Source organism: Athene noctua, chromosome 14 (genome assembly GCF_965140245.1).
Source record: "Athene noctua chromosome 14, bAthNoc1.hap1.1, whole genome shotgun sequence".
In the NCBI taxonomy this organism is placed as follows: Eukaryota; Metazoa; Chordata; class Aves; order Strigiformes; family Strigidae; genus Athene; species Athene noctua.
The window spans coordinates 15,271,674-15,480,788 of record NC_134050.1 but is presented as its reverse complement, the minus strand read 5'-3'; the positions used below and the strand labels follow the sequence as shown (position 1 = coordinate 15,480,788).

The window sequence follows — 209,115 nt, the reverse complement described above, 5'->3', positions numbered from 1 at the left end:
TTTTCTGTTTTACCTTACTTCCATTATTTCTCTTCTCTCTTCCTATCGCTGTTACCTGTTTTCAGTTCTTTTCCCTTTCCCATCTGCTGTTGCCTCTCTCTCCCCATCATTCTTCAGGTTTGCATATCTTATAACAGAAGCTTTAGAAGCTGCCCGTACCAGGTGAGAAACTGTCTCAGATGAAAAGGGGCCTTTTCTGACTGCTTTGGGAAGTCTGTTAACAGTAAGTCATTAAAAAGATCTCTTTTCTGCCTTTGTAATTTGTCCTTGTGGATTGTGTTTCTTGCTGCACCAAGTGTTTCATTTCTAATGAAATGATGGAAAACTAGTGATGTTTTCACTGAGAATTCCGTTCTCTCCTGTAAATGTTCGAGGGTGAATGTGTGTGAAAGAAAAGAAGGTGAGACAGAAAAGATATTCTTTAACTTCAGCACAGTCTTTTCCCAATAACCCCAGATTTTTAGAATTATGTGCTAGCCTCAGCCTGTAGCAGAGCCCATCTACTCTGAATGCACCATGCACTTGGCTTTGGTGCACTTTCTGTGATCCAGATTACATTAATGGAAGTAGAGAAAGTAGATCAAAAGCAACAGGAATCAGTTTACACAACACACATTTTAAAGTTTTTCTTTACCTACTGAATGGGCTGCCCACTTTATTCCTTTTCCCTTAATGCCACTGGTAGCAAATAACTGAAACTAATTTAAAGCTAATTTAGATTTAGTTTGATTCCTTGCTATGAAATATTCCATTATCCAAAATTAATAAACAGTCATAACTGTACCATCTTTTAATATGACATATTTGAAGTAATGGAAACTTCAGAACTATCTCATCAATTTACTGATTAACAAACTTCCAGTTTGGAGCATGGGATAGCTTTGTGGGTTTGTTTGCTTTGTCTTTATGCACAGTAGAGCACAGAAATTCATGTACCAAACCAGACTAACAGCCCACCAAGTTCACTATTCTTTCGGTGGTGTGTCCATTACCTGATGATTCAGAGCAGTTTTCACATTAACAAATGAAGTTAATTCCACAATATTTTACTACACGACACAGTTTCTGACTCCTGGAAAATTTATCTATATGATAAAAAAGGTTACTTTCTTTCAAGTGTCCATAACTTTCAGCTTGTAAAAGATCTATTTCTGTAAAGTCTTCTAGACATGATTGATAGATATCAAAGGTTGCTATAGTCTATATGTAAAATTAAAGGAAACATACATGGTATTTTATGTGTCCTTTAAAATTTATGTATCTCCTCTTTTCAAATCTAAGACAATTTTGTTTTGAATATGCAGGGAAGAAATTCCATAGCTGTGTGTCTAATGCTCGGATGGAGTAACTTTTCAGTATTGTGTAGTACTGGAGCTTAGGTAGAAGACAAATGATTTGTGTACTAGTAGTTGCACTTCTAAGAGAAAATTCTTTTCTGAAAACAGATTTTGTATTTATTTGTATACAGGCTAAAAATGCATTCCTCTCTTATTCCTGACACCTGATATGAGAATTGGGTAGTGTACATACCACTGAAATGTTCTGATACAGCAAAGCTATCTTCTGGAAGGGGTAAGAGCGATTTCTAAAGGATCTGGTGTAGCTTATGAAGGTTAGCACACAACAGTAATAAGACAGATTCCAGTTTGTATTTGGGGGTATGGATTTATTTTTTTTATTGTCTCATTATACGTATTCATACAAGTTTCCGCTCTGTTGGTAGGAGAAGCACCAACATGTGAGCTACCTTTGCTTACATAAACTCCCTGCTCTCCGGAGTTATGTGGGTAAAGCTGGGGAGAGCTAAGGGACGTGGGTTAATGGGTCTCCTGCTCTTGCTCCCAGCCTTGATTGCAGAAATCTGTACTAGGGAAAGTGGGAGAAAAACTAGCCCAAGACAAACTAACCTAAGAGAGATTAGCCTGAACTAGGCTCCTTTACAGGTGCTCTGAGCTTGGTTCTTACATGGTTACTCAGAGTAGACATGTCAGAGAGTACATCTGTAAGCAACAATATTCTGCTAGTGGGAAAGGCTGCTGGAAATCAGACTTAGACAGTGATACCAGATTCACCCTGCTTACTTAAAAATAAAATATTGAGATTATTTGCAGTAGAGCAATTTATTGAAGCAAAATTGGTTCTGTTTTGTTTTGTTTTTCTCCCTCCAGGTGTTAATATGCTTTAGACTGCACATCTCTGTGCTTAACTAGTAGGGCTAGTGACATACATACCTGCAAATCCAACAGAGAAGTTTGAATGTGAGCTTTGTGCCGTGGGAGAAGCACCAGTTGTAAAAATCAGCGTAGGGAAAAGGCCAGGTAACACACTGTGTGCGGGGCGGGGGGGGGGCGGCTTTTCTTTTACTTACTCTTTCGCTTTGGCTTCAGACAAGCCGGGCCTGGGGTCGCGCGAGCTTATCGCTGCAGCCGCGGAGGACGGGGCCGGGGGTGCCGCAGGCGGCGGCGGGTGCGCCTCCCACCGCCCCGGGGCGCGGCCTCGCCGGCGCAGCCGCCCCGCGCAGCCTCCGCACCCGCGCAGCGTCCGCACCATGGAGCGCCGGGTGGCCCGCGAGTTCCGGCACAAGGTAAGAGAGCGGGGCCGCGGCGCCCACCGACACCCGCGGTCGCGTCGCGGGGCGCGCAGAGGCCGCGGGCGGGGCAGTGCCCCGGCGGAACGCCCCGGCGGGCCCCGCTGAGCCCCGGCGAAGGGAGAAGCTCGGGGAACTCGTCTCTGCCGGGCCAACGGCGCGGGAAAGCGGGCGGCAGCCTCCTGTCAGAGGGTGGTTGTAAAACTTGAAAAGCCTTAGAAAGGGAGGGACAGAAGAGGAGGAACATTCCCCAAGGCGTGAGCTTTTTTCAGGGCTTGATACGATAGATTTTATTTTAATATCACGTAAAAAATGTCGCACGCAGTCCAGCTCAGGGAAGGCTGACGTCCGGGCCCAGGCGGCTCCCGGTGCCAGCCCTGCGCGCTGCTCGGCAGCCTCGGCTCCACCTTAACGTTCCCGAGTGCAATTGTGCATGGGCAGTCATGTGCAAATGCACTTGATACACGGAGCGACTCGGGCTGCCGGGCACAGCGCTTTGTCATTTACCCAGTTAAGTATGTGCTCAGCAGAGTTCACAACGGTCTGAGCAAAGCTCAAAAAGCTCTCTTCAAGGAAGGGCGGGGAAAAATGGTTTTCACGTTTAAGAGATGTGTTTGCATAACCATTTAGGACTTTCTCAGATTAAAAATTTCAGTACCGTTTTGTATTTTTTTTTTTTCTGCGGAGGAGGTTGTGGTTGGTTTGGTTTTTTGTCAGCTAGGAAATGGAATTTCTTCGACGTAGTGTAATGTTGTGTTTTATAGAAGTATCACCTGATAACAAGCCCATTAACTAAAGAATTGTTAGAATGAAATAAAGGGGATTCAAAAAAGCACCTATATGTCAAACTGGATTTCAAAAACGTTAAAGACCTGGATACTCTGTAGTGATGACCAGCAAGTTATGTCTGCCTTGCTACCTATTACTGTACAACTCAACAGTGGGTTGTGCAACATATTTATATGGTTCCTAGGCAGATGGTTACCATTTGAACTTCAAACCTTTTCCTTTTCAGTGCTGCTATAATTCATAAATCATTCTAGTCCCGCCCCTGGTAACACAAGACTTATTGTCAGTGTCGGTGCCAATAAGTAGGATGCATACCTGAGTGAAAACTTTATCTGAGTTAAAGGATACTAGAATAGGTCTTTCCTTTAAATGGCTTTGTATCAGCCTGCTTCTTGTGGCCCCTGTGGCAATTTTTGTATCTTGGATGCTTTTTTTTTTCTGTATCAAACCAGTGAAAATGCTCAGCTACAGTATCTGAGTTTCCTCAATTATTTGCTATTTTTTTCTCAGTAATTTTAATCAGTTCTCTCTGTCAACCAAGAAGCAATGAAAAATATGTAACATATGCAAATGTATTGGCCAGTTCTTCCATTTCCCTCAATAGTTTTTCAAAGGCTGTGATAGGACTTCATTTTATTCTTTGAAGGTTGACAGTTTAGGTAGTGCTGCAGTAGTGCATTACTGTAATCTGAACTTCTTCCCCACAACTTCTGTCCTACTGAATAAATTTATGTAGACTTGTTACCAGATTTCCGTTTTCTTCTGTATGTAGGTACAGTTTCTGTGATGACTCCTTATTAATTTCTATGAAAACCAGTGCAATTTATATGGTGAGAAATAGAGCATAAACAACTCTTTATTTGTGTTCTAGGATTGCAAATTATACAACTTCTGTGAAGATACCCTTAAATAATCATAGAAAGGTGGAGGTTCGAAGTGACATCTGGAGGTCATCTGCTCCAACAAGGCCACGTAGAGCAGATTGCCCAGGGCTGTGTCCAGATATTCTGTTAATATTCTTGGTTTAAAAGCTGTGAAATTATCCATTCCAAAGCTCTACAGTTTTTTTCTTGAGAAAAAGAGATACTAAAATACTTCTCTGATCTAAGTTACACCATGTCACCACAGACTTTTTTTAAAATATTTTTTTCTCTTAACGTGTAGGGGCATGATCTAGGATTTATGAAATTAGAGTCAGCTCTTGGAAGCTGACTATAAGCCTAGGTAAAGTGTATGTCTACAGTAAGACTTGCAAGAAGTTAATGAATTAGGAAAATGGTAAGAGATGCAGGTTGCTACAATGAAGTGATAACTGGTGGAATAGAAGGCAGCAGCAGAAGAATGACCTGATTCGAGAGATGGCCCAGGAAGATTAACCTAGCTGTAGCATTCTGAATATATAAATCGTCACTTGGGTGTTTGTTTTTGTCAGAGGAAGTTGCTGTTGTAGGGTGAGAAGTGCAGGGATCAAACAGGGAGATTAAAGATTTTGTGAGAAGAAATGGTGGAGTTTAGATATGGCCCTCTAGTTCCTGAGCAGGTGTGTGACCATCAGCTGGCATATCAGGAGAAAAACGTGATGTTGTTAGTAGTTGCTTTCCCAACCAGGAGAAAGCATTTAATGTTTTTCATGAGACACTGTTCTTACAGTACCTTAGCTAGCACTGGAGGTGGAGCTCTGGATACCAGAACTGAAGCTGATTTATATGTTGTATTCATGATGGGGAAGGGGAAAATGGGTGTTGGACTTGGTGTTACATGTATCACCTTGCCTTGAGCCTGTGTACAGTATTGGTGAACCAGTCAGTTTTGATTACAACTATTTTATTTGCTTTTTAAGGCAGACGTTTACTTCTGTGTTTTGAAATTCACCATGAATAAATTGGATTACTTACTAGTATTACTGTCAAGCAATCCTGTCCTGCATGTAGCTTTTTGGCCTTTAGGTGTTTTTAAAGTGTTTTTTTCCAAAGGAGACAAGTAATAGAAAACCACCTGGATGTGCAGTCTTGCTGGCTTTAGAGAGCCAAAAGGGACAGAGAGAATATGAAGCATGTATTTAGTTTAGAATATAATGCAAACCTAGAAAGAAAGAGCCTTTCTTTAAGTATGCAAATTGGTCCTCAGACTTTACGTCACAGTAATATTAGACTTTAGGTCAGATGTAAATTGTTTTCCTAAACATTAAGCTTGTCCAAATGTAAAGCTAAAGTGATGTGACTTCTCACTGCAAATAAGATCAATGGGGTCTCACTGTCTCTGAATATAAATTGAACTCCTCATGTGAGAATTCTCAGGGGTTTTTTTTTGCTTTATTTTACTGTAATTATCCAAGAGCAGGCATAGTAATATGACACTGGTTTAAGTAAACGTACTATTAGTGGGGGAGGAAAGAATAACTAGCAAGTTCTATCAGTTAAGAGCTGGAGCAAAGAGGAACAGAAGTGTAGCAGTTTGCATAATGTTATAAGTGAGATCCTGAAATCAGTGGTTTGGACGACAGAACATAGATTATAATCATCTCACTGTGGTGGTTTTATCTGTGACAGCATGTGCTATATTAATGAATGGCCAAAAAGGTTTCTGAAAACATTTATTCAACAGTACAGTGATTATCAGGTAAGGCAAATACGATATTATTGTAGTAATACTACTGCTGAGGGGAAACCTTGCATACAGGATATATCACTATTTACCACCTTGTCAAATTGTTGTAATACTAATTTTAGAACGTCTTGTTCTATGTTTCACATTGTGAGGTAATGCTCTGTTGCAAAAATGTATTTATCTGTAAACACACAAAAGAAATGTCTTTCCTTGTTGAAATCTTTGTTCCATGGCTTACGAACTTGTGAAAGTCTTGTATGTTCAACCTTTGTGGCTATTTAGTCACATATTTACAATCATGTCCTTGGGTTTTCAGGTTAATCTACTAATTGACAATGAAGCAGAGAAGGATTACCTTTACGATGTGCTGCGGATGTACCACCAGTAAGGTCTAACTTTATATATGTTTGTGTAGAATTTTACTGGTTTTAAATGTAAAGCATGAATATTCAAGATTTTAAGTCTTTCTACATATTGCTAGATCTTTCTGTATGCTACTAGAAAAGTAGCTGAAGTAATAGGTTTTTATCCTGTCTAATGAAGTCTTATACTTTTACAGCGTAGACTGCAGATAAGGAAGGAGCATGTCTGTGATCACCTGTAAAGTTGCTTTGGTTTTATGACTTGGCAGTTTTGTAAAAGAATTTGGTGGATTTTTATTGGGGGAAGGGAAGCATCTAGATGATAAAACCATTCTTAGGAAACAGGAAGAGAGCATTAATCAAATTCATTAGTATTTCCCAATAATGCTTATTTATTTGCAACAGAGGTTTTCATTGGGTTTGTTTTTCAAAGATTTTTGCCAGCTATATAGATAATAATTTATTTGTAACAGTTTTAACTGAAAGATGCAATAAATTAGTTTGGAAACTGTTTGGCATGTTTAAGAACTCTGGCATAATGGGAAAAAAATGGTAAGGTGATAGGCCAATCCTTTTGTTGAACTGATTTAAACCGGTTGGTTAGGACCTATATCATTGCAAATGAGATCAGCCTCTGATCCATTGTTTTTCAAAGAAGATGAGAATGTATTTTCCACTCATCATGGACAAGTGGCTCTCATAGACATTGTTTCTGTTCATATCTTAATTAATAGCATCTCAGCTGAGTGAAATGTAGACGTTTCCCTCTGATGTTTGCACTGAGCTATAGTTATGGGTGTATTCAGCTGCATATCTGGTTCAGTTTCACTCAGGTCTGTCTAATTGTTTCTCCATTCATAAAGGCTGTTGTTTGGAAAGCCAGTTGATTCAGTAGCTCTTAATTATTTAAAATCTTCTTGCAGTTACAAAATTAACAATGCATATAGTAACATTTCTTCTGTTTCTAAAATTGCAACGACTTGAGCAAAATTTTCAATATCTCTGTGAACATATGTTGATGATGTATCACTTTTTTGGAATATGTTATAAAGTATTCCGGGGCAAAAATATGTGCAATTGCTGTTGGAGTTAACATTTAATGTCTGCTTCACTGTCAATAGAATTTCCAAAAGTATTTGACTTCTAATCCCATGTAATATGCATTCCTGATCTGTATTTTCAATGCATATGCCTCGGAAGTGCTGTATGCCAGGAAATGTAAATTACAAGAGAGGGAACAGCAAATAATATAGACTAAGTTTAACTGGATGTTGTGTAGGAATAGCTCCACTGAACCTTAGGGAACTGCTCTTGCAGCTCGGTAACAAAGTATGTTTTCTAGATCTCTAACTATCTCAGGGCTGATAATACCAAGGAGACTACTTTGCATAGCTCTCATAAAACAGATGTTCACAGCAGTTTAACTTCTGTAGATTTTGTTTATTGGTTGATGGCCCTTCAATTTTGATTTGAAAAAAAATTTTAAAAAGCAAGTCTTTGTTCTAGCTACTGAACGTTGTGATTTTTTTTTTCCCCTGCATCAAAAGAATTTGTCAGTCCCCTAAGTTCAAGAAAGGAAGGAGCTTGTAGCCTAGATTCACTTAGAAGGATTCCTAACTAGTAAGGAAACAAAAATCTAATAGGCAGGTATATTTGATCTTAAAAGTTATTTCTGAATGGTTCCTTAAATCTTTTGGGGACTCTGAGAATGAAATTAAAGATGTCATCTATAGAAGTGATGTTCATGACCTTAGAAGGTAAAGGCAATATATAGGAGATTTCAATTATTTTGAAGCAGGTAGTTGTCATTCCTCTTTGCTTTATCAGAGGCTATTTTGCTTTGTTTAAACCAGCATTGGCATAAATAACTACTTTTGTAGGTTGAAGGGACATGCAAAGACTGAGGCCGCATGTACAGCAAGTTATTAAATGATGTTTTGTGTTGGTGTGTTGATTACCTGTGCTTGTTTTTTCACTATGTGTTTGCAGGTCTATGAATCTCCCAGTGTTTGTAGGGGACCTAAAACTTGTGATTAACGAACCAAGCAGGTTGCCTCTATTTGATGCTATCCGCCCACTTATCCCGTTAAAACACCAGGTCGAGTATGATCAGCTTACACCCAAAAGATCACGGTAAGAGAATGCAGAACAATGCAGCTAACTTAAATACAAGCAAGAAATGCTGACTTAACTTTCAGATTAATTCAGAGTAAAATATCAGTCACCTATGTAAAGCTGGGCATAATTATTTTACTTTTGCTATATTTGCTAGAAATACAGTTTTGATCTACTTGAAATTGTTTGCCAAGTAGTTTAAGCGAGTAAAAGCGGGGTGAGGAAGTCAAAACCAATGCTTTCCAGTTGAAACAATATTTTCTTATTTTTTCTGCATTTAATAATAAAAAAATTCTTATAGGTCTTAACCCTCTAGAAGCAGACAGCTTTGGTGGTTGCAAATGTCTTTTCTTATGAAAAATCTTGATGGCTTTAGCTAACACATATCGATCCAAACTTAAGTCAACTTGCTTTTTTCCATGCCTAAATGTTATAAGAGAAAAATAATGTGTACCTTCCAGATTGAAACATATTGCCACAAGTGATATGCAGCTGAACAGTCAAGTCTCTTCCATTTATGCAGAAAGCTGAAAGAGGTGAGATTGGATCGTATGCATCCTGAAGGACTTGGAATAAGCGTGAGAGGTGGACTGGAATTTAGCTGCGGCCTCTTTATCTCCCAGTTAGTTAAAGGAGGACAGGCAGACAATGTTGGACTTCAGGTAGGAAAACTATATTCATGGCTGCTGTGCTGCAAAAAGCCTTTTACGACAATGGTAGGGAAGTGGGCAGTAAGAATTGTTCTTTAATATTTAGAAATAGCTATTGCTAAGGTGCTGTTTCTCTCTTGTAATAAAATTCATAAAATATGGAAGTCAATGCCATGATAAATACTGTTATACCAATAGTGAATCAAGTTATTTAAACTGTTCTGTTCACCACATATCACATAATGATATGTAAACCTTTTTTTCATATTTGGAATATAATAATTTCTGAAGATAAAAGGGCTTTCTGGAGTGTTTATCCAAAATGTATTAGACTGGCATGATTCATTACGGTGTTTAATGAAAGTGTTTTGTAGATATGATTCAGTATAACCCCTGGATGCTTTTAGAAACTCCTTCTTAGAACAAAGCCACAAATTTTGTATTTAGCTAGAATTGAGAGGGTGGCATAGGGCACTACAAACACTGTGCTGGATGTGTCCATAGCTTACTTTTAAGCATGGGATTTGCCAGTTGGTAACTCTGGAAAAGGGTGTTGATGCACCTTCCCAGAGTTTCACTACATTACACAGTGAGAATAGGAAGTGTAGGCAAGAGAGTTGCTCCTGGGTTGTGATCAGCTCAGTAGAGAGATTCCAGCTGCATCCTTGCTCCACTGCTAGAAAACTGAGAAAAAGACAAAGACGAGTCACATATATGGCTTTTGAAAACATCTCCTGGAAAGTACTGGAAGTTGTTAATGATGCTGAGCAATAACAGACTTAATAGCCACTGTCTTAAACTGTCGTGCCTGTGCATTCATCATAACACTCTGTTGCAGCTCTGCTTCTCTGCTTGGACTAATGTTTTGACACAATTGATGGATAAGGTGTTCTGCGCAGTTGTTGTGCTGCTGTAAGGATGTCAATTTTCTTTTTTTTTTTTCTCAGTACACAAAAAGGTTATACAGGCTTTCTGTGACTGAGGCCATCGTACTACATGTTGGTGACAGTCAATGGGATTGTGAAGGATCTTTGGGCTGGGTTGTATGAATTGTGCTGCAACTCAGAACGTGGTTAGAGTTTGGCAGGCAAAGTAGGGACAGTTAAGTGGAAGATATGCTTGAGACTGACTATGCATTTGTTCAGCTTAGATTATATGTATTAATATGAGCAGATGGTGCTTTGCATCTCATGTAACTCTGACTTCGTTTTTCGGTATGTGGTGTTAAAAGCTCAGCCTAAAGTGCCTTCATAATAGGTGGCACTAGGCACTTTCTGAACCCCACAGGATAACAAGAGCTGACAGGCAGTCCATTGTTATAAATCGCTGTCTCACAGTAAAGCCAACTGCTTCTGAAATTTCACCCACCTGCTTTATTTAACTAAATCTCTACACATTTTCTATCCCAAAAATGCAGTCTGAGAAAGGTATAATGATCTTCTATTATACCATCAGTTTTACATCCTGCTGCTTTTTAAAAATTCCAATTCATTTTGCATGATTTCTTCTTGAAGTAGTTTCCAAGTTATATTAAAATGCCTGAATTATCATGAAGGCTCACTAAAGCATTTGTAGTTTTGACCCTTTTCTGACTACAGTTTCTCTAAAAGGCAAATGTTTTGTGCTTTCATGAAGAAATGTGCTTTTTTTTTTTTTCTCCCTCTGCTTTCTGATACTTATGTCTGTGGGGATTCTGCTGAATACAATGAGATAGAGATTGGTATGAATGATGAAAGTGGAAGAAGTATACAAAATGAGAAATTTGAAACAGTGATGATGTTATGTAAAAACCCTTTCATTTCCTGGAAGCACTAAATATTGTATTTCTCATGTTAAAAGTTACAAATAATAGGCATTTTACTTGGGAAAAGTTAGGTTTGCAGCTTTTCTTTTGAAAGTCTATCATCTTCCTGTTTGATAGAGAATGGAGAAACAGTGATATATAATAATATAATATTACTGTTCTAATGTGCTCAATCCTGCAGACTTTTATCTCTACTACTTCAGATTCAGAAGGTTGTTATACAGTGATACCAGTACAAAAGTATCAAAATATATGAAAACAATTATTAATTACTTCAGTATATAGACACATTTTTCAGGAAAAGCTATTCAAGTGTCCTTCAGAGAAGCAGTTTGTTAACACGCCTATGTCTCCTTTAGTTCAGCCTAGACTGAGGTATTTCTAAAGCACCATCAGTAATACATTGTCAGTCAGTCACACAAATGTCATTAGGATGAGTGAAGAGTACTAGACTGTCTTTTTATTTTGTTTCTGAAGCTCAGCAAAGAGGAGTATTAAAAATATCTATATGGGAAAAGCTCATTCCCATATAGGAGGAAAAAATAAAATAAGCTCTTGGCTACATTTGTAATTTTGTGTGTGCCTTCTAGGGAGATGATGTGATACTAACAGGTATGAGTTGCTTAGTGGATGAGGACATCCTCAGAGCAACTTGTTTTGCTGATACAGAAGCCATATGGAGACTCACAAATGGCACTGCCATTTGCAGTCCTAAAACTGAGATGCTTTTGTGTGTTAAGGCATCGCAGTTAATAACAGTAGGTTAGGTTACCCTTTTAAAAAGCTGGGTTTGTGCAAACTCATGGTCTGTTACATATAGCCATTGTCTGTTATAGCCCACAGAAGATGTGAGTAAAGGAGGGATCTTGAACTAAACTAAAACCAAACAAAGCCCTGCCAACAAGTACGTAAGGTCAACAGAAAAGTCTAGGTAGATCAAGTGAGGTCAGTGTTGCATACCCGAGGTTAAATAGTTATACACAAACTTACGGTATTTTCGCAAGTCAGTAATCCAGAGAACAGCCAGAGACTGGAGCGGAGGAAGCTTTTTGAGCATTTCATTACTGAGGTAGTTAACCTTCTTTCCAAAAGCAGAGATCTTTCACTTTCCTACCATTTCCTAGAACAACCAGCAGAATCCTAAATAGGCTGAGAGTCTTTATGGTTTGTAGAGGATATTAAGTCTTTGTGGACAGTGCCACAAGTCTGACTTCTCTCTGAATCATTTTGCTTCTTGGCAGTACAGTTGCATTGCCAGTGTTAATCCCAGTCCTAAAAGTGCATTATTTACAATGGCTTTCCTGAAGTGTTGAGGGCAATGGAACAGCTCTAAACTAAATTCTGGGGTTTGGGGTGGGGAACTAGCTTAGAATTTAGTGGTGTATTTGCAGGGGAAAGAGGGCTGCAGTGGCACAGATGCCAGGCCTGTGGCCTGGATGAATGGGTGGGTGCATCGATGTGGTTTTGAACATTTGGAACAAGTGGGTGAAGTGACTTCTTTCCTAGTGAGACCTATCAGGGGTGAGATGCTAAACTGCAGGGCTAAGTGCTTTTTATTCTCTGATTCTGCATTTTTACCAGAAGTTGTATGTTCAAAAGTCTTCAGTACTGACCTATTTCTGCACTTACTAAAGATCATATTAAAAATCTGACTGGCTTAAATGAAAACACTCAAGCACTTACGAGTGCTGCAGATTGCAGACAGCGGCTGCCCTGGGTGAGATGTTTGGATGTCCAGCAGGCGGAGCAGCCGTCCTGCTGGTTAGGGGCTGGGGACCAGAGGAGTGTCCTGCAGGACAGTCACATACTACTGCATTTTCTTTGCTTTCGTAGTCTTCTGATGGTGCGTTGCGTCAGATAAAAGTCTTTATGTTCAGTGGAGAGGAAACTGCACTAGATGAGCTAAGATGGTACAGTGGATGTGTTGTTAATGTTTTGCAGAGCATATGGCACTTCCAGAAGAAGCAGAAAAGTTTGTGAAAGAAGGGAAGAAGATAAGTGGGTGGTTTCTTGTTTTGCTTTTTGGTTGGTTGTTGTTTTGTTTGGTTTTGGTTTTTTTTTAACCAACTGAACAGATTACAGTAGGAATATTTGATAATATTTATTACATATGAAAAAAGGCAGAAGGTGATGCAAATTACTGTTCCTTTCAGTCAAGTTATCTTCATTGAAATTTTCCTCAAGGATATGACTAGTTTTGTCTCTCCTATTCAGAGTGTATGTTCTTGGTCTGCTCTGTAGCTGACTATGCTCCCTGTCCCCCATGGAGCCCAAATATATATATTGTGTACACACAGAAACCTGAGTAAGCTCGGGAATAAGTGATCGACTTGCCTTCTGTCTGGTGGGAGCGTCCTTCTATGTTTCAGTCTCAAGTTTTCACTTCTTTTCATGTCACACAACAGGGGGAATGCCACGGCCTAGAGGCCACGGTAGGGTGGTGGTGCCATCTTCTCAACTATAGTATATGATGAGTTGCTGCTGTGAAACACTTGCAAATCTGTTACACAGGAGTAGCATGCAATTTTGTATCTAATGTAGTGATCCAAGAAGACTTAAGATACTGCACCTCAGAATAAGCATTCCTTATGCTATTATGTGACTATAGTTAATCTGAAGTTACACCTGAAATGGAGGTATATAATACATTGTTCAATAATGCTGAATCCGGAATCAAGCAAGTTAGTAAGACCAAGTTTAGTTTCCTATTGGTCACAATAGTTAAGAATGTATCTCAGAGAACATATGGTAAAATCAAACTTATATGAAGGAAGAAAATCACTCCAAAATTATTTAAGTGGAAAGAGGGGAACTTAAATACAAGGTAAGCTGTGGGGTATAAGTCTAATATGTAGACACTGGATATTATTTATAAAATTGTTTGGTCATTAATCTCCCCTTTTGGCATTAAATATTAAGTTCATACAAATACAGATAAATCTGATCTAGATATTACCTGAAATTCAAAATCTATTCAGGACTGAACATTTTCAAACCTTTGCATCAAATGATTGCCAGATTGCATAATTGATTTAAAAACCTTTAAATGTTAATTCACAATTTATTGCTTCTTCTCCCTTTCATTTTGAGGTTGGAGATGAGATAGTGCGTATAAATGGATATTCCATTTCATCGTGCACACATGAAGAAGTCATAAACCTAATTCGCACAAAGAAAATAGTGTCCATAAAAGTAAGACGTAAGTAACGTAAAAACTCACCTGTATTGCTAAAGATTGGTGTTAATAGATTGCTGGTGATCTGTAGAAAGTGTTACCTAATGGAGTATTTTTCTTTTTCAGATATTGGCATGATACCTGTCAAAAGGTAATGGTATTTAATTTGAAAACAACGGAGATTATTTATTTTTACATAGCCTCTTCAATACACAAGGAACCTCTGTGTTTATCTGTATATTTGAAAATGTGTGAATAGGCATCTTTGTAGCTGGTTAAAATGTCACATTCTTTGTGATAAACAGGTAAATGCCGTGTTTGATGAATCTGGCTTTTTATGCCAGTTGCCTACTTAAATGAGCCAATTTCTATTTCCTCATTATTTGTGGATATTACCTGGAAATTTCATTATCAGTGCATCCAGCTTAACAGAGAGCTCCACTGCTTCTCTATGTACATAACATTTGAGGATTGCTTCGGAGCTTAGAAAAAAATTCCAAGTATTGTCCTCTTCCAATTTTTGTTGAAAAGTTGAAACTTTAAGTGGATGTTTGAGAAATGTTAATGATGGGAGTTGTCTCGCTGCATAGATATTTATATAAGCTCTTCAAGTTGTTATGGTTATTCTCACAGTCTTAGAGTTTCCCAAAATTGTTTCACTTGAGGAGGTTTTCTCAATTTTATGTTTTACCAGCTTTACTAGCCTAAATAATTGTGTGCTTGATTGATGTTCTATTTAAATTGCTGGAAAACAAACCAGTTGCTGTGAATGGTATCCAAAGGAACATGTGGATGCAAAATACGAAGCTGCATTCCAAAGTAGCATCTTGAATACATTTACATTTATTTTGTCCTTACTATTTTAAATTACTTTTTCCTTCCAGTTCAGCAGATGAACCCCTTAAATGGCAATACGTGGACCAGTTTGTGTCAGACTCTGGGGTAAGAGATCAATATTTTATTAAGCTGTCTTCTGGGAAATCTGTAATGGTTTTGAAACACTTTCTCCTCTGACCTTATCACAGAAGCTATTGTATGTATTTCTGTGATGCAATATTTTGTTCAAGGGTTCTGGAAGAAACATCTTTTGTGATATGAAATGATTATAGAATCATTAGGTAAGGAAAGGTCAGGATACAAATGAAATACCTTTTACTCATTAATCGGTGCTTTATTTTACTTGAGTTTATTAACTTACTAGGCTATAGTTCTACAGTATAAATCTTGAACTAATTATTTGGCCTATCTTAGCCGTATTAGTGGAGGAATGACAGGTATGAATGCAAGTGAAAAGAGAGACCACAATTACTGCTCTTTTGCTTTCAAGAAGAAAGACTTAGTTAAATAGCGAGCACTATTGTGTATTTTTCCAGTTCTTTTGTTAGAGAACTTCTAGATTATTATTTTGCCATATCGCTTTCCTCTAATTTTCCTTCATCCTTTTCTGAAGACAGGTTTGAATATTTAAACAATTTTCTTCAAATAGAAAAATAAGTTCAGTCTTTCACCTTAGCCATGGAGCTCCACTGAAACAACTGTACTTCACATTCATCTCCAGTAGGACATCTTATCTTGATGTTAGCAGGACTTGATCCTGGCTTCATGAATTTTTATAGTTGTCTCCATATGAGTTCAACACAGTAATATCTGCAGCGTTTTTTAATCCCCCTACAGGAAGGAAAGGGCAGTGTTGCTGGTCTTGCTTCTTCTGGAGGGAGAGACAATAAAGAGAAGAAAGTCTTCATTAGCTTGATTGGTACAAAGGGCATGGGATGCAGGTGGGTATATGTTTCTTATTTAATGTCACTGGTTTGTTAAGACATCCAAGGCAGTTATTTCTGTCCTTCATTGGTATGATATCAGGAAAATGAAAATCCGTGCGGGATCAGGAAGGCAAACTGGAACAGGAGGGTATCTGTGACACATTATGTATCATTAGACAAAGCATAAATACCTGTGTTACAAGTTCTGACTTAAAACGAAAAAAATCTTTTAAATTTAAAAATAAGAGCAGGCTGAAAGTGACATAATACAAGTTATCGTGGAATTGTATCTTTTAAATGCTTTTACGTTTTAAAATACTTTTAAATGCTGCTCTGTGATGTTGCAAGTTCCAGCACTGTCCAGGGTCAGGTTCACTCCCTGAACTTAGACTGCTTTGTAGCCCTTTTCAGAACCGAGAAGCCATCACATAGACAGATCTATTTCCTGAAAGTAAAGTTGAATTTGCAAGATTTTTAGAAATATGAACAGGTGCTTTTCAGGCTTCTGTCCTTGCAGCTAATTATGGAGGTTTTGAGGTAGAAGGAATATTGTAATATTTCTTATATATTTAGGAATATATAGTTGAAGTTATTAGGATTGAACTGCCCAGATTCTTTTCTGAAGCATAAATGGTTTTTTCGTATTCTTTGGAAGATCTAAAGGTTTAAAGAAATTATTTACAAACCTGGAGAGGTGGTTCAACATCACCTTCTGGATATATTATCTACACAAATCATTTCTGTGTTTAAGCCCAGGTTAGACTGCAGTTTAAAGTTTCCAGGCTATATGTTGGCCCTTGACTGAAACATCCTTCTTGCTTCTAATAAAGAATCCTAAAAAATAACATTGTATTGTACATACAGTATACTGCTGTTTAGTGAGCTGATGTGTAATTAGTAATTCTTCATTGTGTTACATGCTTACCTTTGAATGTCATTAGTGTCCCAGTCCCTTAGACAGTATAGGTCAGTATACTATATATGTTAGTTTCGACATCTAAGGAAAAATGCAGAAGCTTGAATATTTTTCTTTAATTTTTTTCTTATATCACAGTATTATTCTATAAATATTGTCCTTTTTTTTTTTTTTTTTTTTTTTTTTTTATATTGCACCAGTATTTCCAGTGGTCCAACACAAAAACCAGGCATTTTTATCAGCAATGTTAAGCCAGGTTCTCTTTCAGCAGAGGTGGGATTGGAGGTAAGTATGCCACCTTCCAAGGTAGGTACCACAAGGAAATCTTGTTCAGTATTTACTACCTCAAGGATTCTGGGTCACTGTAAAGTCACTAGCTGTGGGGCTTTTTCCATGAGAAAGAAATACCTTGTGGTTACATTTCAAATTAAGCGAGTTTCTTAAATTTTAAGAACATGACAATGCCCTCCTGGGTCAGACCAACAGTCCGTTGAGCTCAGCATTTGGTCACAGTCGATTTTTGGTCTGTTCCCCTTTTAATCTGCCAGTGCGTATATTACAGAATCACAGAATTGTCTAGGGTGGAAAAGACCATGAAGATCATCTAGTCCAACCATCAACCCAACATTAACAGTTCCCAACTACACCAGATCCCTCAGTGCTATGTCACCCCTACTTTTAAACACCTCTAGGGATGAGGATATTATTGTATTAAGAATGTTAGAGATTATATATCTTTCTGTTTTCGTTTAATGTATGTACTGATTTAGCATCTGTACTAAAATTTAGATTAACTCCTTTAGGTCGGTGATCAGATTGTTGAAGTAAATGGAGTGGACTTCTCTAATGTGGATCATAAAGAGGTAAGATCAAGCCTTCCTAACTCCTTGAATTCATAGTTATCAGCTTATTAAGCATCTCTCTGATTTTCCTGGCTGCAAAAGTATGTTTTTATACTGGGCTACTTAACCAAAGAGGTTGTTTATTGAACATGGGAATTTGGACATCCAAATACCTACCACCCTGTTTAGTTCAGGTAGGCCTGGAAATCCCAGCCTTGACAAGCAGCATCTTTTATCATATTTATACAGATCTTTGTCACTTAATTCAGACTAATTTTTGTTTTGTTTTAATTTTCAGGCTGTCAGAGTGCTCAAAAGTAGTCGTACTTTGACTATCTCTGTGGTAGCAGGCGCTGTAAGTAGTATATAAAGGCATAACATTTGTGAAAGTTACTGTGTGGGCAAAGAAATGGTAAAAATAAATAGATAAGAAGTAAACCTGTGTTTCCTTACAATGTCTATACCACTAAATTCTGTCAAACTAGGGCAATGTTAAGTCGCTTTTGATTATTTTCTTGATAGTTATCTACAGTATTCTCAAATGAAACAGTTTCATGACTGTGGGACAGTGTAAAGCTATTCCCTTGACAAGGAATGCAAATTAACTTCATTGTAATGGTTTCTCACATTTGAGAGCTTTCTATTCTCATAGATAGCTGCTTCTGCTGAAACATGAAAGGTAAATTGGATTGAAATCAATTAATTTTTCATCCTGAATAGCTGATGTCTTAGTCTTATTCCAAATTAATTCCTTGTGTAACTGTTTTTCAGATCCCTTTAGTGTATCAACACACTGAAAATTGTTCAATTTTCCATTTCCACTGTTTTGTATGACAGAACTATACACCTTTGGGGCGTAATCTAAAGGCAGCTGAAATTAATTAAATCTTCCCACTGACTTCAGTGTGACTTTCCATAAATATTTAATGTTTTTACTGCTTTAATCCTTCTTATGGTAAAATGTATAGTTATATACAAGAGGATACTCAAGTTCCATAGAGTAATCAAAGATGGTATTTTATAATTACCTTGCAACTGAATTAAGTGGGGAAAACAAGATTTAATAATCATTTAAGTAACTTTCTAAGGGCTCATGCATACCGTGTAGCTATATTAAAGAATTTGTGGTTTAATTAACTCTGACAGTAACAAAAGATCCAGTTGTCCAAAGGCATTGTGGACACTGTTTAAACAAATGTGTCAGACTAGCTGATTAAGGTCCAGGAACACAACATTCTAAGGACTTAGTTTCAACTCCCAGATATGTTACCACCTGTTAGAAAAGATGGGATCTACTCCAGCATGTACTACTGTGGTTATATCCTTAAAATGGTGAATTGTTGCTATGGCATTCTCCTGATGTGAAATAAAGAGATGATGTTTGTTTTCCTCACATGACTTTTGTGATGGCAGATGTGCTAGTACGTAATTGGTTTTGAATTATTTCCTAGAACAACTACATTCATGAGACTTTTTCACAGTTGATCTGGGTGGCGTTCTGGTTGCAGGGAAAGGAGCTGTTTATGACTGAAGAAGAAAGGCAGAGAGAAGCGCATCTCCGTGAGCAAGAACGCCAGGAGTTAATGCATCAGAAGCGACTTGCACTGGAGACTAACAAAATCATCAAAGAGCAGCAAGAGAAAGAGAGATTGTAAGGACTCTGTATAGCACAGTCTGAAAAATTTAGCTTGGCTTTGGAAAGGGCATAGAGGACAGGAGCAAGTGGGAGAAGATTCCCAAATTAGATGAACTTAATTTTGCTGTTGCAAAATCTCTGTTCCTAAATCCTTATCCTATGCTGCTCTTGAGGTTCTGGGTTTTCAAAGCTGCTACCATTCAAATACATTTTGAGTAAAAGAGTTGTTTTGTTCCCCAACTGTACCCCTATGATTCAGTGTGATATTAGATTCCTGATGCCATTCCCTCATCCTTTATTTTCAGTAGGACAGTTACAAATTTTATACTCTTGCAATAATACACCATGGGACAGTCTCAGAAGGACATAGTGACTTACAGAGTTAAATAGATGATATGCTCTTATTATCCAGATGGTCAGAAATGTCCTCAGGGTTCCTACAAAAGTATATTGAACCCCTGATATCTTAGAGATGACTCTTAAAAAGAAGCATTTTTCCCCAATGCATATGTCTTTACTGTCTATATCCTTTACTAGCTGTATGCTGACACACTTTGTGCAAGTTCTTACTCAGAAAATACTATTTTTGTCATGGTGTCCTAATTCCTCTTATTATAGAAGAAAACTGGAGATTTCCCAGAAGGCTGCAGAGGAGGAAGAGCGATATCGCAGAGAAATAGAGCAGTAAGTAAAAACCTCACATAGGCAATATGCTGCCTGAAGAAGGGTTCTTAGATCTGACTGTAAACATTCTGCATATTCTTTTCTAACAAAATTGTGTACTATTTCCATTTAGCTAAATGTAGGGTCCAATGCATATGAGTAAGTACACCACCGTTACAGAATAGGAAACCCATGTGGAAATCAACACCTGGAAGACATAAGGATTATGGTGATAATAAATTCAATTTGAAATTGAAATTGAGTGATTATTTTTAAAATGTAATAAATGTATAGAGAAACTTAAGATTAAAGAAGTTCTGTGTCTCAGAATTTGTTTGTTCTCACTGAACCACTACATTTAACTCTAACAGAAGAAAAAATAAATTAATACTGCAAGGAAATGGATCAGGGAAGAAACAGAGAATAATCATGAAAGAGTTGGAAAATGTGCCTATGCTCAGGGATTTAGCTTATATTTAAAAACAAAACAAAACAAAACAAAACACAGGTAGTTTGTTCATGATCTGTAAGAGTGTACACAGTGTGGAATTTCATAGCCTTTTCAGTCTATCAGAAAGTTCCAAAAGCAAAAGCTGTATAGATTTAGACTAAAATAAGAACTATGGGATGCTAATTGTTTTGAGTAGAAATTTTTGTCATCATAATTTTTAAGTAGGCTTTCTCTTATCTAAGGAGAGAATTAATTAAATTCAAACTGTTACACCAAGAGGAGGAAATTCTATAACCTATTTTATTCAGGAAATCTGATTTTTATTAAAACAATCTATTCTGTTTTTTAAAAATCTGTGATTCTAGGCACTAGACACGTTTACAGATTCTATCATAATGAAGTCACTACTATAAATGTAATTTAAGAATTGTTTTACATTTGGAACTTTGACCAGTAAAACATGTTGTTGTTATCACAGTAATTAATTTGCCTTCTAAATGACAGTGGGAAATTACATGAAAGATAGTGTGAAATTGCACAGTATCTGCTTTGATGCAGCCTTTTGGAGCTAAGATTGACCCTGAAGTATTCAGCTTTGCACCTTTTACATCTTAAACAGTTTTTAATTCATATTCACTTGAGTCCCTTTTCACGTACCTGTATTAGCTAGAATTCTCTGATAGAAAAAGTGCAGGGTTTTCTGAATCTGTGAGGTGCGAAAAGGAATATATTCCCCAGCTGTCACAAGAGAAGACTCTTCTGACAGTCCTGCTGTCGGCTCTACTGCAGCATGTGGATGAATTCTTACATGTTTTCCTTTTCTAATTCCTGGGGAATAGATAACATCTTGGTTTTTATTGTGGTCTGCTATAGAAATTCCTGTAATAGCCATGGAAAGCTGCTCTAAAAGCAGACCATCACAGGTGAAGAATGATTCCATTCTCCAAATCCAGATTGCCTTTCTGTTATAATGAATGCTCGATATCTGCAGTATCCCTCTGAACTAAGTGCATCTTTACTCACTCAGGGAGGACTATCATGATGAGGCTGCCCTGAGGAATGCTCATTGTAAGGTCTAGCATGTCTTTATACTTCCCTGTATAATTTCCAAGTGCTGCTCAGGCACTTCTTAAGCTTTTCCATGTTACAATCCAAACTGTTAAATCAGTGTTAATCTCCTTGGTGTAGAGGAGGGAGGATGGTAGTATAGGAACATAGATTTAATCTAAAGGTTAGATTTAATAAGCATTTGCAGGCAGGCAATTTCACTAAAACACAATGCTTGCTTTCCTGTATTAACAGTTTGTGAGGATGATACTTTGCTCCATTTTTAAAATCCATTCTGCAGGAATTCCTTGTATGAAGTCACTGTGCCCTTTATTAGTATCCTGCAAAAAATTTCAAATGTACCTAAATGGCAGAGGTCCTTAACTCTGTGTACTTCAAGTTACGTTGTAACCCCATATTTTTTTAAATTGAAATGTAAACAGCAAATCTAAACATTCTGTCCAATGTTCCCTCCTAACTATGCCTCCAAATTTAAATCCTGACCTCAGCTGCAGATTTAATAGTGCTTTGAACATGTGGGTATTTTTTAAATTTACCTTAGCTACTTTAGAGATGCAAAAGGTAATACAAATAGAAACAGCATAATATATATCTAAGACCTGGTAAACTTTGGCACCATATATTAGTTTACCAGTTCAAGACAGGCTACAGCCAAGAATAGATCAGGGATCACTTAAAGGCACCTTATATGAAGTTACAGACTGTTAGGTTATATGGCAGTTCTCTTGTGACCTGCTTGAGATTTGCTGAATTTTCTTCAAAATGTCCTTTTCTTAATCTTGGTGCCTTTCTAGGTGCCTTTTAGATAATTTACTTGTTTTATGTTCTCCTTTATTCCAAAGTGACTTTTTTTTTTTTCCCCTAGGATGCTGAATTTAATGTAGTTTGTGTCTTAACAGCATTTAGTTCTTTCTGTGAAGAGTCACTGTTTAGTGTAGCTTAGAAGTATGTGTTTAGGAAGCAGTTATCAAAATGGAGATATGATATAGAAAGATGACACGGGTTTTAGGTATAATTTACCATTGTAACATCTGATTTAGGCAGGTGGTAGATATTCTGTCACTTAGTATTTTAGTTAAAACTGACTGTTTTTCTAATAGATTCTTCCCCATTCTAAAAATGAAAAATTATTAGGTGAGAGATGGTTTTTGGATTCAGTTAAGGTGACAGTATTATAGTGCATCACTTGGGGCTTAATATCTGTGCAGGTGTTTGTATAACTGGCCTTAGAAGTCTCAAGTAAGAACATTTCAGTCAGTCACATTGTATTTTGCACATTATCTTAGTAGCTTAGTAAATTAAACTTAGCTTGTTGAAAGGAATTTGGTTTGGGGGAAGGGGAGTTTATTTTGCATTATATTAAAGAGAAAAAAACAAAGATGAATTTACTTTGATGCTGTTGTTTTTATACTCAGAATTCCTAGCTGCACTTTTTCCCTATAGGATAACAGCAGAAGAAGAGAAATTTAAAAAGGAGTGGGAAGAAGACTGGGGTCCTAAAGAACCTCCTAAATCACTAAAAACTGTAACTGCAGAAGTGCATTCTGCCCCTCGTTCCAAACACAAAAGTAAGTAATTGATGCTAACCTGCTTCCTAGGGAAAGTATTTCTTTGACATCACTGAGCTGTATGGCATATGTCCCTAGTTTGTGGCCAAGCCAAGCTAGTTATGACTTTGTTATTTTCAGAAGGCTGGAAGCATATGATAGATTAATTTAATATCTCTTATTTAACAGGTATCTAGCTCACAAAATCTACAGCCACTCAAACAGCCATGGTTTTTACAAGCGGCACCAGCAGGGATGACAATTAAAATAAAGCTCACTAAAACCTCTTTAGCTTGTGGTTTTGGTGCATTGCTTTCCATGTTGTTTGTGTTCAGTGTTTTGCCTGTCAACCTCTTCACGGAGCAGTTCTTGCATCAGTATATTAGTGCTAATTTCCAGTGTGTGCACAAATGGAAGTAGTGCTGCATTTTTTATATGATACATGATTATGTTTCATGTCCATGTGGACTGATACTCAAATACTAAGCTATATACATATGAGTGCTTTCATCTCAGTGAAGAAAATATTATTTATAGTAATAAGTAATAGTTTAGGGGTTTGGGGCATTTTTTTACTGTTACTTTTCAAAATGAAGGTATGAAGAAGGGGAGACAAGTGTTTGGTTTTGTTCTTTCATTTGGAATTAGCTTTGAGCTAGCTGCATTAATCATATCAGCAAATAACATTTTTATATTTGATAAGAGATCTTGGGAGGTGGAGTGTTTGAATGTAGAAAACTAGTACTAGATTTGGAGTCTCATTTGGAGTTAATGAATGTACTTTGTACTATTCCTATCTGTTATCTTTTTTCTTTTCTAAATCAGTGTATTATGAAGGGTGGAAATTATGGTTTTGAGTATTTTTATCTGCTTGATTCTAACTAAAAAAAGATAAATATGTAATCACTGCTTTTGGCTTGGAGGAAATGAATTCAATGCTTAGTTTTCAGAAAAATCTAAAGATCTTTTCCCTCATCTCTTCAGCAGGACCTAGTCTTTGGGGTCTGTAGGAATGTCTTGAAGCTCCCTTGCTTCTCTTCCGTGAGGAGGAGTAAACAACTTAATATATTGAATGTCCACAAAAAATGCAACAGAAATAATTGTTGCAAAACAACAGTGAGACACTAAACAAAAAAGAGAAAAATCAAAGATTCTTAAGAATCAGTGACTTTTTTTTAAGTGTTTTTCCTGGATCTTTTGACAGATCTGTTTCTTGCCAGCATGCCTTTCACATCTGCTTTATTCCTTCTCAGGCTAAAGTATTTACCACTTCATTTTTCTGTATATCACTTTCTTCAGCTCATGCTCTTTTGACAACTGTCTTAAAAATGAAATGGTGATAGTATAATGATGTTTACAACTGGTGCAAAAATAATCTTGCATGCTGAACACTTGGGGAGCAAAGCATGTAAGCATGTACTGATTAAACGCATACAGTCAGAACTACTGTAGCAGTTCCTAGTGACCTAATCATGAGAAAGCTAGGCACGTTTCTAAGGATTTGCAAAATTCAGGCATCTGTCCATGAGTTGCTATGCAGATCTGCTAATATGTTAAATAGACCATTTGTCAGAGTGGAAATTAAATCCTGCTTTTTCAAATGTAGATTACCTGTAGATTTCAAAACACCTGTTCCTTAGTTTTGTTTTTTCTGTTCCCCTCTTGCTGCTTTAATTTTCCTTACTCAATCTGTGTCTTTTTCCTCCTGTCTTCCTTTTTCCTGTCTTCTTCCTCTTTTCATCCATTGCAGCAAATCTTTCACAAACAGGCTGTAGTCTGCACAGACTGAAAATTGATTTGATATCACTGGGCAGGCTGCTTCAGAATTAGTCAAGAGAGGAGGAGGTACTGTTTGTACACTGCAACTTTTCCATGAAGAATTGCCCTGAAGTGTAAGTCTGATTTAGTTGTCCAAAGGAATTTAAGGCACTTGGAGCTTAATTGGCAGTTAAGAAGCTAAATTGGAAGCTACAGATAGTATGTGGAGAGTGTACTAAAATGGTATTAGGCAAAGGCAGAAGTGGAAAGTGCTTGTTGCATAACTTAAGGGAGACCTGGGTTGGTTCTTAACCTGATTATGTTATTTTTCTGGTGACTTTGGGGAAGTCACTTAACTTTTCATGGCTGAGAAACTGAGATGGAGAAATGTTTCTTTTGCAACCATCTTTTATCCGTTTATTTTTCTGATTCTTCAGGACAGTGTTTTCTCTGTATAGCATTTACCCCAGTGACAGCACAGCAGAAGGCTGGTGTTTCTTTTTGAAGCCAGATATCCCAGAACTGCTGATGGTTTAATTACAGGAAAAGCCACCTACCTCTGCAGGCTTCCCTTCATAGCAGAACAGACTAATTGGCCATGTGCAGTTCTGAACTGCTCTTCAGAGTTGGAGGACATTGGAAATTGATTTAAGCAGGACCTCATTCTTTTTCAATTATGTAAAAAAATATCCCATTGCTAACTTCTTTTTGTTTCATGGAAACTTCTAGTCACACATTGCTGATCTCTTTTTCATTTCATGGGAACCTCCAGTTAGACTGTCATTTCTATCTCCTCACTCCTTTCCTCCTTTGTTTCTCTAGTAGATTTAGAGGGAGTTGCACATGACCAACTTGAAACAGATGACATGGATGAAGTGATCATGAAACAGGACAAACAGGTTTGCTGCTCAGCATTAACTTCCTATCCTGATTCAGATTCTTCCTGTGTTTCACTTCCTCCTGACAGTCAGTCTTAATACTGAGCTGGTCCTTTAGTAAATTGTGAAAGATTAGGACACTGTTGCTGTTATTGCTTTCTAAAGATACCTTGATACAAATACAAAATCTATCAATCCTACTGAAAGATGGATCATATTGAGAGCTCTGTGTGTTACCAGTGTTTCTTATATAAAATTATGGTAATGGATTCTTTTGTATGTTTTTGCTTAACAATGTTATTTTAAATATTTATGCACTTGGCCTAGGAAGTGGTGCTTTTCTTGTCTCCTCAAATGCCACGGTGTTCTGCCACAAGCCTGGATGAGTTTGAAAGCCTGTTTCATTTTAAGAAGGCTTGTTAAAACTAGTGTAAAGTAGGACCGTGACCATAGCAATCTTAGCAATGCGTATGGGTGTATGTTTCTGTATGAAGGTTACCTGTTGCATTTACTTTGTTTAACATAAAATGTGTACTGGTAAAGTAAGGATAACATGACTAAATGTACTAGCACAATTTATCAAGAAATCATCTAAGAACTTGTCATGTAATAATGAACCTTTCATGTGGCATCTTCAAATAAATTTTAATCGGTTACATGTATCAGCATGGATTAATCTGAATCTGAAGCAGTCCTTGACTTTTCTTCAAAAACCAGCTTTTCCTTTACCTTTTGTAGCTTTTGGATGGTTTTATCGGTATGAAGGAAAATTTCCCACAATCCGCAAGGTACAAAGTTTGCTATGTAAATCTGTTTGCTGTGCATTTGAATTATAATTCCTCTTTTTTTATTCTTCTTCTCTGTTATTACTAGAGATTCTTTTTAGTCAAATGCTTCTTTTAACGTGTGCACAAATTCAGATGTGTTTGGGATGCATCTACCTAGGAGTTTTTTCTTTTGAATACTTTGGACTTTTCAAGTTCTGCCAGCTGCAGTGGGAATTGTATGTTAATACTTTGCAGAAGGTGTTATGTACAGGTGGGCAGTGTATGTCTTTATGTTCTCCAAAAGTCCTCAGAATAATGTATTAAAGTACAGACTCAAAAATCCAGTGGGAACCAAGTATGCAGTTCCCAGTTACACTTTTGCATATCTCCCAGTAAGAAGAGTGCTGAAGGCAAAAAGTTTTAGGCATGTACATTATACAGAATGAACAACAGAAAAATGAAAACCTTTAAGTTTGATACAATACTTTCACATCTGTAGAACTGCTGCTAAAGTATTGCAATTTCAAATTCTTAGAGTTTCTAATAATACTCTATTCCTGCTGCTGCTTTATTCTGTTTATTTCTTTCAGTGTATATTAGCCATATTATGAGGGGTTTGTGGTTGTGTTTTGTGGTGTTTGGGTTTTTTTGTGGTGGCTGAACTGGGGTAGAAGTGTCAAGAAGGGTTCATATGTCTATCTTCTGAGAACTTGGCGTTTCTGAGGAGGTCAGGATTGTGTCTGGCAGAAGTATTTGTGTCACTGTTTAGGACTGTTTAACCTTCTGTGTGGACAGAAAATGTTCTCCTTGTTAGAGACTAGGAAGTGATGGTGCACTCTGATACCATTCTGTACTGCTAGCAGCTGAAAATCATCATGGATCTGTAACATGTGAAAGCCAGTACAGTTAGGAATTCCATCTGAAAAATATAAATACATGTTATGAAAACTAAGTTCCCTCACATGTAGGTGATCTTCTGTATTCCTGCTGACAAAGATTGCAGAGCATCCAAATATTTTTCATATAGTAATGAAGATCCTACCCAGTTCCTGTTGAACTTTACTACACAGTCTGAACTAGAGGCTTGAAAAGATGTATTTTTAATCTTTTGCTTTTAGAAATATTTCAAAATCTGGAAGTGATGAATTTTCATTCTCCAAATTGCTAATTGATATGTTTTGTTTTCTTTTAAAACCAAACTTTCACGTTGTACTAAAAATGTCTATAAATGCAAATAAACTGAACCTATAATGTGTGGAAAGGACGACTCGTACTGCCGTACCTGAATGCAGTGAACACAGCTAACATTGTCTGATATATGTTCAGGTTCTGGAACACTTTGGCCTGTGTACTGCTTGGTGTACTGCCTTTAAATTCAGTAATTTTTCAAGTGTTGATACCTAGCAGGTTGACCTGCCAGATGTTTACCTTTAGTAGATGGTACTAAATGTATCTTGTAATTATTAGAGAATAATAAAATTATAATAATATAATATAATAAAATTAGCAATTGTTGTTAAGGTACAACTAATTAACCCTGAATGCCAACAGAATTATATTTATGCTAAAACATTAGTATGGAAAGCTAGATTTTACTTTAAACTTTTAAAAAATTTTGTCTCCAACAATTATTAATTTCTTTACATTTTTTTTTTTCCAACAACATCACTTAACCATGAAGCAATGGACAACATCACACTGAGCTTAGCAGTACAAAGTTCCAATAACTACTTGAGTGTGGGAATTGACTTTTTTAGCTGCCAGGGAAAATGTCTGTTTTCCAAGGCTTTATTATCATTACATGTAAAAGGTGGAAGGAAGACAAATCATGCTATTTAAGGTGAAGCATGTTCATGATTTGAATCCCCAAAACCACCATGAAAAGTTGGTAGTTGATGACAATTAGCAGAGCGAAATCAAACCCAAGCATAGCCTCTCTGGTCACTGGCAGTAGTTGACAATAAGTGGCCAGCTGCTCCTCCTTTTTACTTTTTCATAAATAAAAGGAGAACACGGGCTTTCCAGATGTCATGGTTTAACCCCATCTGGCAGCTGAGCACCATACAGCTTCTTGCTTGCTCCTCCCCACCTGGCCCCGGTGGGATGGGGAGGAGAATTGGAAAAAAAATAAAACTCGTGAGTTGAGATAAGAACAGTTTAATAATAGAAATAAATATAGTTATAATAACAACAATAAGAATAATTGTAAAGAAAAGGAAGATAAAAAAAGAAATAAGAGCCAAGAAAAGACAATTGATGCCCAATGCAGTTGCTCACCGCCCACTGACCAACACCCGAGCAGCAGTCTGCCCCCCAGCCAACTCCCCCCCAGTTTCTATAGTGAGCATGACATCCTGTGGTATGGAATAGCCCTCTGGCTGGTTGGGGTCAGCTGTCCTGGCCATGGTGTCTCCCAGTTTCTTGTGCACCTGATCACTGGCAGAGCATGGGAAACCTAAAAATCCTTGGCTTAGGATAAGCATGACTTGGCAACAACTAAAGCACCAGTGTGTTATCAACACTGAATCCAAAACACAGCACTGTACCAGGTACTAGGAAGAAAATTAACTCTGTCCCAGCCAAAACCAGGACACCAATATGAACTAGGCCCTAGCAGTACAAACAGGAGAGGATAGGAGAAATATGCCATCATTAAAGCAGAAATAAGGAGCAAGGTATATTTGAAGACAACAGGAAGAAAGGATCCAAAAACACTATGTAGTTGTTCCCTTTGGTTGCACCCTACGTGTAAAATTTTAGTTGCTTTGTGCTGTATTAGTTCACTCACATGAGTAGATTTTATCCAGTGCCTGTAAGAGCTGTGTGGTCTTTGTGATGCAGTGGTCTTTCCTAGGAGCAATTCATTTTGTGCACCAATCTAACCCTTTCATTTACAATTGCTTACTTCTGTTGTATTAAGGCATGCAGTGCTCATTTTAGGACACATGCATGAAGATGATTTATTCATAGAATATTCAGATCTACCTATACATGAGCATCTGTCACCTAAAAGCAGTCTATATATATCCACATATATACATATTCTGGTATATATATAAAAATGCCAGAATAGAGAGATGGCAAATCAAGACCTAACAAAAACTGTTTGAATATTAAAGTTTTGTAGTGGGCCTGTGTGCCCTAATGTTGTAACTTTACATAGAAACAAAACAGTTGAACTGTCTGATCTTGTCCAATTTACGTTAATGTTCACAGACCCTCCAGATAAGGTTGAATTTCCTGCAAATTGCTGGGGAAATGGACTTTAGATTTTTCTTTTGAAAAACCATTCCCATACTTGCACAGACTGTAATTAAATTTTCAAGGCAGGCACTCATGTACGGAACTTGAAGTTTGCAGTGTTTTTAGCTGATGTAAAAATCTGTTTAACTAAAAACAAAAAATTGAAAAACAAACCCACCAAAACTTCCCAGAAAGGAAAAGAAAGAAAGAAGTCAAAAAGTGATAGTTTTTGTGAACAGAAGAAGAATAAAAAGGAAATGGAGTTTGAGCAAAAACTTGCCAAAGAGAAAGAAGGAATGTTGGAGAAAGAAAAGCAGCTGAAAATAAATCGTCTCGTGCAAGAGGTATGTTGTGTTCTATCAAGTGCCAAATGATACTGAAATAAAATGAGCTGAATCTTTAGTGACATTATCTCAGCAGGACACTTGTTTAATAATGTCAAGGATAATGAAGTTTTAAAAAAATGCTGTTTCACTGCAAAACTCTGTTTGCTTGTTTCTACAGTCAGTTTTTATCCTAAATAAGGATAATGAGTGTCCATGTGTAGCAATGAATTTAATGAAAACAGCAAAATAGGAAATAATTTGCAAAAGCATTATTAGTTTTTAAACTAATTTAAAAGGTATTTCATACTTTGAAACCTATTGGTATTGTAACTATACCTATAACGTTTTTTCATGCGCTGATGTTATGGTTAAGGTATCTGAGACAGAACGAGAAGACCTGGAAGAATCAGAAAAGGTGCAGCACTGGGTGGAAAGACTTTGTCAGACACGGTTAGAACAGATTTCCTCTGTGGAGAATGAATCGCCTGAGGTAAAATTCTGGCTTCTCCATATATTTCATGATCCCTAAATAACTCACTAGTGTCCTAAAAGCAGCAGGCTTTTACCAGAGAAAATTCTGTCTTGATCTTCTCCCCTCAGTCTTCTTTCTAAGAGAGGAAAAGCATGTCCGGAATTAATGAATTACAGTCTAAAGCATATTCTGTTCCTATATTTTATGGAGATTTTTAAGAATTATTTTAATGAACTGTCTTTATTTTATCCTTTTAACATATACTATCACCACAAAATTAACTGTTTTATTGGCTTGTGAGCTTTTTGGGCTAGGTGGGACATACTAGCAATAATAAAACTGAGACTAGAATACCCAGCCATATTTTTTAGAATCTGATGAAAATAAGAACATCACTGATGATGAGCTCTTGCATACTTCCTTGTATTGCATGGAAAAAAAAAGATTAAGAAGATTACAAGAAGATAAGAATCTCCCAAAGAATAGCTTTTGAGTTTGTGTTTTAAATAGTCCCTTTAAATGAAGGGAGTTGCAGATAGTGATTGTGCCTTGGAGCCTGATGGTTCTAGATGTGAAGTGAGGTTTTCCCACCATCCTGCTGCCCTGGCTGCCTTCCAAGCACAGCTGCTTTCAAGAGGAACACTGCAATCTGCTTAACTCCCCCAGGATCCCCAAGAAATTGCAACCGCAAAGGGGACCCTTGGGGAACACTCTTGCATGAATTTCCTTCAGGTCAATGTGGAGCAGCTCTGAAAAAAGCAGCTGGTCTTCTGTTCTTCCTGGCCGCAGGCTCAGATCCATGTGGCTCTTCAATGCAGGTCTCTAGGACAGTTTGTCTCACTACCTAAATTTGGCTTCCTGTGTTCTGCTAGATCTTTGTTCCCCTTCCTTTGTAAAGTAAGAGGGCACATTACAGATTAAAACTACTGTTGTATTTCCAGAGCTTTACCCTGATTTAAGACAAGAACTCTGTGTTTTATTTGCTGCATGAATTACATTATATATAAATATTCCATTACAATTCTTCTACAGAAGTACCTAAGCAGTTAAACTCATGTAAAACGCAGACGCAGAATGCTTTTGAGAGTTAAATGTAGCTGAACAATACTCAGGTATTACAGGCTTGAACTGCTACTTGGGTACAAGAGCAGTAAGTTTTCTTTACTTCTGCCAGAGAAATACCTGTTTTTTAGTACCAAGGGGTGAGTATGACAGATAAGGAGATCCCAAAGGATGTCAGCAGAGATACCAACCTGAGGGAAGTATTGTCATATTAGGCTCATGTGTATGTAGAACAGCTCATCTCTAATATTTCCTTAGCTGAGTCTACAAAATAGCAAAATGAAAGAGTATCAACTGTTTTTTCTTACATACTTCAGTTCGATCACTGATAAAAGAAGTGTCATCAACTCTAACAACATATGTAGAATCCTCATTCACACACAACCTTATTTTTTGGGTGAGCTGCTCATTACGTTCAAACTCTGGAGTCAATTAACAGAAATTAGAAGGTCCAGAACCTCCTGAGGATTCATAGCATCCTAAACTTTCTGTTTTGAATAGATGCTTAAGCTGGCTTCCCTCTCTTGTATTAATGTCTGGTTATGTTTACACCAGACTTTAGACCCTTTCCCTTTTTTAATAGCATGGAATTTCAGGGCCTATCTTCATTTACTTCCCTTTTATATAATCATCTTTTCAAGGAGCAATTCTTGCTTTCTCTTCATAAGAGCTAGAGAGGCAAGAGTTGTGTTGTCTGATTTGTCCTATGATTTTTACCTTCTGAAGACATCATGCAGTTGGGTTTTTTAGGGTGTTTTTTTGTCACTCCTCCACTCCAACAGCCAAGGCTACTGTCACAGCACTCCAGTTTTCTTCATTTTAAAAAGGAATCCCAAGAAGTGCTTTTAAAAAGGCTTTCAGAGGAAAACTTTTATGTATATTCTGTGTGGGGAGATTCCTGTGCAGGAGCAGTTAGGCTGAGTGATGTTCTAGGATTTGCCATTAATTTTTTCAGATCTGTGGCAGGCAGAGGAACTGTTAAGGCAGATTTCTGTTCTGTTGCATGTAGTTGGCAAGTGGACGTCCTTCTGCTTCTCCTTCTGCCACATCGATGCGGCGTTTTGCCGGTGGCCTGCAGCTTCACACCACAGATCTTGATGATATAAACTTAGATGAAGTTGACAAGCCTAAACAACGTGTGGCACCACCTCCGCCACCACCACCCACTGTTACTCCAGCATCATCAACTCATCTACTTCCTACACCAAATGTTCCACTTCCAAGAGGTCCAGCCCTGGCAGTAACACCAGCTTCCCAGGTGACCTCATGATCTGTTTGGTTGCATGTGCCTTTACCATTCCCCTGCTTGGCCTCCCACCCCTGCTCTATCACCCACTTTATTCACTGGATCTACCCATCTGCCACATGCAATGTTAAAAGAAGCAGTGAGATCATTTCATTGTTTTATAGTAGTGAATGCAGTCCGGAGGTAGTTATATTTTTTAGATTTTTTAAATCAAGAGGGTTTTACTCTCTCCTCCCTACATATGTTGCAACCCTGCCACATGCAGGTATCATGTATCAGTTAAAAAGACAATTTGGACTTGAGTGTTTACAGATTAAAAAAAAAAAGCAATGACAGGCATCAGATTTAACTCATCATTAAATTTGAGCAAAATATCTGTGGTGAAAATTACTTCTGAAAGTGTCTTAAATATGTCATCAAATTGCTTTGTTAGGTGAGAAGAGCGAACAAAGAAAGTTAGCTTAAAATCAGAAGTTCAAGCTTTTAAAACATCAACAATGTATAAATTACCAGTAAAATACTTTTAAATGAACAAGAGCTGGTAATCAGGTTTGACTTTTTTACACACACAGGAGTTAGATTTCTTTGAGAAAACATTCTGATGTCCTTCTTATTACAATCTCAGTCCAAACGAGGATCAAATATAAGAAATCTTGTGCCAGATCTCACTTTAGAAGAGAAATGGCAACTATTTCATCATGATTCCCTTTTCTAAGCACTGTAGTGAGATTCATGTACTCGTTCTTGTTTTAAACAGCAGAAGAGGATCCCATACAGTCACTTTTTTTCCCCGCCCACAGTTTTCTGCATGGATTGGCTGAATGCATTGTTGGTTTTCATGGGGTTTGTGCATGTTTACTTGGAAATACTAGGTTTTGCATTTGCATGATTCTAGTTGGGGTGGGGAAGGATATGCAAATTAATCAATTCTCAGGGGAAACTGGCAGATTATTTCTATATGAATAATTGCCCAAATGTGAACTATTAATCTCTTCTCGTAAACTTAAGTAGACCTCTGATAGTGCTCGATCTATGTGGTTTATATGTTTGAAGTGCCAAGAATATGCTAAATCCAGTGAAATGGAGATACCAGATATTCTTATGGATGACACATTTCCCAAGCTATTTGCAAAATAAAAATTATGTGAAATGACGCAGATGTAAAAAATACTAGCATTCAGAGGAGAAATACATTCTCCCAATGATAATAAAAAATATTCAGATAAAATAATTAATATAGGAACTGCTATACAGGATCTAATACCAAACCCATATATTCCAATATATGTTTCTGGCAGTTTTTCACTGCCAGAGAAAAGAGGTTAATGATTAAGGAAAAAAATATATTGGTTAACAACAGAAAAATAACCTACCCTTCAAAAACGCTGGCGGTTTTCACTGAATAAAAGCAGTGTATACGAGGAGAGAGCTCAGCTTTTTGGAAAGTATTAATACTGAGCTAAAGCTGCTTTGTTTATAAGTAGATAACTCAGTATTCCTGATGTGGTTTCAGAAATGGAAGAAAAATAAGAAGCTGGACAACTTATCTTGGTTTTTTTTTTAAAAAAAGTTGAGTTTTAACACCACAAATAAGCAGAAGCAGTGCATTAGTTGACTTCAGCAAATAAACATCTTGTCTTTATGCCTGCTAAAGCTAAAAATAGAAACTTGTTGTCCCATAAGTTTACTTTTCTAATATTATTTAAACTGGTAAATCTTTATGTTGGTGATTTTTTTTTTTTTTTTTTTTTTTGGCCCAAGATTGCTTAATTTCAAGTTCGGCTCGAACAAATACTTGCAAAAGGAATGAAATCCTGTCAAGTACATTCTTGACAACTTATTAAAGTATCTGGTATAAATTGATCTGTTTCTCGGAAGTATTATTAGTTATATGCTTTGCATGAACCTAGAGCTATACTAAGTCTGTTACTGTTTAGGTTGTAAGAAACACCTCCCATGTCGGCAAAGTATCTTCTGTGTCAAGCAATCCGCTGGTATGTCATGTACTGTTAATAATGACTGTAGTTTTATGAGCTTCCTATGTAATACTAATATTAAGGGTTTGACTCTGCATGGCTAATTTATTTAAAACTCAGCACTTGCATCCATGTGGATCCATTGCTGTGTTACAAGATACCCAACACCAAGTAGTGGAAGTGACTCCTAATGGTCTGAGGACTTAATATTTTCAACACTTCAGTAACATACAGTCCACATTTGCCTGTTCTGTGTGTCTTAGAGAATATACTTTGTGAAGACAGACAAAAGGAGCTAGGACCAAACTATATTTTCAGCATAATGGGTATTAAGCAAGCTTTCTTCTCAGAAGAATCAACATTTGTTTGACAACTCCTTACACTGATTTGTTTCAGGATGGCTGGTTGTCAGGTTTCTCCATTCAGAGGCACTCTAGAATCTTAATTGTGCAAATCCAGGAGAAATCATCCAGATCCAGTCCAACTTTAACAAGTTAGTATCTGTGAACCTGCTGATTCTTCTAAGATCAGAAAGCCTGATGATATATTTTGTAGTGTGGAACAACATTAGTTGAGGGATATCCACAGGGACTTTCAAAGATCTGGTTCCAAAATTCTTATCTTAAATTATTTTTAAAAGGGAAAAAAAAAACAAAAACAAAACAACCATACAAACAAAAAACCACCCCAAAAATTCCCTTATTACAAAAACCAAAAAAACTGGCTTAACCAATTTGCTGGAAGAGATTCAAATTGTTTTGGAGGATACAGCTTGTACTATATGAATGATGTCTGGAATACATCACATTTCCTATGAGAAACATTGACAAGAGTGTGCTGAGAGTTGCTGAGGTTAAGTCAGAAACTAAACCCACAGGGCTCAGTTTTGAACTCTTTCTTGAATAAAACTATTCTTGACGTCAGTGGGAGTTTTGACTGAGTAAAAAGTGTACAATCGGGTTAGCACGTGCTGGATGGTTAGGTCTCAGATGCCTCTGGGTATCTGTACTTTGTAGAGTCAAGGGTGAGTAATTAGCGTAACCCTTGCTCTTAAGATAAGTTAGCTTGAAATTCTTTATGGAAAGCTGATTGCTGCAGTCCTGGTGAATTTCATCTTAAAAGATCTATTTAGCTGTAGATAAGTTAAAATCTCATTTCAGGTTCACTATGTTCTTACACTCGACTCTAGCTTTTTTTTTTTTTTCCCCCCGTAGTTTCTCATTCAGTTCATTGCCTTTATGGGATAAATGCCAAAAGCAGGGATGAGATTTTTCCATAATCTTGCTGGTGAAGTCAGAGTTTAGGGGAAAAAGCTACTATTTGGATGCAAGAGAAATTATGTTTTGGTTTGTTGACTTTTTAAGTCTTAGTTAAAATACGTTTGTAGCCTTTTGTTGTATTAGTGTTATTAAATTCATTACCGTAAACTATTTGCATTGAGGCATCTTGGTGAAATGATGGATTTGCACAAATTATGTTGTGAATTGTAATTTTCTTAAATTAACCCTATAGCAACTTGCTCCAAGTCCACCTACCCAACGACATCCAGGGGTACCAATAGTCTCTAAACCAGTCATGCTGCATCCTGACCCAAACTTTATGGTCAGGCCAACAATCAAATCAGAGGCCCTGGTAAGCCTTTTAATGTTCCTTTTCTGAGTGCTACAGTACTGTGGGATTTGTTGTTGACTTGTCCTCAGAGAATCAATGCTTGTCTTATTTTCTGCTAACTAAAATTAATGTAGATTTTCAAGTGATCTGTAATGGTAAGTACAAAAGGGTACTTTTCCCCCTTTTTTTTTTTTTTTTTTTCCCCCACAATCTAAAAGTAACTTTTAGTGACAATTTTTGTACTGGAGTGCATAGTTCCAATGCAGTGTAGAGCCTTAGACTCTGTAGATATTTTTCATTTATTCACATGCTGGGTTTTTTTTTATAAATTCTGAATTCATCAGAAATTAAATAGTAAAAAGTGATTACACTGTATTTTGTCTTTGTAAATAGTCATGAACATACTTGAAATGATGAGGTATAGATCTACATTTCATTTCTAGAGAAAATAATGTGTGTTTTTCTATCTTAGACTCCAATATACTGGTCATGCAGTGTTACTGCAAAGTTGACTCATAATCACATTATTTTTCTTATTTCTTTTCCATTTCTGTTTCAAATGTAAATGAAGACTAAATATTCTAAATGAAGGGTAAATATTTTAGGACCAGCTACGTAGCATCTTTGGGAATTGTGGTATATGACAGAAAGTGAGCCAAGGCTTACTGAAAAAAAATATAAATACTGTTCTGACCGGTGAAAACTCCTAAGTGACAGCCCTGAAAATTCATCTATCAATTGGTAATATTTATTCTTAAGGGTCATCGTGACTTATGCGGTTAGAATTAGAGTTGTGTGTCTTATATGTGTATGTGTGGACAGGTGTGCATACATACATTTATACAAGCAAGGCAATGTATTGCAACATGAGCTATGTAAGTGATGAAAAAAATAACAAATTTGCATTTCATTTAATTACAAGTTTATGCTATATCTGACAATAAACAATGTGCACAATATTCCTACCTTTCATCAAAGTGCAATGGATTTTTTTGTCTTTTTGTAATTAATAATTTAGATGCTCTTGTTCCTTTATTTTTCCCAGTTCCAGTTTGAACAAGTTTGAGTGATACTTAGTAACTAGTTTCCCCACAGACAGTAATCTTGAAACTTCTATATTATAAATGGATTGAAATGATAAATGAAAGCACTTTTTATTATAAGTTGCTCAAGAAAAGGCAGGTACACAAGCTAAAAATAAATTCAAAACCCTCCAGCATAGATATTTCTTTCAGTTGTATGCATTGGAGTTTTCATTTTGTGTTCAGTAATTCAGCATCTCTAAGCAATATAAAATTCCTTAGGGGAGGAATGAGCAGAGTAAAATCATAATCTGCAGTTAATATAATCTAGCTCTTGAAAATAAATAACTGTTGTGCAAGTATAAACTAGTTAATAAAATTGATAATTGTCTTATGTGTGACCAGACAGTCTTGGTACAAATTGAACATGTTGCTTGTTTGGTTTGGGGGTTTTTTGTACTGCTTACAATTAGTTTGACAAATTGGCAATAATAACCACCTCCATGAGAAAATTTCTTACAATTTGTTATGCATGCATGCATGCACATTCTCCAAATCACAGGTCTGCTGAAATATTTCAGATGTCAATCATCTTCATTCCCAAGCTGCCTTATATTTGTTGGAAGATCAGAATTCAGTGGGAGCAATATTCTGATAGGACTTTGAGAGAAACATCAGTCTATAGATTGGTTTTGCAGTCCTTTTACCCCTTACCTCCATTTATGACTTAATGCAGCAAAGAGTATTCATCCTCACTGCAGTGAAGTCACAGTAGTGTGTGGAGTAAGTCTTGCATGGATACTGAACTAAAGAGTGAGGCTGCTTCTGTTAAAAAATAAAAAGGGCACCATATGACAAAACAGACAAGGAGGTACCTGCCTGTCTCTAGAAATGTCTAAAAATTATAATTCCATTTAATGTGGAAGGAATGTTTGAGAGGGAGGTGTGTCCTTATGTAAGTCCATGGTTCAGGTACAGGACTGGTTCTGCTTCTCTTAGCAAAGGGAAATATCACCAAAGGCGAATTACCTTTTGCTACTCTATTTCTTGTCTTGCTAGATTTCACACACCTTATAGAGCTCCAGTCTATATGTCTTAATATGACATAGTGCACTTAATTTCTTCTACCTTGTTTTTAACTGAATTTGGCTGTCCTGAGTACCAAACTCTAGAAACTGATCTTCATGGATTTACTTCTTTAGAGCATCTAATCAAGTGAGCCTACACTTGAGCAATTCACTAGTAAAGAAGATTAAAAGCATGAATGTAAGAATAAAATAAACATGCAAGAATGGGTAAAATATTCCTGTTACCTGGATGGTAGTTGGAACAGATAGGAACAGTGAAGTGTCTGTTTTGATTTAAATCTTCAGATTAACTGAATTCAGATTAGATTGCCAGGTCTTTTAAGAGTTCAAAGAGTTCAAGAGTTTTGAAAACAAAATTGTTCTTACTTATAAATAGGGAAATGATGGGTGAGGATTAAACCTTAAGTGTGGCCTTGAATGCTGAGGGCTGCTCTAGGTCAAAACTAGTGTGAACTGTTTGTCTCTGCTGTACTAGAGTGAATTGGAATACATTCATGGCAAAGCTAATTAAATTTTGGCTCAGAGAAAAGGAGAGGTTTGTTATGATTTAGCAGTGGGGTTTTCAGAGAAGCAAAACTCTGCTCTCCCAACTATCACAAACATCCTGTTGTGTGAGTTAGAAGTCTTTGATGCCTCCCTCACTCCTTTGTCATTGGTTGAAGCATTTCTGAGAGGAAGGAGGAGGATTTAAGCTTGATCTATTTGCAAGATTTGAAGCCTGATTCTGCAGAACAGCAGTCAAGGGACCCAAGACAGGTGCTTAGATACTGTGTGGTAAGACATGCAGTGATTGGAAATTTCAATTATCGTTGGCCATAGCTATACCAAAATCATCTGTATTGCAAAGGAAATAAATTTTTTTCTAAGTGAATAGTTTCTTCTAAGTTGAAGAATTTTGTGGAAAATCTTGCCAGACTTGCCCAAAAGTCCTTCAAGACAAAAACTTCGTTTTTTGTATTAATTAAACTCAGACCACAGATCTTTCGTTAACTCAGGAATAGATATATTTTTTTCAAGTAGTCTGACTATAGGACACTGGTAGAATCAGTAGTGAAACATATAGTCATTTGTTTTAAAGCAAATTGAGTTTGGAAATGTAAATACCATAGTTTGTAGAAAGTTGTTCTTGTTTCAAAAGACTCAAATACCTTGTCTGATTTGATGCAGGGTTTTGAGTGGAGGCTGAAGAAGTGTGAGGAATGTTTTGTATAATTTTTTTTTTTAGCCCATTTCGGTTTTGAAAATTTTTATAACATAATAAGAGATGCTGTATTTTAAGTGATTCCAAACTACCATGTACCATTCTGTTAATGCACAGGAAATGAAAGAAAACCAGAATCAATATGGGATTAAAATCACTGAAGTCCAACACAATAAATTAAAATCCAGTAGTTATTTATCAGTATTGTGAAATTACTTGTAGATATCCAAATTGAATCAAGACCACTCAGAATAAGTCAGTTAAAATCAGGAATAATTTTTCCTTAATTAGAATAAACCTGTAATTGGAATTTAGGTATTATCTTCTTTTGGGATGAGCCCAAATACACATATCTCTTCTTTCAGCTTATCAGCTTCATGAGGAATTTAATAATGGACTTCACCCTTCAGTATAGGAAATCCCTGGTAGGAGAGCAAATCTGAAATGTATAACATATTTATAATGACTTTTCAATATTTTGGAAATTGCTTGTCTAGCAGTTTGTTCATGTGGGGTTTTTTTTTTTCAATTACTTTTTCAAAAATCATGCAGAAGAGACCCCGCACTGTTCTGTAGAAAATTAGGTATAAAAGGAGTCATGGAATTTTTATCTAAGAAATCTTGTGGTATGGAAATGTGCATTGTTTCTGTAGTTTCTCTAGAATTCTTTCCTCTTTGTATTCAGTACTCTTGCCCTGTGTGTATTCTCTCATTTTGAACAATAGGGAACAAGCACTAACAAATGCAAGTGTGATTCAGTCCCTTGAAGAGCTCAGAATCAGTGAGATTATTTGTAAGTAGGTGATACTTATTTACAGCTAAAAGTTAATATCTGGTTTGGCAATTTTCTTTCTTTTGCAGCCACAAGAGATGTTTAAAAGGATGGTGGTTTACAATTCATCATTTAGATCTAACAAAAAACAAGTAAAATAACTTTTTCCGTGTTTTGTGTGGTTCTTCTTGTTTTGACTGATCATAGATTTAAAACTTTCCTTTCTAATCCTCTTGCTCAGTTGCTAAAATAGAGGATGCAAGATAGCCCTAGTGCATGAAAACTGCTAGTATTTGTAAACTTTCAGTGTGTGCGTGTGGCTCCTGCTAGTCTAGACAGATGAAGAATGAGAGGACAGTAAATCCTTCAGGTTGAAGCATCTGTATCTACTTATATGGTTAGTGCAGTCTTTAAGATAGTTGAACACTGATAACTGATCTGACACTGGCAATGTTTTTTTTATATATTCCTAAGTTTTCCTTGTTTCTTTTGAGTCTCCAATTGCAAGGCTATTATCATAACATAGTTATTGATACAAAATCAGAGGAATTGGAGGTGGAAAGCACTTATTCAGATAGCCTTTCTGTGTTTTGTAGGATTTTTTTTCTGTATTACTACTTTTATTGCTTTCCTCTGTCATAGTGATGAAGTTTTCGTCTCTTCCTCTTTGACTGGTGGTCCAATAGATGTTCCCTTGAAGAAGTGTACTTTGTGCCTAACTTCTCTGCTGCTGTTAAATGTGCCAGTTCCTGTGCAAAACACCTTTGTTAGTGCAAACTAAGTTAGATACATTGCCACCTCATATGAAAATGTTGGCATGTAGTTGTGAGCTTTTAAGTGGTAAACAATTAAAATGAATGATGGGTTTTTTTAATTATTATTTTGATCAGTTTCAATCTAGATCTAGAAGGGAAAACTGGATTTGACCAAGATAAATCAAGCTTTGAAGTTATTCAGTTGCCATTGAATGTTAATATGTTCTGTATATATAACAGTTGTGTTCTCAGCCGATGTGTCTTTTGGAAAATTTTATTTTATCTGGTCACAGGTTTCTCTTTCAATTCTTCTTTGTTTGTTTATTTGAGTCAGATCTCAGTTGCTATTGTCTATTGGTGCTAGAAACTTCAGGGAGCAGTACCATTGGCTTAGGTACTTCTGTTTTGGTGTTGTTTGGGCTTTTTATTTTCTTTTTTTAAGTAGTAACTTTATCTTTCATCTAGAAATCCAGACAGATAATTTTTTCAGTGCAATCAAACCTTTTGATGTTCCAGATTCTACATATGTTCAGTCCAATGAGTGTTAATGTAAGTCAACAAAGGATTAGAATGGTCTTAACTTTTTTGGCTAAGATGTCCCAAGTAGTGGGAGGGTAGGCTTAGCACTGTGGTTTCCACTTTGTGTTGCTTAGTTCAGTAGTCCCTTCTTGGATATGGAGTGTGCTCTCTGCTCTCTGAATTTGTGATGCCCATTTCTGAGAAAATTTATTACAGTTCAGCAAGTGTCTCATTGTATCATAGCTGCACTTGTACATTATTGGATCCAGATCACATCACTTCTTTGCTTGCAGGTTTTTTGTTGTAGGGTTTGGGGTTGGCTTTTTTCCTGTTTAAAAATTATTTTCCCAGGAAAACTTTCTTCAAGGGCACCATCTGTTTTTCATGAGGGTGACCTGGGGCAAAGAGAGTTCAATGACTTCCTTTAGATTACATAATGAATTAGTGACTTGGCTGAGATTGGAGTTCTTTCCTCTAAATTGCTTGCTCCAAGACTATAGATGTCTGTTTCAGCCATGATTCCAAAGGTGAGTACAAATTCAGCTATTAAAACAATTAGTTGTTTAGGTAGCTATCATTGAAAAATGTTTCTCTTGCAGTTTTAGTAAAACTATTCATGATATTAATACACTCTGTAAATGAATGAATGATTAGGAGTTTTCCCTTGGGATGAAATTCTACACTCATTGAAGTCTGTGATCAAATTCCCATTTATTTAGTTCCTCAAAGTTAGCAGTTAACAAATGTAATGCAACCCATACAAATTTAAATGCTAAATAAGATCTCTCATGTCCTGTTCCCAAAATGTTCTTTTAATGCATATTTCCCTACAACAAAAACCCCACTTGTGGCAGTAAGCAAAAATTCTGCAGTTGTGCCCTGAAGATTTAGTTCTCTGGAGCCTGGGGAGACAAAGTCATGTTTTAATCCTTGCAAACATTTCTTCTGTCTCCGAAGAAACACAGAACAGGGACATGATTTGCTTAAGTTGGTCTTCTGATCTCAGAGAAATGGTGAAGAGAGAGGCAGCCTGCAGGAAAGCCAGGGTTCGTGCTGTACGGTTCAGTCTGCCTGTGTGTAATGACACCCAGTCCACACAAGAGTCATCCGCACCACTGATGCACGGTCTGTGCAAGTGTGGTTGGACAGATGGGCAGTGCTGTTGTACAGCTGAGGGTCTAATGCAGAGCTGTGTACTAGTGCTCAGTGACTTTGTCAGAGGCAGTGGTGGTAAGGATGAGATCTGACCTCAGAGGATCACTCATAGGCAGGTCAAAATGAGGCAACTGAGAGAGTTGATAAAGATGATAACAGGAGGAGGCATTAGTATTTTGTACTGCAACTTTAACAGCCAGCCCTTAGAGATACCAGAGGAACCTTAAGCTGTGCATTTGATTTACAAGTGGAAAAAGGCTTAGCTGTGTCTGAGAGTGGAATAGACTTTGTGATCAGATGGATCCAGTAGAAAAGAGGGCAATAATGAATATATCAGCTTGATCACACGCTGAACTGCTGGTCTGCTTCAGATACTGGCTTGCTTGCTGTGTCAGCAAAGGGTTGTTCCTGTATCCCCAGGTTATTGCAGCTTGAAGCCACAAGAGTCGTACAGCATTTATGTGACTCAGTAAAGATTTCTGTGAAGTCCTGAAGTCCTTACTTTAAAATGCATTATAAGTGAAGTGTTTTTATAAATCTCCAGCATTGCCCATACAGTCTCACCCAGTAACTAGAAATCTTCCTCAAGAAACAACCACCAAACACCATTGATTTCTGATTGTTGACTCAGGAACTCTCATCTTTGTGGAAAAGTTAACTTCTGCTTTTTCCCCAGAGTGTTGGTCTGACAAGGGTAATGCACTAGGTTTTGAAAGTTTAGGAAGATATGGGTCCTCTCAAACCTTAAATCTTGCTCTACCTAACTGCAGTATTATCTTCCCCATTTCAGACACTCCCTGCCAAAACTTTTAAGTCCTCCACAGGATCATATGAGAACAAAATCGGTTGTTGTCTTGCATTTGCTTGGGGTGTGGAGCCAACTCCCTGAAACTCCATGGGAAGGAGGAGAGAAGGGGGCTAGAATAAGGTCCTACAACCCAGACACCATGGAGTGGTGTTGCTGACAGGCGAATTGGAGCCTGTCACTTCAGCTTGTGTTAGATAGTGCTCAACATGGTGACAGTCCCAAGAAATATTGCTCAGAAGAGTGTGGCAGAACATACCTACCGTTGATGCTTTCCAGGTTTGTTTCTGTTCTGTCAGGTATAGAGAGGAACTGCAGAGCTGATGGAGTGGTAAGCTATTCCTTAAAACTGCTCCATAGTATGACCAGCTCAAACCACTGATCTGTCATAAGGTTTTGAAATGTTTTCTGACTGTCAGGATGGACTATTTGCTGCCTTTCTGTGCTTTTCTCTATTTACTCTCTTCTTTCATAGCTTACAGAATTAACATGTTCTCTCACTGATAAATAAAATGGAGCTTGTGTGTAAGTGTGTCCCATGAGGCTGATGTTTTTACAATTAAGTACTCTTTTATTCTCAGGGCTTCCAGAAATACGTGGAAGATTTTGATCCATATTCAATGGTAAGGAGAGAATTCAAATATTTCTCACTGTTTAATATGAAATATATTAAAAAAACCCCACATCCTTGATTTTGAGGGCTGGGAAGTGTGTAAGATTCTAGCTTGTTGGTTTGCTGGGGCTTTAACTTTTCTAGTCATGTTGAAAAGGAGCTTTCCTACAGGAAAAATTCATCTGGTGTTCTGATCTCCTTCTAATACTATTTTGGAGGAGGGAAAGGTCCCGTTTCTCCAATAAACTACATAGATCAGCTGAATTGTTTTGTGTTTCCAAGGTGGAAATGACTAATCATTATATTTTTTTCATAGTTTACCCCAGAGCAGATTATGGGAAAAGATGTACGGCTATTACGAATTAAAAAGGTAAATACTATGTGATTTGATGGATTCATATTTAAAGGGTTAATGTAAGCATTTCATGCACAGTCCCATTTACTGGGAAGAAAGAAAAATTAAGTTCTTGTTGATGGCAAAAATTAACAGCCTTTTCTGAACTACAACTCTTTCTTAATAGGAAGGATCATTAGATCTTGCAGTCGAGGGAGGAATTGATTCTCCAATTGGAAAGATAGTCGTGTCTGCCATCTATGAGGGTGGTGCTGCAGACAAACATGGTGAGTAACAATGGGGAACCTGAATTCTGCTGCAAAGTGGCTCCTTACACTGGCTGAGAATTGTTGTCTGACTTCATAGCTCTGCTGAGTACCGAGAGGCACACGTAGATTGTCCAAGGCAGCCAAGTTCTGTCTCAGCTCTAAGGACAGCTCAGAGAGAGGCTTATGGTTTAAAGGATCTTGCTTAAATTAATGTTTATCTGTATATATTATAAATAATACTTAGGAGAAATGGTTGCTGCTGCTGTATTTTTATCATTACAGAATTTTCAATAACGTGGCCTGAAAATGTAGACCTGTTCTCTTAATAAGGACTCCTCTTTTTCCAGTATGATATTAAAAAAACCAAAACAAAACAAAACCAAAAAACAAACCAAACCAAAATGAACACCTGGTCTCTGATGTAATCTGTTAGTTATGGAAATCAGAATATGGTCTCCATGATTTTATAATTTCCAATAATGATATTGGTTAGTACTTCCATATGCAAAGCAATTACCTGAGTATGGCTATACTATACTGCTTAGTTTTGTTCTTAATGCTTCTCCCAATAGTAATTCGTTTTGGAAAACACCTGGCTTTACTTCCCAAATCCCACTACAGTCCAGTGCCTTCTGGCTAAGAGCTTAGATCTCTGGAAGGCACAAGGACATGCATGCCAACACATGCAGGGTTTGCTCCTGGTGGCCAGTATCTTGCATCCTTTGAGAATTCTGGCAATGACCAGGTAGATGCTCAGGACAGTATCTCCTTATGTTGTCTTTGCTGACCTTGTCCCAACCTAAGTACAAGTGACTCTTGCTGTGAAAACATCTCAGCCACTTGATCTCTCAAGTACTCTGTTTCTCTTTGACTCTTCACTGTTGTGAGGGTCTTTTATAGCTAAGGCTCTGTCCTCTTACATCTGTGTTTTCCCCTCTTCAATCCTAGTTAGCTGATTGTGCTTCATTCCAGATTAGCAAGTCAAAATCAGTTCTAAGGACTAAACATTACACATGCTCTTGCAAAGGAATGACAGTCCTGCAAACCCTTGACACATGCCACTTACACCTCCAGGTCTTTAAGCAATGCTTCCATTTTCATAGCAGTAACAGCCTACAGTCAACCTCAGTTTGTAAGCTGTGTAGATTGATTACCCAGACAGGCTAACTGCTACTACAGAAAATCTTACTGAGCTACCTGCTTACTGGTTGTGATCAAGAAGAGATTAGTGTAGCTTTTCAGTGCTTAAAAATTCCTTTTGCTTTTGCTTGTAGCAAATTTTCTTGCTGTGTCAGTTTTTAGTATAAGACTCTACATCTAGTGAAGGCACTTTTATTATATTCAGTACTTCATAAATATGGGACAGAAAAGACTCAGAGAATTTTTTTTGCTTACGTGTATCTTTTTGCTTACGGGTATATGCCATGTTGGTCTTTTCACCAGGAGGCATAGTGAAAGGGGATGAAATATTAGCTGTAAATGGCAAGATATTAATTGACAGCATGCTGTCAGAAGCACAGGCAACTCTAGCAAAAGCTTGGAACATGGGTGGGGTAAGTAACCTGGAATACTTCTTCATTCTACTACCTATGATGCTCATAAATTATACTTTTCTTTCATGACATGATCACGTCAACACAAATAAGGTTGCAAACATCAAAAGTAACAGGTATGCCATGTACTACCAAAGTGAGCTGCAATCTGGGGAAGATACTGACACATAACGTCTCTGAAAATCATGCATGTAATTTACTGTGAAAGTTGATGGCATTTATCCACATGTCAAGATTGGCATTTAAACACATTACATTCTGAGTGTTTGCAGTACATTTATCTGTAGAATCTCTCTTTGATACTGTGAATGACTTGCAAGCTGATTAGAATTTTATGATAATAGCTTATCTTATCTTTGATTTCTTAATGTACAATTAACACTGCACTTCAGCTACAGTGAGTGTTTTCTCAGCAAAAACTGTATTAAATGCTAAAATGACCAAATAAGGATGTTTCTTAGAATAATTGTTATTAAAAGCTTGTTGCAAGACCAGTAGATTTTTTAAAATTTCAGAATACAGATCAAACAGCTCAATCTTGAAATGGTCTTCCTATAGAAATCTGTGATAGAAATCTTTCTGATGCTCCCTGTGGTTTTCTAGAAACAGATTGCCTTCCTGATTTTCTGTCTGATACTCCATGGTGGTCCACTAACCAACTCTAAAAGCAGTATTTAGCAGCACACGTTTGCCTGTGCATTTCTTTTTCAGGACTGGATTGACTTAGTCATTGCGGCATCACCTCCAAAGGAATACGATGATGAAATGTAAGTGCATAAGCTTTCCTCCTCTGGGGATTAAAAGGCTAGTAACTGTAGTCTATACAGTTTTGTGTTGGTTTTTTTTTTTTATCAGACATATTTCAAGTATTTCCTTCTTGTGGACTACATAACCTTCTGCATCACATTGTTGCTAATTTGATAATTATAAGTAGCTATCACGCATTACAGCAGTGGTTCCCAGACTTTTCACAATGGTGATTCTCAGAGTTGGTTGTACATGATTGCACACTCATACTTTTGGTTTAAAGTTTGAGGATTTGGGTTTGGGTTTTGTTTTTAAGAAATTATATCAGTCTGGATCATTTACTGTGGCCCCATGGAACATAATTTGGGGAAACAAATGCCCATAAGCATTCTTCATCACATCCAGACATTTAATTCTGTTTTGCAGGGTTTTTAATTAGATTGCAGTTACTATCCTCATCTAAGCCAACCTGAGTGTAAAATTTTTAAAAGAGCTAAGTGATTTTGGGTGTCTTAGCAATTCGTGACATTTACAGAATTCCTTTTTTTAAAGATAATCAGCATAGGTGTGAAACAGAAGAATTCATGTTTTAAAGTGTGATAGAGGTATCATGTCGAGACAACTTGCTTTACTTCGGACAAACAGTTTCAAAAGCAAGACCATTCTCTAGCTTGACTGAAGGAAGAGATACCCTTACTACCAAGTAAAATGACAAAGGAAAGTTTCATAGTCACTGTTAACTCAGACTCTTGCTCTATATGGAATACTAGAGTATTAGTTGCTGTAAATCAGTATAGTTTTACTGGCTAACACCAACTGAAGATTGCTGTAAAATTGTGTTTAATACCTGTGCATAAACTAATAAGCAAGGAAATAACTGTCATTGTTATTTTTGTTTTCATATCCTGTATATTTAGCCCTACTATTCCCTCATCAACAGTCAGTCCCAACACACAGAGAAAGGTTTTTGAAGGCAGTGCACCCGTGTACAGACAAGGGTATCTCCTGCAGCTGTAGCAACTGCAGTGTTCCCTCATGGTGAATAGCCAGACCTGGGTTAACATGACTGTCCATTGTGAGGCTGCGTTTTTTCAGCATGTGCCTGCCTGTGCATTGCATGCCATGCTTGCTTTTGTTCCTGGCGTGCTGGAGTGTTCTTTGGGCTTTTGCCATGCCTGTCCTACTAAAATAAAAGTATTTAGTTTCGACTTCATAATGTCCCTTAGAGGTTCTCTGCAGAATTGGTTTATCATCTGCCAGACTATAAAATAAATAGGCCCTGCCTGAACAAGTAGGATTAATCTAGTTGTTTTTCCTTATCTGTGGACCACTGCTGTGGCATTGTGAATTCATGAGTGTATAAGTAACTACAAATTATTTTCTTGTTAAGGCTTGTCCAAAGAACAAATTTCCATTTGTATTATATGACAGTGTGCCTGTAAACAAGTATTCATGACTGTTTGGTTTTCACTGAAGTTTGCCTGTGTTAATTTGTCACTATAAAATGGGTTTGTCCCAAATTTATCCTCATGTCACAAACTCAGTTTACTGTGTATGGTTTCTCTATGCTGTAATTACTGTAAGTACAGTCATAGATCTCTAGAAGAACCAAGGTAACATTTCTTGGTGCATGTGGGTATTTGTGGTCTTCTCAATTATTACTTACAACACAAATCAAAATGACTCAACTGAGATCCAGTTATATAAAATTGTGCTTATCAGAAAGACTAAAAATTGCACTACAGCTAACAGCATCTGTTTCACTATCTTTTTTCTGCAGGACGTTTTTTTAAAGAAGGCTACACTGGAGAAATTAATTCTTTCCCCTGCAGAAACCTGCTGCTCTGTAAATTAATATGAAATCAATAACCACATGAAATACATCTTTATTTGAAAGAAATGTGAATAATCAGACCTGTAAATTGAACTAGAGACCAGATTCTTCAGGTAATTTGAGTAATTTCAAATTATTCTACAGGCATACAGCAAGAGATTTTTGCAAGATCATTGAAAAGGACTGCCAGTGAGCATAGTTTGGTCTGTGAGAACTCAATCTGTATTTTGCTATTTTGGGGGGCCAAATTTTGAAAATTATCTTCCCATTTTCTTGGAAATAGACACTAAAATGACAAATGAAGATAGAACACAGATGTCTGTTCCCACATGCAACACTTGTGATTACACGTTCACAGGCCAGTTTGGGTGTGAAAAGGATTATATTTTTACTCCGTACATAGTGATTTTCCCTGGGAAAGCGGGAATGTATATAGGTAACTTCTGTTCTCGCTCGTATTCTTGTAGCTCTCTTAATGTCCATTTCTATTGCTCAGTTGTGAGTTGTTTTGAGTATAAAAACCCTGCCAGCAGAAGAACCAGTAACACCAGGAGTGCTAGCATTATAAGGAATAATTTTGGTGATGCTTATACAGTATAGGGAGTCTTCTCTGATAGCAAGTAGTCCAGATAAGATCATTATGTGTAGACAGAGTTATGGTACCAAGTATTTGTATTGATGGCAAAAGTTACTCCCTCATATAGTCATGCATGGAAAATTTGGGTGTGATTCAGTCTGCAGTTATGTACTTTGTTCTCAGTGAGTCTATATGTGTGACTAAACTGTGCAGGAAATCACTAAGTCTAAGGTTTCACTCTTGATGACTATATGTCTTCTGATAAGCATATTCCTCAAGACCATAAAATCCATACTAACCTGGCTTTAAATAAGTATGATTACAGTTGTAGACTTGTTATTATTTTTTGTACTATTAAGATACCTCCTTAGAAATGTCATTGTCTTCCTTTCTTCCTTGTATCTGCCAGTTTGTATTCTGATTTTTATATTGTGTTTAGATGTTTCTTATCTGGACGAATGAGAACCAGTTTATAGTTCTTTGGCATATCAAATTCCCACTGAAGTCTTGTCTTTTCAAGGTTTGGAAACTCTCCGTAATACAGAAAAATAACAATTATGTTCCTGAGAACTCTGTACTTATATGGAGATGATTAATTACATTGACTTTCTTCATTTGTCGTATTGTTCCAGTATGCCAATTAATGTGTCTGGCAGGGTACACATGTTAGAATGTTTTAAATTTTAACTCTTGCAGCTAATCCAGAAATAAAATTGCATTTGCCAAATGGAAGAAGTCTTGTTTCTTCTTTGTCTTCGGGTTTGTACACTATAATAATAGTTAATCTGCTAAAGTACACAGATTTCTGAGTTGATCTTTAATAACAGACCCATTTGCAACAGAATGCCACCCTTGTGAAATTCAAAAGAAAATTCACTCTGCACAGTAGGGAATTGTCACTTGGCTGAGCTGCAGGAATCTTTTACTGAGGTTTTATGGGCAAATCTGGTCATTTGTAAGTTGGCAAGCTCCTGAGTGCAGCTGCTTCGGTTTATTTCGTTTGCTAGGTCTTTGGGTGCATCTACCCAGAGCTGTAGGCTTCCTAACCAACCATCTAATCTTAAATGCATCAAGATTAGCACCAGAGGGAAAACTGCAGCAGGATGTACTCCTCCTGCTGCTCTGGTTCTCAGTTGCCTACATACTGCAACCATCTGGACTGTATGACAATGCAGATAGATGAGTGATGCTATCAAATGTTCTCTTAAGGGATGCTCTGATGCTACGTACCAGCATATAGAGCACCACAGTAATGCACCAGTAATGAACTTCAGCCTGCAACCAGTGCTTGATTGTGCTAATCCTTGCCTCGGCACACTAAGAAATATAACATGGAAAACTTAAGGGTTAGATATTAGAAACATTTTTTTACTGGTGGTGTTTCTTCAGAGACAAAAGGAGCACAGAAGACTGAGCTGGGAAATCTGTGGGAGTACCAACAGTTTAGTTGTAGCCTTGCTTTTTAGTCACAAAGCTATCTTTCCTCTCCCCATCTAACCTGTTAACTTGATTTGCTTGGATATAGCTTAAAATGCATGAGATGCTGTTGAGGAAATAGTTACTGCTCATTACTTTATGTATATAAGGAAGTGTTACTTTGTGTGTTTAACCTGTGTTAGGATGGCAAAGTAAGGAGGTGGTGTTAGAGAAAAGGAGGCTGACACTTCTGAAATCTTAAAATGATCTTAAGCCATTAGTCGGGTAGTTTTTTACTTTATTTCTGGCTTTCAGTGCCCTGGAACTAGATCACATCTTTCATTTGCCAGATAGCTCAAGGACTTGGAGAAAGCTACAAGAAAATACAGTTTTCAAGCAACTTCCCTTTCAGTTACTTTGGTATGTGTGAGCAGAGTGTCCAAGATGTAAATCATTTAAACAGGAGTGCCCATTTGTGTTGCTACTGCATTGTTTTCTGGAGGCTGTAATAGTCACTACATGTGCCCATGCCTCACCCCTTTTCAATCAAGCCAGCTGCGAAAAGATGACAGTAAGGGTAAATGGGACTTTCTCTTTTTTTCAGCCAATGCTGAGTTTCCTTTGGGAGTATGGAAACTCTGACCTGATGCACAAAGCAGGAAGAAGTCCAAGTACTTCGCTGACAGTATCACGAACGCTTCAAACCCTTTTAAACACAAGATAGTTTTTGTTTTTCATTTGCTGTAATCTCAGAGGGAATACATCTAGTTTCTCAGAGCTGTTTGTTTGGTTAAGACCGCTAAAACCCACTATCTATCTCTATGGGATAATAACCCAGAGGAAGAGTTTCTCAGAACTGTTAACAATCATTCTTATTCTCTCAGGAATTTCTTGGCCATGTTAGTCACAGTGTTGTCTTCAGCATGCACTCAGTTGCTGAACTGAGGCTTGAATTCCATTACAGACCTGTGACTTTTGCATCTCTCTGTGAGCCTGTGCGTGCCTGTGTGCAGGCAGAAAATGTGAAACCTTATGGATCAGAACCATGACATGCATTACAGGAGAGGAAATACCCTTGTTTATTACTCATATGGATATTAGAGTAGGGAAGTCTTTGATCTATTTATTACTGCCATTCTACTACTTTAAGAATCATAGTTTGGCCATTATTTAATCATAAGACTATGGCATCTTTTAAAATTCATAAGTATATTTTTAAAAAGTTACAATTTTTTAAAAAATGCTTAATTCATAAACAAATTTATATACACAAAGAATATATGTGTATAAGTGTATGCACACCAGTAAGATTTTTTTTTTAATCACTTTGAGTAGCACATGTACAGATAATCTCAGCAATTCACAAACATGTGATACAACCTCTGAATATAAATGTTATAAACCCTCTTACCTTAAAAACAGGACTGAAGGACATGGTTTCTTGTCAAAGGATGTATATCTGGTTGTAAGGAGCTTGGTACTCAATAGCTGGTAACATGTTTTCTGTATGCTTTAACTGTATGTTGACTTTAATGAAGCAGGGTCGGACTCAGGGTAGATGCTGTGGAATTCTTAGCCACCCTTCACCAAAGAAATGTCCCCCTGGGATCTGTGCTGACATGAACAAACTGTCACCTTTACACCATCTAAAGACCGGGTCTAGTGTATAACACAAAAGCCAGACTCTTACCTCTAAGGAGCTGACCCTTAGGATTATAAATCAGATGAGTCTAAAATCCCTTATCATCAATTCACAATAAACTAATAAGTGTTTGATCCTGATACTGAGTTTGTCCTCCAGTTTTTTTCTGCCCATTTTATCTTTTGCCATTGTTCTTGTTCTCAGGGGTTTTCTGGATTTTTTTCCTGACCTTCAGAAATTTCTGGAGGAGATTCCAAAATTCCCTTCCTGCAGACTTGAAATCTGAGGAGGCTCCAGGTGGGCTGCTCACAAGTCTCTTTTCAGAGATTGACTAGGATGCTTGCTTTCCTTCCTAAGGAAGGCAGCAAAAAGTTTGCCTCTGCTGGAATACTGGGGGCCTCTGCTGGAATACTTGTTCCTCTATTGCTAGATCTGCATTTGCTGTGTTATTGCAGGAAACAGATTATAGTACATCACTTTGGAGGGGCTCAGGATCTATCTATATTTACAACAAGGTAACTTGGGCTAACTTTGATCTTCACTGAAAGCATCTAAGATGAAAGAAGAAGTGGAGACAGACATAGGAAAAGAGATCAGTAAGATGTCTGTTCTCTAGAAAGGAACTTTTTTGAAATGTGAAGCATATTCAGCTTTAAGAGGATCATGGATTACAGGTAAGAAAAAAGTGTTCTCCGGACTGTGATGCTGAATGTGTATGGTAATGTCCAATGAAGGTGCTAAACTATTAGCGTAACAACCACTGGTGGGAAGTTTCAAGGAATTAATTTTGAACAAGTGTGTTGCGGAGTGGCAGCTCTTGGATGCTTAGGTCTGAATGGCTGGTGTTCAACTCAGACTGTTTCTCTGCATGGAAAAAATGTGGTGTCTGATGTACTGCAGGTAGCTGCTTCATCCAGTATCACAAAACCCGCTGCATGACTAGCAGTGGATATCCCTTACACAGCTGAGAGGTAATTGTGCTTGATAGATACTTCCCACTTTTAAGGTAACCATAGACTAGAACAAGCAAGGCTCTGATCCAGCAAAGCACTTAAGTACATGCTTAATTTAAGCATATAAGCCAATCCCATTGACATAGGTTGAGTTCAATAATACTACTCAGGCTTAAGTACTTTGCTGGATTGGGGCCTGAAGTCAAAATCTGAAGGCAAGGGATGCGTTAGCCCTGGAGATGCTTATTGTGGAAAGTTGTTACTGTTAATGCTGAGGTTCTAGTATTCATATTGAATTTCAGTTCCCCTTAATTTTCATAAATAGTCTTTAAATGTTATTCTTCCCAACAGCCCCCACTGCCCATTTTCTTGGATTATCTTCCTCTTATCTTTTCTCACCATTTCTCTTCCAGACATCCGTAGAACTCATTAGCCTTCAGTAGCTATAACAGAGTTTGTTTATATGGTGCTTAAAAGAAAGTTTGGGAGAGAGACTGAGACCCTCCCAACATAAACTGAGTAAGATAGAAATCAGACAGCTTTTTTGAGGACAGGGACTTTTCTAAGCCATAAGGAAGTGAGAGGGAAAGTTGCTAATGGTTATTCTTTATGTAACGCTACCCCACCACCACATCACCCCCAAAAACCCCCTTCAAATTACTTTTCTCTGACTTTTTTCTTTTCCATTTGCCTTTCCCCTAAGCAGTTCTGATGCTTTAGCAAGCGGGGGACTGAGACCCCGTGTTCATGCTGGCAACAGCTTGAGGCTTTTGAGTGTTAATGCCACTTAATAGAGAGAGTGTAACACCAGATAGAAAACATTTAATTAGAAACACTGAGCACAAAATTAAGCTTTGATTAAAATCTTGTGGTAAGTATTTCCTTGACAGGGTGAAATAGCTTTTCTGGGTTATCCTTTGAAACTGAGTAGATCATAATTTTTCAAGTAATAACTGGTTTTTGTTACCCTTTCTCCCTCTCCCAGCATAAAACCTGAAATTTTCAGAGAAACATCCAGGAACACTTTTTGATCAGCAGCAATTCCAACAGCAAGGAAGGACAGAGAGAAAGAAAGAGGAGGAGAAATGTATGTTTCCATTTTGATTATTCACAAAGAATCGTGATGAAACAGATCTTTGGATGTGAAGTATCAACCTGGTAGGACTGAAGAAATTGCATACAGTTCCTTAGTGAAATTCAGGCAGCTTCATCTTAGTGCAGAGGAGAGACATGCATAGCAGGAATCAAAAACTGAAGAGTTCTTCAAGCTGGGTGAGAGAATTCTGGTTCAGAGCAATCACTCATAACAGACATCAGGCTGTTTATACTGAGATTGTAGCTATTTAAGAGAATAGAAGGAACTGAGATTGAGGTGTGTCCATTGTGCTCCTGATTCCAGGTTGCTTTTTCTTCATGAAGGGGAAGGCATCCCCATTGCATATCCCACACATCTGGGTATGGGCACATTTTTCAAATAAATCAGCATTGGTATAAAGAAGTTAGTGCACATGGCATGCTGTGGTCTACAAATTATGCAAATGATCAAGGCACAAGGTCCAGATTGAGAGATGGAGAACAGAAGCAAGTCTGTTCTCCAACCAACATAGACATTTCTCACCAGTGATTTCAATGTTAACAGGTGGGTACAACTTAGTTTATAATGTTGCTTTTCTTCTTGGAGTACAGAATTTGATTGCAACATATTTGTGCTAATGCTCATAGGACAGATTAAAAAAAGAGTCGGTGGGCATATTATGTGGTTGGATTGTTCACAGGGAAAAGTTATTTGAGTGTATTAAGTTACGTGGCTTATTTGTAATGGTTTGTTCTAGATTGTACTGCTGCAGGAAAGCTCTGTGTGTTGGGGTTTTTTTTTTAAACTATTCACACTTACCTCTAGCCAGACAAACAGATGCAGACACTTTTTTGTCTGTAGTGTTACAAAGTACTTCATGAATTACATACCTTCTCAATGATAAAATTACCTGGCATTGCCTTTGCTAATGTGATATTTAAAATCATGTGTACATGAACAGATATGTTTAAAATAGCATGGTAAATAAATGGAGAAAAGTGGCTAGATTTATAAATGACACAAAGGGAGAAAATGCTTATCTCTCTTTACAGCAGGACAGTGCAAGTGACTTTTATACACGACACATCACCATTTTCCTAGAGAGCAGATTACACCTGAGAATTAAATCTCACCTATTCTTTCTTTATTGTTGATGTCCTCTCTCAATCATGGGGCAGCCGTGTTTCTCAGAGTGGAAGAGAGCGGAGTCTTTATCTAGTTCTAGCATGATCCATTCCTTATCTTCACAGGATCTTGAGCTTTCATGGCCCAAAATACAAGTAAATGAGGAAAAGGCCGGTGTCGTGAAAACAATTGGCAGTTCAGCATTTGTTAAAGAAGCCCTGGCCAGTTTCAGGATTGGGAATATGTAGAAAGCAAATGTACATTTTCTGCCCACTTACTTTGAGCGTGTGCTGAAGATGTATCACTGGCACACATGAGAAAATCATCACTTGTCAGTGCTCTCCAGCTGGATGTGGTTGTTCTTGTCTCCGCTGCATTGCTGTTACACTGTACATGAAAAACAGACAGCAGATGATTGGATGTGGAAAAACTTCCACGCCTCAGTGCTTGACATCTCCCTTCACATTTGAACTGCTAAAATGCAGACATGCAGAAAGTTCCCACTAGCTCGTATTGCCTTCTTATCACAGAAGACAAATATAGCCTGGGGAAAGCATTCTGAGGCAGGCTACCTACAACCATGAGAAAAAGAAAATAATCAGGAATAATGCCATATGGGAGGGAAGATGAGAGTCTGGTAATTGTACCCTGCATAGGTGGTTCTGACTTGTCCACCTGCAGTATCAAGTGGGCACAGAGCCTTTGTGCCTGCACGTGGCTGCCCGGTGCTTGCTGAGGAGCCATGGGCTTAGGCTGAGGAGCACCTGGGACTGTATTAGGATATCCCTCTCCTACCAAGGAGACTGCAAACTATTTCCTACAGACTCTCTACAAAATAATTCCTGTGAATTAAGGCATTTCTCTTTACTGTGTTTTATAAACTGGTCTCATAAACTATTTATTCTGAAAATGATAAAACCAAACACGGTGTTTGTTCATGTTACTTGTCAGTTCTCATTATATCTTCAGTGTGATTTTAGCTCTATCAGTCACACGTGTGTGCAACTTTGCAGTTCTTTTACAGTTTTAGCAAACTGCAAATTGACCGTTTTGCTCATGAGTCAGGGTTTTCTTCACTAATGCTGTAGAGTGAAACAATAGAACATATGCTGCTATCGAAAAGAAAACATCCAACTTTGAGAAACAGATTTTTTTTTTCAGAAAGTCTTCTATAACAACAAAAAAAATGCTTCTCTTAAAAAGAAATGTACAATACAAAGCATTATTTTTAGTCTTCTGTTACCACTAGCAAAAATGTAGTGCACGTGCTAAAGAGAATTACTTCTGAAGGAAAAGGGTTTATTCTCTTTATAATCATTGCCAGAAAAAAAGCAACATTTCCAACTTTTTTTGTTTTAAACCAGAACAGTTTATTTAGATTTTTTTAAAAATCAGAATGTGAGTTTTATTATTTAAGCACATAATACTCCTACCAATAGCTCATACTTTCCCAAGAGCAGTTCTTAGAGAGATCTACAGCTGCTTTACATCCTGCACTGAAGTGGATACCTAGAGTTGTTTGCTGCCATTTGTATGATAATAGTGCATATAAGTGCCATTCAGCATCAGACTCCCAATACATCTTAGACATGGTTCCACCTCTAAATCTTTTTTTCAAGAAATTTCACAGCAAAAATAATCCTAGTATAGGAAAAAGATTAGCTGTAGTGTTTTACTTTAAATGCTCCATTATTTTCAACCTATTCTCTACCATACTAACTTGAAGGATGCTGTAGCTATACAAGGCTCTTGTTTCTATTATTCACTCTTAAAAACAACTTGTAAATGTACTGTGTAACATTAAAACTAACCTGAATATTCACTACTCCCACCCACCCCTTATTTCAGCCATTTAAGGAATTTCTAATTGTAAGAGTGGGGTAAGAGTTCAAAATATTAGGGCAGGATCATTCCTCGAGGGAAGTTCTCTGTGTTATTCACAAACTGCCATGGTGTTACGTGCTGGGCAGTTGCTTTTGCTCCTATTTAGAATTTTTCCTCTTTTCTTTGCTCAAAAACTCTAATTTTATGTAACCCAAACTTGCCAATAGTTTTAGCTCCCTTGATGCTGCATTATTTTTGCACAGTTCAAGGGTCTTTTTACAGTGCACACTGATTTGAGGGTTTGGTATTTGGTTTGTCTTATTCTTGTTACAAATTTGTGGGCAGGATCTCTGGATATTTAATATTTTAAAAATATTTTTCTCCTGAGGGCAAAGAATAGTGCCAAGTTCCATTACTGGAGAGAGTTGTGAAGGTATCTTCCCCTCTCCCGCCCTTTTACAAAAGCTACTTGATTCTTCCTAAAGAACCCCTATCAAGAGGAAATGAACCACCCAGAGATCCAAGGCTGAGGCTGTGAACCATCTGCCATAAGTGAGCATTCAGGATTTACTGCTGTTGGGTAACAGTGTCACAGTTATTTCTGTGCAAAGCTTCCACACCTACAAATGCAGGTACAGCACTTTGCTGTACACAAACAACACTGTACTGCTTCATGAGATAATGAGCTTCAGGCTGAAATCATCAGGGGAAAAATGAAGAACAGTAGGGGAAAAGAAAGTTCCCACTGGCTAGGAGTTGAGTTACTAAGTAAAAAGTTAGTAAATTAATTTTCTTTATATTTTGTATGAGTATTGATTGTTTTAATTCCCTTGAGCCTCTGAAAATCCAAAATGTAATCTGTGTGTAGATTGAACTCAAGAGGAAAGTTATATGATAAATTACAACAGGGAATAAATGGTCTTGGATTTTTGTGCATACACATGAGCTTTGGTTTTTTTAAACCAATTCACAGTGTGATGATTTTTTTTGTCATTGTTTTATTTTAAGAGCTAGAATAAATGCCACATTGCAATCTATTAATAATAAATAGAAGAAAAATTTGTAGTGCAAAACCTCATTAAACTGCAACACCCTTTTTGTTAATATTTTTTAAAATTTTGTCAAAGAACGGCATAAGAAAAATACATTACAAATCTGAGTCTGAATGGATAGCTTTAAGAGTCTCTCTAATTTTTTTGTTGATTTTACCCACTAGATAAATTGAGGATACCCTGTAACAATTCCCAGGTGGTGAGTAAACAAATCAACTAGCGTGCCTGAGCAGAAAACCATTTTCTATTCTGAAAAGGAAAGATGGTAGCTTCATTTTGTTTCTAATGATTTTTAAGAAACAATTCAAATCTTAGTTTTTAGTCTAATTTCTGTTTTTTTGGAAGAGTTCCTAGAAAGGCCAGTGGCTTTTAGCCCTGTTATCTTTCAGAAATGAATGCTGGTTATGTGTTTATTTGTTAGTGCCTGTGATTCTTGTAGCATAAACAGGCAAAATATTCTTTTATATACAAGAGTCCCTATACAAGGCAAGCAGCATAAAGGCATTTGACTGCATCCATAACTAAGATAACATTAGCTGAAGAATACCACACTGGAGCCAGTGTGTGAGTCCTTTCTTGGCATGAATTAGTCCACAGCACTCAACTTATCCTCCTGAGGAAAACACAACACTTGAGGTACAAGTACTACACAGGGAGTACTCAAAATAATAACCCTTTAAATGCTGGAAAAATAAACTAAGGTACAATGTGATCAGTGAGATCATGCAGAGATTGTAAGAGTACATCTATGCACAAGGATAGTCAGGAGTAAATAGACAATCAGTTTAGGCCTGGTTTTTCAAAAATTACTGCTGCTTGGGTTGTCTCTGCATTTCTCACCTCCACTTAAAATATTTTCAAGTGTTGAGCGCCATCCAAGCTGGGGTAATAAATTACCTTTCAAAATACTTACAGGATGAATTAGACCTGCGGTGGAGTAAATAAGTGGGCAGGTAAAAGGAAAAGCAAACCTTTTAATGACAAGCTGTCTCTTCTTTTGGAATGCCCAGAGGAGAGAGAACTGATGAGTGTGACAGTAGACCCTCTGCCTAGTGAGAGCAAGATGCAGAGCACCGTCACTCGAGGAAAGCATTGTACCTGGAGAACAGTGTCCTCGTCATGGAGAATCCTGGTGATACAGGGGAGCAGCGGAGGATCAGGTGTATCCTTAGGTCAGGCTCTTAAGGGAAACAGCCTGCAGTCATGAGTTGATTGACCATGTGTTTTGCCAGGTATCACCAAATGCATGAGTGCTTGTTTAACATTTCAAAGGAGAGTGAGCAAAGAGAAGAGCAAGCTTTTTTCCCAGGTTTCAAGTGCCACGTGGTGTTGCCAAGTCAGCACTGCTCTGGCTGTATGGAACTAAGAAGCCAGAGTTCAGCAGAGGAGATGGTTCAAAGCAAGTGTAACTGCCTGAATGTTGGAAACATGCTGTATGTTGGAAAATGTGCTTCATAAAATGACTTAACGATAGAGGTCATGTATCCAGCTGAAGCCACAAGATGCCTGAAGAGTATTCAAGGACTGCAATAACATAGTATGGCTTCCTCATAGTAAAGGAGAATGGCATTCTGTGAAGATTGAGTGGAGAAAAGAAGTGCTGGTAACCATTCTTACTGTGTGAAATATGGGAAACAAACTGATTATTTGAATCGGTAATATGTATGCTGCTTTTTTTGGTGATGTAACGAGTGGATGCAAAAGACTTCCCATTCATTAGTTGCAATGGAGCTTTGTGGCACACACTTAAAAATAAGCTGTTCTAATCTAAAACACTTATCTGAGTATTTGCCTAAAGATGATTGTATTTTGTTTTCACTCTAAGATAGATATGCTTACTCATAAGTTCTTGCTTCATTTTTAATGAGGGACAGCAATTAAAAATTAATAAGGTTTATTTAGAGAAAAAAGCCATTTCTGTGAGCCTCTGTGCTATTATGCTTATTGCACTATTTTTACTAGTAGGACCTTAGACAATTTTTACAAAGAAATTTCATTTGCTTTGTCAAATGATATCTTCTGTTAAATTACACTAGAGTTCTTTGTTCCACAAGAATAAAATAACAGTTTTCTCTGGAGGTGATTTTCTCCAATTTTTTCCTCTCAACCTTTCCCAATGTGCTTTTGAAAGGGATTGGTACTTTCCCCGAATTATGTAAATTGCTTTTTCTCTCTACCTCAAAAGCATAATTTAATAGGAAGCAGAGGTCATAGATCAGTACATCTTGTTTGGCAAATTCTAAATCACAATAAGGATTTCATTTATTAGGCTTTTTTCTGAGTAAGATTTCCTTTTGATACTTGATCCTGTTAATGACTTTAAAATACACAGGAAAGTAAAATTTTCCTGCTCGATGCCTTAACTTATATGCTTAACTAACTGAAGTTGAATATGAGCTGTGGCTGTTCAGAACTTTCAAAAGTTTATTTTTCTTTTGTATCTGTGTTTCTAGATGCAAAGACAAGCAAAAACCTGCAGAGTGATCCACAGTAGCAAAATATGATTTTTAGGAATAGACCACATCCTGTACATAGCACTGTTGAGAAAGAGAGGTCAGTGCAAAGCAGCTGAGTAAGAGGAATAAGAAACAAATGACAATGTTAGAAAATAAAAATAAAAGCTTCCACATAAATGAATATTCTTATCTGTTAAAAACAACTATTAGGTTTTAAATTCCAAAGTGTCCGTACTTGACTGCGAATACCAAAACTTGTCTGCATCCTGTAGACAAACTCAAATTCTAAGGCAAGCATAAAAAGTTATTCTTTTCCTTGAGTGAAAAATATTGCCCTTGTCTGTCTGGAATTCAATTTCAAATAATCAAGGTGCTTCCAGAGTGTTTCCAGTCACCTATTAAATGTGCTGGTGGCTGCCAGGATCTAACTTGATTTCTCATTTCTAATAAATATGCTGAAATGACAAAGTAGAAAACTGATGACTTGTGATATGGAAGTAGTCAGAAAAGAATGAGGGAAACAAGATCTAAGGGGACTTTTATGAAAGATTAAGTTGCATTTGCAACATGCCAATAAACGTAGTTGTCTACCTGTTGGTTTCCTGTTGTTACTTGCCTTTTCTGTACTTCGAGAAGTAATTTTGTTCTCACAAAACTTCACAAAAATGCAGCTTTGAGGAAAAAACTATTCCTCTGTGACCTGCTCCAAAGTCCACTGGACACAGGACTAGCAAAGATAGTCTGGGTTTCAGAGATTCGGTCCTTCGACACCACAGGCAATTCATGTCTAAGCTTTTCAGAAATAATATAGCTCTCTGACCATTTGTAAGTGAAAAAGAAATTGTCATTTGCTGCTTTAGTGAGCAAAACCAGTATTAGTTCAAACTCAGCACTCTTGACTTCATTGTTACAGCAGGGACAAAATTGTGACATTGTTATTGAAAGTGAGTTCTTCAAAGAGTTTGTGTGTGTGCATATCTGTGTTTCTTGCTAAGAATGCTCAATTTACCAATTTCAGTTTGCCAAATGTTTCTATTTCTGTCAGGGTGGGTTTTTTCAGTATTTCATTAAGTAGTTATTTGTAACTCAAGACTCTTCTCTGTTTAATCCATCACCTCTCTGTTCAGGTTGCTGACACACTTCTCACTCAACTTTAGCTCTGTGGTGGGTGCACAGAGTGTAGCAGAGGGTGTAACCTCACACAGTGGGTACAACAGTCCTACACATCTGTTGTAGGACCTGGATTGAGACCACTAATTTTAAACCACCATGTTAACTCACTGCATTTGAAAACCATTGAAAAAATATTCCAAACTATGGAGTCTCCTGATGTTTTGTTGTTTGAGAAATATATTTTCAAAAATATCAGGATTGACACCTGCTAGTAAAGGAAGATGGTCACAAGGTTCAGAGACCTTACAGAGCCTGGGGATGTGAGCTCAGTTCCCAGATTCCTTTAGAGACTTTGGGAAACTTCAGTTTCTGTGTTTAGTTCTCCAATCACAGTGAAGGTGATGATGATTCCTCCTTCAAATCTTGCCCCATGATTTCAGTCTCTAGAGGGTAAACTCTCAAGAGGTCTTTGCTGCTATTTGTTCATCTGTAACACAGAGCCCTTGTGTTATTTGGGGCCTCCGGAAATACTAACATATAAATGATTTTTAAATTATCTGCATGTAAACTGCACACACTGTTTATTAAATAACTATTAGGATAACAGAGATGAGCTTAACCAGAAGCTCAGATGAATGCTGAGTTCTGTCCAAAACTTAATATAATTATAGTCTTTCCAGTGTGGGTGTAACTTTAATATTTGAAAATACATATAGAGAGGATTTGGCTTGGGGGTTATTCTTTTAATTTTTATTTTTAACCACACTGCTGTAGCCCCAAAAGACCATATATAGGAAATAATATGTTGCATGCAGAGAATTGCCTTGTCTTTCTTCCTGTCCCACAGCAAGATCAATAAAAGCAGCACGACAGAATTAATTTTCAAGTCTATTAGTAGAGCTCTCTGTCCTAGAAATCGAATGCTCTGTTATGTTGAGCATCCATAGCTTGATAATTAAAAGAAAAACAAGGAAATTTTTCGTTTATGGGGTCATTTCCCTTAGAGGCATGTAGCCAACTTGTAGCTTTTGCATTTTTAAGAGTTAAGCCTGGATATGTGGGCATTCTTTGTTTGCATTTCTCTTTGTAGGATGTGGAAACTGTATTAAATACTCAGCTAAGCAATGGATAAGTGTGACTGGGAACAAAAGGAACTCCAAGGTAAAGGATTTGGTTACAAATCTTAGTGCTGAGTATTTCATGGCTACATCCCTGGAGATATTTGAATCTCAGAATTTGACTCAACTTCTGCTTGGAAATGTAAGCCAAGTCCAGACTTGTGATGCACATCACGTTTTACTTTCCAGTATTATCCCCCACCATGGAGGTATTTGTTAGCTGAGCCTAACTTCTACTCAAGACAAAAAGGTTTGAAAAGCTTGATTTCTAGATTATTTTGCTATACATAAAATTGCTCAGGGAGTGATGTGGAACCCATTCAAATTAATGGTGTGCTTTCCACAGGCTGCAACAGTCTGGGTGGGGGAAAAAAAAAAAAGTTAGACTTGAACTCATGTAAGGGGTAAAAAAACATAGAGCACGAACATAATAGCTGTTTGGGATACAGAATCATCTAGGTTGGAAAAGACCTTGAAGATCATCTAGTCCAACCCTTAATACGATGGTGAAGTTTCCTCTGAGGGCAGGGTACAGCTGTTTACACGATTTAACCTAGTAATATCTTCATCACAGTGGAGGAAAAACGTGGAAAGCTGGCAGGTTTAATTTTTTTTTTTTTTTCTTCTAGGCTATAGTTCCTCTCTCTGTCATCACTAATTTAGTGCCTTTTATTAAAAAAAAGTGTTGTGCCTTATTGATGATGCCTGAAAGGTTACCTGCTGAGAAAGGGGGCGGCGGCTTGCTGCGGGTCGGGTGCCCGCGGGCTGCCCTGCAGTCCCGCCGGCCGGGGCACACGGGCTCCCCCCGCGGGCCCCCCCGCCCGCTCCCGCCGGCCCCTCCGCGCCCCGCGCAGGGCTGGGCGCCGGGGGCGGGGCCGCGGGGGGCGGGGCCGCGGGGCGGGGGCGGGGCCGGTCGGCGGCCGTGGCCGCCGGTCTCCGCAGGTGCGGGCAGAGCCGCTGCCGCGGAGCCCGCGCCGGCCCCGCCTGGATGTGCGCGGAGGCGGAGGCGGCGCCCGGCTGCGCGCAGGGTCCCGCCATGGCCCTGGCTTTCTGCGGCGACGAGGGCAACTCCACCGCCTACAACGTGGACCACGGCGTGCTCAACAACGGCTGCTTCGTGGACGCGCTCAACGTGGTGCCGCACGTCTTCCTGCTCTTCATCACCTTCCCCATCCTCTTCATCGGTGAGCGCCTGCGGGGGGTCCTTGCCCTCTATGCCTGTGCCCTGCTTTCTGCGTCCCCCCCTTTTCCTTTGCACCCCCACCCCGCTCCTCTCTCGTTGTGTCGTCTTCCCCCCCCGGCCTTGCTTTGTGCGTTTCCCCCCCGCGCTTTGCCGCGCCGTGTGTGCCGTGTCCGCCCGCTCCCGCTTGCCCGGCCGGACCGGGCCTTGCCCCTTCGCCTCAGCGCGGGGAGGCTGGGGGGTGCGGGGGGTGCGGGCTCCGGCACCGCCTCTCCCCGGCCCGCCGCTGTCCGCGGGTCCGCCCGCTCCCCGGGCAGCCCTGCCCGGTTCCCTCTGTCGGGGCTTTCCCAGGTGGGGCTCCCTGGAGGTGAACCCCCCCCCCCGCCCCGGGACGGATGCTGGAGGAGACTGCAGGATTTCCCTGCAGGTTTTGACTAGCATCGTGAGAAGCGAAAATCAACCTGCTATTAAAAACCAGAAAACCCGGCAAGTCAGTCTTATGTTACGGAATAACGCTCCCTGCGGTTCCGCTGCCCGCCTGCTGCAGCCCTCCTCGGTACGGGTGGTGAGGGGGGGGGTGCCTGGCTCTGTAACTCTCGCCGTATCTGCAGCGGTGTTATTTGGTAAGATAAAAGCGGGGTTACCAGTAGGTGGCCCGGTGGTTTAATACGTGCGACTGTCACCGCTCGGTACCGTTCTTCTCAGCCGGACCTGGCCTCTGGATAGCCCTGGCCAGTGCTGTGCGACTTAACACTCACCTCTTGGTCAGAAAAGGGCTGGAACTGAAATCACAGCACAACTGTTAAAATGGGGTCAGCTGGAGGACCGCTTAGACTAATCTCTGTTTATCTGGCTTTTCTCAGTATTGCTAACTTTTATCTAGATCAAGAGAATGAGTTACTTTAGAAAAAAGAATTGTAAGATAAGGTGTAAATTCTTTAGTCAAATGCACTGAAGCAAAGAAAAAATAGTGTACATATTGTAGCATTTGTGCGTGTTTGTCAAAATGTTCACTTGTTCATTTAAGTTGTTGATACATTTGAAAAACGTTTAATGCATATAATTGCTTGACAGTAACTTTCGAAAAGTATAGTAATTTAAGGGTACGTCCTGTCTGCATTGTTGATTTTTATTCTGTATGAAGTGAAGCAATGAGAACACAGTTCTGAAAATATTCAAATACACACACGTTTAACAGCACAGTTGTGTCAACTTTAGTACATTAGTTTGCTAGGTGTATGCTTTTCTGTATTCAAGAGCTTTGCATGTCACTCTTGTTGGTAAGAAAGCTCTTTATAATTTTCTTTTCCTGTTTAGGATGGGGAAGTCAGAGTTCCAAAGTACATATACATCATAGCACATGGCTTCATTTTCCTGGTCACAATTTACGCTGGATATTGACTTTTATCCTCTTGTTTGTGCTGGTGTGTGAAATCGCAGAGGGCATAGTGTCTGATGGGTAAGTGCGTGTTCACCCCTGATAGCGCTGAGTGTTTTAAAGGGTTTGGGGTAGGTATTTTCTCCCTGTCTAAATTCTCATCTAGAAGCATATTCCTTGTGGTTATAAACATGTAATCTGTATTCTTGGTGATTAACCTACCCACCTTCTATCAGAAATTCCACAAACCTTGCCAAATTATCTACACACGCACAACTGACCTTAATCATTTTTGGTTCAGCTCAATGACACTATCTTTCCCAAGGGTAATCGTAGATAAATCCTAACAATTCAAGCAGATGGTGACATTTTCGTGATGTGTTTTCTGTCCAAGGACCCAGTCCCACAGTCCTTACTGGGCAGAACTCCCATGTGCACAGTAGGTCATACCATTCCCCCGCAAACTGAGTTCTGCTCATCTTGATAACAGGAGTGGATCTGCTGGGCCTTATCTCACACCCCATAGAGTTTCTTCTGATATTTGTGCTACCTTGAGCAGAGCAGCTCACATTATATGAGCAGGATCCATCATCTGTTTTTCAATTTAGGATGTCTTTAAACAGGAATCTGTGGGGGAAAATTTTATTCCAAGTGCAACAAGTGATAGAGTGATTTATTATGAAAAAAGCTAATGTTGTATAACAATGACTATGATCATCTTCCTCTGAAGAAAGGTCTGATTTTCATAACTGTTACGAATTTGCAACCCAAAGATTATAATAAAGTTGAAGTTCCTTGTTAAACAGAACAACACCTCTGTTTAGCCATCTATGTAACAACTATCCACCAACCAGTAGGAAAGGCACTGCAGTATTCTGCTCTAGAAGCTGATATCATCATTATTATTATAACTTCTCTAAACATATATAAATAGGATGTTTCTCAGTGCCAGGTTTTTTTTAAAGGGAATTTTTCTCATGCTTATTCAGAGTTATCAGAGTGTGGGATGCTTACAGCAAAATCTCTTGCTTTGATTTTTTTTTGTCTTATTTTGCTCTTTAGCAATCCCTCTCATTATGTTTATTTGCTATTCAACTTGACTCAGAACGCTGCTGCTGTTAAGTAATAAGTGTCACCTGATGAGAATCAAAGCTTCTAGCTGTACTGGGGGAGTGCCAACCCACAGTCGTGCCTCCTGAGCTCTCAGCAGCCTAATGAGCGCTCTAGTGAATAAAAGCAGATTTTGAGACTCATCAGCTTTCTAAGACCAAAATGGATCATGTTGGTAAGTCCTTTTGACAGCAATTGGATGCCAAAGGCTTTGGCACTTCAGCAATAGATGCAGTCTATTGGAGGTATGGTTATATAGGGGAATTCCAGCAACTTCTGTCAGTGCAATAAATAAATGCAAAAAAACCTCCCACTCCTGCAGTGTTACCTGCTGAAGCTTAGGCTGCCTGAAGAAATATATTCATTTTGTTTGTTTTTCCTTGCTGAGAATTCAGCCCTAATGTATAAAAACCCCTGGCATTAACAGGAGTTCAGAGACTGGAGAACCTCTTCTCATTTTGCTGTATACACATACAGCGTTAAGTGTTTTTTGACACAGGTTGTCAGTGTGGCTCCAGCCAGCTCTGCAGAGTTCACCACAATGTCCCTGTGAGGGAGGGCTTTCCTTTCCCAGTGCAGATGTGGGAAGTGGTCCTCCTGAGTTCCAGCAGATCCGTTAGACATCTGGAATGTTCTGCTCTCATACGCGTGATGTCCTGTGATGATCTCTAGCTCCCTGACGGCACAGCCCCTTTGTGTCTCCAAACTACACAAAGGTAGCTTTTGCCACAGCAAGAACAAATCCAGAGGTGCTAATTTATTTTCCGTGAGGTTCAGAGGACAAGGTGTGAATTTCCCTGAGCACTTGTGTCCTGAGGACTTCCCCTTCGTGCCTTTTCTGCTGGAGCTGGTTGGGGGACAGAGGAAATTGTACCTCTTGACAGCACAGGACACTCCATTACTTTTGTGAAAGAAAGAAAAGGGGAGAAGAAGATGGCAAGTAGAAGGAAAGTGGGGCGGTGGAAAACATGATTCTACCTACATCTGCACAAACCAACAACGTTACCCAACAATTCCCGTATTCCCAAAGGGCTGCAGAGGGCAGGACATCCCGCGCTGCTACCTGAAGCAAAGTGTCAGGAGAGCTTTGCTTTGTAGGACAAAACTTCAGGGTATATGATTCTGTTGTAGGTTTTATTTGTTGGCTTGCAGTCACTGAAACCAGAACTCACTGTAAGTAATTCCCATGCTGTCTGTGGTGCTGTTCCTTTTCCCAAACTGGAAAAAGAAAATGTAACATTTCCTCAAAATGTTTCTATAGAAAATCTTAAAACTGTGCTGTCAGTTGGTCTTATCTACATAATTTGATGGACAGCTCCCAATCTAGTTTCGCTTAAATTAACTTTTCTCATTTTGGAGCTGAGCTGCTTATCCTAATTTTAATTTCAGTAGGAAATAGGAGTACACACATTTCATTTTCAGCACAGGGGAGGAACTTGAAATCCAACTATGTGATTTAGGAGCATAAATCCAATTGAAAATTGGAAAGCTTTACACCCATAACTCATTCTAGAAAATCCTACCGTTGGGGCTGGGTACAGGATACAATTCATAAATTAAAAGGGAAACATTTCAATAGCTAAGAGGGGTTGATTTTAATAGATGTTCCCTTTTTTCTTTTTAAGGGTTTCAGATTCACGCCATTTGCACCTGTACATGCCGGCTGGGATGGCATTCTTGGCGGCCATCACATCGGTTGTCTATTACCATAATATCGAAACATCCAATTTCCCGAAGCTGTTAATTGGTATGTCTCACAACTTACAAGACTGGGAGGTGTGACTGTAGTGCTGTGTGTCTGTCTGTTCTGTGACGGGTCCCTGCAGTCTCGGTGCTACCTTGTATGAATAAAGCTACACCTGTGTTCTGGTCTACTGGTTGCCATTACCAGACTCAGTTCTGAGTTTTACTGAAACTTCATTGGTTTCAATGCTTTTAACTTCTGATAGCATTCTGTATGGTGTTCTCTGGGGTCCAGCGGGCTAACAGCTTCTCTAGGCAAAGCTGGATTTGTGGAAAAATAGCACATCAAATTCTTAACTCTAAAAGCAATCCAAATCCCCTGCTTGTCAGCATGTTGCATTTAAGCGTGATGTAAGATCGAAGCCATCTCCGTGTGTGTGGTCTATTGAAATACACAGGGAGTCAAGGAAAATGAATGACATCACTGACTTTCAGTATGTATCACTTTGCTGCTTCTTGCTTCCTGTTCCTAAAACTCCCTTTATAAACTGGTTTAAGACCTTTTGAACGGAAAATGCTATGTAGAAGAACTATACATAGTATGGTTTATTTTCTGCAAGATTGCAAATAAACTGTAGCTAGCTATAGGAAATCCGTTACTGCTGACAATCACGCAGTTGGTGACATGTTCTCTACTGTTTAAGTAGATTGCAGGCTGTGGATGTCTACATGTGTAGTCATCCTGTTAACTGTTATTTCTTTGGTGGTCCTGGCTCATCAAATTTTGTTTGAGCTGGTTTTCTGTATTAATGGATGCTGCTTGTGCCATTGAGGCTCTTTGTATCAAAGAATATGTTCAAGTTTTTGTCAGGTGGTAGAAAGTAAGTTACAACTGGATTTGAGAAAGCTTTTTTTTTTTTTTTTAAAAAAAAAAAAAAAAGTCATTCCCCATTAAAAACTTCAGATTTCTATCTAGGCTTGGCAACCTTTGTGTCTTCTCAATTGGGACAGCTTTTCTTCTTGTACTCTTAACTAGGACCTTTTTTGTCTTTTATAACCATGTGGGATCATTTAGTTTTTATTAAGTCAACACAGTCTATTTAATGCCTTCTCGCAGGACTAGACGTTATGTCTCAGGAAAGCATTGCTAGCCTGTTACAATCACCTGTGGAAAGCAAGAAGTGGTTTTCTTGGCTTTTGTTTCTTTTGTTATTTCAGATGTATAAAGCAGTGTTTAATAATTCAGTTATTGTTTAATAATTCAGTTATTAACATTCCTGCTGTTAAGTCATTGAGAAGGGGAGCACAAATTTACAGCTGGTAATAGATTACCCATTTTTGCATAATCCTTTCTCTGTAGAGAATTCTCTTTTATGATAATTTTGTTCAGTAGTTAGGGTGCTGATGCTGGATAAACTCTGGACAATACTTGAATAGTAAACAGTTATACGTGTGAATACCAACATTTAAGTAATTGTTATTGATCATAAAGTTAATAATTATAAATTTTCATTTTGCAAGAATTTCCAAGGAATAGACTCCTTAGAAAATCTAATCTTAATAACTGACTCTTAAACAAAAAGGAAAATCAGACTACCATGGTCTTTTCCACTTAGTTGGTCTGATTTGAATTTTTATCCAAAGTCTTCATAAGCTGATGGTCTTTGATTTTTATTTTATTTTTGGCTTTGGTTTTGTTTTGTTTTGTTTTCATTTGTTTGCATTTGTGAGAGAACCCAAGGCAGATATTTCTGGAAGTCTCCATCCTTTATTCTTGACTGTAATTTCTGGAAGTCTCCATCCTTTATTCTTGACTGTACAAATTTATTGTTAACTAATTGCAAGGATTGTCATCTTTCAGTGTTAATTGCAACTACTTTGTATTGACATCCGGAACTACTTGATGATGACTTTATGCCAATTGGCCCAGTATCAGATAGTTAAATTATACCTATACTCAGCTGTCAACCCACTAGAGTGCAGTGTGGCCATGAAGCAGCTTGCTTCTAGAGCCAAATACAAGTGAAGAAAATGGGAACCATAAGGAAAAGCTTAAGTTGGTGATAAAATTTTTATTGAGTGTATGAGAAAGGAAACCCAAAGAGGGTTCTTCACTAGTAAAATCTAGAGAAGATCTAATATTACACACACGCACACACGGAGAGTAAAGTAGATTGCCAGATGTGGCGTCTTCTGCTACTTCTGAGCATCGGTGAAGTTCCACCTAACTGCAGGACATCATCTGCCTCAGCTGTGAGATCAATGCCTACACTTGCAAAGAGTTGGTAGCTGTACAAAGCAAAGTCTAACGGAGCCTTATCCAAAGTTTACTAAATCCAGTGGGAAAACTCTCACTGATGCAGTACAGAAGACCCTTAAAGGTCTGTTCATTAATTCTGAACAGGATAAAATTTTCCAATCCTGTGAAACTTTGAGATGCTTGCTTTTTTAAAAACCTTTTTCACTCTGTACCTTAAAGAAACAAAATTTGTTTGTAGTTCTTCATAAACAAGCAAGAGGCAGATACCATAACAGACCTGGGGATTAACACATTCCCTTGGCGTATGCAAGACAAGGACGCAAAGCTCCCGTACTGAACCTGACTGTCAGCTTTTATGTCCAGGCTCTTGGCTTATTTGAAGTAGTCATTCTTACTATCTCTTATCAAAAAAAAGTTGACAAGGGTTAAAATATTTATTCTCTGAAGCTAATGATTGAGTCCAGCATAGTGCTGTTTACCAGGGGACTCTCGTAATAGTGCTAATTTTGGTGCTCTTTGCACAGTGTTGCAGAATTGGATGCATAGCAGTTGTACAGTTTAGCAGGACACATTTTAGAATAGTTTTCATACTGAATTGGAATATCTGCTTTCCAGTGTACAAAATATGTAATTGAATGGTAGCATCTGATTGCATTATTTTTTTAAGTTTATAGATAAATTAACCTCAGAAATTAAACAGTAAGAGAAAATTATGAAATAACAACAGGACTGTGAGTTTTTAATCTGAAAGGGATAATAGTATGGCAACATGTGGTTTATTATTTTTTTTATTTAAGAAAATTGTCGTCTTTTTAACCAATCGTAATTACAGGACTTCCTTATAATTCCTGACAGTAATCTAGTTTTCTAATTTCAACTTCTTGTACCTTGACAGTGTAGTTAATTCCCTTGGAATTAGTTTATTGTTTAAAATGAAACTTCCTGTTATTTTATAAATATAATGCTTATTGCTTAGTAGACAAAATTTCTCTCCAAATAGATACAGGTTAATCAATAAATCCCATCCAGTTAAGTGTGTGGTTTTTCAAATCTTGGGCTTAATCCAATAAAGGTGTAGAACAGTTTGAGTTCCATATTGCTTAATTCTCAGCAGTGAGAATCTACACTCTGGTGTTGTGGGTTGAGGTAGCTTACACAGCCCAAGAAAAATAGAGGTTCTTTAGGCTGCAGCCATCTAGAATAGATCTAAAGCAATCAAGTAAGTGAAAGCATGCCTCTGTGGTCTGATCACTGGGCACTCATGGTAGTGGAAGGTCTTGGTGATAATTTCTAGAAACTCTCAGCCAATATGCACTCACCAGCCAGATGATAAAAGCACAGTTTAAAAGAAAAAGCCATAACTATATCTTCCAAGGAGCCTTATCTTGAGAGACCTGTGAACAGCTGCCAGATTAGATTGTATACACTTGTATACAAGAGTGAGAGGCTAAGTAAATCCAAATGTTTCTAGGAGGTATGACAGTGGGAGGTGAGTTATCACCTGAGAATGTTGCATTTGTCACTTTCTAATACTTGGATAAAAGGTAAATGAATGTTCTAATAAAATAATTTTTAAAGGTCATATAGATCCTTATTTACGTCCTATATAGGAGAATGTCTCTGCCAGTTCTTATTTCTAATTCTAAGAGCTTTACATAGATTCCAGTTGGATTGGCTGGTTTTTTAGGTGTTCTCTGCTGGTGTAGATTTTCAGTGTGCTATGTTTGTGTAAGCCCTCTTTACTCGAAGAAGGGTGTTTTCTTGGCCTGTTGTAAACAGAATGAGACAAAACACAAGGATTAGCAGATAAAAGTAGTTAGGAGTAGAACCGTGTGGAATGTACTCTTGGATGAAGTGAGATTTTAATCAGACATATTGCAAATAGGGAGGAATAGTGCCTCAAAGGTAGGAAACAGCCTGAAACAGGATGAGGAGGTTATATTTGATGCAGTATAAACTGGGGAGATGGTAGGAAGCCCCACACAAGGCTATAGTTTTATAAGAGGGATTCTGTAAGTATCTCTTAAATTCTCTCTGCAGCTGCATCAGCCACTAAAATACAGTACTGAAATACCTGACCTCAGTGCTTTCTTCTTACAAACTGGCCTATTAATTTTAGAGGAAGATAGACTCTCTTGGCAATGTCTTAATGCCCAGTACTCCTGTACTGTTCCGTTTACTGTCCTCATTTAAATGAGAGTTTTGAAATTGGTTTCTACAGAAGCAGGATCGGCACCCCCAAATCCCATACAGACTTTCCGGGTTGAATTGAGTTTTGCTTGGAAAGTACATCCCCACAGGGCTTTCTAGAGTGCTTCAGGCTAGCTGAAACACCACAAATTCTTTGCAATTTTTGCAAGTTCCTGATGAATATCCGTATTTGTAAGTTAGTCTTACAGTTGGTAGTGCCTTGGCTGAAGACTTTCTCTGGTTTTGCAGCAAGACACCCGGAAAGTATAAATACATCTTTCTTGGCAGCTAGAGCATATTCCAGCTGTTGCACTATGACAGATACAACAGCAATGAAAGATTCATGTAAAAGAACATAACCCTAGAAGGTATTTCCTTAAGCATGGGGAACAGGAGCTGGCTGATGGAGTGGTGAATGGCATGGAGTGTGTTTCCAAATCACCAGAGCTTACTGCAGGGGTTGTTTATCTATAACTGACAGTAGCATCAGCACTTTTGGACAAGAAGGTCAGCAGAACTCCAGAAAGCTAACGTTGTATTCTACAAATGTCGGAACATCCTTCCTTGATGTACCTGTGTATGCATATAAATTGCATGTATGGAATTTGTGTTGAATAGAATAGGGCAGCAGCAGTTTGGAGAAGATATTTTAATATCTGTTCCTGCACACATCCCAGAGATCTGCCATAGGAATGAGATCAATTTTCCTTCAAGCCAAATTCATAGCAATCTTGTAGCTTTAACCAAATTTGAAGAGCATCATTCACAGCCACCTTGACTTGTGGGGCAACTCCCTCCCTTGAACTCATCATGCGGTTGTATGTTTACAACAGATGGAAATTTCCTTCAGCAGATTTCACTTTGTGAAACTTTCCAAATATCACTTAATTTAATTGGAAAGGAATTTGGAACTAACATTATCGCAATATTTTCATGTTTCTGGAATTGAATTAGGCTTCTGTTTTGACATGAGAAAGGCCACTCTTTGGTTTTATATATTCTTGTTGCATTCTTTCTGAATGAGTATTTAATACTGCTATTGTATATTTTTGCAACTGTGAAGCTCGTTAACTTTTTTTTTCCTCCTATAGCATTGCTGTTCTACTGGACTTTAGCTTTCATAACTAAAACCATCAAATTTGTAAAGTTCTGTGATAATGGAGTTGGATTTTCGCAGCTTCGGTTTTGCCTCACAGGACTCCTGGTTGTTCTATATGGAATGCTACTAGCTGTAGAAATTAATGTCATCAGGGTGAGGGTAAGTTTGTATCGTAAAAATCTCCTTCTGGTTTTTTTGATGTTTTGCCTTTTTTTTTTTCAATTTCCCTTTCTGGATACTTAGTGTGAAATGCATTTCTAAATGACAGAAAAAAATCCAGTTAGAAATAGAAATATTTTTGAAAATCAAAGGTTAATCCAATTTTATTAGGCCAGATGAATCCATAATTTCAAAAAATGCCAGACTCCATTGTAGTTAAATTAAGATTAATTTCATCTGTTTAACTTTGTTTTAAAAATGTCTATTATGATTCACAGTTGCAGTCATCAGAAACAAGTATTTCTGATGCAAGGAAGACTGGGTGAAAGGAATTGTCAGCTCTATCGGAGAATATCTTAGACACACAAATAACATCTCTCATTTTCCAGGAGACAATCACAATAAGGGATTTATTTGGGCGACTGGGGTTGCTATCTAACCTCCCAGCTATGTATAGATCTTTTTCATCTGTGGTGTCTACAGTCATCATCCAAACTGAGTGATGACTTTGGAGACTACTGGGTAGATAAATGCCAAAGTTCTTCCCTTCACCTGTCCCTGTGTGAACAAATTAAACTTAGTCTTTGGAGGGGAAGAAATTTTTCCCTGCAAAGTTTCTTGCTGCTTCCCTCACATGTGGGGAAGCAGGAATATGTGAACTCTTTCCAGTAATGCATTCAGCAAGTGAGTTGTGCCTATCATGTGTTTGATTTTTTTGTGATATTCTTGGGGATTTTGTGTGTCTATGTGTTTATCTGATAGCTTAGGACAAAAATATGTCTAAAAGCAGCCTTTTCAGTAAAGTTTTTGAAAGAAAGAGGAATGAAAACCTCAATGCTGGATATTCAGTATATATATATATCATAAATGAAAAAAAGTGCATTGGTTTATGGAAAAAGTGAAATTCAAATGTGACATCAGAGGGACTTGCTCATAAACTTCATAATAGAATAGCATAATTGAATTATATTTATTCACTGTGGAATTATAGGTCACAAAGAAGAATAAAAAATGGTCACTGCCTATTGTCATTTTTTTAATGTTGTATCTGTTTGAATTATTAAAGGATGTCATTGATGCATAGAATGAACTACCCAGCAGTATGGATTTTTTTACTGCCTATTGAGTCTATGGCAGAGTTTGGAGAACCAGGCTTGTTGCTGCAGCTGCTGAAGGAAAGGTTTGGGATGCATGGAGAGTTGGCCTCTGTTGAGGGGAGGTGGGGAGAAAAATAAAAATAAGGGGTGAGGTCTCTGTGGTACCAGAAACAGGAGACATTGGCCTCACCTTTTTTCCCCTGCCGTCCCCCATCTTCTTCCAGAATACAGAAGATTGACTTGTTTATATTTCAATCCCAATTGTACCTTCTCCCTTCCTTCTGCTGTTCCCACTGTTACTCTAGATGGCCTTTCCCAACCCTAACACTCCTTTTTTCCAGGATCTGTGAATTATTTCTCCAGATATGACTGGATAAAAGAGAGCATTGAAACATATCCAGAAATCCTACTAAGATTAATAGGATTTAGGTACAGTCGTGAGTAGAGATTGAATGAAATACATGATTGAGTACTTTTCCGAAGGGAAAGGTGTATTTTTAAGAAGCTTGGCTTTTCATTCCCAAAAATGAGTGATGTCTGAGAAAGTTTTATCTTGACAACAGGAAATCATGAGCAGTCGGCCCTCTCTCTTTCCGCGTTTAAGCCAACAAAAGCATTTGTTAATGCCATCTGCACTCTCTAGTTCAGTGGTTTCCCAGAGCCATACAGGATAGCACAGGCAGCTCCATATTCTGAGCTGACTTAGACGTGAGGCAGTGTGGTGTTGAGGATGGAATCGCTGTGATAGCCTCAGGGCTGTCCCTAAGTTAAACATGTCCCATGTTGTGCTGGCTGGAACTCGGAGTGAGAGACCGGGGCTGTACTATTTTAAGTTTAAGGTTGGTTTTTTTTCCTACATCTACAAGTATGCAAATTTGCACCCCATAAACAAAGTAATTGTGAATGTTTAGGATTGTTTATTTCTAGACTGGATGCCTCTGGTTTTCCTCAGCACCTGAGGAAGCTGGATTGCTGTCTTGGATGGATTTGAATGCTTAAGTTCCTTGAGTACTTCTGAGAAACCAAGACTGATTCATTGATTATCTGCAATGTCCTTTATATCTTATCTATTCTTTGTGGACTTTTATTTTTTATGTATTTAATGTGATTGTTTTGGTATTTTTCTGAATTTCAGAGGTATGTTTTCTTCAAAACTCCTAAAGAAGTTAAACCTCCTGAGGATCTCCAGGACCTTGGTGTTCGATTCTTACAGCCATTTGTGAATCTGTTATCCAAAGGAACATACTGGTGGATGAACACATTCATCAAGACTGCCCATAAAAAACCAATAGACCTGAAAACCATAGGCAAGCTTCCCATTGCTATGAGAGCTGTGACCAATTACATTCGCCTTAATGAGGCCTTTGAAGCACAGAAGGTATGCAAAGCATGGAATTATGTCTATCTGCTTACTCAGTGCTTGCATTTTTAATTACTTTTTATGCTATAAGGATGATATAAAATTTTATAAACAGACATGATGCAAATGAAGTATCCATTAACATAGCTTTCCATATACGAAGAGGTCACATACTCAGCTGTACCTCCTACAAATAATGAAATTTCTCTACCTAAACATGTCAAACACATTACTAGTTAAACGCATGTAAAATTCATATTACCTCTCTTTTGATCTGGAAAGTAATTATGGACTTTATTCACCGAACACCATTATCGTTCTTCCTAATAAGACCCTGGAATCATTCAATTACAGAATCAATTAATGAGGCCTCACAGGACTATTTTTTCCATGTTATTTCACTTACAGTTTGTCCATAGGAGAATTCAGGGCTGAAACTACCACAGCTCAAATTCCGTTTGACTCTCTGGTGGGTCCTAAGTGTATTCAGGATCTTAAGAGAAGTATTTTGCATCCTGTCTGAAAAGAGTGTAGGTTTCCAGTCTCTATGTTCACAGGAAAACAAAACCTGTCAGTTCTCCCCTTTTGTTCTTTCTCCCCCAGCAACCCACAAACAACACACTTATTTGATCCCTATTTAAGGAAGGAAAGAAATCATGGTTCTTTTTGTGAAGTGGAGGAGAGTAGAAATGAATGTTTTGTTCTGACTCTATAAAAACAAATGAGACAATAATTATAGTTCCTGTGTTTTTCTAGCTGAAAGGTCGCAACTTGTTGTCAATGAATTAAAGCAGGGATAAAAATACCGATAATTTATCAGATCTGAGGTTAATATATAACATATTCCTTACAGATTTTTTTTTTATTCTGAGCAGAACAAAAGGTCATCATCGCCACAAGGATCCAGATCAATTTGGCGAGCTCTCTGCTGTGCTTTTGGAAGACCCTTACTTCTCAGTAGCACATTCCGTATTCTGGCTGACTTGCTTGGATTTGCTGGTCCACTCTGCATCTCTGGGATTGTTCACAATGTTGGAAAAGGAAATAACACCATTCGCCCACAGGTACTGTCAAAATGTCATAAAAATAGAGGAGTCAAAAAAGGTAATGCTATGACTGTATTATCTGACCTCAGTAAAGAAAGTGACTGCAATGTATTTGTGAATGCTAGAACTGACAGTATGTATGTACTGTTTATTATTCATTTTTATATCTTGATGGGGAGAAAAATACATCACCCACGCATCTAGTCAGGCTTGCATTCTGGAAAATAACCTCATTCAAGATAACGGTCAAGCATATCCAGAATCTCATTAGTATCATAAGGATTTTAGGTACAGTCTTGAGTAGATATTGAATCAAGTATATAACAGAGTGATTTTCAGAAAGGAAAAAGTGTTTTTAATAGGCTTGGCTTTTCATTTCCAAAAGTGAGTGATGTCTAAGAGGATTAAAGCAGGCTTTTGTTATCACAATAAAATGCCAAGTAATTTAACTGTGACAAGGAATTTCCACTAGTGTCTTTGGGGAGGTTGGTTTTGAAAGATCACCTGAAACATTTCTAAAGGATGGTATTTAAATCAATATTTGCCAAGAAGAAATGGACATACTTCTTGACTAACTAAAAAACCAACCACCTAACTCAGGAAGCATCTTCTCATTATAAGGTGGGGTCACTCAGGCTGGATTTCTATGAGAAAATCAATTTATTTCTGCAGCTCGCTTATTGTTTGATATAAGACTTTATTTCCAGAGTTTGTTGACACCAATGGAAATATACGCATTCATGCAAGTACACTTTGGATTAGGTCCACTGTAAATATGGAAATATATCAGATGCATTGCAGAAAATTTAACAAAGGCCTCAGGCTAAAATGAATTGGTTATCTGTTTTGCAATTCTTATCCTAATATTTGGAAACTTTAATATAGCAAGAGGATTCAATGGAAACCAGTTAAAGCAGGAAATGAAAAATTTAGGACTTTAGGGCTATGTTACAGCAAAGTACTGTGGGAGCTTTTGAGCTCTGCTTGATAATTTGTTTGGAATACTGTTTCAGCTGAAATTATATCGAATCAAGATTTATGGATTATCCTGTTTAATTTTCCTATTAAAGTGACAGCTTGTGCTTCTCTGTGAGAAAAGCTCAGGTCTGGCCCAGATAGGCCCTAAAGAGAGCCTCATACAGCCTTGACATCCTCCCTGTGTCTAGTTAAGCGGTAGCCTCATCATTGTTATTTATACCATTTGTGCGTCACCCAACAGCAATATTCACTGGTGGTGATAGTCCATGAGTGACGCTTAAGGGTATATTTTTACCTTTGCTAAAAAGTCTCTAAGGCTTTTCCTTCTGTTTTGACCTGGTTTATACACTTTGTTTTCTGTTAAGAGGCTTAATTACCTTTACATTTGAAAATTGCTTTTGAATGATGAGGTGAAATATCTTTCTAAAAATGTATGAAGGCTTTCTGTTCAAAGCATGTGAAACAGACTGAGGTGTTCAGGAAAACTCCCACATGTATGCATATACCTAGCCAACTGGGTCTACTTTGGGAAAAAATACACCAGCTCTATACTAGGAATATTATACCCTTACTTGTAATAAGTCAAAAAAAGGAGACCCCTGTCTTAGTGTTTTCTCCTGAAAGATACGTATGTGTGAGAAACAGGCCTTCTAAAACACTGCCTTATGAAGGCAAAGATATGGTGGGGGCAATCATTGTTTGTGGATGATGTGCTTCTGAGTTTGAGGCTGTTGAAGAGAATTGCCATGCAGTGGGACAGAATCGGACAAGCAACGTAAGCTGTGAGTACAGTGGAGAGTGTCTTTTACCCATCCCTTAAAGTGACAGTTCTCCATTTTAAATAGTTTAGATTGAGGAGATGTTGTAATGAGTCAACTCCATCTTGCAAACAGAAATTCTCTTTATGAAACTGAAGGCAAAGAGATAATTCTGAAGATAGAATATTTGCTCATTCTTCAGACCCTTTGTGACAGATATAAACTACCATGGAGCTGGAACTTTGAGATCACGTGTGTGTCATGGGCAGTATTAACTGCTTTAGTTAGTGCCGCAGTTAGTCAGAGCACAACAGCATCTTACATTCTGTCACGCTCTTCATGTTTATTTATAACTCCATTATCAATATTTATGGCCACACAGGAACATTCCTATGACATGATTTTCTCTGAGTGTTAATCATCTCACACTGAAGAGGAGGCTAACAGAATTTTGTATTTTGCTGGTAGCATCTTCCACATTCCGATGTTAGGATTAGCAGTTCCAGTATTAGGAGTGTCTGCTGACATAACACATTCTAATGATACACCAAACTTACATACTTACTATTTTAAAAGCTCTAGAAGTCATAGGTCCCAGTGTAGCAAAAGGTCCAGTATTGATATTTAAGACTGGGTGCGTCTAGGGTCTTTAAGTATTTAGATAGTAGCCTCTTGCTCAGCCTGTTACTGGTTAGAGCCTACTGGCACTTAAAAAAAGTGGTATTATGCTGAAGTCGTCAGGAAGGTGGGACACTGAATGTTTCCAGAGCCATTTCTGAAAATAAAACATCTCGTTAGTTCCATCAAGCTTCTCGAACAAGGTTATTTGCCTTATATGCAAAAGGTTTAGTAGATGTTCAGTTATTTCCTTGTGTTTCCTGCAAGCTGACAAGTGTACGTAGGCAGCTATTGTAGGTTAAACACATAGATGCTGTGGGATTTTGTAAACCATAATGGCCTGATAATGCACCTGAGACTTGGCAAATATCTTGGTGCTTTCACCAAGTGTGTGATGTTTATATTTGTGGTTCGTGATTGTAATAATGCCGTACAGAGTGTTTCTCTTTGTTGTCAAGTTGGTATTTTGACAATCAGGATCTCCCAGTGTCGCAGACTTACATGTTCTAGCTTTGCCTTCATAAGAAGCTTTTTTTATATTTTAATGGGTTACAGAGATGCAACTTTTTCCTGGATGATCCTATATTGAAATTAAAAGAAATTCCAGTGAAGAACTGCTAAAATAATAGCTGACTTCAGAAAGGCTAACTCAGAGGGAAGATGATCACTGTTGCAAGTTAACAAAATATGTCTGAGGTGAAAACATCACAATTTTAAATGATCCTGGTTTTCCCCAATGTGCCTTTCCTTTTTTTTTTTTTTTTTTTTCCAAAATCACCAAGTTTTGCAGTTAAACACTGTTTCACATTCTATCTTGTATTTGAGTATGTGAGTACATATACACTGCACAGGAAACAATAGTGTTTCTAAACTTGTACAATTAAGCACCAGGGGCAGTTCTTCCACCTTACATGTGCCTAATGCTTTATGCTTATGAGCATAAATATTAAAGAGTCTGAATTGGATGCCTCTAATTGGCCATGGACTTGGCCAGTTCGTGAATTTCTCTTCTTTTTTGCTGTCAGGGCTTTATGGGTAGCATGGAAAAGACTTAGTTGTATTTGTAACTTTTCAGACCTGTGGTACGTTTTCTAAAGTTTCCAGGCTAAATGTAGAGCCTTGAGTCTTCCTTCTTTATGCTTCAGATTTACAGCAAGAACAAATTTACAACCACAGTTACCTCTTGCTCAGAAGTGTCAAAAGCAAGTTAACTTGATTTAAAAAACCGAGCTTATAAAACTGTAAATAATCTGGAAGAAAGACTCACTTTTACTGTACCGTAGACTTTTAGCAGTATATAACACTGCTGTAGCCTATTTGAATAACTATGGAATAGGTAATAATTTAGGGTTTAAAATCCGTTTAAGGTACAAATAACTAAAACTGTAGTTAAATGTCTCTTTATCTGAACATAATTGTTCTTTTAGCTGGCTCAGCCTCATCTTATAAAAGCACAGCTTTAAAAACTAAGTTAAGCCTCTCTATTAACTTGTCATGTGAGGTTTCTATAAACAGTTAACTGTAAGGTGCTGATCAATCTAATAAAATGTACAGACAGTGAGAATTTGCGAAATATAGTTTATTAAATGTTATAGCAATCTTGAAAACGTCAACAGCAAAGAAACTGTAGGCAAGAAGAAATGTGATGAGCAAGGAATACAGCAGGAGTGTAAATTACAGGAAGCCTTCTGAGAGGAAATAAAGTGACCTCTTCCTAATTTTGCCTTTAATGGCAGCATAAGTCAGCAATCAAAGTCATAAAGAAGCAAAGGGGCGAAAGAGGAAGGCAGACATTTTAGTCTCAGAAGGCTTCCCAAGGCAAGACAGTCTCTCAAATAGTTGTAGCACCAAGGGTGTCTGCTTGTTAAATATAATCTAGAATAAATACACTGTTTTCCCAGTAAGCTATAGACATGCTTCAGAATGCACTTCTGTGATCCCATGAACTTGCTGGGAGGTAATGACTAGAAATAAAAATGCTGAACTAGATGCTGCAAACCAAAATAATGTGCATAGTTCCAGGAGTTAAAAGGATACGTTTTCAACAAGTTGTGAAGGTCATTTGAATGCTCTGTAACCTGAGGTGCTAAAATAAGAGGACTAATTTCTCCAGAGGGATGTTTACTTGTCCTTTCTGACAATGGGCAGTGCACATCTTTTAGCAAATGACCATATGGAGTTACTCAAACCATCCTACGGTTTTGGAATTATACCAGAAATCATATAAACATCATTCTGCCTTTTAAAAAAGTTTACTGAGTTGGTATATGACTGTTTCCTTGAATTGATAAACTGACGTTTCAGGTTGGGAGCATTTTCAACGAAATAAACTATGGTTATCTCTGCTTATTAATTGTGCAAAACTGGTAATTAAATTACTATTACATCTGATTTCTAACTTTATTTTTTTTTATAGATTAAAATTCTTGGTGTTTTTTTTATTTCATCTCAAGAGTTCCTGTCCAATGCTTATGTTTTGGCTGTACTCCTATTTTTTGCCCTTCTGTTGCAAAGGACATTTCTCCAAGCATCCTATTATGTTGCTATTGAAACGGGAATCAACTTAAGAGGCGCGATACAGGTAGCCAATATATTATTAAATATGCTATTTTTATGCAATCGTACATGTATTTGTAAATAAAAATTATAATCATAGTTGTAAAATTCTGAAATGCTTCTCTCCTAAAATGTACTGAATGCAACCGTTGCCATTAAAGATTGTGTTAACTTAGACCTACCTGCATTCTTTCTTCTGCATCTTATTTGATGATTTTATATAAACATTTATTTGTAATATTGAATGCTGTATTTCTGCTTACCTTTGAGCATAAATTTGCTGACAGTGAAACCAAATGTAACTTTTGAAAGAATTAAGGTTGTGAACTACACCTCTCCCATCTCAAAGGCACATTTTTGTAACATCCCATGCAAATAATACAGCTTTAAAATGTCTCATAAATATACTTTGGACAAAAGGATAGGTTGTATTCCCAATGCATGGAGTAGTGTCTTATTCCATGGGTCATGCCACAAAATCTACCAAGCATTACGGAGTCTGCAATTACTGAACATAAGTAAGACTGGTAAAATGGAGTCCATAATCATTGTATAACTGTGAACAGCAGATCAAAGTTTTATGTAGTATACAAAGATCTGTGCCTGGAAATGAGAGAATTAGGTGTAAGATTACAGTGTGGTATTGCCAAGTGCACTGGCTGAAACCTACCCTCTGACAGCTTGAAAGCCAGCTTTATAAGTTACACTATTTAGCCACTGAAACTACATCGATCCTGTGAGAGTCTGTGTGATAGATGGATGCTTTCAATAACAGCCTAATTGTTTAATCCTCTTTTGATCTTACACTTGGAAGCACTTGTCAGCTGCCAGACTTCTGGATTCCATCCATTTGGTTTTCCCTTATTAGAGTGAAGTATAAAATTCCTAAAGAAATAAAAATTTGACCCAAAACATACATTAAAAAAATTGCATGTCTTGCATCAAGCAGAAGAGCTGCAGCTAACTGAAAAATATGTGGACTACAGCAAATGCAAAAGGGGGATTGTTGGAAAATAGTGCTACAGGAGTTTTGCTTAAGAAAAGCTTTGTATTCTCTGCACTGGATATTACACAGAGGCACAGATTACATCAACAGCTGGACCATTCAAATTGGAAAGTTTCTATCCATCACTCTAAGCAGCTGAATTAGTGTTAATGGCAGTATCTGTGCCAGTATTTTTATACATTTTTTTCCCTCTAATTTGTCAATTTTCTTTAAACCTTTTATCTCTTTCCCCTGTGTAAACTTGCACCTGTTCAATGTGCCCTGTATGAATTTATGCTTCATGATGGACAGTTGGCACTTGATCCAAAGGCACTTACTGGATCAAGGTGCCTCCTCTCAGCTAAGTCTCGTGACTGCAAAGCATTACCAAACCAGCTGGTAAAAGTACACTTTCATTATTATGTATTGATCTATTTTTATACATGCTGCCTGATTCTGCACTGAGGCAACTACTTAATTCAGTACAGAATTGGACCTGTCACATTAGTTGCCTGTGAATTAAACTTTGTAATGGGACTGAGCTCCCTACCCAAAATGTAGCAACGTTCTCAGCCAAGAACATGGTTCTGAGGTTGGATGGGACCTGAATCAATTGCCAGAGAAAAAATAACAAGGATTCTAATATACTGACAATTATATATTGAATGTAATAATATAGTATTTTATTAGCAGTAGTTCCAGCAAGGGCACTCCGTGGAGAAGCTGGAGGTGAAAAGAACAGTTAATATGGTTCTTGGGCCTTATGGGAAGTAAAGGTTTAATTCTCTTACTGACCCACAGGGATGCAAAAAGGGAGTACTCGGACAACCATTATGTACCTAATTATGCTGTGCTTTTTGTAGGTGAACAATAAGACAGTAGCTTAAAATGTTTCATTATAATACAAAACGCTAAGCTTTAAGCTCCTTGTTCAAGTCACTGGGAATCTTGGTTTCCCTCTGCATGCTGGGTGACACCTGTGTTTTAGATGGTGCTAGAAATCTTTTTTTATTTCTCTATGCTAATACCTTTTGATCTCATGTTCCAGACAAAAATATACAATAAAATTATGCAGCTTTCAACCTCTAACATGTCTATGGGGGAGATGACTGCAGGCCAGATCTGTAACCTGGTTGCCATAGACACAAATCAGCTGATGTGGTTTTTTTTCCTCTGCCCTAACCTTTGGGCTATGCCAGTACAGGTAAGAAGACTGAACAAGCTTTTGTTATTCATGTCATCAGTCAGTAGTGACTGATTGCTTCTGAATTTTATGAAAGGAGAGATATTGAAGAAGTTATTCTTTAACCTGAGATAAGATTCAAGCTATTAATATCTAGAAACGTTGTATATAATATATTTCGTATCTGTGACAGGGCTCTAGGTATTTAGGGTTGTATTAGGATCTTGACTGCTGCCAAACATACTTTGCATTTGTAACAAGAATTTATAGTGTGCAGCAGGATGTGTTATTCCAATATGTTAATTTATTACATCGGGGAGTTAACTGGAATGTATTGCAAGCATTTGTCTTCTGAATCCCCACAGAAGCAAGAGAAGCAGCAGTTTATTAAAAAATATGATCACTTAGACGTGATCCTTTGGACATCCCGTAAAACTACTGCTGCCTCATGGATGACATTCTAGCATACAAAATTCCACAGATTCATTTGTTATATGAAATGTTTTTGCTACTTTATTCTCTCTTGTGTTTTTTTGTTCTCCTGTATTTAAACACCACTCTCATCCCTTCAATCTCCTTTCCCACATACATGACATGGGGCAGATCACTGTTCTGAGTCATGCTCAATTGCTCAGTTGCCTGGTGACTCTTGGTTCCATGTCCTGTAGCCTCGTGGAATGTGTAATGGCCATCAGGAGCTCTGGATTAACTTCTGACAGTACAGATACATAATAGAATTGAGTGGGTTTTATAGTTGTTCCTGTCAAAGCCAAGAGGTTTTGGGCAAGTTGCTACAGATCAAATGAGCAAGTCTTCCTTTGTGATAGTCTTAAAATCATCTAATTGCATAGTAAAGCAGATTAACTTACTAACCTGGAAAAAAAACCCCTAGTTTAACTATTTTCCCTGGAATTGTTTTTTTCCTCACTGAGGAAAATACTGGGGAGGAGCAACGCAGGTCCTTCTTCATTGTCAGTGATAATGAATTCTTGAATGCATCATGTGTACCCTCAGTCATTGGGGAGTATTTGTTTTCTGGAAAACTAATTAGTGTCCTCTTGAAATACTCTGGGAGTCTTCACACTTTTGCTGTATGTGTTTGAAACCTAATATGTTACCGTATGTCTTCTAGTATCTCTGTTGTAGTAAGGGGTATATTGCTTCTGAGACTGCAATAGGGCCTGGAGGAAGAAGAAATATGTCAGAATCTTTGGTAAAACTCTCGCTGACTCCAGCAAGAGTTGTGTAAAGCCTCAAATCAGGGTTATGAGCACAGTTGGGTGTAAACAGTCAGCAACTTATTAACTGATGATTTATTTTAACCATGTTTTTTTGCCTGGGGTTTGCATTTACTCTAATGCAAGTGTGTGAGCTGTATATAACTATACCTGTTAAAATACTAAGATGCAAAGTGCCTGTAGTCATATTTATACAGGCCATAGTATGGCTGCCTTCATACAGTATAAATGCATTTTGTCTTTCTTGTGCAGGAATAACTGCATCAGGGTATAGATTAGTTTTCCTGATCCTGGAGAGGCTTATGTGCCAGTTAAACACATTTTACTTTCTAGAATTAAAAAAAGGGTGATGGATATAGCAATTATCAGCAGGATTTTCTCAGAAAGAAACAACTTATTTTTTAACATCAGGATGGTTTCCCAAAAATTATGGGGTAGGAAAAATGGGAACTAGATTAAAGTGGGAAAAGAACCCAAAGGATCAAGGAACATGTGCTAATATTGATTTTTAATTACAAAAGAGAAGACAACTAAAATGAAAAGAAACTGATATGAAATATCCTAATAAGTATGGTTACAGGTTGGGAATTTGTTGGCGGTAACTTGGGTATCAGAGTATTTTTTGCTCACTGACTAGAAGGACCCTGCGGGACGAAGTCAGTGAAATGCTGCTAAAATGATATTGCTGAAAGCTATGAGCCATTAAGAAGAGTCCACCCCTTTAATGATAATGTTTAGGGTCCAATTATCCCCTAGGCTTAGTCTCCACTGTAAATCTGCTAGGAAAACAGGCTATGTGAGAGGTGCCAGTTTAATGTATGGTTTTTATAAGACCACTCGGGCAGCTCAGGGTAGAGAGAGCTTTAGCACAACTGAGAATTAAGCTAATTTCATTGCATAGTCTGTAACAACATTTTGCTCTGATGTGCCAGAAGTCCAAGGACTCGTAAAGATTTCCTGACAGTCTTCTGAAAATATGATTATATTTGCATTAAAACTCACCCTGCGATGCTCCTTAGCAGATCAGGACAATAAATGTCAAAGCATGCTCCTGTGCTGTGGGTGGTGCACGCATTGCAAGGCACAGATCAGTGTGTCATGGTGGTCACAAAGGTTTCTCCAAAACATGTTTCCGCAACATTCATTCAATACCTTGTTTTATGAGGCAGTGAAAGCGATTACTGGATGCTCAAGAGATGGCTAATCAAAAGTTGAACAAGCTTTGTTGTTATTTAAAACGGTTTTTTTATTGTTTTGTAGCTCTTAACCTAACAATCAGCATTTCAGCATCTGCTGTGGATTTTGTAATTATCCTCGACTTAGAAGACCTAGCCATTCATAACAAGTTAGGTTTTCTATACAGTCCAGATAATTTGAGCCCCATTTTTGCTCTGACTGGAGTCAATAGGAGCTTTATCATTGCCTTAAGTTACTGTTTGAAGGCCATTGAAAACCATGAAAAGAAGCCTGGGGATGTCCATCCATTGAAAGATGCCCTCAGTAGGCTTGGCTCAAACCCTGGGAGCAAAATGAGGCCCTGTAAAGCCTTTCGCCACCACTGTCATTTTATAAACACCCTTGTTTGATTTCATTGTGATTATTAAAAAATCCTGTATTCTCATATCTCTGGTTCATTGGCAGGGATAGCTTACGGTTGTCATGAAAGGACGTTTGTCTCTTTCAAAACTGGCCACAAAGCAGTTTCTGGCTGAAAGTAGTTGCTATCCTCAATAAATAATCAAGACAAAATAACCAGTTATTGGTGAGTTTCTTGCTCATGATATATATCTCTGGCAGGTAAGAGCTTTGGGATTTTGATGAAAGGGAAGTGTTTCATTACACAGTTTTCAAAAAATGTGATCATTACCTTCTCAGAAATATTAGTGAGAGCCTTCCCATTTGCCAGATACTGTCCTCCAGCAATTCAGATATTATCTACGTACTATTTATTCTTGACTGTGTAGTGTTTGGTATGATACATTTAGAATTACTTGCAATAATGCTTAAAGATTTCAGCACTTTTTAGATACAAGTATTCACATACTTATTAAGAATTTTTTTTTGTCCCATACATGATGAATGTATTTTAAAAGTTTGCCCTTATTATCGCAATATAAAAACAACAAAAATGGGATGATTTTTAATCTATTGAAAACAGACTTTTTATTGCAAAGACTGACCCTTTCACTAGCCAGGATGGGGGAAAAGCAGCTGAAAGCTATCAAATCCCTCAGGATCCAATAGGTAGAATATCTTTCCCCTTGTCTGTGTGAGAAGCTGAGGCTCTCTTTCTAGAACTAGCAAGTTCCATAATGTCCTTGACAATCAACCAGTAGTGGGGGAAAGCAGGTCAGTGTTCCGCATTGACTCTGTAGGTTTGAACATCTCTGAACTGCACAGTTTGTTGCTTTCCTGTATTTTGAGTGCCTGGATTGTCTGCTCATGAAGAAGCAGTTGGGAATTAATATCTTGATCTGTAAAGACCAAGACCATTCATGTTTTGGAGGGGAGCTCTGCCAGGGCGATCTGACAGAGGACTTGCATGTTTTCTTTGGCTTCATATAGTCATGGATTTCCTGACTTCAGATGGAAACGGAGTTCTCACTCCTCACGAAAACATTTTTAGTTTACAATGTAACCTTTGCTCTTACTAGATTTATGCTGTATATACAGTAGGACTTCACTTTCATGTTACTGTGTGTTTCCTAAGTAAATACTGTGACTCACTTTGAGTCATGTTTTAGTTTGGTTCATCTACAGAGAGGCATCAAAGGATTGTTAAGAAAAAAAAAACCTGTATTTTCTCTCTGTGTGCCTTAAATTAATGAAAATGTCAAGATGGAAATGTGGAAACTAAGGATTTAATTTTTCTTCATGGAAACACCCAATTCCCATAAATATGTGTGGGAGTGGGTAAGTTTATGACTTCAAAATGATGGAAGATAGTGTTTCCATAAGGGTTATGAGAGTATGCAAATATAGCAAGAGTAGTAGGTAACACTTTAAAGAAATTTCAGAATTTTATTTTGTTTTTAATTAAGGGAAATGATGTATGAAATTAACTTTCTATCACTATGTCTTCCAATTAACTTATCAACTTATACTGATAAATTATAGAGAGAGTGTCAGTGTTCCAAATTGTTCAGGAGTTAATCATTAGAGTAGTGGTAATTAACAGTGGTAGCTTTTCCATCTTGTTTGTATTTATTGAGGTGCTCACAGTATCCCTTTCCATCCAGACTGTGGCTCTATAGATTCTTACTTATCCAAAGACAAATGTTTTTTTTCTCAAGCTGTTTCTCTAACCTTTTCGTAACAGTCAATGCCAGTCTGGTACCATGAATCCTTAAAACAATTCCTTGCAAGTTTATGTTAGAGTTTATTTGAAGTGGAGGTTCTTAGCGATATGATTTATGATGTGCCTTTTTGATGTACTGGTCAGCAATAATGTCATGTTAACATTTACAAGATCAGTTGTATTTTTAATATTTCATATTAGCTTTTCTAGTAGGCAAAGAAGCATTCCTTCTTTGTGGAAGTCCTTTGTGTCGGAGACTAGTGAGTTCTGATCAAACTGGAAGGTGTAATTTCTTTCCTGGTGTAAAAATGCTTAAACGTCAAAGAAGAAAAAAACCCACAATCATAAGTCAAAGAAAATGCATGCCATGTCATCTGGCCAATGGGGAAGAATATTTAATAGTGACTGTAAAGGGAATATCTCAATGTGTTACTTGGAAGTATTATTTTAAAATAACTTTTAAATTTTATTTAAAGCTTTTAAAATAAGTATTTCTTTTTAAGTAAAGTTATTTTTAATAGCTGTGAGAGTTACGTTATAGAAGATACGCAAATCTGTACAACCTTCCTCTACTGTTCATAATGGGGAGTCTATGAGATGGAAATACACAGAGCCCACGAGCTGGGGAGGAACACTAGGTGGGAATGTTTGGTGCTCTGACAGAATATCCCAACAGATCAAACCCCACTGTGCCAGAGGTACAGGATATATGACGTTTGGGGGTAGGGTTAGCTGTAGTGGCTGTTGGTTTTGAACATGCTGTCTGGTTACCCAGTGATTGGTCTCTGTGGTACATACACAAAGTGAAGCAATCCCAAGCCTTCCCCTCACTTTCTTTTCTCCCAACAGATAATTGTAGGAGTTCTTCTGCTCTACTACCTTCTTGGAATCAGTGCCTTAATTGGAGCAGCAGTAATCATAGTCCTTGCACCTGTTCAGTACTTTGTAGCAACAAAACTCTCACAGGCCCAGAGAAGCACATTGGTAAGTGTCTTCCAACTCATACGGGTTATAAATATCACCTCTGGTAGTTATGCATTGGTCTGTGTTTGGAATTACAAAGCTAACCATGGACACTGGCCAGGAACTGATTCTCAGACATTTTGTAATGTTCAAGAACGTGAAAACGTGATAAGCGTAAGCAGTAAAGATGCAGGGTTTGGGGGTTATATTTTTCAACAAGTATGTGATTCCCTAAGTGCAAAAAACTTATCCAAAAGATCTTTCAACTTAGAAATGTAAACGGTCAGTAATCGTTGACTGAAATGGCTTTGTGCAGTCAGATGGTGCACAAGTAAATGAATCATGCAGGGCAAGCTGTCCAAGGGGAAAGGAAGCAGGAATGCTGCATCCAAACTCAGACCCCAGATACATCATAGACGTGGAAATCTATCAGACTGATTTATTTAAATAACCTCTGGGCAGTCCTAACTCCCACACCATGCTCCTTAGCTGGGGAGCTTAGAGGTCTGCGAAGTCATGAGCTGTTCCTTGATCCCTCGCTTGGCTTGTCTTTAATTTGAATCACCAGCATCACTGCTGAGAAAATTACCTTGGTTCATAGGAATTACCATGCCCAGCTGCTCTGAACCTTATCCCCACATTCAGCAACTGTTGCACTGCCAAGGAAGCCATATGAAACTGTAATGGACCCCGAGAGCCTGCTGAAATCTCTTCCACCACAAATCATGGGTGGTGATGAGAGTTATTTGTGCACCTTCCTGTGTGAAAAGTAATGCCTTAACATCAACAGTATACATGCTTCTGGAAACATAGACAGCATTCATCCCTGTGGCATCCAAGCAGACAGTCAGCATCATCTAGAAATTCCTGCAGATGGGAGCAGTGGATTTGGTGCTAGAAATGTTTCCACTGTGAAATGTAGTGTGGTGCAAAGATCCCTGAGCTACCCTGAAAACTGGAAGCAGCATAAATTCCAGTTATGCTTTACTGGGAGTATAACTTTACCAGTGTGCCTGAGCCAGCTGGCCCGGCGAAGTTCCCTACAGGATCACAGTTTCTTGCTGATGTGACCTTGCTCCTTTGAAGCCTGGCATCGATGTTTCCATGTCACGTCGGTTGGGCAGAGCTGTGTGCCCAGTCGTAGCTTGTCTGTGTGTTCTGATCTCCACTGTACGTTGTCAGAGTGCCTGTTGAAAATCCAGCCAGTGTGCTGGGCAATAGAAGTCATGAGAGGCTGCTTTGCAGGTCATCAGAAAACTGACAGGGGAGTAAAATTTTCAGTATAAGCTATCTGATTTAGGAGTGAAAATAAACTGCCCGTTCACTTGAGCTCTAGGGAAGCTCATCTTTTTGAAAAATAGTGACAAAACATCTAAATGGACAAAACTAGTGGACTATAGCTGACTGGTTGCAAGGGGCTCCATACAATTTTTGTGTCATCCTTATGTTTAGGGGACAGGTACTTCAGTTATACTCTTTAAGTAAATATGTATGTAAATGTTGCAGGAGTACTCCAATGAGAGACTGAAGAAGACAAATGAGATGCTTCGAGGCATTAAGCTCCTAAAACTCTATGCTTGGGAACACATCTTTCACAGCAGTGTAGAGGAAACCAGACAAAAAGAAATGACTAGCCTCAAGTCCTTTGCCCTTTATACCTCCATATCCAGTAAGTCTCTTCCTTCATTCTAATCCACTGTTCAGCTGAAGTGCTACTGCATGATTAGCCACTAATGGGTTTACCATTTGTCTGTTGAAATTGTTTCAGTTGCTTTAGGCTGTGATCCATACTCCTCACTTTCCATTTAGTCAGACTTTCAATTTAATTCAGTAGAATTTTGCCTGTGTGGGAAATAAGCCTAAAAGAGAAAGTCAAGATTAATGCTTCATAGCATTAGCTTTTCTGGAGAAAAGCTTTTAAGGGGCAAGTGTTTACCTTCAGCCAGCAATATACTCTCTAAACATAGCATTCAGGAAGAAACCTTTGTTGATGTTTCTTTTTCCTTTCCTCCTGCATTTTGCACAATACGGTGTATCGTAATATGTGACAGGAATTGTCTTTGTGTTGAAGCTCCAACAGATGGTACTTAACTTTCTTACTCAAAATTTGGATTTCTTATAAAAACAAGTGATTCTTAGGAGCATTTCTATATCCTAAAAAGGTAAAATACCAGAATGCTGGCAATTTCATCAGTCCATATCCAGATTCTTTTGTCTCACATTATCTTTCAAGCTGCTTTATGGCATTTATCATCCTTTTAAGAAGAGCTAGGGCCAACTAAACTCTGTATTTGAGAAGATCATATGCAACACCTGTATAAATTGCTACTGTAATACTTTAGAAATAATTAATAAAGTCATACTGAAGAATGCTGTTCATATAATCTGTAAGATATTAATGAAATGGAACCTTTTAGAGAGAAGTATTCAAATGTCACAAGCTACCTGTACAAATACCTTCTAGACTAATAAGGAAGGCTACTCCTTAGGAAGATAACTTCCAGTCTGGTTAGTATTTGATTTCATTCACCCAGGAGACGTGCAGCTGACTTCCTTCCCTGCCAAATGATCACAGATGTAATGCACCCTGAGGGAAAGGTCCTGATCCCACTGAATTTAACTGACATTAAGTTGAGGTTTTCATTGACTTCTGAGACCAGAATTTCTTTCTGGGGATCCTGAGCTCTCTGTGCTTGGAGAGTAGTTTCCATTTTGACAAGAGAATTTAGCTGGAGTAGATTATGTGACTGGAAACTCCATCCTACACACAGATCAACACAGATGGGCTCTCTTTGTTTGCACTACTTCATGTTGGCATTAACATCTATTTATAGTCACAGCCACAGGTTCAGCTGTAGGACTGAAGGAGCTGTGAAGACTTATGTGATTTTTAAATCCTCACAGTATCATTTATAACAGCTACAAAAAGGTGTATTCATCCCCAGAGTACTGACTATTCTGTAAAGAAATAGTGACATGAATACGAAGATGTATTAAGACCAATTTTAAATATGCACTGATGCCTCTTGAGACACTTAATGTGTAGATTTGCATTCTTGTTCGTATTACGTGTGATATTTATGTGTGTGTAAGACACAGTTGATCAGTTTCTCAGCTGGGGTAAACCAATGCAGTTTTTTAATATTGTTGTAGCATATAATTTTGGCTTATAAAGAGTTCCTGTAGTTTCAGCCTAAGAATTCCTTACACCCTCTGTCTTTAGCAGAAATTGCACTGATCTTTACAAACTTGCACTTTAGCAGACTACATATGGAATATAAATATAGCAGAATTTGCTGTTTTGCTTACCATATGTATAAATAGAATGACAGGCATAATCAGCACAAAATGTGTTTCCTAACATTATAGTGAATATGATTTCATTTTTTTATTAAAGAAAAAAAAATTAAAAAGTCAGAACATTACCAAGATTTTGTTATTGATCAAGATAAAGGCAGACACTTCCTAGAACAGTAAGAGAGCAGAAATTAGACTTTTTTTTACATACTTTTTTTAATGTACAATGTTGGATAGACTCTGGAATACTTTTCTAAGTATACTTAGCTATTAACATGAATGAAATAATGTGGTTGGAGCTACTTCTGTTACTGAGGAATAGATTTGCATTGGATTGCAGAAAATATACCTAAAAGTTTCAGGGCAGTGTTGGCTAGACCACAAGAAACTTCCGTTTTAAGACTGCCTGGAAATTGGATCTCACCTGCCTCTCCCCTGTGCCTGGATCCAGGTTGTATGTATATGGAATGGTTCATGTGTACTAAAAGAGCTATTACAGACATTAGCTCTTCCTATAATCTTAATGAAACATACCCCCAGAATCAAAGCTGGATTGCAAAGTTGGTAGCGACACCTCTTGAGTTTCAGAAGTGAATTCTTTAACTGTAGCAAGGAAGATTCCTATGTAATTTTTTTCATACTGATTAGTTAGATTATCCTATGTTTGGTTTTACAGGATTTAGTATGCACTAAATATTCAGGAAATATTTAGAGAAATTGGAGAAAGAAAGTAATGGTTTTCCTATTTCAATGAATTTTTGCCTAATCTGTCAGATGCTGAGTAACTCCAGGCTCTGTCACAGGAAAACAACAATAGATACTATCCTAAAATATTAAGAAAGGACTGAAAACATTTTCCCAGTTTTCAGGCTGCCTTTTTCCAGTAACAAAGTACATTTGACCAAAAGTCTTAGCTGCAAACTAAATTTATGTTAGGAAACATTTTATTATTCTGTGCACTTGTGTAATTTAAAATATAAAAATAATTTTAAAAACCCTCCCAAATTCCAGTGGCTTTAGAAGCCCTTATTTGTTTGCTTGAAAGATGTGAAAGAAGCTTGAAAGAAGTACTGAAGTCCTTTGATCTCACATACTAGCAAAGTTCAGATTGACTTCTTGGGAGCCACCAAGTGACCCTAGCTGTCTTAACTGCAGCGGGCTTTTCCAGCCCTACAGTATATTTAAGCTGCCCAGCTTTGTGTTTGACAGGTATGATCTTGTACTGTAGACAGCAGAAGAGCAGGCTCCATCTCTGAGAAGTTTATCAGCTTTTCTAGATTTCCCCATCAGATTCATTGATAAAAGCAAACTCACGTACTGCAGCAGACTCAAAGGCAAATTGCAAATGCCAGGATTTAATAGAATCAAGGAGTCCATAGTTGCAGGCAGCAAGCTTTGCTTTTTCAAAATTTCTGTGCTGTAACTACCTCAAGTTTATTCAAAGTGTGAATCTGGGCAGAAAGTAGAATCATTAGGAGAAATGAGAGTCTGAACTGAAGCTACTTTGTATTCCAACACAGAAAAGAACATTTCCTCAGATTTTTTTTCACCCTAACTTGAGGGGTAAACTATGACTTTCTAGACTTTAATACATACTCATTTTTCAAAGACTAAGCTTTTATTCCGGAAGTATATATGCAAATATACCTATACTCTCAAACACTCTCTTCTGTCAAGGAATTAGAGCTACATGAAGTAACATTTTATTTATGCTTGAGTACAGACTTCAGAAGTATGTTACAGATTCCATTAAAGAGCTTCTAAATATAGGAAAAAAGAATGTCTAACAGTATGTTAAGTTGTTAGGGGAGTTTATGCCCCGAAAAAAATGGCCAAACAGTCAACCAGAAGCATTTGTGGGTCAAATGATGACACTCCACTTCAGATAAAGTAACTGGGGAGTGCTTTTACTGTCTGAACATTGGCTGTACCTGGTAGAAAAAAGATCAGGTGTAGTTTAAACAAAAAAGAAGTGGCTAGCATCTTTCTTTTCTGTTACATGTGTACCGATCTTTTAATTGAAATTTAGCTATAGATTCTATATTCTTTCTCTCTATTATTTACTTCATGAAATAAAATTGAGTGAAGGTCAAAATGAAAAGGTGATTATTATCCTGAGGTTGCAATGGAGGAGACAGATGTGTGGGGTAAGGTCACAGCTCTGGTTCTGACTCAAGCTCCCAGATGGGTAACTATTTTTTAATACATTCTTAATCCATGCTCCTTCCCAATCTAAAAGAGATCCCTATACAGAAATGGTATTTGCCTGCTTCTCCCCATCCATCTGTTTAATAACCTCTAAATGCCATAGTAGACGAGTTGCAATAGTGAGGGAATCTGCAGCACCAGGACAGAGACTGCTTGAGGTCAGGGAGGAAACTGCTTCATTGTTTGCATTTTAATAACTCAGGGCTCACGTGAAATCAACACTCTGTCACATTTAGGTTGTCCTTATAACCTATATCAAGCTCCTGAGGACATTTACAAAGTAGCCAAGTCTGACAAACCTGGAGTAATTAATTATGACTAAACTCAGTCAATGATACAGTGAGGAGTTACCAATTTTTCCTTACCCTTTGAGTCGCATCCTGAAATCTGAGGGGACCACAGAGCCCTGCACTGCAGACGTGGTGCCCCAGACCTTGGTCACAGCTTGATGTGCAGCCGGCCAGATCTTGTACCAGCTCGGCCTTTCTGCCCGTCGTGAGGCGGAGACCTGCAGTGCCCGTCGCCTGAGCTGCGTGCGAGCTGATGGCAGCTCCAAACCAGTACATGAGTCATCTTTATCTAGGGCGCAGTGCTGGCTTCTGTCTGCTCTGATGATGTGAACTGTAGGCGTTTTAAAACAATGTACAGATATACGTAGATACTTGCACAGTTTTCCTATCTTAAGCATAGAAAATAACATTGTAAACCAGTGCTAGTAGTGTTTTAACATTTAGCATGTCTGAATGGAAATTGTTTCTAAATGTTCCTACGTGTTTTCCTTCACAGTCTTTATGAATGCAGCAATACCAATTGCAGCTGTACTTATAGTAAGTATGGACTTTTCTAAGTAGTGTTAATTACAACTGCATTTTTCAAGTATAAGTGGTGTGGAAACGAGGAAGGAGGAGGACAGGATTGCAAACCTGCTACACGTTTGCAATTCTTCTGGGAGAGGATAGAAAATGCCCACTTGTCGTCTGTGACCAGAAGCAGCCCAGAGTATGCAGCACTCCCCCAAACTGTTAAGAGAGTATAAATTCAGATTCTGTAAATGAAATGCTTATGAAATATGAAATCTTTGTGCATTTCATTCTTTATGACAAAATGCTGATGATGATTTCTGTCTCTTTGTAGACATTCGTGGTCCATGCTCATCTGACAACGAAGGCTGACTTCTCCCCATCAGTGGCATTTGCCTCCATCTCCCTGTTTCATATTCTCGTGTCTCCATTGTTTCTGCTCTCCAGTGTGGTTAGATCCACTGTCAAAGCATTAGTAAGGTGAGAACTGTGAAATTAATGTCTTTGCTACCACCTCTTTGACTTTTGAGAATGTGTCTATTGCTCATTTTGCAGTTCTAAGTTTAGAAACAGTGTGGTGATTATTTACCTGTTGTTTAAATTGCTTCCCAGCTTTTTAGTTTGCATGGTTCCCTTGGTTGTAGCATGTGGGCTGAGTTCTTTGCTAACACAGTATTCAGTGGTCCGCAGCTAGTACTTCATTATGTAGGGTGGGTTGAGCTATATCGATACTGCATGCAACATATATGTGGTAGAAGGAAAGGAACTGAAAACCTCCTGAGGATTTAGTTTTGTAAGTCATGCAAATATTTCCTCACATCATACATGCAGGGGGGGAAAAAGGTAATCACAAAAGCACATGTGTTTCAGCGTGTATCTATTGGGCTGTGCTCAGCCCTCCCACCCACTGCCTGAGAGGTTGCCTGTTGGTGCAGAGTTAGACTTAATCAAATAAACAAAAAAAACCCCACATAAAAATCGCTGTTAAGTGTGAGAGTGAGGTAATATGTAAATGTCTACTTCAGACTTGGTGAATTCTTAATTTCTTATGAACATGTGTTCAAAACCTCAAATAACCAGTAGAGCTGCTGTTTCACTGGGAGTTTTGCTTTAAGTATCAACAGATTTGTGTAAAAACCTCTTAATGCTTTTCATATGCAGTGTAACTCTGCCTGACTGATAAGAGAGGAAGAGTGAGTTTGGGCTTCTTACTTTATTGGGACCTTTTTGTGGCCTTCAATATAGCTGTCTTAAGAGCTTGTCTAAACTAAGAGCCAGATGCTGGGCACCAGCCCTTGCTTAATTACTTTTGTGTCACTTTGGAGATGGAAAGAAGACTACAGCAGGAAGCTGAGCTTGCCCTCGCTGTTTCAAAATTCCCTGACAGTGCAAAGTCACAGCTGTGTCCTCTCTCCTAACAAGTGTGAAATCTGAGAGCGTCGGTGGCTGACATGAAATGTTCTGCAGCCACTGTGGTAGTCCCCAGAGTCATGGCAAATTGTGATGCTAAGATTGCAGCCAGCAAAGTAGCTGGAGGCTCACGCTGGCACTGGTAAAGCGCATTTATTTTGGCTTGTCTAAGGATTTCTTTGTAAATGAATTGTGTGCCTGTTAATGCTGCAGGAGCAATTCTGAAGTAATTAGTATCAACTAAGTATTAATTGTTGCTGGCTGGGAGTTCTTCATGAGTTATTCTGTAGTTATCTTCTTGTTAGCAGGCTATTGCCCTGCCATTTTGTAGTGCAGACAGGAATCCCCTGGTTTAGCTCTGTAACAAAGTTGATGTGATCCCTGTCTTCCTGGCTGGCGGTATGACAGTAACCCAGGCAGTGTTCAGAGTGCATTGCTCCTCAGCGCTACTCTAGCTGTGTCTTCTGAGTACCCCATCCGTCAGTGCAGTATTTTGGAACCATGTGCCAGATATTTTCAACACATGCGGACACATGCTTACCTAAATAGTTTGGTAAGTGTGAAAAAGCAACAGTTACTAGCTGTATTTGTGCCAGTTGAGCACAGCTAATGTTTACTTGTTATCACTGTGTCCTTCTAATAAGATCAGGTAAAGGTAAGCTTACTTGATAAAGTTGTGCTTCAGCTTATTCTAGGCTGAGATATTCTAAATTATCAAGTGTACAAGACAGCTTCTCCTGTAGTGACAGAAAGGAGCTGCCTAAGTGAAGATGATCCAGCTGTGGAGAGGTGTTACTGGCTTTGCATCTCAGGCACTCACAACCCCTGCTCTGTTAATATTGGCTACAGTCTCTGATGCCAGATGCTGTTAAGGACAATAATCTCCACAAATAAACTTGTCGGTATCTTGAGTCATTACACATGTGCCCAATTGCAAAGCATCCTCATGGATTGTCATTGACACTATCAGAACACCTGTGTGATTAATTTCAATGGTAAAACAGATTTAAAGCTCCTGTTTCACACAGGGCCATGGTAAACTTTCCAAGTTATGGGGCTAGGGTGTTTGCTTCTGAGAGGGGGAACTGTTGAAAGTCTTTAAGAAGGTGATAAATTCAGTTATCTCTTTGAAAAGCTTTTTTTTTTACTATGTTTGAAAGCATTTTTTTTTTTTACTATGTAGTGTGCTTGTGCTATTGAAAATTAAGACTGAGCAGCCCATTCATGTATTTATTAAATATGAGGTCTTCAAGGACAAAGGGTTCAGCATACAATTTTCCATCAGCAAAGGTCAAGTAGCAAGTGGCATTCTGTATCTTACTGCATTTAATATGAAACCACTTTTCCAGTCAGCTGTGCAAATAATGATGTTTTAATCAATACATCTATTCTGTGGCTTAAAAATAAGCTCCCCTGTGGAGATATTGGAATGCAAGTGAAATTGTGATGTCAGCAAGAGCTCTACAGAAAATGTACTTTTTTTATTCTTTAAGAATATAGAATGGTGTGGCATCCTGAAATATGAGTTGCTGTCTCTAACAAAAGGTTTTCTCACAGCTATACTGTTGGCACAGGAGCAGCAATTCCAGAATTAAGCAGAGTGTTGGGCAGAGGGCTTGCAGAGAGAAGTCTCGGCACTTCAGTACTGCCACCTTGATACACAACCAGAGAGCAGAGAGCAAAATCAAACTATAGAATGGCTTACTAGAGACATGGTCTTATTTGGGTATGCGTGATCCAAGAATGTGTTTGCTGTCTTCTCTTCCTCCCCCTCTAGACCCTGGAGTAGATGCACAGGGTACTTCTCTGTCTGCTCTTTCTATCTTCAGAGCAATTATTCAAATGTCAGTGTAGTTTTACTATAGAGAATGTAGGAGCAGCTGCACACAAACTCCATATAGGCAGCATCTAAACCATCACTTGGTCCATTTAAAGGCATTTAGAATGTTCTTTTAAACATTTGTTTCACTGAACAAAAAAGTTAAGATCATTCCTAGCTGTGTTTTTCAGAGCTTTGTGCGCATAGGTAGAAATATCTCTACTGACAGGGCTTCTAATTTCTGCCTTTGAGACAACAGACTTTCCCATTACGGATTTTGGTCTGACATCGAGCCTGAATTCATTATTACTCCTCTTCTTCCATCCCAAATACTTATTCTCCCCGTTTTCAGTTTCTTAGATTGTAGTACCTGCTCTAGCTAAATTCACCCCCGTGTGTATCTCTTAGTCCTCAGATGCCATTAACAAGTGGGCAGGTTGACAGAAAAACTGTAGAACCAGTTGTTTCTTATGGAGCCCTGGGTGGCTTCCACCCCTCCTTGCAGGACAAGTGCCAGCTCTGTGGAGCCTGCTTTAGGAGGTGCTGTAATGCCTTGGTCCAAGCACTGTTTTGGCACCAGTTAGGTATCTTATGAGGTTCTTAGAGGAAACTAGGTCTCCTCCTGAAGAAGAAATCCTTGGCAGTGGAATGCAAAATAAATGCTGGATTTTTAATTTTTATTTTTTAAGATTTGCATTCGAACAGACAGATAGCCATGTATCACTGTGCTACAGTGGCATCATTTGTCTGTTTCTCCCCAATTAGCCTAAAGCTATTTATATCGATTTTTTTATATTGAAATCAATTTTTTCAGCCCTTGTCCATAAATTTATTTTTAGGAACTTAAGGCCTTCTGGCACACTATAATTTTGGAGACTGATAGTTAACTTATTTCTAGCTGATTGAGCCCCTTTGATGTTGAGTTCATGATTCAATCTACTTCCTTTACAAATTCAATTTGCTGTCCCTGTGAGTAGATTAGACATACATTTTATAAAGTCAGGTACAGAGGTAAAATTGATGTAATGATCTGTTAAATGTCATAATAAAGGCACATTATCTCTTAGCTAATTAAATCTTAAGCAGCTTGTGAAGATTTTATGCCTTCTCCTTTGTTGCTGGTTGTCAGAATTCCTTTTATATCTCATCTGTTGAACACTCTTCTGTTAAGCTGTATTACTTTATCATGTTACCTCGTACACATCATATTTCATCATAGCTGGTTGAATTTAGCTCACAGTGTAGAGATTTCATCAGACTGCTAGTGTTCATAAGACTGTTCAGTAGAACTGACTGTGCAACACTTCAGTAACATAAATGATATTAATTCTACTTCAGCATGTGGCTTCAAAACAAGCTGCTTTGTGGCTGGTTCTGCATCCCACCAAACGCCTGAAAAAAATTTTTTTGTGTAATCTCTCCGGTCATATCAGAAAAGACAAGACTTGAGAAGCATCTGCACGAACTGTTAAAATATCATAGCTGTTAATAGACAACAGGGCAGCTTTTGTCAGCTTCCTTGCAGTAACTTCTTGCACATTTTTGTATGCCTGTAACAAAATGAAAATGAACAAACTATGCAGCAGACAGTGGCTGAAGTACAAAGGGGATGATCTATAATAAACATTGCAGTGGACAAAAGCTTTGCATTCCAAGTTCAGGTGTGATTCTCTTTTTTTCCCTTTCAGTGTGCAGAAACTGAGTGAATTCCTGTCAAGTGAAGAAATTGGAGAAGAGCACGATAAATCTTCAGAGCTAAGAAGTGCAGATAATCACAGCAAATACCAGGCGGTGGTGAGTAATGCTGTTGAATTGCAAGTGAAGTGGCTGGAGTAATTTGTACCCAGAATAAGCTTTTTACTTTTCCATTTCCTACTGGATATTTCTTGCAATTGCAAAACCTCTTTTTTTATATCCTGAACTGTATAGGTCATAACATGGTTGCTTGTGTTTGGGACATTTTGCTGGTACTGCTACCAATTACTGCTTATTTCTGTCTTTCTGATCTTGCACAGCCACTCAAAGTTGTTAACCGCAAGAGGCCTGCCAGGGAAGACTGGAACAATTACAGCTCTCACATGAGAAGACCCATTAGCATCACAGAAGCAGATGATTTTTGTGTAAAGGTGATATGAAGGTCACTCTAATAACACTTACTATAGCTCACTAAAAGTCACTTTTGTATTCTGACACCAGTTTCACATTCAAGAACCAGCATTTGATGTGAACTGTCAGACACTTGTGCTCATGTCAGAGATTAACCTCCACCTTTCTTTTCTATGCCTTTCATTTTAAGAATTGACTACTGACCTCTATATTGTGATCAGCTCTGTATATGCCTCTAGATTTTGCTCAGCAATTTTCGATTTGAAGTGTTTAAGTCATCAGCCCTGTTCTCATGGCAAAAATTTCCAACTTAGAACATAGAACAGCCCAGGTTGGAAGGGACCTTGAAAGATCATCTGGTCCAACCTTTCATGTATGTCAGACTCTTTCTTTCCTTTCCAATGCCTGTAGAGAAAAATGGTATGAAGAAAATGGAAAAGAATTAGTTTTAGACATTTCTAAAATAATCTTGTCACGGGCCTTCCCTTCATCCTTTGGAATTCCTAGTAGCCTTTCAACATGAAGTTGAAAACTAACCGTCAAAGACCTAACTTCTTTGAAGAAAAAATTAAAATTGCACATGCCACTTTGAAGACTGATGGTCTTGATTTGCTACAGAACTATCCAGAAGTAATAAAAATCATGATGGTTATTACAGTGATGACACTGTTTATTTATGAAGTCTGCTATACATTTGCATGTCTGGCACAAGAGAAAGAATAATCCAGTTTCATGGGAGTAAGTAGGACAATTGATAGTGCTTTCAGGGTTTCTTTTTTTTTAGAGGCTGTCATCTGACATGCTGCTTTGGTGCAGGGTTCTTCTTGATTAGACTTCCAGGAAAATAAGAGGAATATTTCGGAGAGGTTTTTTTGGGGGGGTATCAAAAGACAGCCTAGAGTGACAACAAAAGAGTTTGTCTCAGAGGAGAGGCCAGAGCAGTAACCTCTGTAAGGCCAGTATTTATAAGGTCTTGAATAGGAAGCCAGGACTAGCTATAATCTTTGGCTCCATCTGCTGACATCGTTGTCACCGGTGGCACCTGGGTCAGGGATCTGCGGTTTCTAAGTACGTCTGTCTGCAGCTCATTGCCCGTGAAGGGGCACTTTTTGAGAGAGGATCTTCTGGCTGCCTTCAGTCATCTAGAGGGAGGAACACTGCACTTCCTTTTGCTCATTTTTTCAGGTTGTTTCCCAAGATAAAAGTATCACTTTTTTTTTCTCCAGGGAGAGGTAAAAGTGTCCTGTTCCACTCTTCTGAGATCAAAAAATGTTGTACCTCGCATTGCTGAAAGGCATTGAAGGCTTCAGTGGCTTTGAAAAAGTGAGAGAAGAGGGTCCTGTATAAATACAGGCCTTTTAAAATTGTCTCCTGTTTCCTATTTTTCACAGTATCCATGGAAATCTCTTCCATTTAAAGACCTGAACAGGCTTTGTTTCTTGTTTTTAGTCGTCTTCAGTGAAAAGATTTCTGTATCTAGTAAAACCTAGGTTATCTGAGAGTCATATCAAAAATAAAAAGGAAAATACCATAATAGGCAGCAACATCTAATTTCTGTGGGAAGTTCTGCATATCTGCTTGGAATTTGGACTGTATAATTGTTGTATATGCTGCAGTGTGTCTAGAGTGACATTCAGTGCTCTGCAGAGAGCAATCTGTGACTCTGTATATAATTTAATAGTATGGTAATCATTTCACTTTTTTCATGTGCCTGCCTACAAATAACAAAACCCTTAACAGCTTCTTTTTCCTTCGGATTTTCCATAATTTTCTAATCGTGCTTGTTTAGAGTTCAGAGATTCTTGCACATCAGAATACAAGCCTTTACAAAATCAGTCACTTGAAGATGTGTTTCCTGCATTGAGCAAAGGCTAACTCTGTTCCTGTGCTCAGTGTAATGAAAACAGAAGTGTCTGATGTGGAAACAAGAAGTCAGCTCTAAAACCAGTTTTCTGTTTCTTGTTTCTTTCCATCTTGGCATATAGATCACAAATGGGTTTTTCACTTGGACACCTGAAGGACCTCCAGCATTGTCCAACATTGATATCCGAATCCCTCAAGGTACAAAATGACATCACATGTACAGAATAAGATGTTTTTCCGTGAGCATTTGGTGAATCAGAAGCTTATATATGCCTTCTTCTCTCACAGGTCAGCTAACAATGATTGTAGGACAGGTTGGCTGTGGTAAGTCATCTCTCTTGCTAGCCATACTTGGTGAGATGCAGAAGATCTCTGGGAACATATTCTGGAGCAGGTAGTGCTATTTAAAAATTCAAGCTTGAGTTGAATAGTAATGCAGAAAAAAAGCCAAAATCTATCCTGGGAACCTTTTTGTGGAGTCAGGGGTTTTGTAGGTGTACATTCAAGATACAGACCTTACCCTATCAGTAGGGGAACACATCAGAAAGAACATCCAGCCAGGGTCAAACAAGGTGTCTGTTCCATTAATGGGAATAGATAACCGTACTTGGGCATTTTTGCACTCCAGCAACATAACTTGAGTGAAATCATAACTAATTTGGAATCAGAATTAATTAGCTGAAGTGTTGTGCTGCTACAGAATGGCATTTACTCTTTCAGGGCTGAGCTCATGTCTTTGAATGGAACTATAAAGAGGTACTGGCTCACCAGGAGCAGTCCTTGGCTGTGCTTTGAGATGTGTGCTCCATCCCAGCACTGCCCTAGTGCCTGAGAGAGATTTTTATAAGTGGCAGTGACTCAGGGTACTCCCCACAGTGCATCCTGCCTCATTTGACAAGAGAGGGATAGTCTTGTCCTTCCCTGCCTTCCCAAGGGGACACAGCAGCCGTGCTCTGACAGCCAGATATAGGCTACGCTTGTGTGTGTCTTCTGTTCTGGCTATGAAGGCAGGAAAAAAAATGCTAACAAACTCCAACAGCTCTACTGTTAGGACTTGGTCTCTTGACCCTCGAACTAATTGGCAGATGGTATAAGATATTGCTGCTCCTGTGTGTGATTTCCAGTAAATTACTGCCACCTCTAGTACACTGTCTGATCAGTGTGTGAGAATGTTTTTGACCTGTTAATTTTACATTACTAGATTTCCTAGCCATACAGACTGCGCTTTGCCTTTTGGGATATTTGTAGGTAAAGCTTGACAAACTGCAGGAGAAACTAGAGAAACAATTAATTTTATTTCCAACTGATTGGGAATGAAGGAACAACGGTGCAACTGTAAGTCTAATCCATGCACTCTGATGGACAGAGGGTCTTTGTTCCCAGTGGGTTCTGCACTGATTTTGTGAAACAATTCTCGCAAATTCCCTGAGTGTTTGTAGACAGATATTATTTATATTCAGCCTTCATGCATAAGCCAGTCACACTACTTAGAGTTGCACATGCTTTAATAGTAATAGTACAAGGAAGGAAGGTTCCCTGGTTTATAGGTAGAGAAAATGAAACATAGGAAGATGACTCTTTCAGCTGGTGAGGGAGGCAAGAACAGAAGCCAAAGTTCCAGAATGTGTTGATCTATCCACTAAAACATACTTCCTTAAGCAGAAAATCAGCATATGTTGAAGAACCATGTAGAATCCCCGCAGCCTGATTAGGTGAACTAATTTCATTTCAACAAGGCTGTAATTTTTTACAGATGACATAACATGATTAAGCAGTGTAATTTGAATGTCTGATGCTAAACTAAAACAGATGACATGATGGTTCTGATCAGACCGTGGTTTTAAATAGCACTTGTTTAGAAGCATGTACTTCACAACAGTGTAAAGGTCAGAACTGGTTTTCATGTCTTCTATATGTGCCAAAGTATCACAAGGTAAAATTCAGTTGTTATCACATTTGCTTTGCTATCTGTCAGATATGTATAAAGGGGCTTGTGGCTGAAACAATCTTAGCACTGTAAGTGCTGGCTGCACTGGGACAGATTATGTTTTGTCTCATCTTTCAGAGCTGCTACCATGTGCACTCATCTATTCAGGACGATGGATGCGGTCAGTGTAGGCTGGCACACCTGTGTTGTAAAGCTATCAGATGAAAGCTTCCTTAATTTGATAAGAAAATACTAAAGCCTGACCAGGTACATGCAACATTATCCCAGGTTCAAGGAGAGTAGTCTTATCAAGTAATCATCAGAGCTTGTAGCCTTAGCTCAGGCAATAAAATGTGTCACCAAAATCAGAAAGATCCTTGTTACAGCTCTTTGTTCAGGATGAGATGAGTGCTTGGCTTCAGTCGTTCCCATTACAGAATAGTCCTGAATTATTTCATTCCAAATTTCCTTCCCCTTCCCTTCCTTCAAGGTCACAGCTATGAAGATGAAGGATACATCCTGCTGACATGTCACTCAGTGCTCAGGAAATCTGGATTCTATTCCTGGCCTTTCCCTTGGTCTAATATAGGATAACCTTGCACAAGTCATTTCCCTCCTCTGTGCCTCCATGCTCTATTGATAAAACAGGATTAACTGCAGATCATCTTTATTTGCTTCCTATAAAAAATTATTTGTCTCAAAACATTAAAAAGAAATGTAATTTATTTCTGGACTAGGAATCAGGTAATCGGAAGTGAGCACTTGCCCATTGGAGATTTTATTTTGTTGTTTGTATTACACTGTGTGCCTGAAAGATCAGGGCCCAGATTACTGCCCCTTAGCCAAAGCAGGCTAAGAGCATCTCAGCATAAATATTTGATAATATGGTTAGAGATTAACAAAAATAGAGAAATCATTATTTACACTCTGAAGAGATGGTAAATAGTATTGATTTGACTGGTTATTGAGTAAATAATTATAGAATATGCCATGCTAATTTCTTCTGGGCAGTATCTCACTTTAAATAGTCCCGGTTCAAGTCCAGGGAGCAGTTTATAGTATAAGACTTTTTGGAGTAAATAATATCAGAAAATTGACCTAAATGAGAAATAGTTTGCTCAGACAAAATTATGTCATTTGTTTCTAAACAGGACATACATACTCCCATGTGAATCTAGAGTCTTTATCCTGTGAAGGAAGTGCTAGACTTGTTAAGATTGCTGACAGTAGATTTTCTTCTGCTCAATGTGGAGTTAGTCGACTGTTTTCATCAAATGACAATATTTTAAAATTATTTTGATGCCTAAAGTTACATTGATTTTTATAAATGCATGTTTACGTGAGTTTTCAGAAACATCCAGGTCCTTTATTTAAGTTGGAAATAGAGATTTGAAGGCTTGAAAATCTCAGTAGGCACATATTTGCACCTTTAGACATCCACATGCCTGGAAAAAATTAGATCTAGACCTCATCATCAAACATGCAATACTTTGACATTTCAAAACTGGTAGAAGATGAGTGCATCCTTAATTGCCAGGAGTATGCAGGGAAAAGGAAGGATAAAACGAAGTCAAAGTGTGTTGAAAAGGCTGAGCTAGAACTCCGAATGGAGGATTCATTTCTTGCAGCTACAGAACAGAAACACAGACCAGGGAACTGATCTACCAGTACTTGCATGTGAGAATAGTGGCACCTGTGGCTGTATATAGGAAAAGAACATGGTTACCAGGGGGAGTTGGGACACTGCTGTGTGCTGCTGCATCTCCTGTCGCTCTGGGAAGCGTTGGTGCCCTGTGAGCACGGCGCTGTGCCCCGCTTTCGGAGCAGAAACTGGAGCCCAGTTGCCCACCTGCAGTAAGCACAGGTAGCCTGTGCCCGCCACGAGGGACCCTGGCTGAGCTTTGCTTCTGGAGCTACTTGGATGGATTATGTGAGCTGCAGAGCTCTCTGCCTGTCTCGAGGGCTGGTGTAGGAGAGCACCGTGGAGAGGGAGCCTCTGTCACGCACAAATACTGCATGTCACAAGTTACCAGGGTGTTCCCTGGCCGCCTGCGGGGTGGTCCGTGAAGCAGGAACCACTGTTTGTTGTTCAGGGTCCTTGTGTTGTGCATGGAACGGCTGGAAAAGATAGTCCCTGTTTCAGCCCCTTGATAGTTTCTGTAAAGAATGTGTTGCTATTTAATGATATGCAACAGGTTCATGGGTTTTTGGCGCCACTGAGTTCACCAAGTCACCAAAGACCAGTGGAGTGTGGGGTAACTGTGGAAAACCTTTGATCAGTACGCTGGCCTTTGGCATAAAGTTACTAGTGGCTGGCTGGCGCTCTCAAATCCTACAGTAAATTGAACTTAGATATGGTTATTGTTTACTATGCATTAACTTTCTGGAATTGTCTCAAACCAGCCTTTTAAACTGCAGGTAGTTTTCTTTCCTGGATGTTTATAAGCAATTGGTGTTATCAAAAAGTTAATGAGACTGTTCTCTTTAAAGCAAGAAAATCTTTGTTCCTTCTTGGTTTTGTTGATATCACTTGACACACAGATTTTTCATTCTTTTCAAGGGAAGTGAATTTAGCATCAGTAGTAAGTATGGCCAGCCATGCTGACAAAACTCTGTGAACATCTTGGTACATGCTCAAAAATAGCAAAAACAAAACCTAGGGCATCTCAGTTCTGTTAGCACCTGCAGGATAGAGGGGAGGTGATTTTATTTGTTGACTCAAATTAAATGTTTATAATGAAAAAAACTGTCCCCAAATTTTTTTTGTCTGCTAAAATCAAGTCAGTTTGTATAGAAGGAACAGATGCTGCACTGCAGCTCTGTGATAAATACTGTTTGCAGTCTGTACACTAAGTGGAATTTAATAGTTTTTCTTTCTGGGGCAGATTGCCTGTGCTTGCTTAAATAAACAATCTTTGCTTTCTATTTGTGATGCAGCTGTACTTCTGACAGTGAGACGGGAGAAGATGTCAGGTATGGTATTGTATTGGTCTTCCTACTAAATCGATTGCGATAGAAGGAACCAAAGGTTTCTAAAATCTATGCTTAACGTTTTCAGTGAGACTTCTCAAAATCAATGAAACTGTATTCGCTGGCTTAAGATAAAATTTTTGAAACCACTTATGTGACTTACAAAGAGCTGGATTTCCTTAATGAAAACATTGCCGTTTGGCAACTTTGAAAATTGTATCCTAACTTTCCTGTACATCTTTGAAAATCCTCTGAAAGTCTGAACCAGATTATTCCCTAATGTTGCACTTTTAAAAATAGTATCAAGTATTGCTTTGAAGGTTTCATTTATTGAAGTAAATTCTTTCCGTTACTCTTCTCCTCGTTTTTTGCATCCTGTCATAAGTTTATTTTCTCACCTAGCATTCTTCAGGCACACTCAAGCTGAGAAGTGTGGGGAGTAGCAGATTAGTCCATCTGTTGGCAAGGGATGCTTGCATGGATATTATTTTTACCTGATTAACATAGCTCAGCTTGGCTTTTGGGAATAGCTACCAAATGAACTGAGAGCAAAGCTTTCTGATGTGGTTGTGATTTTAGTGTGGCGCACGAACCTCTAGAATGGTAAAACTTGTAAAAGTGACAGTCCTACCCCTGCTGAAGTCACTGAGAACTTAGTGATTGAAATCAGAACAGGAAAAATGTCATATGATGTCCCTTTTCTTGACTTATGCTAAACTGTGTGTCTTCTACTGACCAGAATATTTTCTTGGTTCTGTGATGCACCAAGTATTCTGCTGCCTTTTCTTTAGATTTATCAGCATCTTCTCTCCCATTTATCTTTTTTTCTGACTTGTTACCTGGTCAGACCAAGTCCTGCAAAACTTCTACTCCTAGCCATGTGTAGTGTAAGAGGGACATCATGTATCTAATGACTAAGCCTCATGGTAAAGGATGCTGGAAATCTCACAGCTCTTTCTGTAAGAGAGGCTGCAATTTCTGTGCCAATTTAAAGTGAAACCGTTTGAACCCATTAAGATACAAGAGAATTAGACATACACATGTTTGAAGCTGCTAGGAGGATGGTAGCAAACAGTAAGATAACATGCACAATATGCAAAATATATCTATATTTTAAAATATATATATATTTATAACATACAAAATATATTTACCATGGAAAACATTAAAAAGTAGGAAAGAATATTAGACTGTATGAAAAAATTACCTCCATTATCATAGGTTCTGGGAATCCTAGTTATGCTGGGTAAGTGCTGTAGGAATATGTCTGGTAGTGTCATTGCACTAGCATCCTGTAGAACATTTTTGGTGTTCTCAGAACAGAGTATTGAGTATTTGGTCATAGGTGTGAATACTTTCTGAGATGTTACTTAGCACTTCTCAAAGTTGAAACTTTAGCCATACCTTTTTTAGGTCAATATCACATGGTACAAAATGTTAGCACATTTAAGAGAGTTTTATTTCTGTTATGCAGTCATTTTGTTGTATTTTTAATTATAGCATAGTGATTGTACTTTAAGGTACTATTTACATTGTGTAAAATAATTGATTTTTTTAAAAAAACCCACAACTCACTTGTGTTTGTTTTCTGCAGCTCAGAGAAGGAATCTCCTATTGACACGGAATTCAGGTAAAACACTTCAAAAAATAATGGGAACCTCTAGTGGTCCCTTCCAACCCCAGCCATTCTGTGACTCTGGGAGCATTTTTCAGAAGTGTCTGCCCTTAATGAATTATTCCTCCTTAAAAGGCAAATGGATTGTCTCTGTATGCAGCTACTGCAAGATTTAGAATTGAAAACAAGCAAGTGACCTTTGCAGTTTAATAACAGTAAAAAAGTATACTCCTGAATACTCAGGACTGGCAATATCAGAATGTTCTATTACCCACCATCAGGCTGAAAATAATGGAAGCATATTCTTTTGTTCATGCAGTAATAGTATAGGACAGAACAGGACACATTTTTCTCATCTGGAGAACATTTGATTTTGAGTTGTTGACTCATGTTAGAAATTCATGAATTGTGCAAAATAATAAAGATAAACCTGTAGTAAACAAAACAAAACACCCAGGGAAGTCTTTGCAATGTATTATTTCCTCTACCTTTATAATCATAACTGTGTTGCATTTTAAGCGCATCTATTTTGTTCTTAAAATCTCCAGCATTTCAGACTTGGTAGGTTGATTCATATATGGACGTCCCTTAACTAGTCTTATTTTCAGTAATCTTGATTGTGTACTGAGCCTAGTGGACTTAACAAAATGAAATGTGAAGATAGATTAATAACTTTAAACAAACAAGCTTGACAATGTTATTTCTGATTCTAAATTAATGAACAGGCTTGATGCTGTATTAGCCAAAGCACATAGTCTCTAGGGAGCTCAGGGAAGGTTTTTCCTACTTACTGTGAGGTTGGATTTTGCTGTCTGCCTCTCTGATAATTAAGAGGCTGTGGTTAGTCTATCTTGTGTTATTAAAGGAAAAAAAAAAATACACTCCACTGTTGAAAATGCAAATTTGTTTATCCAGTCTGGGGGTAGGAGGCGGTTACTTCCACATGCAGAATAAATTCCTCATAAGTCTTGTCTGGTAAGCCATTTGTTTGCATCCAGTGTTTTAAGTGTGAAACCTGAGGCAGGTTCAAGGCAGGCTTTCAGAGAAAGTGTTGCACGCTCTGTTTCAGAATATTTTGTTCTCTGGATTTTTGGCCACATGTCTCTCAGTTTCATTATAGTTTTGTTTGCTTGCCCCTTTACCGTAAAAAGCACTGTAGACATGCAACAGATTCTCCTGTGATCAGGTACTTGCAAGATTTTTGCTTATGTCAAAATATGATCTGCCCTCATATGTCATCCTAGTGTCAATTTGCAATTTAGATTAATTTAGAGGGGTTTACTAAATTCTGAGTTCGTAATGAATTTTGGCAAGCTCATTGCCAAATTTCTTGAAGTAATTGGTTCTTCACTGATGGCCTAAAAGCAGCACGTAAGCCAGATGGTGATGGTGTTCCCAGGCATTGTGCTGGCTCTCAGGATGGAGTGCAGCTTACTGGCAGTGCCCCTATCTTCACTGAACAAAAGAACACTTCTTACAAAAGTCGTAAAAACATTTTCCTCAAAACCTTGCTACTATTTTTCAAAAAATAAATTAGAAGTAACTTTTAAATCACGTTGAGAATTAAGAGCAGCAAAGACACAGTTTCAAGCAGTGAAGAGGAGGGGAAGGGAATACATGTTCATCTTGGAATGCTCAGAGCAATTTTTTCTCAATCACTGGGATGAGAATTTCATACTAATTGAAAAAATGCTTCCCTCCTGAGACAGAACTGAATGCTCTTTGAATTAAATTTTGGGGCTGCGCACTGGGCTGCCTAGGGGATTATTTCTGTCTGTTGTTGTTTGGGTTTTTTTTCTCTGTTTCATTTTCCAGTAAAGAGAATTCATAAAATATAATTAAATTCTAATAAGCCATCAGACATTTGAACTTGGAATCATGTTAACAGGGTAGTGTAACTGTGTGTTCTTTCAGGTCATCAAAGAAAATTAGATCCTATAATGATTTCTAAGCAAGCTTGGTGAAAGCCTGAAAAAATGAGCAGGGCAAGTGACCTTAACTCCTGATAAAAAAAGATAAAGTGCCTGGTGTATTTTGACAGCTTAGGGTTTGAATTGCATTCAGGTCCAACTAGAAAGAGGCTGCTGTAATGGCTGTCTAGCAGACAAAGGCTACGTTTGGGTGAGAGGTCCTATCGTGTTATTGGATTAGCTGATATAGCTGGAAAGAAAACAGATATGCTTTTAGGTGTATGATCCCTCTTTTGGCCCTTTTCTGGAGAAACGGCGATATGCCAATGAGTTTTCTAACAGTATCAGTTGCTCTAATTAAAAATGTTGCCTTTCTCCCAGCTCTGCCTTACTGAGGTCCTTGGTGCACAATTTCCAACAAAAGCACTAACTACTTTGCTAGTAGGCAGATAGCTTTATTTTTAAATAGTAATAATAATAACAACCCCTATGAAATAAAATATGTATGGTAAGATCCTGTTGACCATATCTGGTAAGTTCTCCCTTCTGATGGTACATTATGGGGGCAATTCCACGGGGAGAAATTCAGCAAATATTTTTTGTCTGTATTCTCTTTTCTTGTCTTTATAGACTTAGAATACTTTCTACACATTATGACTCAAGTTCGCTTCTTGGAATGGGGAAAATAAATGTGGTGGGGGTGGGGGGGGAATTACCTTTGCGCGAGTGTGGAGTTGTTATTTTTTTGGAACACCTTAAAAATATCTTTTTAGAACATCCCTCCTGAAATGTGTTGCCTAACTAGTGATCTGCTATACAGGTTTTTTTTATTAGTCTATCCAAACAGAGCTGGGATTCAGTCTATGGTAGTTTTCATTCTGCCATCCACGCTGCTCAAGAGGCAGCTTTACTGAGCTAGCCTCTCCAAAACCCACCTCACAGCAGGAAAAAAAAGGGAACAAACTGAAATTCAGTTAGGTGAACAATTTCAGTATACTGTCAGAAGTTTAACTTCTTATGTGTTTCCTTGGTGGGAGAGCTATTGATTGTCCTAAAGAAGAGAAAGGAAAGAGCATTTTTGAAGACTAAATACCAGTTTCTTCCTTTACAAGAAAGTGGTTTCCTAAAACACCTACTGCGCTATAATCTTGGAACTCTGTGGTTTTGTTTTTTGCCCCAGGAAAAGAGGATCAGTAGCATATGCATCACAGAAGCCCTGGTTGCTCAATGCCACAGTGGAAGAGAATATCACATTTGAAAGCCCTTTTAACAAACAGAGGTAACGGGTTTCAGCATTGTTACAGCTTTGCTCCCCTTTTAGCTAGATAATGGATGGCATAGGCCTCGGTTCACACAAGGGTCCCCATCTCCCTCTAGGAACAAACATACTGCACCTGCCCGAACACGACAAAAGACCGTCAGTCCTGCACAAGTCCCCCTTTGACCGTGTTTTTCCTGAAGGACACAAGGGACAGAGTTCAGTCTCACTTCAACTTAAGTACTAGAAGTGTTTTCATTTCCAAGAACAGTGTTTATTTAGCATGAAGGATTCTCTTCTTACACCTAATTGACTACTTTAACTGTCTTAGAAGGGCATTAGCCGTTTGGGAGTGAGAATGTTGTTTATTACAGTTTCAGTGTTTGGTACATTGTGAAGGAATAATAGTCTGCCTTCTTATTCAGTACAAATGCCCACCAAACATTCCAAAAGATTTAAAAGTTAATTGCTGGTATTCCATCCCTCCGCCCTTAAAAGAAGTGGTTGACTATGTATTCGCATCCTACGCGCATTTTTTCTGTCATCCTTGGATACTGAAACAAGAAACTAAGGCCCTGGACATGAAAAAAAAAAAGCTAAATACTAACAATATACCATGGAAGAAGTTGTGCTTGTTTTTCCTGGTTTTAACTATTAAATATTTTTATTTGGGAAGATGACTGACCTAAGATGCTTTTTCCTAGCTGAAATATTATTTACTTGCCTGTGATTGAAAAAGACCCCATTAGAACAATTAGTGCGAACAGATATGTTTTCCACTGTGTGATTTTTCCAGCTGGTTAATTTTTGTTCCTCTGCAGGTGGGAAATGTGCTTCTTTAGCAGTATCTATGTGGATTTTGCGTTACCTTTTTTGTTTCCGCAGGTACAAAGCAGTAATTGATGCTTGTTCCCTCCAGCCTGATATTGACATTCTCCCTCATGGAGACCAAACCCAGATTGGAGAGAGGGTCAGTAAACAGCTAGAGGCTTCTATTTTTGTTTTAAATATAGAGAGGGGTTTTTATTATTTTGTTGTGTTTTTAAAATCTTACCGGTTATTTGCCAACAAAGGTAATGTTTTAGTTAAGTGTACGCTTGGGTCATTAGTCTGAAAGCTTATTGCTCCGTAAACATGGAAACACTGTCATTTATGTGAGATGCAATGATTCAAATGTGCTGCTATCAGAATGTTTGACTAATTCTGTGGCCACTATCTCAGATATCCTGACTTCACAGTACATTTTTTTGTTTCTTTAGGAGTAACATAAAAATAAATAATTCATAGATTTTTACAGCCCCTTCATTTGAAAAAGGGCAGGTGTTTAATCAACAGCAAGCTAAGATTTATCACATCAGGACAGATTAGGGAGTGACAAGACAGGAAACAGAAGTTACAAATTTGAAAACAATTTACTCTGGCACATACTAGCACGGTCACAAACAAACAAAAACCCAAAATACCCAACAAACCACCCCACACAAGGATGCATTTAAGGATACATTTCCATGCCTAGTCTCCACACTGGTTACCATGTTAATTTTAAATGGATTAGCTCCTAACCCAATTCATGTAGCCAGACAAATGGTTTTTAGACAGGAGGAGGGAAGTGGAGGGGAGGGAGAAGGTCAGGTAGTGTCTTTTGGCAGCGGTACTGGCTTGTGAGAGCTTAAGGTGTTTGTGAAGGTGCAAGTGGATCGCAGGAAGGATGAGTAATTTAGAAGCAGGGTGGTAGCAGGGGATGAAGGGCTGAAAACAAGTACAATAGCAACCATGTAATGTTCATCTCAGCATGGTCTGATCTCCCAGCTAGCAAGTACTGATTACAGTATATAATAAAGCTGATACAGTATGACAGCATATGATTATAAAAAAAAAACCAGAAACCAGGACACAGCCAGACTCATAAAGCTCACTTTTGAGTAGAAATCTAGTTTCGACTGCCTGCAGAATATGCCACCTACATCATTATGTCACCACAAACCATTAAACATTTCCCATCCCTCTGGTATGTATGGAGTAGAGCTCTGGACAGAGTGCTCTGGCTTTTCTAACAATTTGTGTACTGTGTTCCCAGCTGAATTGTGAGCCTACACTTTTGAAAAATTTCTTTGGATTTCTTTGTCCAGAAAGTCTTCTGTGGATAATCCAATCAGAATATAAATATTCAGTTGATGTTTTTGTAACTGATATCTTTTTTTCTCCTGCTTGTCTCCAGGGTATTAATCTGTCTGGAGGGCAGCGCCAGCGTATCAGTGTGGCAAGAGCACTTTACCAGCAGACAAATGTTGTGTTCCTGGTGAGTAGGTGCCATTATTTTTTATGCTCCAAAACAGAAGCATGAGATGCAAACATTTAGAGTATTTCATGGGTAACACGCACAGAACATTGTGCTTCACTGTGCTAAACCAAATGAGCACTGTTCATTTTATATCAGTTGTTAACTAGCTTGCAGGTAAGGAGCATTTTCTAAGTATTGCTGGCACACAGATAGGCATTAGCATACAAATTGAAATGCTGATGTTTCCCCTCTCAGTCTGTTGAAATTTCTTTTTGACCCTTGTGTTTATCTTTTGTACTTAGAAATTTAATAGTCTCAGCCATATTCATGAAATTCCTAAGCTGTCTCAGGCCTAAAATTAATGTTGCCCTGTGTCTGGGGTGTTTCCTTTCTGCAACAAACTAAGCTGTCTTCCCACCCTGAACTGCTTGTTGTATATCCTGTCCCAACTTCAACAGAAGTGCAATGGAAAAAGGAGTGAGCGCAGGCTCTAAATCTTAGTAGGTGGGAAAACAGATGCATCCTATCCTACACACTCACTAGTAGTGAGCTTGCTGGATTTCCAATTTAGGATTTCCTTCTTAAACTCAGTTTTCAAGGAGCTTTGAATCCAGCTGTTACAACAGCAAGACATTAGTCACATGGAATTAGAAAAGCTGTGCACATTAGAGGTCATCCCTAAAAGTCTGGGAGGTTACTTAGACCTTTCCCTGTAATTAGGCTGATCAGTATGTGCTTGCTTCATGTGTAGGGCATTTCCAGGCAATGACCAAAATGCAGGAGAGTAAAGAGCAGTTGGGCCAGGTGCTGCAAATCAGCAGATCCAGTATTGGGCCGTAACTTGGTTTTGTCACTTTTGTACTTTTGTGCAGGACACTCAATAATCAATAAAAGATCAATAAAAGTAGCAGGTTCTCTATGGTTTGATAATGTAAAAGTACTGACAAATAAACTTCTTTCCAGTTATTAATCTTTCAAAAATAATCAGGAATCCTCTAAGTTATTATTTGCAAACACTCTAACAAGCATGCACCTCATATTCAATAACCTTTTGTATTCTCTAAACTCCTTGTGATCATTGCAGATATGAAAATAGGTCATACGACAATTCACTACATATTTTATTCTTAATTGCTTTCATACATTCACGCAGCATGTTTTATTTGTCGCATGTCAGACTAGTCCTGTAGCATGAACTGTTTTTTTTTTCAGGTGTCTTGTACTCAGTGCATCATTATAATCATGCATGGTGGGTGCCACCTAACAAACAGCCTCGCCTGACTCCACAGTGCCATGTCGTGTTCTGTGACCTGGCATTTACAGTTCACAGAGGTGCAGCGTTGCATACGAGGTGGCTGGGCACAAACTCGGGGCTCAGAGTGGTGTTTAGGTCTGTGCCAGAGAGAAGAGTGCGGCAGTAGAGCTGTCAGCATACACCCTTGCTCAGTGAGCACAGCGCACACGCAGCTGCACACGAGTTTTTGAGAATAAATTCTGTACCGCAGTCAGAAGTTACTGTGTTTCAGAAGCACTTTTTAAGTGCTCTGTGTTAAGATGCTCTGATTTATTAGAATTTCACAGGTCATATTTATCTTACTGTTAATTTCAGATATTTTTTGTTATGTAGATACATGAAAGCAACAATACTGAAGTATCTAATGCAGTAACAATATAAATTGTTGCAAGATTGAGGGGAATAAGAGTTCAAAGGGATATTCTAAAGCACTCACCTCTGCTTATAAATCTCCCTAATTAACAGGTGGCAATGATGTCACTCAGAGAACAGAATTAATTAAAATTCAGGCCTACTTTATCAGAAAGCATCTGCAGAAAAGAAAACAAAATTTGATTTTTAAGAATTGCTGGTTTTAGTGAAATATAATACTTAGTATTATATATACTAAATATTATATTACACTAAATATAAATATAATACTAAGTAAATCCTACAGCCAGTATCACTGGTGCAAGCAGAAAGAATAGATTTGTAATTCCATATGAATAGGATTAGGTAAAGAAGTCCCCCAAAAGATGGTACAGATTAGTTTATGCCTGTATTGGTTGCATGTAAGTCACTGATTCAGTAAGATAATCTAGGTCATAAATCAAGCATCTGAGCAGAGTCATCAAAATGATCAAGATTTCTCCTTTTGTGATTCTTTGTTAATAGAGTTTTGATTTGGATTTTAAAAATGGATAAAAAAAAATAAAAATCAGAAGGCAGTTATGTACAAGGGAAATCAAAATGTGCTCGTTGTCGCCGTCCCTGGAGCAGTTCTCTCCTGCGTGCCAGGGACGCCCACCGGGGCTCTGTGTCCCAATGCGCTGTGGTTCCGCAGGCTGTGAAGCACACCTGTGGAGAGGGGCCCTTCCCAGAAAGCCCCCCGAAATCATAGCATTGGCACAGCTGGCAGGGCCGGTCTGAGTACTCACTGCAAAAAGACAGTTCAGGTTTGTTGTTACGTGATTTAAGAAAAATCATTCCTCAGAACATTTCTGATCTTCTGGTGGCCTCTTTTGATTGTCCGTATTGATCCAACTGGTTTTACCGATATTAAAATCTGTCAGCTTCCATAATTCCTGGAAGTGCTGGCTCCAAAAGCTGACCTCTTTGCTTCATGACAGGATGATCCATTTTCTGCCCTGGATATCCACCTAAGTGACCATCTCATGCAAGAGGGGATCCTGAAAATGCTACGGGAAGACAAGCGGACCATTGTGCTAGTAACACACAAGCTGCAGTACTTACCCCATGCTGACTGGGTAAGAAAGCTCTTCCTGTTTTTTTCTGAGGAAGCAAGAATATGGCACAAATATGTCTTGCTACAAACAAGACTTTTGCTTCATCTTTCCACCAAATGGTAGTTTAGTGAAAAGAGACATAATCAAGATCTTTTGCAAATTATCCAGTGAGTTTGGGGTGCCATATTTTTGGGATTCCCATCTTAGGACTCTTAAGTAGGTTGGATTTTCATAGAGCTGATACTTAATACTCTCATGAAAGCAGGCAGCGTTTAAAATATATTGAGTATCCAAAAGCATTAGTTATATTGGAAAATCTTGGTCAAAACAGTGAAATGTTTGAGTAACATTCATCTCTGCTGGGATGTTACTAGGAATTTGTACTGTCACAGAGAAATTTTTTGGATATTGAGATGCATGGAAATATTTAGAAGGAAAAAACCAGTATTTCCTTGTGGTTAGGACTAGTGCTTTATGAGTCAAGAATGTCTTTAACCTTTGTATGTTGGCAAAACTTGAAGAAAAGTGTTGTAATCAGTTGTTTGTTCGGTTTCTTTGTATATCTTGTAGTTTGCAGAAAAAAAAAAATAAAGGTATGCTTTCTATTAATTGCAAATGTCAAAGATGAAGCAAATCAAGTAGGATAAGGAGGTTTGGTTTTCTGGCTTTTTCCTAGTTCACTGGTTCATACTGGCCTTGCACTTAGTTCTCCTATGGTTGTTTGACTGCAGCATCACAGGTCGTCTTGCCCTTGAGGATTGATGGCTGCAATTATGCCTCCTCACAGGACTTCTCTCTCATTTGCAGCTTGCATCAGCTGTAGCAGCAGTTACTCTGTCTCAAGAAATAATTGTATTTGAGCTGCTTTCTGTTCTTCCTGTTGGCTTGCTATAAAGTTGCAGATAGACATTAATCTTGTTCTGATCATGTTTCTGGTGGGCAGCATTTATCCTTTATGGTGTCTGCTGTGACCTTGACCCTCAACTGTACACCTTTCAGAATTACTATGGTTCTCAACACAGCTCTGGTTTTCTGGCTAGTGTCTCTCAGGATACAGGAATTTTCTGCCTTCTCCCTCTCTCTATGAGGTCCGTTTTGGCTTCCTTGTATTCAGTTGTTATATATTGGCATTTTTAAAAATATGCACAGCTATGGCCTTGTATCAGTATAATCTTTTTTGTTTTCTTTGATTGTCAGCCTGATTTGTAGGTGTTCATGTGTTACGAAATATTCTGAGAAATGTTTGGGGTTTTTTATCTTCTACTTGGGTTTCAGTAATGTTTTATAAAATGTGCAGTTCCAACAGTAAGACAGGAAGGGTTTGTATTAATTAAGCTTAAAATTTTTAAGAAAATATTAAGAAATAGTTTGGGTTTTTTTCCTAACCACAAGTCTCATTAAGCCTTAGTAAGTCTCACCCAATGGAGTGCAACAGGAATATTTATTTTCTTTTATTAAGGAATTTTAAATAAAAATATAATTTGAAGTATATGTGATGGCCCTCCTAAATCTTCACAGCAAAACCCTCAGAAGAATTCAAGGTCCAGCCCAATCACAGATTTCCTGAATAAATCGACCAAACAAGATCCTTATTTGCTTTACTTTTTCCTTTCTTCTGGTGTAAATTTTTAGCAATAACTGGAATAGATTATTTCCCCACCCCTCGTTCATGGAAATTTGAGTTTCCAGGGAGAGAGAAAAATAAATACAGCATTAACTGTTTTGTAATGGTGTCACGTGGGTCTGCAGTCCACACTCCTCATTTTCCAATTTTCCTTGTCAGATCTAAAGTGAAGGTAGTTATAGTGTGTGTATAAAGTGGTCACACCGATACAAACCTGGAAACCACACCCTTCAGACTTTGTCTTGCATATATAATTTTTTTCAAACTGTGTCCGCTGTTTATGCTTTTAAAAGCTTTAGAGGATTCAAATTCCCTAGGTTTTCCTTATCAGGTCCATGATATCAAACAGACGGTGGAGCCAGCATGCTCATGTCTAATTGCCTGAATGAGGGCAAAACATGCTGCACACAGTGTGTTGCTAAAAGCCTTTTCCTTTTAGGAGGTAAGAGAACTCTAAAATCTTATCTTGCTAATGACTTGTATTTAGGAAGAATAATGCACTCTCCCATCTGCTGACAGGCACTCTGTTCTTCCTTCTTCCTTAAAAGCAGCCTTTCTTTCTGAAAGCGTGAAGTGTAGGAAGTTTCTCTTTCTCCAGCATCTCGAGTAAAGGAGATAGAGTCAAGAGATAATGTCACTGTCTTTTTAGAAGACAGATTTGTTCACAGAAATATTCTTTATTTAAGGAAAGAAAAAATTCTGTCCAGACACAGCAATGTAGCTTTAAAATCAATAAAGATACGTGGCTATTTGTCTCACCACTTGTATATCTAACTTTTTAGATAATTGCAATGAAAGATGGTAACATCCAGAGAGAAGGAACACTCAAGGACATTCAGAAATCAGAGACTGAGCTCTTTGAACACTGGAAGACGTTAATGAATCGACAAGACCAAGAGCTGGAGAAGGTTTTTGATGGGCAGGGCAATTGACATTTGCAAAAAATGTGACTTTTTTTTTTTTCTTAGGTTGAAAGCATTAGCAAGGATTGATATGCTGTGTGTGATTTCTAACTTAGTGTGAATGTAGTATTACTATTACCATTATTATTTATCTATTAAGATAAATTCCTTCATCTGGACATCTCGCACTTCCTTGATACTGTTGCCTCTGATTCATTCTTGATAGGAAGCCCTGTCAAAATCTTCTTGTCTAAGCAATATTAAATTGGGCCATTTTAGAAAAAGCATTGGTAATGTGCAGTACTGACAACTGCTTCACTAAATACGCTTGAATTTACTCTTTGCATTGGGTAGAAATTTTTCAGATATGCCTGTATCAAGCTCTCTAAATCATTAACACATTTTGTCTTTGATACTATAACACAGGAAGAACAAGATATTAATCTTAGTTCTTGTTCAGGGATATCTGTCCAAGTTAAGATTCCAAGAGGGTTGGGACTGACAATGTCACAATGTCACAGTGTGACATGTCACAATGAAATTAATGTCAGATATCTGATTTATGTCCTTGGGTTTTACACAGAGGTAGCAAATCAATCACTTCTGAATGCCTGCTGCAAGATTCTCACTTATATTTTTCACTGATTTTCTGATTGGGAACAAATTTTGTCACAGCTAGTATTTTTTTAATTAATTCTCTGGTTGAAAACACATGAACTGTCCCTTTTTTAGGAGACTATTATTGAAAGAAAAACTGTTTTGGAAAGAACAAATCTCCGGAGGACTATGTATTCCCGTGAAGCTCTGTTGAAAGATGATGAAGAGGATGAAGGTAAAAGAGCACCCTTTGAGCCCAGTACCACTACATCACTGTTTCACAGTTGTATTAATTCATTCTAATACAATTTAATTCGAACTGGCAAGATAATATTAATTTTTCAGGTAGGTTGTGATTCTTGAGAGTGCTATTTCCATTGATTTATTTTATTTTATTTTTTACCTCTGGGCTACAGTGATTTCAACCATTCAGAAGTCATAGCTTCCTCCAAACTTTTGAGGATTTTTCTTGTACTTGAACATGATTTGATAATGAAAGAGGAATAATACTGAATAATCTATGCTGGGTGATCTTCAAACCTGTCAATAGCTAAATACACTTGTTTAAGATTTTACAGAAAAAAAATGGCAATTCGTTTTTATCATGTTTTAAATTGCAACAACATGGCTGAAGACATTTATTGCTTAGTGTTAAGGTTTTTTGCATCTTGTTGTCATGAATTGCTACTACCTTAAGTAGGTTAATACATGCATGCCTGAGCAGGTAATTTCACCTTAAAGCCCCTCTATACCCTGTACGATAAGACCTGTTTTGTAGCTGCCACTTGCCAGTCCCTGTGCAAGGGGTGTACGAGGAGGTCAGTGTGGCTCTACTTTTTTCTTGCACATTGCAGAAGAAGTAACAGAAAGCGATGATGAAGACAACTTGTCTTCAGTGCTGCACCAGAGAGCGAAGATGCCCTGGAGAGCCTGTGGCAAGTACCTCAGCGCAGCAGGAATCCTCCTCCTGCCGCTGCTGGTGCTGTCCCAGCTGCTGAAGCACACGGTGATGGTGGCCATCGACTACTGGCTGGCGTGCTGGACCTCAGCTGCCATCTCGGAGAAGACAGAGCCAGAGCTGAGGAACTGCTCTCACTGTGTGGTACGAAATGCCTCCTTCACCTTCCTCCTATGATTTAACCCCTGACCTCCCACTGTCAACCTCTGCTCCGAGATTTGCATGCGCTGTGCTATATTTCTAGTAATAGAGCCACTCCAGAGTGTTTTGAAGGTCAATGCATTTTCAAGTACACAGTGCAATGAAACTAACAGTTAAGTTTTGTGTGGTGGGGTTCTCTTTTTGCTGGATTTGTTCTATTTTCATCATCTCGCTGATAAACCTAAACCATGGTCTCTAAAGTGATTTTTCATATTATAGTTTTTTAAATTTTTCTTGTACTGTTGCATTCTCACTGCAAGTAGGGCTTTCAAGTTTTGTGACATATGGGAAACACAGATTTTTATTTATTTATTTATTTATTTTTATGATCAACATGCTGCTTTGGTTGATTTTTATGTGAATTCCCCATGGAACTAACCACAGTGTTACCTGTCAGAGTACTCTGTATGTATAAAGCGGTAGTGGAGGGATTTTGTTAGAATGGGGTTTGTTTTCTTTATTGAGATTTAGTGCCTACACATAATCTACCTTAATGTTTGGGAGGTGCATGTATGATTTCACTGGATTCATGCTTCCATCTCTAAAAGATGCTTTAGGGTTTTAACACAAAATTAATATTTCAAAATAAAAAATATTCTACTCTGTTCCTATTAAAACAAAAATAGACCAAAACAACAAAGCCATAATAAATGCTTTGAAGATGGGTTTTTCCTTCAGATGAAATTATCAAATATATCTTTTCCAGTTTTTTTGGAGTAATTTATGATTGTAAATGTCTTGTTTAATCTCTTATTTTCATGCAAACACTCCCCTCTCCAAAGGATAATAAACTGTGGTTTAAGATCGCTGAAAATCATTGGCAGTTTAATCTAAGGAGGAAGAAAGGATTTACTCCTTACATTTTTGCAGTCCCGTGTTTGTGTTCTTACAACAAATTTTAAACATAATTTACAGTGAATAATTTTGTTACTCTTTCTTTGTTTCTTAGGATTTCAACCATTCTCCATATTCAAAAGTTTTCAGCATTCTCTGCTGTCTTGGCATTGTATTATGTCTTGTCACATCAATAGCGGTGGAGTGGACGGGCTTGAAAGTCACCAAAAAGCTACACTCTTCTTTACTAAATAAAATTATTTTGGCTCCAATGAGGTATTCCTCCGATTGTAATACAAATCGTATTGTAGTAATTTTGTGTTTCTTAGCTCAAGGCAGTCTTCTAAGAACAGTTTTTATTTAGTGACTGTGAATCACTTTTTTTTTTTTTAATGTGATTTTGAAAATCAGCAGGTATCAAACTACTGAGCAAGTTTTGAAAATGGTGCACAGGCTGCTCAGGTTCCTAGACATTAGTCAAATGCCTCTCCTGCCTGACTGCAACTTTAGAGATTTGCTTCCTTGCATGTTTAATTTCTCTTTGCTGTTTTTAATTAGGAAGAAAACACAATTATTGATCAATATGTTGTACAGTTCATTCATAGCATGCATCATAATCTTAATCACTGGAAATATTTACTGTCAGGCAGCAATTCTGCAAGCCTATAAAAGATGACGAGCTTCATCACAGGCATCATTAGAGTACGCCAGGATGCACAGATACCGGTAGAGGCCTTTGTTGTCCTGCATAAGTGTTCTTTCTAATGCATGAAAGTAAAGTTGTGGCTTGATTCAAATCTGCAGCTGTTACTGAACGTTGGGAAAAATACCTTCTTATCTTTAAGTTAACTGTATTTGACCCAGAAATCATGGAGAAATTATACACAGGGAAAACCTCAGATAGTTTTGTAAAAACTTTTTTCTGTTCAGATAGATTTAGACTTCAGGTTCACCATGAATTATGGAACAATGGACAGTTACAGAGCAATAATGAAGTTTTCATTTTGCATATGCAAATATAACAGAAAGGTCTTTTCATATATTATTCTGACTGTTCTTAGTTTTGCATTTCTATTCCCAGGAAGATGCATGATTTGCGATTTAACTTTGCATTTTTCATGAATTAAAAAGGCCTTAAATAGCAAATCTGGAAGGACTTTTGAAAATGTAATCATGTGATTTGCATAGCTTAGGCAGCAGAGGGAGCTGATGACATGTTTGCTGTTGCGTTACATTCAGGACTGCCATTTTATTGAAGAGCCATGGTTACAGGGCAAAATGAGAAACTTTACTGTGGTTGTCAATCTCTTTGCTTCTGTCTGTAATACACTACCTAGCTTAAGGAAGACATTAAAAAAAATTTAACAGTATTCTAATATCAGTATTATCATCTCTTCCATTCCTTGTCTCATTTTAGGTTTTTTGAAACGACTCCTCTGGGAAGTATACTGAACAGATTTTCAGCTGACTGCAATACCATCGACCAGGTACTGAATAAATATGTTCAAGCTGCCAAGTTATCCTATCCTTGCTAGTCTGAAAGACTGGATTTTCATTTCTTGTACTCGTTTAGATGAAGTTTACAGATGATCTATAATTTCGATTGCTTTATCAACTTCCCTCACGATTTTCTAGGCTCAAAATTAATTCCTTGTCTTAAATGCACGTTGAAAAGCCATTTATTTGATTTCAAATGCCCCGTACAGAAAAGGGGAGCGAAATTAGATCAACAGTGATATCCCCAAATTAAGAGGATCTACTTTTTTTTAAAAAGTGGGTAAAGGCACATAGGAGCAAATGAAATGAAAAAAAGGCAAATGCTGTTTCCCAAAATAGAAATGACTGAAATTCAGATTATTAGTATTTACCCCAGACTGCACAGTTCATAGGATCAATGCAGATGCTGAAATCATCTGTTGCATCCCATTTGTAATCCTTTGACGTGAGGGCTGTGGTCCACAATGCAGACATGGGAAGCAGCCTCACAGAAATCCCTTCAGACTTTCCCAAAACCCAGCAGTCAGTTCAAAAGCAGACCGATACACTTAGTGCTTCAAATCCTCAATTATTTTTTCCTGTTTAAATGCAGGAGAGGAAAATGAAATAATGCTGGTTTAAACTTGATAATTTATGGAAGAATCTGTGTGCTTGTTCTCCTTTATCTGTGCAGCACATTCCAGCTACCCTGGAGTGCTTGAGTCGCTCCACTCTGCTGTGTGTATCTGCTCTTGCTGTCATCTCATACGTCACACCAATGTTTCTCATTGCCCTGGTTCCCCTCGCAATCATGTGTTACTTCATCCAGAAGTACTTCCGAGTCGCATCACGGTAAGAGCATAAACCAGTGTCGTTCTGGCAATAAAAACGCCTTCTGCAGTACATAATTGCATTGCAGAATTGCAGTGCTGGGGAACTTCATGTTTAAATTTGGTCCCGTCAAAGCCATAGCCCTGTCTGAAGTGAGCCACGTCCACTGTAGTGAAAATGTGTCATTTTAAAAGCGCCTTTGCAGACCTTCTGGGAGGCATGAGCAGGGTCTTTGTCCCTGGTCAAAGATTCTTACAAGTTCACAAGACACAAAAAACCAACTGGATTCTGTCCTCCCAAAGGCTGCATGCTGGGCACGTCCAAGAAAATGAGGTGACAGAACAGAGGAACTGATGTCTGCCCATGCAGGTGGACGCAGAAATCTGTAAAGCCAGGGAGAGCAGGAGAATGCAGTATAACCATGGTGGTACTGCTGCCCATTCCAGTGTGTATGAGCATCCTCTCTTGTTCTAGGTGCCTTTCAGTTTTTAAAAAGCTGAAAACTTTTAGCTATATCTGTGATTTTCCTCCTTCTAAGGTCACAGAGTTTCCCTCTCAGTGGTGCTCAAGAATCACTTGCAGCATTGCAGCGTTTATCCCTTCATGTATGCATGGATCGAGAGGGAGTCTGCAACCAATTTACGTTCTGCTGGAAGGAACTGAGACTCAATACTTCACCCCACACATGCTTCCCCTGATTTGGTGACTGAACATGAGATTGAGAAGCACAGCCTAATGATGAGTGCGGGCTCCCATTTACTCTATGGAGTGCTTGAGCTATACTGTTAGCTCAGAGAGAAGTTGTGCTGTCACTGGGGGATGAAGAGGGAAGAGAGAGGAAGTTGCTGTTTGCCTTCTTGAGTTTTGCCTAACTCGAGCTCTTATTTGCAGTATCCCATTAAATTTATATTCAGCATAGAGCCAGAACAATGTTTAACTGAATAACCAATTGAGCGTAAGAAATAGGAATATAGAAGAAATGAGGGAAGGCAGTGAAGGGAAAAGACCTATTCAGAACTCCAGCACTGTCTGTATTCAAATTATAAAAGCTAAATACTTTTGGGTTCTTTGTTCCCTGTTCAGGAACATGAAGCACTGCCTCGCAATCTATCTGAACCTTACATATGTAATTATTGTGATCCTTGGGTCTGTTTCAAGAGAATAACTGCACAACAAAACTGGCTTTTTACCAAATTCTTTTCATAACCCTCTCCAGGGACCTGCAGCAACTGGATGACAGCACTCAGCTACCATTACTCTCCCATTTTTCAGAGACTGTTGAAGGTCTTACCACCATCCGAGCCTTCAGGTATAATTTTTTGAGAAACATACATTACCTTGCTTTTGAATATCTATCTCTGATTCTGTTCTACAATTGTGCAGTTATGGTTAGTTGGATCACCTGGAAAATCCAGAGTCCCCAAAAACTGATAAGGGGGAACTCCAAAATATTGAAGAACTTTAAGCTTTTTGCGTGTGAAGGGGTTGCCATAGAAAAACAATCTAATGTGTGTCAGCTGCCCTGTGGTAACTCTCCACACACTTGCATGCAGCCTGAAAAAAAAAAAACCAACAAACTTGTGGGCAAATGAGATTTAAGAGGCTGAATTAGCTTGCAATTACTACAGCATGCGGTGTGGCAGACTATGCACTTGGACAGTTTCCATGGAACAACTAATATGCAGTAACTTGTTATGCCAGAGTAATTGCTGTATGAGTTGATGTCCTGGTAAGATAAAGTGTGCATGCTGGTGGCTTCAGAGGACACAATAAAACCCTAAATTATTTTTCCAGGTTGCTAGCTGAAAACGTGGTGGTTTATACTGATTTTGAAAATATACAAGCTGGAGACAAAGTTTTTCATCCCCTGTTTTGATTCATTTTTCCATCCACACAAGCTCTCAGGAGCAGCCCAGGAGTACCCGATAGGGTGCCTGGGTGGTGTGTCTGGGTGACAGGAATGGCAGTCACGCTGCCACTGGTAGAGGTACCAGCAAAACTACTGCTGAGCTTCCCAGCTGCCTTCCCCACACTAGTGCTGTTCTTGGCTCTTCCCCCTTGGCTCAAACGTGGCCAACTCTCTTCCACGCCCATCTCATCTAGATGTCTACACGTTTTGCCAGTGAATAATTACTATTCTGTCTTTGAAATGGTAGTGCTTATTGCTCCTAATGTATAATTTTAATTTTGTAATAGAAGTAATGCACAAAGTTAACTTTTCTTAAACTATTCTAAATAGGATATAAATAACTTACTGAAAGAATTTATTAATCTATTTAATTTATGAATTTGTTTCTTTTTGACTGAAGATAACTTCCTGAAGAGTGGTAGAGCAGCAGAGTATTTTCCATTATCAATTACTGTTACTGGATATTTAATTCATTAAGTGCCAGCGGTGTTCTCTAGTTTGTAGATATGTGTCTGTTGACTTTTAAGGAAATTCAATTTCTCTTTTAATTTTTTGCTTTTCTTATTTATCCATATATTCTTCTACTTCATCAAGAGAATCTTTAGAGTATTACGGCTGTGTATTCTCAGGTGTTGATACAGTAAATAATATTCAGTGTGATCTAGCTAATATTTTCAGTCTTTTGGAACATTCCATCTTGATTCTTCCTGTCACCTTGAAATATCTTCCTCTATCACAGGATTGTGTTTGGTGCCTTCTTTTTTGTAAATCCTGCAGGCATTGATGTGTCTCTGACCCAGACAGCCATGTGCGTTCAAGTTCTGTATTCCTCCTGCCTGCCAGCCTCTCACATCAGCTGGTAACCTAGCTATTTTTAGAACTGTGTAGCTTTTCAGCTGCCTAACATATTACCAGGAGTAGAGTTTAGACTTGCTAGCTTGAGCATCCCTAAAAATAACACAAATTCAGGAATCCAGTCATTAAGTTAGGTGCCAGTTGCTCCTGGAATGTCCTTACCCTTGGTAATTCTCCATCCTGCACTTACTCACAATGCATATGGAAAAATGTACCAAAAAAATCCGGGGGGAAACCAGAAAGACAGCTACTGCTGCAGCTATAAATACACCTTCAACAGATGTCCTGGCCTGATTTATAGTTTGCTGTCTGGCACTTCAGATAGCGTTGGTGTTAAATAATCAATAAAATGTAAATGTGAAGGCTTCTGCAAAGACTAGTCTGTATTCCGAGAGGCCTGGTAATCTGGGGACACTTTGTAAAGAGAAATTCTGGTATTTCTGCAGTACTCCACCAACAGTGGTAACTTTGTCTGCATCCCAGTCCATGTGCATAGGCATGACTGGCTCATGGTGCACACCTCACATCTTCTAAGGTGTATCTGCATCACATCATACCTCACGGTATGGAGACACAAAAGATAAACGGGACTGAGTTGGGTCCAGGAGCAGGACAGCCGTCTCTTCAGGGTAGGGCGCTGAGGGTAATTAGCCCGAGGAAAGGCAGGGCTCAGGAGCCTGGCACTGCCTGACCTAGCGCTGGCTCTGGGGCACACCCACTGTAGGCTGTGTCAGCTCACCCACACGCTCGGAGCCAGGCCAGCCCCTTCCCCATTGCACACAGCAGACACGTCTCTTATGTCTCAGCACATTGGCTAAGTTGTGGACAGCTAAATTATTTCCACAAAGTGGTACTTATTTCTTATCCTCAAAGGCTAAATGATTTATGTAATCATAACTTTATTACCCTGTACTCAGAAGAAGAATTAAGATACTCTGCAGCAAAAAAATTTGAAAGCTTCTCTAAGCTGTGTACTTTGCACTGAAACAAATATCATATCTTTCTCTCATATCAGTATAAGGAGGGCTGAGTTTATAAATAAGTGGTGCTTGTTGCAGCCATCATAGTTAAGGATATAAATAGGGCAAAGTTTTATAGGGGATATTAGTAGGTTGGTTGAACTTGCTGATGTAATAAAGTGGGAGGAAAAGGCAAGATTTGGATGCTTAAACTAGATCTTCAGGGCTTCAAGCTTCTGTTAATACCATGGAAAAGGCTCTTGTGCCAGACTTCTCCTTTATTATTAGACATAATTGTTGCTACGCTTTATTGTTAACATCACATTAATTTACACCTGTGCAAATAAAAGTGCCCAGCTGAAAGGGGTGACTGCCTGACTTGGGTGCTTGCCAAGACCCCGGTCTGAATAGGTGCAGCAGGGAATCATCTGCCAAATCTGCTGAATTCAAGGCAGAATTCATGGTTGCAGCTCTTCTGATGAGTGGGTGCAGATCCACTGTAATAAACTGTAAACAGACCTATTTGTCATTAACCTTATTTTGTTTTCTGTGGCTAATTCATTTAGGGGCCGGGGGGGGGGGGGGGGGGGGTGTGTGTGTGCACAGTTCTTTCCAGCCTGTTACTTTTTGTTGCATCATGTGCTTGAACTTTTGTTTTCCAAAGTGCTCCATTTAAGTGATAAGGACAAACATGTTTGTCAAACACTGGAGCTACCATGACTGGAGGTACTTGAATTTATACTTTATAAATGGGTACAATTTCTAGGCACTGCAGTAGTATAAATTTTAGAACTTGAGCTTACATTATTAACTGAGAAGAACTGTGTTCTGCTGCATTAATAGTTCTTTTCACAAGTACAGGCATGTACTATTCCTCTTTATTTTTTTAGGTTCAGAATTGTCTCTCTTAGAGTTACCATATAATAAAATACATTTAGAAAATGCCCAGTGTGATCCAGAATTCCCATAAGGAGTTTCATCAATGCAACAACATCCATTTACTCCTGAAGATACTCCAAAATACAGTTTGCATGTGTTTAGATAATATGTCTACAGATGTCACTGAATTATTGATAGGCTGATTTAGACCCTGTGTCAAGCTGTCCATGAACACATACCCCCAGAAATTAATTTTTTTCATTTTTCCAAGACTCCAAGGCCTGACCCTTTTTTCCTTTTTTCTTTTTCTTTTATTTTTTAGGTATGAAGCCAAATTTCGACAAAAACTTCTTGAATACACAGATTCCAACAACATTGCTTCCCTTTTCCTTACAGCTGCCAATCGCTGGCTGGAAGTCCGCATGGCAAGTACATTACCTTTGTGTATACACAGTGAATTTATTTGCCTTAATTCTAAGCAATCTGATGAGGCATCCAACAGTTATCTGGCCTCATCTGGGTTTTGAGGCTGTACCTTTACCTTTTATATCTGTCTCTGTCTGTAATGAACACACGCCCAACCCAGCTTGGAAGCTGAATGAGTATGAATTTTCCCCATAGCCTGCAGCTGTTTCTCCAAGACAGGAATAGTTTTTATAGGTCACATTGACTCCTCTGTGTGTGATGAGTGATCAGAGCTGGTCAAGCTGTGCGGCCAGCCAGGATGCCTTTGTGGGACTGTGTGAGTCAGTGTCAGCAGGCCTTTGCCTTGTGGCCTCCCAGGAACATTTCAACATCTTGGAAGCTCTCTTAATAAGCAGAAGGACGTAGACAGGTTTATACCTGTTTTGGGTCATCTGAAGAACACCAAAGCTATTCAGGTGCTTGTTTTCCTTAGGGCACTCAGTAAAGTGACCTGGCATGAGAAATTATTTATTAAAAATAATTCCTTGAGAAGCAAATCAACGAGTGTTATGTTGTGGACAGTGATGTTTGTATCAGACTGTTAGATACAGGTGTAGTGCAGCTGTTGTGGTAACATGGGCTCCTTTTATATGTGCTGAAGTGTGCGTTAACTCATATTTCATGTCACACTGTTTACCTCCATTTTAGCTGGTAGCTTTTACTACCTAAATTCAGATATTGAGTATGACTTAAGTAAATGTTATTACACTTTTATATATTCAGTCCTAGGCCACCTGAAGTCCCTAATTCTGATCAATGCCTATGTCACTAAACAGTACAAATACAAGTGAGTGACCATTCCCCTCCTACACAGTTCATTTCCTAGTCTGCTACATAGTTTTACTCAAAGCCTTGTCTGTGGGAAGTCAGTGATTTAAGTTAAAGCAGCAAAAGCCCCTCATGGGTGGACATAGTCCAACTAATAGATACGTGCTGTGCCAGAACAGCTTATTTGCACAAATATGGATGGCAGCCACTCAGTGGCAACAGCGGAGCCTCCCAGCAGCTCAGCAGCTGCCGCAGAGCGGAGCCGCTCACAGACGGGATCACACGAGCATTTCCCTCCCACCCCAGGTAACGCCAGCTGCACGCTTTCAGCCACCCCCATTACATGCTTAAGATACCTGTGTTGACTTCTCCCGAAGAAGATCAGGAGCCTTGGTGCAATTCCTGTGTACAACAGCATTTCTAAACAGCACGTCCGTGCTAAAGGCAATGAGGATGTGTTCCTAGGCAGGATCTGTGTGGAATTCTGTGGTGTTTCCTGCCTGTATTTCAAACTGTGCAGTGGGTTTGTTGTTTGGTGTGCAAAGTTATGAGAACATTTTACTCATTTGTAGACTTATAGTGATGGAGCTTATTCATATTCCTTCAGGAGTACATTGGAGCATGTGTGGTACTCATAGCAGCTGTCACTTCTATTACCAGTTGCCTGTATAGTAAACTCCCTTCAGGACTTGTAGGCTTGGGACTAACCTATGCTCTTATGGTAAGAATCTCAGGACCCTTTCTGTCTCTCCCAAACATTTTTTTGTAATTCTTCAGGGCACAAAGATGAACAGGAAGATCGAAGGTGTCTGTACATCTATAGTGGGTACTGTAACATCACTGAAACCATGTGTTAACTTCAGTTCACATCCAGTGCTTGACATATTTGAGTGTATGCTTTCTTCAGTTTTTAGATGTAATATTTTTTGAAGAATTAGTTCAAATATGTCAACAAAACATGGCCAAGTTGAATCATATCTTTTTATATTGTCTTCCATTGTGAAGAATATTTTTTCAGTGCATCAGTTGTAATTATGCCCCAGTACATCATTCTGGACTGTCAAACCTTAAGTTACCAAGATGATGTCTTTTCACCTGTCTTTGCTGTTCCCCTCCCTCTTTCGTGTCGGTGTAGATCAGATCTCCATAGTAGCAAAGTATCTGTGCACTGCAGTTAGGAAATTTAACCTTTAGCCATTGTTGTCACCCTGTGGATGTGTACTGTACAGTTCATTCACAGCTTCAGCTTATTAAGGCTGAACAAGTGTTACTGTGGAGGAGTATAAACTGCATGCTGGTCAAATGATGCAAACTACCTAAAATATGGAATTTAGTGGTGTATTTGCTTTACATCAGGTGTCTAACTATCTGAACTGGATGGTTCGTAACCTGGCTGACATGGAGATCCAGCTGGGTGCAGTGAAAAGAATCAATGGCCTTCTCAAAACAGAAGCTGAAAATTACGAAGGGCTCCTTTGTAAGTGCAGTTTTGTGCAGCATGCAGAAAGAGCTTGCTGAAATGTTAATGATTTTACATTGTATTACCATGAAAAATGTAGTAAATCACTTAATGAGCTGATGAATTTATTATGAGAGGTTTGGTGGTTTGTTTTTTATTCCCTGTGCTCTTGGTACAGCTTCCTCACAGATTCCCCAGAACTGGCCAGATAGAGGGGAGATCCAAATCCAGAACCTCAGTGTCCGATACGACAGCAACTTAAAGCCAGTGCTAAAGCATGTCAATGCCCACATCTCTCCAGGACAGAAGGTAAAGAACTGTAGTGATCCTGAGAAGCTTTTTATAGACTACCACATCATAGAAATCAGAGCTGAAAAAACATACCACAGTATGTTTTGATGACTGAATTACAGAATTTTTGCTCCAAAAGCATGTAGTGCATGGTCTATGGGTTTCTTAGTTTGGTGTGTTTAGGCATACAGTAGAGTGAGAAGTTAGAACTACACAGCACTTCTCAGTATCCCAGTGCCCTGCTGTCAGCATGCAGTGCCAAAAGTGGTGACAGTGACCCTTGACTGTGTTAGACCTACTTTCCTTCATTCCCATGTGGCTCTCTTGCCTTTATTCCCATCATTTCTGCTTCATGCCATCTCTTTTCTCTGTTTTTCTCCTCCTTAGTCCCATTTGCCTTTGTCCTTTCTGCTAAACAAGGCCACCTCAGGGTCCTGCGTTTTGCCTGCAGCACTGCCTAGCCCTCCTTCTGCCCCTCTGTCCCTATCCTATTGTTCCTGTGTATAGGGCTGTCCTTGGTTTATCCCCAAATGCTCAGACCCTTGAAGACAAAGAGTGAATTTAGGGGCTCTGTTATGGCCAGTTCAGTTTGGCTGAACTGCCAGAAGGCCACAGGGATCAGAACAGCTCCTCCATCACTCATCTTAAGAGTCAAATACAGACACTATCCATGTCTGCTCACCTGATGTTGATCTGCTTTCTGTGTCACAGATCGGGATCTGCGGCCGAACAGGCAGTGGAAAATCCTCTTTCTCTCTTGCATTTTTCAGAATGGTTGACACTTTTGAGGGTAAGATTACACTTTTTCATATCAGTCAAGCTTAGCTCCTGATGGTGCTTTGATAGTCCTTTCCTCAACAGCAGCACCTTTGAAGTTTGATTTTTGAATCTGCAGGACACACTCTCTGGCCTTGTTTAAATGCAATATCATCTGTCACCTAACAGCTGTGCCATTGATAAGCTGGATCAATAAAAATTCTACTTGACAGAAGCAAAAGTCCTTTTGTGCTGTTAAATCACAACAGTAGGAGCAAACCATAAAAGGGGGAGGTGTTCAAGTACAAGGAAGGATCCATGCACAAGGCACATATAGGGCTCACTGGGCCTGGAAAACTCAGCAACTGGGGATTGCAGTTTGGCCTGCTGCCCTGGAATTTCCTGCCATATTTCCTGCTGTGTGTGCCATGTCCATGTACCTCATGGAGTGTCGTCCTGTGCATCTCAGAAAATGTTAGCCTCAGTTTCCCAGCCACATCACCCACAGGACTCTTATGCAGAGCCAGACAGTTGTACCTGGAGATAAAATTTCAAAGTTCTCAATAACAATTTGGCTTTCTGAAACACTTGTTCCTCTTGGTAACTAGTCCCTGGTTCAAGTATCTTGTTGTTTGATAGATGTGTATAGTGGTCAAGCAGACAAGTAGTGTGTCCAATCATTCATAAAAGATTACAGGTACACTTTATGTTCTTCCCAGCTGAGGCATAGTCTCAAGACAGTTGTGCTTGCTGCTTAACCAAAACTTGTCTCGTCAGTAAGGGGATATGCAGTTCAAGGCTTGTTCCTGCTGTGCTGTATTGCGAGCTGAAAGTGAGCCGTGCCTTTGCCAGCAGCTGTGTGGCATGGTGAACAGTCTAGCTGACTATCCATTTTCTTTTGAATAGGAAGGATTATCATTGATGGTATAGACATCGCTAAGCTCCCCTTACAGACATTGAGATCCAGGCTGTCAATCATTCTCCAAGATCCTATTTTATTCAGCGGAACAATCCGGTAAGCATTAAGCACCAGTAATAAAAAGCATAGAATGACTTATTTGCCATGATATGTTATAATTATACCATACAGTGACTGTTACAGAATTGCTGATAGCAAACTGTTCAATTCCGGTGTCCTCGGTTGGAGCAGGGGGATCCCTGCCTCCTGTCTGTGCTTTTTCCCCACGCCTGCCAGACAGCACCTTCCCAGTGCCCGAGCCTGGGCAGCACCAAGGCATTCCCTGCCTGGGAAGTAGGGAAAGTCACTAGTGATTCCTCCAGGATCGAGTAACCGGTTTAGCTCGCTGATCCCATAACCACTCAGCACTTCTTGAAACCTTCGTTCTCCTGCATCTGTTTCCATCTGTCTGCCTTAAAAAATGAGATGGAAAAAATGCAGACTAAAAAACTGATGTAGAAAAAGGGGAAGCAATAGAACAACGTGAGAAGTACTAGGGGAGGTCTGGGGTATTTTATCCTGGAGCCTCTATCCGTGCTGATTTTCTAGTCTTTGAGACGTTTCTTCTTCTGTAAGAACAAATGCCTTGTTTCTTTTTTCACCCCCCTCTTTCTCTGAGAGGATGATGCAGTAGAAACAGTGGCAAAAAGCTCCACAGTTTCAGACAAATGTCCTTCCCTATGTCTGTGGTATTTACCTTAGAAAGGAACAGTACAAGCCTCAGTGCAGAGTTAGATCACCTGCAGTTACAGTTTCTACATAAAAGTCATCAGAGTTCACTGAAAATGATACAGACTGCTGTGGTTCGCTGACTCCACACTAATACAGATGCCAGGATTATCTCCTGAACTTGCCTGAATAAAGCATGGTTCATTCATGTCAGAAGATGAGATGACTCTATACCTTTGTTTCATTAACCTATTAAAAAATTTATTTAGGCCAGCATCATTCACAGCACACACAGTAGGAATAAAAAGTAAAACCAAAAAGTATTACGCACCATTGAATTGTTTATTTCTGATTCTCATTCTATATACTAAGATGATATGAGATTCACATTTGTTGCTATTATTTCTGGGCTACAGCAAGCTAAAATAACATTCGTCTGTCATAAATCCAAGATTTGTTCAGTTGTTGCGAAGACTTGCATTTCATAATTCAGTATGAATCTTGATTGTTCTGTTCAACATTCCTATAGCAGTAAAGAACAGAGACACATTGGATTTAAAAGGAGAGATGGTAGAATTTTGGCTTTGTTAAAAAATGAATGTTAATTTCAACGGATTATATTCACAGGTTTTTTTCTTCAAAGTTTTTTCTATTAAAACATAAGAATTTCTCTACTTTATTCAGAACAAAATAAATTCTAAAACCACAAAGGTCTGCAAAATAGAAAGCTTTTACTGTTAGGCTCAACTGAAAGAGTAAAATTTTGTTCTTAATCTGATTGGGATAAATGTTGGCCAAGTCCACAGAATGCCATGGATTTATACCAATGATAGATCAGAATCAGGCTCACCCAGATCTTTAACATATGATTCTGATTATGTGCAAGTTTGTTTCTAAGAACACTAAAAGAAGTAGTACGTTGCAGAAGTTTATATTGACTGATATTCTTGAATTACACATAACTGTAGGTTTAACTTGGACCCTGAGAAGAAGTGCACTGACAGCATGCTGTGGGAAGCACTGGAAATAGCACAGCTCAAGCATGTGGTGAAAGCGCTCCCTGGGGGCCTAGGTAACAAGACTTCCTTCTCGAGAAGATTCCTTCCAGTGTTCATAACAGTCCTGTTTCACATTTACTATGTATTCAAAAGGTAGCTGCTGGAAAAAAAGCTTTTTAGGTTTATGGAAGGTGACAAAAAGTGCTTGCCAGCAGGCAAAGGCCCTGTATCCATCTAACTCCCTTACCAACTGCACCAGCAGGGCAGAATCATCTTTCTATTCAAATCAGTGGCAAAATTATTTTATTGCAATATGTCTTTGTAATGAAGCACTGAGGTTTACAGGCCTTGTGAATTCAAATAAGGTGTCAAGAAGTCAGGTGTTACCTAGAATATGTTCTTTTGTATTTTCCAATAGTTGTGTCCAGGGAGGAAGATTTCAGAAGCTTAAAGGTGTGAATCATTTGGCCATGTAAAAAAAAGAACCAAACAAAAAAAAAAAAAAAAAACACACCAAAAAAAAAACCCTCAAAAAACAACACACCATAAAAATGGTAAGTTACACAGCCTTAGGGTGAAGAAATGATGGATGCCACTTTGACAGGGGGGTGCAGTGTCCTAGACCGCATGACTGCGTATATTCCAGAGCCACTTGCTCTTAAACATCCTTAGCTACTTTGTCTAATAGATGTAAAGAATATCATGAGACAGAAGTACCTGTTGTTTTGCACACTGGAAATAAACAGGCAAAATTGGGTCACCAGCAGCTGCAGACGTAGGAAATGTTACTTTGAAAATCTTTATGCTGAAAGTGAGACATTATTTTCCAAGCAGCTGTTCCACTCTGATCTGACCCTCTCATACACACACACACAGGCGCACACCCCATAATAGTGGTTTTGCTCTATCACTTCCAGATGCTATAGTCACAGAAGGAGGTGAAAACTTTAGCCAGGGCCAGAGACAGCTGTTCTGCCTAGCAAGGGCTTTTGTGCGGAAGACGAGCATCTTCATCATGGATGAAGCCACGGCATCTATTGACATGGCAACAGTGAGTTTGGAGTGTTTCTGATTTCTTGTCTGTCTTGAGGGGGAGACAACTGCAGTTCTGTCTACTCTGTAATATGGTTACACCATATTTAGTGCAGACGTGTTTACAGTCCAGGGAGTTGTGAGTCATTGCTAACTAATCTAAAGAGCTTTTAAATGGTTTTACTGGGGGGTTAATATTTATTCCAGCATTGCTTGCATTAGGAAAATGAAGCATGTTATTTTCATTGGTGGTTTGATTTCCTAAAGTAAACAGTGCTTTGAAAGGTCAGCTAGGGTGGGCAGTGAAGGGTAAATTGGCAAACAGGCAAATTTCCCCCACATGGTGGACAGGACAAGTCAGGAAGTTAGAAGGTTTGAAAGTAGAGTCGAGGAAATAATCAGAGACATAGAAAAGACGTAGTGGATTATTGCATTAATTGTCTGAAATTGCTAGACAGAGGTTAAACCACACACTAATAGTGCACTGTCTGGATTTTAGCCAAATAGAACAGTACATTCTTAAGATTTTTTTGTTTCCCTCTGTTCCGAGAAATGTTTCTGTCGTCCTCATGATTATTCTATGAGTAAAGAATATAATGGGAAGGCTTTATCATAACAGGTACAATTTTTAGTGTGTTGGGTGTCAATAAGGTTGGGAATTAGACTGTACAGAGCCCAGTTAAAACAGACGTTTTGAATTTTGATGCATTGAGGATATAGTTTCTCCATTGAGGTACATGTCTAAAGAACAGATAAGAGCAAAGAAAGGCATCTGTGCTAGAGACATTTCTAGGCAGCTTGGTACAGAACGTTTCCTAAATAGCAAGGGATGAGTACTTGTTGAGTGAGAACTATGTATGTTAAGACCATCTTAAATATCATCTGGGCTGTTAAATACCCAGGTACAGCACACTGCCTTGCTTATCCCTGCCCGCCTTGGTGTTAGATGTCCCCCGTGCGTGGGGACACTCCCAGCCTCCAGCAGGGCGAGGAACACACGGCAGAGGCGCTAGCATGCGGGCAGGACAGCCTGGCAGGACCCCGGATTCACCTTCCATCCCTCCACTGTAAAACCGAGGTCAGGATCAGAGGGGCTTGGGGCAGGGCACCAAAGGCCAGGGGCTGAGGCTGGCAGGCACGAGCAGGGCTGGCTAACGAGACCAGGCTCTGGCTTAGTTCTGGCATGTAGTTAACTTTTTCTGCAACAAAGGGTCAGTAAAAGTACGTCAATAAAATCATTGGTTACTTAAGCCGCCTTAGTGTCCGTGTGTCCATCATGCAACTTCTGTGGTTTGAAAAGCAACTAATGCTTTGCTTTACGCAGGAGAACATCCTCCAGAAGGTAGTCATGACTGCGTTTGCTGACCGTACTGTGGTTACAATAGCAGTAAGTACAGTCTGTGCTGCCATTCTGTTGCAAGCAAGAATCAGAAGTGCTACATTAGTCAATTCTTGTCAATGTTAAATGTGTTCATTTGGCCATTAATCTTTTTTTTAAATTGATGTCTAAGTGTAAGCTTTCTTTTCCATTTTAAACTGCTTTCTTATTTAAATACATAACAACAGCTTCTTAAATGTGTTGCATGATGCTAAGTCTGATTGCCTGTAAAGGCATGTAATTTAAGTAATCTATTTTCTGTTACCCATTTTAGGCTAATTTAAAATATAATATGACTTTGACTGATGTGAAATCTGAGAATAAATTTCATCAAGCTATATTAATCCTTTAGATAAGGACAAGTAAAATTGTGTAATAGTTCTGCCACTGGATAAAGCAATTACATTTCAGAATTTAAACAAATAAATGAAAATCATAGTAACTTTGAAAAATAAACATTCCATCCCTGTTGACAGTGATTGAATTTAAGCCTGCATATTCTTGAAGTGGTTGTACAAAGATCTTGAGTATAAAAAAAAAGGTTTATGAAAGAGATTTGACCTGAATCAAAGCAGCTGGCTCGACAGATATGTCAGAAGTAATACATATCTTTTAGTCCTCTATTTTCTAAAAATACACCTATTTCAGGGTTATACCAGAGTATTCTGAAATTAAATATCTCTGCAGGAGTAATACAGACCCAAAAAGTCCAATGCAGTGACAGTCAACTTTAAACAGTGGAATTCCATAAAATTGAGGAGGCTTGCAAAAAACAAAACTCAAAAATAAATGGGGAAAAAAAAGCTAAAAGAGAAAGTGAAGAAAATTGAATCTGATAGGTATTGTGGAAATTACTGAAGGATTTTATTCAAAAATCCCAGGGCTATTTGTTAGGAAAGGCTTGAGTAAGGATAGAAAGAAGCTCGTATGGCTAAACAAATAAATACTATTTGAAACAACAAGGCATTCTTGTAAATCTGAACTTGTAGACAAGTAAAGAAAACAGAAATGATCATAAGTTCTGGCATATTACATGTGAAAATGCAATAAAGCAGGGGAAAAAAAGAAAAGTATGAGAGCAGCTTTTGGAAGCCATCAAAACTAATAATGAACCCCTGAATCCATGAAACACACCGGGAGTAAGAAGTCTGTCAATCTATAGGGCCATTTGGTGATCAATACCTGAAAGGAATGCTCAGGAAAGATAACGGCACTGCAGAAAAGCTAAATTAATTATTTCCAGTATGCACTGTGGAAAGAACTGGGGAAGCTTCTTCCCATTAAAATAATCATATGTTAGGGCTTACTAGGAAAAGGGTGGAGAACCAAAAAGAAAACATCATACCATCATATAAGTCCATAATTTGCACATACCTTGAAGATTTTGTGTACATTGCACGTACATTACACCTGAGAAATGTTGAGAAGCACGAGGATGATCCGAGGCGTAGAACTGCCCCTTGAGGGGAGCAGCTGAGTAGGCTAGGCCTCTTCTGCCTGCAGAGAGTAAGGACGTGTGAGAGAGGTCTGCAAAATGATGAGGCAAGGGGGAAGAGGCATCGGATGAATCTCTGAGCAGCGAGTCCCAGAGCATATGAAAGGGGGTACTTGTTCATGCAGTGGGGAGCAGGCCTGGAAAAATCTTTCCCAAGGGATGTGGATGCAGAACGTTTGTGAGAGCTCAAGAGAAGACACAGGCAAGGTCCTAGAGGAGGGACCTATTCAGTTTGACAAAGACAAACCACAGCAATCTCAGGGACACCCCTGATGCAGAGGCAGTCCGGGGCTGGGAGCATACTCACTGGCATGCCCTGTCCCCACTCTTCCCAGCTGCCTTCCCGTGGCACCACGCGGTGGCAGGGCTGCTGGCCGGGACAGCACAGTCTGGACTCGGGTGACTCTTCATACTCGAGGACCTGTGTGCAGTTTAGGTACTTGAATATCCACGTGGCTCTGGGCCTGTATATTTATCGCCAGTATTTGCACAGTAAATTAGGATGAGAAGTAGGATAAGTAGCCTTAATCAAACTTGAACTTGTCAGGAAAATTAATTTCTAGAAGTCTGTCTTATCCTGGACTATGTCTGATAGACTGAAGTGACATTTTGTATTATTTGCTTTCCAGCACCGCGTGCACACGATCCTCAACGCAGACTTGGTTATTGTAATGAAGAGAGGGGTTATTTTGGAATATGACAAGCCTGAGGTTCTGCTAGAACAAGAAGACAGTGTCTTTGCTTCTTTTGTACAAGCAGATAAGTAATAAAAATAAATGAAGCATTTTAAAGTACAATTGTATTATTTTCTAAAAATGTAAAATACCTGTAAATAAATAACATTTCATAATAAATCGAGGTTTTCCTTTTTTAATAAAATGGGCCATTTTTCTCCACCTGAAGCATGTACTTTCCTTTTTGTAAACTACTACTCTTGTTCTTATTTGCTACCAAAGAATTACGAAATATAGTTGAAAAAAACTACATGGGTGAAATATGACAGGATACTCATCAAACATAACCAGCATGGAGTTTTTATGTAACTCTTAAACTGCTCCTGTCATTTTATTAACATGTTATTTTTTATGCGTCAGAGCCCTACTGTAGATAATGCTCATGGCTGACTAAATGCAGAAGGAAAAATTATATACCAAAGGTATTTCTCAAAAGCTTGTATCTCTTTTAATGATATGACTCTGTAAAGCTTTAATATCTAAATATAAAATCTATAACCCCTTTTTTTAATCTTGTGGTTTATTGATCATTCCTGTGTCTCTTGGTCTCTCCTTTAATACGTTTTAGAAATTAATCACAAGCCAATTCCTTTAGTGTTTCTTAGGCTGCTTCACCTCTACCCCCATTGAATCACTGTATTGCACTGACTCCAAACGGGACTGAGCCCAGCTCCCTCCCGCACTGTGAGGAAGCGAAGAGGAAGCAGGTTGTGATAAAATATCAGTGTTTAATGCACACTGTTTCCAGAGAAAGACAGACGTACACATTCGTCTGGAAATTGCTCCAGATCTGGTAAATGAACAGCATTAAACCTTCCATTGTAGCTCAGAGCCATGAGACCTTGACTCATTGTCTCCTAGTTTCACATCTTTCGCCCACTGTCACACTTTTTCTAGATTCACTGTGATCTTTACCAATAAATTATATATACTTATTAAGATAACCTGCAATCACTGAAATTATCCCAATCCGACTGAAGAAGTCCTTAGCCCTGCCCTATGGATTCATCGTGACAATCGTGCCAGGATTGATTTGCTAAGGGGTTAGAATGTCAAAGACTGAGTGGAAGGCCACAATGAATTTTTCACCATGATTCTTTCTATAGCAACTTCGGCTTTACATCTGTTTTTGTCCTCTTCCCCTTTTTGAAGAATTTCTAGTACTTGGGAAAACTCTTTTTAAAATCTCTTTAGCTTGCTCAATTAATTTGCGATCTGTTTTTTAAAGGCTTTATTTTCTAGAAAAAGACATCTCAGTGTTCTCATGGGATATGTGATATTTTTAATGCATTACTTCTAGCACTGCAGCAGGGAACAAGGAAAACTGAAGAACTGTTGTTGCTGTTTAAGTAGTGCTACCAGCTCCACAGACCAGTATTTACAGCAAGGGAGTGAAGGACACAGCATATCACTAAGAAGACTATATTATATCTTAAGGAATCTATATCTATATATATCTTAAGAAATAAGACCTCAAAGTGTCATGTGTTTCCATCGTAAATGGGGCTCATATTTCACAAAGCAGCATTGCAGGAGAGTAGGGTGAGTTGGTTCACATCCAGTGATTAATAGTACCACACTGCTGGATAAATACGTGTGAATAGGGAGGCCTCTCAGCTACCACTTGGACAGAACACACTTCACCATTCCTCAGCACATTTTATCTACTCTTGTTTATATGGGGTCAAGTCTGAGGGGGTTTCTGCCCCCTAACTCCAAAGGGTTGGAGTCTCAGCAGTGACCAGAAGCCGTGTCAAAGAAAATTATTCTATGGTGGGAGGCTCACTGCCATTATCTGAGTGATTAAACCTGTTGCCTCAAGAGAAGTGTTTCGGAAGTCACCAGTTCAACCAGGCACACAACTGTACTTTGCATGGCAGTGAAGCACTGCTAAGCGAAGTGCTGTACTCAGATGGGTGCAAGACAGCCCCAGAGCAGCCAGGTGAAGCTGCTGAGGGGAGCTGCCATGTCCAGACTTACATTTCTCCTCCGAGATGGGACTCAGCTCAGTCCCAAAGGTGTTGGTGGGATAGCATGCCCATAGAGATGCAGCCAGGGTCTGGTTTATTTCGTTTGCTTTCTATAAATGCTCCTATTATACAAAAACCCTTACAGCATTGACCCCCTTGTCTTAGCATGGCCATTTCATCCTGTTCTAGGGGGACGCTGTTTCCTCGGAAGGCCGGGGGGCACAGCGTGCTGCTGCCTTAGCCAGCTCTGCTCATGCCTTCCCCTGCAGCTCTGCATAACCACCGCCCACCGCTTCTCTTCTGCCTCCCCCCTTGTACAGCAAGGGCAGTCGTGAGGTTTAATTGATGTTAGGCTAGGACTGGGTAGCCTTTGAAAGAAAGGTCTACTCTCTTCCAAAGGCAGAGTAATACCATAGTGTCAACTACGTTTTAATCTAACAGTTACACTATCTTCTTTGAGAGCCTTAAAATTAAGGGGGGGGGGGGGGGAAGGGCGTGGAGTTTTGAAATGTAAAACCTATTTTGTGGGTGGAAAAACTTACCCTTCATGATTCAGTACAGCAGAGTGGGATTGTTCATTCCTGTGAGCCCAACTTGTGCAGCAGCTCTTAACACAAATATGTTGGCTCACTCAGAAGATCTGTCACTTTTTTCTTTTAAGTATCTGTCAGTTGATCCACAAAGACAGGGCTTCTCTTTACTCAGCTTTAGAAATTCTTTAGTAGAAGCCACTTGCTTTGCTGTCCCATCTCAGCCAACAAGTGCTCAGAGGTGAAGGAAAAGAAGTGGCAAATGACAGTCCCAATAAAGAAAAGAAGTGGAAACAAGGAAACACCCTTCTTGCTCTCTGAAGCCCAGGATTCCTAAAACCAACATGGTGTGTTTATTTAACACCCCTTGCCATAACAGGCTCCATGGGTCATTCCTAGCACCAGACTGTGAAGAAATTTACCTTTCTCTTTTAAAACACTCCTTGCTGGCACGTTTTGTTTGGGTTGTTTTGTGTTTTGTTTGTTTGTTTTTTTTTTTTTTAATTCTACATTCGTGTAGTTACCGCCCTCTGGAGGAAAAAGTACAGAATAAGATAACGGTTAGAAAAGAGTAAGGAAAAATGGCACAAAAGGCATGACTGCCTCTTAAATAGGTCTGTCTCTGCAAAAAAGTGGGAGATCCCAGTGTATGAGGTACCCATGTCCATTATCTGCAAAAGAGTGTTACCAGTGAACTGCATGGTGGTGCAGAGCCTCTTCATGCTCACTTCAAAATGCTGGAAGTAGCTGTGAGCTCCCATCAACTACAAGCTCCCATGAGCACCACGCCTTTGACAAGTAAATCTTCAAATTGCTTCATCCATTTGTTGGTTTTTTATCAAATGCTTAGAAGGAAAAGTATAAAAAATAAACATTTCTTAAAGTTAAATTGTGTATATAAACCATGTACTTAAAGTGTAGGTACAGGTGACACATTCGAGCATGCACACAAAAAATGTCTAGCAGAGAAAGCGATATAGGGAAAGGGGAGGTGTGTTGGCTAAACAATGGCCTGGCAGCCAGGTGCCAGCACACCCTGTGGTCATACTAGTTTTATTTATCAAAGCGGCAAGAAAGACAACCCAGAACAGGAGAAACTGTGGAGTATTTGGGATGAAATTCCTCCAAAAGGAATGGATGTGTCCAAGGACATGCAACTATTTGTACATGGAAAGTAGAAATAGTCTAAAGGAACAGTAATCACTTCATTAAAGACTGCTCAGAGAGCTCATACTTAAAACTACTATTCTGAAATCCTTAGGTGGGCCACAGTAAGTAGTTGTAGGTGGTGAAAGTTAATTTCAAGCCCAACTGGCTAGCTCCCAACATCAACCAGGCAATCCCTGCCAATGACTGCTGTACCATGGCACTCGGAGCCAAAACTGGAGGGGAAGTCCATGGACACATACAACTTGAAACACATAATCATAAACCCACTGGCACTAAAGAAAAACCTGTTATCCAGATATCCTGGGATGCTTTAGCAACTCTACCGTTTTGGTGTCTAAACTGAAATAGAAACACAATATTTAAATCAGACTAAGTGAACACATGAATGAGAATATTGCTGTTGAAACAAAGGAGCAATCACATCGGAGTGTTTTTAAATAATGTCTCTTACCACAAAGGAACACCCTTACACTCATGCACACGCATGTATTGATCCGCACACAGACATCATACCCCCGACACACAGGTTCTAGCCTCCTGTCTCCTTTTGGTGCCTCTTGATTTTGATGCCTGCCTGGAAGTTCATGTCACTCTGGGTTAACCATTTGCAGCCGGATCCTTCTTCTGCAACTTTCACTGTTATTTGGACAGTAGATGTTCTCCTGTGCACTCAGCGGCTGTTACAGAGCATGTCATTTCAGAAGCAAGTTCTTTCACACAAATCCTTCCTTACTCAAGGGTAAATAGCAAATTTTCTAAGCGCAAACGATCCCCCTTAATTCCAGGTCTCTGTTTAACCATTATGGTCTTGGACCTGGCCTCTTCAAGCACATTTCCTACCACTGCCTGCTCAATTCATTAGACAAATGTTTTCTTCCTGCTTACAGGAAGATGCGCAGGTGAATTTCAGGATTTTTTTTTTTTTTTTTTTGCATTAAAGATTTCCTTTAAAAGCATCCCCAGCACCATTTTGTTTTCTATTTCACGGAATAATTCCCCTGCTTGAAACCACACCACCCTGCAAACCTGGCTGTTAATGGAAGTAAATCCATCCTCGAACAAATATTTACAGAAAATCCGCTGTGAGGAAAGGGGGCTGCTCACACCACCGCGGCCTGAAATACCACCTCCCCTTTCTTTAGGGGGAAAAAAAAAAAAAAAAAATCAAAAACTGAGGTAAAAAGGTAAAGAAAAGCAGCCAGCGGTCACAGGGGAGCACTCGGGGGCTCGGCTCCCCCCTTCCCTTCCCACAGGGCGACGCTGAGGAGCTTCAGCTCCTCCCGTTCAGGCGGGAACGCCTCAGCCCCCTCATCCTCCCCCCCCCAGCCCGCTCGGAGCTGGCTGAGGGGCCGGTACCGGCTCGGCAACCGCAACATGGAGACCGGGAGCGGTCGAGCCCGGCCCCACACGCCGGTTCCCGGCGTGTGGGGCCGGGCTCGACCGCTCCCGGTCTCGGCGGTGCCGCCTGGTGGCCGCCGCGGCCTTTCCCGGGCCTGGCTGCGGCGGGGGCTGCGGCGGCGTCGTGCAGGCGCTCGGCCCCCGCGGCGCGGCCGTCCCCGTTTTTTTTACCCCCCCCCCCCCCCTTCAGCTCCCGCCCCCGGCGGAGCGGCGGCTGCATGGGGCGGCGCTGAGCGGCGGAGCGGCGGCGGGGAGCCATGCTGTCGAGGAAGGGGATCATCCCCGAGGAGTACGTGCTGACCCGGCTGGCGGAGGATGTGCCGGATCATGCCCGGTACCGTGCGCGGGAGCGGCGGGCTCGTTTTGTGGGCAAGAACGGTGCCTGCAACGTGGCCCATAAAAACATCCGGGAGCAGGGACGCTTCCTCCAGGACGTCTTCACCACGCTGGTGGACCTCAAGTGGCCTCACACGCTGCTCATCTTCACCATGTCCTTCCTCTGCTCCTGGCTGCTCTTCGGCATGGTCTGGTGGCTCATCGCCTTCGCCCACGGGGACCTGGACCACAGCACCCGGCTGCAGCGCGACCCCGGGGAGGGGACGGCGGGAGCCCCGGCCGGGTTTGTGCCCTGCGTGACCAGCATCCACTCCTTCACCTCCGCCTTCCTCTTCTCCATCGAGGTGCAGGTGACGATCGGCTTTGGGGGACGCATGGTGACGGAGGAGTGCCCTGCCGCCATCCTGGTGCTGATCGTGCAGAACATCGTGGGGCTGGTCATCAACGCCATCATGCTGGGCTGCATCTTCATGAAGACGTCGCAGGCCCACCGCCGGGCCGAGACCCTCATCTTCAGCAAGCACGCGGTCATCGCCCTGCGGGAGGGCAAGCTCTGCTTCATGCTGCGGGTGGGTGACCTCCGGAAGAGCATGATCATCAGCGCCACCATCCGCATGCAGGTGGTGAAGAAGACTGCCAGCCTGGAGGGGGAGGTGGTGCCCCTCAACCAGATCGACATCCAGATGGAGAACCCCGTGGGGGGCAACAGCATCTTCCTGGTCTCCCCGCTCATCATCTACCACGTGATAGACAAGAACAGCCCCCTCTACGACATCTCCCCCGTGAACCTTCACCACCACGAGGACCTGGAGATCATCGTCATCTTGGAAGGGGTGGTGGAGACCACTGGCATCACTACTCAAGCCAGAACCTCCTACCTGGCAGATGAAATCCTCTGGGGCCAAAGGTTTGTGCCCATTGTGGCAGAGGAAGATGGGCAATATTCTGTGGACTACTCTAAGTTTGGCAACACGGTGAAAGTGCCCACCCCTTCATGCACTGCTAGGCAGCTGGAGGAGGACAGGAGCATTATGGACACCATGCCATTGTCCCCGAAAGGCACAATAAAGAAGAGGTCTGTCAGGCTAAAGCCCAAGTTTACCATAAGCGATGAGCCTTCCTGATGCCTTTTGACTGGGGAACTCTGTTAGGGCTTTGTGTCTGAAAGATCTCATAAACTCAAAACACTGAGATGGCCTCTAACTTTTTTTAAATTCAGGTTGGTAGCACAAGGTATGTTCTGGTGTTATTTATTGTGGGATAAATCTAAAGCTAATTATATTTTTTTAAAGGTGTGAGAGATTTCAAGCAGCACTGGGAGTAGGAAAATCATGGTCTGCCACTTTAAATTTGAATTCAGACTGTCCTATTTAATTGCACGATCATTTTGCATTGATTCATCTGCAGGTAATGACATTTTCTCAAAACATAAATGTATATTTATCCTCAGAGATTGCAGTACTTAGGGTCTTGCAGTGTCCTCAAGTCAGTAGTTTTTAAATGTTTTTTTCTAACTCGAACAATCAGTATAGCAAAATAAAATATTAATAATTAATAAAGTAGGCTGGATTTAAATTATAACAAAAGGGCCAGGCAATGTTATGTATGACACGAGACCAGATCTGGAAGTGTCTGTGTATTATTATACGCTATGTCTCAAAGAAATATAACTGCCAGATTTGCTTCATCCATATTGTGTTGTATGGAGCCACTCCTACCACATGCAATATGAAATGTATTTGAATATTTACTTTTGTTTATTTTAAAACCCTTTACACTTCCAAAATAAAACATTCAGGAACACCTTTTTGGACTGTACATTTCTGATAGTAAGCAATGCCTTTAGATACTAGATAGCAGATAGTGAAATTAATTATAAATAGGAAAAATTCTGTATTCTGATTTCTAAATGAAGAGAAGCAACATCACACACACACACACACACAGAGCCACATGGCAATAGGATACCCTGTAAAAAAACTAATCTGCCCCTTAGGTCAGAGTGAATTCTGTTAGATAATCAGGGAATATAAATAGAATTAGATATTTTAAATGAAAGGGCAGTGCTGAATGCTGAAATTATATCTGCATGCGGTAGGAAAAACCTTTCACTCCTTTCCCTCTTGTAGAAGAAGGTGAGGTTTTTGTGCTTAGGGAAAGGAGGAATGCGTAAGACTGTGCGGTCACTCCTGGGATGCTGTGTCACAAAACACACTCCTGCTGAGGAAACGGTTCCCTTTGCATCCTGACCTCCCTACAGAGCCGGTGCCTGCCTTGGCTTTCAGCTGAATTCAAGATCTGGCGTTTGCCGACAGACATGCAGGAGCCATGTTCATCCCCTCAGTTCCATAGTGACAGTAGGAGCAATTCCCCTTAGCACACTCCTGCAACTCCTCTGTCTGGGGATATAGGTAACAGCAGCAATTTTATTTCAGTGCAGGATTATTAGGAGATAGCAGCAGTATTAACTACAGCGTGCTATTAACAGGGCAAACTGCCGCTCAAGTAGAAAAAGATAATGTCCACATAAAACCTAAAAGAGGGTTACAGAACTGATCCAACACCTGCTTACACAAGCTGTGCAGAGGCACCAAGTTACTTTCAACTTAATTATTCAAGGAGCTTCTAGTATCAGGTTGTTGTGTGTTAAGTAGTTCACAACAGACGCCTAAAATGGTTTGTGTTGGCAATAATATGGTACATTTTTGATGCCTTGTCAGTGTAACAATACAACAAACTCATTCAAAAGTGTGACAAAACTTCCATGTTGATGATAGAATATTTGCAGGCATCTATATTAAAATGAAATCATGTTTGGATAAAATTAAAGGTTGTTTTAAAATGCTAAATAGGAGTTATATTTTCAATATTTATGTATTTCAGTTTTATGAAGACCTGTATCAGCATTATCAGACTGTCAGCTAAGAGAATAAATGCCTGTTCAGTTTCCAAATTCCCGGTACACCAGTACTATTCTGTGAAGAGCTCTAAAAATGTGGTCTGCGTTTCACAATGAAAAGACAGTCAAACTAGCATTAACAAGTAGTCAGCAAAGAACATTTGGAAAGGCATTATTTTACATTTGTAATCAAAAAAAAATCCCATTTTTTAAAATAAGGAATGATTAAATGCCTTTGATGATTAAATTTATTCTGTAAGACTGAGTCTAATTGTCACATTATTTTCCAGCTTTCCCTTTTACTGCCTCTGCTCCATCACCCATCAGAGGGGTGCTTACAGTAGAGCTATTTGCATTTCCTATACACATTTGTTCCTTTAAAATTTCACTGTTCGTTATCACTTGTTACAATACCACTGCTCTAGTCTTTCAAGAGTCACAGACAAAATATCAGAGTTAGCTTTCCAGTGACTTGAAATCATTGCCCTCTCCACAGTGTCCTCAGTGCCTTATTGAAATGTGTAGGATGCATCTTAAGGTTCTTGCATAAAGCCACTTCAACTCTCGTAGCGTTTTAAAGTTCTTTCCGAGATTTGACCTAAATGTGAAGCAGTTTTAGCAGCCGTACCATGCCACTGTTGTCAGGAACTGATGCAAGCCTCCTTCTCCCTTAGGGAAATCTGTGCTACAGAGAGGTAGAAAATTCTCTTTGTTCACTGTGAAGTGGGAGGAGAAAAACGGGAGGAAGCAATTTGCATTCGCTGGGCTGCTTTCAGGACCACCTTTTATGTCAGTTATTTTACAAGAATCTGCCTAATTTTCCAAAGTCTTGCGATAAATGGGCATCATAATATTATGAGGGAGGCAGGATTTGTGCTATTAAAATCACCATAGTGACTTATTTAAATCAAAGTCTTGGTGACTTTGTATTTCAGGATTCTTTTCGTTTTAAATCCTTTTGTTCTTTCAACATTTAAAATATTCAGAAGCATTTCAAGGGCAGAGCAAGGAAGAATAAGTGTATTTATTTTGTACTGAATAAGTGTGTTTATTTTGTACTAGGGATATTACTTCTTTGTGAGGATCCTTTCATTTTGTCATTTACAAAGTCTTTGAGAACACAAATATCTGAAATTGTTCTTAAAGTTGTACTTCTGGCTGCCCCCATTCTCTGTAGGAAGGTTCTGAAGAAGGCGTCAGTGCTATCATTTGACGTAGAAAAGTCCTTATTCTTAGCAATGAGCAAACACCGCATTTTCCATAGTTGAAGTCCAAAGTGAGTGGGCTTTTGAACTTTCTCTCCCAGCCTACGTCTGCTTTTTGGTAGGTGATATGGTGGTTGGGATCCTGCTGAGCAGCTGGGGGAGCGCGCTGGCTCCCACCACCACTACATGTGCCCTCTGCACAGAAACCAGTGTGAGGGAAGCTGGAGGAGGCTACGTGCTCAGGGCTTGCCCTGAGAGGGGAGGACGTGGGCACAAGAAGTGGGAAGCTGTAGGTTTTGCAGTGACCCATTGCTGAGTTTAGGGTGCAGTGGAACCAACTGTGTCCATGGGAATTGCCTTTCATGCGGTTCAGAGCCTGGAGACCATTGTCAGTTTATACCCATAGTTCACACTGTTTAGCGCATTTGAATTGGAGTTTGTTAAGCTTAGGATGGACAGAAGGATCACAGAGCTTACTAATCAGAGACTGGAGAACACTTATATACCATAGTTTTCAAATACTTGTAGTGACTGCTGGTGAGAACATAGCCACTGGTGTATTGTTTTCAGATTGCGATTCCTAATGAAATCGAGTGACATACATACACAAAATCAGAGTATAACAAGGTCCGACTTTGTCTCTTTATCCCCCAAGGCATATGATAAGTGGAGTATTATAGCAGTAGAACGGTGTCCCTATAAAATAGATACAAACCCGAAGTGAACTCCAGAGGCAGCATAATAAGGCAAAAGAGGGTTGGGGACACAAAATAAATACATTTAAAATCCACAAGTGACACAACGGGAAGGCAGCATCAAGAAGTAATAAACTATTTCCTTTTGAAGCTCTTCACACCAGAAAAGATGTGACAATGCTGAGATGAGAGAGCAGAGACCTAAAAAGCAGATATAAGAGGCTGGTCTTTAACAAGGTCAAGGTTTATGTGTTAGTACAGATTAGCCATGGGGTCAATGTCAAAATTCAGTCTGCCCTGTAAGGCGAGACTGCAGGCTGGGCATGGTCAGCATTGCTCAATCCAGTGGGTAAATATTACTGTGTGTTGAGCAAGGTACAAGTCGCAACAGAGCCCTGTTGGAAGCAGTGTTAGGAGGGCTTTGGGGTGACAGATTCTTGTGGTTCGTTATTTATTAATAGTTAATAATATCAATCTCACGAATTTTAAATAGTTCTTTGAAAACTGAATTTGTTTCTTCGTGTTTTCCTTCCTCTTCCTCTCTTTCATTATACATTGGTCAGGTCACCCTGAAGGGTTGAGGGAGAAGAGAGGATCATTGCATTTTAGGCTCCCTGGTTACACCTTTCTCTCTCCCCGTGCTCAAAGCCAGACTGGTGTTGCCACTAAAAATGGGCAGGGTCAATGCTCTTTGCAGGGCATGTTCCCCTGTGGCCCTGCATTCGTCCAGGGCCAGCTGCCACGTTCCAAGGTGGACATCTCAAACCCAACAGCCCTGATGCAAGGTTCCTGGAAGGCGGTAGAAAGATTTCACCCATTTCAGTGGATTTTTGGATCAAAGGACATAGTGTGCCGACCTGCCGAAAGCATGTGCTGCAGCAGAAAGAGGGGTGTAATCAGTGCTGCAGACCTTGCTCAAGCAAAGCTGCTGTGTGAGGTGAGAAGACCCTCGTGTGAAGGAGGCCTTGGGTAAGCTGGACCAGAGCGGGCGGTGGGACATGTGGCTCCATGGCTGGTGACGGTCTGACTGCCTGTAACAAATGACTCAGTGTACTATTTTTGATTCAGCAACAGGAGAAAGATACGTGATACAAACCTCCACGCCCCCCTAAGGAGAACTATTAAAAGAGCAGAAGACATTCTTGAGAGGCTGCAGATACCTCTGCCTCCATCCTGCTCCTAGCACTGCTGGGTGCCTACAGAGGATGGTATGCTGCATGGTTTTTTGTCTTACGCCCCTATTTTAATACATAGTGTGACTTTAAAGAATCATCACAGGGGTATGACTCAGTTTAAAAGTAAGTTTCAAAAATGAAAATCTGCAGCCCCCCTTCACCACTTGCCCCTGTCAACCTCTGTGCCTGACTTACTGAGGTTAAATGCAGATAGCAACTCTATGAGAAGTTTCCTAACAGATCTCTTACTGCAAAGTTGAGCAGCCTTAAATAATCAAGCCCAGCTGAACTGAAGGGAAGGCAGAGACCTTGTGATGGTGGCCCCACAGAGGAACAGGTCTCCTCTTTCCTCCCCTCACAGGAGCTGGGACCTGCCCTTGCGGGAGGCATCGAGCATCCCATGCCATTCCTCTGCCCCTGCTGCCGTGAGAGCAGTGAGGCCCTGAGCTGGGAGTAGGGCTGCCACATACTGTTACAGGAGGTGGGAGACACCCTTTTCCTTCCCTGATTGTTCCTTGTGCATTTGCTATTTTAAGTGGCAAATACCTGCTCATTGTTTACACTTATGTCTTCTCTGCCCAAGAGAGGGTAGGCACAGTGTATAAATAGTGTTGTTGTTACTATACTCATTATGTTATTGTAGAGCAGAGCTGAGGCACAGAGATTGACAGTGGGCATCAGCAGCAGCAGGAGCCCTTAACTTCAGTGAGCTTCACATCAGGACGTCATGTGAAATCCTGGGCCTTTAAATCCAAGAGAGCTTGCCAGGGAATTCATTAGCACCAGGAGTTCCCTCTTTGGGTTGGGCACTATTAGGTTAATGGGATGTGCAGCTGTCTCAAATAGTCCCTGATGGTGACTTTGCTGCAACAATGATGCTGTTCCCCATGTTTTATGTTAAAAGTCTCCTTCAGCATCTCCTGGGTACTTCTTCCTGTGCATTGTGAGTAAAAATCTTGGTTTATTTCATTTTCTCTAGAATGAAAGAATGTGGTCCTTGTGTGTTTTGTGTAATCCTATATGCTGAGGTATTTTAATGTTTATGTTATGGGCTGAGATCATCTTGCCCTGTTGGTTAAGTACCTGAAAGGAGGTTGTGACATGTTGGGCGTTGGTCTCCCAAGTAACAAGTGATAGAACAAGAGGAGACAGCCTGAAGTTGTGCCAGGGGAGGTTTAGATTGGATATTAGGAAAAATTTCTCCACTGAAATGGTTACCAAGCACTGGAACAGGCTGCCTAGGGAAGTGGTCAGGTCACCATCCCTGAAGGTATTTAAAAGATCTGTAGATGTGGCAGTTAGGGATGTGGTTTAGTGGTGGACTTGGCAGTGTTACGTTTATGGTTGGACTTGATGATCTTAAAGATCTTTTCCAACCTGAATGATTCTGTGATTCTAAGTTCTCACAGTCTCCAGGTGAGTGCATACAAATAATGGGGACAATGTTTTCTATACCCTGCCTTTGCCCCAGATGCCTTTTTCCAGTGTTGTCATCCCTACTTTAGCTTTAAAACTTGAGAAAATAAGTCAGCAAGATAATGCTTCTTCCATGGGATGGGTGGAAAAGAAGAGCAGTGGGATGGGCAGGAAGATCGAAGTGTTCTTCTTGCAAAATGTGTGGATTTTGTTGAAGCAGAGTGACCAGAGAGCAGCTTCCTTATATAAAATGATGGTAAATTTTGACCCTGAGTGTAAAGAAGCTACCCTATGGAGCTATTGCCAGTGATGTTTGAGAAGATGACTAGCACTCTGTGGGTGTGCTGATCACTAAATACATGAGGGGGGCTTGATTTGGAAGAACTAATGACTGGCTTCACCAACCATGGAGAAAGCTCATGCTTGCTGAGAATTTATCCAGAATTACAGGCAGTAAACAGATATTTTTTCCAAAGGCAGTATCTTGTCTTTAGGAATGTCTCTGTAGGAAGTAGCCATTATTTTCTCACAGATTTTTTTTTCTATCAAGTGTTGTCTGGACATGCGTAGCTGAAATCTTTACACTTAGATTTTACCTACTTTACTAAATGGATGTGTTTGATAGTGATACTTGATCATTCTGTTTGAAGGGTTGTGCTTTCATGTTTCTTTTTTTAAATTGTGGCAAAATTGTTATTCCTTTACTTGATTTTTGTTGTTGTTCATTAATGTACATAGCCTGAGAAGTTTGTTACTTCTGTTACATTCTGGAACAGCATCTGTTTAAGGGAAAAAAAAAAAAAAATTCCACAGCATGCCATAGCCCTGTGACCCACAGTCAGAACTCTTAAATTACAGTACTACCATTCAAGATATTTCAGTGGCATCACAAGTGTTTCTACTGTTATGTGCAGATCTGTCCTCACTGAAACGAGTCTGTTTCCTTTGTTAAGGGGAGCTCAATCAAGTTTTAAAATGTAGGTTTCCTCAAGAGTTTCATCTTCAGTAGAAACCTCACATCTGACCCTAGATTCTTCGCTCTGCTTTTCAGTTTTGCAAGTTACACAGGAGATGAAACCAGATCCATCCTCGTAGTTTTAATTTTGTACTTCTTCCTCAACTGTAGTCCCTTACATCAGGAAGCTAAACTCACCCTGTTTCTGTTCTTTACAGATACCCAGCACTGAAGTATTACATCCACTCTAGCCTTTGGATGTGCAGTACTTTATCTTCAAAGTCCTAACTGCTTCTTGTCTAGATGGACCAAAATCTTTGATTTTATTTTTTCAAAGAGAAGAGGATAAAGGTCTTGCACTAAAGCCTCTCCATAAATGCATCATGTTGGCTGAGTTGTTTGTGTTCTACTCTTAAAACTGGAATTTTTATGATTCACTGATGTCCCGAAACAGTAAATAACTATTTGAAGAGACTAGTATAAATAAAAGACTCCCTACCTGCTTATTCCCCTTGTTTGGACTTGGCCTTGAACAGGCCCAGTGTAAAAGTGTCATGTGCTCAAAAATCTTCTCTGTATTTCTGTGAGCCTCTGTCTGGACTGCCAGAGATCTCTTACTGCCTCCTTAAGGTGACTTCCATATCAAAAATGTCTTTGTTTAACAACTACTAGTATTAACTTGGGGACAACTTCTTTGGTGGCGGTGGAAGGTATACATCCCACCTATTTCTTCCCCTTCTACGCACACATTGTTGATCCCAAACCTGTAGGTGATACAGGGGTGGGCCGCTGCTGCACTTTTCACACTTTTCAGTAATGTATGCCTGGTGAGGCAAGAATCATGCTCAGGAATGATATTACCAGAATGGCCTTTATAGTTTTGTTCTGTTTTAAAACTAATACTTTAAAGGTTTTTTGTGTGGCTCTGATTTGCAGTCAGAGAAAGTTTCTTAGCAGCACTGTTAGGTTTTCCTACAAAGTAGAAATAATTACAATTATTTACAGTAGTAATACTCTTATACTAACCTATCATAAAGGGAGTTAATGTATCCATAGAAAAATCCACAATCTCATATTAAAAAGTATTGCTAAATTTAAACCAGTCCACAAAATTTTTAGTAGTATGTTCTCATTACTCAATATTCAGTCATAACTGGTTTCACATTGACTGTCAGAGAAGGTATTCCAAAGTGTGCTGAATTCAACAGATGTCTTCTTACTGACTTAAAAAAAAATCTGAATGTGGTTTGGAGAATGCATGATTAAAATGGTGTGCTCTCAGTCATGTTTCATTCATTTCTCTGAAACAGTTTAAATTAAAAAAAAAAAATACTGATCAGCATTAGTTGAGAGATTTGATTTGATCCTTAGTGAGTTACAGGGGGAAACTTCTGTTAGTTTATTTTTAAAGTTTATGGTGTAGCTATAGCTCATCCAGTTCATAACTGTGGGATGGAAAAGTCAATAATTTCCACATCATTCTCACATATAGAAATACTTCCTTAAAGGTACAATCTCCTTTAAATAAGATTCCAATGCCTCTGATGAATTTGTGGGGCATCTTATTCCATTATTCAGCCACACTAAAAAAACCCTTGAGTATTTGCTAACTAGTATTAAAATTTAAACTAAGAGATACAAAACAACAATAAAACAATACAGTTTACCTGCAACCTTGAGTTGAAAGACTTGTTCTACACTGCGTTGAGTTGCTGGATGAAAAACCTCACATATTAATGTTTTAATATTGTCAGATGCATTTGGAGAGAACTGGAGTTTCCACATACAAGAATATCGTAGACTGGTTTGGGTTGGAAAGGACCTTAATGATCATCTGGCTCTACCCCCCCTGCCATGGGCAGGGACACCTTCCACCAGCCCAGGTTGCCCACAGCCCCGTCTAACCTGGCCTTGAACCCTTCCAGGGGGGGGCAGCCACAGCTTCTCTGGGCAACCTGTGCCAGGGCCTCACCCCCCTCACAGGGAAGACATTCTTCCTTAGATCTAATCTAAATCTGCCCTCTTTCAGTTTAAAACTCTCACCCCTCATCCTATCCCTATCGTCCACAGCTTTCCTGTAGCCCCTTTCAGTCCTGGGAGGCTGCTCTAAGGTCTCCCTGGAGCTTCTCTTCTCGAGCTGAAGCCCCCAACTCTCTCAGCCTGTCCTCACAGGGGGGTGCTCCAGCCCCTGAGCATCTTCGTGGCCTCCTCTGGACCCACTCGAACAGGTCTGTGTCCTTATTAGGGTGCCCCCAGAGATGGACACAGCACAGCAGGGGGGGTCTCACAAGAGCAGAGCAGAGGGGCAGAATCCCCTCCCTTGCCCTGCTGCCCACACTGCTATTGATACAGCCCAGGACATAGCTGTTTTTCTGGGCTGCAAGCACATATTGCTGGCTCACAGTCAGTTTTCCATCCACTGATACCCCAAGTCCTTCTCCTTGGGGCTGCTCTCAACCCGCCCCTCGCCCAGCCTGTATCTGTGCTGGGATTGCCCCGACCCATGGGCAGGACCTTGCACTTGGCCTTGTTGAACTCCATGAGGTTCACACGGTCCCACCTCTCCAGCCTGTCCAGGTCCCTCTGGATGGCACATCCCTTCCCTCCAGCATGTCGGCCGCACCACACACCCTGGTGTCATTGGCAAACTCACTGAGGGTGCCCTCAGTCCCGCTGTCCATGTCACCCACAAAGATTTAAACAGCACCAGTCCCAACCCCGACCCCCGAGGAACGGCACTTGTCACTGCTCCCCACTCGGACATCGAGCTGCTGACCACAGCTCTGCATGTGACCACCCACCCAGTTCCTTATCCGCTGAGTGGTGCATCCACCAAATCCGCGCCTCGCCAATGTAGAGACAAGGATGTCAGGCAGGACAGTGTCAAAGGCTTTGCACGGGTCCAGGTAGATGATGTCAGTCGCTCTTCCCTTACCCATCAATGCTGTAACTCCATTTGTCAGGCATGATTTGCCCCTAGTGAAGCCATGTTGGCTGTCACCAATCACCTCGCATGTGCCTTAGCATGGTTTCCAGGAGGATCTGTTCCAATATAATTAATTTTCTCCAATATTAGTTTTTATTACTTGATTGGCTTCATGTAACTCTGTTCAGTCTTCGTGGCTCTGATAGATACATACATACAATGCTTGATGTTGTCAGGTACAAAGTTTGAGATGGAAAGTTCAAGACAGACAGTCTTATTTACAACTGTGGCTTGTGTAGGCATTTTTCTTATCTCAGGAACAATAGGAGACTTTGCTAAAGCAAGGAAGTCTTCCATTAAAAAGCTGCTGCAGTAGGGTACTCCTGGGACACTAAGCCAAGAGTGATTTATTACGGAAGGAAGAATTGTGACAGAAATAAAGTATATGCCTGCTGTTCTTTGAGTGCTCTGTACCTGGGCTCGGTAAGACACTGCAGTTACATACATACATATATAGTGTGTCATGCTGCATATATTAAATAAATTTTGTTCTTTGTTGAGGGCTGTGGGTTTTTTGCTGGTAGCAGGAATAAGACCAAAGTGTGGGTCCTATCAAGATGATAACAAGTAAGCACTTGTCTTGAGCAGGCTGTTTTCAGCCCATTCATTGTCACTTCCACCAACTAAAATATTCTGTTATTTTGTGGCAAACTAACAGAAGATCTATAGTTTGAGGACAAACTAGTTAAGAAGTAAAACCCAGACAAGGATTTGATGTTAACACTCCTCAAGTATCAAACCTAGACTCTATATTGCTTTCTCGGCACTGGAATTTTACAGCAGGGTAAATATGAAATTACATCTTATGATTGAAAGGGGAGAAGGAAAGTGAAATTGCTCCTGTCAGATATCTTCTGGAAAGCAAACTGGTGGTGAAATGGCTGGATTAAAGATAACAGAATCTCAATTTCTGACTTTTATTTTTTTTTTACCAGCCACTTTACTTTCAGGAGATTTTGTAGTGGAGAATATAACATTTTTCACTCATTTGAAATAAAACAATTCAAGGAAAGCAAAAATCCAAGTTCAATTCAACCTTTGTTTATACCAGTTTGTTGGAACTTTTGTAGAGACTCTCAGAGGCAAAAATAACATGCCAAGGGAATATATCTACTGGAGCGCTGTGTGGACTAATTCAATAGAAAGCTACAGCCAGGGTCTCCTGGGCCTGAATGTGCCTGCACAGGGACTCATAACTTACACCTTCCTGTCCCAAATGACTCTGTACACCTGAAACAAAATTGTTTTCTCCCTCAAGTTATGTCAAATAATGCTCTTTAATGCTGTTAAAGTGAAAGGACCCATAGATATACATCCTGGAAGAGTTTAATAGGATTGTACGTTACTTTGAAAGCTTTTTTTTTTTTTTTTAGTAAACATGGAAGGTGTAGGTGTTATATGAAGCAGAGACTGTAGGTAATAGCAGTTGCATGAGTGGCCCAGTAGCTCTTGTCTGATGTTATCCTTGATTATATCCTTCTCCTGTAACCACTGGATTAGAGTCTCTTCAGGGCAGAAATCACTCCACACTCACACACACACAGATGATACAGTATTTGCTAATGCTAGATAAACAGATAAAGATGTGAAAAGGACGTCGAAGAAACTTGATTAGTTCACTCTTTATAGCCTTGGTTTTGGGGGGTTTTTTGGTTATTTATACAGGAGGTAAGAGGGATTCAGTCTCAGTAAGCAATACAGTAAGTGCAAGAAATGATGTTCTTTTGACAGCTTAAACACAATGAACCTCTAGTCCTCTGGATATGAAAATGTACTTACAATAATTTAGTACTTGTCCAGCTACAGAGCTTCTATAACAAATGTAACATGTAATTACACTTTCTATTATATTTGTCCTGGCGTATGAAGTTTGCAGCTTCTCCTTGCTAGTCACTCTCATGGTCCCCAAACAGCTACGCCAGCACAATTTGAAGGGTGGTGAATTATGGGGTACAAGCGGTTTCCCTGCGGCAGGAAGAACGGTCTATTTACTTTCTCATAAAGTGTCGGTGTCATCCTAATAGAAAATAATTCCTCAGGGAAAAACTTCACAGTCTCCAAGAGCTATTCTTTCCCTTTTTTATCTTTTTTTTTTTCTTCTTTTTTTTTGGTAAGAGTTTCTTGAAACCTTCTAAGAGGCAGAGACCATCAAGTTTGCCCAATGGATTGGGCTCCCCGATTTCCTGTAGGGTAGGCAGGAACACAGGTGCTGTGGACACTTTGGAATTCTGAGGCTAGCTCTGTTTCTCAAGCTGAATCTAGACCTCAAGATCTGGAACATTTTTTCTTTCTTTTGTGTGCATTGGTTTGCTAGTGCAGTGCTATGTAGGTGTGTCTGTTGTTGGGACAATCAATCAGATTTGGGTGTGATTCTTTTTTTTTTTTTCTTAATACTTTAATAAGATAGTTTGTGACAAAGCCTGGGAAATCTTTTGAGGAGCAGTACTTTTGTTGCTCCTTAGATTCAGCCCTCTCAAAACTCTCTATTTCTGGTGTATGTAAGCATATAAAGCTGGACATCCAGGTCACAGCTGCACTGATCTCACTCCAGAACAGACTCTGAGAGAGTTTGACTCATGACAGAGCTAACAGAGGTTTAAAGGCATTGTGTCCTCTCCAGATGTTTTCAGGTGGACCAAAGAGGAAAGCATACTTCACTGCACCAAGAACACAGGATAAGAGTCACCTTGTAAATTAAGAGAAGAGGATTTCCTTGTAGAACTCTGTGAACATGTAACATCAACTGTGTGGTTGTGTCAATGGAATTTGGTTCTCTCTGCAGTACAGTTTTATCTTCATCAGCGAGAGACCCTTTGTTTTTAACTTCAGCATCTGTGAAGGATCCTTCTGGGAGCTGCTTATCATTTTTATACCCAGAGTTCAATTCCTTCGGGAGAGAAGGAATGGGCTCTGTAAGTTAAAGTGAGCATCTCCATTAAACATTGCACTGCATCCAGCACTGGGAGGGCTAAAAAGAAATCACCAGATTTCTTTTTTTTGTTTGTTTTTTTTTATCAAGATATGATACAGTACTGCAAGGTGCTGATCAGTGGTTCCCTCCTCCCTCTCCCTCAGATACTGAGCACCATGACCCCCTGAGAAACCCATGCTGGAAGCCCATAACATAGGCAAAGAGAAGAGGGTTGGGGAAGGATGGAGTTCACAGTTGCACCCTATGCAGCTGTGAAATTCCTCTGAATAAAAAACAAATACATGTTTGAAGGGTATTTGCTTCCCCAGTTAGAGAGATCTAGTGACTGTGACCTCCAGTGTTTGAGAGATTAAGCTTCCTTCTATGACGATACCATGCCTTTTCTGGGGAAATGGTTTACAGGTATCTTAAATAAGATCTAGGGAAATGCTTTTCAGCCTCATAGTTCCTGAGGGCCTGGGAGGGAAATGACCAGCTTCTGGAGAACTGAGTGTAGTGGCTCAGACAGCTACTTGTAGCAAATATATATTATTACTAACAGCAATTCTGTGTGAGCACATAGGAATAACTGTGCATTCATGTGAGGGTGTCTGGATTAGAAGAAATGATTGTCACAGGTTTGGAATCAAAGAACATCCATCTTCTAACGGTGAGATGAAACTTTGGGAGTCCTAAAGTGGACATTTGCTTTGAAAAATTATCTGGTTTAACACCAACTGTAGCCCTACCAGCAGTAATCCAGTTACTCTTTTCCAGAAATTAAACCATACCCTCACAGCATGGCAAAGCAGTTTGCTTACCTGGGACACTCAGTGGTGTTGCTCACTCAAGAGGGTGCCACATAAGAGTGTCATAAATGATTCTGATGAAGGCTCTGCCCCGTTGTGCTCACATACATTTGGAGAAACATGAACAGTTTAGAGCCATGGAAGTGCCGTTCTCACCTGTGTGCGCCCGAAACTGAAAAGCTTTCAGATCCTACTGGTCCTTCAGCAGAATTGCTTTCTCTTCTCTTGCAGTGTTACATTGCACGTTACTCCAGAAGAAAATTTGTACCTTTCTCTCTTGTGGGTACTTCAGATGAAAAGTTTAGTATTAATGGTTTGGGATGAAAGCCCAGAACCTGGCAATTCAAACAGCTTCTTCTAAATGCTTCATTTCTGTGCTTCCTTTGAACACTAGTATCTTTTGAGGAACTGTAAGGAAAAAAGGGATATGTTTGTTTCTAGATGCACATTAAAAAGAGCAAGAAAAAGCAATTATCATTGATTGTTGTGTCTCTCCTGCGTGAGGTACACACAGTCAGCAGTGTGATGCTATCAGGAAGGGCTTGGCATAGTACGTGGCTTGCTTCTCCTTTGCGTCTGTCCAAGCAGGTGATGCTGTGCCAGAAGGATCTTCTCTGCTGCCCTGGAGATGCAGCAAGAGGCTGCCTTCTGCGTCGCAGGGAGCTTTGCCAGCAGTGGGCAGATGATGTCCTCCCTCTCCAGCTGTGGGAGTGCTGGGAAGCCAGGGGTGGGAGCTGCCCCAGGAGCTTGCCCCAAGCATTGAACAGGTGGAGCCAGCTTCTGGGCAGCACTGAGGAGCCAGGCGCCGAGGAGACCAGCTATGTGAGAAGTGAGCTGCATTCACACACTGCCAGTGGCTGCCTAAAATAAGCTTGAGTTAGCTTTTTAAAATTTTTTTCAACTCCATAACCATGAGTTGGATCCTCACTTTACAAAGGTTTAGATATTATGCTGTGATGGGGCATAAAAGTATTTTGTTGCCTTACTGCTTAAACCATGCAATTAGATTATCTTGGTTGAAGGAAGAGCTCCAATTATTTAAATGTTGAGTCCACCACTGTTGCAAGATATGTGACCGTAGGCATCTACAGCCAGTCAGCCTCCAAAGTTTCTTCTGTGTGAATCTGTTTGCAAAAGGGGTTATTTAGGTGTGTAAGTTTGCCACTGTTTCTTTTTAGTAATGAAGAATATTCATATCATCAAGCAGTTGGGAATTACCACTCTGAAGTTCTACTGATGCATCAGGCTTGAGCAGGATGATGTGTGTTAGCCGCTTTCTGAGTCAAACTGCATCTCTTCAGTTAGTCCTTTGTGGCAGAATGCATCTAATCCCAGCACTTTTTTTTCCCTATTTCATAACTGTTATGTTGCAATCCACTGTTTTGTCTTGTTAATTTTTTTTAAATAAATTTTTTTAAATGCTCTGTGCATACTTGGAGCAACCCTGGCTTTGTCCTGAGGAGCCCAAGGGATATCTGAAACATTTAGGACACGTCTAGACTGAAAGATGAGCTACAACAAAGCACACAGAAGCTGGCAGAGACCAAATGGCTATGATGCCAACTGGTGATCCCTGGGGCTGTGAGGCTGGTGCCATGTGGGCAGTCAGACAGTCGTGGGGTCTGGCCAGCACGGGTCTGCAGTGCCATGTACCAGCACAGATGGCTCGGCCATCTCCAGCCTGTCTGCAGCCACCAAAGTGCCAAACAAAAGCATTGCTTTTAAGCAAATAGGAACAAAACCATGTGAGCGCTGCTTTTGGGAGCAGTAAGGAGTATTCCAGTGCTGGCTGTAGTTGCTTATCCCTCCCGTCAGCCTTAGAATAAAATAATTTGCAAAAACAGTTTTCAGTGTAGAAATTGTAATATGATCAAAAGAGAAATTTAGACACTTGAAACCACTTATGTGGTTTACAGTGCTTAATGTACAGGAAAGCAATCCGTCCAACCAAAAGACAAGCAGCTGTTAAGCCAAAGACTGAGACAGCTAAAATGCAATTTGGGAGCTGTAAATAATTAATAGATAAATTAATAAAGATTATTCTGATGATACTGTAATTACCTGTAGATTGAACTAAATCTACCCATTAGGACAGATGACTGGCTGGTTATTTTTCTAGTCTGAATGTTGCAAACACAGTAGGAAGTTAAAATACAGATACTTATTTAGGCTTTGAATAGCACATGTCACCTATTAAGTTCTTAATAATTTCATAATATTCAGTGAACACAAATAAATGAACATTTTCAGCACTTCATTTTCCTCTTTCCTTAGTAAAAAATAAAATGCATAGAATGAGGTTTAGACTAAGAATTATAAAAATATTGTAGCTGGAAATGAGCCGTGGCTTTATGTGTAATGAGCAGCATGATACTGAACACAGACAATTAAACGAGAGATACAGGGAAACTGATCAAAAACTTAAGTCATGCCTTGATGACAACACCCTATTCCTTTATCCCAGTTCTCATATTTAACATCATGACTTTTAGCAATATGCTTGTCTATGCATTGGTGATTGTGCTTCTGTGGTCGCTTCAGAGACTGACTGAACCAGCAGCCCTAAGCTGGGTCTGGTATATGCAATTTTTACCTTTAAATTCCTGGGAAAAAATATGAAACAACTTACCAACTGCCTCCAAAGAAGCTGTTCCTTGAGCAGCATCAGGAGTGGCAGTGAGTTGGCATCTGTGTAATCCTGTTTCCTCCAGCTACATTTTTAGCAGGAGTAGTGCACTATTGCCTTTTTTATCTCACTGTGTAGGATCCTACTCTAGGCGGACTGTGATTTCCAGCTGTAAACACTATCTTTTCCTGATCAGTATCTTGGGTTTTTAAATACCAAGTGATTTTCATATTGTTGTTGTCCAGTTGTTGTATGCTGTACTCCGAGATCAAGCATGGTGCAGGGGTGTCTGCGTTCAGGATGAGCATCGTTAGCTTAGTGCTCATTTGCACTTTCAGGGTCTCTTCCAAAAGGAAACAGCATAATATGGGAAATGCTTTCTTGTGAAAGAAATAAAGAAAAAGAGCCCTTTTGAAACATGGCAACTGTTGTTTGGCTTTTGAGAGAACATTCAGTTTTCAACATCCTATTATGCCACCACTCTGCTTCTTAATTAGTTTTTAAAAATGCTCAGTAATCCTTGTCTTAGACTCCCTCTAGCGAAGAAACAGTATGCAGCTGTATGTGCTTACGTGAAACACCAAAGGGAGCTGAGGAAAACTGAGCACACGCCACTCTGAGTTTATCCCTGCATATGCTTTCATGGAAACATGGATCCTGTGGGATGGAGGATTGCTCTTGCTCATGCCCTCTTATATGTATTTATGTAAGTGTACTGATACCAGAGGAGGCTCTTATCTTGCTTCAACCCTATCCTTAAAGAATATTAATCACTGAGTGAGGCACTGAAATATTTAAGGTTCTGTGTCTCTGTTGGGGTTAAAATGCCTCAAGGCTGATAACTAACCTTACACTGATTTAAAATATCTTGGACAGTGACTTGAGTGTGCCAGACATCAGTCATCTATTCCCTTGCTGGGTACAGGGAGAAATTTCAACTTTAAACACGTTGGTTTGCATGTGCCCATCACATGTCGATGCAAATCCTTACACTCGTCTGAAATGTCTGAAAACTGTCATTTCTGGAATCAGGTCACTGGATAACTACTCTGATCTGGCACAGTATTTCATGTGTTACAACTGACAAGAAAAGGCTAGTGTCCTGCCTGTCTGTACACCAGAAGATAGGAGGATGCAAACAAGAAACTGGGTGAGACTCCACTGAGAGAAGTGCTAGCAATCCGCCAAACCGGGGCTAATTACAGGCTTGTGTGTTATAATAGATGTTGTATCACTTCTCCATGGTACTCAATGCACTGGGAAGGTCTGCACAGCCTGTAGAACAGGCGTGGGCTCAAAACTTCACTCATTGCTACTGAAGTACCCAAGGGTCTTTCTGTGACTGTGGAAATTTCCATACGTACAAGTTTGCACAGGACTATACTCCATGACTGAGTAACTCATCCTCTCTTCCTAGGTGGGCTCTGAATTTATGCAGCTGGGGAGCTTGGTATGATGAGCAGCGGTGGCTGCCTGCACCTCCATCCTACTTTCTCCACTGTCACTGGTGATAGGGAGCACAAAAATTGATAAGCTAGTGGGAGAGGGTGTGAAATATTAGAGAGGAAACTCTGGGTATCGTATCCACCATCACCTTCTGTAACTCAAATGGCTCTGTGGGCAGTTTCTTAGAAGATAACAACTGTGAGCTATTGTGTTAAGGAAATACATCGCTGAGTAAATACAAATTGTTTGCAAGAGACTAAGCAGCAGTCACTGTGCAGTCATTCAGACTAACAGCTGCTTGAATTGATGGAAAAGGTGCTAAGAATGGGAAGGTCAACTTTGTAATGTGCTCTCTCTGCATTTGCACTGAAAAATATACCAGGTTTAGAAGCCTGGCTATCTGTGAAAAAAACTACTTTCACTGATAATGTACTTTACTACACAAGCAAGTATGCACGCTGTTATTTAGTATAGTATTGGATAGTATAATTATAAGAAGTGTTACGATTGAATACAAAGTGATTCTGCCAAGTATAGCTTTTAAGGCATTAGAAAACCTTAGGGTAACTGTAGATGGTTTTGATATTTGCTGTCTGTGGATGCATAAATAATAGGACTCAAGCTAGTTCCCTATTTTCTATTATGTAAAAAAAAAAAAAAAATTCATTTTTAGAAATGTAACAACACTACAGCAAGTGTTGCTATGTTTTCAGATGGGACTCTCACTGCCTTGGTAGAACTATCTCTTACTTTCAGTACATAACAGTTATTTGAGGATGTAAACAAGAAAGTACTTCTGGACCAACTTTAGGGACAGCCCCTGGCACCCACTACCTACTTTTGCATAAATTCCAAAAGGACAATCAGTAGGTTAGAGCTTGGCTTCTTTGCAAAATGCCACCATACATCAAATTTTTCTTGCTCAAGGTACGTTTACAAAATGGAGCAGTCTAATGTGGCCAGATACGGCATCATGTCCTGTGGGTGTCCTCAAGAGGTGCATTGCTACAGCCATCCTTACATCCTGAAATGGCTGACACCTGGCTTTGAAGGCAAAAATCTGTAAGCAGAGAAAGCAAACTATAGAAAAATCTGTTACTTAACTTGTGGGCACTCCACCTCCTCTGGGATTTCTGGTTTGAATCTGAACAAGTTAGGGAAGAAGGTGGTGTCATCAAGAGTTTGTAATGCTGTTGCAGTAGCATTTTAAGCAGTTAGTTTTCTATTTTTGTGAATACAGAAAATTGAGCATTCAAGGACCTAATTAGTGAATATCTATTGCAGTAAGGCAGCTGGTGCCAGGGAAGAACACAAGACACTTATATATTTTTACAAATTCCTTTTCACATCTTTCCAGAAAGCAAGGAGTGGAGGGCAAACAGGAAGGTCCTCTAAGCAGAAATACAAAGTTACACATATAGACAAGATCTAAACCTGCCTCTTTCCCACCCGCTTAAAATAAAACACTAGACATCTGTCATTGTGCTGAGTTTCAGTTTAATCCAGTTAAAAACTAATCTATATAAAGTACAGAGCGGGGATTTTTTGTTTTTTCCTACATATATTGCACTGGAGGATATGAACTTGTACCACATTGACCAAACTTTACCCCTTCATCCTCCTACTGAAATCCCAGCCAAGTACAAAACCAAATCTCTGCATCTTTGTCTTGGAACTGGTGTCTATGAAGTTTCATTCAATTTTCTTGTAATCACCTCCTAAATGAAAAGCAGAGTACAGGAGAAAGCACTGGTGCCCATGATAATCCAGTCCCTTATTTACTTGTGACTATAGCTTTCTACTTCCTCACTTAGCTGTAAGCTTTTTTTTTTTTTTTTTTTCCTAACTTTAAAAAGCTCCTGAGAAATCAGTACCATGGCAGAAACATGCTTTTAGTGGCTAATACTCTTAGTCTCTTTTATGGAAGAGAGAAGCCAATTAAAAGAAGACATCAGCATCAAAAACAACAAACACATTAAAAAGCAACAAATATGCAAAACATTTCATGTGTAAGCATAAGTTCAGCACATTGCATAACCTCTAAGGCAGATGTTCCTCACAGTGAGAGCTCTTACTTAAACCACACTTCAGAACTGATCCACAAAAATACCCCCGTGACTTTATTACACTCAGATGAAGACCTCTTTTAGCCTGGGCCTGAAGAATAATACCCTTCCTCTCCAGATGATGAGGTGGACAGTCCTGGGTGAATGAACACTGTTGACAGACCACACCCGACAGACCATCCTTTGAAAGAACATCCACTCAGTTCTTGCTATCTTTGTGGACATGTGATACAAATACTCATGCATGTAAGATATTTTAATCAGGTGGATGAGTATGGAGTTCTAATTTGGGCTCCCATCTCAAAAACATTTAGGCAATAAACTTAAGATGAAGTCTGATAACTTAAGCATTATTGAGGACTGAGGTTTTGACTTCCACATAACTTAGGGCAAATAATTGTCAGTTTGTCTAAACCTTATTATTGTTTGGATAAACCTTATCACCAATTCTAAGGTTTAAAAAACTGCCTGTTTTCACTTCTAAAAAAATGAACAGAAAATCTGTAGTATATTGCTAAACTGCAAGCCTACTAATTAACAGTGACAAGAACCTTCAGGTATCAGCAACTGAAGGGAAGATGAGCACCGTTTTACACTGAACGCACCACAGCGGCTAGTTGAAATGCAAAATGAGGAACTTTGCTAATGCTAACTCATGATGAAATGGCAAGTGAAAACTCTGGCTTCTCACAAGCAGCTTCCTCAGTCACCACTGACACTCAGCACACTGGTGAGTAAAAGCTGAGTTTAGCACCCAAGTTACAACAGTTCTTTACAAAACTCTGGAGGTTTGAAAGTCAATGGGATAAGGGGGATATAATGCCCATCTCCAACAGCAGGGAGAGTCAGAATCTTACAAGCAAAATGTGAGAGGCTGCACTGAAACTGGAAACTGAAGCTTGAGCATCACATCACAAAGCATGTCATTACACATAATGACATTTGTTAAGAGTGCATCTGTTAGGAGCACATTGTCAGATGTAACCTGAAGGAGTGATTTGTATGGTAGAAATGCCTCCACACCGAATGTTTCAATCCTTGATTCTCTACAGACATCTGTGGCTGTATTATCTGTCCTCCGTGAACTTTCATGTGGGATGGGGAGAACAAAAAAAAATTCCATCACCCTTTCCACAGCATTTGAATAATTCCCTTTGTTTCTTTCCTTGCTCTGTTACCCATTATCAGGCTACAACCCTAAAGCCAGGGCTGTGCACCAAGAAACTCTGTTAGTCTGGATGTAGCTGTAACTATGTCTGGTCCTCTTAGCAAACAGATGGAGTTGTTGAAACGTATTTTAGTCTGACAGACATAATCGATCTGATGTTAGAGCTGCAGGGAAATGACACACAGTGGAGAACACTGATTCTGGAATCTAAATTAAAATTTTCACCACTTGGGTAGAGAACAACAACAAAAAAAATGGTAAAAGAAGTCCAATTGTTTGCATGGTATAAATGAAGGAAATGTGACGTGACAACTAACAAGATGAAACAGATAAGGAAACCTAATCTGTTCCAGCAGTGAGTTCTATTATGTTGTGTGGAGAATAAGCATATTCTCAGGCCTGACGAAAGAAGCCTTAAACATGGAAGGAATATACCTAACTTCTATCAAAGTTCTTCAGAGTGAGAAATTTCCCAAATGTCAATACAAAATATTAATAATTGCCTCCTGTCCTTTATGAGTTTGCCTAAAATATTCAAGTCTTACTCTGAAAGGAACATCTTTCTGTAACAGACTGTTTCTTTGCTCAAAACCCAAATGATTTCCTTTAATGACAGTTAGCCACAGAACAGGAAGGAAATGCAAAGGTGTGTGTATCAGTTCAAAGCCAGCATTATACAGTCAGAACAATCCATGTTTGTTTGTTTTTTTAAAGAAAAAACAACTACAAAAACCCAAGCAAACAAAAAAAAACCCTGAACAGGATTTACACTTTAGAATACTTTCAGTCTGAAATTAATGACAAGCAAGGACAATCACACAACTTTTCAACATTACAGTAAAACCCACAGGAAAATCAATTTATTCTTGTAAAATATTGGCTTGCGATATTAGGGACCTATCCTGGTTCAATACCAAAATAATACAATCAAGTAGCACCCCTGTTTTAGGACACTTCATCAACTTACATCAACTGCTGAAAGACTAATAAGAGTTAATAGTAAGACTCTTAACAAGTCAAAGATTTATGTCTGAGAAGAGCTTTCTGAAACACATGGTGCATTTTGAAAAATCTGGTATTATCATAGGAGGTAGGATAATCTGTACAGAAAAAGACAGTGAGTCTTGTTCTGTTTTGCACAATATTTCCATCAACATAAAAAGCTTAATAACATGCAAAATTTTGAGATCAGCTGGCACCTGATGAAAGAAACAGAGACAGAAGTACTGTCCCAAAAGCCAGTTGAGTATTCAACTGCTACACAGAATTAATCTCAACAAGGAGGACGGTTCAGATCAATACACCAGAAGTACGATATTCCTTTTGAAGGCTTGCAGTGAAATTCTTAGGCTTCTGTAAACATGAAAAATATTCACTGTTCCACTTAATTCTTTGCTGTGTTTAGACTTTTAGAAAGTGCAAATTTTTTGTGATTAAGGTTTATAAGTTTGACTTTTATTTGGTCTCAAAGAAGAAAGGGTTTGGTAGTGCTGGAAATGGTAGGCCTGTATTTATGCTCTTCATTTCCCCATATTTTGCTTCTCAGCATTTCTGGCAAGAGCTTCTACATAAAACTAGACCTAACGACATTCAGGCCAGTTCCCTGCTTCCCTCTCTGAGATGATTCTGATTCATGCCTAAACACAGAATGGCAGACATCTCCCCCCTTTTTTGCAAGAGAAGAGTTCAACAGCTCAGTCCCCTGGCCATAAAAATTTCTACTATTAATAGTTTCCTTAATTCCCTCCTCCATTATAGTCTCTAAATGATCCTCTTGTTGTGTTTCTCACTGATGCATTGGAGAGAAAATTAGTTTAATTTATGATTCAAATCTGATTGATGCTTTATCTCTAACATTCCCAATGATTTTACAATCTGGGGAATAAAGTGGGGAGTTCATGTTTCACTCTGATTTCCTGCCCCGCCCCCGAATAATAAAGATGCTATAAAGTTGAGGCACAAGTGGTTAAGGGTGAACTTGATCAGTTCTAGCAGCTGGTTCCTGGATGTGTCCTGGTGGTAAAGGCTGATCACCTCCCACAGGATGTTTTGGAGCATCTCCAACTTTGTGTTCCCCAGCTGTAAAACAAGAATAAAATAATTTGTAACTTCTCAAATTGGTCCAAAATTTAGGAAAAGTCTCTAAAGGAAAGTTTCTAGTGTAGCTGCAATTCAACACAACCTTCTATTTTTTGGTTTGTAAGCAAAATCAAGAATTTTCTATGTGACTAACAACAGAATCAGATTGAGAGTACCCAACAGCCTGCATCATTATAACATTCAGTGTTTCCTCATAAATTACCAGTTGTTTCTGTTTTTGTGAAATAATTTTACTTACGTAACACATTAGTTCTTTGGAGATTACTCTTTCTGAAATATATTATGTGTTTATGAAACCTTTCATCCCAATATGGGAAACTTGAAAAAACGAACAACTTGCTCATATATTTTTACTCCTCACTGTGTCAACATTCTCCCTTTGCCTACCTTTGAATAATACTGATTTTCAGAGTTTGGTGAAGATTTCAGAACTTGCAGCTACATTTTTATGATTTTTCCCCCCCCTTTAAATTACCCTTAGTAGCTCCAATAGCCAACAGATTAGAAATGTTGTCTACTTGGATGTCCTTAACTCAGTGAATGAGTAATGACTAGTTCTGGCTAATGTAATGAATTCTTATGATACCTGATTAAATTATTTTTTTCAGAGAGTTTTTACATAAAATAATACATGTGTTAAGAACAGTATCTGCTACAATATTGCTAGTATGAAAAGATGTATCATTAGTCCAACTCCCAGGGCATGTGCTGTTGGTTACACATGATGTTTTTGCTGAAGGTGAGGGGAAGTGAGGCAGTCACAACTAAGGATCATAAAATGAAATCACCCACAGGCAGTTTTGAAGCAAATGAAAGACCAAATTATATTGGCACTGAAATGTCATCATTTCTCTTCACAGAACTAAGTGGCTTAGGGATAGAATTTCAGGGTACTCAACAAAGTTAGCTGTGATAGCTGAATATAGCATTTAAAGTTTGAAATCCTACTGTTGGCCTTGCAAGAGCAGTTTAGACCTTCCAGTATTCAAAAGGCTGCCTGGATACAGTTAGTCTGAAGCCTTATGTTTGAGACAACTGTCAAGAAGTTCTTGAGCTCTACTGATAATGTTAGCACATGAACATGGAAGCCATATTAGTTTCAGCATTTCTAGAGGGGGAGAAAAAGCTCAATTAGGATGTATGGGAGAGTGGAGCCCCTTTAAAGCACAAAAGCAACATGGACAATGTGCTATGGGTAAGAAGTGCTGATATATACCTGGCCATTTTGTTGCCACCAATGAGCAAATGCAATGACTTATTATGACACTGTCTTCTGAGGGTGTTGAAGCAATTGGTCATTGATACTATCTAAAATGAACTTGTCATGTCATGTTGTGCCCAACTGCTGGTAAATTTGCCACTGAGGATAGACATGTTGAAAGCATTTAAACGCTTGATTTGTTCTGCAGTCTGAGACTGGTAATGCAGCCATAGAACATCAGACAGACTTGGTCATTTCTATGTCCCTATTCTTCTCTGGATGATCAGAAATTCTAGATATCCTAGATCTCAGTATTTTTAGACTGATAGTTACAACACAGTCCTCCTTCTCTACCCATTTGGTGCTTAAGTAGAGCCTCTTTTTACTATGGACTTAAAAGCACTGAGACTTCAGGAATACTTTAGAAGAGTTCCATACTTCCCTCTTAAAGACAGTTTAGTGAACCTCTCTATAGGGATCATTAAAACCACATTATATAAACCTTTCCAACAGAAAATACAGTTTTAATTACTTTTACACTGGAGATCTTATTTTAAAGTTTGTATCTGTGTAGATACAAGAAAGACACATACGGGGTTGGAATTTCAGTTCTCCAGCTGGTCCTGCAGGAGGATTTCCTTGCTGTAGTTTCTTTTGTTCCATCTGTTTTACGACCTGGTGAAAAATAAAATACAACAGTTGAAAAACTTCAATCTGTCAACTTTCTCTGATGTGATATAAATTAATACACTTAAAAAAATTTTTGCTGCCATTATGTAAAATCTTTGTTCATAGGTATACTACTGAGTTGAGATGCTTGCATTGTTTGCTATAATCCTGAATTATGTTTAGCTGTGGTACCATTAGTTTAGAATTCAGCTGGGACTAATACGACAAATCAAGGTAAAGAATGCTCCAGAGTTGGGGACTGTCATGCGCTGTTCGTTACAGATATAAGGATACAGAAAAAGAAAAAAAAATTCTGTTCTCGTAAGTGTACCTGCTGGAGCTCTTGTTTCTGAGCCTGAAGCTGGTCGTGCTGCCTCTGTAGTTCTTCCTTCTGCTTCTGAAGATCTTCTGCCTTCTTTCTGAGTTCATCTTCCTGCTGAGAAATATGACTTTCAAATTCCTTCAGCTCGTCCTCAGTGAAGAGCTGCTGTTGATCTAGTGTCTGCAAGAAAATACATATAAATGTGAACACTTAGCCAGGAATACACATATATTTTTATTCCCTTCCCACTGAAATTATTATTAGCTGAATTGTACAGTTCACTAAACAACCGTCAGAATTTTCATCAAAACACCCAGACATGACACTATAAGAAACAGCAAAGCAGCTGTTTCTCAGCTATTTTCTCAGCAAAATTCTACTACAGATTTAGAGGTAAGAGAAAAAATTCCTCTTGCTTCCAGCTGAGCTCTTATCTTCCCTTTAAAGTGATCCATAAACAAAATGTCCATTTTCGTTTTGAAAAGCATGTGGGGAAAGCCCTCCTAGAGTCCACAGGGTGGCGCAAGGCCTTTTCTGTTTGTGTGCGGGCCATGGAGCTCACACCTGCGTTATGCTGTCTGCTGCTTTGCACCTTACATTTAGCTAAGGTGCTTAACCACACACATACCAAAGCAGAGCTGAAAAAAAGCAATGGTCACAGAATGCCATTTAGTTTTCTGGTTAGAGTGATGGTAACAGTACTGTGTGTTGTGCCTAGAACACACTCTCATTACCTCCCAGCTATCTGGCTCCAAAAATTCTTTTTTCTCTGTAGCTCGCAGGAACTCTTCCAAAGTCACTAGCCGGTCCTTGTTGATGTCGACCTATTTGAAGCAAAACATTAAACTCAACTTAAAGAATGGTCTTGGAGGAGCTAATGTTTAATTTCATTATGCAAGTATCTTCAAATAGAATAATTTTATTTTTAAACTGCCCCATTTTCAAGGGAGTGCCTGCAACACCACCTGAAAACTTATATAGCTTAACAAAAATGGAAATAAAAAGAAAATCCCCACATGTTTTGTAGCTTTCTGGTAATAATTTTGTAACTGTGAGTTAGAGTAATCTCCATGGTTGGATGGGAAGGTTCTGAAACATCAAAAAAACCCCAACTGAACTGTGTCAGAATCCTTTAAGGGGAAAGGAGGAAATGCTTCCCTTCATGACTAATAGAAGACCAGGCTTGCTCTGTTACTCAAATTTAAGGAATGTAGTTGAATGTACAAAAGATATGAGTGAAAAACACAGTGATTCAAAACATCCTCTTCCCTTTCCTCTGTCTCCCAAGCTGAAAACCTATCAGAACTGGTAAAAGTATTCACTATTGTAGGTGATCCTTAAGCTCTGAGGCCTATTTTGAAGGGACAAAGGTGAGCTACAAGAAAGAAGTTGCTCTACTCCCTCTTCTTACACCTAAATCTTACCCATTTGTCAAGTGCAAAAGCACATTTAGAGTCTTCCCTGTTTGACACATTACAGGGAATTTCTATTGAATCAGTATCTGCAAAAGACAGATGCTACAGCACAATTCCTTCTCTGAAACTTCTTACATCAATCCCCACCTCATTCATTACATGTTCTCTCATTCTCAGCCTTTCTTCTTCCATTTCAACCATGTCATCCTCTTCATTTTTGGGATCATAAACTTTTTCTAGCTGAAATTCAAAATTAGCAAATATTAGTTTGGAGAAAGGGCTGCTCATTCAAATGACAGAGCATATCTGGAATAGTAGCATGAGATGTTGCTAAAAAACATGAGTTCACCATTTTTTCAACAGAGTGTGTGTGCAATTCTCCTCTTTTAGCATAGTATTGAAGCATCAAGTGAGCCTTTCATTGCTAAGAATGCAGTCTTCAGTTAATTCATGTGGTCTGTTGTAATTCAGTTCTGTGGACATTACAGCAAAATTGACCTTGGCATGCAAAGTCTGATCCTACATTTGATTCAAAACAGGCAGTTTCCATGTGGTTTCTGGAACAGGAGAGAGTAGCTTTTTTACCAGAGCATGCAGCTGACCCTGTAAGCAATCAGGACACCACAAGGCAAATTGAATGCTTAATTTAATGGTCCACTTTTCTTGCACAATGTCTTTCTGGTGAGTTCATGCTTATTTGCTTCTACTTAGCTTTCTTAGTCATTTAGCTTCGACTGCTTAGCTACAGGTAATTTTAAGGCCCCAGACTATTTTTTTTTAAACTACAATATGGTGGGATATATCTGTCAAAAAAGACTGCTATATGTCTTCGTTGTATTACAAGGGATTATGGCAAAGTATTGTTAACAATATGTATTTGTAGATTTAGTTTCTTAAAAAATTTACAGTAGTTTGAATTTATAAGCTTCTATATACACTGTATAGCACATTTCCTCCCTGACTCATGAAATCTAGAAAAAGGTATTGACAGCCATAGTACTGACATTTGAATGGGAAGTTTAGGGTTTTTTTCTGCTATACCAAACCAGAACCTGCTGGAAAAATGAAGACCAAAGCCTTTTGTTTACTCACTGATTCTGCAATTCTCATCACTGTAGAATTTCAGTACATTGCTATTGTTACCTCTCTGGGAGGCAAAGAAGTACTACTATTTGTGTTTTCACAGACAACAAACCAAGGCTTAAAGAAACTAAGAGCCTGTCTGTTTTATCAGATGTACATGTGCTCCAAACTAGCTAGATAAAAATAAGTGAAATTTCTGTAGCCACTTCCACAGTGTGCTGTCTTTGAGCCAATTCATACGAGTGTGACCCTTTTTTATCTTAACAAGTCTTATGACCTGTTGATTAGCACTGACTGAGCACAGCTACCCAGCTTCAGAACCTCTACCAGGCTGTATCAAGCCAGAGCAGGAGTGCAGCTCTCCGCACTGCAATTTATACACGTATCGCTATCCTGCAGATTAATTATAAAATCTCAAACAAGCCTGAGGCAGAGAAGTAAATGAGCACTAGCTCTCTGGCGTCTTGAGTCCTATGCTTCTACTACTTTATTTTCCCTGCTGATATGTTTTCACACTTTTGTAGAAACATTAAGGATGCACATAACTTGTCATGAATACTGTAATTTATAGTCCAAATCCCTCCCCCCCAATATACCTGGAAAAAATACAGACATCCCTGTAATCATTTTCTGAAACAAGTTAAGCTTCTGAACTTTTTTTTTACCTCTTTAGTAAATAGGGCTTCTAATTCTTGCTCATCCAGGAAACCATCATTATTGACATCTACAAAAAAAAAAGTGTTGAAAATACAAGTTGAGTATGTAAAGAAAGCAATACATGTAACAGTTCTCCATGAATTAACTATCAACATACACATCTCATGTGGATTAAAGCCTCATTCTACAAGATGCTGGTTACGCAGGTCATTTTTTGTGTTTAGGTTTTGTTAGGCATTGGCTGAACCGTATTGCCATATTTGGTTGGCTGGACAAGTCTGGAACAACCTCCCTTCTTAGATGAGCAAACTGAAATAGGTCACAACAGGACTGCACAAAGCGCAATTGCCAAAAAATATTGCTGAGAACAAGTTGTCCCAATTTAACAACTAAATCGGTAAATATATTCAGAAGCAACGAAAATCTGTAGAAAAACTTCGTTAAAAAACAGTATGACTCTCCAAAAACCCTAAAGAATTATGTGAAAATCCATATAAATATGCAGCACTTGAGAAGAGATCACTGAAAAATCACTTTTCATGACACACAGAGGAGAACATTTGATGACTAACGACCCATCTTTTATCCTACATTCAACTCCAAATATTGTTCTATTACCTCTGAAATTGAAAGAGAACAAATGAGTGTTATTATACTATATTTTTGTTTAATCGCTTCAAAGTTCTTTATGTACTAAGCTCTAAGGCAAGAGGTTATTTCAGCTATTTCTGTTTGGTTAAGAGTTGCACAAAAAAGCTACCAAAAATTTTCAGAAAATTATCTTTCAAGATGTCTTTCTAGAAAGAAGAAATAAGGTTTAATAACTCCAATACATATTTATATATTCTATAAACCAAGATAAAAGTTCAGACTCAAGCCTAGAACACTCTTCTTCAGTTAAATTACGATCTTTGGGATTAGTCAAATTCAATCTACTGTTCAACCCTTCACAGCCCAGTACCAGGCAGATTTGCTTAAGGTTACTTTATTATGAAGCACTTAAGAATGTCAGCCTATAAGGTTAAACATTTATATAATCGCATTTAAAGCAAAATGCTCATTGAGATGCATCCTCATGTTGTCTACTACTTTATTGTTTCTAGCTGCACACTGCTCAGAAATACAGAGGCAGGACTGAAGGCATTTTGGTTTTTGTTTTACTAAGGGAATCTTGCAACTTCTGAGGAGGCTTGGCACTTCCGTGACCATTCCAAAGATAAGGGGTGTCTGGCACTTATCTGCAGAAATGATGAGAAAGCAGGTTTTCACACACACACCTCTGAGGATTTATTCCTAGTACATAGTGTGTAAGCAAAGTTATAAACATGGCCCTCTAAGTACCCAATCCTCTCCGAGGAACCACTACTGGTTATTGGCTGTATGATTTTATGAGTAGTTAAACAAAACTCTGTTGTCAACTTTTAAATCCCATTTAAAGTAAACTTACAAATAACATAATATTTTCTCCTCTATACTCTTCAGATTCATCCAAATTGCTGGAGGTATAAGACTTCACCCTAGCATAAGACAAACTTGCCCTCAGCAGAAGGTAATAGAAAGTCACTTCACTTGTTCATTAAATTAAACTAAACCTCTTACCGTGTAATTTGAAAAATGTTTTGGGGTCAAATTCATTAGGATCTAGTCCATCTGCTTCTTCCCATACCTCTTTCAGTTGATCTTTGCTTCCCTATAGATTGGTTACAAAAAAAAACTATTCAAAAGATGATTAAATGTAATTTTTCTGCATTACCTTTGCATTACAGTTTCTCTGAAAGGCTTTATTTTCTGAATAGTCATGTTGCAAATGGAATTTTCTTTAATACCCTTTTGGTGAGGTCTAATACTTTCATTAGACAGAAATGCCCAGGGAAAGAGGGTGTGTCAAGGAAATGCATATTCTGTGGAAAGGAATACTTGTAATAATCAGTTATGACCACACAGACTCATCTAGAAATAAAAGCTGAAGGAAGTTAAGTTTAAGTTTTCATGTTCTAGAGCAAATGGTACTGTGATGCAGTTCCCTGGAGGCCAGGCACACCATGAAGGCATCTCTACAGTTTTGAACCATTCTGGCTTGTTCCTCATGAGTTTTACCTTCTTTGTAAATAACAGCAAACAGGATGCAAACAGCATACTTGTACAGAAAAAATGGGGGTATATATAGTGGATTTTGTAATGCTCTCAGCATTGTTCCCACACTCTGCGAAGAGGCAAATGCTGAGAACAAACAAGATATACCCTTCTCTTTATTAGCTTTTTCTCTCTGGAAAGCTTCCATCCAGTCATGTAAAAACAGCCTGTGGCCTTACAGGATGGTGAACTTTAGGGTGATCTCCATGTTTTTTCTTCATCTCCTCAAATTTGGATTCTTCTCGCTGTCTCTTTTCTTCATCCAGTGTTTTTAAATACTCTCTCCTCTCGTGTTCTTTCATCATCTCATATTTCTTAAACTCCTCATGGCGGGTCTTATCATAGTTTTCCAGGTCACTTGTAGCCTAAAAATATATGTAGACATATAATTATGCCACACAACTATGTTAACACATATGACATTAAAACCACTGTATTGTTGAGATTTGTGGGCGAGGCTGGCCATATTGCCATTCTCCTTTTAAACATGAGGTAGACTAGTTGGGGGGTTCCTTCCACGGGATAGCGATGCAGAAACATCTCTCCTCAATTCATTGTTTTCACAGAAATGAATTTGAGAGGGTTCAACTGCTAGACAATTTTTGCAACTACACAGTACTGTAAGAAGGCATCAAGGTGTCCCTTTCTCACCAATTAATAATACATTAACTCAAGTAAGTCCTGTACTAATTCAGCGTAGCTTCAAATAGTGCCATTAACTCCTTGATTATTTCAGAATAAGAACATCTGTGGCTTATCCTACAGTTTAATGAAAAAAGTGCCTTCATTAATAATGGGAGTTAGTTTGCAGTGGCTTAATACAGATTAAATCAAAAACCCCAATTATATGGAGAGAAAGGATGTGAGGGGAGAATTTCTGACAAGTACTTGTATGGAGTTTAGAGATGTATCATCTTCAGGCAGCTCACGGTGTTAAAGGAAGTTTTGGTAGTGCTTTTCAAAGCAACATGTTTATACCTGATATAGTCTCTTCATTATTTAGTTTTCAGAATCACTGTACCTTTTTAAAAACAATTCCAAAGCAAAGAACCCCTAAAATGCCTATTACACTCTGTTAATATCTCAGCTGATAAATTAGAAGACAAAAAAACAACAAAAAACCCCAAACTGCCCCATTGAGGATATTCTACTTCTAGTCAATCAGAATTTTCCCAGAAGTGATACTCAAAGATGGCCAGAACCTTTATAATATCTAATTTATAATATTTAATAAAATAATTTTACAGAAAATGAAGATAAAATTTTCCAAGGGCAAAAAAAATCCACAGAAATTACAGAAAGCTTGAAATACACCTTATCTTTCAGTTTATTCTGAAAATATAAAAACTGTCAAATTCCCATGTCAGACATGCAGTGCCCTCTAAAGCATAACTGAGAGTAGAACCTTGGGAAGTGTATTTTTTCCAGGCACTGAAAAAAGCCATGCCATGCTTGGCTTAACTTCATCCCCTTAATAAACATGAACTGAATAAAAACCCTAACATCTGTGATTGATACTGAATCTGCTAAATAGATAGAATGCCATGTCCAGCACATGCAATTTCTATATTGATCTCTTAAATTCTACTCTGCTGTGGTTTTGCAGCTTGACATGTATATAACAGATCCCAAAATTCAAATGGCTAGTTTAGGGATGATTATTTATGTTATTCTGAGACACCTAAATCAGAAACAGAAATCAGAAAATACACTTTGGAAAATTGTATCCCTATCAAAACTGTTTATTTAAAGGCTCTCAGAAAGGCGCAGTTTACTCCCAAAGTTGTTTGTACTGGCACATGAATAAAAGTCCTGTTAAGATGTCACCCCAAAATTTGTGGGCTCTTTAGCATAATACATACTTCACAACAGTTTTCGAGTGTGCAATGGAGACAACTGACTTTCTTCTGAAAAATAAAACTCCAAGGAATTTATAAGAAGGTGGTATATATAAAAGGATTTGCCTTTATCAGAGGAAAAAAGTATAATTAATACCAAACCCCCCATAGTAGTTTATATCTAGTACTCACTGCTTTGATCAACATATCTAAGTCTTTAGGTTCGAACGTGTCAGGATTCTGATGGTTCAGGTGCTCAAACTGTTTAAGAAGAGCCTGATGGTCTATGCCAGTGTCTGAAAGAACAAGGTACAAATGTAAAACATTAAAATAAGTTTGAAATCAAGTGAGATCAGGAAGTTTAAAAACTTTCACATGGGAGTTTGTGCTTTCTAAGTACCTGAGGCTCCCTGAGGATTGGATAATTTTTTCACTGTTGGAGGAAACTATAGCAACACTTCTAAAGTTGCTTTTCCTGAAGGAGCCTCAATAGCAATTTGCACTATATTCCTTCTGATGTGTCAGCGTTGCACTGCACACAATAATTTAACATGCACAAATTAGGGCTTGTGTTTCAGCAAGGAAAAGTACAATCCATTTGAGCTTCACAAACTAAGCAAAACATTTTATTCTCTTTTATATAAATGAGATAGTTGAAGTTATGTGCAGCATCAAAGCTAACAACTTGCACCTTTTTGCTGAACTGGGAGAAGTCTGACTCTTCTATTGCCCTGTACATTTTGCAAATGACTTCCATCTGGCCAAAGACGTATGTACAATATAGTGTAAAATCAGATAAGCAGATATTCAAATTTCATTTGTGCAAAATGAGAAGTGTAGGACAATGGAGAGTCAGGTCCTGTGGTCCTGTGTCTAAAAGCTGCAAACATTTCTGTCTTCCTTATGACAGGAACAATACCCAGCAATATCAATACACAAGGCACTAACAACAAAACCTATTTCTACAACAGGCTTTGCTAGCTGTTACCATGGCTTCTAACTGCTAATGCTAGATAATAATGCTATCTTAAACAGCGTACACATTGATATGTTATGTATAATAATTTTGACAAGCTTTTACTAGATGGCTTAGCAAAGAATATTTTATTTCTTTTAAAAAAATCAGAAAACACAATTTTGAACATATTATTCTCTGGCAAACAATCATATTATCACAAACTATCCATATTATCACAAAACAGCAAACACTCGCTGGGGCAGATTTCAATCATCATTCCTCCCTGGTGAGATCACAATTTCTGTTGAAATATATGCTCCTTAGCCTGTTTTTGAAACATTTTTAGAAGTGTAATAATAAGCTTAAAAATCAAAACCAAACCAACAAAACAAGCAAAAAAACCCCCCAAACCAGCCCCCAAACCCATTTTCCTCCATTTTTTATCTTTATGGAAGAAGACTCATTCTATTTGACAATATTTACTTGCCACGTTACTGTATTATCTGAGAGCCAAGCCCTAACATTATTCTGTCCTGTACTGATCGGTCTAGTAGGATCTCGGTGAAAATGTTTAAAACCACATCTGGATCAAAAATAAATATATGCATAATATATAATATCTGTTTGCTTTTTTTAAAAAAAAAAACAACCTTGATGCATCTGATAGGGAAGAAAACAGGGCAGTTTGCTTTTTTTTTTCTAAGATATTAAGTGGTATTGTAGGGAAAAGACTAGTAGAAGTAAAAAGAAATCAAACAACTCTGTCTGCTGTTACTATAGAATGATCTTTTGTACATGTTCCAAGATGTTGCACAGGTGTACAGATCCAGCTGTATTTTATAGATAATCTGGCCATACTTCTATGTGATGTGAAGTACTCACTGGCAGAGCTGATTATAAACTTTATCAAATCTTTTCCCACTCCTGATGTTTTCACATCTTAGTAGTCATCTGAACATTTTGAACTGGAATAATCTGTTCTTGTTCTTTTCCAAATGTAAGAATGTTCTTCTACTGTAACAGATCTGATCTGTTGGGGGGAATTATTTTGCTAAAGCACATTCTGTTAGTTACTCTTGATTTATGGAAGTAGAGAGGACTAGAAGTAATCAGTCCATTAAAGTATTAAAAAAATTCAGAGTGCACAAAATTACTATGTACCCAACCAGGTATTGTCAGCTGCTGCCAGCTAGCTCACTGTGAGTGTCACCATGATGTCACTGGACTGTCTGCCTGCAATAAGAGCATGAGACTGGGCTCTTGGCAGCTGAAGAGGCACCTGAGGAAGATGAACTCAGGGTCTGGCAGGTATGTGAGGCAAGGCACTGACTCCTGTGGAGAGGCTACCGCTGGTCTGCACTGCCTAGTGACTGGACTCTCTGGACTAGAACTTTCATTAAAAGAAAGCAAAGGACAGAAAATTGATTGGATTCCCTCAGCCAACTCTATATTATTATTCATTAATTATACTATGGTATCACCTAAAGACTTCACTGGAAAGGTACTACACTGTAAATATCTTTTATCCCAAATTAATCTGATGCTTTCCTGACCCTAGTATCATCCTCACAAACTTGCACATGCATATTCCTGCCATCCGCTTGCCACCTCTAAATTCCTCTTAACCTAGAAGACAGATCCTTGTTCTTGGAGTATTTTAAACTGATACATTACATATTCAGTTCAGTGGGATCCCTCCCCATAACTTGCAAAGCTTTATTAATAAAATAATCTGCACGGGCAAGTTAAGCCTTTTTTATTAGAGCTTCTTTGTGAAAAACAACATTTCAGAAACAAGATTGTGCAGTCCATCATTAGGATCTTTGTTTATGAGCAAATAATTCTCTTCAAAATGAAACTAATAAGAAGAAATGTACAGAAATAGTTCTAAATGCAAATTTTAAAAATTCTTCAGTAATAAGAAATAAAAAGGGACAGCATCATATCCCACACAAGCTTACAGCAATCAGAACAATTAGCAACCTGTATACTTTATTTGATTAATTTAATTTGTATACAACCGGAAAGAAATTGCCTGAGTTTGTACAATTTCATTAGCAATTAAGAAAACGCTACAGAGAATTTTTTTCACTCCAAATGTTTTTCTTTATTCAGGAGCTTAAAACTGCTCCCAAAATAAAAAAATAACCTTCTAAATTGAAATATTTAATGTTTGTTATAAATCTGCACAATAACTCTTATTGGTGGAAAAGGGGCTTAAAAAAACAAAAAGGAAAACTTTTGTGTTAACTGACGTTAAAAAAATAATTAATTTTCTACCCTGTAAAGACATGAAATGCTATGTCATGTTGTATTTTTAAATATAGTCCTGCTATGTTAGTAGTTCTCATTGAGTAATCTATAAATCGATGCACTACAAAAATAAAAAAAGAGGTTGAAAAAGGATTAGAAGTATCTGAAAATCCACTGCCAGAATCAAGTTTAGTTATTTATAAAACACAGATGGCTTTTCTCTTCTCCCATTTCCTATGAAGATGGGTCTTTACTGGCTCTAAGCAGCTCAGAAGGGACACTCACTTTCAGTTTACAATCATTATTGTTGACAACAAACAAAGCTTAAGTGATGGCCTTTGGGCACCTCTCCAACATAATCCCATCTGTTAACTCACTGAGTTAAATTTTGTATTCTTACCTTGAACAGAATCCATTTTAGCTTTAATTAACATTCTTAATCTTGCCACCTCTTGTCTTTTTAGTTCATCCAGCCGTGTTCTCACATGGTGGCTTACTAAATCAAGCTCTCTGCTTAGCTTCCCACTCTGTCAAAAACCAAGTTATGTATAAAAATTAGAAAAAAGTAGCCTTTAGGATTCCCATTAGACATGGGCTGCAAGACAGCAGACTAGTGGCAGTCTCTGGCAATATTGTAGCCCACATTGTAAGAAGCTCAAAATTTTTTCAAAGAGCAGATTAACATTTTTTTTAAACCCATGGTTATAGAAACAGAGAGGAATCCTAAAATCTTTCTGTAAAGAGAATTTCTAAGTATCTTGCTCCTCCAAAGAGCAAAAGCATGACCTTAAAGCAGCAACACCTAATAATGTTGAAGTGACAAATTTCTTGATCAAATGTTCTCAAATTAGTTTTAAAGAACTCTGAAATGCACCCAAAGTGCTGTGTTCTTCATCCACTTGACGACGGCTGTAAGACTTGAGAGACGGTACAAGCACAGCAGCAGCATCAATGTGCACTGCAGGAATATTTATCAGATAGTGACCTTCAAGGGTTATACTGGATGTAGCACAGAAGAAAAAGGAGCCAAAAGCTGCCAAAGGCAACATGGGGGACTAAAGGAAATGCAAAAGGCAGGATCTCCTTTTTAAGTCTATCACTTTAGACTGTTTCCTACCTGTCCCTTGCTGAATTTCTAGCTCATAAAGGGGAATGCAGAACAGCCACCACCTAGAGCCAGGAACTAAAGTAGAAAAGACAAGAATGTGGTGAGGTTTTGGAGAGAGTGCTATGTGGACTGGCACAAAATAAAGGACAGCAGCGAAGAAAGCCAGAGGTCTATTTTATTCCTATATACACTGACTTTACCTCTAGCACAACTTTACAGTTTCCCCAGACTCTAAACTCTGACTATCTTGTAATTCTCTTCCATGCCATCATATTCATTTGTGACACACTATCTTAATCTCAGAAGGCAGATACACTTCTGTGTTCAAAACAGTGTTCCAAATTATTTGGCAGGCAACAGCGAGCGAGAGCCACGCTTGCAGCTGTTTTGATGAACATGAAGGTTCACCTACCTGTATGAAGCCTGAAACTGGCTTTTTAGTAGACAGGCAGGAGGTAGAAACTATGCATTCGAGTATACACTGTTGGGGATTTTTTTATGCTTTAATGGATAGAAGTTCTGCTGCCCCTTGACTAAAGACAAAGATCTAGTAAGAGTTAAATAAGTAAATAGAAATGAGAGGAAATTTAAGATCACAAAAATGGAGTGAAGTATGAAAAAAGAAAAGGAAGAAAGAATACAGCATACATGGCTCTTGAATAGGGAATTAATTAACCTAATTTAACTCTTTTTTTTTTTTTTTTTTGTACCTACCTTTATTTCCTCTATGTCAGCAGTCTGGAGTTTCTCCCTGAAATGCTTATCTGTTTCCAAGACATCTATTACTTGCCTGAGATATTCATCATAATAAAGTCCTGTATCCTTAAAAAATAAAAAAAGTTAAATTGAGAAAAGAACATACCACCAAAAATTTCACTTTGTTTAAATACAATGATTAAACTGAAACACAAATCTCAGCAACACAGGCATTATACTCTCTTACCTATCTTCATCTTATTCTGATTTGCATCATTGCCCTATAACAACTTACTCTTATGATTCATTTGTTTCAGCAACTGAGGGGAAATTGAGAAAAGTGTTTAGGAATCCATGTAATACACAAGAATCTCTCAGGTTAATACAGGAGTGGGTTTTTTTTAAACAGTGCAATTCATTCATTACTGTTCTACTTGAAACACTGAACTAGAATCACTGAGTGCACTTTCCTAAGCCACCACTCAATTGCTTGAAAGAAGTCTCTGTGGAACAGTAAGCAGTTTTTCCTATTGTAAGCTGGGGAATCCCTTCCATGTGCCACCTCACCTTTAGCAGCTCATGGAAAAAACCAACAAATTTAAATGGAACCTCAGCATAGTAGATGGTAGACTGTATACTGGCTAATACTAGCTTTCTTTCTGCAAGTAACCCCAGTTAAAAACATCTAAATTTCAGGGAGCTGGCTATAGCCAGATTGCTAGCAATTAGGAAAAAATACTTAATTAGATAAATTTCATTACTTACTGGATTTTCTACCTTTTCTCCTTCTACATGACCTTCTCCTTTGACTTTTGTCTTATCTATGTCTATAGGCACAGCTTCCAAGGCCATTAGGAGACATGTCATCAGCAAAATACACTGCTGGGGCAGGACAGATAGCCACTTCATCTGAAATGAGAACAAGTCACAAAAATTAACATAAATTAGGTTATCATACTGTACTGACTAGAATTATTTTACATTCCTACATAGATACCTGTAATAACCCACTTCCCACATGTTCTACTGCTCTCAAGGAACACTAAAACTCAAAGAATTAAGTATAGCTTTGATTTTTAAAGGCCATTATTACACAAGCAGATTTCCTCAGATTACCTTACAGTTGTATGGCAAACCTAAGTTGTACTGTAAATGGTGAGAGGTTTTTAACACGTTAAGGTATTATCAATGGCTCCGCAGAACAACGTTCATACACTTGTTTAGGGTGGCCATGTCTTCCATAACTAATACTGACATTCCTACCCTGATCCTGTCTTTGCTGAAGTTACTGGCAAACTCTGAAAGATAATCATGGACACTGAATCAAATCTTAGTTCTAGTAATGCCAGTAGTTTTTATGTTTCAGCAATGGGGTATTTTGACTAATTTGGAGTCAAAATTTATTTGCGGGAAAAATATTTTACTATCCATTTCAAGTTGACAGAGATTCCTGAAAAAAAATGTTCACACTACCTGAAATTGTTGCTGAGGCTGGGGCTTTATTAAGCCAGTCTCCCCTAGACTTTCTTTGGTGTCTTACATGGGGCTAACTCGCACGTAGTTTGATGAGCACCAAGCACGCTGAGAGTTCTTTACCTCTGTCTTCTCCCCCTCTTATCAAATTTGGTTGAAAATAGCTCAATTCACTCAGCAACTGATAAGAATACTTAGTGAAAATAGAGGAAATCCAGCTAAAAGAGAAATGGTAATCCAGCATCTGACAAAGAAGTCAGGCTCTCGAGACAATTCAGCCAATACAACCTATGACAGTCCACAGTCTGGATATTCTAGAAAAAGCTTGAGCAAACTCTAATGTTATATTAGTAATATAAATCACCTCCTGGTAAGTGAAAGTTGCCAGTCAAATACTGTCTAAAATTAGCTTAGATATGTCAAAGAAAGAGACATAATATTGAAGAGATGTGCAGTCAAACAAATCCAAAGTATACCTGCTACAAGGAGAATTTCTGTACAAGTGCTTTAACTAGTCATGCAAGTAATTCTATCAAAAGTACTTATGCCCACCAGCACTAAATTTTTTTGGGGGGTGGGAGGGACACTGTAATTATGGTGTCAGTGCCAGTTTTCCTGACTACATGCTCTGGTACTTGACAGTGAAGCATTACTTTTGCTTGGATTAAGCTGCCCCTTTACTAATGCAATAAATGTAGATAACGGTACCTACTTAATATTAAGCATTGTTCACACCCTTCATTCATGTAACTATTATGTAAAAGAAAGCACTCTTATTGGGAAATGCATACAAGATGTATAGAGATATTCTTCCTTTTGTTGGGGATGAGGGAATAGCAGGAGATAAAAATATATCTGCCTATCCATCTTTTGGTTTATATCTCAAAGGCTCAAGAATGACAAGAATTCTTGGAAACTGTTTTTTCTTAATCACATCTTCAACAAAAAGCCTAAATGGATTCTGCTCAGTTATAGCAAATACCTGTTACTTTCATTTAAAAAATGACTGACATCTGATCATTACAGATGGAATAGCAGGAGCTATTGTTGCTGCCATATTGACCATATTAGATTCAATGTCAGCACTACTGTCAGATTCACAACAGCAAGTCTGATTAGCTTTGCCTAGGTCATTTTGTTAAAACAAGCAAACACACACACACACAAAAACCCCAAACCCAGACTGATTTGCTAGAACTAGCAGGTTAATTTCTACACAAGCTGCTGGCTTGCAGTGACTTTATAGAGCTGATGAATGGAGTTAGTTATTCACTATCACTTTTTGAAATGCCGAAGTTCCAATATTTCAGATGGGTTTAATTACAGAATATTGTTGTGTAAATGCTGTGCCTAGGTTTGTAATTTTAATAAGATTTAGTGACAGGAAATAGTAATAACTAACAAATACTAGGTTTTCAAGCCTCCTAATCTTGATGTAGATGCCAAGATTGAATATTTTTGAGTACTAACTGGATGACTTCTATAAACCAAATCACCAAGTTAGTGGTCTTGCCCAGAGGTTTCCCTTCCCCACCTCATACTGGATCTTCAGGCCAGGCTAGGATACTAGGGCAGATCAACAGTGCTGCTGCCAAGTCCTGAACTAGAGCTAGTCAGCTGAGTCTGTATCTGTTAGTGGCACAGCTCATTTTATGTATCAGTGGCACGGCTAACACTGATAAGTTAATACATGTTATGCAGGCCATCAGTTCTTTTTATCTAGCAGCCAACCATCACTCTACTGTCACTTGATTTTTTTTGTCTTGCATGGACAAGGTCACCTAATTTTGTCCTCCTTTTCCAAAAGTAGATTGCCATGGCTGGTGTTAGTCATTCTCTGACCACTGTTGCCTGTTATTTTATCATTATCACAGCATTTTGATATACCTGTCAAAATACAAACACAGCTAGATCATCATGGAGGCTTGAATACAATAAATGGAAAGTGGAAATATGCCACAGGTTGGACAGAAATAGAAAACGGTGTTTCTGTAACAAATTACCTGTAACATGACAAATATATCAGTTACACAGATAACACGTTGTGTGAACTATTTCTGCTCTGAATCTGTCATCCACTTACCTCACTCAATGGAAGAGATGTAACCAATTTATTCTTAAACTACCATTTTCATATTATAGCTCCCCAACAGTAATAATACACCAGTCTAACCTAAAACTTCTTCTAACCTAAAAAATGCTAGCTTACCTACTGATTCCTTTTACAGAAGCTTTTCCAGACCTTTGATCATGCTTATTAGTCTTCTTTGAATCTTTTCAAGTCCTTTAATGTCTGATCTGAAATAGAAGAAGCTTGGGTGGCCTAGGCTATGCTACAGATTTTACCAGAGTATGGTTTCTTAACAAGAAAGATTTATAAATAAGTAGGACTGAGAATATTTGCACGCTGATGGTTGACTTCCAAAGCATTTTGAGATACAGTTGTGAGGAAGCCATTGTACTTTTCCAGATGAAAGAAACAGGAAAGAAAGTAAAAGTAAGACCAACAATTCAATATCTGTCAGCTAAGTGTAATTTAAAAATGAATAGGACAGAACTGAACCTCAAAACCTACTTTGAAATATTCTGGATGAACAGCCTGGGCATTAACTTCTCTAAGCCCAGAGCACAGTCAAAAAAATTTATGGGTACAACAAAAATCTACCTTGCTGGAATTACTGCAGAATGCGAATAAGGCAGTCTAGTAAACTGGTGAAAGGCCATTAGTATGCATGAAGTCTAGGCAATGGATATAAAATAAAACTAATAAACCCCAAAAGACTTATAAAGTATATAACAACTATACTCTTGGTATTTTTAGAAATGTTTTTTGAAGGTTATGTATTTTTGAAGTGTTCATTTAAAGAAACTGTAACTTCTGATAACGCAAGAATTTGGACCCCTGATGGCTAAATACTATTCCAACCAGAATATTTTCATATATACAAAATTATAGTAATAAAAGTAATTTAATATTGTCATAAGCCACTCCAGTTATGTAAGGTCTGTAAACAGTGTTTTTGCAAATCCTGTGTGGCTATTATTTGAGCATGCTCATTTCATGTAAGGTCAGGGAGTGAGATGAACCACAGCAGAGAAGTCAGAAACTCAAGTGCTAGCCATAGTTATGGCATGGATTCATTCTTTGCCTGTGGCAAGTACTTAAAGCCAACACTTTTAACAATGACACCTGGTCTTTGATCCATGTTAAAGCCATAATCTTTTTTAAACTGCTGACCTACAACTTCTAGTAACATTAATAATTGTGGAGATGGGGATTGTCAGTTTAGGCCAGAGCAGGGCACACCGTTAAATTTTTAAGACTTTTTCCTTTGCTACTCAGGAAAACTGATACATAAAATGTCCACGCTGAACTGTAATAACTGAGGTATAACCAACTGTGTTGGTCTGCTAAAACTCATGTGAGGAAGCACTAGTCTCCAGCAGATTTGGGATGGGCAACTGGAGCTATATCATCTTAAACTACCTCTGCAGTTGTCAGCAGAGCTTATCTACCAAAAGCCCTAATCAAACTAAGTGCCACTGGATCTGCTGACTTTCTGTGGGACTTGTGCTCACGGGCAATTTGGGTTCCTGTGGAGATACCAACCTCTGTAATTACATGCTGTCATACATAGTAGGAAAGACTGGATGACTTCACATCTATTTAATGTAGTAAACTGCTCTGAAAAGAAGGCTACCTACTGCCCATCAGGCAGTTTTGTTTCAGGTTGTGCATAGGGTGTTTTTATTATAGCCCTTTTGATAAAACAGGCCAAAAAACCCACAGGTGTCAGGAAGAATTAAAAGCAGAGAAGACCAAAATGGATAAGCAAAAAATATCTCTACCATTGCAGCTGACTTTGCAGACACAAATGCTTAACACAGGATTTCCCATGGTATTTTGAGGAACCCAACTGTTTACACAATCTGTGCTATACCAAGTAAACTGGAAATACATTTATTAGAATAAAAAATAATTACCTAGTGAAGACAGTTACTGTACTTAGGTATCTATTAGTCCAAGGCTATATTCATCAAAATTCCCTTGATAAAAGCAGGCAACTAAGATATGCCTCAACCTTGAGAGTGTGACAGTCACACCTTAATCACGGAGCACATTCTACTCTGACACATATTAGAAGAGAGAAACCAGGCCCATTGAAAATTCTAACATTAATCAGCTGCAAAAAAACCCTTCAGCATGATTCTCAAATTCAGCAACCAGAGGGAAGAGTGACAAGAGGTAGGATGAGAGGAAAACTGTGGTTCCAGTCTTTGGCCTACTAAACACTTTACTGCTAAAGAGTTCTCAGCCTGTTACCAGCTACCTTCAAGAGTTCTTGACTTTTAAGAAACACATTCCTGGATGCCCATCCCTTCCCAGGTATTTTAGGGTGAATCTATGTGTCTGACCCAGGGATGTGGTTTCTTCTGTAAGGACTAGGAGCCACCAAATCAACAGACAATCACAGTGCTGCAGGAGAGGAGCAATGTCAATTTGATCATTGGCATCAGTGGTACGTAACACACAGCATACATCCTCATGCCCTGCCACGGGTGAGTCACTTGAGCAGACTATTGTTACTGTTCTTCCTATTGCTATATAGTTTAACAGAAATATAAAGTGTTATGGATTTGTCCAGCTGACTGGTTACTTTCTTAAAGCAGATGGACAGAGCTAATGTTGCAATTATCACATGGAAATTAAGTGATTTTAGTCAAAGACATGTAGCCCACCTACATTAAAAGGTAGCATAATTTAATCTGCTTGTATCAGAAATCAATCTCATCTTTCCTAGAGGGATAATCAAACATTTCTCCTTGTAATACATGAAGAGAACTAATCGTAGAAGTAGTGCTCTCAAACTGACAGATACTGCATTTTAGACAAAGACAATATCCTAAGCTTTCAGGGAAAATGAAAAATAAAAATCTGAGTATTAAGTATTTTAAAAAAACAGAGCGAGAGCCAAAAGAATGAGATGGTCAGCAGAAAACAGAGCCACCAATGTACTTGCATGAACAGAAAAATACAATTGGAAAAGAAAAGAAGCAGGCTGTCTGCCAGCAACCTTGATCTTGATCCCACTAAAGTTAATCACACATTCCTATCAACTTCAGTGGGGCAGGATCAGACATCTGAATTATAAAGAGCTATGGGCTTTGAAAGGTAAGTACAAAATGCAGCTTCTAAAGTCTGTTTTAGCAACATTAACACAAGCACCTAAACATAGCACTAGCACACCTATTTTACACAACTGCCAGGTGCTTAAAATATAAACCTGAAAATTTACTTTTCATTAACTCAACACCTATTGCCCAGAAAACAGCAGTACTCTGGTACTTACCTTCCTAGCAAAGCACAAAAATTTTTAAAAAAGTAACACCCAATGTCAAATTTTCTAAAACTAAGATAGGCAAAAACATATAGTGACATCATGTACAGTGTTTAATGTTTGCAGACGCAGCAGCTCAGTGCATGATTATGAAGCAAGATAGCACAACACTGTAAATGTCATATTGCACGTCTGCTCTTGCCAAACCCATGTGCACCATGATGGGCAATGTAAACATAAATCCAGACTTATAGAATCCACAGATAAGCCTACCTATTCATAAAATTTCACGTACACCTGCTGTATCTGATAATGGAAGTCATTAAACCTGTGTGACATACAATGCAGGATGATAGCAATATTCTCTATAGTCAAGACTGTACTGTGATTTCCTATTTTAATGCTGTACGTTGGAGAAGTGAACAATCTTCATATGCAGTGCCAAATTAAAAACAAAACAAAACAGGAAAGAGATAAAATAGATCTACTAATCTTCATCCTTCTAAAAATATTCTAATCTCACTACCAAAATGAGAATATTACAAATACTATATCTGAACTGTGTAAAGTACTCCTCCAGCAGTCTGAGCTAGCCATCTAGCATCTTGAATCTGTTTCACCTCTCTGAAACAGTGATATACCTGTCAATATATTGCAGTTTAAATACAGAATGTTTAATTCCATGGGGTTTTCCCTTTCTTTAAAAATTATTTGCAAAGATATAAATTGATTAACCCATAAAATCCTTAAAAAAATACATTAAATGTTTGAAATTAGGCAGAAACAGATTATTTGTCTGCCATATTTTCTGTTTGGAAACACCTAAAATATCAGTGTTAGTCCCTCCCTGTTCTTTCAGGACAACTTGCTGCACAGACACTGTAGCTGTCATACTAACCAATGATGAAAGTCAATGAATCTATAGTTAATGCATCTTCTTCACAATGTTAGTCCAACGAGTTAATCTGGTACTAGCATGGGAAAAACATGGCAACAGTTTTGAGAAGCAAGCGCAAAAACCTGTTTCAGGCCAGGATGCTAAGCTAAACCTTGGGTTGTGGTGAAGATGTCTTTTCACTAGGTCACTAGTCCTCTAAACATAGACGTCTCATTGAACACATGAGCAGAAAACAATGTGAAAAGGGAAACGGCTACAGTCTGCAATAGTTTTCCCTTCACAAGTAATCTTTCAAAATACCAAAACACCTTCATACTTTTCTTCCCAAATGAGAATTCATCCTTTTAAAAGTTGTAAGCATCATTTTTTCCTCTCTTCTCTTTCAGTAAATGTCCCACCCACACAAGCAGCAACAGTTTTCCTTTCATTTATCCTTCAAGCATTTTTCCTCTTGTCAAAGTCGTCCATTAACCCCATGATTCAGATGTTGCTTCTTTTTTCCTAGCCAATATCCGACAGGTTTCAACCTAGACATGCTGTCCTAATCTTTTGTTAAAGTACATCCCACTCAATTCTCCACACCAGAAGACATACCTTATATTTAAAAGCAACATTTTAATACTGTACATAGACATACTTTTATATAAACTGGTATTATTTAAGTACCTAAAGGCAGCAGAACCCTTTCTTCTCATCCTGTTTGCTTAAATTCTTTTCTTTTGACTTTGTTGCATTTTTGTCACTGCACTTTCATCTGCTTCATTCTCTTTACAGTTAAAAGTTGGCTGACAGAACAGCTTCTTTTTTCAGCTTCTCAGAAAAGACAGCATGCCTCAACTGTGTGTAGTACAACATTTGCTGACAGAATCTTTTTTAAAAAAATAATACACTTCAGCTGTTTCATTAAATGAGTCACCCAAATGCAGGGGGGTACTATATAGTAACACAAACTATGAATGCTCAAGTGGGAAAAAAGCAAATACTATTTACAAGGCAACTGTATGTCCAGAAATAAAGATGGCATAGAAGCAAAATGTACGGCTGCTGCTACCTGTGATTAGCTCCATCATAAGGATGAAAACTGTTTTTTCTTCTTGTCGCAATGTTAATGGTTCATGATTTAAAAATCTGTGTGCACACACACAAATACACATACATCATAAGGATGAAAAGAAAACTGTTTTTTCTTCTTGTCGCAATGTTAATGGTTCATGATTTAAAAAACTGTGTGCACACACACAAATACACATACATATTTATACTACATGTCTCCACAGAACTTTCCTATCATTGTTTCAGAAAAATAAATATCAGCATCTACAAAGCAACCTTACTAACTGAAGAATGCTGAAATATTAGTCCTGTTTTTAAAAGGAACTTGAATGATTTTATCAGTTCCTTCCAATAAAGTTGGCATAAAAAAAAAAAGATTCATAAAGCCAGTACTCAGGCAAAAACTGGTATTGAATTCAATGCATACTTGATAAAACTTCAAAAGCAAATTAAAAATAAAAATTACCAGTACAAATATAGCTTCCTGTACTGTAAGTTAAGTTCCCACACAGAACAAAATACAACAGTACACCTGGAATCTTACAAATTCCTTTTGTATAAATGTGAACAGCAATTTTGTCAGTGCTGGCGTAAAAAGCAACCTCATTTCAAATATGCTACTACATGCAACTGAAGTATTTGCTCAAACCCTAATCTCAAATCAAAAAGTACTTCAATTATTCTACTAATATACATTTTGCTGTAGTCAACAACAAAGGATGTTGCTAAAGTAAACCTTAAATGCCCCAGGACTTAAAGGTACCTTTTTAATCTTTTGGAAAGAAAATACAAAATAGCTAACAAGAATAAATCTAGATTATTTCTAAATAATTCTAGGAATCAAAATATACACAAATGCCCCACTCCTGCTTTATAAAGAATATAAGGCATAAGCAATGTAGTCATGAAAAGCGTCCGTATATTTCCTGAATTACCTATGATGAAGAATAATAAAATGCAGTTTCTTTCCTTCTTCCAGCTGTCAAACCGTGTGTAGTGCATAACAGCAAAACCTGTTGAAATTATCTTGAATTTTGCCCCTGATTGCATTTGATTTGGCATAAGTACCTGGCCATGTTTTTAGCTATATACAAGGCATACCCCTGGCCAGATATGATGTGTATCTAACAGGAACTTCAGAGAGATCTCTTTCTGCTTACTGAGCATCAAATAGACAGGAGCACAATATCTCACTAGATAAACATCTTTGTTGGACAGGAGTTCAACACAACACTGATATTGGCTTTTAACTTAACAGTAAAGGATTTTATCTTTCGTAAGGCACATTTGTTTAGTCAGTATATCACTAGGAGTATGAGTCAATATTTCCACACCTTGGACATTTGAGTCAACATAATAATATTTTACATTTTTTATTATGTCAGAACTACCGCTCTCCCCTTTCATGATTACAATTTCAGTTCTATGTGTATCACCTGGGGGCAGTTTTTGACAGAAAACCTTTAACTTGGCTTATACAAAGTGAAAGTATGTTCAGCAATACTACCATTACTACACTGCCAAGTTACAGAAACTTCTCCTTGGTCTTATTAAAAAATAATTCTTTTTGGTTTGGTTGCTTAGTTTTTATTTGTTTGATGGGGTTTTCTGAGTATAATTTCAGATATCAAATAATGGTATCTCAAAGATGTATTATAGCATCAAGTCACAAGCAAATTGATGTCAGATGCCTACATTATATGCCTTCATATCCAATAGCTAATAGAATTTTTAAACAGACTCAATGGGCAATGTTAATTTATAATTTTGTTTTCCTCTTTTTTTTATGTTAATTGTCTTGGTTATAAGTGAATGAGATTCACATTGTTGTATTCGAACACTGTTTAAAGATAGACTTATATTATTACTTTTTAAAATATAATTACCTTTCTTACTCTAAAATAAAATACTGCCACCATCCAAAAGTCTACAGTATTGAGTAAAAGGGAAAATAGATAATCACTGTTAGGAGGTACTCTATGTAATCAGGTTAATAATTTGTGGCCCATGGTGGATGTTGCCCTGTGACTGTACAAGATCATTGTATAGCAAATGACACTAAGAGATGTAAGTGGATTTTAAGTGCTCTCAGAAATGTGGGCCTCTCCCACAAATCTTTTGTGAGTCTTAAGCAGAGGCTCATAAAGGTTACAACAAAACTGGTTTCAAACAATTTTTTTGAGTGGCTTTTCATCTCCTATCCAGTCTTTAGAGTAGGACTCTTGCCTGTGCTGCTTTGTTTAGTTGAGAGGGCCAGTCACTCCAGAATTCAGGGTAGAACTGCACTGTCAACTACAGGGCTTTTCTGTAGAGTGGAAGAAAACAAGATGACAAAAAAAAAACAAAGCAAACTTCCACGTTGAACTTGATACTGTGGTGTACTGGTGCTTCATTGCTGGCACCGCGATGGTCTAATTTTGAAAATGCTGGACGTTATTTCTCCATAACGAATACTTGTAACTCGAACAATAGAGGTTTTTTCTCCTACAGGCTTACTAAAAAGAGTTGCCAAACGTGAACAATTTTGAACACCACAGCTGTGTTCGTTTCAGGAAAAAAAGTTACCTCTCTACAACCGTGTGGCAACCTTTTCCTCTTTTGGAATATTTTGCCAGTACAGCGGCTAGCCCGACACTAGAGTATTTTTACCAAGCTCCCCCAGGGGTACTGTAGTAAGCGTAGTGCTGAAAAGCCGTACCCCTTCCAGTGAAAGCAGTCCAGTCTCCCGGACAAAGCGGCCGAAGCTTTTCCTGCGGTTGTGCAATTACCCGCCGGTCGGGCTCTTGCCGCCGCTGCCAGGTACGCAGGAATTTCTGCCGGCGCTTTCAAGCCGACCGCTCACCCGCCGCCCCGCGCGGCTGCTCCGGTGTGACTCCCCGAGGGGCCGCTGCCGCTGCCGGGGGGAGGGAGGGAAGCGGGGGGACCCTCCTTCCTGCCGGCCCCTAGCGCGCTCCCGCTCAAACTCCAGCCGCTCCCCACACGCGAGGCAGCCCCTCGCCCCGGCGGGCCGCTCTCGCCCGCCTGCCTCCCGCCGGCCCCCCCGCATTACCGTTATTTCAAACCTGACAGGCGGGCGGGCGGGCACCGGCGAGGGACAGCGCGTGTTCCCCCCCCCGCGCCCAACCTCGGCTGCCCCGCTGCGAGGCCTCCGCCCGGCTCCGCGCCTACGGGACGGCTCCTGCCGGCCCCCTCCGCCACCGAGGGGGGCATCACCGCCCCGGGGGCGGCCTGGGACGGGCGGTGCTACCTTTCGGTGCCGCTGCGGCGGGAGAGGAACCGCTGCTTCTTCAGGGCGAGCTGTCGCTTGCGCGCGGGGATGAACGGAGCGTCCCCCGGGCGTCCTCCTGAGGCTCTGCGGGGCTCGGCACCGCGGCGAGGCGAGGCCCGGTGCGGTGCGGCGCGGTGCGGTGCGGTACGGTACGGCACGGCACGGTGCGGCGCGACAGCCCCACGGCACTCCGGCGACCTCGGCTCCCGTTGCCATGGGGACGGGTCCCGCCCCTCGAAGCGTGGGGATTGGCCGGGCCTGACCCCCGTCCGGGCGTCGCGGAGGGCTCTGATTGGGCGGCGCTGGAGGCCGAGGCGAGGTGGCGCGCGGGGGCGGGCGGGCCCCCGGCAGCCTGCGCCGGGAAGGTACGTGGCGGTCGTCGCGGGGGCGGGCCCCGGCCGCGCGCCTCTGGCGTCACGGGGGAGGCGGGAACGCGGGCCCGCCCCTGGGCCGCGCCGCGGCCACCGTTAGTCTGCGGCGGCCTCTGGCGAGTTGTGGCCCGGGGCCCCCTGTCTCGGCTGCCCGAGCCCTGCCTCAGCCGCCGGCCGCGGGGCCGTTTTGTAGCGCTCGCCTCGGTCAGCGGCAGGTGGGCCTGAGGCTTCTGCGGAGAGATGGCCCGGGCTGGGGGCGCAGCGCCGTCTTCTAAACACCCCCGGCTCACGCACGGCCCCCCGCCTGCAAGGGTCAACGGGCCCCGCCGCTCCTGGCCGCGCTGCAGAAGGAAAAGGTGCTTCTGGCCGCTCGGGCGCCGGCGGCGGGAAGCAGCGAGGTCGTCGGGAGTTTCTGCGGCTCCCAGAGCCAGAAGCTGTTTCGCGGTAGCTCCTTTCCCTCCCGTGTCCGCTGTGGGAGCCCTGTCACTGCCCCCCCGTGCCTCTTGAGAGAGCTCGCTCCCTACGCCAAAAGGCATTTCGCGCTAACATCTTGGTTGCAGTAAATCGTTACTATTATGTGTCCGATCGTGAACTGATACATGAGAATTCGAAAGTGTATTTTCAGGCCTCTTTTGCTTCTTTTTGCTAATTCTCTTTCACCCACTTGAGCATTATTGTGCTCACACTTGGTTTTCCCTTCCCGTTAGAGGAGAAAAAGGGGGGAACAAAATCTTGACTCTGTTAATTAAGAAGTTAGAAAACTATTTTCAACCTGCACATTTGTTTATGCTTGGTGTAAGCGTAGGGTTTGATTTGTGGATTTCCATTCCCACCCTGTTTTGAAGTGCAGTACTTGCTTTTTTTTTTAGGTTTTGTATCTTTTCTGCGTTCTGGGCACTAAAAGTGATCATACGTTATGCAGAGAAGTTATTTTTAGTGGATAGGAAAATACTAGCAAATACTCTATAGTTCCTATAAAAAACAGCTATTTCTGGAATAAGCATAGATTCCAGTTGTAACCTGTTTCATGTTTCAGTACTGTGAGCCTTGTATTTAAACAGACATACAAATGCTTGAAAAAGTTTTATTGCTGTGTGTTACATTTCTGTTACTCTGGTTTACAAACTACATTAAGTTTTGTTTAAGAAACTGTTGCAATAGTTTACACAAATAAGAAAAAAAATTATTGAGGGATTTGTGTAGTTTAGGCAAGATACTCAAAACTGTCATGGGGTTTTGAATGCTTAATTATAATGAGGAGTCCAAAGTGGTGGTTGAAATTGTAGCTTCTGGGTTATGCATGTGAAGGAAAAATGGGAATGTAAACTGTCTATAATGATCTCTGTGGTAAGCTGTTAATGTCATAGGGCTGGCACGACTTGGAGCTTTTCCTCTCAAGGAAATACTGTTCAATCCTATAAAATATTTTTTTCCACGGTATCTTTCACTTTAGAAATGGAGTTTTGTGGTCAGTTAGTATTCTTTACTGGTTTGTAAACAATAATTTTTAGGACCCAGAAGCACTGGAATTAATTTATTAAGTGTAAATTCATCTGTACACGTCAGTAATCAAAAACAGCTTATGACAAAAAACTAAATAGCCATTCTGATAGGACAGGTGAAATAAATGTACAATAATACTTAAAGTTCAGTTAAAAATGTGCCACAAATATGTGCAAAAAGAACCTGTAATGCCACCCTGCATTTTATAAGGATAAACCACGATGTTGCACAAGGAGAGGTGGTTGGGACCGAACCTTTTGCCATGTCACAGGCCCCACGAGCATGACACGCTGTAGGCAGGGAGACTGTGCTCTGCCTGCGTGGCAGCGACCCAGCGTCCTCACCTCCGCCCTGTCAGGAGCTGAACGTGCTGAGGCAGGAAAAAAACCCCTCTAGTGCTCTGGGTGGTGTTTGGCTGTAACTGACTTAGCTGGCCTTCTGGGAACATGATCATCCCCACCTTTTGCAATTCAATTTAAGGTTATAGCCTACCTCATGCTGCTCGGCCATGCTGGTTTCTCTTCTGTATGTGAACAAGTGTTCGCAAGGCTGCAGGACGGATCAATTTGCTGCTGGGTATTTAAAATATATGGTGGGGAGGTTTTTCTGCCTATATTAGCAACTTTTAATTAAGGGAAGCATAGGGGAGAAATGGACATTCTTTGAACAAGTGTTGGTGTCAAGAGGAAAAAAAGCTGTGTGGAGCTGTGCCCTTGATGCCAGTGGTAATACGGAACACCCAGCCTTGTTTTCCCCAGTCAGGCACAATGTCAAGCTCTTCAGTGTCTGATCTGGAATATCCAATGGTAAAAACGGCCATGGCCAGTGTATGCAAACCTTCTGTAGAGCAACAGGGCACGCAGGCAGTGGTGCAACCGCTGTGCTGATGCTGGCCAGTGCATGAGAATCCCTGGCGTGTCTGAATACAAGGAAATTAATCTTGGTGTATACTATTAGATTAAAATACACTCACTTTAATGCAATGACAAAGTTTGTTTTGTTATGATTTCCTGCTTTATTTCTAAATTAGTTTCTAAATATCTAAATTTCTAAAGCAGTTTTTCCTTCTAAGTAACAAGATGGTGTTACGGTTATTGAGATTGAATCTCCTTTTTCTGTCTCTTGCCTTTTTTTTTTTTTAGTTTCACTTAATTCCTTTGGGTTTGTTGGTTTTTTGGGTCTCTTTATCTCAGATCTCCCCTGCCCTTAGCCACACAGCTTCTAAAGCTGTTCAATTACTGGTTTAGAAGATGCTTTTTGGAGTCTTAAACCGTTACTTCAGTTTTAACATGCAGGAAGCTGCAAGATTTGAAAACTGCTAAGGATTTTAGTATTGCAGTGGAAGCAGTTACCTTAATCTGAAATTGAGAAACACTGTTCTTAATGCTGGACATACCATGGCAGAGTGGAAGACTGTCTTTGGCTACCGTTTTGTTACGCTGCTTTAGTGCGTTAGTAAAAATGGGTAGGGTTTCACGAGGAGTCCTATATATATCAGAGTGCCCTTGATATTTTTTGCTATTATTTTGTGGAAAGCTATTGATATTAAAACTCCTGTCAGCAGAACAAAGAAGTAGTCAAATGTATCTGAAACAGGACTCCTAAACTCTGGTTCCTAAATCTCCTCTTCTGTCTCTCTGCTCTGGGAAACAGTGACAGATAGTACTTTTGCCATTGGCAGCAGCAAACATCATTTTCTCAGATTAAAAGTGAGTAGAAAGGCTAACAGTGGTATTAGTTTGTGTTTTAACAACAGAGTAAGCTGATAACTTCAAGGCTGGTGCTAAAGTATTTCTCCCCCCACCCAGTTCTGTCCATTGGAAGAAGCATATTATAACATATTTCATCTGAGTAAGGAAAAAAACACCTAGAAATGAGAAGATAGTTTATTCTCCATGCCTCTACAGCCATGGCAATGCTAATATTGAAAAACTCATGCTTAACTAGCACAACGTGTGGTTTCCTGTGATGTGTACAAATACCTGCTGGCCACAGAGCTGAGGCTGCTATAGTCGTTTGCTGTGTTTCCCAACAGCAATGAGTTAATACACTTAACCACAGACCTGAAATGGAAATAAAATAGTGATTGTAAAGTTAAGAGTGTCATGGTTAATTGGCTAATTTATCTGGTGTGGGAGGGCTGTTGACTTCACATGAAAGTGGCAGGCAAGAATGCAATTAGCTCACTGGTGAGACTCTCCTGTGGCTTATGTCTCCCTGAGGAGACATTGGTTTCAGAGGAGTTATATGAGTTTCTACTTAGTGTATGGCCTGCAAGTTTTCTTCCTCTGGCAGACCTCTGCCGAGAATCTTTTCCCAGTTTGAACAAGTACAGCTCATATCCTCCCTGATTAATAGTACCCTTTTTTCTGTATATGTAAGTAGTCAGAAAGTCTTTTACAAATGTATTGGTTCCACGAGCTTATCAGTTATGGCCATATCCTGGCTTTCAGGAGACTGTTCTGTACCAGAGTTACATATTTTGTGGGCGTTGTCTCCTGTTGTAACAGGGTTATGTTTTCTCTAAACAATATGACTTCCTTACATTTAAGTCCTGGTACGAGTACACTGACTAAAAAGGGAGTAGAGGAATTATGCTCTAATTTTACCTTAATTTTAGCACTTTTTTTTTTTTTTTTAATTGAGTAGTCCCTATTGAGTAGAGGAAGAATATTTGCCTCAAAGTTTGCTAGATCTTCTGTTGTTAATTTGTACATAGACAGTCTTACTCTAGTAACTGATATATGGGGCTGATTAATTATTCCTTTTACAACTGAGATGAATTTACTGAATCAAGATACATCTTTCTGTTGTAGAATTGCAGTGGCATTTTATATTACTTTTGGCTAGTACAAGCCATTTTAGGACATGAAATTTAGAATAAAAGACTTTGTATAGAACTAATCCAGATGTTGCAATTCAGAGCTGAAAATTTCAGTCACTTTTAAGAATCCCTTCCAGTTTGGAAGAAGGGAATATTTCTAACCTGTTGTTTTGTAAGCCAAAAGTGTGAATTCATTAATAAGTTGCTGTGGATTAAACCATGACAATGCTCTTACACTATGGCAGCTATTCTATGCTAAATTTGAGATATCTCACCCTTTAGTAGAAAAAACAAGCAGCAAGATTTTGTAGTTTTAGAAGCAAATAACTAACAGCTGAAAGATGCTAATTTTTTTTCTTTTTCTTCTTACAGGTCCCATGCTGTGTTAAGGCCTACTGCTTGGAGTGGAGAAGATTTCTATTATTGCTTTGACTATTTCAAGATTGTTTTCACCCTCTCTCAATCACAAGCCTACTGTAGCTAGTTAGTTATGCTATTTATTTTTTCTTTCTCCAAATACTATGTGGCTATTTCATGTCAGGCTGGAACCTGCTTTAGCTGAAGGGTGGAGGATCTCTGGGTAGGGTGGATCCCCAGCTTTCTGGGGCTGTGCCAGCGCCCTCTCCCATGATCTGGGGCATATCTGACAGCATGACCACAGCCATGGGGTGGGATGTGTGCCTACTTGACTGGGAGTGCCTGCAGTTTGGTCCCTTGGTGGATCCACTCTGGTCATGTCATGAGATTGATTGGGATGAAAAACTAGATGGATTGTTCTTGTTAGTTATTAGAGCCGTCTTATTCCTGTTCTGGTGTTAGTCATCCATTCAGTGACATATAAGGAGAACCTATTTATTGCAGCTTGAGGAGAATTCCATTACACTAGTTAATTTGGAGAAGCAGGGAAAAAAAACCATTGTCTTCTAATGTTGACCAAAACCAAAATTCTAGAATGAAGATGAGTTATGAGTGTAACTGCAGCTATTTATATTGCAATGGTAGAATCTCCAGGTCGCTTTTCTGTTAGGTACTGAACAGCTCAGACAGAACAAGAGAGCTCTTTGTCTGTGAAAGTCTGTAAGTCTAAAGCTATCCTATATTATATCTCATCTTCTGCTTATCCTTTCTTGGGCATGTACCTCACTGGCTTTCTGCTGCAGATTTCAGTGTTGTATTAATTTTCAGACTCATTTTCTAATCTTAAAATTATAAAAAATATTTTTTCTCTTTAGATTGTAAGTGAAAAGGAAAATAAAATATACTGTGAACTTAGAAAGGGTTGGAAAGGATGAGGAGAAATAAATGTTTTCATAATATAAAATTTTATTTACTGAATTTTAATAAGGTCTACCCTAGAGCAAAAACAATAAGTCCTATTCTGATCAAAGAGGATTCTGTTTCAACTGGACATGTTTTATAAAGGTAAACATGCTTAATCAGATTCAACTTTTACCTTCAGCAACTCTTAAACATAAGTTTATCAGCCAAATAAGTTTATTCGGAAACAGGGAAATTTATGCCTTGGCGCAGCAAAATATTTAATCATATTTTTAGGTCTATGCCTTCTTCCTTTTGAGTGTTTGTTTACATTTCTGCAAAATTTTATAAAATATATTTTTCTAACTGAGCAAGCCAGTGACTCAGAACTTTAGGTTAGATTGAAGAAGAGAGGCTTCCTTGAAAATTTCAGCTCTACACTGATTAAAAAGGAAATAGTTTTTATTCTGTAGGGGAAGATTATTTACGTGCACATTTACCAAAACCTGCTTTAGAAACAATGAAGGAGATGTGGTCAGAGAAACAGGTGTGATCATGCCTCCAAAATGCTTATAGTTAGTACTGATGCAAGACCCATATTATATTCAGAAGGGAAGGACAGAGTAAATTGAGGAAGAAAACCTAGTTTCAAAACAAAAAGTTTCACTGTTTTGAAGATGTAGAAGAATATGAATACTGGTACAGGACATGAGGATAACTTCAGACTTGAAGCAACAGAAAGAGAAGACAGAAGAGGAACCATATCTTACTTGGAAAGTAGGTAAGACATCTGAGTTGGTACAAGCTATTTTGTGCTCTCCACTGAAGAGAGAGTGGCTTGGAAATGAGACAATAACGAACACCAAGAAAAACAAGAAGTGAAAGGTAGGGTACTGTGGTTGCATCAAGAAGTGTTATCACTTACAGCACTTTTTTGGTTTCTCATTTCCACTAATGGAAACATTAAAAAAAGTAAAAAAAAAAAAAAAAAAAGGCTTGTGGTAAAGGACATACAGTGTATGTATATCACCTGTGGAACAAAAAGTACCATAAATGTCTCATTAAAGCAAAATGTAGCACTTTATTCCTGATGCAGTTTTTATTCGATTTCTTGTGTAAATCACTATTTTATTGCATATTTTTTCAAGTCATCTGCAGTTTCTATAATGCTACTGTCATCATAAAGCAGATGAGTAGCATGTGAACATTGAGCAAAGGCTAAGTATCTACCAGATATTTAAAAAATCACGGTAGTAATTTTTTTTAAATGCCTGGTTTTTAAAATTGTATCTACTTCTGTCATAATTATATGCATATGATTATCACTCAGTTATTGCAGGGGAAAAAACAGGGAGTCAGCAGGAGGATTTTATTCTTGTGGTGTTTAGGGGTTTTTTTTGGTTATTATTATTTTTCTATCAACCTTGGACTAATAGGGGGAATTCAGCAGTGATGTTTCCCAGGAATTTGTACCAGGCTTCTATGCTTCTGTGTTGTCATAAATGATCCCAAAGGGGCTACAAAATGAGGTGAGAAGGTTTGCTGATGACAGGGAATTACTTAGAGTAATAAAATTGAAAGTTGACCTTTTACTTTAGATCTGTAATGATACTCAGTAGCTGGGTGATAAAGCAGCAAATGATATATTAGTAATGTAAACTGATTTGCCTTGAAGAAAAGGTGGTCTTGTATTTTTTTAATCCAAAAGGACAAGCTTTAAGATAGCTCTGTTATTGCTTAGATTGTGTAATATGAAAGTTTTGTGAAAATAGTGCAGTGTTCAGTGGTGGCCAAAATAGCAAGTATTAGGAATAATAGAATTGCTAAGGAAAATGATAGCATAAAATGCAAACGATTGTTGTATTACTGCATAAATCCATGGTACACCTGTATCATAAATATGACATGCAAGTCTACTCCTGTAAGGTAATGAGTAGCATGCTGGAGGTAAATAGAAATGGTCACTATTTCTCACAACACAAGAAAAAAGAATCAAATCAGGTGGCAAATTCAAAAGTGCATGCTGAACATTGCTACCTGTCTTTCCCTGGTATTGCATATTGCAATTTCTCAACTGTCTTCTGCTCTGTGAAGTTATCCCACCTTTTGGACTGGACTGCAAATCAGAGTTAAAGTATAAGCTTTTTAACTGCTTTGTGGAGAAGATGAGTTAGGATCTGGTGTACCTTTGAGAGATTAAAGTTCAGAGCACACTTTTCGCTTTCCTATGCATGTTGAGAACGTACAGTTCTGCTCTTTAAGCACTGTGGATGAAAAGTGCTATTACCTTGTGTTATGAATTGTACTAACCAAAGGTCTTCCTTTTCCCTTAGGTTTTTAAATTATGGTGCTTAGTTCCTGGTGAGAATTTATCTTTAATTGCAGACAAAATAACAATGAGTGCCATTAGCAGAACTCGGTGTTGAAAATAAAAAAAATACGTAACCGAAGAATGAATGATTACTTGTTCTAGCAAAAAAAAATCTCAAAGGATGGGGGGTAAGCACGTGTGAGCGCAAAGAGGTGCAGCTGTATGACCAAGTGAGTGTGCGTGAGTACATGTGAGCATGGGCGTGAGAGGGCACAGGAGTCAATGTGTACGAGGAAATGGGCATGGGGGGGGGGGGTGCGTGTCAATGTAAAGATGCATCAGTGTGCATACATACTGGTGAGCGTGCAAGTGAGTGTGAACATGTGCACAAGCATGAGCAAGCATGCAGGTGAGTGTGTGTATTGAGTGTTTTTCAAGACATAGGAAGGTGGAGGATTTAAAGCAGAATTTATGGCCTTCCATTTTTGTGCTCCACAGAGGTGGTTGAGGAGAGGTGGCTCTCACTCCCCAGTCCCCCACCTGTCTGGAGTCCATTTGTTTTTCCCTGCTGCACCTCCACGGGGAATGTGCTGAAGACTGAATCTTCCAGTGAAAGGGTAGCAAGAGCTTTTCTGCTCTGGAAGCAATGTCCCCAATCTTTCTAGACTCTCAGCAGTGTGAAGCACCCTTTTGTCCAGTGTTTCATCTGGTTATGCCAAAATGAAATATGCAGTTTGTGGACATCTGTAGAATAGTGCTGACAATGTTTTCAGTTTTGGAAGCTGAAAACGAAACACACACAAAAATATATCCATGTGCTTGTTGGAACAGTGAGTTATAAATTTGATATATATTTGTTTCCTCACACTGAGAAAGGAATGATATTTAGCAAAAAGTATTGTTGGTATCCTCGTTGGACCCCAACATTATCTTGTTCCTGAAAAACTTGCTGAGGAAATTTGAATGTTATAAGAATGGGAGGATATGGTTGCAAGTTCTACTCCATCCTGCGTTGTTTTGGACCCTGGCCATCAGGAAACATTTTGTCTACTTCAGAGATGAAACACTTTCTCTTCAGAAGTAATATTACGAGCAAGATGTGTAAATAATCTGTGGCAAGGGGCAACTTTATTACAGAAAGGGAAGTCATCTCAACTTTTCTTTGATGAAATTTTAAAAAGATTTCTACAAAAGATATGCAGAGAGGAATTTGCATGGTTTGTATTGACCTACATAAACCCTAGTTAAACATAGAAGTAGCTTACAAGTTGTTTCACTCTGCTTCTGTCACCCTTCGTACTTTATCAACCACTGAACCTTATTCTTTGTCAATTCATACATGTTTAATATTGCATTGCAGATATTTTTCCTCACCTCCAAAAATATTAATAAAAATAAGACTGGGTGAGAATATTTAAAGGAGCATTGTTTATCCTATTCTTGCCTCTGCCAAGCTGTGTGTCTAGAAAATAGAAATACAGGCTTCTGCCTACTGCAGAGGAATGGAAATAAATCCTCATATGAGCTCTTTCAAAAGAAATTACATATCCTGGAGTAGGAAAACTCACAGATCAGCATAACATTTTGTCGCATATCTTGAGCTTTATTTCAAAAGATGGACTCTAGACATTTGTTTGGGTATCTAACTGGTAATTTTACCAAATGTATCTAGTTTGGATGAAAAGTTATGTGGTTGACCTGAATGACTCATGTCACAGGGGGAAGCAGGAGAAAGACAGTTTGAAGCAAAGGGTACAGGAAACCTTGTGGAGAAATAAAATCAAGATTGCTACATATTCCTGTAACTAACACTCACTTTTAAGAATATGTTTTTGCAGAAAGAGGAATTAAATAGTGATATGATATAAAAGTAATACCTTTAAAATAATTTTGGAAGACCAACATCAAATCAACTGTGCAACCAAATGACCGTCACTCTGCAATTACTTAGACATTGTTTCTTCTTATTGGCAGTTTTAATATGAAATACTTTACAGTGATTAGTGTTCATACTTATTCTGTGAAATAAATAAACATTAAGCCAATGGTTTCATAGATTGTAAAGCAAATAAGTTATTCCATGTTGTGGAGCAATTGCCACACTGGAAATAAAAACCAGAAGCTTTGATTCCAAATCTGTTGATACGATTTGGAAGTGGAAAAGCTGCCCGACATCTAAGAGCTTCCTAGAATTGGTTAGCTACATGTTGCCTCCTTTTCTGGTGTTGACACTGGATTAAAGGTAGCTAATACTGCCTGCCTTTATGGTACTTGATGCCAAAGCATTTACAGTTTTAAAAGGTGATGGAGATGGAAATGTCTGAGAGACAGACTGACCTATAAAATAGATCAGGACAACAAAAATTATTCTGGATCTTATTTTCTTTGCTTATGTTGTCACATCTTCTGGCCTTAATCTCACATCCTTCCATGTTCTATACCCTCCACCAATAAAAATGTAACGTACAAAGAGCTTTCATCAGTCTATCTGAAAGCACTCTGCAGTTTTCCTTGTTTCACAAAACCACAGTTAGATAACGTCCATTCTGCAGGCTGGTGAACTGAAGCCAAGACAAACTGGTTTGCCAAAACAAATTGTATCTGTTGTAAAAGCGTTATCAAACTCTTTCTGTGAGCCTCAGGCTGCAGATGTATAATTTCATCTAAGAAATGGTGCAGGTTCAGTTGCCTCATCAGAGAACTGGAAGGCCTGTCTCGCAACAAAACTTTTTCATCCATCCTTCCCTGGCCTTTCTGAGTTTCTCCCCAGAACTTCTTGTGCAAAGGGACGTGTGGAGCCCCTGCAAATCCTTCTGAGGAGTCATCCTTCCCCAACGTACCCAACAAATCACACAGTCTCTGTGTTGAGTGGAATTGCTATTCTTGCAGAGATGGAAACATATTGCTTCCCAGGCTATT

General features: G+C 39.0%; 4 protein-coding genes and 1 long non-coding RNA gene across 9 annotated transcripts; 3 read left to right on the top strand and 2 right to left on the bottom strand.

Annotated features, from left to right (window-relative positions):
* The first annotated feature begins 2,421 nt into the window (after positions 1–2,421).
* Positions 2,422–50,284, top strand: USH1C (USH1 protein network component harmonin). Of its 3 annotated transcripts, XM_074917953.1 has the most exons (28): positions 2,422–2,584; positions 6,300–6,367; positions 8,335–8,478; positions 8,984–9,122; positions 14,005–14,113; positions 14,216–14,240; positions 14,974–15,031; positions 15,773–15,867; positions 16,969–17,053; positions 17,572–17,631; positions 17,909–17,965; positions 19,119–19,261; positions 19,865–19,930; positions 22,872–22,996; positions 26,350–26,399; positions 29,813–29,965; positions 30,321–30,437; positions 32,491–32,739; positions 34,665–34,721; positions 36,216–36,335; positions 40,487–40,549; positions 44,213–44,254; positions 44,561–44,614; positions 44,766–44,865; positions 46,291–46,400; positions 47,112–47,167; positions 48,065–48,222; positions 48,928–50,284. In XM_074917953.1, exons 1-27 carry the CDS (start codon positions 2,549–2,551, stop codon positions 48,162–48,164), a joined length of 2,481 nt encoding a protein of 826 aa, XP_074774054.1. In that variant the 5' UTR covers positions 2,422–2,548; the 3' UTR covers positions 48,165–48,222; positions 48,928–50,284. The 3 variants fall into 3 exon arrangements, with proteins under 3 accessions (XP_074774054.1, XP_074774053.1, XP_074774055.1); XM_074917952.1 differs by lacking the exons at positions 2,422–2,584; positions 40,487–40,549 and adding an exon at positions 5,804–5,995 and having other exon boundaries at positions 15,764–15,867; XM_074917954.1 differs by lacking the exons at positions 2,422–2,584; positions 32,491–32,739; positions 34,665–34,721; positions 36,216–36,335; positions 40,487–40,549 and adding an exon at positions 5,804–5,995 and having other exon boundaries at positions 15,764–15,867.
* Positions 50,285–64,285: 14,001 nt separating this feature from the next.
* On the top strand, positions 64,286–142,210 carry ABCC8 (ATP binding cassette subfamily C member 8). 3 transcript variants are annotated; one of them, XM_074918309.1, is made up of 39 exons: positions 64,286–64,516; positions 65,830–65,971; positions 68,626–68,747; positions 74,225–74,391; positions 76,624–76,866; positions 77,724–77,912; positions 82,665–82,829; positions 84,838–84,993; positions 90,358–90,492; positions 91,978–92,140; positions 96,763–96,803; positions 97,111–97,256; positions 101,694–101,799; positions 102,021–102,131; positions 104,097–104,172; positions 104,263–104,368; positions 108,839–108,874; positions 110,466–110,501; positions 113,577–113,675; positions 114,540–114,624; positions 115,873–115,953; positions 118,561–118,698; positions 121,084–121,209; positions 121,936–122,035; positions 122,655–122,899; positions 123,909–124,069; positions 125,211–125,280; positions 125,964–126,121; positions 127,317–127,409; positions 131,025–131,127; positions 132,543–132,656; positions 133,292–133,412; positions 133,573–133,703; positions 134,397–134,475; positions 135,348–135,456; positions 137,037–137,140; positions 137,984–138,117; positions 139,423–139,485; positions 141,601–142,210. In XM_074918309.1, the coding sequence occupies exons 1-39, from the start codon at positions 64,321–64,323 to the stop codon at positions 141,736–141,738; spliced, it is 4,788 nt and encodes a 1,595-aa protein (XP_074774410.1). In that variant the 5' UTR covers positions 64,286–64,320; the 3' UTR covers positions 141,739–142,210. The 3 variants fall into 3 exon arrangements, with proteins under 3 accessions (XP_074774410.1, XP_074774409.1, XP_074774411.1); XM_074918308.1 differs by having other exon boundaries at positions 122,655–122,902; XM_074918310.1 differs by having other exon boundaries at positions 77,721–77,912.
* On the bottom strand, positions 136,409–144,307 carry LOC141966023 (uncharacterized). The gene is made up of 3 exons (XR_012634533.1): positions 144,218–144,307; positions 140,851–140,973; positions 136,409–136,591 (listed from the first exon to the last, which is right to left on the bottom strand). It is a non-coding gene; the product is annotated as an uncharacterized LOC141966023 (long non-coding RNA).
* Positions 144,308–146,843: 2,536 nt separating this feature from the next.
* On the top strand, positions 146,844–150,269 carry KCNJ11 (potassium inwardly rectifying channel subfamily J member 11). The gene has a single exon (XM_074918311.1). It carries the CDS (start codon positions 147,031–147,033, stop codon positions 148,231–148,233), a length of 1,203 nt encoding a protein of 400 aa, XP_074774412.1. The 5' UTR covers positions 146,844–147,030; the 3' UTR covers positions 148,234–150,269.
* A 19,773-nt stretch (positions 150,270–170,042) lies between these two features.
* NUCB2 (nucleobindin 2) lies at positions 170,043–198,098 on the bottom strand. The gene is made up of 13 exons (XM_074918190.1): positions 197,910–198,098; positions 186,665–186,808; positions 185,918–186,025; positions 184,496–184,622; positions 181,077–181,180; positions 179,226–179,411; positions 178,513–178,603; positions 176,922–176,980; positions 175,321–175,413; positions 174,493–174,582; positions 173,768–173,938; positions 173,361–173,442; positions 170,043–171,545 (listed from the first exon to the last, which is right to left on the bottom strand). The coding sequence occupies exons 2-13, from the start codon at positions 186,806–186,808 to the stop codon at positions 171,433–171,435; spliced, it is 1,368 nt and encodes a 455-aa protein (XP_074774291.1). The 5' UTR covers positions 197,910–198,098; the 3' UTR covers positions 170,043–171,432.
* Positions 198,099–209,115: the final 11,017 nt, after the last annotated feature.

Bases quoted from the DNA above. Each gene is read 5' to 3' on its own strand.
- KCNJ11 (XM_074918311.1), top strand. From the start codon at position 147,031: ATGCTGTCGAGGAAGGGGATCATCCCCGAGGAGTACGTGCTGACCCGG.
- NUCB2 (XM_074918190.1), bottom strand. From the start codon at position 186,808: ATGAAGTGGCTATCTGTCCTGCCCCAGCAGTGTATTTTGCTGATGACA. The intron at 181,181-184,495 runs GTAAGAATACAA...TTGTTCTTTCAG, and splicing joins TAAAATGGATTCTGTTCAAG to ACACTGGCATAGACCATCAG. The intron at 178,604-179,225 runs GTAAGGCCACAG...ACCAATCTATAG, and splicing joins ACCCTAAAGTTCACCATCCT to GGAAGCAAAGATCAACTGAA.
- ABCC8 (XM_074918308.1), top strand. From the start codon at position 64,321: ATGTGCGCGGAGGCGGAGGCGGCGCCCGGCTGCGCGCAGGGTCCCGCC. The intron at 74,392-76,623 runs GTAAGTTTGTAT...TCTGAATTTCAG, and splicing joins TTAATGTCATCAGGGTGAGG to AGGTATGTTTTCTTCAAAAC. The intron at 82,830-84,837 runs GTAGCCAATATA...CTCATGTTCCAG, and splicing joins ACTTAAGAGGCGCGATACAG to ACAAAAATATACAATAAAAT.
- USH1C (XM_074917953.1), top strand. From the start codon at position 2,549: ATGGAGCGCCGGGTGGCCCGCGAGTTCCGGCACAAG. The intron at 9,123-14,004 runs GTAGGAAAACTA...TTTCATTTTGAG, and splicing joins CAGACAATGTTGGACTTCAG to GTTGGAGATGAGATAGTGCG. The intron at 19,262-19,864 runs GTAAGGACTCTG...CTCTTATTATAG, and splicing joins CAGCAAGAGAAAGAGAGATT to AAGAAAACTGGAGATTTCCC.